This window comes from Thalassophryne amazonica, chromosome 3 (assembly GCF_902500255.1).
Source record: "Thalassophryne amazonica chromosome 3, fThaAma1.1, whole genome shotgun sequence".
NCBI classification, from domain to species: domain Eukaryota; kingdom Metazoa; phylum Chordata; class Actinopteri; order Batrachoidiformes; family Batrachoididae; genus Thalassophryne; species Thalassophryne amazonica.
In genome coordinates, this window is record NC_047105.1 from 12,788,856 (window position 1) to 13,077,213 (window position 288,358).

General features: G+C 41.3%; 2 protein-coding genes and 2 long non-coding RNA genes across 4 annotated transcripts; 2 read left to right on the forward strand and 2 right to left on the reverse strand.

Annotated features, from left to right (window-relative positions):
• Window positions 1–13,985: 13,985 nt before the first annotated feature.
• Window positions 13,986–177,913, reverse strand: eif4g3a (eukaryotic translation initiation factor 4 gamma, 3a). The gene is given in 36 exon segments (XM_034165858.1): window positions 13,986–14,977; window positions 16,882–17,028; window positions 17,118–17,199; window positions 25,178–25,324; window positions 25,592–25,690; window positions 27,582–27,663; window positions 27,973–28,098; window positions 28,378–28,550; window positions 30,473–30,585; window positions 36,434–36,654; window positions 36,870–36,993; window positions 38,669–38,759; window positions 39,505–39,608; window positions 42,010–42,148; window positions 43,449–43,553; window positions 61,390–61,626; window positions 61,779–61,925; window positions 66,946–67,143; window positions 68,957–69,112; window positions 69,758–69,877; window positions 71,691–71,815; window positions 72,010–72,298; window positions 76,319–76,407; window positions 87,440–88,207; window positions 92,941–93,169; window positions 97,537–97,656; window positions 101,538–101,641; window positions 101,861–101,972; window positions 102,146–102,325; window positions 111,924–111,944; window positions 111,946–111,957; window positions 121,046–121,138; window positions 124,442–124,609; window positions 129,712–129,732; window positions 129,735–129,783; window positions 177,213–177,913. Coding segments are annotated over 36 exon segments (5,334 nt in total). The 5' UTR covers window positions 177,374–177,913; the 3' UTR covers window positions 13,986–14,795.
• Window positions 36,088–57,846, forward strand: LOC117506360. The gene is made up of 3 exons (XR_004559443.1): window positions 36,088–36,098; window positions 50,601–50,604; window positions 57,663–57,846. It is a non-coding gene; the product is annotated as an uncharacterized LOC117506360 (long non-coding RNA).
• Window positions 175,121–180,878, forward strand: LOC117506359. The gene is made up of 3 exons (XR_004559442.1): window positions 175,121–175,134; window positions 178,466–178,475; window positions 180,789–180,878. It is a non-coding gene; the product is annotated as an uncharacterized LOC117506359 (long non-coding RNA).
• A 224-nt stretch (window positions 180,879–181,102) lies between these two features.
• On the reverse strand, window positions 181,103–230,848 carry ece1 (endothelin converting enzyme 1). The gene is given in 19 exon segments (XM_034165859.1): window positions 181,103–181,540; window positions 182,358–182,431; window positions 182,434–182,452; window positions 183,028–183,218; window positions 184,954–185,021; window positions 189,732–189,842; window positions 190,131–190,234; window positions 190,367–190,444; window positions 193,620–193,718; window positions 193,810–193,920; window positions 197,297–197,411; window positions 198,050–198,192; window positions 199,413–199,601; window positions 203,290–203,355; window positions 206,361–206,507; window positions 206,584–206,708; window positions 206,812–207,024; window positions 216,253–216,391; window positions 230,762–230,848. Coding segments are annotated over 19 exon segments (2,256 nt in total). The 3' UTR covers window positions 181,103–181,363.
• Window positions 230,849–288,358: the final 57,510 nt, after the last annotated feature.

The following is a 288,358-nucleotide window of genomic DNA, read 5'->3' on the forward strand; positions in this document are numbered from 1 at the left end:
TCCGGCTTTAAGAAACACTATAAGAAATCAAGAAAAAAAATTGTGGCAGTCAGTAATGGTTAATTTTTTAGACCAAGCAGAGGGAAAAAATATGGACTCACTCAATTCTGAGGAATAAATTATGGAATCACCCTGTAAATTTTCATCCCCAAAACTAACACCTGCATCAAATCAGATCTGCTCGTTAGTCTGCATCTAAAAAGGAGTGATCACACCTTGGAGAGCTGTTGCACCAAGTGGACTGACATGAATCATGGCTCCAACACGAGAGATGTCAATTGAAACAAAGGAGAGGATTATCAAACTCTTAGAAGAGGGTAAATCATCACGCAATATTGCAAAAGATGTTGGTTGTTCACAGTCAGCTGTGTCTAAACTCTGGACCAAATACAAACAACATGGGAACGTTGTTAAAGGCAAACATACTGGTAGACCAAGGAAGACATCAAAGTATCAAGACAGAAAACTTAAAGCAATATGTCTCAAAAATGCACAACAAAACAAATGAGGAACGAATGGGAGGAAAATGGAGTCAACGTCTGTGACCGAACTGTAAGAAACCGCCTAAAGGAAATGGGATTTACATACAGAAAAGCTAAACGAAAGCCATCATTAACACCTAAACAGAAAAAAACAAGGTTACAATGGGCTAAGGAAAAGCAATCGTGGACTGTGGATGACTGGATGAAAGTCATATTCAGTGATGAATCTCGAATCTGCATTGGGCAAGGTGATGATGCTGGAACTTTTGTTTGGTGCCGTTCCATTGAGATTTCTAAAGATGACTGCCTGAAGAGAACATGTAAATTTCCACAGTCATTGATGATATGGGGCTGCATGTCAGGTAAAGGCACTGGGAAGATGGCTGTCATTACATCATCAATAAATGCACAAGTTTACATTGATATTTTGGACACTTTTCTTATCCCATCAATTGAAAGGATGTTTGGGGATGATGAAATCATTTTTCAAGATGATAATGCATCTTGCCATAGAGCAAAAACTGTGAAAACATTCCTTGCAAAAAGACACATAGGGTCAATGTCATGGCCTGCAAATAGTCCGGATCTTAATCCAACTGAAAATCTTTGGTGGAAGTTGAAGAAAATGGTCCATGACAAGGCTCCAACCTGCAAAGCTGATCTGGCAACAGCAATCAGAGAAAGTTGGAGCCAGATTGATGAAGAGTACTGTTTGTCACTACATTAAGTCCATGCCTCAGAGACTGCAAGCTGTTATAAAAGCCAGAGGTGGTGTAACAAAATACTAGTGATGTGTTGGAGCGTTCTTTTGTTTTTCATGATTCCATAATTTTTTCCTCAGAATTGAGTGATTCCATATTTTTTTTCCCTCTGCTTGGTCTAAAAAAGTAACCGTTACTGACTGCCACAATTTTTTTTCCTGATTTCTTATAGTGTTTCTTAAAGCCAGAAAGCTGCCATTTGAAATTACTTTAGTTTTGTGTCATGTCTGTGATCTTTTTTTCTACAAAATTAAACAACTGAATGAACATCCTCCGAGGCCGGTGATTCCATAATTTTTGCCAGGGGTTGTATTTCTGTGTAGGCTCTCAGTTGTCCAGGTGGTTTCCATAGTAGAGAAGCTTGAATCTTCGACTGGACTGGGTTGCTTGACGTGAGGACGTTTCGCTTCAAATCGCAGAAGCTTCAATCAATCAATCAATCAATTTTTTTTATATAGCGCCAAATCACAACAAACAGTTGCCCCAAGGCGCTTTATATTGTAAGGCAAGGCCATACAATAATTATGTAAAACCCCAACGGTCAAAACGACCCCCTGTGAGCAAGCACTTGGCTACAGTGGGAAAGAAAAACTCCCTTTTAACAGGAAGAAACCTCCAGCAGAACCAGGCTCAGGGAGGGGCAGTCTTCTGCTGGGATTGGTTGGGGCTGAGGGAGAGAACCAGGAAAAAGACATGCTGTGGAGGGGAGCAGAGATCGATCACTAATGATTAAATGCAGAGTGGTGCATACAGAGCAAAAAGAGAAAGAAACAGTGCATCATGGGAACCCCCCAGCAGTCTACGTCTATAGCAGCATAACTAAGGGATGGTTCAGGGTCACCTGATCCAGCCCTAACTATAAGCTTTAGCAAAAAGGAAAGTTTTAAGCCTAATCTTAAAAGTAGAGAGGGTGTCTGTCTCCCTGATCTGAATTGGGAGCTGGTTCCACAGGAGAGGAGCCTGAAAGCTGAAGGCTCTGCCTCCCATTCTACTCTTACAAACCCTAGGAACTACAAGTAAGCCTGCAGTCTGAGAGCGAAGCGCTCTATTGGGGTGATATGGTACTACGAGGTCCCTAAGATAAGATGGGACCTGATTATTCAAAACCTTATAAGTAAGAAGAAAAATTTTAAATTCTATTCTAGAATTAACAAGAAGCCAATGAAGAGAGGCCAATATGGGTGAGACATGCTCTCTCCTTCTAGTCCCCGTCAGTACTCTAGCTGCAGCATTTTGAATTAACTGAAGGCTTTTTAGGGAACTTTTAGGACAACCTGATAATAATGAATTACAATAGTCCAGCCTAGAGGAAATAAATGCATGAATTAGTTTTTCAGCATCACTGAGACAAGACCTTTCTGATTTTAGAGATATTGCGTAAATGCAAAAAAGCAGTCCTACATATTTGTTTAATATGCGCTTTGAATGACATATCCTGATCAAAAATGACTCCAAGATTTCTCACAGTATTACTAGAGGTCAGGGTAATGCCATCCACAGTAAGGATCTGGTTAGACACCATGTTTCTAAGATTTGTGGGGCCAAGTACAATAACTTCAGTTTTATCTGAGTTTAAAAGCAGGTACACTCTTGACTTCTCTACAAGAGTCAAGACAGAAGTCAGACTACCAGAGCAAGAATTTAAGCTGAAGAAGCTTCTGCGATTTGAAGCGAAACGTCCTCGCGTCAAGCAACCCAGTCCAGTCGAAGATTCAAGCTTCTCTACTATTTGTTAATATTATAAACAATAGATTCCCTTAACCATAACCTTTGACAATTATTCCTTGAGTTGTCTTTTATGTTTATATAACATGGGACTGGGCATAATATATGTAAGCAAAAGAATTTGAATATTCAGTATGAAAACAGACAAAATGGGAGTTGGCCAGAGAGAAAGAAAGAGGATCATATTTAACGTGGGTAACCAACAAAAGTACAAAACTCATTTTCAGAAGGGCCCACGGCACGTGTCTCACCCTCCTCTCCAGCACCAATGTTAAGAGTGCCAGTCAGGAGCGTGGCTGCGATCGGGAAGTGAACCCGAGTCGCTGGCGTCCCAGTCCAACGTGCAAGCTGTTACGCCACCACCTCCCTATACCAAATGGCCAAATGGGATGTTACCAGACACCATGTTATGGAAGTACCTTTAGTCCTTGAAGGGACCACCTGGGCAGACAAGGGGTCAGTCCTTGGCTTTGTAAAGTAGCCATCTATCTGCCGCAACCATAAAACACGAGTGTCCCTGACACAGATGTCCTCAACACTTGGGTGTCAAACAGGTTGGAATGGTAACATCCCATTCGGCCTACTACATACATTATGCCCATTCCCATGTTATATAAACATTAAAAAAACAACTCAAGAAATAATTGTCAAAGGTTAGGATTAGGGGAATCAGAAAAGAAAATATTTATAATAATAAAATACATTTCTCATAAACAGGAAGATTGTTGTAAGACAAATTTGGTGTATAACTTAGAAGAAATAATGGGAATAAATGAAATACGTATAGCAGGTGGACAAAATGGGAATAGATCAATTGGGAGTAGGCCAACTGGAAATATGTGCTGCTCCGAAATGGGAGTAGGCCAACTGGGCATAAACCTGGGTGTCCAACATCAAATCAACAGATGATCCATGGTGATCAACTGTTGCGCCCCTAAGAAAAGTAGAGCAGCCAAAACAGCCAAACTAATGTTGGTTAAAATAGGTGTGTAGCCAGAAGGTCGCAATTTAACTGCCCCCCAACCAAACGCTGAATGTGTGTGGGGCATGTGAACATCCACCATTGTCTCATTGCCATTTGTCCTTAAGGTGCCCTTGAGCGAGACCCCTCATGCCAAAGTTCCTCAGTGTGTAGTTGAGCACCTTGTACACCAGCACACAGCATCAGTCCGCATGATGCATCCTTAAACTTCTTTACAGATGGTGTATTTACATCAAACGGACTACTGTCGACAACACGGTGGCGAATTCAGCTTGAGATATGGAGAGAACAGAAACGTGTCAAATTAAATTAACTGACTGCAGTAAACAGATATTTGTTGGGAGTTTCCATAAAGTTGACTTCTCTGAATCTCTTCACTGCACACCAAATCATGTGGTCACTTACTGAAAAAAGCTATGGGAGAAATGTAGCAAATTTCAATTTACCTTTGAAGACTCCGTTGCCTTGCTTCACAAAACTAGTTAACACATCATGTTAAATCTCTTTGAGCAGGTCTGTGTTGGTCACTGACTCAGGAGGAAGTTTGGTTTTTACACACACTGTATTTTGATCATCATCAAGAAGTCAGTCCAGTAGTTTCTGTCGAAGTGGTACTGGAGTAACAGGTACTCGTGCACGCACCAATATTTGATACAAAAAAGGTAGGTCAGTTTGATGCCTTCTATCAGCTTATATCCCAAATACGTCAGGTCTCAGATGGTTTGGTGTCTTGCATGAAGACCTAGTTTTACATGTTGACCTGGATTTAACTGAGAAAATTTAAGAAAAGGTCAGTGGCCTCTGATCTCAAGTGAGAGGGCTGCAACTATGTACCAGATATCTTGGGGTTGTGGTGATGTGGTGTCAAGTAATTGTGTGGTGAAGACCCTGTTTGCCACCACCAGGATCTCAAGACGGATTAGGTCAAGATTGGAGCCCTTTACAAGAAGCTTGTGAGAATAAACGTAGAAAAACGAAGGGAGATCTTTCAAAAGATGTGATCAGTCATATATAAGCTTGCCTCCAGAACATTAGCATATTTTACATACCACTGGCCACAAATGAGGAACTAATTTTTCACATCAACAAAAAAATAATAAAAATGTTTGCTTTAAAAAGGAGTATTTTGCATCCTTCTTTCTTCTATGTATTCTGAACTTTCAAACAGTTGGAGTGAATACTTTTCTTGTTCATGCAAAGTGGCATGTGCACACACTGTATTTTGCAACTGGACTTACAATTCTTTATTTTTATAGACACTTCTGGGATTTTTTTTTTTTTTTTTTTTAAATTGAAGAGCGGTTTATAAAGACTGATAGTGCGGAAAACACACTCATCTGGCAACAGCCCCCCCCCCCAAAAAAGAAAGCGCGGATGATAGACAGCAAGGCCGTTATGTTCGGGTTCTATTTTCACGTTTAAAACCATGAGGAAAAAAAAAAGAAAAAAAAAAAAGAACGCGACATTTTGACATATACAGTTTATGCATTTTGAGGCTCTTTAATGATTAACGTCATTAATAAACAGAGGCTAGCTAGCATAGCAGCAACTATATAACATCTTGTCCTTAGCTGTAAAAACATAAAACACGACACTTACTGGTGTTTTCTGCCCATTTAAAAATGAACTGGCTGCTTTAACCGCGCAGGACAGTAAAATGTTTCTATTTAAAAAAGAAGAAGAAGCAACGGTTTACGTGAGTTGTAGTTTTTAGATGACTACATACTATTTAGGGAGCCTACAAAAGCACTGATCTCTGGATCGCTCATTGGTCAATATTTTTGAAGCAAACCGGCCACCATATTACCTAACTTTCTTTGTAATTTTGTAAAAAAAAAAAAAAATACAGATCAAAGGCTTTGGATGAACATTTCACCTGTTAGTGTGAATGAAATGGAAAGTAATTAACAATAATTGGAAGAGTTCTATCCCTTATTCCAGCGTATCGGACAATATACGAGGTCTATTAGAAAAGTATCCGACCTTATTTTTTTTAAAAAACCATATGGATTTGAATCACGTGTGATTACATTAGCCAAGCTTGAACCCTCGTGGGCATGCGAGAGTTTTTTCACGCCTGTCGGTGACGTCATTCACCTGTGAGCAAGCGTTGTGGGAGGAGTGGTCCAGCCCCCTCGTCGGAATTCCTTTGTCTGAGAAGTTGTTGAGAGAGTGGCCCTGTGCTTCATCAAAATTTTTTCCAAAACTGTGAGGCACGGTGAAAATTTTAACAGCTGATGAGAGATTTTGGATTGTTTCTATCGCTGTAAGGACTTCCCACGGAGCGGGACGTCGCGCAGCACTCCAAGGCGACGTCATCATCCTGTTTCAAGCTGAAAACCTCCAAATTTAAGCCTCTGTTGACCCAGGACGTCGTGAGAGAACAGAGAACTTTCAGAAGAGCTTGGGGTCAGCAGTTTATATGGACATTCCACTGTTGGAGATTTTTTTAATTAAAGACGTGCGGACGGATTGGCGCGTCGGCTCGCAGCCGGCGCAGAGCGCCCGCCACAGGAAAAACACCTCCGTTGAAAGCCTTAAGGACAAGTTGAAACATGCCCTGCTGTTAAACAATTTCTCAGATACTCACTCAACTGAAAGCCACCAAAAGCCGCCTGGATTTTAAAAAATGGTTAGCAACACGGCGACATTGAAGTAAATTTGAAACTGCTGGCTAAGGCTAAGCGTAAATTTGGTAAGATTGTAATTCACATCGGCAGTAATGACACCCGGTTACGCTAATTGGAGGTCACTTCACATTGAATCGGTGTGTAACTTTGCAAAAACAATGTCGGACTCTGTAGTTTTCTCTGGGCCCCTCCCCAATCGGACCGGGAGTGACATGTTTAGCTGCATGTTCTCCTTGAATTGCTGGCTGTCTGAGTGGTGTCCAAAAAATGAGGTGGGCTTCATAGATAATTGGCAAAGCTTCTGGGGAAAACCTGGTCTTGTTAGGAGAGACGGCATCCATCCCACTTTGGATGGAGCAGCTCTCATTTCTAGAAATCTGGCCAATTTTCTTAAATCCTCCAAACCGTGACTATCCAGGGTTGGGACCAGGAAGCAGAGTTGTAGTCTTACACACCTCTCTGCAGCTTCTCTCCCCCTGCCATCCCCTCATTACCCCATCCCCGTAGAGACGGTGCCTGCTCCCAGACCACCAATAACCAGCAAAAATCTATTTAAGCATAAAAATTCAAAAAGAAAAAAAATAATATAGCACCTTCAACTGCACCACAGACTAAAACAGTTAAATGTGGTCTATTAAACATTAGGTCTCTCTCTTCTAAGTCCCTGTTAGTAAATGATATAATAATTGATCAACATATTGATTTATTTTGCCTTACAGAAACCTGGTTACAGCAGGATGAATGTTAGTTTAAATGAGTCAACACCCCCGAGTCACACTAACTTCCAGAATGCTCGTAGCACAGGCCGAGGCGGAGGATTAGCAGCAATCTTCCATTCCAGCTTATTAATTAATCAAAAACCCAGACAGAGCTTTAATTCATTTGAAAGCTTGACTCTTAGTCTTGTCCATCCAAATTGGAAGTCCCAAAAACCAGTTTTATTTGTTATTATCTATCGTCCACCTGATCGTTACTTTGAGTTTCTCTGTGAATTTTCAGACCTTTTGTCTGACTTAGTGCTTAGCTCAGATAATTATAGTGGGTGATTTTAACATCCACACAGATGCTGAGAATGACAGCCTCAACACTGCATTTAATCTATTGTTAGACTCGATTGGCTTTGCTCAAAATGTAAATGAGTCCACCCACCACTTTAATCATACCTTAGATCTTGTTCTGACTTATGGTATGGAAATATGTAGGACTGCTTTTTTGCATTTGCGCAATATCTCTAAAATTAGAAAGGTCTTGTCTCAGAGTGATGCTGTAAAACTAATTCATGCATTTATTTCCTCTAGGCTGGACTATTGTAATTCATTATTATCAGGTTGTCCTAAAAGTTCCCTGAAAAGCCTTCAGTTAATTCAAAATGTTGCAGCTAGAGTACTGACAGGGACTAGAAGGAGAGAGCATATCTCACCCATATTGGCCTCTCTTCATTGGCTTCCTGTTAATTCTAGAATAGAATTTAAAATTCTTCTTTTTACTTAATAAGGTTTTGAATAATCAGGTCCCATCTTATCTTAGGGACCTTATAGTACCATATCACCCCAATAGAGCGCTTCGCTCTCAGACTGCAGGCTTACTTGTAGTTCCTAGGGTTTGTAAGAGTAGAATGGGAGGCAGAGCCTTCAGCTTTCAGGCTCCTCTCCTCTGGAACCAGCTCCCAATTCGGATCAGGGAGACAGACACCCTCTCTACTTTTAAGATTAGGCTTAAAACTTTCCTTTTTGCTACAGCTTATAGTTAGGGCTGGATCAGGTGACCCTGAACCATCCCTTAGTTATGCTGCTATAGACTTAGACTGCTGGGGGGTTCCCATGATGCACTGAGTGTTTCTTTCTCTTTTTGCTCTGTATGCACCACTCTGCATTTAATCATTAGTGATTGATCTCTGCTCCCCTCCACAGCATGTCTTTTTCCTGGTTCTCTCCCTCAGCCCCAACCAGTCCCAGCAGAAGACTGCCCCTCCCTGAGCCTGGTTCTGCTGGAGGTTTCTTCCTGTTAAAAGGGAGTTTCTCCTTCCCACTGTCGCCAAGTGCTTGCTCACAGGGGGTCGTTTTGACAGTTGGGGTTTTTCTGTAATTATTGTATGGCTTTGCCTTGCAATATGAAGCGCCTTGGGGCAACTGTTTGTTGTGATTTGGCGCTATATAAATGAAATTGATTTGATTTTTGATTTGTTGCTATAAGCTTTATTACTTATATTAGACTGAAGCTCAGAGATGTGTGTAATAAATATTAACACTGAAAGGGAAAACCACCTCTCCCGTAGCTAGTTGAGTGGTGTTTTATCCTTTCAGTGCAACTATTTAAAAAAAATCCACTATTTCTGTACTATCCATCATGACTTTTGTTATCCATCCACTTTTGTTCGTAATATGGTACGAATACACACACACGTATGTGCATAGATGTATATTCCACAAACCATGTATAAACTTTGATTAAAGAATGATAATTTTAGAATAAAAGTGAGATATCCCAGTGAGATATGAGTAAGTGAAAATAGAAGGGAAGAACGTGTCAAAGTAATAAAAGAAAATAAATAGCTAATCATGGTATGCATAGATTAGGAGGGCTCAATCTTACATTATCTGAGGAACAAAAATAAATAAATGAGAGATTCAGATCAGTTATTACTTGAAATTGTTCTATTGACATTTTAGGGAGGTGATCATCTAGTGGTTAAGGCCTTGGTCTTGAGACCAGAAGATCATCGGTTCAAATCCCAGCCTGACGGGAAAATCACTAAGGGCCCTATAAGGGCAATATGGCCGCCAGTTTGCTTCAGCGGATTGTAAGGAGTGTTTGGGCCAATAAGCTATCCAGTAATATATACAGATCAGTGTACAAAAGGCCTGCCCTGAGTGGATCGCGACCCCGCCATCTTGGAAGGTTGAAGCGTTGCAGCGGTCTCACGCTGTCAGTAGAAAATGCATGCTCTGTGCTTGTAATCACTGATGATCCTTTCTTCCTCTAAGGCTGCAAATGGAGCGTAAACTGGGGCCCCTGCCAATAGAAAACTCATGTCATCAGTCAACTCATATCTTTTTTGTTGTTGTGTTTTATGCCCCGTTTACACATTGACGGTTTTGTCGGCGGGTAGTACGTAGACTGAAGTTTGCGGTAGTTCTGGCTGTTTTTGTTGTGGAAAGGGGTGGAGCATTTCGCCGGCGTTTTGAGCGCCGTACTATCCGCAAATAGGCGGATAAAACGCCGCTAAATCCGCAGAATAAAGCGGCGTTTTGACGCTGTAGTATCCGGCACACGTCAGGCAACGGGGTTAATACCCAGTTCTATCCTTTACAATCGCAGGTTAAGATGCGCGTGAGAACGGCGGTGTTCTGCTGCTGCCGATAATGCCCTGTGTACCGCTGGTTAATACCCAGGTTTTTATCCAGGCAAATCTTGCGTTACTCCAGGATCATTTGCATATAGGCACCGCCCCCAGAGTATAATAGGCTGAAGCAGCAGGAATACATGCCTCTGTCACTGCAGGGGGAGGGAGATCATCCTCAGCCTTTTCTTCTCCTTCCTTTCCCCCTCCTCAACGTGTTGCTCCGTCTCCACCACAGGCCTCCCCTCTGCTTCTGAACCAGACCTCTTGGTTTTCTCCATCTTTAAGTCCTTGCCGCTGCCAACTTTCTTTTAGGAGGCATACTGGAGCTTCTCTGCAAAAATATCTGGAGCTGGCCACGAGTGAGAGGCCTGCATGCAGCGCGCTAGCGTTTTTATACTGACCGCCACCTATCGGCCATTTCGAATGCCGTTTTAACCGGGAGGTGGCGTTTAGAATGGTGTACTGTCCACTAGCGCCGCCATTTTGTCTGCCTCTGTCACCGGTTAAAACGCTGTTGTGTACGCCGATGTGGGCTCTATCTCCATTTTATATGCTGTTGCTTAGGGATACAACACCGCCCGCCAAATAACGGCGGTGTAAACTGCGGCACTACAGGAAGGGACGAGATGAAACGGCGATTAAAAAGTATCAAACGATGTTGTTCGCGTTGTCTCTGTCGTCACGCGAATTCTCCGGGAGCGCTCCCGGAATTATTCGACATGTTGAATAATTTTTTCGACGATTCCCGGTGAAGCTGGAACTAAGCCAGGAAGCAGAGTTGTAGTCTTACACACCTCTCTGCAGCTTCTCTCCCCCTGCCATCCCCTCATTACCCCATCCCCGTAGAGACGGTGCCTGCTCCCAGACCACCAATAACCAGCAAAAATCTATTTAAGCATAAAAATTCAAAAAGAAAAAAAATAATATAGCACCTTCAACTGCACCACAGACTAAAACAGTTAAATGTGGTCTATTAAACATTAGGTCTCTCTCTTCTAAGTCCCTGTTAGTAAATGATATAATAATTGATCAACATATTGATTTATTTTGCCTTACAGAAACCTGGTTACAGCAGGATGAATGTTAGTTTAAATGAGTCTGGAACTAAGCCACGCCCCCTAGTGCCGGCATTAACAACGGTGTTTGATCCCTAAGACGGCCCGGAGGAGCCAAAAACTCTTCCGGGACGCTTCCAGGAGCTCTTACCGTCTATGTGTAAACGGGGCTTTAGTGATGACGCCAGAGCGCGGATGCGCACATAAAGTTTAAAGTCTTAATGCTGGTTTAGCCTAATGCTGCATTTACACATAATGACAAGTCATGAATGCCACGAAGTATATATTCTTGGCCACTGATCACGAATGTGATGATTTGAAGCAGGAGGTGTCAGGTGTCCTCAGGAACTGCTGCAACCTGTTAGCACGCACGTGTTGCTAGCAAATTATCAGGAACCATTATGCACGGTCAAGAATAATGTTCCGCGCTGTTTCGCGTAACAGCGCATCGTTACGTTCCGTCACATTGTAAATGAGGCGAATTGTCTCCACACACACACCCATATTCATCCATCAGCTACTGAACAATTCAGATCGCTCCAGTTTGCTCCTCAAAATCCACAGCAGAACAACTTTGTAATTGCATGCTTAGTTGGGCTCTGTGCCATGGAGTGGCACAGAGAGTATGAAGAGACAGAGAGCCAGATGTGTGGCTCCAAGCAGCTCGTCTCGCTCGTTTTCCCAAACATCAGGCACAGCAGCAGCAGATGAAACACCTGTAGGAGTGTGCTGATGAGCATTGGACTGAGACTTTTAAGCTGGGTTTACACTGTGTGAGTTTTGGCCCTTCTTTGAGCCGATTTATCACTCATGAGAATGTTTTGGATCGTGCCGAATTTCAGCTTAATCGTGCATCCTGCATCATGTAGTATACATGGAGTAACGAGCTGCGTTTAACCTCTCACGACCACCTCCCCATCGGCAATCGTATGGTTTGATGAAAATCAAACCTTTTTGATATTCTGATCGGCCCTCATGAGGGTATCGCGCTGCTGAAGCATTGCTCCAAGCCGATTTACCCCAACCTCTTGCACTGCGCATGTGCAAACACCGATGTGGAATTGGAGACAGCATAAACAGTGATCATCTCTTTGGGAGAGAGTAGCTTCTGTTTACGTTTTGCTCCCGGAAGCATGAGTCCAACGTGTGGTTTCTGAACGTACAATGTGAGTAGTCAGATCGCATCTGAGCATCGGGCCGTATAGTGTGAGAACATAAATTGTGCGCTCTGAAATTTTACAACCTGTGGTTTTGTCATACAGTTTGAGCTGGAGCCGAATACGATTGAATATATCGTATAGTGTCTGCCCAGCATTAGCCGACTTGGCGTCACTGTCCTCCTTCGGCATACTGCAGCAATGAAACTGAATGCGGTGCAGCAGGGTTTAATTGTGTGCAAGTCAAAGAAGAACGCTGTCACACTCTATTAAGGGTCATCACTAATCAAGATGGATCAACACGCTCAGTTGCGACCTCCACGACATGAGTGACATTCGTGGAAGATATTTTGACAGCCAAAAACATGCTCCACAAAAATCACGAATATCATGCACTATTAAGAAACCTATTCAGATGCATTAAGTCACGTTAAGAATGTCAGGAATGTGCTAAGAATGACGAAAATATGACATTCGTAATGCGTCTTGCCTATGTGTAAACGCAGCATAACCGAGAGAGATGCTTCAGCTTCGGCGCAGTGGTGAGCGGTTGAGGATGAGGAAGCATGCACATGAGCGTCTGAAGTGATGTGAATCTATATTTTTGCTTGCACGGGAAACAAACACGATCTTATGTTTTTCTGCCCAATCTGGTTCCAAATTGTATCCCCCCCATCCACTTGCAAGCAAATGTGACCTTCATGGTCATTGTGATCCTGTGATTAGTAACAAAAATTCTTAATAACAAATATAAGGCTTAATTACTTAACACTCTGCAAACAATGCTTTTTACAACTGCAAAATTGTGATGTTAAAAGATTTCAACATGGCCCAAAAGAGGAGTGGCCCTCACCTCTTATCTATCAGAACACAAAATTTCAAGGGTGAATATGCAGTTTTTACAGACTTGTATGCTTATCACAGAGAACATGGCCAAAATGTGATCTGAATCTGGTGACAACTATTCAGAGAATGGTCTGAACAATCAAATCAGAGTCTGTCCTAAGTTGTGTAAACAAATTTTTTTTTAATGCCTAATTTAGTGTCATTGAGCAGGACAAAGGACCCCCCCCCCCCCCCCCCAAAAGCAAACAAACAAACAAAACCCCTGTTAGACCTTTGGCATATCATTCCAAACGACCACATGGTCTCTCATGTGGTGTCGGCCCAAGACACATTGGCAGATAGACGCACGAACAAAAGGGGCGAATCCTACAGACGCCGCCTCCCTCCCCTTGCATGTGACCACAACAGCAACATGATTGTGTCTCAGATCTGTGCAGTTTAAACAAGAAGCACTCAAACTAATTAATGATCTGTCACTATAATTCTGATTAAATTACTGACCTTATAAATCACCGACCCAACTGTTATAACTGTCAACATCATACTGTACATAAAACTATGGCTATATATATATATATATATATATATATATATATATATATATATATATATATATCAAACAACCCTAAAATATACTTGCCGCATCTACGGTGCAAGTATAAAGTGTGTACTAATGTACTGCTAATGTCAGACACACAATGGCATAATGACCACATATAAATTATGTACGGTACATAGCAGCAGGACAGGAAAATAAATTAGTGTGGTAAAAAAAAAATTAAAAAAATTCTTGGACTGCTGCAACAATTTCAAAGCCAAGGCACTGACAGCTTGTTATTTCATAATGGCTCAGCAGTGCAAATCAACAGCTCCCAGCATCACCTGATGGGAACTCTTCCAGGGATCGGGCCTGTGTGTTCTAAACTGGGAAAAGCAAAATGTTGCCTGACGCGCACACGCACACACACTACTGAGAGTCATCACAAGAACAATCATGAAATCAATTTTTTTTTAAATACCTTTTTGTCTTTAATGTATTTACAAGCTTTTAATTGCTCTGTAGGGCTGAAGTATTACAAGCATTCCATGTTCAGCAACCATTTGCTTTTAAAGTTGCATTATCGCCGTCTTGTCCGAGTGTTTCCGGTATGTTCCGTCTGACAGTTCTGAGGACTGACTTGCATCGTGTCGTGAATGCATACGCTTACCTCTCCAGAGGTGCATGTTCGTATCATGTGGAGCAACACAAGGCTGAGAGAACGCTGCTTCCTGCTTTGTGATGTCATAGAAAGACAGTGTTAACAGTTCCTATGCATTGTCACTTTTTTTTTTTTTTTTAATCTCTGCTACCTTTCCTCCCCAATTTTGTTTTTACCCTGTTTCAAACCAAACTGTGTGGAATACAGGGAGGCTATTTATTTCACAATTATTTTGTTATAATTAATAATATTGTTATTTCTGTCTTCAATGTTCTCTTTGTGAGCATCTGCAAATGTTAAATAAATTTCTTATTTGCAGTCCTTAAAAAAATAATAAATTAACGAGTCCAGAACCTATGTATCGTTTAAGTCTCTTCTTAAAAAGTAACAAAACAAAAAGTTAAATTTTAAAACAAAAATATTTTCTATGTATAATACAGGTATTTAGTGCTTCCACCACTGGAATCCAAACTCAAGATGGCGGCGTGATTCAGAACCGTACCGCAGAAAAAAATTCCAGCCGTAAACATGTCATCCTGCTCACACACTCATTTTATGTTTGATCAGCTGTAAGAATGCAGTTCTTCTATGTCCAGTCCCGGGTTGTCTCCCTCGTCAATTATCCTCAGACTCCTCCTCCGCCTCGCGCAGCCAAGTGAAGAAGGCCGTGACGGACTTGAGGGCCACGCCCTTACCCTGCTGCTCAGCGGGGTCTTTGCTTGCCTCCCATTTGTAGAAGGCGTCCTCCGAGATCACGTCCTCATCATAGAGACTGTCGAAGAACATCCGAAGGAGGTCTACACAGGCACAGGGAGAGCCGGAGAGGTGACATAACACGACGGGCGGGCAAATAAAACACGTGTGTGTGTGTGTGCATGGTTCGTTTTAACCTTTGATTCCACCAGGTGCGGGTTTATGAGGTTGCACGCGTGCTACACACGGCATTAGAGCCCACAGGAATGTTCGCTTGCTCGGACATTTTTACTTCAATTCTTTCTGTTATTTATGTAGCTGCACTGTTTCTCTTCTCGTACGCTTTAATCACATTTCGTGTTTTCTGGTGGGAACATAACGCCCCATTAAAAAAAAGCAGTTTATCATCCTTGACATCATAAAAAAGTGATGAGGGTGGGCGGATTTTTCTTTTATAACTTTTTCTTGGAAACGGAGAAATAACAGTAAAATTCTGAGACTCGGAAATGAAACTTCCCCTAAAGGGAAAGTTTCACTTACAACTATGACAAAACCAACCCGACAGCTCTGCAGTAGTATTTGATTAAAATCCACAAAAACATGTACATAATGCCAGAAGTATCCTACGAAAAAAAAAAAAACCTTGTGGGCCGGACCAAGCAGCCTGAACTATCAAGCGCGAGTGCTTTTTGGCACTATTGAGTTGCCACAGCACAATAAACAAACTAGGAAAAACTCACCTTGCAAACATTGTACGTATCATTGGAGCTACCTCCATTGTCCAGCATACCACATGCATACTGGCTGTAAATATCGCTCATGGTTGCCTTGAGGGAACGCTCACTCCGTACCATGGCTTCAGATTCTTGGCTTTGTCGGCAATCTGTATCATGATAAACGGCATTGTCCTCGCATCTGGGGTTGCCAATGACCACAAACGGTACGTTCCAGGTCGAGCTCGGTAAACTTGGGCCATCTTCGACTAAAGCACACACGCCACCTCGTGTCGGTGTCGCCAACCAAAAATCGGTCTGCCCTGCCTTCACTGCGCATGCTTCATTTTTGAGCGTTGGCAGCAATTGTTTTTGCTAAAAACTGCACGCCAGTCATCATCTATCTCAGCGACAGATATCTGAAGCTTTTCTACAACAATCTTTGCACATCAATTCATCATAATTTTATAATAAAAGAAGGGGGAGCAATTTCAGCGCCACAGCAGCGCATCTGTGACTGACTCTGAGTCTGAGTCTCTACACCCAAAGCGATCAAAGTGAATAATGTGATTATTAATCATCAGATGACAAAGTAAAACCTCTTAAATCATTCTAAAGTCAGTTTTAAGCAGAAACGAAGCGATAATCTGTGAATCGCTGCTGACGCTTCGTAATGACGCATGAACAGTGAATGCAGGGAGGAACTGATTTTTTGGAAGGACCATTCGGTCGGTGACACTGCATCTTGCAACAGCTGTACCACTACCAATAAAATTTGCCAGAATAAAAAATATACATAAAAAATTGATGCAGGCTGATTTCGGCACACGGGCAGGGATGATAAACTAATTTTTTTTTTTTTTTGAATGGGGCCTAACTGGTGATATGCAGATGCCTGCAAAAATTAAATGCTGTGCAGCATTAATTTTTAGTACGCACAGCCACCTGTGCACCAGTTATGTACACACGCTGTTAAAAAAGTGACATATGACACATTGTCTACATGATGCGTTTTATTTTGGAAACTGACTGAATTCACTATGAGAGTCGTTTTAACTTCCTGTCTGACTTGATCTGCTGTGTGCGGTCTGGCGCACCTTTCTGTGCGTACAATCTGCAAAGAGCCGCTTCTGGACACGACACAGCCTGCCCCTGGTGGAATTTAAGCCTGATGCTGAGGTGATGGCAACACATGACACATTCCTTGTATGAGAATTTGTAAAGATTTTAAATCTGGAAAGCCCACCACAGTTCTGCTGAGAGGGCGAGTGAGTACCCGAGCTCGCAGCACTTACTTGGAGGCTGATCTAAGGTGACTATCAACGCCTGAAGTGCATAAAGTGCTTGCAGCTGTCGCTCAGTGTCTGAGTTAAGGTACTTGTGTAATACAGGCACTCTCCTCTGGATGATGGTCATGTCCACTCTGCAGTTCATGTGATAATCTGTGCAGAAGGTCAAGACAAAGTGAACGTAAAAATGTCACAACACCATGAAGAGTGAAATCCGGTTTCCAGCAGGTTTAAGTCCTCACCTTTCAACGCCGCTTTGCACACGGCGGTCATCAAAGCCCTCAGGAATGGAGACAAGTTCATCTGAGATTCATCTAAGTTTGCCTGTTAAAAAACAAAACAAAACAAAAAAGGGTTCTTTTTACATTTTCAGCTACACCACCAAGTATTCAGATGTGCATCAGGGCAGCTATTCAGACATGAAAATTTGCTACTGTTAGCAGCATTTTATTTCCCACATCCTCAACATTTTATCATTGAGACAACAACAGTAACATATAGTGTTTACAGTAAGTCTGCTCAGAACCAAGACAGGTTTAACTGGAGCACTATTAAACTAGAAAGTGCCCCCCCCATACGGTTCAGTATAATGTAGATTTTTTGCACCGTTTGCTCAGTTATTCCATGTCACTCTTATCAGTTTGAACTTATCTGGACATTCTTCTCTGACCTTTTCCCATCAACAAGCCACTTTCACACAGAGAACCGTTGCTCACTGGATGAGTCTTATGTTTCCTGACTGTCCTGTGTGCACGGCGGAGAAGACTGTGTGAAAATCCCAGAAGATCAACAGTTTCTGAAACAAACAAGATCATCTGACTCCAACAACCCTGCCAGATTCAAAGCCACATAAATAACCTCTCATCCACATTCTGAACTCCAGTAGCTCCACTTGACCATATCTACATTTCTAAATGCATTCAACTTTCCTGATGCATGACTGGCTGATTACACATTTGGTTTAATGAACAGCTGAACAGGTGTACAGAATAAAAATGGCCAGTGAGTGCATAGGTGAATAAGAGTCCTGGTACAGAGCAGCATATTGGCTTTATTAAAGAGTTCGTGTCAGAATCAGAATAGCTTTTATTCACCAAGTATCCACAGAATACCAGGAATTTGACTTTGGTTTGAGCTTCACTCTCTCTGTACAGCATGTATAAATATACACTAAACAGCATAATTCACAGCAACAAAATGTGCTAATGAAGTGTGCAAGTAAAATAAAATGTGCAACAAGAGAATAAAAAAAATGAAACGCGTGAATCAGACAAACAGATTGAAGTTGTACATGAGGTATATGAATTAATTTTAGTTTGAGTATCCCCACAAGCCAAAAAAACTCATTAATTAGAAAGGAAACCGATGGATTGCCTACTCTGGGTAGGGAATACGGTCTTGCCCCAAGTGAAGGAGTTCAAGTACCTCGGGATCTTGTTCACGAGTGAGGGGACAATGCAGCGTGAGATTGGCCAGAGAATCAGCGCAGCAGGGTCGGTGCTGCATTCGCTCCACCACACTGTTGTGACGAAAAGGGAGCTGAGCCAAAAGGCGAAGCTCTCGATCTACTGGTTAATCTTCATTCCTACTCTCATCTATGGTCATGAGGGCTGGGTCATGGGCTTCCTCAGGAGGGTGGCTGGTGGGTGAGAAGTTCAGTCATCTGTGGGGAGCTCGAAGTAGAGCCGCTGCTCCTTCGCGTTGAAATGAGCCAGCTGAGGTGGTTCGGGCACCTGGTAAGGATGCCTCCTGGGCGCCTTCCTCGGGAGGTGTTCCAGGCACATCCACCTGGGAGGAGACCCCGGGGAAGACCCAGGACTAGGTGGAGAGATTATATCTCCACACTGGCCTGGGAACACCTCGGGATCCCCCAGTCAGAGGTGGTCAATGTGGCAAAGGAAAGGGAAGTCTGGTGTCCCCTGCTGGAGCTGTTGCCCCTGCGACCCGATCTCAGACAAGCAGTTGAAGATGAATGAATGAATGAATGAGTTTTTTGGCGGGTTAAACTGTTTATCAGTGTGATGGCCTGTGGAAAGAAACTGTTCCTGTGTCTGGTTTTCACGTACACAGCTCTATAGCATCGACCAGAGGGGAGGAGTTTATGTTACCAGCTCACTTCCTAGTCCTGAACCGGTATAAGTCCTGGATGGAGGGCAGGCTGTCTCCAATGATTTTTTTTCTGCAGACCTGACAGTTCATTGAAGTCTGTACCTGACATGTTTGGAGGCAGAGGGAAACCAAACAGAGATGGAGATGCACAGGACAGACTGGATGATGGATGTGCAGAAGATGACGAGCAGTTCCTGGGGCAGGTTGAACTTCCTGAGCTGTCTGAGGAAGTACATCCTATGCTGGGCCTTTTTCCTGATGGAGTCTATGTGGAAGGTCCACTTCAGATCCCGGGAGATGGTGTAACTCAGGAACTGGAAGGTGTCCACAATAGGCACAGTGTTGTTGAGGATGGAGGGGGAGTGATGGGGGTTCCTCCTGAAGCCTACTATCATTTCCACAGTCTTGAGCAGGTTCAGCTCCAGGTTTTTCTGACCACACCAGAGGACCAACTGTTCCACACACCAGAGGACCAACTGTTCCATGTCCTGTCTGTATGCAGCCTCATCATCACCCTGGATGAGTCCAATAATGGTGACCTGTTTGCCCGTTAGGCAAACTGCAGGTGGTCCAGCAGGGGTCCTGTGATGTCCTTCAGGTGGCTCCACACCAGCTGTTCAAAAGACTTCATGACTACAGAAGTCAGGTCAACAGGCCTGTAGTCATTTAGTCCTGTTATGGAGGGTTTCTTTGGGACTGGGATAATAATGGAGCGTTTGAAGCAGGAAGGGACCTCGCACAGCTCTAGAGATCTGTTGAAGATCCGGGTGAAGATGGGCGCCAGCTAGTCAGCACATGCTCTCAGACATGAGGGGGAGACACAGTCAGGTCCTGGAGCCTTTTTAACCTTTTGTTTGTGACAGTGCTGGCATACGTCCTCTTCACAGATCGTTAGTGCGGGTGCTGTTGCAGAGGGGAGGGGGAAAAAGGTGTCTAGGGGGACAGGAATTCTATTATTGTGGTGGGTGAGTGTCTCTTCCAAACCTCGCGTAAAACAGGTTCAACTCCTCAGCCAGTCAAGGGTTCTCCACAGGTTGGAGGGGATGCATAGTATAGTATACTGTAGTAGCTCAGCATCCTGGGTCCTGCTTTGAAACCACCCATGCAGACAACTGGTCCATCCCCAACATCCAAAAGCCGCCATCTGGTTTCCACAGCCAATACTTTGCAGGCCAATAGAAAAGTCAACACAAAACCCATTACATTTTCAGCATTAGTCTAACATTAAATATCAGGTTACACGAACAGCAGTTAAAATAAGTATTGAACACGTCACCATTTTTCTTAGTAAGTATATTTCTAAAGGTGCTATAGACATGGAATTTTCACCAGATATCAGAAACACCCAAATAATCCATATGGCAAAGGAACCAAAACAAATATGTACAGAAATTAAGTTATGTGTAATAAAATGGATTGACAAAGGCAAAAGTCTTGAACATGCTTCCTGAAACTTATACAATACTTCATACAAATGACAGGGAGAAGGAGAAATTAGTCACATGCATTGCCCAGGTGTGATTTTGGCCCAGTCTTCAAATGACTGCTTGTGAACTCTGATCTTTAGTCTTTTCCACAGATGTTTTTTTTTTTTATTGGATTTCAGTCAGGTGATTTGCTCGGCAGCATGTTTTTTTTCATTCTCTGAGCTTCTGTGGCTGTGTGTTTAGAATCATTGTCTTGCTGAAGTGCCCACTCACATTTCATCTTCATCACCCTGGTAAAAGGCAGCAGAGTTTTAACAAGAATGTCTCTGTACATTTCTTCATTCATCAATTCTTCAATTATATGAAGTTTGCCAGCGTCATTTGTTGAAAAACAACCCCACACTATGATGTTCCCACCTCCAAACTTCACTGTTGATGTGGTGTTTTTGGGGTGATGTGCAGTGCCATTGGAGCTCCAAACACAGTGTGTATTATTTGACCAGACAAATATTCTTCCAGTATTTCACAGGCTTATCTAAATGTTGTGCAGCAAACTTTAAACAATGATGTGAGTGGACCTATTGGGGGGGTGGACCTGAAATTTTTTTTATGATGCCGGGGCTGTAGCACCCAGTGGGGCTCTGGAGAACTCCCCCAGAAAATTTTTGAATATTACATGCAATTTGGTGCAAGCTGGTGCAATTAATAAGCTAAATGAGAAGTATTTGTCAGTCCCATTTTCTTGCTCATGTTAGTCACAAAAAGCATACCGTATCGCTTTGAATAAACGCCTGACCTTGAATAAGGGCCTGCCTCATATAATAGCTGGGTCAAATTTCCATCTGAAAAAAATTTACACCCCCCCTTAAATAAGCACCAGGCATGATGTGCATTAAAAAGATCACACTTAGTGGAGTCACTCTTGTTTTCTAAGTCCGCTGCAGAGTGGTACCTTGAAATTCTTAAGCCCGATTCATGCTTCTCCATAAATGGCCACACAATGACGTCGACGTGACCTTTTTAAAGTTCTCCGTCGGGTCTTAATGCAATTTGCCACAGGAACAGTGGCTTTTTCTGGATCAATTTGTCCCTCAAAGAGCTCCACTTCTTTATACAATCATCAACCTCTAAACCAACGGTACAGTACATGCAACTTTCCGTCATGAATTGCGCGTCATTTGAGTGCCTTTTTCCGACTTTGTGTTGTAAATTTGGTCATATTTGCGGACTTTTCTGCAAGCATTCCTGTATGTGATCCATGACTGAACTGTAATCGGCGGGCGCACTGCAAAAACTTTTAAAATATGATAGGAGAGGAAGGAGTGAAAATGTAAAAGTGACAAATCACAGCCTTTGCAGTCTCTGTCATCGAGCAGGTGCGCGCCAGGCTACGGGGAGAGTTCGCAGCCACACAATGGGATCTGATCTAAAGTGGTGGTCTTTGGTTCTTCACACTCAGGAATACAGTTGCGGTCAAAAGTTTACATACCCTGGCAGGATTTTTTTTTTTTGTCCATTTTTCAGAGAATATGAATGACAACCCTTTGATTTCACTCATGCTTAGTAGTTGGGTGAATCGATTTATTGTCAAACTGTGTTTACTCTTTTTAAATCATAATGACAACAGAAACTACCCAAATGACCCTGATCAAAAGTTTACATACCCCTGTTCTAAATACCATGTGTTGCCCCCTTTAACATCAATGACAGCTTAGAGTCTGGTAGTTGTGGACGAGGCTCTCTGATGGTGAAGCTGCCACTGAATATGTTTTGGACTTTATTTGCATCAATTATGAAGAAATACAAACAGTATGACACTCTGGTAAATCTGCATGGAGTAGCCCGTTCTCAAAAAGTGAGTGACTGCGCAAGAAGGAGAAGAGTGAGGAAAGACACCCAGAAGAAGTTATGGGCTTATGTGGCTGATTGGAGAAAATGTGCACAGTGCAAAATTTGCACTTTGCATCACCACACTTAAGTTTCATAGTGGAGTAGAGCAGAGAAGGATATTCTTTCAGCAAAACAGATCAAATCCAGGCTTGCATCTCAAATGTACAAATGGTAATTTGTAGCTAAAGTTTCAAGTCTTCTTTTTAAGAAAATCTTCCTCTATACCACTTCATCATGAAGCTGTATAAAGAGTGATACAAAATGCAAAGCTTGCACTGTGCATAATTTCTCCAATGACAGCCACATAAGCCTATAATGTCTTCTATAGGTTGTCTTGGTGTCTTTCCTCACTCTTCTCCTTCTTGCACAGTCACTCAGTTTTTGAGAACTGTCTACTCCACACAGAATTGCCATAGAGTGCCATAATGTTTGTATTTCTTCATAATTGATGTAAATAAAGTCCAAGACATACAGAAAGCCTCGTCCACAACGACCACAAAAGACTCCAAGCTGTCACTGATGTTAAAGAGGGCAATACACAGTATTAAGAACTGGGGTATGGTAAACTTTTGATCAGGGTCTTTTGGGTAGTTTCTGTTGTCATTATGATTTGAAAAGAGTAAACACAGATGTTTGACAATAAATGGCTTCATCCAACCACTAACCATTGACGACATGGAGTTCACGGTCAAATCTCATTTGCTGCTGTGAGGACAAGCAGCGGCAAGTTACATTTATGCTTCAGTCTCTGATCAGGACATGAAAACCTGAGACTTAATATCCACTGTGGCATCTCAGAGACGTTTCCCAACAATTTTACAAACACAAACATCATGAAATCAGACCATTCGCCCTATTGAGATATCCCATATGAGGCATTGCAATCAAAACAACATGAACAAACCACATGATGTCAATTGCAAATTAACATTATACTACAAAAATGTGAATTTTTATGCCTTTCATAACATTTATAAGAAACTGTATGCATGAGACCCCTGAACACTTGCTAAAACAAATATTCCATATTTGCTACCTTCAACCTGCATTGAACTTCATAAACGCAAACCGAATTTCAGACATCTTATAAATATTTCTCTGCAACAAACAACACAAACAGTGTTGTAAAGGACAATAAGCAGGGCGTTAAGAGGGCAAACTTCACTTTCCACCACAATGACAAGAACAGGAAGCAATTGTGGGTCACTGTAATTCACACTAAACAAAAGTGAAATCACTTGAGATTCTCGCATGTTTACATAAAACAATAATGTCTAAAAACCTAGATAATATATTCATGAGAGTTTTTTTGAAGCCGATGTAGGTCAGGAAAACAAAAATAACCCGGAAACGTTTGCCACGAAGTAAATACCCGGATTTCTGGGAATTCCAGGTAAACTCCCATCACCGTTTAAATGAGATTCAAAACTTTAATGGCTTTCAACTTTAAACAGGCTTCTTCAGCAATGCAATCTTGCATGCTGAGTGTGCATACAGGCCAAGGCCGCTGAGTGCATTATTTGTTTTCTTTGAAACAAGTATGCCTGCAAATTCCAGGTCTTTCTGAAGCTCTCCACAAGTGGTCCTTGGCTCTTGGACAACTCTTCTGGATAATAGGGCAGCACAGTCTCGTTTCAACCGTGCGTGATATTGTGGGATTTGACTACTTATGGGGACAGCCGCTCCCGTTGCACAATATATACACAGCATAACGTCACATGGGAAAATGGTGTACTGTTCTGTTTTTGTCTGCAATCACTGAAGCAGTTGCGTTAAGTACAGGGTTTTTTGGTTCCCAGTGGAGAAGGGAAGATGAAGTAGCCTACACAGCTAACCAAAGTAGCTACGTTCTCTCGCCTGCACACATTTGAGCTCCGGGTCATAAACAAACTGCAACACATGTCCACTTTCCACCACAACCACAGTTTTTCTTTGCGTTTTTCACTTTGTTTGCCGTGTAATTTTCCCAAAATGTCAGAGAAAGCTCCGTGTTTCTGCACTGGAAGTAAACAACTTCCGTCATGAGTCATGTTTTACCCCTTTAGCGCCGGCCCTCAAATGAGACTGTGCTGCCCAATTCTTTTCACTCCTCTGTCAAAAATCTTGTGAGGACCATCTGGTTGTGGTTGGTTTATGGTGAAATGATGTTCATTCCACTTTCAGAATACGGCCCCAACAGTACTCACTGGAACATTCAGGGGTTTAGGAATCATTCTGTAACCAGTGCCATCAGTATAATTTGTAACAATATGGTTGCGAAGATCTTGAAAAAGCTCTTTGATTTTACCCATCATGAGATTTTTCTTATGTGACACCTTGGCAATGAGACACTTTTCTATAGGCTATCAGTTGGGACTGAACCAGCTGATATTATTTTGCACTGACAAGGGGCAGGACTGCTTTGTGATTACTGACAAATTTCAGCTGGTGTCTTGCTTTCCGTGTCTTTTGCACCTCCCTTTCTTCAAGTATTCAAAACTTTTTCCTGTGTCATTTCACATAATTACACGGAATTTATGGACATCTATGGTTTGACATCTTTGTATGTATGGATTACTTGGGATGTTGACAGCATCTTGTGAAAACTTCATGTCTATAGCACTTTTAGAAATGTTTTTTTACTGTGTGTATTTATTACACTCTTTTCTGATGGTGTCTGCTGAGATGGAAACAGATGATTTGTTGTGGCAGCCCCTAACGGGAGCAGCCGAAAGGAGAAGTAGCCTTGATTACTGTTTGGATATTTACTACAGGCTACAATCTGTTGAACTGATTTGCGGCATGTGCAGCAGCAGCGGGTTGAAAGCATAACCACGACTTCAGGGTGATGATTCTGACTTTTAGAAATGTGTGCACACATGCGTCATGTCTCGTACCTCTATCCATTTAAAGATCTGCTCGTCAGTGGCCATGTCCTCCAGGAGAAGTCTCTCCAGCTGGTGGCTCAGCTCTTCAGGAGAGAAGATCCTTTTCGGTAGAGCTGCTTCACCGCTGGAGCCGTCTGGCAAAGTGAACTGCAGTTTCTGATCATGTAAAAGAAATAAGATGACAAGGAATCAGAAATTACAGCAAAAGAAGACAGGAGAGACAAAAACGAGGGAGGAGGTTAGGTCAGTTAATAGCGAGGACAGATCAACCTCTAGCAGCTGGCAACTTGGAGAACCGAGTCCTCCACGGTATGATTACAAAAAGTGTAACTTAAGTTTTCATTCTAAATAAAATATAAAACGGCTGCTTTGTTGCCAGTGTGAGCTTTGTCTTGTGTTTAGGTGGCAGGTTTGATTTGGTACCTGTTGTGAGATGAAAGCCTGGACGTCTTCATCCTCTGGCAGAAAGTCAGTCCAGCTGAGGCCAGATTCTCTCCACAACGTACCTACAGTCCTATGGCTCTGTGGAAAAAATGCTGCAGCTCACTTCTCTGAAATAACTCTTTTTTTGTTGACTTCAACAATGTAAAAGAAGATGTTAGATGCAATAGTGAAACAATACATTTAATAACACTATGTAACAAATTTTTATTTTTGTTTTGTTCCTGGGTACACAGTGTGTTTTCCTAACCTGTTATGCCTTAAATAAATAGAAAATAGCTGTTATTCCACAGAAACTTTGCTTCTGTGATCAGGATAATGATATTTTGAAATTTGTCTGTTTTCAAGAATATTCTCGATTCGCCTTCACTACTACTGAGTAGTCTTCTAGAATATTCTTTAACTGCTAGAACTGTCCAGAATTTTCTAGACGTTTCCAGAATTATCTAGAAATTTCAAGAAACTATTAGAACTTTCTAGAACGTAAAAAATAAAATAAAATCAAAGTTTGTGCTGAATGTAGTCATTTTTCCATAGACTTTAGACATAAGCAGTTGAAATATAACACTTAGAAGCCAGGAACAAAAAATGTGTTACATAGTGTAATCATATCTTGGTGCCTGTATCGAATCATATCTTTTTTTAAATGAGTACCGTGATACCATGAAAACTATTGCATGGAAGAAATGATGATCTCTTTCCGAACAATCAAAAATAATTTATAAAATATATAAAGAAGAAATATAATTTATACTTTAGAAACAGTTTGCTTTCTACAGTTCATGTGAACAGCAATGTAACTACTCTATTCGTCCGTGGGAGCGCCCAGGGCTGATTTCATCGCAAATAAAAAAATAAATCACAAATAACTCACCTGTTTGTGTCCATGTTTTTAACTTTTCTCATTCATTAAATATGTTCTTTGTAATTTTTAATTTTAGGTGGGTACTTAACCAACTTTCTAAAAAAGAAAAAAAAATCTGCCCTGGGTGCTCCCACGGGTGACTACAGTACGCATCGTGATATGTGTCATACGGTGGAGCTTGTGTATTGTTCTGCCCCTAGTTTGATGCATCTATTTGAGTTTATCCACTACAACACTGAGGAATGCAAAGAAATGCATCTCTGAATACATCATAATTTATCAACCAAAGTAATGAAACCAACACAAGCTAATGAACTGAATCCTATGGTACTGCCATGGGTGCATGAGTGTGTGTTCTTGTTCAAACTGTAGTGCAAGTATAAAATGTAAAGTGGAAGTCACACTGTGATGGACCGAGGAAACGTAGTAAAGTGAGTAAAGGATATGAAATTTTGATATCATTTTATGTCCCTTTTTGTCCTGTACCTATCCTTTTTCTCATTTGTTAAATGTGTTGTCACCTGATGTCCGGTGAGTCCATTGAAAAGTTTTGTGCATGCTCAAAACCTTTAGTGGACTTCAGACTGAGAGCTTCCCCGGTGGTTGCACGTTTGTAAATGGTTTTGTCTTTGGCTTCTCAGTGGATGTTCAATAGATGTTAGTTTTATCTGAGTATTATCTGTTCACGTCTGGAAGTGCTGTACGCTTGCATTTGGTGGTTGTCCACTCAGTCCATCAGAGTCCCAATGATTTAGTATTATTTCTGCCACAGGACAAATTATTTAAATCCATTACTAATCAGTTTACTTAATCTGTTACAGCGTGAAGACGCCATAATAAATGCACTGTCTATATGAGAAATTTCAATGTACTAAACCATAATGTTAATGTCCACAAAGGTAGATAAAATGGTTGAACACTGTAATCTCCAAAACATATTACCTGCCATGAAAGATGTGAAACTGATAACTGAACATAGACAGGATTCACTGCTTGGATCCTGCACAAGTAGCTCTCAGGAAGCTATTTGTTATGATCCTGCAGCTTTATAGTGAGAGCAGACAACACTTTCAAAACAGTCAGTGTCAAAGTCAAAGAATTTCTTACCATTTGTTTGCATAGTATGTGCAGAATTTCAGAAATTAAGATCCCACCTCTTCCCACAGGAAGCAAAGGCTTGCTTAATTCACTGTGAATAAAAATCAAAATTACTTCATTTTTCTTCAGAGAACAAATATCAGAGCAAATGCACAGCAGTAAAATGAAGACAAAAGTATTTTTCACTGTGAGAAAAGCAAGTAGACTTCACTTTCTATCCAGTAATTCAAAGCTTGCCATCACACCCTAAAATTAATTATTCTTGCTGAATACACTTGCCGAGTACACCAAGGTATATTGAAGCCAATGTGGTCGATCAGCAGCCATGTGTCATCAGCAAACAGGCTAATTTTGACTCGAGCTGGAGCATCCAACGAATGCAAAGGCGTGAAGGACATACCTAAAGAGCTCTCTCATAGAGAAGCCTCCTTCCCTCAGCACAGGGCTGAGCAGCTCGGCCAGATACAGCCAGATGTGGGGAATGTCGATGGCCATATCGTCAGCTTGTTCCAACGTTTCTGCAAACCTGAGACAGACAGGAAGTTGTTGCTCAACAGTCACTCAGTATAAGTAAAAGTACTGTATGCACAGATACGAATCATTTTGATTTTCAAAAAGAAAAAATTATTCAATAATAATAATAATAATATTAATAATAAAAAAATCTGCCAGTTGTGAAGCAGAAAAGACTTGCGTTTTAATATTTAGTGTGTGACTGCCAAATAGTTTCACTAAGGATGTGAAAGAAAATGCCTTTTTTTTTGTTAATCCAGGATAATTTCATGTTTCATGCTGGTGAACCCACCCTTTGTAGAACTGGAGTTTTGGCAGGATTCCCTGCTGCACCAGCTGGAACAGCAGCCGGCCCATGTGGTCTCGCGTTATCTGACTGCGCTCCAGAGTGGACTCGACCCCAACGCGGACAAAGATGTAGAGCTGAGAGATGGAATCGAGCTCTTCCACACATTGCACAGCTTCCTGCAACAAAGAACACAATCAAGATGAGGATAGCGTGAACTGAAGATTTTCATGTGCAACGTGCAGCATTCTCTGGTTTAAATTTGTCACCGCCTTCAGTGATACATGTAGCTATACAAAGTTCATTACAATATTTACAAGGAAAAGCATTGCAGCACAATGCAGGGATGAGATTGGCAAATTCGATTTTCAGAGGAAAATAAGCCAGGGTCCAGGGCGGAGCCCTGGCCAGGGGGTCTGAAGCCAAAGCATTTTTGCTGTTTAAAAACATGTAAATTGCACTAAAATGATATTAAAAACTACTATAAATGCCAGGTGTTCATATCTATAATTCAAACTATAAATCCTTACTAAGACCATCTACTGTACATGTGTATTTTTGTAACCAAAATATTTTTTCATAACTAGACTTACTTGATTTTCAGCATTCTCCACTTTCAGCATGGCACACTTGTCAACAAACATACATGTATATCCTCAAATACATGTACATGTATAATCCAATGTTCTACGTCCATTGAACTGTCAGACCATATAAGGTTTATATTTAGTCGATGTGATCTCCACCTATAACACTGTCATCACGTGTATACATGTATATAATCTACACACACATACATGTATATATAATTATAATGTTCTAGCACACTACAATGTCAAAATATCTGTTTACATAATCCACTGACTGTGTGTGTGATGTGTGTGTGTGTGTGCGCAACACCGAAGAAAGGGCGGGAGAAACACATATATAACCTTTGCGCTGATTGGTCCTAAGCTTTGTAATAACCAATGAAAACGTGCGTAAGTAATAGCTTCGACTGCGCTTCGATACGTCTCGGTTTTTATGATTTGTTGGAGGGAAAACTACCGAATATTGGAAGTTGAAAGACTACACAGTTACCTCCCTTACACTACAGGCTCATTGTGCACCTACTTCATACTGGTCACTGATCAGCACATCGTTACTTCCGCGTTCGGCTGACTGACAGACTGATCGAACTTGCTGCGCCGGCGATAACAAACAAAGACCACTCAGTGTTCTGAATAGATGACAATTTTATTAAACAAAAGAGCCTGTCACACTGGCGTATTCTATCAGACTCCTTAAAATAAACCCGCACTCTCTCACTCTCTCTCTCTCTGTGTGTGTGTGTGTGTCTAATCAGAGCTGCACCTGTTTAAAATAAATGCGCACACGCAGAGAGCCTACACAGAAACTCGCACTTGCTGCACATCGGTGCGCTCATCAAACGCCCTGATCGATCAGTCTGATCAAAGCTGAAAAGAGGTGTGACTATAAAATAAACGCGCACTCGCTGCATAAAAAAAATAAATAATAATAATAATAATAATGTTAAATGACTGTTTTTGAGCCGCACCACACCATGCAGCAAAGCGCACTTCCACAGAGGCAGAAAACAGCACTGAAACTTGTGCAGCATGGCACACGCGACTGTGTGCACATTAAAACGCGAACACATGCAGCTGCAAGTATGAACTAACACTGTTAAAGGCTGAGTAAGCGCGTATTTCGGCCGTATTTAAATGAAACACAACGCTGTAATGAGCAGCTCTACGAATACGCCACTGTGAAAGCCCCTAAAGGTACTTTTTTTTTTGCATTCTCACCCCCCCTAAAATTTTCTCAACGGATTTGAACGTTTCACAATATCGACCCCCGGGACTGTCAAATCCGCGGAAATCTCATCCGTGACAACGTCCATTGTTTACTGGTTAACGAAAATCGATAATTTATCAAAAAATATTTGTCCCATCAGCTTTCTGTTTTCGCAGCGTTCATCCTTGGCCCAAAACACATAAGCATTCCAACCTGCAAATGTCAGCTCTTCCCGGTTTCTGCATGATTGAAGCCATACACATGCATGCGCACAGTAGCCACTTGCCTATTATAATATAGATACCTTGTAATCATTTATGTGCAGGAACTCATCAATGATGGACTTTGATTTCCTCTGTAGCTCCTCCTCGGTCATGGTGGGTTTGTCTGGAGTTTGACACGCAGCTTCAGGTTTCACTGTCAAAACAAAATGACAGTTACAACAGAACACTAACATGTGCTCATCTACAGCATGGCTTCACCACAGACAACATACTTTACTTATTTATTTTAACTACTCACGCACATATAATCAACCTGCCAATAACAAGTCATTCTTAGTGACAAAAATGGCATCTCTGCACAAACTAAGTTTGAACAAAATTTGCTTGAGTATACTGGATTTAAAATCCGCATGCTGCTGTTGCTTCACTGCGCACAGTTTTTAAAATCACTGCTTTAAATATAAAATTAGTGATCCAAATGTTTTTAACAACAAATTCCCAATTCATAATCAGCACACTGAATACAAAGACAGACACAGACAAATTAGAAACACTTGTGAACATAGATTAGTTGTATAAAGTTGATCTTTCATTAGACTCTTCTGTGCATGTTAGTTATCTTCTCTGCCACCGTGGACCACGGGCTATTTACACATTCTGTCTGCATGTACATTCATAAGCCAGGGAATAAGCCGTATTTTCAAAGTCTAATTTATTGTGAAGCAGCAAATGTCCTGGCCACAGTTTGGTACTTGTTCAGAGATTTGGTTTTCAAACCTTTGTATTATGCATGCTCAAAGAGCCATCTGCACTTGTTCGGCCGTTTAGCCCACTCTGAATGAGTTAAGTATTTTCCAAGTCTTACTCCAATACAGAAACCACATCTATTTGTCACCCAATTTTGTTTGTGACTTCATTTCAGTTTATATTCAGTGTATCTAATTATGTGTAATTTAAATGCAATTTTGTGAAATGGGTGTCACCTCGTTAACTACTGCTTATTGGTTGCCCTCGAGGATGCAAAGCCAACCATGCGTGATGTGGTCAATGCAGCAATGCAGGACAACCAGCGCAAGCTCACAGACCAGATGCGATTTTATTAACTACAACCCCTGGCAAAAATTATGGAATCACCGGCCACGGAGGATGTTCATTCAGTTGTTTAATTTTGTAGAAAAAAAGCAGATCACAGACATGACACAAAACTAAAGTCATTTCAAATGGCAACTTTCTGGCTTTAAGAAACACTATAAGAAATCAGGAAAACAAATTGTGGCAGTCAGTAACAGTTACTTTTTTAGACCAAGCAGAGGGGAAAAAAATATGGAATCACTCAATTCTGAGGAAAAAATTATGGAATCATGAAAAACAAAAGAACGCTCCAACACATCACTAGTATTTTGTTGCACCACCTCTGGCTTTTATAACAGCTTGCAGTCTCTGAGGCATGGACATAATGAGTGACAAACAGTACTCTTCATCAATCTGGCTCCAACTTTCTCTGATTGCTGTTGCCAGATCAGCTTTGCAGGTTGGAGCCTTGTCATGGACCATTTTCTTCAACTTCCACCAAAGATTTTCAATTGGATTAAGATCCGGACTATTTGCAGGCCATGACATTGACCCTATGTGTCTTTTTGCAAGGAATGTTTTCACAGTTTTTGCTCTATGGCAAGATGCATTATCATCTTGAAAAATGATTTCATCATCCCCAAACATCCTTTCAATTGATGGGATAAGAAAAGTGTCCAAAATATCAACGGAAACTTGTGCATTTATTGATAATGTAATGACAGCCATCTTCCCAGTGCCTTTACCTGACATGCAGCCCCATATCATCAATGACTGTGGAAATTTACATGTTCTCTTCAGGCAGTCATCTTCATAAATCTCATTGGAACAGCACCAAACAAAAGTTCCAGCATCATCACCTTGCCCAATGCAGATTCAAGATTCATCACTGAATATGACTTTCATCCAGTCATCCACAGTCCACGATTGCTTTTCCTTAGCTCATTGTAACCTTGTTTTTTTCTGTTTAGGTGTTAATGATGGCTTTCGTTTAGCTTTTCTGTATGTAAATCCCATTTCCTTTAGGCGGTTTCTTACAGTTCGGTCACAGACGTTGACTCCAGTTTCCTTCCATTCGTTCCTCATTTGTTTTGTTGTGCATTTTCAATTTTTGAGACATATTGCTTTAAGTTTTCTGTCTTGATGCTTTGATGTCTTCCTTGGTCTATCAGTATGTTTGCCTTTAACAACCTTCCCATGTTGTTTGTATTTGGTCCAGAATTTAGACACAGCTGACTGTGAACAACCAACATCTTTTGCAACATTGCGTGATGATTTACCCTCTTTTAAGAGTTTGATAATCCTCTCCTTTGTTTCAATTGACATCTCTCATGTTGGAGCCATGATTCATGTCAGTCCACTTGGTGCAACAGCTCTCCAAGGTGTGATCACTCCTTTTTAGATGCAGACTAACAAGCAGATCTGATTTGATGCAGGTGTTAGTTTTGGGGATGAAAATTTACAGGGTGATTCCATAATTTATTCCTCAGAATTGAGTGAGTCCATATTTTTTTCCCCTCTGCTTGGTCTAAAAAAGTAACCGTTACTGACTGCCACAATTTTTTTTCTTGATTTCTTATAGTGTTTCTTAAAGCCAGAAAGTTGCCATTTGAAATGACTTTAGTTTTGTGTCATGTCTGTGATCTGCTTTTTATCTACAAAATTAAACAACTGAATGAACATCCTCCGAGGCCGGTGATTCCATAATTTTTGCCAGGGGTTGTACAAGGACACTATCAATATACAGTAGTGTTCAGAATAATAGTAGCGTTATGTGACTAAAAACATTAATCCAGGTTTTGAGTATATTTCTTATTGTTACATGGGAAACGAGGTACCAGTAGATTCAGTAGACTCTCACAAATCCAACAAGACCAAGCATTCATGATATGCACACTCTTAAGGCTATGAAATTGGGCTATTAGTAAAAAAAAAAAAAAAAAGTAGAAAAGGGGGTGTTCACAATAACAGTAGTGTGGCATTCAGTCAGTGAGTTCGTCGATTTTGTGGAACAAACAGGTGTGAATCAGGTGTCCCCTATTTAAGGATGAAGCCAGCACCTGTTGAACATGCTTTTCTCTTTGAAAGCCTGAGGAAAATGGGACGTTCAAGACATTGTTCAGAAGAATAACATAGTTTGATTAAAAAGTTGATCGGAGAGGGGAAAACTTATACGCAGGTGCAGAAAATTATAGGCTGTTCATCTACAATGATCTCCAATGCTTTAAAATGGACAAAAAAAAAAAAAAAGACGCGTGGAAGAGAACAGAAAACAACCATCAAAATGGATAGAAGAATAACCAGAATGGCAAAGGCTCACCCATTGATCAGCTCTAGGATGATCAAAGACAGTCTGGAGTTACCTGTAAGTGCTGTGACAGTTAGAAGACGCCTGTGTGAAGCTACTTTATTTGCAAGAATCCCCCGTAAAGTCCCTCTGTTAAATAAAAGACGTGCAGAAGAGGTTACAATTTGCCAAAGAACACATCAACTGGCCTAAAGAGAAATGGAGGAATATTTTGTGGACTGATGAGAGTAAAACTGTTCTTTTTGAGTTCAAGGGAAGTGAAGCATAGTAGTGCAAGCATCATGATATGGGCATGTTTCTCCTACTTTAAAATTAATGCCTCACAGATGTGAAGAAATCATGAAAAACTGTGGTTATACAACTAAATACTAGTTTAGTAATTCACAGGATTGCTAAAAAAGCAGTTTGAACACAATAGTTTTGAGTTTGTAGCGTCAACAGCAGATGCTACTATTATTGTGAACACCCCCTTTTTTTTACTTTTTTTTTTTTTGTTTTTTTACTAATAGCCCAATTTCATAGCCTTAAGAGTGTGCATATCATGAATGCTTGGTCTTGTTGAATTTGTGAGAATCTATTGAATCTACTGGTACCTAGTTTCCCATGTAACAATAAGAAATATACTCAAAACCTGGATTAATCTTTTTAGTTACATAACACTACTATAATTCTGAACACTACCGTATAAAACACTCCTGCACAGCTCAGGTTGACTCACAAGGATCATAAATGAACAACTGTTGTGGATTTTTCATCTTGAGGTTAAAGCTTTATGAATGTACTTTTAAACATTTATATTATATCACCACAAAACATCAGATTTAAACTTAACACTGCAGCTGTTGTAGATTAGATATTTAATAACTAAGACAAAACAATGGCCACAAGATTAAATACAGTGTAGGGAAGATAGATAGGTTAAAGGAGAGGAACTGCATTAAATATCAGCTCTGATTGTGGTCAAGATCAGAGAAGAGTCTCCATGGACGAGGATGTTTGCAGATGACAGTGTGATGTGTAGGGATAATAGAGACCAGACTGAGTCAAGGCTACAGAGGTGGTGATACGCTCTGGAGAGAAGGAGAATGATAATAAGGAGGAGCAAGATGGAGTACATGAGTATCAGCCTGAGCAAGCATAAGAGAATGAAACACTTTCAGGGAGTAGAGGTAGTAATGGTAGATGGGTTTAAATACTTGGGGTCAACTGTTAAAAGTAACGGAGAGTGTGGCAGACAGGTGAGGAAGAGAGGGCAGTCAGGGTGCAATAGATGGAGAAGAATAGCATGAGTCATTGGTGACAGAAGGGTATCTGCAAGAAAGAAAGGAAAAGTTCTTAAGACGGTAACAATCTAATATGCCGCTATCTAAAATAGTGACACAGAAGATCCTGTAATTTGCCTCTGGAACTACAGTACAGTTTGGGCACAAAGTGAGAGATTCATTAACAAGATTTTTTTTTTTTTTTTTTACTTGACCCTCACTCAAAATGTCAGTCCTAAAGTGTAGAAATCTGCTCACATACTATTAAATTCTTTGGGTTTCTCCCTTTGTCACTTGAGGTGGCCAAAACGGATCCAATTTGATTTGACAGTTTTATACAGGATGCTCTTCCTGACACAACTCCACATTACATGTTGTATATGCATTCCTCTGCCCAATGTTTGCACCGACTGGACACTGTATACCACAGCACTCTGAGGTTTATCACAGGATGCAAACTCATCATTGTACTCTACCCCAGAAATCAGTGGCCTTCTGTCATCAAATGCAGACTCACACACTGCTGCATATTCATTTATAAGTCCATCCTTGGCAAGCTCCCCCTTACATCCGCAAGTATGGTTTACTTAAAACGAGTGGTTACAGCTTGAGCTCAAATTACATTTTATTGTCGCCCCTGCTGTTTGGAATCTTTTGCAGAGTGCACTGCAGCTCCAGGAGCTGACCTCACTCAGGGCTTTTAAATGTATTGTAAAGGGATTGGAGAAAGATTCTATCAAGAGTTTGCAACTTCTTCCTTTCCTATCTTAGGGTATTTCCCACTATAATTATTTCTAAGTCTGTGGAGCTGCTTATTTGTCTGTACTAATTTGTGTACATTTTCTAGAACTGTGATTGCCGTCTTGGCCAGGACTGCTTGACATTTCTGTGTGAATGTGAGGCATCTTTGAGCATCTGTTTCAGATGTAAAAGCTCTATAGAAATGCAGTCCGTTTAAATATATATTATTCAAAATTTCCTGAAGATATGGACTCAGAACTGTTGTGATGCCAGTTTGTATTATAATAGTAATAATTTATTAATTTATATAGTGCCAAATCACAAGTAATCGCCTCAAGGCGCTTCACAAACATTTAAAAGCAGAATAAAATGAAATAAGATTAAAACACAATAAAAAAAAATTTGATCATAAAAGGTAAAAGAAGTAAAATAAATAAAATGAATAAAAAAAGACACAATTATATAAAATACTAATGATAAAACAGGGAGAACAAATGTGACTTCAGCCTGGCTTTAAAAGTCTCCACAGAGTCCGACTGTCGCATCAGCGCAGGCAGATCATTCCACAGAGCTGGGGCGCGGTGATAAAAAGCTATGTAACCTGCTGGTATTATAGTATTTCATATCTGTCCAGATGTGTGCAGCACTGTGTTCCTCACCAGGCTCTCTGATTCTGTTACGCTCCACTTCTGGTTTGTCTTCAGTGACGCTTGGTCTTCGAGGCTCGCCTCCTTCTCGCTCCCGGTCTCGGCGTGGCTCCTCTGTGGTCTGGCTCTCAAGCAGCTCTTTTGAACTGCCCCCTCTGACGAAGGGTCCAGGTCGTGGCGATGAGGCAGAGATCAGTGGCTTCTCGCTGCGGTCTCTGGCTGTACTGCCACGACTAGTGAAGTGGGCAAGAACAGTTTTGGATATTATTACTGATCTGTGGCCATTTAAAAATTTGTAATCAATATAGTCTAACAAATCCTCTGCAAATACTGACAACTCTCCAACTTTGTCTTGTAACTTAAGTCAAACTTTCACTTTATTCTATCCACCAAATCTAATAGAGCTTAATTAATCAGGATTTTGTAATCAAAGGGCCGCTACTTTTACCTTCCCAGAGTTCTCCTGGAGTCAAAGTCTGGATTCTGGGGAGGTGTGGTGGAGGCCTGAGATGATGTGGTTGCTTGCAGTGCAGAGTATCGATTGAGGCTACTTCCAGCTGTCCGTGATAGTTCTATCATGAAGTAAAAAACAGAAGGCTCACTATAACAAAAATGATTACACTGGTCAACACAGTTTTTCTTGCATGGAGTTTTTCCAATAGATTTTTGGTAATTTGGGGGCGCTGAATCCAAATCTGGTGTTAGTTTTTACCAATCGCATCATGTTTTTAAGATATGAAAACATATTTCTTGTTTCAAGCATTGAAGCAAAAGCTGCAGTTTTGTACACCTCTTCAGTGACAAACATTATCAAGGGCTCTTATTCATTTCATGAACCTGGTTTAAAAACTATGCTTTTGTGCATGATTAGTGGAGTCAAACTCGTGAGTGAATGAGCAACTTTTGCATAATCCATCCATAAAGGAACATGCAGATTGTAAACTACATACAGAAAAATTATTATGGATTGCTTGTGTCACTTAACCCACAAGAGTGTGTAACTATCAGGATTGCTTCACTATTTTGCATGTGAATGTTAATGGATAACCCTGTTGCTTTCTCAGCATGAAGCACCGTTTACCATATCAAAATAACAAAACGCATAGACCATTTTGTATATATTGTTCAAAATGTGCATTTGTGTTTGTTGTTTGAACCTTTTTGTTGTAGTCTTTCACACAAGTCCTCAAATTACCTTTATAAAGTGTCAAAAGAGTTGTTTATTATAGTTTGCTATGTGTTTTGAATAAATGTGTGTGGAAAATTAATTTTCACTTTTTTTCCCCTTTCTCATTTCTGATTGTAAACCTTTATTACACTTATAAAACACAACAAAAACATATATATTCTGAAAGCACAGGTTGTCCTAAAAAAAGAGATAAAACTTGAATGTGGGATACAGGGAGAGCTGTTAACAGCAATAATAAAACATTTATGCCAGGCGAGTGAACTGTCCAAAAAAATGCCCTCGGACCCCAGAGGGTTAACATCATTCAGTATATAGAACATTATAGAAAACGCAGAAGATGAAAAATATAATGCAATGCTAAAATACCCTCAGCTGTATGAGCATGTAATCAATGACAGTGTGTAGAAAGAATGACCTTTTGACCCCTTAGAATAGGTCAAGGTTAGCAATCTTTGAACTTGTGCAAGGTATGTGTCCCAAGAATGCTCCCTGTGAATTTGAAGACCCTGGCAGTAAAAGGACAGGACTTATGTTGAGCACTGACAGACGGGCGGACGCAAATTCTTTGCAATACCTGATGGCCATATTTTGGGTAATATAAGCATTTATCAACAGAGTGGTTTGGCTCTACAAAGAACAGCTAAAATATGTAGAATCAAAATCAGCAAGCCTTTGTAAAATATGGTTCAATCACTTTTTCTCTCAGGAATTGTTTTTGCATGTGTGAGTGTGTGTGCGTGTGTGGGGTGGTGGGGCAGCATCTGGACAGACTGCATAGATGATGTGAGCATTGCAATGTGTAATGACATGCAAGTGCAGAATAAACCAGTGCTGCAGCTGGAATTACATAGAAGCCAGAAGAAATGTGCTAAGAGAGACAGAGGTCCAACACATTCAGGTGTATTTACTTATTTTTTTCTGAATGAAATGTGTAAAAGCTAAAACAAAACAAAAAAATTAAAAAAGCATAGCCACAGTTATAAGAGAGCTCCATCAATCACTACAACACCAGACTGAACCCTGTGTGGGCTTTGATCGGTCGATATCTGCTGACTTACCCGAGTCGCTGGCCTTGGCTCCACCACTGCTGCCCTTTACCCATGTGACTTGAGCCCTTGGACCCAACTGGATCTTCTCATCCACTTGAGGCTACAGAATGAAAATCATTTAAAAGTGTTCTTCCTAATTTATCAGTCAGCAGACAAAAAAAAAGAGACTGGCATAAGAGTATAAAGAAGGATTCTCTGATTGAGGCATTTTAGCCCCTTTAGTTCACTGAGTTTTTAGCAATATATTCTCAACAATGTCAACATCACTTAGCTACAAAAACTGTGATCAATCTTGCTTTAAAAGTGCTTATTAAGGATAAATATAATGCAGAACAATGTGCCATCACTCCTAAGAACACTGGAAGCTTCTCCAGCAGGGTGAGATCTGTGTCAGAAAACATCCAGCAGGGGGTGTCTACACTCCCGAAGATGGAAACCAGAATGTGGATCAGCTGAGGACAAGTATATTGCCCAGCAATGAAGAGCTTCAGGATTCACCATAACACTTTGTCAACAGTTGATTCCTGAGCAGCAAAGCTTTTTTCCTGAGTAAATTGCAGTGTGTGCGAAGGCGCTTCTGAGTAAAGTGGAAAATCCTTAAGGAACGTGAGAAATGTTGCAACATGTTATGACTTGACGGTTTCACGGAGAAGAACACATTTGACAGAAAAATGGAACAAGGATTCAACACACTAATCACAGAGAAGACTGCTGGGAAATTGCACAAGATCATTTTGCTGGGTCATTAACGCAACATTTACTTCATCCTCAGTAGTTCTGATGCGTCACGGAGACAGCCGTGTGTTCAAAGGCTATTGGTTGATGAGGAATGTTGCGGTTCTCACCTTGGAGATCTTCGGGATCTTGGAGGGGTCAATGGTTCGACTGCTCTTCGTCATGGTAACAGTGTTCCAGGTCTCCTCTCTTTGTATGCGCTGATCTCTGGGATCTGTGGCAGACACAAAACAGACAAAAGCTTTCTTAAGGGGCTATTCCACAGAGCGCCATTCCATGCCATTTCATCCTGAATAGCAAATCGGGCCGTGCTTTGAAGCATCATAGTTTGTTAATCTTGAACAAACGTGGTATACCTAGTAGTTATGGCCATCATCAGCACCAGATTTGAAATCGAGGTAAAATTTTCAAAAATTTCATCCCAATTCATAAAATTGACACTAGTGCGTAGTAACCTCCAGGTGTTCATAGTCTTAACAGCTTCAATCAAGTTCAATACATTTTTAAATGGAGTATTCCTAGTGAGTACGGCTTGAAACCTGCTTGACTGTGTTCCATTGGGGTATAAATTTGGAGCTGAAGCACGGCTTGTTGCAGTTCTAGCCGAGGGCGCAGCTCTTTGCTTTAATTTTCTAGCGGGTTGCCAGGTCTGCACTTTATAAGTCAGCCAGTTGCCAGATCTGCACTTTATAAACCAGCCTGTTAGGATGCAAGCCGTATTAACCTGTATCATCCTGTTCTTGTACTTTTTTGGATTGTGGGCAATCGTAGGAGAGTGGCGCCCTATGGGATAGTAGTGTTAAGGGGGGAAACACAAACTAAATCACCACTGCAATTACAATATATACAATGGGAAATACTGAAATCCAAGAACAACAACAAGGTGATACTTAATATATGAAATGTCAGTCGAACATAGTGACGGCATTCATCTAGCTGCTGTACATGGTAATATATTACATATTATATAACGGCTGAGTGGATCCTTGTCATTTGATTGGTGATTTGTATGTCACATGACATGGATTAATTCATCCCATTTGTGTTCTGCTGCATTTAGAGTGCAGTTTGGTTCATTTAGAGTGCAAATTTGGTTCCATACATTTGGTACCATGCACTCTGCAAACACACGCATCCTTGTGCATGCACGTGTGCGCCCGCACATGCTCGTACATGCACGTGCACCTGCACGTGCTCGTACATGTACGCGCGCCCAACACACACACACACACACACACACAAAACAAATCCACTGTGTTGTCTGGAGGCTGTTGGCAGGAGTTGGAATGAAAAGCTGGACTAATTTCTGATGTCATTTTTTTTTTTTGCTGCACTGAGGACGTACACAGTCTTCTTTTGGTAGTACACGCACAACACATAAGCGCCAACCTGGTTGCATGTGTGAGCGCGCAGGGGACAACGAAACGATGATTTGATTGAGCTAACTGACGCAGCTAATTCTTGTAACACACACATACAAAAAATCCACTCCGCTGTAAGCCGTATGGATGCATGAAGACCTGTTCACATGAAACGCTGACGTGATTTTTGGCTGGACTGAAGAACTACACAAAGTCTTTTTTTATGGAAGTCTGAAGTCAGTGCACAGCATCACTGGACTACACGTCACAATTTAAAAACAAATATGAATAATAATAATAAATGTTTTTACATTCTTTCAATGGAACAAATATTTTTACTAGCGGAGCTACAACCACTACCTTTGCACTCCCCCCAGGACTAAACCAAACCAACTTTTTTAGGTTTCTTAGATGACCCCAAAACACAATCAGGATGTTCCCAAAAATAAAAACCGGCCTCAAGCCAGTTATCCAAGATGGCATCCAAGATGGCCACCAAAATGTTTTTTTTTCCCCCCACAAAAACACTGATTTCTGTCATTTAAGTCTATGGTGAAGCTGCAACGTAAATTTTGTTGAATTTTATTCAATGACAATAAAAGGCATCTTATCTTATTGTTTGTTCCTACTATGTATTTTACAAATAAGGCTCTATTGGTGGCCATTTTGCATGCCATTTTGAATCTTAAACCATGAATGAATTTAGTTTAGGCACAAGTAAGTATGCTGTGACCTGCAATGGTCTTCCCATTGAATCTCTGTGATATGTAAGTTGCTTGTATGTTGTGTAAAGGTGTTTTAGTGAAAAAAAAAAAAACCCTATTTTGGCGGCCATCTTGGATAACTGGCTTGAGGCCAGTTTTTATTTTTGGGAACAGCCTGATTGTGTTTTGGGGTCATCTAAGGAGCCTAAAACAGTTGGTTTGGTATAGTTGGGGGGGGGGGGGGGGTCGTAGCTCCCCTCGTATTAATTTAGTGAAAGCTGGAACAAACCGTTCAACTCTGCTTCGCCTCGAATGGTTTGTTCCAGCTTTCACCTCATGAAATATTCGTACCATTGAACTCAAACATTCATTATTTGTATATCAGCTAACAGATGGGAGGGAGTGGGGGGGCTTCCTGTTCACTGTTTGGTACAATAATGTCTCTGCAGACTATAGGGACAGGAAGTTTGTCTGTCGGCTCACAGGCTTCCTGAGTCACTGCGCCAATGTGACGCGAGGCCTTAAAGAGGATTTAGACCGCAGCCCTGACCTGGCCGTCTCTTGCTGTCCTTGGAGAGCAGCTGTTGCTGGACTTTTCGCTGCTCCTCCTGCTCTTCAATCTTAGCTTCCTTGTGGATTTGCTCGATTGTTTTGGGGCCCTGGTCGACTCTTCTGGACACCCAGTTGTGCTGCAGGGAAAGAAGAGCCGCACAGAAATGAGGCAACACCAGTTTCAAATCAAACAAATGTCATTTTCAGTAGTCTCACACGTTTCCTTTCCTTCTACTTGTCCAAATCACAGAAATCATGTTTCCTTTAAGCACCCTCAAAGTGTGGGTGGATCCTCTGCATTCAGAGCAATAACAATTAAATCCATCAATTAGTTGATGGCTGATGATCGTTTACCTGATGAGTACAAGCAATCATTTATGAGTCACTTGTAAAGGAAAAATTACAATTAGCAGGTTTTTGGTTTTTTTTTGTGGGGGGTGGAATATAATTGAAAATTAACTACTTTTTGTGTTTTTTGACCAACAGGAACAAAATAAAAAACGTTCTTCAGATGACTGCAGTGCTTCATCCCTGCCAGGTCATTTTTGGCTTTGGCTGACATCAACAACGCCACAGGTTTGATACATTTGTTAGCTGCGGGACAGCAGAAGTCTACATCATAAACAGCGTTTCAATATCTCAATTATCTTTGCAGACCATGATCTATGACTTAAACATGGCCCTGAAATAAACTGTGTCATGAGAGGGCAGTTTGCTGTATAAATCTACCAAGTCTGGTTGAAACTGCTCTTTGCATTGTGAAGGTGCAGCCACAGATAGTAGAGGATGAGCTGATTTAATCTTCACCTTATCATGATCTGTGCTGGGAGAGGACAGTCCATTGAGTTTATCTACCACCTGATTGAAACTGCTCTGTGCATTTTGAAGATATTGCTCCATCGGGGCAGACAGACATACATACTTACAGACAGACACTGCCATTACAATATCCTTTTTCCACTTTGGGGTGAGGCTAATAAAAAGTGCCTTGAGCTCTCTGAAATTAGACATTGTAATTATTTGTTCAACAATTTAAATTTTGTGTATAGCGTAATCATTGTGAATTACCCATAAATAACTGGGGGAATAAGTGATGAAGGAAAAAAAACTTTGGTGGTTGTAGTCTGAGAGCAAACGTTCTTGGATAGACACAGATGTCAGTATTGCTACATGCTACACTCTGTCATGAGACGGCTCTGAACAGAATCATACAGCATTAATGGAAGCTTAAAATGTACGGTAATTACACTGAATGGTAGATTAAAGTGTGGCACTAAAACACCACGTTGTTTAGTATATAAACAGAGTAACCTTCAACTGTCGATAAATATCACTGTAAATAACTTCTTTAAAAGAGGTGTCAGAAATTTTACAGCATCAACAATTAAAAGCACATACAAAATGTTTCTGTACACATGCGACTGACTACACACTCACCGATCGCAGGTCTATGACATCCTGTAACATAAACCGTATCCGCGACGATGTCTTCCTCTCCTTGACAATTTTTTCCATCTGATTGAAATACTGGTCCATTCGAGGCTGAAAAATAAGTAGAAGGTTAATGTGAAACATAAATCTTTCCTGATGTTGCCATTTACTCCAGCTGAGAGTTTTGTGTGAATGATGCCCACGTTTCAGGCAACTAATCAACTGTGCATTTTATGACATGGAGCAGGAGCTAACACGACAGCACAGGTTGAATATTACAGGAGACATTTAAAACCCGTAACGGCCTGCAAAGAGCACCGCACACCCAAAACAAGAGCAATCAGAGAGTTCTGACATCTGCCAATCCAGATCTGGATCACCTCCAAAATTCAGTAGAGTCTTCCATGCCCTAATCTCTGTCTGTGGTGCAAATCTGGTGAGAATCTGTGAAGTAGTTTTGACGTAATCCTTCAAAGACTATAAAGTGAAACTTGATCCAGAATCTGGATCACCTCCAAAATTTAATGGAGTCTTCCATGGCCTAATATGTATACGTGGTGAAAATCTCATCAAAAACTCTGCAGTAGTTTTGACATAATCCTGCTAAAAGACACAGACAGACAAATAAATAAATGCCGATGATTTTATTACGTCCTTGACGGACGTAATAAGTCATTTGCTGGACAGTGCACATGCTGGACAGTGCAAATGACTTATTACGTCTGTCAAGGACGTAATAAGTCATTTGCTGGACAGTGCAAATGGGGTAACATGGCATAACACACAAACAGACATTGTCAGGCTGATTTCAAGTTTTTATGTGACTGATGAGTGCACTAAAGCAAACGTCACAGTACAGCAGACAGAACAGAAAGGTCAACGGGGCAGTCATTTCTCTGCAAGCATCCGAGACCCTCAGCTGGAGCTATTGAGGAGTTATTGGTATTTGCATGAGAGAGAGAGAGCGAGAGAGAGAGAGAGAGAGAGCGAGAGACAGAGAGAGAGCGAGAGCAAGAGAGAGAGACAGAGAGAGAGCGAGAGCAAGAGAGAGAGACAGAGAGAGAGCGAGAGCAAGAGAGCGAGAGAGAGAAAAATCTACTAGTGAACATGTGGCTATCCTGACTTTCTCATAACCTCCATGTTTCTCCTGTCTGTGAAACAGAAGGTAAGCCCAGCTGGTCACGCATCAAATCTCACCAGGTCTCTCAAACTATGTTTCTGTAAAGAAGTAATCCTCTGCAGAAACATGCAGCTTTCCTTCAGTACAGTGCTGAAATAGCTGCTCCTAAAGTGTATGGCTGTACTGTTCACAATTAAACTACAACTTCACCACTGCAAGTAGAGAATGTGTCCATTTAAATTTGGGGAACACGATCTGCAATGAAGAAACTTCATTTTTCAATGCCTCAGGACCTGAATAAGAAGAAGCTTGTTCAGCCGGTGTACCTCCAAAGAAGTCACGATTAGAAATTGGGATCTAGGCAAAAATCACTGACAGCCCTGTAGTTCTGCTGGTAATACTAGACAGGTGAATGGCACAGTCGCATGGAATCATTCCAAATATGTCTCTTTCAAAACTAAAATCAGATTTTCACAACAGATATAAATATACATAAAGCATCTCACATGTGGTCAGTGATGACATGCTCTTTTCGCCCGAGATTTTCAAACTGTTGGGTCCACTACATCTTGTGCAAATCTATGGTTCCTTCACTTGTATTTTTTTTGGTGCATCTAGGTCCATCTCCAAGACTCAATGTGGATGTAAAGAATACGGACTAACCAGGTCAGACAAATGAGACCTCTTTTCCTGAAGCTTTGGCAGTTTGTGAAGACATTATCACATTTGGATCAGCTGTCAGTTTAACACACCATCAATCCCCAGACTGTCTAATTTGGCCCTTACAATTAGTTTCTGAAGAAGCAGAGAAAGCAAATTAGTTGTCCTCAGGACAACTGATGCCAACACTGCAGCTGCATTTGAATAATGGGATAAAAATTTAACAGAGAAATTCGACATATTCTGAGAGGAGGAAATTACTGCTAATACTGGGGACTTTAATTAGCATGCATTAGTGTTTCATGCAGAAATATTAAGTCTGTGACCTCTCTGTCTCTCTTTTTTTTGGTGGTGGTGGGGGGCATAATGACATGCTGTCAGTTGCTCACAGCACAAAATAATGAAAGTGTGTCAAAGACCAGCATACGCCCTGTAACAAGCCCTGGAGGTGGGAGACAAACTTTTAATGAACATAACGTGTAAAAGCATATTAAACAACCTCATCACAAAACATGGTGAAGATCTTTACGTGGTTAAGTACATTAGGAAAACTGTAATGTTAACTTCACTTGGCCTTATAACGCTGGATGGGGTGCTGTGTTTCAAAATAAAGCTGTTTAAAGCCTCCAGTAGTTTATCACTAAACTGCTTTTATTTTGATGCTTATTCAAAAAAATATGTTGTTTGAAAGAAAAGCCAATGTGAGCATATGTAACAGATACACAAAACATGTAGTACTATAGTTCTGCAAAAGAAAAAACATGTAATGCTGGACCCAGAGTAGGCAGCAACATTTGCTATTCACCTGCAGCTACTGAGGGAGCTGCTACCTGTGCTGTAATGTTTGCAGACTGGTATAATTCATACACTCAGATACTATAACACTGCTATCATTAATTAAATGTGCCTCTGCATGTTATAAGGACTATGTAAAGGGCGGAGCCTTGGCTGTCCAGGCCTGTTCAAAAAGGTCACTGTGAGCACTCACATCTGTGGTGTGTTAACTGTACAACCCCTGGCAATAATTATGGAATCACCGGCCTCGGAGGATGTTCATTCAGTTGTTTAATTTTGTAGAAAAAAGCAGATCACAGACATGACACAAAACTAAAGTCATTTCAAATGGCAACTTTCTGGCTTTAAGAAACACTAAGAAATCAGGAAAAATAATTGTGGCAGTCAGTAACGGTTATTTTTTTAGACTAAGCAGAGGGAAAAAAATCTGGACTCACTCAATTCTGAGGAATAAATTATGGAATCACCCTGTAAATTTTCATCCCCAAAACTAACACCTGCATCAAATCAGATCTGCTCGTTAGTCTGCATCTAAAAAGGAGTGATCACACCTTGGAGAGCTGTTGCACCAAGTGGACTGACATGAATCATGGCACCAACACGAGAGATGTCAATTGAAACAAAGGAGAGGATTATCAAACTCTTAAAACAGGGTAAATCATCACGCAATGTTGCAAAAGATGTTGGTTGTTCACAGTCAGCTGTGTCTAAACTCTGGACCAAATACAAACATGGGAAGGTTGTTAAAGGCAAACATACTGGTAGACCAAGGAAGACATCAAAGCATCAAGACAGAAAACTTAAAGCAATATGTCTCAAAAATCAAAAATGCACAACAAAACAAATGAGGAATGAATGGGAGGAAACTGGAGTCAACGTCTGTGACCGAACTGTAAGAAACCACCTAAAGGAAATGGGATTTACATACAGAAAAGCTAAACGAAAGCCATCATTAACACCTAAACAGAAAAAAAACAAGGTTACAATGGGCTAAGGAAAAGCAATCATGGACTGTAGATGACTGGATGAAAGTCATATTCAGTGATGAATCTCGAATCTGCATTGGGCAAGGTGATGATGCTGGAACGTTTGTTTGGTGCCGTTCCAGTGAGATTTATAAAGATGACTGCCTGAAGAGAACATGTAAATTTCCACAGTCTTTGATGATATGGGGCTGCATGTCAGGTAAAGGCACTGGGGAGATGGCTGTCATTACATCATCAATGCACAAGTTTACGTTGATATTTTGGACACTTTTCTTATCCCATCAATTGAAAGGATGTTTGGGGATGATGAAATCATTTTTCAAGATGATAATGCATCTTGCCATAAAGCAAAAACTGTGAAAACATTCCTTGCAAAAAGACACATAGGGTCAATGTCATGGCCTGCAAATAGTCCGGATCTTAATCCAATTGAAAATCTTTGGTGGAAGTTGAAGAAAATGGTCCATGACAAGGCTCCAACCTGCAAAGCTGATCTGGCAACAGCAATCAGAGAAAGTTGGAGCCAGATTGATGAAGAGTACTGTTTGTCACTCATTAAGTCCATGCCTCAGAGACTGCAAGCTGTTATAAAAGCCAGAGATGGTGCAACAAAATACTAGTGATGTGTTGGAGCGTTCTTTTGTTTTTCATGATTCCATAATTTTTTCCTCAGAATTGAGTGATTCCATATTTTTTTCCCTCTGCTTGGTCTAAAAAAGTAACCGTTACTGACTGCCACAATTTTTTTTTCCTGATTTCTTATAGTGTTTCTTAAAGCCAGAAAGTTGCCATTTGAAATGACTTTAGTTTTGTGTCATGTCTGTGATCTGCTTTTTTTCTACAAAATTAAACAACTGAATGAACATCCTCCGAGGCCGGTGATTCCATAATTTTTGCCAGGGGTTGTACAACTTAGATGTTAGAATGTTGTTTCTGGTATTTATTTAGCAGAACTTAAATGTTGGAACTGTCTCCTGATGAGTCAGAGTTGGTAAAACTCAGTCTGGAGCGGAGTTTATTTGTTTCATAACGTAGCCTGCAAATTATTGCTGTGACATCCATCTTGTGTCAAAACAACAACAACTTGAGCTAGGATCTCAGCCTGGCATATTTTGTCCAACAAACAACGTGCATGCTTATGCACGTATTGACTCTGCCATTCATTCATTCATTTGTGCTTTATTATGTTCCAATTAAAAGGTTTCAAAACATTCACAAACAGTTCGTGACGTGCTACAGCCCTGTTCAGAACAGCATGTGATGTCTTCTGTTTGATACAGATGCTGGAACAACTTTTTCACTTACTGGTGTTGCACAGGTTTCTAAATTTACAGAGGAATGTTTCAAATTATCCATCATTAATTTGAAGTACCAATGAAAATTTTGATAGCATTCTCAGCCACGTTTTATCTATTGCCTAATTACAAGCTTTACTTTCCCATTATTTTGTAAATATGTTTTATAGTAGTTGAACAGAGTGCAGTGGTGAACACACAAGACGGCTGGTTTTCAGCAGGAGCTAGACCGAGTACATGCAAGTTACAGCTGTTTGTAATTTTTGATCATTTATCCATTGGACTGTTATCTGTTGGAACTTCTCTGCCGGTTTTCACCAAACCAGGGAGTTTCACAGATGTTTTGGTTGGAGGAGCAACAGCTCTGCTTGGAGCTTACAGAAGACACCGGAGGTGGAAGCAAGCGGGCGTGCTCGTGAAGCTGCAGCGTCAGGGGCTGCGCACGTCTATCCACCTCACCAATGTACGCTCCCTGTTGAACAAGACAGATGAATTATTGCTGCTCCTCAACAGGAAAAATTACGCTGCATTGTGTTTCACTGAAACCTGCTTGGTGAACATATCCCCGACAGTGCTCTGCACCTTCCCGGTTTCTAACTGCTGGGTGCGGACTGCATAATGGAGCTGTCTGGGAAAATGAGAGGACGCAGAACATGCTTTTATATAAACAAATGTTGGTGTTCAGATGTCACGGTTTTGAAGAGGATGTGCAGCTCTCAGCTAGAAAACGTTTTCCATAAACTGTCACTCGTTCTATTCACCACGGGAGTTCTCCTCGTTCGTGCTGGTCAGCCTGTATATTCCACCACAGGCATGCGTAATAGAGGTGCAGCAGCAGCTCACTGACCAGATCACAGACATGGAAAGAAAGTATCCAGACTCCCTGTTCATCACTCTGGGGGATTTTAACATAGCAAATCTGAGCCATGAACTCTGTAAATATAGACAGCACATCACGTGTGGCACTCGGAACAACAACATTCTTGACCACTGCTACACAACAATAAAGGATGTCCACCGCTCTGTTCCCTGCTTTGCGACTCTCTGATCACTGTCTGATCCACCTCATTCCTACCTACAGGCAGAAATTAAAATCTGCAAAGCCTGTAGTGAAGACAGTAAAGAAGTGGACACATGAGTCAAGGCAGGAGCGATAGGCCTGTTTTGACTGCACAGACTGGAGTGTGTTTGAAGCTGCATCTACAAACATTCATGGACTATGTGACACAGTTACATCAGTTTTTGTGAGGACCTGTGTGTGCAGACAAAAACCTTCTGCACATACAACAACAAACGTTGGTTTACTAGGAAACAGAGGCCAAGGAGGCCTACAGAAGTGAGGACAGGCTCCTGTACAAGAAGGCCAGAAACATGCTGACAAAGAAGATCAGAGTAACAAAGAGGAGTGACTCTAATAGGCTAAAAAAACAATTCTCAGCCAACCATCCTGCAAAAGTGTGGCGAGGTCTTCAGCATACTACCAACTACAAGAGACCATCCCTCCAACCTGTGGAGAAGCCCTGACTCGCAGAGGAGTTGAACACGTTTTATTCCAGGTTTGAAAGGGCCACTCTCACACCACACCCCTCACCCACGCCAACAACAATGGACTACGTGCTCCCCTAGACACCTCTTTCCCCCTCCCCTCTGCAATACCGCCCGCACTAATGATTTGTAAAGAGGAAAGGTGACCTGACACTTGCACAGCTTTGATCCACGCACTTGCACACACATTGTCATGACGGTCCCACCCGCTGTGTTCCCAGGTGGAGCCATGCTTTGTTCCACCAGCTGCCACGCGGTCTGTGCTGGACACTGCATATATAAAATAATTATTTTGTAGTGGATTAATCATTTTCTATGCATGTTGGCTGCTGAAATGGCTCTAATCGCTTCCTGAATCACAGAGGACCACTCCAGCCGGAGCCATTCGTGTGCACGCTGAATGAGCTGGAGAAAGCATTTGGAGCTGACTAAAAAGGTAATATTTGTTGTGTTTTACATTGTCATGGCTTTATAAAATAGTTGCTTGTTCTTTCCTTCTTGTGTGCAGCTGTAAAAGTACGTTTATGATGGGTTTAACATCTCATTATAATCCTTCTCTGATGCGGGGCGCTGACGCAACCACTTGCTCTGTTCACTTCTTTACTGGACTCGACGAACTACACGTAGTGTTGGTGAGCTCATTGCCCCACGTTGCACGACATTTATGCATGAAAGATTTTTTTGAACATTTCAAAATTCTCTTTGCATATCTGAACGCACCGGAGCCCCTCTCATGTTCAGTCTACACCCGTTACAGACAAGTTTACTCTCCTGCATGACACAGGGCATCCAAGCGCATGCATCAAAGTCGTGCAAGTGTCAGCACACCTGAAGTATGCCAGCGGTTTCACAGACAGAAGATCAAAAAGGCTTCAGGATCTCCCTCTCATGTCTGAGAGCATGTGCTGATCAGCTAGTGCCAATCTTCACCTGGATTTTCAATACATCTCTGGAGCTGCGTGAGGTCCCCTCCTGCTTCAAACACTCCACTCTTATCACAGTCCCAAAGAACCCTTCCATAACAGGACTAAATGACCACAGGCGTATCGACCTGACATCTGTAAGCAGGCAGGCTTATCAGCCTCTGAAGGTCAAAACGCCCCGTTGTTTTCCTCCAGAAGAATTTCTACGGCCTTGGTGAACCATTCGGCTGTCTTCTTATCTTTTGCAACTCCAGCACACATGGACAGAAACTGACATAAACTTAACACATCTGCCACTCACACATGGACAGTGACTGATACGCATGCTCCCACCCCCTTCAAATCAAATCAATTTTATTTATATAGCGCCAAATCACAACAAACAGTTGCCCCAAGGCGCTTTATATTGTAAGGCAAAGCCATACAATAATTACGGAAAAACCCCAATGGTCAAAACGACCCCCTGTGAGCAAGCACTTGGCGACAGTGGGAAGGAAAAACTCCCTTTTAACAGGAAGAAACCTCCAGCAGAACCAGGCTCAGGGAGGGGCAGTCTTCTGCTGGGACTGGTTGGGGCTGAGGGGAGAGAATCAGGAAAAAGACATGCTGTGGAAGGGGAGCAGAGATCAATCACTAAGGATTAAATGCAGAGTGGTGCATACAGAGCAAAAAGAGAAAGAAACACTCAGTGCATCATGGGAACCCCCCAGCAGTATACGTCTATAGCAGCATAACTAAGGGATGGTTCAGGGTCACCTGATCCAGCCCTAACTATAAGCTTTAGCAAAACGTTTTAAGCCTAATCTTAAAAGTAGAGAGGGTGTCTGTCTCCCTGATCTGAATTGGGAGCTGGTTCCACAGGACAGGAGCCTGAAAGCTGAAGGCTCTGCCTCCCATTCTACTCTTACAAACCCTAGGAACTACAAGTAAGCCCACAGTATGAGAGCGAAGCGCTCTATTAGGTCCCTAAGATAAGATAAGATGAGGTCCCTAAGATAAGATGGGACCTGATTATTCAAAACCTTATAAGTAAGAAGAAGAATTTTAAATTCTATTCTAGAATTAACAGGAAGCCAATGAAGAGAGGCCAATATGGGTGAGATATGCTCTCTCCTTCTAGTCCCTGTCAGTACTCTAGCTGCAGCATTTTGAATTAACCGAAGGCTTTTCAGGGAACTTTTAGGACAACCTGATAATAATGAATTACAATAGTCCAGCCTAGAGGAAATAAATGCATGAATTAGTTTTTCAGCATCACTCTGAGACAAGAACTTTCTAATTTTAGAGATATTGCAGAAATGCAAAAAAGCAGTCCTACATATTTGTTTAATAAGCGCACTGAATTACATATCCTGATCAAAAATGACTCCAAGATTTCTCACAGTATTACTAGAGGTCAGGGTAATGCCATCCAGAGTAAGGATCTGGTTAGACACCATGTTTCTAAGATTTGTGGGGCCAAGTACAATAACTTCAGTTTTATCTGAGTTTAAAAGCACGAAATTAGAGGTCAATCATGTCTTTATGTCTGTAAGACAATCCTGCAGTTTAGCTAATTGGTGTGTGTCCTCTGGCTTCATGGATAGATAAAGCTGGGTATCATCTGCGTAACAATGAAAATTTAAGCAATGCTGTCTAATAATACTGCCTAAGGGAAGCATGTATAAAGTGAATAAAATTGGTCCTCGCACAGAAACTTGTGGAACTCCATAATTAACCTTAGTCTGTGAAGAAGATTCCCCATTTACATGAACAAATTGTAATCTATTAGATAAATATGATTCAAACCACCGCAGCGCAGTGCCTTTAATACCTATGGCATGCTCTAATCTCTGTAATAAAATTTTATGGTCAACAGTATCAAAAGCAGCACTGAGGTCTAACAGAACAAGCACAGAGATGAGTCCACTGTCTGAGGCCATAAGAAGATCATTTGTAACCTTCACTAATGCTGTTTCTGTACTATGATGAATTCTAAACCCTGACTGAAACTCTTCAAATAGACCATTCCTCTGCAGATGATCAGTTAGCTGTTTTACAACTACCCTTTCAAGAATTTTTGAGAGAAAAGGAAGGTTGGAGATTGGCCTATAATTAGCTAACATAGCTGGGTCAAGTGATGGCTTTTTAAGTAATGGTTTAATTACTGCCACCTTAAAAGCCTGTGGTACATAGCCAACTAATAACGACAGATTGATCATATTTAGGATCGAAGCATTAATTAAAGGTAGGGCTTCCTTGAGCAGCCTGGTAGGAATGGGGTCTAATAGACATGTTGATGGTTTGGAGGAAGTAACTAATGAAAATAACTCAGAACAATTGGAGAGAAAGAGTCTAACCAAATACAGGCATCAGTGAAAGCAGCCAAAGAGAACGATATGTCTTTTGGATGGTTATGAGTAATTTTTTCTCTAATAGTTAAAATTTTATTAGCAAAGAAAGTCATGAAGTCATTACTAGTTAAAGTTAAAGGAATACTCGGCTCAATAGAGCTCTGACTCTTTGTCAGCCTGGCTACAGTGCTGAAAAGAGTCCTGGGGTTGTTCTTATTTTCTTCAATTAGTGATGAGTAATAAGATGTCCTAGCTTTACGGAGGGCTTTTTTATAGAGCAACAGACTCTTTTACCAGGCTAAGTGAAGATCTTCTAAATTAGTGAGACGCCATTTCCTCTCCAACTTACGGGTTATCTGCTTTAAGCTGCAAGTTTGTGAGTTATACCATGGAGTCAGGCACTTCTGATTTCAGGCTCTCTTTTTCAGAGGCGCTACAGCATCCAAAGTTGTCCTCAATGAGGATATAAAACTATTAACGAGATAATCTCTCTCACTCACAGAGTTTAGGGAGCTACTCTGCCCTGTGTTGGTATATGGCATTGGAGAACATAAAGAATGAATCATATCCTTAAACCTAGTTACAGAGCTTTCTGAAAGACTTCTACTGTAATGAAACTTATTCCCCACTGCTGGGTAGTCCATCAGAGTAAATGTAAATGTTATTAAGAGATGATCAGACAGAAGGGGGTTATCCAGGGAATACTGTTAAGTCTTCAACTTCCATACCGTAAGTCAGAACAAGATCTAAGGTATGATTAAAGTGATGGGTGGACTCATTTACATTTTGAGCAAAGCCAATCGAGTCTAACAATAGATTAAATGCAGTGTTGAGGCTGTCATTCTCAGCATCTGTGTGGATGTTAAAATCGCCCACTATAATTATCTTATCTGAGCTAAGCACTAAATCAGACAAAAGGTCCGAAAATTCACAGAGAAACTCACAGTAACGACCAGGTGGACGATAGATAACAACAAATAAAACTGGTTTTTGGGACTTCCAATTTGGATGGACAAGACTAAGAGACAAGCTTTCAAATGAATTAAAGCTCTGTCTGGGTTTTTGATTAATTAATAAGCTGGAATGGAAGATTGCTGATAATTCTCTGCCTCGGCCCGTGCTACGAGTGTTCTGGCAGTTAGTGTGACTCGGTGGTGTTGACTCATTTAAACTAACATATTCATCCTGCTGTAACCAGGTTTCTGTAAGGCAGAATAAATCAATATGTTGATCAATTATTATATAATTTACTAACAGGGACTTCGAAGAGTGAGATCTAATGTTTAATAGACCACATTTAACTGTTTTAGTCTGTGGTGCAGTTGAAGGTGCAATATTATTTTTTCTTTTTGAATTTTTATGCTTAAATAGATTTTTGCTGGTTATTGGTGGTCTGGGAGCAGGCACCATCTCTACAGGGATGGGGTAATGAGGGGATGGCAGGGGGAGAGAAGCTGCAGAGAGGTGTCTAAGACTACAACTCTGCTTCCTGGTCCCAACCCTGGATAGTCATGGTTTGGAGGATTTAATTAAATTAGCCAGATTTCTAGAAATGAGAGCTGCTCCATCCAAAGTGGGATGGATGCCATCTCTCCTAACAAGACCAGGTCCAGAAGCTTTGCCAATTATCTATGAAGCCCACCTCATTTTTTGGACACCAATCAGACAGACAGCAATTCAGGGAGAACATGCGGCTAAACATGTCACTCCCGGTCCAATTGGGGAGGGGCCCAGAGAAAACTACAGAGTCCGACATTGTTTTTGCAAAGTTACAGACCGATTCAATGTTAATTTTAGTGACCTCCGATTGGCGTAACCGGGTGTCATTACTGCCAACGTGAATTACAATCTTACCAATTTTACGCTTAGCCTTAGCCAGCAGTTTCAAATTTCCTTCAATGTCACCTGCTCTGGCCCCCGGAAGACAATTGACTATGGTTGCTGGTGTCACTAACTTCACGTTTCTCAAAACAGAGTCGCCAATAACCAGAGTTTGTTCCTCGGCGGGTGTGTCGCAGAGTGGGGAAAAACGGTTAAAGATGTGAACGGGTTGGCGGTGTATACGGGGCTTCTGTTTAGGACTACGCTTCCTCCTCACAGTCACCCAGTCGGCCTGCTTTCCCGGCTGCTCGGGATCTGCCGGAGGGGAACTAACGGCGGCTAAGCTACCTTGGTCCGCACCGACTACAGGGGCCTGGCTAGCTGTAGGATTTTCCAAGGTGTAGAGCCGAGTCTCCAATTCGCCCAGCCTGGCCTCCAAAGCTACGAATAAGATACACTTATTACAAGTACCATTACTGCTAAAGGAGGCCGAGGAATAACTAAACATTTCACACCCAGAGCAGAAAAGTGCGGGAAAGATAGGAGAAGCTGCCATGCTAAACCGGTTAAGAGCTAGTACCTGCGCTAAGCTAGCGGATTCCTAAAAACACACAAAGTAAATAATGTGTAAATAATTTAGAGGTGATTCAGCAGAGGGAGTGCTTTAGTTAAGGCACGTGAAGATTACACTGTGAAACAAATCGTTATCTAGTTAACTAGATCAATCTAACTAACAGATTAAACAGCTAACAGATACAGCAAAACACTGCTGTGCTCCGGAACAGGAAGTGATACAATACCACAGTGAGAGCCAACCACCAGTAGAGGCAGCAAAAAATTCTCTCCTTTGTGTTCCTGTCCTCATCCCCCACCCCATCCTGTCGCCAACTCACGCCACTCCCTTCCTCCTCCAGGTGCAGCGCAGCTTTAGCTGTGGCAGCTCCCCATTCCCCCCAAACTGGCTGCGCGACCACGTGTTGCTGCAGCACCCCCCACACTCACATTTCCTCAATTCGGATAATGGACTATTTCAAAGTTTAGCATACATAAACAATCAAATGTATATGTGTGGTTGTTTTACTTTTGATGTGGGCCACTATTACGTTAAACAAGGAGTAATTGTGGATTAATTGCTGTACATTTCTATGAGGTATTTGGGTGTGAAATGAATTGCCCTTTTAGGGATCAATAAAGTTAACTGAAGTCAACTTCAATCTTTGTGTCTTTTTTTCTTATTGCAGTTTTTATTTTACTTGGGCATCTTATTTGTACATTTTTACTGTGAATTATTCAGTGTTTAGTGTATATTCATACATGCGGTACAGAGAGAATGCAGCTCAAACCCAAGTCAAATTCCTTGTATTCTAGTGGAATCATGGTGAATGAAGACTATTGTGATTCTGAAACTGACCGTGCTCGTCGCGTCACCTTGTTATTTTGCTGTGCCAGACATCAGCTGACAAGGAACACATTTAATAAATGACAAAAGGATAGTAAGAAAAAAAAAAAACAGACAGGTGACTTATTCTTTATTTGTGAGGAAATCAGACAGGTTATTGAAATGGGCAGTCTGACAAACATAATGTTTGGGTAAGTTAATGCAAACATCCCCCCAAGCAGAATTTTGTGCAGAACGTCCAGGGCACTCAGACATGCAACTACGGTATTAAACAGTTAAAACAAAACTGCTTTTTTGATTTATCTGCTGCCTCCAAGTTCACAAGATACAAAAGGGTTTGTCCTTGTTATATATTCTTTTAATTTTTAAAGTTCTAACATTCACGTTCCAAGGGCAGAGCTGCTTAGTCTGCTGCCACATGACCCAGACCTGGATAAGTGGCAGAAAATTAATGAATGAACGAATGAGTTACCAGATGACAACACTTGTTGTTTTGGAGTTATTGTTTCCACAAGCTGGCTGGGATGGACTAACTCAATCACCCACTTTATATATATTTATATTATAATAGCCAAGTGGCCTCTGTGTGAGTGCGTGTGTATGGCTTTGATCATGGCGAAACCGGGGAGAGGTGATACTTGCTGTTTGGTATGCTTGCGTATTTTTGACCAAGGATGAATGCTGCAAAAACAAAGTTGATAGGACAAATATTTTTTGAGAAATTAGCGAGTTTATCTAACCAGAAAACAATGGACACTGTGCTGCAATGCACCATGGGAGTTCTGGGTTTTGAGGTTTTAAATGTTATTATGGTTTATGTTAGTTTGACTGTTGTTAGCATTATTGATTTAATGTGTTCTTGTAGTTCAATTGGTTTAGTCAGTTTAGTTAAGTGTTATATTGCTGTTAAAATGACTGACTTAAGTGTCATGCTCCCGGTACCGTAAGTGAAAAGTGTAGTGCTTTTAATGTCTTCCACCACAGTCTGTCAAAATAATTGTCCCACGCAATCCAGCAGAGGGCGGTAAATCATCTATATATTAAAAGCTTGAGTGTGTGGGTGCGTGATTTTTTTTTTTAGTTCAATGTAAGCACATAATATAAATTATAAATATGTTAAAAATACAAGGACAGCACAAGAAAGTGAAAACACTTATTTCCATTGTGGTCCTTTTAAAAATCAAATGACAAAATAGAAGCAAAAATAAAATAATTTTCCACTGTGAGGAACATAGTGAGGAAATGGAAGACCGCAGACACAGTACTATACAGTGCACTTTGCACAAAGAGATGCTGTATGATGCTGTAATACAGAGGAAGCCTTTTCTGTGTACACACCACAGAGTAGCTTGAGGTATGCTAAAGCACATTTGGAAAAGCCAGCTTCCTTTTGGAATATGGTGCTGTGGACTAATGAAACTAAAATTCAGTTATTTGGACATAAGGGGCGGTATGCGTGGCTGAAAAAGAACAGAGCATTCCAAGAAAAACACTTGCTACCTACAGTAAAATTTGGAGGTGGTTCCATCATGCTGTGGGGCTGTGTGGCCAGTGCAGGTACTGGGAATCTTGTTAAAGTTGAGGGTCACATGGATTCCAGTCAATATCAGCAGATTCTTGAGAACAATGTTCATGAATCAGTGACAAAGTTGAAGTTGCACCAGGCTGTAGCTTTCAACAAGACGACCCTAAACACTGCTCAAAATCTATTAAGACATTCATGCGGAGGGAACAAGTACAACATTCTGGAATGGCCATCTCAGTCCCCAGACCTGAATATTATTGAAAATCTGTGATGTGATTTTAAGCAGGCTGTCCATGCTTGAAAACCAACAAACCTGAGATGTTTTGTAAAGAAGAATGGTCCAAAATACCTTCAACCAGAATCCAGAGTCTCATTGGAAGCTACAGGAAGCGTTTAAGAGTCTTATTTCTGCAAAAGTAGGATCTACTAAATACTGATGTATTTTTTCTGTTGGGGTGCCCAAATTTATGCACCTGCCTAATTTTGTTTAAACAATTATTACACACTTTCTGTAAATCCTATAAACTTCATTTCACTTTTCAAATATCACTGTGTTTGTCTGCTATATGAAATTGCTGATCCCAACAACCAATGATTTATAAAGGAAAATCATGGAAATCATCAGGGATATATATATATATATATATATATATATATATGGATGCTTAGGATGAAAAAAAAAAAAGGCAGCAATCCAAAGTCTTGGTAAATTAAAAGACAGCAACTATTCGCGGTGAAGCGGAAAAGGGAGGGGGTTACCCCCCGCAGGAAATTTTAAGAATTTAAGTGCCCTCTGGTGCATTATTTTGATTAAATTTGTACTTGAAATGGCTGTTAAAATTCTCTTGTGATCTCATGCAGTATGCATGTTGTACCATACTGTAGGAGTATATACAGAATATAACACAATAGTTTACAAATATAGCTAACTCATGCAAAAAACTTTATTGATTTAGTTTGTTTCTGATTGGGCTCAAAGTTGTTGTAATTTGGCGCTTTGTAAGCTGATTATATTGAAATTGAACAACATTTTATTGAGTCTTAAAGTAAATAAATATGAAATTGGTTACTGGATCCTTAAACTCTGGACATAATAAACTCTACATGGTGGATCCTTGATCTCTGGACATAAACAGAAATAAAATCTGTTAGTTTTGTCAAAAGCATCAAAGCATTGCTTCGATTCACGCTTCAAACTGGAGTCGCGCTGCAGAAACGGTTGATTACAGACGCTGTATTGAAAATCGTAATGGTCCAAAATAAGCGTAACAGTCCAAAATTATAGCATAACGGGCCGTAACGCAAGTTTGCGGTAGCTAGAACCCTGAACACACCACTATTTTCTGAGAAATTTCTCAGTGATTTGGAGTTTTTCCACTAAAATACCATTTCACGGATTTCAGGAAATAAAAATTAATGTTTTGCTAGTTCTTTTAGACGGCGAGATTTTGCAAAAAGATGGAAATCCGTCCAAAGACGGCAAATAAGCATCCATGTGTGTGTATATATATATATATATATATATGTGTGTGTGTGTGTGTAATTTATTTTTTTCTGTCCAGGCCATACACTGTTTCACAGTTTGTCACCTAATAGCAAGTTACTACACAGATGTTGAACTCAGGTAAATCATTTAAGCTTGCAGCAATGTATTTACCACTATCTGTGATTTACTGATTTTACAGCATTTGGTCAATTGACCCTGAACAGAAGAGTACACAAATAAACAATAGATTCTACTCCAAACAGCCCTTAAAGCTATAGTTTAGAATTCTAACATGTTTTCTCGTTAAAACCTAAAAATGTAAAAGTTTCCTTAACCCCTTAACGCCTGAATTTATATAGCTGTATATAAAAAAATGTTTTGTGTGTGTTTTTGCCTTTAAGTAGATGGTAAATAATGTTGAGATTATTAATTTCACTTATGCACAAAAAATAAATAGTAATTTTGTCATTTTGGTAATTTATGTTATGTTATAATAATAATAATAATAATAATAATAATAATGGTATGTTGCAAATATGCGACAACAGGCATACTGGTCAATTTGGTATGTTGTATATATCAAATATTGTAGCATATATGCAACAATAGGCGTTAAGGGGTTAATACATGACAAGAGCAAAATGATTTTAAGTCTAAAGATTCTTGGAGTAAGTCGACATTAAAACTAAAAAGAAAAACAAACTGCAAGGGAAAAAGTTTCAAAGTGCTTTGTTCTTTCCCTTTGTGTACATGTAACATAGATCCAACAACTTTAAACAGGCAGTTAATAATAAAACAGTGGCAAACCCAAAAATGTGGATGAAGCAGAGACATAGGTAGTGAAGGGAGTGCAGAAGCAGCATGTTACAGGCATGAGAATGTCGAGATGGCTGTGTGGTGTTGCAAAGTTAGAACAATAAAGGCAGGGATCAGAGGTTCAACAAAAACAGGAGAAATATTGAAGAAAGTACAGGAAATTAAGCTGAGCTGGTTTGGATGTGGTGAGAAGAGGTAAATATTTTTGTCAACAGTTATTAGAATGGAAGTATAAAAAAGAGAGAGAGGAAGACTGAAGTGGAGGTAGATGGAAAGTAAAGGAACAATAAGAAATAAAGAGATTTCCCATCAGACATGTTGACTCACAGAAACATGGGAAAAGATGAAGAAAAAAAAAAGTTGTTACTGAGAAACTTTATCATAATTCTCTCAGGCCCAAATCTGTTATATATTAGTATGCCTGGCAAAAAAAATTAAAAACCACACAGATTGCCATTTTTCCCAAGCAACATGTAAAATTCTCCAAAGAAGTGCAGTAAGAATTTTCCAAACAAAATTGTAACAATGCATGCCCTTTAATAGTAAATTATAAACCCCACTGCTCCCAATGGAGGCATTCAGTTAGCTCATACTAACATGAGCCTATTATTTCGGGGGAATTTCGGCTGATAAAGTGGATTTATCCACAGGGATGGCACTAGTGTTGAATAATATCACACATTAGCTGGTTCTGTCATTTGTCTCCACTGACAGAGAAAACAAACCTGCTGTGTTGTGGTTTCAAAGCAGTTCAGTCAGCTGCAGCACATGATCATTAACATTTTCAGCAAAACTGCAAGTTGGTTATTCTAAAGGGGGGAAATAAATCTCTGTGGAGGATAACCCAGTGTATTCTTGCTCAAGCCTCCCTTGGGAAGCCTCCTACATTCTCTAATTACAAATCAGAATTTGGGGCCACTTGGATGATGTAGATTCCATCAATAAGAATATTGATGTGCACCTCTTGCTTTGCAGGCTGTCTGGGCCACTGCAGCCTTTTGCAAATTGAAAATGCCATTGCACCATCCTGATTTCCATATTTTTAATCAATTATGCAGACGTGTTCACAGGACAGCTACTCTGACACTAAAGACTATTCATTAGAATCCCCACTCGCATTGGTCGAAGCAGTAGGTATTCATAGAGGATATAAAATGTGATTCAATGTGTATTTAGAAGTGTCAGCTTACTCAAGCTCAACTGATTTTTTTTTATTCATTTATATATTTTTCATGCAGCTTACCTTGGCCTTTTCAAAGTCGAGATCTTTGCCAATGGTGGTGAGCAGCCGGCACAGACATTCTAAGGATTCTTCATCGTGGTTCTTTAGGAGCTTGACCACGCAGTCATGCATGATCGGCTCTGTCAGCATCTTTAGCTTGAAGAGCTCACCGATGAACTTGATGTTGCCTATTGAACGCCGTCGGGCCTTGTCCTTGGCTTCCTCCAACTCTTCCTGAAGATGTTCTCGCTCGGTCGCCTGAGGGTAGTGTGGAAATATATAGCTGTATTTAGCCAGTTCTCAGTCTGGAAGTCCCTCGCAAATTAAATTTACCAGAAGTGAAGAGTTCTACTCTTTCTCGGTGTGCCACACTGAAAACACTCTGGCTCAGTGAGCATCTGATCACATACCGATGCAGCAGAGTCCAGCTCTTTCTGCTTCCTCTCAAACACCACATCATCCACCTTGTCCTTCTCAAACTCCTTCTGACAGCGGTTTAGCAGCAGTTTGCGAAAGTTCACTGTGGTGTTGGGTTTATCAGTCATGGGCACTTTGAGCTGAACATAAAATGTGGAAAAATAAGAAAGACATTTAACAGTTACATAATAAGGAAAAAAATGTTGATTGGTTTTCAGCAGCAACAGGACTGTTACAACAACTTCAACAGATCTTCACTTAGCCTGGAAAAAGAGTCTGTTGCTCTATAAAAAAGCCCTCCGTAAAGCTAGGACATCTTACTACTCATCACTAATTGAAGAAAATAAGAACAACCCCAGGTTTCTTTTCAGCACTATAGCCAGGCTGACAAAGAGTCAGAGCTCTATTGAGCCGAGTATTCCTTTAACTTTAACTAGTAATGACTTCATGACTTTCTTTGTTAATAAAATTTTAACTATTAGAGAAAAAATTACTCATAACCATCCAAAAGACATATCGTTATCTTTGGCTGCTTTCAGTGATGCCGGTATTTGGTTAGACTCTTTCTCTCCGATTGTTCTGAGTTATTTTCATTAGTTACTTCATCCAAACCATCAACATGTCTATTAGACTCCATTCCTACCAGGCTGTTCAAGGAAGCCCTACCATTAATTAATGCTTCGATCTTAAATATGATCAATCTATCTTTATTAGTTGGCTATGTACCACGGGCTTTTAAGGTGGCAGTAATTAAACCATTACTTAAAAAGCCACCACTTGATCCAGCTATCTTAGCTAATTATAGGCCAATCTCCAACCTTCCTTTTCTCTCAAAAATTCTTGAAAGGGTAGTTGTAAAACAGCTAACTGATCATCTGCAGAGGAATGATCTATTTGAAGAGTTTCAGTCAGGTTTTAGAATCCATCATAGTACAGAAACAGCATTAGTGAAGGTTACAAATGATGTTATGGCCTCAGACAGTGGACTCATCTCTGTGCTTGTTCTGTTAGACCTCAGTGCTGCTTTTGATACTGTTGACCATAAAATTTTATTACAGAGATTAGAGCATGCCACAGGTATTAAAGGCACTGCGCTGCGGTGGTTTGAATCATATTTATCTAATAGATTACAATTTGTTCATGTAAATGGGGAATCGTCTTCACAGACTAAGGTTAATTATGGAGTTCCACAAGGTTCTGTGCTAGGACCAATTTTATTCACTTTATACATGTTTCCCTTAGGCAGTATTATTAGACAGCATTGCTTAAATTTTCATTGTTACGCAGATGATACCCACCTTTATCTATCCATGAAGCCAGAGGACACACACCAATTAGGTAAACTGCAGGATTGTCTTACAGACAAAGACATGGATGACCTCTAATTTCCTGCTTTTAAACTCAGATAAAACTTAAGTTATTGTACTTGGCCCCACAAATCTTAGAAACATGGTGTCTAACCAGATCATTACTCTGGATGGCATTACCCTGACCTCTAGTAATACTGTGAGAAATCTTGGAGTCACTTTTGATCAGGATATGTAATTCAATGCGCATATTAAACAAATATGTAGGACTGCCTTTTTGCATTTGCGCAATATCTGTAAAATTAGAAAGGTCTTGTCTCAGAGTGATGCTGAAAAATTAATTCATGCATGTATTTCCTCTAGGCTGGACTGTTGTAATTCATTATTATCGGGTTGTCCTAAAATTTCCCTGAAAAGCCTTCAGTTAATTCAAAATGCTGCAGCTAGAGTACTGACAGGGACTAGAAGGAGAGAGCATATCTCACCCATATTGGCCTCTCTTCATTGGCTTCCTGTTAATTCTAGAATAGAATTTAAAATTCTTCTTCTTACTTATAAGGTTTTGAATAATCAGGTCCCATCTTATCTTAGGGACCTCATAGTACCATATCACCCCAATAGAGCGCTTTGCTCTCAGACTGCAGACTTACTTGTAGTTCCTAGGGTTTGTAAGAGTAGAATGGGAGGCAGAGCCTTCAGCTTTCAGGCTCCTGTCCTGTGGAACCAGTTCCCAATTCAGATCAGGGAGACAGACACCCTCTCTACTTTTAAGATTAAGCTTAAAACTTTCCTTTTTGCTAAAGCTTAGAGTTAGGGCTGGATCGGGTGACCCTGAACCATCCCTTAGTTATGCTGCTATAGACTTAGACTGATGGGGGGTTCCCCTGATGCACTGAGTGTTTCTTTCTCTTTTTGCTCTGTATGCACCACTCTGCATTTAATCATTAGTGACTGATCTCTGCTCCCCTCCACAGCATGTCTTTTTCCTGGTTCTCTCCCTCAGCCCCAACCAGTCCCAGCAGAAGACTGCCCCTCCCTGAGCCTGGTTCTGCTGGAGGTTTCTTCCTGTTAAAAGGGAGTTTTTCCTTCCCACTGTCGCCAAGTGCTTGCTCACAGGGGGTCGTTTTGACCATTGGAGTTTTTCCGTAATTATTGTATGGCCTTGCCTTACAATATAAAGCGCCTTGGGGCAACTGTTTGTTGTGATTTGGCGCTATATAAATAAAATTGATTTGATTTGAACATTGGAAAATCAATGCTCACACAAAAACCAGGAGACAAACAAGGTTCAACTTTAACCAGGGCCCAATGGCTATAAAAACTAACTCTGTGGCAAATATCCCAATGTAGATGACCACCACGATACATTACTACAACAACAACAAATACCCCAATCCTTCATACCTTTTAGTTAAAAATGCTACATAAACAGGAAAGTAGAATTACACTATTAAACAGTTCGGTGCAAGTACTGTACTCGTCACCCGCTGACTGACATCTACTGGTATTTCAGTTCTATTTGAGTATAGGTTGAGCAAGCCTACTCAAACTGCTAACACAGCAGGCTTTGAGAAATCATAAACCTTGTTTACACTGCCAGCTCAAATTGGATTTATTGCAAATCTGATTCAAATCAGAGCTCACCCACTGACTGTCCACATTACATATAGTAAGTGATCAGATCTGATCTGTGTGTCTATAGTGACAGTCTTGTCCATACTGATTGCTATGGTAACAGGCTACGCCCAGGAAAAACATGGTCAGCTGTGAACTGTGCCTCTTACTGTCTGAAAAGGTTATGTGGAGCCCAGATAGCTAACAGGCACTTCATTTCCTCATCCGTCCACGGTTTTTTATTACTATTAAGCTCGGCTGTTTGTGACAGTTTTCTTCAACTTTAATTCCACTTATTCCAACTCCATAGGTAAGGCACCTCAAATCAACTTCCGTCTCTCCGTAACTAGGACACTCTGAAATACTGTTGGAGCGACTGAGATGTTCAGATTGAAACGGATTAGCAAAAATGCAAATTGAATCATATTTCAAACCAGTTCCATTTGTGGTTTGAATCTGCTTCTTTTTTTTGGGGGGGGGGGGGGGGGGGGGGGTAGTTCTAGTGGTTTTTCGCTGTCCAGACTGCCAAAAATAAATAAATAAAGAAAAAATAATCAAAATCAAATGAGATATAATTTGGACATGCTAAAAATCTGATACTGAGTGGTAATGTGATCCAAATCAAAAAGAAAACAAAAATATGTAAGTGAAAGGAAGCAACCGCATAAATGGCTAGAACATGGCTAAAGACTAGAAGTCCAACTCATTTTTCATCACAAATGGTGCCTTCAGGAAAAACATATTTCTTACATTAATTTCAAACTAATCAAATAATTGTATATTGTCATTCTGTTACTGAAATGTCCTTTATTATTATTACCACCAGTAGTAGTAATATGTTGTAACATTGTTAAGGACAGAAAGATCTGGTATAAAACTGTCTTTTCTGAATCATTTTTAAATCAGGGCCACTAAAAAAGTGTACTGTGGCCACCAAATACAAGAGTTCGTGATTAGTGGGGCTAATGCTTAAAAATAATAGCAACCACCCCTTAAAAAAAAAAAAAACAACATTTTTGACTGGAAGAGGAAATTATGAGCCGTTTTGCAAAATATCACAGTTGATTTCAGAGTACTTGAGGATTTTTCCCAGGCTTTGTAACTGGATTATTTGAAATTTTCTATGACTGAACAAGCATTGTGTATCTTATTTTGAGCAGGGGTGGGCAGCTTGTTCCAGAAAGGGCCAAGAGGTTGCAGGTTTTCTTTGCAGCCACTGATTCCACCCGGTGAATTCACTGATTAATATCACTTTGAGCAGATGGAATCAGTTAATCAGTGAAATCACCTGGTGGAATCAGTGGCTGCAAAGAAAACCTGCACCCTCTGTGCCCTTTCTGGAACAAGTTGCCCACCCCTGATTTAGAGTTAACCAATTTTCATGTTTTACTATCATTATATTGAATAACCTTGACCTTTTGATGCCTTCTTGCAAATCTCCAGAAAATCTTCAGATTATCACCTCGTTTGTTTAAAACTGCACTCTAGTCATCATCTGTCTCACTGACAGATATCTGAAGCTTTTGTACAACAATCATTTCCACATAAATTCTGCATTATTACATCATAAAAGACAAAGGAATTGATCAGAGCGCCGCGGCTACACAAGCTGCTAGTTGATTCGTTTACTGCGCTTCAGTCATTTAAAAGTGTCACCGAGTATCACCTCGTTTCTGGTTAAAACAGCCTCGTTTCTGGTTAAAACTGACTTTAGAATGATTTAAGAGGTTTTATCTTGTCATCTGATGGTTAATAATCCCATTAATCCATTTGATCGCTTTGGGTGAAGAGGCTCCGTCTCAGATGAGCTGCTGAGGTCAGAAATGACACATGCGCAGTGGAGGCAGGGCAGAACTATTTTTAGGGGCGGACTGTTCGGTCTGTGACATCAGTTCGAACCCCATACCTGCCACATTTCTCCATGTAATGTGCAATTGCATCAGGAAAGGCATCTGTTGTAAAACCTGTGCCAAATCAACATCCAGATCCACGTTGGATCCTATGTGGCGACCCTGAGTGAAAACAAAGGAGCAGCCAAAGGGACTTACTTTTGAGAGTGATCATAAACGTTCATTTACAAAGGGAAGATGTCACTTAAAGTCTGACGACAACTGTGTTGTGCATTCTAAGATCAGTCTAAGGTGTGAGACGCACTGATCACGGATGAAACACAATTCATACACCTATCTGTAACTCCATCCTAAAAGCTAAATGGTGCCAGGCATTCTGATCAGCTTACGGTGGCGAGGCAGCGGCACATGTTTCCATAGGCTACCGAGAAGCTGGGCTCATCTATGGCCTTCTCGAAGACGAGGTCGATGACCCCTTTCAGCCTCTCTTCTGTGTCGATGGTTAGGTCCGTCACCTGCTTCATCAGCTGGTTGAACTTCTGCGGGGTCAGTTTGTTCAGGATGCTCCGCACCTTCCTGAACAGCTCCTAAAGGAGTCAGTAATGAAATGCAACTAGCAATCACGGCAATCATTCCATTTGCAAATGTCCTGCCAAACACACACAGTTAAGGAGGGGCGAATGCTTTAATATTTAATTTAAAAAAAAAAAAAAATTCAAGATTTTAAATACATCCATCCTGAAATTGCAAAAACCACACTTTTACTCAGTTAAAAGTTCTTCTTCAAAATATTCACACTGTGTAATTTTACAGGAGTATGTTCACGTATCTCATGTCCTCTGGGACATCCTGAGAATTTCTGGGATCCCCAAGAAGTTACTGGACATCATAGCCAACATATACACAGATGCCATGAGTGCTGTACTGAGCGGAGGCAGAGACTGAGTTTTTCCCAGTGAAAACTGGCATTCCTCAGGGGTCTGTTCTGGCTCATACACTGCCCAATGCTTGCATGAACTGGGTGTTGGGTCAAATTGTGGAAACCAGCGACTGAGGAGCTTTTGGTGGCAAAAAAAAAAAAGGTTTACTGACCATGACAACACGGATGATGCTGTGATCTTTATGGAATCAACAGGTACTCTGACTGCAGCACTGGAGAGGCCAAGTGAGGAACCAGAGTGTTTGGGTTTACAACTGTCCTGGATGAAGACTAAGATCCAGGCTTTTAATGTCTTTGTGGACTTGGCCATCAATATTTGGTGAAAGTGCTGATCTTACAGGGACATTCACTTATCTTGGCAGTGACGTCTGGGTCTCATGGCTCCATAAGCTCTTCCTAGGCATCTGCCTGGGAAGCACTTATGGAGTCATGAGGTCACTGGACAGAGGTATCTGGCGATGCTGATGCCTTTGTACGAACACAAAAGTCCAAGTCATTAGGGTCATGGTTCTACCTGTGTTCCTGTATGGTTGAGAGACTTGGACACTAACCAGTGACCTAAGACCACAGCTAGATGTCTTTAGTACTAGATCTCTTCATGGAATCCTTGGGTACTCCTGGAATGACTGTGGCAACAGAATGGTTCCTGAGGGAGACTAAGATGAGGAGTATCACTTGCATTGTCAGGTAAAATCAGCTTACAACCCTATTAGACATTAACAGCCCTATTAGACATCTTGGCCATGTGGTGCTTTTCTCTGTGCATGATCCAGTGCACAGGTGCATGAGTGTTGAGGAACCCAGAGGCTGGAGAAGACCAAGGGGACTCCCAGGCCTCACTTGGCTGCGACAGATAGACCAAGTGGTTGTCTGCCTGGGTTGTTGCCATCTGAAGCCCAAAACGCTTCATCAATGCTGTGAAGCAACATTTTGGCCCTTGCTCCCAGACTTGACTTGATTTTCATATAGAAACAAGTTCAGGTTGAGTTTAAGATACAAATAAATTTCAAGATAGCACATCAAGACAGGTAGAGACACATTCTGTATCTTTGTATATTCGTTTTGTGAATTGTTCTTCAATTTGTGTCTGTAGCATGGGCCAAGCAGAGGGTCACCCCTTTGAGTCTGGTCTGCTTGAGGTTTCTTCCTCAGGGGGAGTTTTTCCTTACCATTGCTGCTCTGGGGGTTAGTAAGGTTAGACCTTACTTGTGTGAAGCGCCTTGAGGCAACTCTTGTGATTTGGCGCTATATAAATGAAAATAAATTGAAATTGAAAATTGGAATTTGTAACCACACAACTGAATTTCTTACAAAACCTTCAGTTTTAATCATCGCCGTCTGTTGAATTTATCATTCTCAAACACACACACACGGTTACTGACAGCAACAAGTTAAGTTTACTTTTAGTAACTCTGCGTTATTTTGTGTGTGTGTGTGTGTGTGTGTGACCTTTGACCTACCTGTGTTTTCTGCATCTCTGGGTCTTCGGCGACTCCCTCCCGCTTCATGCCAGGCTTCCAGGCATTCTCAGCTTTTTTCAGCTGAACATCATCATTCACTGACACGTTCATAATGATTTTCCGGGGAGGAAGACGCCGTGTGCCAAGGTTTAGGAGCTGCGGGGGGACAAAAGAAAGTGGGTGTCAAAGCTCATCATGTATGTGTGCTTCAGAACATTTTTTTCCCACCTCCAAATTACATAAACACATCAGTAATTACAATTAAAAGTAAAGATTAAAAAATAACATTTGGGGGAAAACAACAACAAAAAAACGAAGTGATTGTCTCCTTCCTTTCAGTTATTCCAGCTGGAGAGGAAAAAATAAAAACCCTCTGTTGTTGAGTTTTAATTACGGTAGCTCTCTTCTTAGTGCTGCTCTTCTGATGTATTGTGTTCCTCATTAATTCTTGTGGGTTAGGCTTGAGTCTCAGTGTGCTCTCATTTCAGCTGTATCAGTAAAGCATATGACACTACTGTCAATGAGAAGCGCAAAATGTTTCCATAAGGCTGCTGGTAACATGTTCCTTTTTTTGTTTTTCCTTCATGATACAAAGCATCACATTCACTGGTGTATCACTAATATCCATACACTCTGCCTGCCTAAGTATTGCACTGTGGTGGATAAAAACAACCCCTGGAAGCAGCAGTGAACTCAAACCCCAACCAAAACACACAAGGAGAAACAAAGTAGTTATAAGGGCGCAATTATGCGAATGACTGTGGCTGCGTGAAAACTAGAACGGGTGTATGTGCGACTCACTGGAACGCCGCGCCCTCCAGTTATCTGCCTCCCGAAGTCGGCAAAGGCAGGTGTGAAGTCAGGTCCCCTGGAAATCATCCTGGAATCCACAACCCGAGAAGGCAACTTGTTTTGGTTCATCTGCAAAACACACACCAAATTCACGAAGCACACAATTAGGTGACCAGCAGGGGGAGCAGTGATCATCTAATATAGCTGGCAGTGGGACAAACACAGCTGGCCGTGTCTAGTGTGTTTACACAAAAAGAAAGATCATTTCAAACTTCACGGTCTCTTAAAGTTTATCTACTGTAATCTAATTTTATACTATATTACCAGATTTTAGCTTATATTTTCTTTACTGAACAAATAAATGATGCTTGGCTGATCTGCTCAGCTGTTCAGCAAGAACCAGATGTCGAAGGGAAGGAATAAAACAGCACTGATGAGAAAAAGATAGCTGTGGGGGAGGAGAGAAGAACAAATCCGGCTCTTTGTCTTTCTGCTGTCCTTGACTTCTATCAACTTTTTTTCCCCTCAGCGAGCGCTCGCTTTCTCCCACTGAGAAAATGAGACGACATGGCTGTACGTCAGCCAATCAACAGTCTTGGTTATCTTTTTTTTGGAGAGGTGGGGGCAGGGCAAGCACCACTAATACTGCCAAGTGTGACATAATGGCAAATTGATTTTAATGAAAACAACATTTCAGCCAGCCATATGCTCCACCCGTATATGTCTGGTTCACAGGAATGAACAAAACTCTCCATGGTGCACATTTCACCAAAATACTTGTTCTCAGGTTAAGCAACTTTCTGTATTTTACTAAGAATTCAATGCCTCAATAATTTGCACACTTTGCTAACTTTTCCACAAAACTAAGCTCCCACAAATAAGAGACAGCACATAAAAGTGCATCTCTACACAAGTAACTAACAATTTTTTTTAAATTTATAATAACATGGGGGGAGGGGGAGCATTATTATGGATTATATGGCCCATTCGCTGTCTTTAAAATTAATATTGAAAGCATGCATTTACTTTCCTGTACATAACTTCTTAAATCACAGAGCACTGCTATCAAATGAATGACACTTTACTGAGGTCACATTCAGTTTCAAGTGCCTAATTTTGAGAAGGACCTGCTGAAAATAAAACTAAACCACGGCCTGTCACATTAATTATGGACAATATATTGTCCAGGAAATAATTTATATAAATGCCATCATTGTCATTTTAGACTATTTTATTTTATGCAGCTGATAATGTAACTGCAGCCTCTGGATTGGAATGCCCAAAAATCTAAAAATATGATCAATAAAATAAATAATGGCATTCATTCTCAACAAAAAAGGGCCTTTAAACAGTCACCATGCTGGCTCATTAGTGTTAATTTGCGCGCTTCACAATTCACTTAATTCTAAAAAATTCAAACAGTGGTGGAGCTACCTTTAAACAAACTCAATTTGGAATTATTCTTCCAAACTTTCTGATTGGACTTATGTCGTCATAAAAAAATAAAAAATAAATAAAAATCCAATCTGCATCCAGTAACACGTTATCGTCAGTTCACCTGCTTCACTGTCACTGTGTGTGTATGGTTGTGAGTCGCCTGAGCCCCACCCACAGGGATGTTCCAAAACAGCAGCAGCATGACCAAAAATTTTAAATGTGTCTCTACATAATTTTTCCTTTTTTCATTTGCCTGAGACGCTATATGTAAAAAGAAAAACACATGCACACGCACGCGCTCTGCACCATGGAAGCAAAAAACATTGTTTATATTAACATGCTGGCAATATTATTACATATACAAATGCATGGAAATATCAATACACGTATCAAGGACACTGTCAAAAAATTGCAAGAAACATCAATATGATAAATATTGTAACAGGTCTATCAACTCCTCTAATATCTGGAGTAAAGTAGTAAAAGCATATAAAATTATCCTTACTTTGTCCAGCACCACATCACTGATTGGTGGGAGACCCTCAGGCTTTTGGATGCAAGCAGGCATAAACTGGAAGCCCAACAGAAAATCTCTGCCATACTGGCGTTTCCCACTGGAGTCCACCAGGTCTGCACCACCAGCCAAATTTGAAAAGACAAATGGAAGAAAAAGCAATGTGAAATGACAAATCCGTATAGCATGCAGTCAAGAACATGCACCTGGTTATTTTCCAAATTGCTGAAATGAAAAGCATAAGTGGACTTTACATATAAATGTTTTGCTTTGTGTAGGTTTAAATGTTAGAGAGAAATGTGACTGCTACCTTCCATGTCCTGTGCTGCCCCCATGGAGTTCTCCTTGTCTCCTGGGGTGGCTCCACTATCGCTACTTTCAGTCTCTGATGTGTGGCCTGCCCCATTCCTCATGGGCTCCAGCTCAGGTTCACCATTCTCCTCCAGGGGCGGAGGCTTTCCGTCAGTCTCAGGGCTGCTGGCAGGAACTGGAACAGGGGTTGAGGTGAAGACTGATGGTAGGGGCACAGGACTGGTACTCAGTGGAGCCATTTCCAGGGTCTGATCTGCAGCATGATGATCTACTGGCCTGGGCTCCTCCTGCCAGGAGGCAATGCACATACTTCAAAGAAGAAGAACTTTCAGGATACAAACAACTTTCAGGGAGTTGAAGGCAAAGAGATCTTTGTGCCGGCTTCTCAGGGCCAACGTTTACCTACTTCAGAGCACTCCCCAGATACAACTGGTCACACGATGAAAACGTTAATCAGTTAGTCAATTTTACAATTATTTCACCATTGCTGCAGTTTCACTTGGTTGCCTTTTGTTTCCAGAGGTGAGTTGAGGCACTGACACTATGCACCGTACACTTTGGAGTGGTATAAAAACTACTCCGTGTTTCAGGACTATATGGTGTCGTGGTCCAGGAGGTGTGTGCTCGTTATCTGGTCTTTAGCATTCCATCTGTACCTTTATGTCCTGCTCAGTAATCCTTTGCACATTAACACATTTCAAAAGTTCAGTGGTTCTGTAGCTCTCACTGGTCTCCACGTAAGGAATTTGAAATATTATCGAAAATAACTTGTGCCATAATAGCAAAGAGACTTACTATAGCTCCCAACAACACTTAGGAATCATTTTTCACTTGAACCCATGACCATATTGTGTCTTTCCTATTCTATCTCATTATTACTGTCCTGCTTTGCTGATAATCGTATCCATTTTATTAAATCACACTGTAGCTTGAAATTTCTTCTACATGAAATGAGGCCAACTTTGACAGACAAAATGACTGAAAAATAGGTAAGGTCATTCTCTCACAAAGCAAATAAAGACTACTTCTATTAGGGTACACTGGAAGCTGAGGCACCACAAAGCCCGGGGTGCGTGTCACTGCTAATTTACGCCCAACACAGTTTTCATTTTTCCATCCAGCATTCACATCCTCTAAATCACAATATCACTTGCACTCATGTGGCTCTGTTGGCTTAAAAATGAGGTAAGTAAGTAAGTAAGTAAGCAAGCTTTATTTATAAAGCGCCTTTCACAGACCAGGGTCACAAAGCGCTGCACATGGCATACAAAAATACTCTAAAAATAACATAGGAAAACAATAAAATACAATATTAAGCTAAAAAGCTAACTTAAAGAAATGCGTCTTTAGTTGCCTTCTAAAAGTATCTATACAATCCAGAGAATGAAGGCCACAGGGAAGCTCATTTCAGAGGCTAGGCGCCACCACTTTAAAAGATCTGTCCCCGCGAGTTTTAAAACGGGTCCGAGGAACCATCAACAGGTTCTGATTGGACGACCTGAGGCTCCTGGAGGAAGCATAAGGCTGGATCAGGTCCCTGATGTACTCCGGTGCCTGTCCATGCAGAGCTCTAAAAGTCAATACCAGGATTTTGTAATGAATCCTGTAGGAGACAGGCAGCCAATGCAAAGTATTAAGAATAGGAGTAATATGGTCCCTCCTGCGGGTGCGGGTAAGCAGGCGCGCAGCAGAATTTTGCACAACCTGCAGGCGGGCCAACTCCTTCTTATTCAGACAGGTGAAGAGACTGTTACAATAATCCAAACGCGATGAGACGAACGCATGAACAATCATCTCAAGCTCTTTTAAAGTCACCATCTTACGGAGCTTAGAGATGTTCCGAATTTGGAAAAAACAGTTCTTAACCAGGTAATTTGTGTGCTGCTCCAAAGACATCCCTCCATCCAAAATGACACCCAGGTTACGCAGGCTGCTTTTGACCGTGCAGCTTAGGCTACCGAGATGCTGCTTAATTCCAGGTACAGCACTATCTGGTGCTACAATCAGAGTCTCAGTCTTATTGGAATTTAACTGCAGACTGTTCTCAGTGAGCCATTCCTTAATTTTGGCCAAACAATTTGTGAGAGAGCAGAGTTTCTGTGGCTCAGTTGTCTTAAAAGAGCAGTACAGCTGCAGATCTTCGGCATACAAATGATAGGACACATCACTGAACTGCTGGATCAGCTTGCTGAGAGGAAGGAGATACAACGAGAACAAAACAGGTCGCAAGACCGATCCCTGTGGCACACCCCACAGAAGATCTGCAGATTCCGACACTGCATTGCCCACCGTCACACTAAAAGTTCTACCAGTCAGGTAAGAGGTAAACCACTCTAAAACACAACCTTTTTGTCATACGTTAGCTACAAACGCATAAACAAGTAATTAAGAGCACTGTGCGCCTCTCCCTATCGACAACATTATGGATAAAATACACTGAAAGTGAATTGAAAACAACAATAAGCATTCATGGAAAAGTAAAAAAAAAAGAAAAAAAAAAGAAAACAAAAAACTTAATGTTCTCCCACTGCTACTTTCTGACACCTGACTGAGTGCATTTTTGGCTTAGTAGTAGGAGTAGTAGTTCTGCTTGGGACTCCGGCAAGGGCGGTCGCATCTCTATCTCTGTTCCAACCTTCAACTCCCCTACTTCACTGGACTGTGAATTCTTCAAACTATATCGGATTAACCACGGAATTGATCAGCTGGTCTCTGAACTCTATTGACACCATTTTTTCAACAAGGAAATCGGGGCCGGGGGACCCTGCGTGCCCAGATGGAACCTACCCTGCGGGCTATATTCTTGACACCTGGGAGAAATGGCGTGTCGCATGCTTGATGCCACTCTCTGTGGAGGACGTCGAAGATTTATTTATATTTGGTTTTGTAGTAGGAGGACGGGTACTTATTGGTTTATGTGCTGCCCTGACCTACCAGAGAACTGGCAAGACGGCTGCCACCAGAAACACGAAACCTCACCCGTCCATCATGATTAATGAGTTGGGCAAGGCGACACATTCTTAGACACGCAAGTTGGATAACATCTCGGAGCAAATGCACACATTGCAAAGGAAGATGTCAGACACCAGAGAATACTCATAAATTGGATCTGGTTGTTCATGTGAGCTGCAAAGGTGTTTTCACTGCTCAACAATAAACATGGCAGGCTTATCAACCTCTGAAGGACAAAACACCCCATTGTTTTCCTCCAGAAGAATTTCTACGGCCTTGGTGAACCATTCAGCTGCCTTCTTTCTTATCTTCTGCAACTCCAGCACACACGGACAGAAACTGACAAACTTTAACTCATTTGCAACTCACACATGCACAGAGACCACAGCGTTTCATTATTCAGGTCTGTGATCAGAGGACCTGATCAGAAAGCAATTGCTCAAGGCTTTGAAAGTTTAAGGAGTCTCCATTCATGAACAACAGTGTTTACCACAGTCAGTCAACTCATCAGCATTCTGTACACAGTGAAAATTGGCCACCAAGATAAAAAAATGAAAATAAAAAAATTAAATAATGTTAAATTACTGTGGTTCTGACTCGTACCACATCGTGCAGTACCGACTCGAACCACTTGGTGGAAACAGGGGTGTCGGCATTCACTGGTTAATTGTTAAGGTGTGACAGCTGAATTAATTTATTAGATGTACGCCAGTGCATGCCAGCTTTTTGAATATGGCCGGGATACGTAGGCTAAATCATCAAGGTGTGACAGGGCCGTAACCTGGTGTGTAACACTATGACACACAACTTTAGCCTGCTGTTGTAAACAATCCAAACAAATTTCTTGAAGTGAGACATCAAATAGGGCCAGAAATTGGCAATAGGAGACAGGCTTTACTACTACACTGCTTCACCTCAGGGAGCTTTGGTGGCAGCTGCCTGCTGCCACACTGACAGGTTTGTGTTAATGTGTTAATTCAATTAATTTAATTGAAAGTTTGTTGCCTCAAGGCGCTTCACACAAGTATGGTCTAACTTTACCAACCCCTGTTTTATTGAGGCAGGTTTATCATTCCACAAAGCAGGTGCACAATAAAAGAAAGCTCTGTGACCCGCAGACTTTCTTTACCCTAGGGTCAAAATAGTCCTGCACCCTGAGAACGCAGAGCCTGGGATGGTACGTAGGGTTTAATTAGGTCAGCAAAGTAGGGAGGTACTAGTCCGTGAATAATTTCACAGGTTAGGAACAGAACCTTAAAATCTGATCTCACAGGGCAAGGAAGCCAGCGAAGAGATGCCAAAATTGGTGTAATGATCTCATGCTGCATTTTCTGGAAAGAGGGCACTTTTCTTACCTCATCCTCCTTTTGAGCTACATCTGCAGCACAGAAGCCTTCATTTGGTTTCCTCCAGGTCTTTGGTATTGCAGAAGCAGTCTGATTTACTGTAAGGAAACACAAATGTGAAAATATCATCACAGCATTTCTATACCTTGTGATAACTGTGTGTACATGTAAACACTGGCCACAAAAATTTGGGGTACAATGGATATTTTAGGGGTACAGCACTATCAATAACTCAACAGAAATTAATGTGATTGTTTTATTGCCTTTTGTAAATGGCAAATAGAATTTGGACATTGGGCCACAGGGAAGTCAAACTGTTGTGACATAATTCTTTGACAGTCACAGTCTCAGGATGATTCAAAAGCAATGCAAAAAAAATGCTGATTATATCATGAATCAATATGACAGTTTTTTTTTAATGTCCAGATACTGATAGGCTTCTCCGGGAACCATCACCTTATCGTGGTGGAGAGGTTTGTGTGCCGCTATGAACCTGAGAGCTGTGTTGTCTGGAGCATTTGTACTCCTGGTAGAGTCTCCCAAGGCAAATTGGTCTCAGGCAAGAGGCCAGACTAAGAATGGTTCATAAGACACCATGACAAAACAAGGCAGAGGAAATGTGAACCGGAACCCTGAGGAAGCCCAGGGCTAGCGCCTGGTGGCTGGGCTCACCACGGAGCCCAGTCGGGCACAGCCCAGAAAGGCAATGTGGACCTTCCACCCTGTGGGCTCACCACCCGCATGGGGAATCGCTGGTGTCAGGTGCGCTGTCCCATGGGTGGCAGTAAAAGTCGAGGGCCTCGGTGTACCAGACCCGGGCAGCAGGGGCTAGCTCTGGAACGTCACCTGACTGTGGGGGAAGGAGCCAGATGTTATGCGGCAGGTGGAGCGATACCAGTTATATCTGGTGGGCCTCGCCTCCATGCACAGCCTTGGCTCCGGAACCACTCTCCTTGATAGGGGGGTTGGACCTTATTCTTCTCTGGAGTTGTCCAGGGTGTGAGGCACCGGGTGGATGTGAGGACACTCAAGTCCCCGACTGAGCACCGCTATGTTGGAGTTTACCCCGGTAGATGAGAGGGTCGCCTTCGGGTGGCGGTGGGGGGTGACTGTTTGTGCGTATGCACCGAACAGCAGTTTAGAGAATTCTGCCTGCTTGGAGTCCCTGAATGGAGTCTTGCATGGGACTCCGGTGGGGGACTCCACTGTTCTGCTGGGGTACTTCAACGCACATGTGGGCAATGACAGAGAAACCTGGAGATTGGGAGGAACAGCCTCCCCGATCTAAACCCGAATGGTCGTTTGTTATTGGACTTCAGTGCTAGTCACGGACTGTCCATAACGAACACCATGTTCGAACATAAGGATGCTCATAAGTGTACATGGTACTAGGCCAAAGACCAATGACTGATTTTGTGATCATATCATCTGGTCTTTAGGCCGCATGTTCTGGACAGTCAGGTGAAGAGAGAGGCAGAGCTGTCAACTGATCACCATCTGGTAGTGAGTTGGTCAGAGGATGGGTGAGGACTTCGGACAGACATGGTAAGCCCAAACGGATAGTGCGGGTGAACTGGGAACATCTGGAGGAGCCCACTGTCTGACAGATCTTCAACTCACACCTCCGGCGGAGCTTTTCTAGCATCCCTGTGGAGGTTGGGGGCATTGAACAAGAATGGGCAATGTTCAAAGCTTTCATTGCTGAAGCTGCAGTGAGGACCTGAAGGTCTTAGGAGCCTCAAGGGGCGGCAACCCTCAAACACCATGGGGAAAACAGTGGTCAGGGAAGCCGTCCGACTGAAGGAGTCGTCCTTTCAGGATACATTATCTCTGAGGACTCCGGAGGCAGTTGCAAGGTACCAAGAGGCCTGAACAGCAGCAGCGTCTGCTGTGGGGAGGAAAAGCAGCGTGTGGGAAGAGTTCAGAGCAACCATGGAGAAGGACTTTCAATTGGCACCAAGGTGCTTTTGGTGGACCGTGAGACAAAAAGGAAAAAGGGGACCCATCCAAGTTGTCTACAGTAAGGGTAGAACTCTATTGACCTCAACTGAGGATGTAATCTGGCGCTGAAAGAAACAGTTTGAGGAACTCCTGCATCAAACCAGAGCACCTTCTATAGTAGGGGCAGAGCTGGAAGCTGATAGAGGAGTTTAATCAATTTCCCTGGTGGAAGTCACTGAAGTAGTTAAACTCTGCAGTGGCAAGGCCACGGGGGTTGATGAGGTCCGTCCAGAAATGCTGAAGGCTCTGGGTGTGGAGGGATTGTCTTGGATGAGACGTCTCTTCAAAACTGCATTGAGGCCTGGGACAGTGCCTCAGGAGTGGCAAACTGGGGTGGTTGTGGAACAACCAACCAGCTCTTTACTCTCACAAGAATCCTGAAGGGTGCCTGGGAGTATGCCCATCCAGTCTACATCTGTTTTGAGGACTTGGAGAAGGCGTATGATCAGGTATCCTGGGAGATACTGTGGGAGGTGCTGCGGGGGTATTGAGTGAGGGGGTCCCTTCTCAGGGCCATCCAATCTCTCTAATCACAAAGTGAGAGCTGTGTTCGGGTGCTCCGCAGTAAGTCGGACTCATTTCCAGTGGGGGTTGGCCTCTTCCAGGGCTGCACCTCGTCATCAATTCTATTTGTTCATGGACAAGATATCAAGGCGTAGTTGGGGGTAGGAGGGTTTCCAGTTTGGTGGGCTGAGGGTCTCATCACTGCTTTCTGCAGATGATGTGGTCCTGTTGGCTTCATTGGCCGGTAACTTCCAACACTCTCTGGATCGGTTCGCAGCCAAGTGTGAAGTGGCTGGGATGAGGACCAGCACCTCTGAATCTGAGGCCATAGTTCTCAGCAGGAAAGCGATGGATTGCCTACTACAGGTAGGGAATACGGTCTTACCCCAAGTGAAGGAGTTCAAGTACCTCGGGGTCTTGTTCACGAGTGAGGGGACAATGGAGCATGAGATTGGCCAGAGAATCGGTGCAGCAGGGGTGGTGTTGCATTCGCTCTACCATACGGTTGTGACGAAAAGGGAGCTGAGCGAAAAGGCGAAGCTCTCAATCTACTGGTCAATCTTCGTTCCTACTCTTATCTATGGTCATGAGTGTTGGGTCATGACCGAAAGCACTAGATTGCGGGTACAACCGGCTGAAATGGGCTTCCGTAGGAGGGTGGCTGGTGTCTCCGTTAGAGATAGGGTGAGAAGTTCAGTCATCTGTGGGGAGCTAAGAGTAGAGCTGCTACTCCGTGTTGAACGGAGCCAGCTGAGGTGGTTCAGGCATCTGGTAAGGATGCCTCCTGGGTGCCTCCCTAGGGAGGTATTCCAGGCACGTCCATCTGGGAGGAGACCCCGGGGAAGACCCAGGACGAGGTGGAGAGATTATATCTCCACACTGGCTTGGGAACGCCTCGGGATCCCTCAAAGGTGGTCAATGTGGCATGGTAAAGGGAAGTCTGAGGTCGCCTGCTGGAGCTGTTGCCCCAAGCGACCCGAACCCGGAAAAGAGGTTAACGATGAGTGAGTGATGTGATACTGATTGGCTGCCTTGAAATAAAAACAGTTATGCATACATCACAAATCAAAACAAAGAAAGAAATTGAGAAACAGTCAAGACACAGACCAGTTGAAAAAACAGGAAATAAATTATCAGTGGCAATAGATTATCAGCTGCGTGTCTTTTCCTTTATTTTCAGCTCTGGGAAAAAAAAAATAGATTCATCTCTCCAGTAGGTTTCCAGTAGTTTCAGTTTTTCTGTTGGCTTCACTTTTATTTTTGTTTGCTGCATGCGCTCTGCACACAGTTCTTGAGCGCGTAGCGGGGCAGGTGCACTGACCATCTCTCATGCAGACAAAAAAAAATCCAAACAAAGGTTTCACATTGACATGCCACATTTGTTCGTATCTGTATGAAATGCATGCTATGTGCATGACAAAGCAGGTGCTGTGCCTCTGGATCAGAAATGCTTCTCCCAAATGAGTCACACACCATCAGGCTTGAAAGAAATGGCAGAAAACTGCTTTTCTGCCAGCGCAAAATGTGAGTACAGCGGCCAGCGTCTTAGCACGTACTGTGAACATGTCCACAATAGGCGCTGGGACCTATTTTCACCCAGCACTACATCACAGACACCCAATTTTTCTGTGACAGTCAAGGGACCGTGGTTGAAATCAACGCTGCAACAGCGTTCCCTAACAAGAGTCTGCAAATATGTGCGTAAGAAAAATTAAGATTCAAAAACCACTCATATTTGAGTGAATGTTTATATTTTCTCCATGATTTATTTCATCCAACCACGACATCACACGCAATTAGATAACTCCTGGTGAGGTAGTTATGCATAGAAATATGTGTGTGCATACATGCAAACAGCATTAAAATTTTATGTGCATGATTCATGCACTGCAGGGTGTGAATGGTAATGCTGCACAACAACCACTCAACACAAAATACAGCCTCAATGATTTCAAAACCTATTTTGCCTATCTGTCCTAATCTTACAGAAAAGGAGCATTTTTCATGATACATATGAGTTATATAAACCACTAAGGTTACTTTAATACAGTGCATCCAGAAAGCACCCCATAATGATTACATGAAGTTTTTTTGTTGTTATTTTACTATTTTTTGCAAATTTATTAAAAATCTAAGAAACCACGTGTATGCAAGTTTCAAAGCCTTTGCCATGAAGCTCAAAATTGAGCTCAGATGCATCTTGTATCCACCAATTGTCCTTGAAATGATTCTACAGCTTAACTGGAGTCCACCTGGGGTAAATTCAGTTGATTGGGCATGATGTGAAAAGACACACATGTCTACATATGGTCAGTCTTGCATAAAGTACAACCCCAATTCCAATTAAGTTGGGACGTTGTGTAAAATGTAAATACAAACAGAATTCAATGATTTGCAAATCCTCGTCAACCTATATTCAATTGAATACACCACAAAGACAAGATATTTAATGTTCAAACTGATAAAACTTTATTGTTTTTGTGCAAATATTTGCTCATTTTGAAATGGATGCCTGCAGCACATTTCAAAAAAGCTGGGACAGTGATATCTTTACCACTGTGTTACATCACCTTTCCTTCTAACAATACTCAATAAGTGTTTGGGAACATTAATTGTTGAAACTTTGCAGGTGGAATTCTTTCCCATTCATGCTTGATGTACGACTTCAGTTGTTCAACAGTCTGGGGTCTCCACTGTCGTATTTTGCTCTTCATAATGCGCCACACATTTTCAATGGGTGACAGGTCTGGACTGCAGGCAGGCCAGTCTAGTACCTGCACTCTTTTACTACGAAGCCACGTTGTCGTTAACATGTGCAGAATGTGGCTTGGTATTGTCTTGCTGAATGAAATAAGCAGGGATGTCCCTCAGAATCAGAATCAGAATTTCTTTATTGTCCCGTAAAGGGAAATTAATGTTGCAGCAGGAGCACACAAAGGACAAGATACACAAAGATAACAATATCAACAGTGAAAATAAGACCCAATTAAAAGTCTAAAATCAAACAAGGAAGGAAACAAAGGAATAAACTTAATAATAATAACTAACTAAGTAACCTTTATCACTAAACTTAGTAATAAAAGTAAAACTTAATAATAATAATAATAAAATAAAATAAAAACAATAAAAACAATACCCATACAATGTCAAATATTCAATCCAGAGTCCCTGAAAAAGATGTTGCTTGGATGGCAGTATGTGTTACTCCAAAACCTGGATGTACCTTTCAGCATTGACGGTGCCATCACATATGTGTAAGTTGCCCATATCATGGGCACTAACACACCCCCATACCATCACAGATGCTGGCTTTTCAACTTTGCGGTGCTAACAATCTGGATGGTCTTTTTCCTCTTTTGTCCGGAGGACACAACGTCCATGATTTCCAAAAACAATTTGAAATGTGGACTCATCAGACCACAGCACACTTCATCTGTCCATTTCAAATGAGTTCGGGCCCAGAGAAGGTGGCGGTGTTTCTGGATGTTGTTGATGTATGGCTTTCACTTTGCATGGTAGAGTTTTCACTTGCACTTGTAGATGTAGCGACGAACTGTGTTAACTGACAATGGTTTTCTGAAGTGTTCCTGAGCCCACGCGGCAAGAACCTTTACACAATGATGTCGGTTTTTAATGCGGTGCCACCTGAGGGATCGAAGGTCACAGGCATTCAATGTTGGTTTTCAGCTGTGCCGCTTATGTGTAGAAAGTTCCCCAGATTCTCTGAATCTTCTGATTACAATATGAACTGTAGATGATAGAATCCCTAAATTCCTTACAATTGAACATTGAGAAACATTGTTCTTAAACTGTTGGACTATTTTTTCATGCAGTTGTTCACAAAGTGGTGATCCTCGCCCCATCTTTGCTTGTGAACGGCTGAGACTTTTGGGGATCTCTCGGTTGGCTTGGGAACGCCTTGGGATTCCCCCAGAGGAGCTGGGAGAGGTGTGTGTGGATCGGGAGGTCTGGGCGGCTTTGCTTGAGATGCTGCCCCCGCGACCCGACTCCGGATAAAGCGGAAGAAAATGGATGGATGGATGGATGAATGTCCTCAGTTCCCAAACGCTTACTGAGTGTTGTAAGAAGGAAAGTGACGCAGTGGTAAACATACCACTGTCCCAGCTTTTTTGAAATGTGTTGCAGGCATCCATTTCAAAATGAGCAAATATTTGCACAAAAACAATAAAGTTTATCAGTTTGAACATTAAATATCTTGTCTTTGTGGTGTATTCAACTGAATATAGGTTGAAGAGGATTTGCAAATCATTGTATTCTGTTTTTATTTACATTTTATGCAGGTCCCAATTTCACTGGAATTGGGGTTGTAAAAGTGAAAGTCACCAGAAATGCAAATAATGAAGTAAGGCTCAGCCTGGGACTCTGGCGAGGGTGGTTACATTTCCTCCTCTCTCCTCTATCTCTGCTCCAACCTTCAAAGTCCCTACTTTACCGGACTGAGAATTTAAACTATATTTTGATGAACCATGGAATTGATCAGCTGGCCTCTGAACGCTAATGCAGGGCTGTGAAATGAAAATTGTGAAATCCGAGGAAAATTTGCAGAGGGTCTGGGAGGCATAGGCCCCCAGGAGCTGAGGTCTCGGACTCCGTGGGATCCCAGAAACCAAATTAATTTTTTATGTAATGATACATTTTCAGCGTGTACTGGAACAAAAAATCTCAAAATTAGTGCATATTTAAATGACCCTGTATTCAACCTTTCATTTGAACTGGCAATGATGATGCTGAAATAACAGAATATGACGTGGAAGTAGGACCTGGAATGATTTTCCTTTTAATTGTAAACCAAATTATGCATTAACTCAGAACAATTAAAAAGACTGTTAAAGCATTTCAAAAACCACAGCTAAAGCTCGTAGAATGTTTTGAAAATCATGGTATGGTATCAATAACATGCCTTACAGTAAAAAGCAACATATTGTGTAAATTCCTGTAAATCCACTCAAAGCCAGTCTTTTTCCCATGAAAAAAAGTCTACATTAATATTCTTGTGTCAATTCATGTAAATCAATTCAAAGTCAGTCTTTTTTTCCATTGAAAGAAAGTCGAGATTAATGAAAAAAGTCACATAATCTTGTCTAAAAACATGCTTTTACTTTTCTCCTCGAAACTCCACGGATCCGAGGACAGATTTTTATCTGTAGCACACAGATCAGTGTCCGTGGACCGCCGCGGACTTATAAAACTTGCACGATGTCGTAAAAAAAAAAAGAACACTTTGCGATAGACATTTTAAAAACTCGGTGAAGATCACAGTTACAGAGCTAAACAGTAACACCCCCCCACCCCCCATGGTGAAATCCACGGAATTTCGCGGATATGCGAAGTATTCACAGCCCTGCTATTGACACGATTTTGTCAACTAAAGAAATCAGGGCAGGGGGACCCTGCTTGCCCAGATGGAACATACCCTGCGGGCTATGTTTTCGACGCCTGGGGGAAGTGGCATGTTGCGTGTTTGGTACCACTCACTGTGGAGGACGTCGAAGACTTATTTATATTTGGTATTATTGTGGGAGGGCTGGTACTTATTGGTTTACGTGCTGCCATGACCTACCGGAGAATTGGCAAGATGGCTGCTACCAGCCATCAATGCCACAGTGTGCCATTATTACGTTCAACTTGTAATAACTCAGGATTAATTGTATTTTGTCTGAGGTGATTGGGTGTGAAGAAATTTCATTGCACTTGTAATGACAATAAATCTATCTGAAGTACAGATAGATCAAAGGTCTACTTAAGTACAGTACTTAAGTATTTCTACTTCATTACATTACAATACTGCATACAGTTGTGCTCAAAAGTTTACATACCCTGTTAGAATTTTAGATTTTTTTTTTTTGGCCATTTTTCAGAGAATATAAATGATAACTTTTCCACTCCTTGTTAGTGGTTGTGTGAAGCCATTTATTGTCAAACAACTGTATTTAATATTTTCATAATAAATCATAATGACAACAGAAAGTACCCAGTTTCTGGATGTAGTGAATATTTGACAATAAAAACTAAAATTTTCTTGTGTGTAAAATCTTGCTCATCTCTAACCAAACACATAATCAATCTGTACACACGATTTGATACAACAAAACCAGAAAAATCTATACCAGGAGCTCTCAGAATATTTTCAATGAGATGGATGATATCACGTGTGTGGAAACAAACTTCAGAAAATAGTGCATGCACATGCACCCTGAGATATTCCTGACTGGGGAGATTCTCCCAATTAATATACAGTTTACTTTTTGCTTATACTCAAATATATTGTTTTCACCCATGCAGTTGGGTGAAGGGAGGTTAATGATGCTGAAACAGTAATTTTAGTCTTTGGGTGTATATATGTCATTTTGCTATGATATACCCACTCAATCAAATGTAAAAAATTTTTTATTTTATTTTATTTTTTTTTTTACATGAAATGTAGGTTGCTTTTTAAAACCATGCTTTCTGAACTATGGTAGGATGTAACAAATAATCACCACCTTACTTAAGTGCAGCTGTTTTGTTTCTGAGTGCCTCAGACTTTTCTGCACAATGTACTTCACTTTGTGCCCCCAGCAGAGACATCACCAGGCCTGAGGGTTTTTTTTTTTTTTTTTAGGGGAGACACTGGCATTACACAAAACAACTTGCACAAGCCTGCTGTTTTCCCGATGATCACGTATTTAACACTGCGGCTGTGGCATTTTGCCAGTGAAGCCCACAACTCATGCCAGTCTTGAGAAGGTACATTACTACAGTTGGTAGTTGTAGGTACAATTGCAGTGCAAATTAATCCCTCCACACATAAGACTGAATAAAATATAAAAAAGCTCTAATTTAAAACCCTGTTAATTTCAGTTTGTCATCATCAACATGAACAGCCATTCTACAGAGCTCATATACTTATACAGACCTGGAAATGTTAAAGGTTTATAATCTTGGTTCATTTTGTCTACAACCAAGGCTGGGTAGGATTACTTTGAAAGAATACATGTGGATTACATGTATGTATGTACATACATTTGGATTACTTGTAATCTGATTACTTTGGGATTACATTTCAAAGTAATCCTACCCAACTTTGCCTACAACCATGTGCCATGAACTTCTGAGAGGGTGCAGGTTGTCATTATTTTAACTCCAGGCTACACCAGCTTAGTCCAGCAATATCAGTTTCCTGTTTGAACTTTGAGTGTCACTGACCAAAAAAAAAAAAAAAAAATTTCAGCAAACAAATACTCTACATGAGCCGATCTTGACTGTTTAATAAATGAGACTGTATCCAAATGAAACAGATGTTAGGACATGTTATAAATGTGTCTGATTTGAGCTCCATGAGTTTTAAAATCCCACAGTATCAGGATGTTTTTCAGAGAATGACAAGGAGTGAAGATCCAGAGACTGAATCTGGCCAATGATGATTTTGTTCATTCAGATGAACGTGACTTTTCATCAGTGATTGAAAAGCCACAAAAGGGAAAATGCAAATCATACGATGGCCTGTAGAAGCAGACTGAAATGATGGTATGTTTGAATCATAATACTTTATGAACTCAAGCTCCCCAAGTCTGAAACACTAGATAGAACAGTTTTCAACATCTCAGGGAAAAATTTTATTAGTAGCAACTGTGTGTTTCATACAGCTATGACATCAATGAGATCATGATCACGCTCTTCTAATATTTACTTTTCAAGGCATATCAGTTTAGTTAAAAAAAAAAAAAAAAAAAAGTCAAATATACTCCAGTTATATTCAGATACATCTTAGATAAGGCAATTTCTCAAAGATATGATGTGTCAAAGCGCAAGCAGGCAGCACAAGGACCATTAAGATATCATCACGGCCACTGATACACCAGTTCCCAGATTCTGATTTTTGAAAATATATATTTTTCTCATTTTAACTGGTGCGAGATGATCTAATTGAAGAATTCAACCCTTTAACTCAATGTGGTGGTAATCACTGATATCAGCTGGTGGGTATTCTGTAGTTACAATAAAAAAAAAAAGAAACGCAGTGATAAAGTACCTCAGCCGGATGAGCACATAATTAATGAAAGGCAGGATGGCGATTTAGTGGTTAGCACTGTTGCCTCACAACGAGAAGGCCATGGGTTTGATTCCCACCTGTGGCTTTTCTGTGTGGAGTTTGCATGTTCTCCCTGTGTTTGTGTGGGTTTCCTCTGGGTGCTCCAGCTTCCTCCCACATTTAAAGACATGCAGGTTAGGTGAAGTGGAAACTTTATAATTGCTGAGGTCTCCCTTGCAAAAGAGGTCTTGAGCTCAATGGGACTAACCTGGTTAAATGAAGGCTAAATAAATTAAAAAAAAAAAAAGAAGAAAGAAACTGTATATAAAGAATGTGACCTTTTGAACCCTGAGAATAGGTCAAGGTTAGCCATCTTTGAACTTGTCCAAGGTCTGTGTCCCAAGAATGCTCCCTGTGAATTTTAAGACCCTGGCAGTAACAGGAATGGACTCATGCCGAGCACAGAGACAGATAGACAGACAAATGGACGGCTAGATGGAGAGATGCAAAGTCTCCGCAATACCTACTGGCCATATTTTGGCCTCGGGTGAAAAGCACTGCACCCTTTGATTATAATCACATGCAACAGATACCTGTAGTGGGACTCTTCCTTATGAGTGCTAGGTGCTGGGAGTCTGCTTTGCCATCAACGATGCAGCCGTGTGCCTCTGATCCTCCTCTGGTGGTGATATCCTTAGTCTCTAAGGACCTGCTGGGGTCATCGACCTCTGTTGTGGCCTGCACTAGAGGTGGAAGGCCAGGCGGGAGCATAGCTGGGAAAGCTGGTGCAGGGCTTGAGGTTAGGGTGACTGGCACCACAGCCACAGGAGCCATAGGAGTGAGAGCAGAAGCGATGGGCACCTCTGGCCTCATATCAGAAGGCAATGACTCCGTGTAAGCAGGAGCACAGGCTTGGGACTGCAGCGCAGCCGGGGAGAGAAGGGGTGGCTTGTGACCCAGTGAGTCAAGCTCAGTCCCAACTTCTGCAAAGCCATTAAATGCCTTGGGACCCTGCACTAGCACAGCAGCCAGAGTTTGTGGGGCATCTGAGACAGAGATATCTGTGTTAGATGTCTGAGTCTGAGGTGGTGTTGGGGAGGGCTTGTGCTCCCCAACAGAGGAGGAGGGAATGGAGCCTGAAGCAGTAAACTCCCTGGGTGATGGCCGTTCACTGGTGTTGGTCACAACTGGAAGAGGGACAGGAGCTGTGACTGCTGAAGAGAAAGGAAGCTCTGGTTCGACAGAAGTAGAGGGCTCAGCTACAGCAGCACTGCATTCCAGTCTCTCCCCAGGAGCTTCAGGCTGTACAAGTCCTGGTGAGGAAGACTTCTGCGCAACCCGCTCCAATTTTGGCATGTCATCTGAGAAGAAATGCACACAGACCACATAGCTTCAGAATTTAATCAACAGCAGTTCTGTCAATACAAGCAAAAGCAACACTTAGTTTAGGCCCCATGTCCACATAGCTTTTTTTTGGTGGGGCAGAAAACTGCTGAGTGCCCACAAATACGGTTGTCAGTGGCTTCAATGTGGGGAAGCCTGTGCGCAGAATTATTTTCTATAACAATAAACAGCTAATGAATAGCTTATCAAGTGCCTGCCAATAAAAAGTACTTACCGTCAGCAAAGATTCAAAACCCCGTCCAATCCACTATCACAGATGACAGTTGTTTTTTGTCTCTATTGTGGCAGATTCTGAATTACCAATCAGCTGACTTTAGATAAAAACAGCAAAAATGAACCACACCTTCCAGCTGCCTGGAAAGGCGCTGCAGTGATTTCACAGCAACTTTCTGAAAAATTCAGGATTTTTCAGTTTAAAAGCACTCAGGGTGGCTGCACACGCATGGACATACACAAAACAAACAAACAGGAAAGCACATAAAAGATGCTGGGTTTGGTGTTTTTTCTGGAGGCAGCTGCATACGCTCTCACTGCAAAAAAAAAAAAAAAAAAAAAAAGATGTCTAAAAACAAGATGAAAACACTAAATGTGAGGGAAAGGGTACTCAAAACAAGTGAAATTATCTGTCCATACAGCAAGACAATTTCACTTGACAAGATTTCGTGAATTAAGATTGTTAAATCAAGAAAGAAAATTAGAGTGTAAATAAGGAATGAATGCTTAAAACAAGATAATTCATCTAACACTTCTACAACCCCTGGCAAAAATTATGGAATCATCGGCCTCAGAGGATGTTCATTCAGTTGTTTAATTTTGTAGAAAAAAAAGCAGATCACAGACATGACACAAAACTAAAGTCATTTCAAATGGCAACTTTCTGGCTTTAAGAAACACTATAAGAAATCAAGAAAAAAAATTTTTGGCAGTCAGTAACGGTTACTTTTTTAGACCAAGCAGAGGGAAAAAAATATGGAATCACTCAATTGAGGAAAAAAATAATGGAATCATGAAAAACAAAAGAACACTCCAACACATCACTAGTATTTTGCTGCACCACCTCTGGCTTTTATAACAGCTTGCAGTCTCTGAGGCATGGACTTAATGAGTGACAAACAGTACTCTTCATCAATCTGGCTCCAACTTTCTCTGATTGCTGTTGCCAGATCAGCTTTGCAGGTTGGAGCCTTGTCATGGACCATTTTCTTCAACCTCCACCAAAGATTTTCAATTGGATTAAGATCCGGACTATTTGCAGGCCATGACATTGACCCTATGTGTCTTTTTGAAAGGAATGTTTTCACAGTTTTTGTTCTATGGCAAGATGCATTATCATCTTGAAAAATGATTTCATCATCCCCAAACATCCTTTCAATTGATGGGATAAGAAAAGTGTCCAAAATATCAACGTAAACTTTTGCATTTATTGATGATGTAATGACAGCCATCTCCCCAGTGCCTTTACCTGACATGCAGCCCCATATCATCAATGACCGTGGAAATTTACGTTCTCTTCAGGCAGTCATCTTTATAAATCTCATTGGAACGGCACCAAACAAAAGTTCCAGCATCATCACCGTGCCCAATGCAGATTCGAAATTCATCACTGAATATGACTTTCATCCAGTCATCCACAGTCCACGATTGCTTTTCCTTAGCCGATTGTAATCTTGTTTTTTTCTGTTTAGGTGTTAATGATGGCTTTCGTTTAGCTTTTCTGTATGTAAATCCCATTTCCTTTAGGTGGTTTCTTACAGTTTGGTCACAGACGTTGACTCCAGTTTCCTCCCATTCATTCCTCATTTGTTTTGTTGTGCATTTTTGATTTTTGAGACATATTGCTTTAAGTTTTCTGTCTTGATGCTTTGATGTCTTCCTTGGTCTACCAGTATGTTTGCCTTTAACAACCTTCCCATGTTTGTATTTGGTCCAGAGTTTAGAACTGTTACTGACTGCCACAATTTTTTTTTTCTTGATTTCTTATAGTGTTTCTTAAAGCTAGAAAGCTGCCATTTGAAATGACTTTAGTTTTGTGTCATGTCTGTGATCTGCTTTTTTTCTACAAAATTAAACAACTGAATGAACATCCTCCGAGGCCAGTGATTCCCTAATTTTTGCCAGGGATTGTATATCTAAGTTGTTTTCATCTTGGTAAGAACCAAATAATTTGCAGAGACGTTATTACTGAGAGCAACTGAACAAAGAGGAAAAAAAAAAACAAAAAAACAAATAAAACACTGGCACCGAAAAAAAAAAAAAAAAAAAAAAGCTATGTGGACACGGGGCCTATTTATTTGTCAAACTGCTTTTTGTATGTAAATAATGAGAATAATGGCTTCATGTTAACCTGGAAAATATCAATTTAAAATAATGATATCTATTAGCACATCTTAGCTTTCCATAACAATTGTTCATTTTGTCATAAAACACCAAATTTGGCACACATATTCTACATTAGCTAATGTTTATTTTCAGATGTTGAGGCATCGCATAGCTGACCTCTAATGACCTACAGAGGTCAATGAAAAATTACACAAGGCTCAAAATGTAAAAGTTTTCCATTCATATTGGTGGAGATAATAGGGTTATAAAAAGGAATAGTTTGCATCATCTGTCATGCTGAGTCATGTTATGGGGTAACATATGTCATAGAATCCAATGGACCTTGACCTTGTTTCATCTGTACCTTGGAGACCAAGCATTCACCACAGTCAAAACTATTCCATTTATTAACCATATTAGCTCAACCAATAATTTACATTACTTTTTTTTTTAACCAAAATTAGAGCAACTTTAATTTTTGACCCCTGTACAAACTGAAATTGACCTTATTCACCATTTTTGCTGTTACCCGGAACTCCACAACATTCAATCATAGATAGTCCAAACTATACCTTTTTGGAATCTTTATGATCAGACATATAATATGGTATTCCTTTGACTGGAACATTTAAAAATTTTGACCCCTTTGTAATTCTTCATTGACCCCTGTAGGTCATTAGAGGTCAGCTCCAGGATGCCTCCACATCTGTAAATAAACAGTCAATTCAAAATATGTGTGTCAAATGTGGTGCTTTTACGACAAAATGAACAATAGGCTAGCTATCCCAGTAGTCACAAAGCGTGAGGTGGGGTACACCGTGGACTAAGGGTGTAACGGTACATGTATTTGTATTGAACCGATTCAGTACGGGACGTTTGGCTCAGTACAGGGCTGTTCACGGGTGAGTTTGTGTTGTATGTGTTTACATTCAGTGTTGCCAACTTGGAGACTTTCTCCCTAAATCTGGCGACTTTCCAAACCCTCTTGACGACTTGTTTTCTCAAAAGCGACTAGCGACAACTGTAGCTACTTTTCCTGGCATTATTGGAGACTCTTCTGATGTTTGGTGACTGACAGTGAAAGTCTCTGTTGTCACCAAGCAGGAGCGGGTCTGACCCTCTTCCGCTGCCTGTAGCAGCCTGTAAAGCGCTGAGGAGGAGGGATATCTCCGCTCACACACCTCACTCAGACTCGCTCAGCCTACTGACCTCGCTTGCTGCACTGTGATTAAATAGTCCCCAGACTTTGAGAAGCCCTGGCCTTGATAAGTTATTTCATTTTAATAAGTGATGGTCAATTTTAATGGCAAAATAAATAAACAAACCATGAATCAAGTTTATTTGTGGTTCTAAACATGTTTAAGGTGGTTTTACGCACTTTTGCCTCTCCCACAATGTTTTTGTTTTCAAAACTTTATTTAAAAAGATATATTAACAAACATTAAACGAACAGTTAAGGCTACAATAACATTCACAGTATTATTATTATAAATAGAAACAGATAGAAAAAATAAATTGTACAAAAGTAAAGGGATTCTTTAACATTAATTCTCTTTAAAAAACGTCTTATAGAGTGTGATAGTTTTGGACAAGTTAATAGTAGTTTGAACAAAAAATATGAAGGTTGAATAACATTGAACAGGGCTTCATGCTGAAACTGTTGTGCTGCTCTTTACTTGTGGAATGGTTTTGTTAAAAGCTGTTTACTAGGAATTAATTTTTTATATTTCATATATTTGCTGTTTATTTGAGAACATTTTATTTAACTTATTACCAGGCAGCACTTGCAATTATTTTATTTTCCTGTTTGTATAATGTTCCAATAGTCCTTAGTTTAAACAACAAGCAAATTTCGGTTTCGCATTTTGTTCCCATACTGTACCGAAAACGAACCGAATCGTGACCTCAAAACTAAGGTACATATCAAAAAAAAAAAGAAAGAAAAAATTATTTTTAAACATTTATAAAGTCACGGCATTTGTTGGACTAAAATTTTATGATTGTGACAGCATGGGATCAAACCAGTCAGACATAATTCTCACATTTGCACAAAGGAACTTGGTTATTTTCCACTCACTAAAACTATGCCGACACTACAGTCTGAATTATAAGTGAAACGAAAGTGAAAGCATTTAAATGAGCTCATACTTCTTGCACTCAGCACTGCGCAAGGTTCTGAAGAAACAAAAACTGACACTGAAAATTTAGAAGGAAGTTTTCATTTGACAGGTTAAACCGCATGTTTGTGTTAGGTTTCATTTTTATGTGAACATAAACACATGATTACATTTTGACCACTATGTCTGGGAGGCCTGCACATTCCAAGGAGTGAAGCAAATATTCTAAGAAAAGAAGGGGTGTTGGGGCAGACCTGGCCCTGGTTTGGTATCTGAAGCCCCAACTGTTAATGGTTGCAGTGGCTGCAGTGGCTGTTGGGGCTGCAGTGGCTGGGGTGGCTCAAGGGTGTAGCTTCCAGGATGGGCCTGCTGTGGCTGAGGAGGCTGAGGTTCTGACGGCTGCTCTGGAGTCTGGCGGCTGCTCAGCTGCTGCTGCGATTTGAGGTAGAAAATGTGAGGATAATGAGGGTGCGGCCATAAAAACTAGCAACACAGAAAACCATAAAGACATGCACAGAGATGCAGGCGGTAAGACACATCAAACAAAGGAGCCCAAAAGCAGGATTATGCAGAAAAAGAAAACAAAATGGGGCGTAATGAAGGATGGCACAAAGAGAAACAAGAGGGAGAATGAAGATCATTGCAGCAGAATGGCAGGAAGAAGGGAAAGGGTTAGAACAATGCACAATAAACAACAGAGAGGGGGGGGCAAAGAAAACAAATCAAAGGGGACACAAAAAAAAACAGAGAAAGAGAGGAAAGACACTGTTAACATCCACAGAAGACACAGGGAGGAGAAATAAAAAGAAAATATCACAGCTTCCCTCTTCAGAATCCACAAATGTTTTTTTTAAGGTTTGGAAATTTTGATTTAAATTATCACAATGTGACAATGGCTGGTGCGCAGCAACAATTTGAAAAAATGAGCCCTAAATTTCTATCAATCTGACATGGGGCGATCTTTAATTTATGAAGAGCAGGATACAACATTCTCAGTAGTTCAGTCTCATTCTTCAGTAGTTCTGACAGAAATTAACTTTTTTTTTTCAGGCCAAAACCCTTACTGAAGACATAACAAGAATATCTAAGCGGATTCTGAATAAGGACCAAAGAATACACAAAGTACACTACTGTACACGATAGTGAGTGAATAGACAGTGAAAAAAGAAAGCACATGTTTACAACATTACAGTGAGTTCATTACAATTGATAGTCTCAGGAATTTATCATCTGGTCAGATGACTGGTTGGGAAAACCAAGTCTGCTTGTGTAACTCAGGCACATAAACATTTAACCGCACCTGTTAAAATTCCGTTTTAATCCAGATGCTGTGAACAACATACCCAACACAATTAAAAATGCATGTAGCATATCCATAAAACCCGGGTCTCACCAAATAATGAACAATGAATAATGAGCCACATAACATTTTTTTTTTTTTTTTGGTAGGAGGCCAGTTATTCAACAATCGTGGAAGAATAGTGGCTCTGAGAGGCAGGATAGTCAGCTAACAAGGCTCATCTCTGAGCATATTTCAAGAAGTTCAAAACTGAGCAACAACAGCGTGGGGCAGTTTGTGTATGAGGTACTACGAGGACAAACAAGGATTTTAGAGGCTTGTTCATAGTGAGGACGAGGCTGTTAAAAGCCCATTACCCGAGCACCTGGTGGTTACGAGTCCAGGACAGGCTACTTTGGCTCAGCCCGCTTGCACACTACAATCCCACCTGCTTTGTGCGTTGGATGCTGTATATAAAACAATTATTTTGTAGCAGATTAATCATTTTCTGTCAGAGTTTGGGTGTTGAGAATGCCTCTAATCGCTTCTAGAATCACAGAGGACATTTGGAGCTTTTTTCTTGTCTCTGTCTCATACACTGAGGTGGAGAACATATTTGGAACAACCTAAAAGTGTCAGGTTTCAGCCCAGATCAGGGGTTTTGGTCCCATTTTTGCCTCCTTTCTTTTTCTCATTGTCTGCTCTAGCTTTGATTTATTTGTTGTTTTTGGTCACTTGTTTATTTTCTGTGCTGTTTTGCTTTGTCACTTTGTTACTTTTAATACTCTTGCCATAGTTTAGTTCCATTCTAGTTTGTTTTGCCAGGTTGTTTTCATTGTTTATCATCAGTTGATCACTGGTTTATTGTGTTCATCTCATTTATGATTTAATCAGTTATGCTGTAGTATCAGGTTTTGTTTTTGATGTTTAGGATTTTGTCTTTGTTTTGCCACCTGGTTATCTTTACTTCAATCATAAGCCAGTTCCAGTCTAGTTGTGTCTTAGTATTTATTCTTATTGTTATTCTCTGATCAGTTCCCATGTAGCTTTTCTTCTTTACTTATTATCTGATGGTTCGCTTTTTAGGTCTCATGTTCATGCTCTTATCTGGTTCTGTTCATAATCCTCGGTTTCTGTTTGACCTTTGATCTCGGTTTTCCCTCACTTCCATTTGTTTGTGTTCCCACTCCACGTCATTGGACCTGCCTCGTGCCTTTGTCTCTCACTCTCATTCTGTCTGTTTAGTGTATTCATCCACTCATGCTCTTTACTCTGTCTCACGTGTCTTTGCATCTTACAACATTCCACTATCTTGCGCCTGCTTTCCTCATCTTTGTTGCATCCAGCCACACCTACTTCCAGAATATTCCCCACACCTGTGTCTAGTTCCTCTAATCACCTCCACCCTTATTTAAGCAGCTTCAGTTCACCACTTCCCTGCCAGTTCATCCCACTTTTTGTCGTTGTTCCAGCCCTTCTCACAGCCTCATTTTGACCAGGTTTGATTGCCTGCCTGTATTTTGACTTTGCTCATTTTTGACCTTGCCTCTGTCTTGCCTTTGAACTCCTCCATGCCATGTACCTGAAACCTGCTTGTTTTGTTGGACCACGCCTTAGCACTACGTCTGTCTGTACCTCCGCCTTGCTGACTGATACACTGTGTACCGAATCCTTGCTAGTATTTTTGATAAAGCCTTTTCTACTAACCCTACTTTCTGTCTGTGAGACTGCATTTGTGTCCAACCATCTTGTGTGCCACGCCACCTCGCATCATGACAAAAAGGTAATTATTTGCAATGTTCATACTGTAATAGCTTGGTAAAACAGTTGCATATTCATTCTTTCTTTACAAGTAGCTGTAAAAGTGTGTTTATGACAGATTTATCATCTTGTTATAATGGATCAGATGAGACACGCGCTGAAGCAATGAGTCGCACTCAAGACAAACATTTATGCAGAACACGAGCGTGCAAAAGAGCAATTTTGCAGACAATAACAGAAGAACACAAAGTTAAAAATTGAATCACCGGTGTCAAATGACTATAAAGCCAGCAAGAAGAAGCACAAAGGCGACTGTCCAGGAACCAGTGGTTCGGTTCTAGCTGATCTGGTTATGGATGTATTTCAATCAATCAATCAATTTTTTTATATAGCGCCAAATCACAACAAACAGTTGCCCCAAGGCGCTTTATATTGTAAGGCAAGGCCATACAATAATTATGTAAAACCCCAACGGTCAAAACGACCCGATTTCGTGTTGTGCTTCTTTTTTTGGGGGGGGGGGGGGGATCCACACAGTTGCGGGTGTAAAGCGGCCACGTCACTGTGGTGTCTTTTTTTTTTGGTCACAGAGAGCTGAGTGAACATGCAGAACTGTTGCATTTAATGACACTGGAACAGAGGTGAACAGCAGCCTGGCGCACACCAGCTGGACTGTACAGGAGTGTCTATTTTTGGACTGCGTTTAAAAAATGTGACATTTTGAATGGATGCTGTGAATTGAAAACCGACACTATAAAGTGTGGGAGAGCTGGAGGTTTGGACCAAACTGATGCCTAAACGTGCACCAACGTCACGTTACGTGGCTCTACATGGATCATATGTGGCTTGACGTGGATCATATGCGGTGACACGATCCATTCGAGGCTGGATGGGGCTCAAGTGACAGGTCGGTCTTGGCTGATTAGAGGCTGATACCTGGCACATGCAAGGTAGTTAGAGGCACATAGAGGCTTCGTCTTAGTGGATACATGATAGATTTATCATGGGTCATTATTCAATAATCACTGACAAATCCATATGTGGCTCATTATTCATGGCTTTATTACTTTGGTGGGACCAAGGCTTTAGTGGTTAATACGGCTGTTGCACAGCGAGAACATCCTGGGATCACTTCCCACTTGGACCATTCTCTTGTGGAGTTTGGGTGCTCTGGCTTCTTCCCATGTTCAAAGACATGCAGATTAGCTGAACTGGTGGCTCTAAATTGACCATACATGTGAATGTGTTCATCTGTCTATATGTGTCCCTGCAGTAAACTGGATCCCTGTCCACCCTGCTTCTCGCTCAGTGACTACTGGGATTGGCTCCTGCTCCACCTTGATTCTTAATTAGATTAAGTGGGTGTCGAAAAATGAATGACTAAATATTCCCAACCTTACAAACCACAATAACCCAATGCACTCAGAAATTACAAAAGAGTATTTTAGATGATAAATATTAATGTAGTTCAATACGCAACAGGTATGTGCATTCAGAACAGAAGAATAATTATTACAGCGGTTATGTCTTTCACATGGTGGACAGCAGCGAACTCACACTGCTGCTGTGTAACATGAGACCTCCCTCCTGTCCTCAACTGCCAATTCAATCAGCTACTGTAACTAATGTGACTGAGCGGTGACACAAAGCATCACTGCAAGTGTCAGGGAGTGCAAGAAGCCAGGCCATGAGCCAGACTGTTGCTGCATTTTGTACGATATCATTTAACCACGTGTGGCTTCAATTTCAAATTGAGCTGTTAATATTCATGGGTGGGGGGCAGCAAAACATTTAAGCTGTTGAGTCATACCTGTGGAGGGGTAGATGAAGGGGGTCCAACGGGAGGCGTTGAATTCCTGCTCCCTGAACCCCCTGCCAGGATCTCCTCTGTGATATCCCTGCCACCCTGATTGGGGTCACGGATACGAATCTGGAAGAACAATGACACAAAATAACAGACTTCAATAAAGCTATCAAAGTTTCACACCAGATATCATGCCATATTTTATTTGCACGTGCGCTAAATGCATTTAATATTGATACACACAGATCTTACTTTAGCTTTTTTTATATACTTAAATAAGGGCTCATCACCATGGTGGATACACTTTTTAAACTTTCAGCTCCACACAAATTATGCAAGAAAATATGATGACAATGACGCATTTGTGTTGAATCACTGTCCCCGTATGAGATGCGAATGTATTCAAGTTTAATCAATCAAACATTTATTTTGATAGCCCTTTACAGCAGCCAGTGTCCAAAGTGCTTTACAGTAAAATCAAAGATTTAAAAATAAAAATAAAACAAACATACAATAGAGTTAAAACCACACGTAAAAACAAAACATGTCACAGCACCACTAGATATTAAAAGCCAGTTTAAATAAATAAGTCTTGAGCTTTGACTTAAAATGTGCTGATTCAGAAATGGTGCATAAATCACGAGGTAGCTTGTTCCACAGTTTGGCTTCAGCTACCACAATAGCACAATCACCCCAAAGTTTGTATTTTGACCTCAGAAAATCTAAGTTGACCAAATGCCCCATAATTTCAGTCAAGTAGGAATGCGAAAGGCCATTAATAGCTTTAAAACAGTGGTGTCCAAAGTATTCCAGAAAGGGCTGAGAGGGCGCAGGTTTTCTTTGCAGCCACTGACTCCAGCAGGTGATTTCACTGATTAATATCACTTTGAGCAGGTGGAATGAGTTCATGAGTTCATACTTTGAACACCACTGCTTTAAAACAAACATTAAAATCTTAAAATCAATTCTAAAATGAACTGGAAGCCAATGGAGTGAGTAAAATACAGGCCTAATATGCTCACATTGAAGTGTTCCTTAAAAGAAGAGCAGAAGCATTTTACACAAGTTGGAGGCATGCAAGAGAAGACTGGTTAACACCAGCATAAAGTGCATGACAGTAATCAAGTCTGAAGCTCCTGAAAGTATGAATGGGCATCTCAAGATCACATCTCCTGAGAAAGGGCTTTACTTTAAGCCAGAAAATGTAGCTGGAAAAAACTTGCTTTGGCAACGCAGTTTATCTGTTGTCTGAACCTCAAACAGCTCAAATATCACTCCCAAATTCTTGACGGCTGGTTTTAAATAATTAGCCTGAACACCAAAGTTTGACTGTACAACATTCGCCATGCCAAAATGTCCAAATACAACGGCCTCTGTTTTACCATCATTCAGGTAAAGGAAATTTTGGTACAGCCACTGCTTTACATCATGAATACAATTAAATAATGATGACAAAGCACCGCTTCCATTAGTCATCAAAGGCAGATAGATTTGCAGATCATCTGCATGATATTGAAAGGACAGGTTGTGCTCAGCTATAACTGACTCCAATGGCAACATGTACCATGAAAATAGAATAAAGCCAAGAACAGAACCCTGTACCACTCCACAACAAAGAGGAGCAATTAATAAGAGGTCACCAATCTTAATGGAAAAACTCTCAGCCAAATACAATAAAAGCACTCAGATACAGTACCATGAATGTCAACAAGTACAACAAAACAAGTACTGTGTGATTCACAGTATCAAAGACTGCTGTGAGATCCAACAGAACCAGCACTGCAGGATTCCCTGCATCCATAGACAGAGTGATGTCATTATGTACTTTTAAAAGTTTAGACAGACAATACCACCAACCTATGACAAAAGTTGATATTTTATATGAATTAGTGTAAAATTTCACAGATAAGACACCTGCCAAATAGCAACACTGTGTACAATGATTTTAAATCTATACAGAGTGAGGTTTTATGATATGCCATCTTTTGTGCACAAATCAAACAAACGTAAAGTGAACATAATATTGAAGGTGGACTGACTTGGCATGTCATGGGATACAAAAACAAACAAAAGAATAAAGAATACACTTAGTGCAGCAGATAACTGAAACAATCATGTAAATGGTGATACAAGCACCAAAGTTGGCACAAATATTCCTTAGACATTACTCTTTTGGAAAAAAAAAAAAAAAAACAACTGGCCACTTGAATTTTCAATAGGCAGCCAGGTAGGGGTCAGTTGAAGAATTACACAGGGGTCAAAATTAAAAATGCTCAAATCATTTTGAAAACTACACCACATTATTTGTCTGATCATAAAGATTCCAAAAAGGTATAGTTTGGACTATCTATGAATGAATGATCAGGAGTTATGGGGTAAAAACAGCAAAAATGGTGAAAAAGGTCAGTTTCAGTTTGTACAGGGGTCAAAAGTTAAAGTTCCTTCAATTTTGGTAAAAAGTAATGCAAATTATTGGTTGAGCTAATAGGATTAATAAATGGAATAGTTTTGATTGTGTTGAATGTTTGGTCTCCAAAGCAAAGGTCAAACAAGGTCAACATCCATTGGAGTCTATGACATGTGACATATGGTACCCTGTAACATGATAACTAAGCACGATACATGGTCCAAACTATTCCTTTTTTAAACCCTGTTAACCAATAATTTGCATAATGTTTTACCAAAATTGGAGCAACTTTAACTTTTGACCCCTGTACAAACTGAAACTGACCTTTGTCAGTTTTTACCCCATAACTCCTGATCATTCAGTCATAGATCATCCAAACTATACCTTTTTGGACTCTTTACGATCCGACAAATAATGTGGTGTAGATTTCAAAATGACTTGAGCATTTTTAATTTTGACCCCTGTGTAATTCTTCAATTAACCCCTACCTGGCCGCCTATTGAAAATTTAAGTGGCCAATAGTTTTTTCTCAAAAGAGTAATGTCTAAGGAGTATTTGTGCCAACTTTGGTGCTTGTATCACCGTTTGCATGATTTTGCTCTAAATATTCTCTTAGCTGCTGCACTAACTTAAAGTGCTGCACAGTAAATTCATCCAACGCAAATGACTAGAGATACACACACACACACACACACACAATCTTAGGATTAAGCTTTACAGGCCATGTCATTATCTTGGGTTTTCTTGTTGTCTTAACACTAAGGACCATGCTGGAAACTTTTTTCCCCACTTTAATATGGCATCCTTTGGATTATGTTATCTGCTAATCCATAAATAAAACCTAATCAATCCCAATCACCACTGTCACAATTCATTCAGACATGTTCAAATTTATACTGGTAGTCGATGGTGGGACAAACCAGAGGTGGGACAAAGTCACTGTCAAGTCATTCTCAAGTCATGAATCAGCAAGTCTCAAGTCCCAAGTCAGCTTGCAAACAATTGGTGGTCATTATGGCTTGAGACTTGACTTTAAGAACTTTAAGGACTTGCTGGTGACTTCGTCCCACCTCTGCTACTAACTCCTGGTGCAGGAGAAACAACCCATGCTGCAAAATGATTATCTAGTGAAAGTTTAAAGTATATTCTGCATTTGTCTCTTTTTTACTGCAAATGATTTGCCAAAAAAGGACAGTTGAGTTTTTTTAATACAGTTGATTGAAAAATACATAGCTCTTGAGGCGTAATCTGTACTGCATACTTGATTTGGTGGTGCAATACAAGTTACCCTTGCAAGTGTGGGTCACCACCAGGTGTTGTCCACCAAAACAGCTAGCACTGTACATGTATGAACTGAGACTAAAATCATGTAATCCGAGTCACTGCATGTGTGCTGCTCAGTGACTCATGCTTGGGAAAAACATTATGCATTCTGTTTCATGCTTTATTCAATAAACACACTTCTTTGTAATTACAAAATTGTCATTTTTACACAATATGTGAAACGACAGCCCGGACTAATAACTGATAAAATAATATCCACTGTTACAGTAGACGATGTATCAAAGGTAAAAAGTAATGCAACAAAGGAAATACTCACAGTTTTTTTCTCACGCTTGGCTGGTGGAGGTTGCTGTGGTGTAGGCACTATGATAGGGGGTGAGGGGGGGTACACAGTCTGTCCTGGGTAGTAGGGTGTGCCAGCTGTGGGAACGGGAGCAGGGACAGAGGGTGAGACAGGTGGGTGGTACCTGAGGGGATCTGAACAAATTTGTAAAAGAAAAACAAAACAGAAGAAAACACATTTTAGTTGTGCTGACAGGTGGTGCGTATTTGTGCTACTACATAGTACAGTCATATTTTAAATGTGATGTAGGCGTGTAGAAAAAAAAAGCACATGATGCGTTTGAGTTAATGACTTACGATATGGAGCGGGGTACTCCCCTGGTCCCGGACCAGGATAGAAGGTACCAGAACCTGGTGGCTGTACTGAGTACTGCTGGGGAGGTCCTACGTAGGTTGTACTGTGACGATACTGTAAGCAGAAACCAAAAGTGTAACTGTAACACTTAGAAGAGTTTTGTGTTCACTCTGATAGATTACACAGAGAAAAACACTTTACGTACACAAAGACGGGGTACGAAAGTACCTTTGCTACACTTCCTCTTTACTTCAAAACGTGCATCCTGGTTAGTGTGACCGTCTCACCTGTGGGATGTAGTACTGAGCAGCCTGTGCTGACGGGAAAGGCATGGGTGCCATGGTCATCATGATTGGCTGATTTGTGGGGTAGACAGCTGCTGTGGGGGTCTGTGAGCCAGGCCGTAAGGAAGGGGCATTTGTAGGAATGGTGGGCCTTGCAGTCTGCATCTGAGCCCTCTGGAAAAACTGAAACCAACACAAGAATGACAAATGATTTTAAGTAATATCCTAGACAAAGTGTTTTCATTTCAGCACATCATACTTAAAAAAAGAAAAAACAAAACAAACAAACAAACAAAAAAAAAAACAGTTCATCAGATGAAATCCCCATTTGTCCTGCACATTTCCTACATCACCCGCTAAAAACATGCCAGGCTGAAGGCACCAGAACACCCTGGGAGCTCTGTTCATTACTGAATACGACTGAATTGGGGTTCAAAGGGGTAACTAGTGGCTGATATTATGAGATGAATACCGGTAGTAAACAATCAAGAGGTAGTGTAGAGTTTCTACTTTTAGTTCAAGGAAGGAATTTCGTATACAAAGCAACATGGGCAGAGCTTGACTGAGAACAATGTTTTAACATAACTAAGGTTGCAAAAAGGTGAACATATCTTTAAAGTGGCTTTAATGTGGTGGCATTTTTACTCATTTTAAACATTTCAACATAAAAGAAAAGAAAGTTTTGTAAGTCACTGACCTTTTTTTCTTAACCCTTTAATGTTCAGCTCAACCATTTGGAAGAGCATGTGAGAGCTACTGCATTCTGTTGCAAATTTGCAGTGTTGGTTTGACTAAATAAGTAATGTGAAGACATCTCCTTAGCTTTAGAATAATTTTTAGTGTCCGTTTCTGACATTTCCTAACAGTGTTGAGATGAGGCAATTTAGAAGCGTAGCTAGCAGAATTGTTTAATGACAATTCCGATTAGTTGTAGCTATGTGTCACAAAGCACAGCCCAACGTATAAGGCAGCAATATATCTTTCTATCAAATCGTAAAATTATACTGGTGACGACAGGGGATACGTGACAAAAACAGTGATTTGATGTACATCATGAGTTTTATGATCCGTTACACCCCTAAGTGAAATATAAAACCTTAAAAAATATCCAACAGACACATTCCTTAAATCAGACAGACACAGAAAAACAAACCGTTTAATTATGCATGCTGTTCATTAAACTGTTCAAGCCCACCGATAACTAAAGAATGACAATGGATGAATGACACAAAATTATGAACTGAAAAGTAAGAACTAGTATTGATGCTCTGAAAGAAAACAGAATGTAGGGAGATAAAAATAAAACACTGGACTTTGGACAACAGCCCAGCTACTGAACATAAATAGCAGTGCAGATTGGTTTGGGTGTGGGAATCAGAAGGTTAACAGGTTGGATGGGTGAAATCACATGAGGGCGACCCTCATCGTGGCATGCAGATCTGAAGGTTTTAGAAACTGATGCAACTGTTACCTGGATGGGCCTGAATCCTCCCTTGATTATTGAAAGCAGGAAAGAGAAAAAAGCTGATGGGACAGACTGAAGCCACAGAACCAAACAAGCACCCACTGACATCAAACGCAGGAAACCATCCAATTTGTTTTCCAACTTCAAAACACTGGGCGGAGCCACTCTGACATGGGTCAAAGAAAAAGTGACTTGTCCAATCAGCTAAATCAGCGTTAGGCACCTAAGTGGCTCTACTCTACTCTGTTCTACTCTTCCTTTTTAGATATACCTTTATATACTAGCATAGTTCCACCTTAGAATTGGAATTTAAAATATATGATATACCTTACTGAATTTTCATGAGGGGTGCCCGTGTATGTGTCAAGGTCAGATTTCACAGCTATTCAGTGATGTAAACACAGCTGTGTCAATGTCTTGGGAGACACTGTTTGGACACACCCACTCTTCAAGAGAAAGACAGACAGACTTTGACTACATCCATAGAAAATCCTTTCTGCAGAGTTGTGTGTGGAGGTGTGGCCATGTTATTTTCTTTTTTAGGATGTAACCACTGTGAAACAATCAGAAGCTATTTAATTCAATGATTTATACATTTCTGTGTGCGAACACACCAATGACGACACCTGTTCCTAACCCATCATCAACCCAGTATGCGCAAACCATCCAGAAGGTGGCAGATACATATATGGGATATTACATAGGCAAAATAAAGTTGCTCTTTTTTTTAGCCAACTGATCTAGTCCAGGGCTGCCCAAATCTGCCCCTGGAGAGCACCTGTTCTACATGCCCCCCGCCCCCACTCTCCCTGCACCACCCACAGCTAATTACCCTGACAACTATATATTCCATCACTAGATTTTAGACAGTACATCTCTAAGTCTTTCCAAAGCCTCGGAATAATTACTGGCCATTTTGGGTAGCCACGCAATTTGACTCAGACCAATGTCAGTTACCTTACATAGTATAACTTCAGTATGAACACTAAATCATCAGTAATTAGCAGATACTAGCTAGCCTCACAAAGGAGCATGCATTCTCACATGCACATACATCTGTCTAGCTTTATTTTAGAGTAATATCTCAGTTTGGGTGAAATTCTTGCCTGTCAAATTCACCATTTTCTGGCCACAATGGACCTGGGTTTCACATCTAACAAGGATTTAGCAGAGTGCTGAGAGCTGCAGGCCACAGATGAGAGACATCTGTACAATGACATCTGCTTCCTACTCTTGTAGCTCAATTAATTTTATGTGGATGTCTCTGTCCTTCTTTTGCACTGGCATCACAGTGCAACATGAATAACTAAAACATCAATTACAGACATTTATTTGGTGAGAAGAATGAGCTCTGGTTATACTTAAAATTGACATCCTGTTTGAAGAAAGCATTAATTTTTTTGATCATTTTACACTTCATGAGTATCTCAGGGGGACAATGGTCATTCTGTTCCCAAATACAAAAAAAAGACACTGTTCAGAGTCTTGTGCTTTCCAACTGCACTTCCGTGGTGACACAAGAAACCCCAGCGCTAGTTTGTGACAGAGCGGATGAATGCATGTGCGCATGTATACACTAATGCCAGCAAACAGACCCGACACACCATCTATACTTTTAAAAAGAGAGAACGGTCCAGAAAGTGAAGGTGTTGGATAACAAAATACAAATGGCAAATCCTGCAGAACAAAATCTTAAACTTGGGCAGCTGCATGAATTTTCACAGCATCAATTAACAAAGACAACAGGAGGTCATGTGGAGTAAATGTCATGACCTTACTAACCATGCACCTCTCTGTTCCTAAACAGCCACAGGGTTAATAAACAAACAACATAAATTGAGAGTTCCAGATAATAAAGGAGTTATATTATGCAAAATCCATTTTTAAGTACCCTTCATAATTAAATATGGTTACGCTTCCATGTCTCCATCCATAAATTGGCACAATTGTGTACAGTACACATGCACTATCAAACCTGTTATTGGTAAATTCTGGGCCTGAAACAACTCATTTTAGACATCCATGACACATCAAGGAAGTCCATACCGGGAACTCTTGTTTGCTCTATGCAACACACCCACTGAGCTGGTCTACGGCCTTTGAAAACGTTCACATGGTCTGTGAGAGAGAAACAGACTGTTTAACTATTAAGATTGTATGTCAAAGGACCAACATCCCGAATACATCTCTGGATTTAATGATAAAAAGGGAAGGAGAGCACCTGACAAACTCTGTAACAACAAAATTATCAAGAGGTGCATCAGTCTCCTCCACTGATCGGTCATGTTTTTAATGACTGTTGGCACTTGGTAAATCAAAAGGAAAAAAATAACTAGAAGCACTCAGAGACTGCAAACCTCCGCCAAGGCCATGGGGTCACTGATGCCATAACATCTACACGCCGTGGAATCACTGAACCTAAAAAAGTCTAACAGTGATGTCTGCTCAGTAGTAAAAAAAGTTTCATCTGTTGTGACTGGATAACATGTATCCATAGCGCTTGGCATCACAGTTTATTGCAACTTGCACCTTTCCCAGAAGCTACTGTCATCTGAGCACTGATATTGATATTGCATGTGCTTATAGACAAAAACAAATAAGAGACCAAATTCAATTTATTATTCAACTAAACTGCAAATATATGACTTTTTTTTTTAACATTTATGAAACACTTCTCTAAATAAATAACAGTAAATTCTGAAACAGAACTATTTTTTAAGTGTTGCATGTGCTACACAAGGCCATAAGGTCACTGACCCTAAAGAGATTCCCTCCTTGGATCTATTCAACAATTCATTGTTACAACCAAAACAATGATACATACAATTTTCTTTCCTGTATATTTGACATCCTTGACCATGAAAACATACCACTAGAACTTGGAATCACTTTTACGTCTTTATTAGTTCAAAAGTTATTGTATAAAAACAATTTTTCGGTAATGGCGGTTTTCTTCTGGCTCTGGCTCCATAACATTTGAAGCTACATCAAATCTGATGACACCTTACTGAATCAGTACAGATTCAGCTACAATTTGGTGTTAGTTGTGCATCTCTAGCTTCATTTGTCACCTCACACTGACACATTTTCTATTTTCCCTATATTTTTGCATATTCTGGATCACCAGATCCAGAATTCGGATCCAATCATCACCAAACTTTGTTGTTTGATAGAACATTTGACTATGTTGCACCCTAATTTTTTTCAAGCCTTTCTGCCTTGTTTTTGTGGAGTTAGAAACTAGAATGTCAAAATTCCCCCTATCCCGCAATGGTGAAGAATCCTTTAAAAAATTCCTGGATCCGGATCACCACTAAAATTTAATCACTTGTTCCTCTTGTCATTTCCAACCACTCCACAAAATTTCATCAAAATCCATTCAAAACGTTTTGAGTTATCCTGCTGACAAACAGACAGACAAACAAACAAACTCGACCGAAAACATAAAGCGAAGCAGCCATTCCTCCTGCCAACACATGAAACATTACAAGTTGCATACACAACAGCTAATGTTGTCCTAGAATCCTGTTTAATATGCAAACATGTCTAAATAAACACAAACCCAAAACCATTTTACTCAAAAGTGAACATTACACTGCCAATACCTTGAACGCAAACTATTAAGATTGTATGTCAAAGGACCAATATCCCGAATACATCTCTGGATTTAATGATCAAAAAGGAAGGAGAGCACTTGACAAACTTTGTAACTCTGGAACAACAAAATTATCAAGAGGTACATGAGTCTCCTGCACTAACTGGTCATGTTTTTAATGACTGTTGGCACGTGGTAAATCAAAAGAAAAAAATGATAATAAAATGAAGCAGCCATTCCTTCTGCCAACACATGAAACATCACAAGTCAGCACTAAGCTTCATATACATAAACTAAATGTGTAAAGCTACTGCTGATTATACTCTGATTGATTCACACTACTTGAAAAGTATGTTTATGTTACTGCAGCAGGGCCTACTCTCAAACCAGAGGGGGAAAAAAACTCTTACAGACATGTGAGGGTGGTGACCAAGTGGTTAGTGCGCTTGTTTCCTGGTTCAAACCCCACCCCTGCCCAATATCCATGCAATGTGGAGTTGTGTCAGGAAGGGCATTCAACATAGCCATGTGGTTAGTGTGACTGGTTCCAGTGCAGAAGGTTCCTGGGTGAAACCCCACCCGTGTCACTTTTCTCCCTGTAATGTGGAGTTGTGTCAGGAAGGACATCCGGCATAAAACTTGTGCCAAATCAATATGCGGACCCACCATGGATTTGCTGTGGTGACCTGAGTGAAAAACAAGGGAGAAGCAGAAGGGACTTTCTAATGGCTTAACCCCTGAGAAATGTACAGTGTGTTTAGTACAGATGCTTGTGCAATACTTAGAAAATTGACATCACAAATCTTAAACACTACAACCATCCCACTGATGGGGTGTGAAATGTCACAAAACTCACAATTCAATTTACCAGCCAACGATTCAAATGAAAAGATTCTTGAAGCATCTCGAAACATCTTAATGTGCTGCATCTTCAATACAACTAACATTTCTGATGAAAAAAAAAAGGTTTTCAAGACACTGAACTAACAGCATGTTGAAAAGGCAATGAACTTAATAAACTAATAATGGTCTGTCCACAAAGTGTTAGTCATGTAAGTCAAACCTTGGAGTTGATGCACACAGACTTACAGTACTCGCCGTGTGGCTTCTGCACAACCTGCCATTAGCATTATGAAAAACCCAAATGTGGTTCCTGCTACCAAAACTGACAAGTACTAGTGGGCACTGTTAAAGAAGGATTTGTAAGTGGAAAAACATTATGTTGATGCAAAGTGGTGTTGCAACAAGAGAAACTGGAGCCAGCACTACATGTCTCCTTTACAGACAGCTTCATACTCAATCTATGTTTACTGCACATATAGAAGCAAATTGTAAATTTAAACAAGAATAAAAACAGCTAACAGCTATCTATCATCAACATCATGGAGGCAGAACATTAAGGCATTAAAATCCCCCACAAACACAAAACACAAGCGGATGAAAACCAAGATATCGGCATTGTGGCTGAAATGTAGTGGAAACAAACTTCAGCAACACTGAGGCAAATGTCACGCATCAACATCAGGTACACAGAAGCATTTTGGACACATGTGGTGGATAGCATGTTAATCAGGTTTTAACTGTGCTTATGTGTTTAATTTGCAGTATTTCCCAGTCTATTGTGCAACTTGCTCTTTCTCAGAGGTTAGCATAAAACTAAAACAATTACAATTTGTTCTTTCCAGGGTACAAGTAACCTGGTCCACTCATGCATTCTTTTGTTTCAAATGAACATTTTGGAAATGAGGAAACGCTGAAGAATACCACAGAACTTGTATCTTGATAGTGTACTTCTGTTAAGATCAGACCTGTGTGTAGAAATAATTCATGAACGCCATAAAGAAGAAAATCCCACAACTATGTTCTTGTACCCTTAAAATCAATGATCAGTACTCCATTATATAAGCAATACAGTTACCTTAATGAGTGTACCATTACCAATTTTTGCAGTCATTTAACCCTGTCGAAATGCCGTGTATTGTTACATTTGCTCTTAAACCAATCTAGACCGCAACGCTCTCAGCCAAACATTAGTGTCAATTCAATTGTGGCACTGTGTTGTAAGTAGAGAAAACAAAGACATCCACTGTCTCTTGAGGATGTTTCCACTGTACCAAGTCTCAAAGCTTCACTTACACAAACACCATCTTCCTTTCTGAGGTTCAGAATAAAGAACCTGAGGAAATCTTTGCTCAGCTGAACTACATTAATGCCTTACAAAGATAATCAAATCCTTCAATACCAGAGAGTAATTTGAGTTTAAAATGTTTTTTATTTGGTTGTGGGTTTTGTTTCCTCAATCCAAAACATTAATAACTGACAGGTTTATGACAGGTCCTCACAAGAAGATAAGCTAATGTTGTCCTAGAATCCTGTTTAATATGCAAACATGTCTAAATAAACACAAAGCCAAAACCATTTTACTCAAAAGTGAACATTACACTGCCAATACCTTAAATGCAAACATTACAACTGCAGCATATAAACGTCAGCATAGCAAACTAAGCATCAACTGTTGGCCCCATACTCACATGGCTTTTTTTTTCTTTTTTTCATTTCAGCCGTTTCAGTGGTTTTGGGATGGGGGGTGATGTATGTGTGATAAAAAGTACTCACACTGAGCAGGAACATAGGCTCTGTCCAATCACAAATTAGGTTTTTTTTATTTTGGCTCCATTGTAATATATGTTTTAGTGTTCAATCAGCTGACTTTAGCCAGAAATTGCAAAAGTAAACACCTCCTCCCGGTTGCCCGAAAAGATGTTAGTGATGTCAAAGCATCTTTCTGAAAGGTTTGAGGACTTTCAACTTAAGTGTTCTGACCTACCGCACAAAAAAGTGGTTCCCTCTGGAATAACACAAAATAAATAATACGCTGGTGTCCGGGGGGGGGGGGGGGGGGGGGGGGGGGGGTATATGGACATGGGACCTATCAGTGTACACCTGTAGCTGGCAATCATGCAACAGTTGCAGGAAACACTGCAACTTGAAACTTAATGATGGATGTTCGTTCAGCCAGTTGCCAGATTGTTCTAAATAAAACACAATGTCAGGCTTTGGCATTAGCAATTGTGGCTGACTTGTCACAAGTAGAGCGAGATTCACATACATCTTTAAGTGAAATAATTAAATTCTCACTTAATATGATGAAGCATATGGGTTTGCAATCAATGGGATACATCTACATCTGTCAATATGTCTAATGAAACTGTGCTATGTGGCCTTTTCCCCCAGAAAAATGCCACTTTGTGGGATTTTTCCATGATGGAAAATTTCACACAAGTTTATTTATTGAGGGCGGGAAGCCACACAAACATGGTTTGGACAGAAGCTCCTTTGTTGGTCACAGACCTATTACACTGCCTTCATTTTGAAAATATTTCATATGACATAATATACCAAAGACAAGGGGGGAGGGAGTGTCATAAACTGCAGTCTTGACCTCATGATTCAATGCAAAAACAAATTAATTGTCCAGACCGATGATATATATTGACTGCATTTATATAGTGCTTTTCCATCTGGATAAGAAGCTCACCAAGCTGATAAGGGACTGAAAATTCTTCCTGATCAGCAACAAAATCCCAAGGAGTGGAGCTGTGACCTGTCAAACTGATTGTGTTTGGAATTGGGACAAATCTACGCACATTTGATCAAGAGTCCAGCTTAATTCAGCCCACTGGTAATGAAAAAAATGCAAAAGTTTGTTGATCTACAATTACGCAATGACTTTTGGTGGTGTGTGTGTGTGGGGGGGTGGACATGCCTGCAGCTGTATATGGAGAGAGGACATGTTTGTGAATGGCGCATGTTATTCATAAATTCAATTAATTATACGAAAGCACAACATTGTGATAGCAAACATTCCTCTGATGTAATTCCTACAAACAGACGCTCCATTGTCACTGGTTGGTTCCCAGTGTTTCTGTGTGACTCTGGTACCCCCTGTTGATTACCCTTACACTTTCTCCTCGCAAAGTCCTTGAGAATTCTGTTAAACTTCAGGCCTGTTTTGTTGCCTGTGGCTCTATTTGTAAATCCTTTGTAACTCCTTCCCGATCGTCCTTTTTGATACGGATCACTAAAATGTGAAAATGTTGTGTAAACACTATGGAGTATGGGTGTCGCAAGCTAGCCGTGCTGACGGCAAGCTACTGTAGGAGCGGTACGTCCCCGGAAGTGATGTTGCATCGAAATCTATTCAAATCCTAACAGATTTATCCACGGGGTAAAATTGCACAAGCCTCACCACCAAAATCGACAAATTTGGTCTCCATCCCCGTCCTGCTTTAATTACTGAGCAGTTTAATTGTCATTTTGGGGGGGGGGGGGGGGGGGGGGGGACACTACGTGCCCCTTTCTGTTCATGCCTTTATGTTATCAATTTACATTCAGTTCACCGATCTGGTGTCAAATTGTAAAAGGCCACACACAAGTTTCTTCTGGAAATCTGTCTTCAGAGGACAAATGAACATCAACCAGAACAAAAGAAGGTGTTACAGCAGACAGCCCACCTGTATAGGAAATATCTGCACTCATTTTGTTACTTCACCCACTTAAAATACATCACCATCTGTCAAATATACTTGATGGGCTTCAAATCTAAAAACAGCAGACCACCTGGAAACGGCCCTCTGACAGCAGGTACGAGCAAACTGCTTTGATGATGGCAAAGCTGTGAAAGAGGGAACAGGCAAGGGCATTCAGCGGGGGAAAATTACCTGATGGTGGGTTGGTCGAGGGGCCCGTGGCAAACTGGTGGGGGAGGGAGGAGAGGTCCAGCAAGGAGATTGAAGCAGTGATGGCAAAGCAGGAGGGAGGAGGAGAAGAAAGAGCGTAAGAACACACACAAGAAGAGCAATGACGGCAGACACTTAAAAATAAAAATACAACTACAAGGCAACAAAGATTTAACACACAAGATGATGCAGCATTGACAAAATACAGTGTTTATATCAGACAACTTACAAACATGACTATGAAACTAAATGCAACCTGAGTCTGGTCTGAACTGGTCAGAACTATGCAAGATCAACGATGCTAAACTCATGTACGCCTTGGGGGGGGAACACAAACTGTTAATTCTTATTAACCTTGGTTAGGGGAGTAAAGAAAAAAATTAAACTGAGCGCACAATAATCCTTCTAGTTTAAATATCCACAGCCAAAGCCATAAAAGCCATAAGTATTTGGACAGTGATGATTTTGGGAATTTTGCCTGAAACAGTCAAGATGTGTTCAGTATAGACTTTCAGCTTTAATTCAAAGGGTTTAACAAAAACATCTCTGACATTCATCACTGAGGAATTACTTCCTTTTTCCACACATAGTCCATCCATTTTCAAAGTACTATTGTTCATACAAATCATGCTTTCAAGCTAAGTTCTTTAGATGAATCATGGGATGGATACATGAACATTCCCACATCATGAATATGTTCTTAGGTAGTTTTAAAAAACTGAGTGACTGTGCAAGTAGTAGGGCAGCAAACAAGATGCCCACGATAACCCCGAAGGAGTTAAAGGCTTCTGTGGCTGAAATTGGACAAACTGAATATAGTAGGTGCAACTTTCTGTCTGTGGCATCAGCGGTTATCCAGCTTCATGGTTGAGTGGAACAGCAAAGACTTTATCAAAAAGATGATGTAAAATTTTAGCTAGTTTAGCAAAATGCACATGGGAGACTTGAAGCTAGATTTCAAATGTTTCTTGTGCATTTTTTTCAACAAAATGTAATGTCAGACATCCTGGTAAAGCATGTCCATGCAAAAGGAGGACAAGTCAAACGGAGACCACAGGGTGTCAGTTAGCAACCCTGACTCAGGCAAAGGACAGCAACGGACTGTCCAACAAACATCCAATAATAACACATCAAGAATCACAAAGTTTGTACTTTTTAAAATAAGACTTTGTTTTTTAGCAGTGCAAGATGTCTGGAATGAACATGGATTTATTAAGAAAGACTTAACAGCAGCAAAGATTTGCACAAATGGAAAGTATTTCAAGATCAATCATTTACCAAATTGATGCAGACAGCATCCTGAGTTGAATTGAATTGAAAATCTTTAATGTCCACGGAGGGCAATTTTGTTTGCAGCAAAAGTTCAGAATAAGACAATAAATCTCACATGGCACACGTGATAATACAAATCAATACATACACTCAACAAAAATATAAACGCAACACTTTTGGTTTTGCTCCCATTTGTATGAGATGAACTCAAAGATCTAAAACATTTTCCACATACACAATATCACCATTTCCCTCAAATATTGTTCACAAACCAGTCTAAATCTGTGATAGTGAGTACTTCTCCTTTGCTGAGATAATCCATCCCACCTCACAGGTGTGCCATACCAAGATGCTGATTAGACACCATGATTAGTGCACAGGTGTGCCTTAGACTGTCCACAATAAAAGGCCACTCTGAAAGGTGCAGTTTTATCACACAGCACAATGCCACAGATGTCGCAAGATTTGAGGGAGCGTGCAATTGGTATGCTGACAGCAGGAATGTCAACCAGAGCTGTTGCTCATGTATTGAATGTTCATTTCTCTACCATAAGCCTTCTCCAAAGGCGTTTCAGAGAATTTGGCAGTACATCCAACCAGCCTCACAACCGCAGACCACATGTAACCACACCAGCCCAGGACCTCCACATCCAGCATGTTCACCTCCAAGATCGTCTGAGACCAGCCACTCGGACAGCTGCTGAAACAATCGGTTTGCATAACCAAAGAATTTCTGCACAAATTGTCAGAAACCGTCTCAGGGAAGCTCATCTGCATGCTCGTCGTCCTCATCGGGGTCTCGACCTGACTCCATTCATCGTCGTAACCGACTGAGTGGGCAAATGCTCACATTCGCTGGCGTTTGGCACGTTGGAGAGGTGTTCTCTTCACGGATGAATCCCGGTTCACACTGTCCAGGGCAGATGGCAGACAGCGTGTGTGGTGTCGTGTGGGTGAGCGGTTTTCTGATGTCAATGTTGTGGATCGAGTGGCCCATGGTGGCGGTGGGGTTATGGTATGGCAAGCGTCTGTTATGGACGAAGAACACAGGTGCATTTTACTGATGGCATTTTGAATGCACAGAGATACCGTGACGAGATCCTGGGGCCCATTGTTGTGCCATACATCCAAGAACATCACCTCATGTTGCAGCAGGATAATGTACGGCCCCATGTTGCAAGGATCTGTACACAATTCTTGGAAGCTGAAAATGTCCCAGTTCTTGCATGGCCGGCATACTCACCGGACATGTCACCATTGAGCATGGACCGGCGTATACGACAGCGTGTACCAGTTCCTGCCAATATCCAGCAACTTCGCACAGCCATTGAAGAGGAGTGGACCAACATTCCACAGGCCACAACTGACAACCTGATCAACTCTATGCGAAGGAGATTTAGACTGGTTTGTGAACAATATTTGAGGGAAATGGTGATATTGTGTATGTGGAAAAAGTTTTAGATCTTTGAGTTCATCTCATACAAAATGGGAGCAAAACCAAAAGTGTTGCGTTTATATTTTTGTTGAGTGTACATACATATAGTCGTCTGACATATGTAAGCTGACTGGAGAGAAATGCAGCAACTCCTGTTGCCAGTCTGACTTGTTGCTTAGGCGGTTTGCAACAGCCCGGCGCTTTTTCGGAAATGTTCAACCTAAAGCTCTCGGTGCAGCCATACACAAAAAGCAATGCACTCTGCAAGGTGAAAAATTCAAGTTGCAGACCAGTGAACTACTTGGGAATGTACTCACTACAAGGCGAAAACAGTCACCACATCGAGCACTGTAATATAGCCCAATTCCAATGAAGTTGGATGTTGTGTAAAATGGAATAAAACAGAATACAATGATTGCAAATCCTCTTCAACCTATATTCAATTGAATACACCACAAAGACAAGATATTTAATGTTCAAACTGATCAACTTTACTGTTTTTGTGCAAATATTGCTCATTTTGAAATGGATGCCTGCAACACATTTCAAAAAAGCTGGGACAGTGGTATGTTTACCACGTGTTACATCACCTTTCCTTCTAACAACACTCAAGCGTTGGGAACTGAGGACACTAATTGTTGAAGCTTTGTATGTGGAATGCTTTCCCATTCTTGCTTGACGTACGACTTCAGTTCAACAGTCCAGGGTCTCCGTTGTCGTATTTTGCGCTTCATAATGTGCCACACATTTTCAATGGGCGGCAGGTCTGGACTGCAGGCAGGCCAGTCTAGTACCCGCACTCTTACTATGAAGCCACGCTGTTGTAACACGTGCAGAATGTGGCTTGGCATCGTCTTGCTGAAATAAGCAGGGATGTCTCTGAAAGACGTTGCTTGGATGGCAGCATGTGTTGCTCCAAAACCTGGATGTACCTTTCAGCATTGATGGTGCCATCACAGATGTGTAAGCTGCCCATCCCACGGGCACTAACACACCCCCATACCATCACAGATGCTGGCTTTTGAACTTTGCACTGGTAACAATCTGGATGGTCTTTTTCCTCTTTTGTGTGGAGGACACAACGTCCATGATTTCCAAAAACAATCTGAAATGTGGACTCAGACCACAGCACACTTTCCCACTTTGTGTCTGTTCATTTCAAATGAGCTCGGGCCCAGAGAAGGCGGCGGCGTTTCTGGATGTTGTTCATGTATAGCTTTCACTTTGCATGGTAGAGTTTTAATTTGCACTTGTAGATGTAGCGACGAACTGTGCTAACCGACAATGGTTGTCTGAAGTGTTCCTGAGCCCACGAGGTAAGATCCTTTACACAATGTTTTTAATGCAGTGCCACCTGAGGGATCGAAGGTCACGGGCATTCAATGTTGGTTTTCAGCCTTGCTGCTTATGTGTAGAAAGTTCTCCAGATTCTCTGAATCTTATGATTATGTTTTGGACTGTAGATGATGGAATCCCTAAATTCCTTGCAATTGAACACTGTTCTTAAACTGTTGGACTATTTTGTCACGCAGTTGTTCACAAAGTGGTGATCCTCACCTCATCTTTGCTTGTGAACGGCTGAGTCTTTTGGGGATGTTCCTTTTATACCCAGTCATGACACTCACCTGTTTCCAATTAATCTGTTCACCTGTGGAATGTTCTAAACAGGCGTTCTTTGAGCATTCATCAACTTTCACAGTCTTTTGTTACCACTGTCCCAGCTTTTTTGAAATGTGTTGCAGACATCCATTTCAAAATGAGCAAATATTTGCAAAAAAATAACAAAGACTATCAGTTTGAACATTAAATATCTTGTCTTTGTGGTGTATTCAATTGAATATAAGTTGACGAGGATTTGCAAATCACTGTATTCTGTTTTGTTTACATTTCACACAATGTCACAAATTCACTGGAATTGGGGTGTACGTTCAAGAAAAACACACAATCACAGATAAATATTTTAATGAGAAATAAGAAAGAAAAATGTATAAAATCTATAGAGTAGATGTAGAGCAGTGACACTGGCCCGCATTTTGTTCACAGCTGAATAAAGGGGCTGGTACGCATCTTGAAAGATGGCATTACGACCCTACTCGCAGTAGTGTCAGCTTCACGTGACAAGACAATTACCGGTTACACTCAAATGGCACTGGTGAGAACTCATTAGAGCAAGTGAGATGTCTGCAAACACTTATCAAAATTTTAGCTTTATCTGGTGTAGAGAGCCAATGTCCACCAGGGCTGGCTTTCAACTGGACCGTTTACTTATTTATTTGTTCTGTCTCACTGTACTGTTTGTCCTTAGATTTTCAGCACAGTCAGGGAGGTGATGCCACCGTGTGACCCCAGAGTGTGTGCAGGAAACATAAGCCTGACAGGGTTGAGGAGCAGGCTGTTTTTTTTTTTTTTTTTTTTTTTGGGTGCTGGGTGTGTATTTTACACAAGGAATTTTAATAACGACATCCTCCTCTGACTGCTCTTTATTTAAAATGACAGCAATAAATGCTTGTGTTGCAAAAGGAAAAAAAAAAAAGATTCCCACAGTTGCGGTCTTCAACTGAAGGTTGACTAGTTTGACTGGCACCAAGAAAACAATTGTTCATCGCTGGAAATCCCCATGTGAACTAGGTTTCCCAGATGCAATTATTACGACAAGTCAAGACCATTTGCTGAAACAGCCTAAACATTGAATGACGAATGGAAAACTCAACTGTATAATGATGAGAGGTAGTGTGGTTTGTTGTAAGTAATTTTAGCAGTCAGGTGCAATATAATCCGGGGGAGGGGGGGGGGGTCTCGAGGTTAAGTGTTGGGCTTCAGGCTAAAAGACCTTCGGTTCAAACCCAGCTACAACGGGAAAATCATGAAGGGCCCTCGGACAAGGTCCTTAATCCCTAGTTGCTCCCAGTGTGGATTGACCATCTTGCATGGTACCACCCTGACATCGGTGTGTGTGTGTGTGTGTGTGTGTGTGTGTGTGTGTGGGGGGGGGGGGGATGGGAATGTGAGGCATCATTGTAAAGCGCTTTGAGCTTCTGATGCAGATGGAAAAGCGCTATATAAATGCAGTCTATTTACAACCCCAATTTCAATGAAGTTGGGACATTATGTAAAATGTAAATAAAAGCAGAATACAATGATTTGCAAATCCTCTTCAACCTACAGTAGTGTTCAGAATAATAGTAGTGCTATGTGACTAAAAAGATTAAGTTTTGAGTATATTTCTGTTACATGGGAAACAAGGTACCAGTAGATTCTCACAAATCCAACAAGACGAAGCATTCATGATATGCACACTCTTAAGACTATGAAATTGGGCTATTAGTAAAAAAAAGTAGAAAAGGGGATGTTCACAATAATAGTAGCATCTGCTGTTGATGCTACAAACTCAAAACTATTATTCTCTCACATCGAAACGTCAGTCACTTTGAACAATTTTTTTCCTTTCAGCACCTTATTAAATACTTTTTGCACTTATTTCTGTGCTGCACCAGTTATTTCATCTTTTTTTCAAAACAATTATGTTCAAACTGCTTTTTTTAGCAATCCTGTGAATAACTAAACTAGTATTTAGTTGTATAACCACAGTTTTTCATGATGTCTTCACATCTGCAAGGCATTAATTTTGTTGGTTTGGAACCAAGATGCTGCACGTTTATTAGTGTGCTTGGGGTCATTGTCTTGTTGAAACACCCATTTCAAGGGCATGTCCTCTTCACCATAAGGCAACATGACCTCTTCAAGTATTTTGACATATCCAAACTGATCCATGATACCTGGTATGCGATATATAGGCGTAACACCATAGTAGGAGAAACATGCCCATATCATGATGCTTGCCCCACCATACTTCACTGTCTTCACTGTGAACTGTGGCTTGAATTCAGAGTTTGGGGGTCATCTCACAAACTGTCTTGGAGCCAAAAAGAACAATTTTACTCTCATCAGTCCACAAATATTACTCCATTTCTCTTTAGGCCAGTTGATGTGATCTTTGGCAAATTGTAACCTCTTCTGCACGTCTTTTATTTAACAGAGGGACTTTGCGGGGGATTCTTGCAAATAAATTAGCTTCACACAGGCGTCTTCTAACTGTCACAGCACTTACAGGTAACTCCAGACTGTCTTTGATCATCCTGGAGCTGATCAATGGGTGAGCCTTTGCCATTCTGGTTATTCTTCTATCCATTTTGATGGTTGTTTTCCGTTTTTCTCCACGCCTCTTTGGTTTTTTTTTTTTGTCCATTTTAAAGCCTTGGAGATCAATGTAAATGAACAGCCCTATAATTTTTTTGCACCTGCGTATGTGTTTTCCCCTCTCAATCAACTTTTAATCAAACTACGCTGTTCTTCTGAACAATGTCTTGAACATCCCATTTTTCCTCAGGCTTTCAAAGAGGGAAAAGCATTTTCAACAGGTGCTGGCTTCATCCTTAAATAGGGGACACCTGAGTCACACCTGTTTGTTCCTCAAAATCGACAAACTCACTGACTGAATGCCATACTATTATTGTGAACACCGCCTTTTCTACTTTTTTTTTTTTTTTTTTTTTACTAATAGCCCAATTTCATAGCCTTAAGAGTGTGCATATCATGAATGCTTAGTTTTGTTGGATTTGTGAGAATCTACTAAATCTACTGGTACCTTGTTTCCCATGTAACAATAAGAAATATACTCAAAACCTGGATATTAATCTTTTAGTTACATAGCACTACTATTATTCTGAACATTACTGTATATTCAATTGAATACACTACAAAGACAAGATATTTAATGTTCAAAATTATAAAATGTATTGTTTTTGTGCAAATATTTGCTCATTTTGAAATGGATACCTGCAACACGTTTCAAAAAAGCTGGGACAGTGGAACGTTTACCACTGTGTTACATCATCTTTCCTTCTAACAACACTCAACAACAGCGTGGCTTCGTAGTAAAAAGAGGTGCAGGTACTAGACTGGCCTGCTGCAGTCCAGACCTGTCGCCCACTGAAAATTTGTGGCGCATAAAGCTTCAACAATTAGTGTCCTCAGTTCCCAAACGCTTATTGAGTGTTGTTAGGAGGAAAGGTGAAGTGGACACAGAGGTAACATACCACTGTCTCAGCTTTTTGGAACCGGTGTTGCAGGCATCCATTTCAAAATGAACAAATATTTGCACAAAAACAATAACATTTATCAATCTGAACATTAAATATCTTGTCTTTGTGGTGTATTCAATTGAATATAGGTTGAAGAGGATTTGCAAATCATGTATTCTGTTTTTATTCACATTTTACACAACGTCCCAACTTCAATGGAATTGGGGTTGTAAGTAATCCTCTGTAGTTCTACTGAAACACAAATATCACAAATACCCATTTTCTTTACACACTGAACAAAGATTTACCCATAAGTGTGCTATCATTGTGCATTGTGCATGTATCATTTTTTTTTTTTTAGGAGGTAATAGAGTTAATTATTCACCTTGACAAGCACTTCCCCTCATAGTGTCTCATTAGCCTGGTGGTCAGGAACAGGAAGTCAAACTGTTGATGTCTGGGTGTCCGTCTCAGCGCTTACCTTGATTCAGTCTCATTTCTTGGTAAATCAGTGGATATAACAAGTAACTGTCAGATCTCGTCCTTTAAGGCCTCACTCTTATCATGTCATACATGTGACAGAATCAGTTTTGGACATACAATGATACAAATCACTTCCAGACAACAGATGCTAAAACTAAAAGTAAGGTTTTAATAAAACTTTAACATGAGATCAGCCCCATTATTCTGTCAATGTTAACCTGTGGGCCGTAAATTACGGCGGTGCCCTTTCAAAATAAAGCCATTACTGTGCTGACTGCAGCAGCCGTGGCTCTGAAGGCAGCAAGCTGTTACTATGACGCGCATTCAGGAAAATGTGATTTATCAACACTGGCTTTATGCATTTTCATCTGTGGTGAAGCAGCTCTTATTTTTCTACTGTGAAAGTTCATTTTGTGAAATGTTCAGACACAGCCAATGGGCTGGTAAAATGGTAGGCGAAACATAAAAAAGGAAGCGCTGGCTGGCTGAATGTACTTGGTTTCTCTGACAGAAGCAAGACAGTCGTAAATATTTGGCACAAATGGAAGGGAGGAAAAAAAAAATTCCAATGGAGCCTCCGACAAGATGTGCCAGGAGTGACACCGCTCATCACGACAAGTCTACAGGAAAACCTCATTAAATAAATACAGCTGGTGGTAAGCAGATTAAGGCCAGTCAACAGATGAGCAGCTCTTTTCAGCTTCTGCACACAAGGTGCCTCGATAAAAAGCTGACTGTCCACAACGGTAACCATAAACCGCAAACTGTTTTGAGTTTTCTGAAGCAGACATGCTGTAAACTTTTAACCTGTGACTAAATGAATAAACACTCACCGGGCGAGTTTGAGGCTGTGCATTCATTGGCTGTGTCTGTGCAGAATACACTAAAGAGGCGGAGCCAGCATTCTGCCCAGGGTTGTACGGAGTCTATTAAACAAATGGAAAGATGGACAGAGACATGTCAACAGTGAGACGCTCCAAAAAAATAATAACCATCATACAAGCTAAACCCCATATTTCACCTCGGAAAAGGTTTCAGACCATGAAGTATGTACTGAAGACACATACCCATGTCCCTCAAAGACAGACTCTTGCCTTCCTTTGTGTCGTAATTTATTATTATAGACTGTATCTACTGGACAAACCCTCTGTGAAGCCACCCATCAGTTTTCTAAAGCGCGGTTTGGAAGCTCAAATAGTGCAGCTCTGGGTGTCACCGCTCCGGGCCAACCTATAAATGGGTAAACAGGTGGAGTATGGGCAAGACCTTGGCAGGACAAATGAAGACCAAACAAGCTCCCCATCTCATAGTTACCAAACAAGCTAAAGCTAACAGGCTAACCCTGGTTGTTTATTTTCATGGACTCTGCCGTGCTTTTCCTGAAGGGTGGCTTGGGTGCGGATATTAAAAATTATGACTGGCTGATTGACGGAGTACCCATGGAGGTAACAGTGGAGGTAATGTCCCGTCGCTACCGATACCTGCTAACAGTGCTACATGAAAATTTCTAAATTGATAGATAAACTGAAGGACAGACTTCTCAAATACTCTGTTACTCCAATTAGCTGCACAGCAAACACCATTAAGTCAGATATGTGTAATAAAATGATTAGATAGGAGACGTTTGGGCCAGAACAACTAGCAGCTACTATTAGCAGGGTTGTGGACTCAACTCCCCAGCACATAGAAGCTGTCAATCAAAGTGACTCCGGCCATAACTAAAAATAATTTCAAGACTTAAAAAATTTAAAATATTATCCTACCTACAGTTGTCATGAAGACCAAAAGTTTTTTTGTTGTTTGTTGTACCAGGATGTAAGTGTTTATTTCTGCTCTAACGTTAGGGATTTTAACATGGAGGTCTATGTGGAGCAACTCGCTTTGGAACCAGAGTGGCATTCATGGAAGTGCAAGATTTCTCACGCCTCCCTTGGCTTCTTCAAAAGGACTGGAGGCTGGGGCTTGCCCATTACGTAATGCAGCACAGATGTTTATGGAAATAGAGCTGCTTACTCTTTCTCAACCTTGCCGGTACGGCTGTGATGGTTTAAGTTTGTGTTGGCTGACGGTGCTATTAATAGAAGACTGCTGATAGATTAGACCTGCTTCAGGATGAGGCAGTGGGCCACTAGGCTATGATGGAAAAGAGGAACGAGACTTCTCGCAAGGGTGGTCACATTGTTTCAGGAAGACTGAGTCACACAGTCAATATGTTTATGACAGAGACCAGAAAGGTAGTCAGGCATATCAGCAGCTTTTGTCATTCTTAATTACCCAGCTGCTCCAGTTTGTTACCGTTTCATTCCATCTTCATCACGTACATATGGATTCTGTCAAACTCGCAACTAGAAAAGAAAGTTGCTCCTCAGGTTCTACTCAAATCACAATGTACCCCTAAGCAACTCTGACAACGTAAAAAAAAAAAGGCTATGTATCACAACATGGGCAAATTCAATGCAAAATTCAGAAATGAAATAAGAGTAATTACCTTTTAATCAGAAAAAAATCATACATATTTGGTGAAAAAGGAGAGACACAATCACACAGACTTAAAAATGTTTAAAAGCTCACATTATAGTCCAACGTACTGAGTAATTCAACAGCATTTGAGCCCCATCTAGCTACACCCCTGGTAGAGTGACAGATGAGTTGGCAGATGACCAGAATAAAAAAGGCACCCTGTTTTGTTTTGTTCAAATGTGGAAGATACCCATGTCTATCCACGGACTTCTGCATGTATGGTGTTTTGTTTTTTTTCCTTATACTTTTAGGTGATGCTGCCAGAGGTGTACGCCATGCCTTGGTGTCTACGCAAGTATGCCTGTATGTACTTTAGCAAGATATCTGCAGAACACCTAATCTTATTCTGATCAAACTTGGCAGGTACATTTGGCCAATGGATAGGAAGAAGTGATGCAGTTTTGATTAGGATCAGTCAATGATCACCGCCAGGGGTCAAGGTCAAATTTCTGGCCCCATGCTTATATGAGTATGTAGGAAAATGGCCACTTTTATGGAAATGAGCCCAGATGTCTTGTTAGTGAACTCAATTGTTTAAAACCACAAAAAATTTAAAATAAAATTAAATAATAAATAAACTTTCTCTACATGTGGGATACTTGAAATGTTGATGTGCGTGTGTGGGGGGGGAATAAAAAACAACAACAACAAACCCAGCAGATATGCTCAGCCTTACACTAGAGAGTAAATAGCAAAATTTAATCAGTTCTCATCGTTTGGGCCGCTGTCCATTCGTGTGCTTTGTCACTTATGAAATAATCTATTTTGGGAATATTCCGTTTCCAAAGAACTTCCCAACATGAGATGGTAATGATGCAGTTTCTGTTTGCAAAAAATGTTAGGCAATATTAAAGTGATATTAATTTAATGACATTACCACCATGGATTTACATTAGCAAAGAGGACCAAGTTGTAGTTGTTTTGATATGAAAACATTTATGATGGACATTAGAAACAGAATCTTTAGAAAAGCACAAAGTCTTAACAGATGAATCACATTCAACACAAACAAACCCACAGCTGCAGCCCTACAATAAATTAACTAAAACCAAACAAGAAGTTAGCATTAACAATTTTAAGGTGATGGAGTTGAAGCTGAACGGATTTTTAATGAATTTACATCTTCTTCCCTTATTTTACTGGTTTTCTCTTCCACACTTTTCCCTTAAAAACATACAAAGTCACTGAAATGCAAAAATGCTGGTTTGTGTATGGCTGCTTTCTGTGTGACTAATGTGCTCACCTCTATGAACCACAACAGGATTAAAGAACTTGGATGTTTTTAATTACTAAATATACAACTGCAGCAATAAAGTGAAATTGTTGTATTACAGTGTAAATCCCCATTTTAATCAGAGAACCTGATCTGCTTTAACAATGTGCACAGGACAGAAACAGGAGTAAAAAGAAAAGAAGAAAGAGAAGAAAAACAGGACTAAAAATGAAAAGGTTACGGGGGCAATATGGACAGACAGTACTGTGTGATAATCACAGCATCATCTTCAAAATGAGTAACTCAAAAATGACATAGGAATAGGAAAAAAGGTGTAAATGATAAATACACAATGCTTTATTCATATGAGTGAGCCTGAATTGATATGACAACACTGAAAAGGGATCATTTACAGTTTGACAGGTTCATGACAACGGAGCAGACAAACAGTATTGTGACACAGACAGCATTACGTCAGACACAGTGATCAACTCACCCCTCCGCCTGCCTCCCAGCCCTTAGGGTAGCGATACGGGGAAGCTGTGGGTACTGATACCTGAGAGAGCGCCGGGGAGTGGGCATGACCAGGCGGCGTGCCTGCCAAGCTAGGGTGTCCCTTTGTGATGTCATGAGCAGTGTAAGGAGGACCAGCGTGCCTGGGTACCTGCATCATAGAAAGAGAGAAAAAACAAAAAAACAAACAAAAAAAAAACAATGCGATCAGACACAAAGTCAAATATTAACTCAGACTGCTGTGCACGCACATACACACTGATGAAGGGAAGAGCAGTGGCTGCACTCAGGAAAACATCCTCCCACCTGCTGAGGAATGAAAATGAACCCTCCAAACTTAACCACAAGTCCTTGTAAGTGTAGGTGAAGACCTTTGCTGTCCACGCGATAGCTGCCGGGGCGGGACGACACCCCGTGTTGCAGGCAGCTGCGCCAACTCATGCTGTAAAAATGGGCGTATGATAAAACTGCCTCAAATAATCACATTTACACCTCGTGTGATGGACTTTATTTGGTCCAGCAGGTTCAACAGAGATGCACTAAACAAACGTCAATGTGCACGGGAGGTTTCAGGGTAGATATCGCAGCAACTCCAGTGTCAAAACTATCTGCAAGGATGAAATGCAAGTCAGCTCTTTGGACTGCAGCAGCGAAGGCCATGGCTGCTGCAGCTATGGGCTGACGGTGCTGCAGGTGATGCTTGTTGCAACAGCAGGCCTGATGCACCAGGGACTGATGGAAGATGCTGCAGAAAAGAAGCAGGAGAGAGCCTGGGAAGCTGGGAAACTCACCTTTTCTCTCCACGGCATGTTTTTTTTAAACCGCTCTACACATCATTGCTCTTTAAGATGCTTACCGACACTTGTATCTAAAAATAAACATCTCTATACGCCACCCCTCGCCCACCACTTTATTTAATTTTTTAAACAGCTTTTACAGTATCCATGTGTTGTACAACTGTCGATCTTCTCTGCGTGGCCCATTTTCCTCAGATGACCTGGGATAAAGCAAACTAATCTAGCTCCAGTTGCCAGGGGAGGAGCCTGCACTGGTATCTGAGACCATACAGTGTGAGGGATAGGGGGAGGGGAGAAAAGAAGTGACTGTATAGGGGCTGTACGTGAAGGGAAAATGAAGTGCTCACTCTGCCATCCCCTGCATAGAGTGGATTATTTCCCACCGTTGTCGTCATTACTGCAGCTTAACCCTTTAAAGTAATCACTCAGCGCTACAAAACCTCAAGAAAGCTGCATTATTTGCAGCACTGTAGTTACAACAGATCATAAAACAACCTACAATAGCAACAGTCGCCTAGCCTGCCTTCATGCACGCTTGCCTGTAATTCCAACATCTAAGACACACTTCTGGAAATGTATAGTATCTGTTTCAACTAATCAATACAATAATTTTGGGGGTATACAGTAAAACTCGCCAACGCCATCACTGTATAAAACGTTTACTCGCACTCACCGGACAAAGCAAAGTCCCAATGCTTTTGTATGGTTTTCCAAGTAATAAAGACCGATATAACAGATTTTGCTCACATCAGACAAAACATCCCACCCCATCATAATGTAGTTCCATTAAAAAAAACAACCTTGCATGTACCGTACAGACTAACAAATACTTATGCCTTCCTTCTTGCAAGAATAATAGAAAAATGGAATAGAAAAATAACCCCAAAATTGTCCTTAGATCCAAAAAAGAGCCACAAACAAGTACAAAACAGACATGTTGCATGTATTTAATGTCCCGGTTAGCAAAACAACATCAAAGTGTTCATGACTTTAAGTCTATCCAAGCAAATGCAAATAATTAGTGGTCACTGATGTATTTTATTGCTAATTATTCCTCTCGCTCCACTAGTCAGCGGGTGCATGTCTAGAAAACGTCATTTCTCGGCATGTTATGTACATTTTAGGAAAAGCAGAAACATCATGGCTGACAGACAACAGTGAAACGAACGCTGCTACGTCAAAAGTGGTGGCTTGGACTTACAGAGAATGCACAGAGAGGAAATGACACACTTCACCCCAAAACTCTTAACTTTTTCAGTCTGTCAGATTTGGATCCTAACGTGTGCCGACACTGCTGATGCTATTTTACTGCTGCTGTGAACGCGCACCTCTCCGCTGTTTTTCAGGCTGCTGATCACACAGACGTATTCTTAGATTTTTCACAGTATATCAATGACAGCACTATAAGCGTGCACAAAGCTGAGCCTCTAGCAGACTGTTTTTAACAGGCTGTGTTCATGATGGATGTGCACCGCGCACTAAGTTTTCTCACAGTGGAGACTGACTGCTGCTTTTACTGTGACATCATAAAAATTAACTTAAAGTGAGTCACCATAACACCACATCACACTGATGGAAACTTTGCAATTAATCTGTGGCTCTGTTCTTAATGTTAGCAGCTACATTCCATTCAAGCGCGCCTTGGAAGTTTTTCCTCAAAGTTACATAAACACTGTCGGAAACACTTGGAAATATTATGATTTTGGTGCGACATGTCCTTTAAAACACTGAAGAATGAAATTATGCACGCCACTATCCAGCACCAAAATCTCAAAGAATGAACGTATGTCTCGGTACCTCAAGAATTTAAATTTCCGTTCTGCTGTTTTCTTCATAAAAGCTTCCCTGTTTTTTGTCACAGTGGCTGCAGCATTGTTGTTAGCCTCTGACCTGGGGCCTGTACTACGAAGCGGGGTTAACTTACTCAGATGTAACCCAGGGTTAACTTCTTAAACCGGGGTTGACAAAACCTGGTGTTCTCAAGTGGTGTTAATCGGTACTACAACACTGATTAAGATGATTTGTTGAACCTGTGTTAACCTAATTGGAGTTTGTGCGCGTTCACATAAAAGGGCAGGGTGCAGCGCACGTCACCATTTTTCAATGATGGCGCGGTCACCTTACTTTACGAAGAAGAATGCATGATTATTATGCGGAGGTACGAGGAATTAAATTAACGTTAAGGGGGGAAACTGAACACGTCATCTGCCAATAAAGCAAGACAGGCTTGTTGGCAACGTATTGCTGATCGGGTAAATGCGTAAGTACAATTCAATTGTTCTCCAAATCTGTTACAGATGATAAACCTGTGGAATGTCTGATATGTGTAAAATAATGACCTTCTTTCATTAATTACGCCCAGATGCAACACGATTCAGAAGTGGGCATAGGCCTACTAATAGATGTTAGGTTAATTTAATGTTTCCTAAATAGGCTACCTATCTAAGGATTTAAAGCCATTAATGGTCATTCTGTTAACATAGTTACATATATATCACTTTGGCATGAAGGTTATCCAACAGGACAGCCCTATGTGGGGAGAAAAAGAATGTGAAATATGTAATTATAGTAATTGTATATTAGAATATTTAGAAAAATCACCCAAACCAAAGCAACCCTTATGTGGCTGAAATAAGTGAAAAGAAGGTGAGCTTAGAGTGGACTACACGATAATGGGTATATGAAATAGGCCGAATAGAACGGCTATACCTGCACATTGATACTGTGAAAAGATTTGCGATTGACTTAATTGCCCTCGTGCTCTCCCAGGGGTGCACTGATTGGGATTTGCGTGCAATCAATGGCTCCTATTACTCTTGGGAAACCTAGGAGAAATTGTTATTGATCAGCCCCACTTCGCCTAATTAATGGACATGCATTAGACCTATTTTGATATTAGTAATTACCCGCCATTGCATAAACCCTTCTTTGATTTGCATTGCAGATAAATGGCCAGGGAAAACGACAAATGCATCCAACAGTTTAGATAGAGCAAGTACTACCTTGCGAATCATACGACATACAGTATTCTTGCTCAGATGTTCAGCATCACCGATGGAATACATAAATTGTCCACTGGCAAAATATCTAAGCGCAAGGCACATTATCTGCTCGATCGTCAAGGCATTGCTACGATGGGTGATGTTACAGATGTCTGACCCGATCAGCTGACAAAGATAACGAATTCCCTCGGCTGAGAATCTATATCTTTCATGGAGAATATCGTCCGGGTATGTCAGCGGATTCTGGCGGTCTTTAAAAACTCTCACCCTGCGACGAGAGCCCCTCACAATTTGTGCCCCAATATCAAACGGATCATCCAGGTAGGCCAGCATTGTCTTCGGAGTGATTGACGGTGGATGGGTGGTACTTATAAAGGGAGTGGTTGAGCGAAACCCTCAAGCTAACCTAGAACATAACCTGCTCGGAGCAGGTTTGGCACGCAGCGTAAATTGCCATGGCAGCATACCTCGATCAAAACCTATCCACCTTTCGTAGTACGGGTTAACCGGGAAGTTACTCCACACGTCATCAACTTACTCCCGAAGTTACCCTGATAAGCCAGTAACCCTGCTTCATATTACAGGCCCCTGGTCTATACTGCGGTAGACAGTGTTGATCTAGTCTGCCGAGCAACGGTCTCGGCTTCCGCGACGGCTTGGCACCAGCGTGCCCCCTCCCCGGACAGACCGGCGATTGCAACGCCCCGCACACTGTGGTCACTGAAAAGACGAAACAAAAAAAGCAATCATCTGATCATCTCACTTCGTTTAATGGTTTTGTTTTGTTGTGGTTTCTGTTGTCTGGATGTAAACAAGATCAAATAAAGAGCTGAAGTTGTTAATGTGAAATTTCCCTGCATAAAATGGGTTTGCATTGAGGTCAGATTCCCACCAAGTCTCTCGCTAAACATCGCGAGATGATGCCACTCAGCAGCGCGGCGCTGGATTCTATAGTCTGGGGAAAACCTGCAGATTTATATATCAAAATAAACGGAACATGGAAACACATTTTGACGGAAATCCGATCACAAACAGAGGTTATGCAGCCCCGAGGACACATAGACTTACCTAAAATCAGCAAAAAGTTATGACAGTAACCTTTCCCATTCTTTATCTGATAGCATGTCTGTGACTGCTAAAGATGTCCCCACAAGCATTGCACCTTATGGCATACTGGATTTAGCTTTCATATTAAATAAAGTACACATATAGGAAAAAAATACACAGCAAATAGAAACAAAATGCATAGTATATGATGTCAGTCATGTAATGACATACGAGTACATCCACCAATCAAATGATAATCTAGTTAGGTGTCATATAGAAAAATATAAGAACATGTTTATGAATTACTTATACACATGCCATTTGTTTGTATGCAGCACTGCATACATATACAAAGATATACAAACATCTGTGTCCTTGCTGAAAATGATTCACATGCAATGACTCACACTATAAACTGCAGCGACGCCAGGCTGTGTGGGAAGAGTCGTTCGTCCAGTGAAGGCTGAACACGTGGAATTCTGGAAAAAACGTGTGTTAAGAAATACTCTGAAAACGTGGAGGGCAAAAAATCCTCTAAGCGTTGGGCAAAGAAGTTAAATGTGAAGACCTCTAGATGTAGTATGCAATAAGCAATACGTCTATTGAACACAGAAGACTGGCAGTTACACAGCATTAAAGTTTTGTTTTCATGCAATACGATTTAGGTGCAAAGAAGCTTCTCCAAAACCAGCACCTTGCCTTGATTTTGACCCATCTCAGAATAAACCAGATCCTTTCTATTATGCAGGTGTTAAAAAGCAACACGGCAATGGATCTGCAGATTTAAGGGTCTTTCACACTGCAACCTTCAGTGACGATGCTTTAAACGCCCCCAACGCATCATAACACCAGGCCGATGCGTTTCCAACACGTCATGATGTCAGACGCGTCGCTTTGGAAGCGGCAAGGGGGCGGAGATTGCAGGTACGTCACACTCTGGCTGTTTCCACAACCTGAAAAAAGTTCAGCGATCGCCATCTTGAATTTGGGTCACCTGAACCACAAAAAATCTTTAAAAAACAGCAGTAGAACGATTCTCCCATCACCCTACTGGAAGAAGCTTTTTTCAGCTACTTTTCGGGAGTGACGCCGACCGAGGGAGGACTGACGACCTTGGTGGGATATCGATCAAACCGCGACAGCAGGCCGACCCGCACGGAGAAGCCGGCCTTCAGGCATCATTCCTGGGCAGACTGAGGCAGGCAGCCGGGGTGATGGAGCAAACCCACTCAGTCCAAAATCTCCCATTTTTTGGATATATTCGAAGTCCCAGTTTGCCCAACGGAGGTTAGTTCTGCAGCTTTATCGAGGTGAGGATAAAATAAAACATGACGTTTCTGCACTGCTGTGACAGTTTATTGATGAGCTAATGTTAGCTTAGCTTTTTAGCCACAGTTGATTTGAGTGAACGCTTTAATTTATAGATGGTTCAGTCTTTCTTATTTTTACCAAATAAAGCTACAGCTTTTTCAGACACCCCACAAAAGCCTCAACTTTAAATTTTTTTTTTTTTTTTTTTTTTTAAATATATGAACTGTTTAGTGTTTCTTTACATTTAAAGAGATATTTTTATTTGTCCCAATCAGGAACATTTGCTGTGCAGACAACCAAACTTCCATTGATGAGCTGATACACCACGAAGTCCAATCGAAAGAAAACATCTCTGCTCTTCAAAATAGGACAAAAGTGTCTTCAGCAACACCACCAGAGTTCAAAGCTGCAGAAGAGACCTTCATCAACAATAAATGAAACGGATCATTAAAAATGTCCACGAATCAAAGTCAAAAGACATTTGCACAAGTAGAAGCTCTCCACTTATTGTGCTCAAATTCATATTTTATAAATGACACTGTCCTAATAACATTAAAGGCAATTCCATATTTTGATTAAAGTTTAAATGACTATAAAAAAAAATCATCATGAGGTTTATGTCACAGAAATCCTACTTACAATCTCACTGCAGTCATTGTTAAATTATTTCCTGTTGCATTTGTAATAAACATTTGTATTTATTTAGTGTCTGTTATTCTGGTTGAAATGAGATATAAGTAATCTACCTGACTTAAAAAAATGTACAAGTTTCCATGTTATTTTATTTGTCTAAAAATAAATGTCCAAGGTTCCTTATGTTAAACAAGAAATTATCTAATCTGAAATAACAGGTGGTTTTAATTTACAGATGAAAGGTTTCTAAAGAACCATTATTGATTTATTTAGCTGTTTTAATTACAAGTGTTCTAAACTTTTTTTTTTTTAACAGTAATCAGAAATTTTGAGGTAACAAACAACAAAAAAACATTTCCAATTATTTTTCTTTAGAAAACTGCTCTATAAATGAGCAGTCCTGTCACACGTTAATGTTTTGTACAGATCAGTGGTTTCTGCACCAATCCCTTTTGTATAGATCAGTGGTTTCTGCACCAATCCCTTTTGTATAGATCAGTGGTTTCTGCACCGATCCATTTTGTAGAGATCAGTGGTTTCTGCCAAGAGTCTTCCGTGTTTTGGCCCGACACGTCGTTCCTACTGGACAACGCGAGGGTACGTCACAGCTCAGAGCAGGGGTGGGCAACCTGTTCCACAAAGAGCCATGAGGGTGCAGGTTTTCTTTGCAGCCACTGACTCCACCAGGTGATTTCACTGATTAACTGATTCCATCTGCTCAAAGTGATATTAATCAGTAAAATCACCTGGTGGAGTCAGTGGCTGCAAAGAAAAACCTGCACCCTCATGGCTCTTTCTGGAACAGGTTGCCCACCCCTGGCTCAGAGTGTCGAAAGTTGGATTGGATTGAACTTTGACCCGCGTCCAGCCTGCCGACAAGCACCAATGAGCGCTCTTCGTCAGAAGCGTCGGTTTAGCTCAGCTTTTGACGCGACGCTTCTGACATCATCTAAAAAGCAACGCGTCTCATTGAATACTAAGCTTTTTTAGACCGATTTTTGACGCTTCTGACGCATTCAGTGTGAAAGGCCCTTTAGTCTAAATGCCAGAAACAGGTGACAACTTTTCAGGAGTCCTGGAGATCTATAAGAACAGTAAAGGTGTGATCCACAATACTAGCTTCCCCGTATGTTAATTCAAATCCAATTTAATTAGCTTATAATGCACCAAATCACAGCAAAAGCCGTCTCAAGGCACCTCACACAAAACAATTCAACATCAAATTTAAATAAATAATTAAAAATGAATAAAAACTTCAAATACATAATTAAAAACAGAAGTAAAAGAATAAAACAGATTTAAAAAAAACTATTCATAAGAAATAATAAAAATGGGTTTTCAGTCTCACCTTAAAAATGTCCATGGACTCCGACTGCCTCACGGTTGAAGTTAGACCGTGAGGTAGAGCAATGATGTGATATATATTTAATATATAGCACCCAATCATAATACAAGTCACCTCAAAGTTGAAGCAAAGTTAGACCTTAGGTATAGCAAAACTGGTCACAACACAAAACTTTAGAGCCCTCTGGATCACACTGATTCTCACTATACAGTTTAGCAAGAAACAAACAATATCTCAAACATGTACCGTGTCACAGGCTGAACAGTCCCCCCCAAAAATTGATCCCCCCCTGCCTTCACTGCACATGCATCATTTGGGACCACAGCAGCTCGTCTGAAACTGACTGTTTACACCCAAAGCGATCAAAGGGAATAATAGTGTTTCTCAGGGCTTCAGTATTTTTCCTGCTTTAAGAAAAATTTGTTGGATGCATTCAACCAGTATAATAATCAAAATATAAATACCTTTTCAGCAAAGTTACCAAACATGCCTGTGGATATCTGCAGGGGTATTACAGCTAATTACTTCAGCCAAATAACAGAGGCAACGTAAAACTCTAAACATGACACTTTGTAACGATGGCTCTTGGGTCAAAGAATATTTCAGCAAATATTGGTTGTTTATGTACACTGTCAGAATCCATCTATTTTTTTTTTCAATTGCTTAAACGATGCAAAACAATCTGCAGTCTTATGACACAAAAATCATTGAATTAAGGCAGAATTCTGACTGCATGCTGTTTGACGAGATAATCACGGTCCGGCCTTTATTACACTGGTGGTGGTACGCATGGTCTCCAAGTACTAAAGAAAGTGGAACTTTTGCCAACTGCTTTTATCTGCTGCCATTAGCTGCTCTGTGTTGTGATGTTTCTGCTGTCATTACTCATTGAGACAAGGCAGCGCATAACCATTCTGCACCTCCTACCGGCATGGAATGAGATAAGAACAGCCAAACTGGTTTGAGATCCACACTATATCCGCACTATAGATCCGCACTAATAAGTCAAATAATTAAGCACTCATTACAACCGAAGTACACAAAAGAGAGTCTGCAAATGTACAACGCGTCAAACCTTGAAGCAGATGGATCTCAATTCTGGTCCTCTGGGAACTTAACCTGCACAGTTTGCGATTCTCCCTGTTCCATCAAAAGCTGATTAACTCATCCGGGTGTGCTCAGCCAATCAAGATCGAACAGACACCTAAATGAACTAATCAGCTGTGGGCAGAAGATGTACCGGTAGATAACGTGCAGATTGGTGTTCCTGAAGAACAGGATTGGGAACCACCAAGTTATAGGAGCATAAAACCACACTGGGTCCCACTCCTGTGAGATAAGAAAAGGAAACTGAAGCTACGGTTTCCTCACAGGCATCGGTGTTCTAATGGGTCTTGATCTGTCCTGCAACATTCAGACTGTAGGACCAGAAGTGGTGTAAATCAATGACCACATGGACTCGCCGTTGTCCTTCATCATCAAGTCAGGCCAGATTGTGATGTGATGGTTTACAAGAAGCATGATGCTGAAGAAAAGGTTGTACCACAAAAACCCAAGAGCAAGTGTACAGACCTGCAAGTAGAAGTTTCGAGGGCACACAGAAACAGTTCAAGCATGAGGACAAGTTTCACCTGGAAATCTGTGCATCCAAGTACAGACTCACAGTCCAAAAAAGAACACAGCAAATCTGTTAAGCAAGCTGGGACGATACGACTGTAAAGGCAGAGTTTTGAGAGACAGTATGCAATATTTGAAGGTGAAAAGGAAAACGTATGTTCTCAAATTGAAAAAGTATGCTCTTGAATAACGAAATCTAACCCCATGTATCCACTGAGTGGTGATGTTCCATGTCTCAGGGTATTGACTGACGTGCGTTATATGGTTTCCAACACTAGAGTAATTCTGCACTGATCATATTATAAATCACACGTCAACGCAACAGGTTATTGGATCCGTGGTTTTACTCTCCAGAAAGTTTCAAAATGATGGAATGTTGTGCATGTGGATGCAAAGAACAGATATCAAATATAAAGATTTCCGGCATAAACAGAAAAGAAGAAAAATAAGGGAAATAAAGCAATGTCCAGCTCATATCTCTGTCAGGCAAGTTCATGTTCAAGTTTATACACAGTTTATGGGTTCTATCTCTACCTTTTATTCATTTATTTTCAGCAGCTTATCCAGGTCCGGGTCATGGTGGCAGCAGAACAAGCAGCTCACCCCACACTTCCCTATCCTCTGCAAAGTCCTGTAACTCCTCCGGGGGGATCCCAATGTGTTCCTATCTCTCCAGCGTGCCCTGAGTCTTCCCCGGAGCCTCCTCCCGGTTGGACATTCCTGAAAGACGCCTTATGGAGATGACCAGGCAGCATCTTCAACAGGTGCTCAAACCACCTCAGGTGGCTCCTTTTCAATGTGAAAGATGTAGTGGCTCTACACGGATATTCAAACTTCTCACCCTGTACAGGAATGTAAGCCCAGATACCCGACTGAGGAATCTCATTTCTGCCACTTGTAGCCACAATCTTATTCCTTCAGTCAATACCCAAACCTCATGACGATAGGTGAGGATAGGAGCATAAATCCATAGCCTCACCTTCCGGCTCAGCTCATTCGTTACCATGACAGCCCGGTACAATGTCCATAAAATTTTAGACACCGCCTCAATTAGTCTATCGATCTCCTACTCCAATTTATCCCTACTCGTGAACAAGACCCCGAGATACTTAACGTCCTCCACTTGGGGCAGTAACTCTCCCCTAACCAAGAGGGGACAATCTACTGTTTTCTGACAGAGGACCATGGTCTCAGATTTGGAAGTGCTGATTCTCATCCCAGTGGCTTCAAACTCTGCCTCAAACCTGCTCAGTGTGCATCGGAGTTCACTGCCTGATGGAACCCAACAGTACCAAGTCAGAAATATATATTTTTAATAGCACAAATGAAAAATACCAAACATCTCTGACCATCTCAATTCCTTTACGCCAACCTGTGTCTCCTTATACTTTCCTAAGCATCTTTAATTTAACCTTTATTTAACCAGGTTAGCCCCATTGACATCGAGATCTCTTTTGTAAGGGAGAGCTGGACAATTATTAAGTTTCCAAGTCATGTATCCTGCATGTCTTTAAATGTGGGAGGAAACCAGAGCACCCGGAAGAAACCCACCAAACATGGGGAGAACATGCAAACGCCACACAGAAAGGCCACAGGTGGGTATTGATCCCATGACCTTCTTGCTGTGAGGAAACAGTGCTAACCACTAATCCACTGTGCGGCCAACTGTGCTTTGTTCCACCACCAAGTCTCCTTGTTTTACTTCCACTGTCCAGATGTCACACCTGGTACCTTCTAGCAGCCTCCCTCACCACAGCTACAGTATTTTTCCAGTTGTTCAAAATCACTTCACCTCATTCAGTGCCTGTCTCACCTCCTACCTGAATTTCACGTTTCCTCCTTCAGCTTCCACCATCTGATCTTTGCTGAGTTCTCACTCTCTTCCTCCTCTTCTCCTCTAACTCTCCACTGCCAGCACCTTACAGTCTCCAATTTCCTTTAATTTACATCTCCTACAAAGAATGCAGTCTACCTTTTTGCACCTTCCTCCACTCTTATAGGTCACCCTGTGCTCCTCCATTTTCTTAAAGTCAGTATTCACCACAGCCATTGCCGTTTTTGCCCTTCCACATGCCTGTCCTTGATACCATATTTAGGCCTACCCATTACTTCCTCGTCACCTCTGTTCCTTTCATCAACATGCCCACTCAGGTTCACTCTAATCACCACTATTTCATGCTTGGGTACATGCTCCACCACCTCATCTAACTCACTCCAGAAATCATCTTTCTCCATCTCACAACCTACCTGTGGGGCATATGCACTGATACTCATCATCACCCCTTCAACTTCCAAAGTCACAGTCATCACCCTGCCAGATACTTGCTTCACCCCCAACACACTCTTAACACATTCTTCCTTTAAAATTAATCCAGCACCATTTCTTCTCCCATGCACACCTTGATTCAACTTGAAACCATCTCAGTTGCTCCTGACTTTGCTTCCTTTACACTTGGTTTCTTGCACACACAATATGTCTACCTTTCTCCTCTCCATCATATCAGTCGATTCTCTCCCTTTACCAGTCATACTGCCAACATTCAAAGTTGTGACTCTCACTTCCATCCGTCTAACCTTCTTCCTCTCCTGCATTCAATTAAAACATTCTCCTCCTTTTCTTCGCCCAACAATATTGCAATTTTTGGCAGCACCCGGTTGGGCAGTATCACCGGTAGGAATCATTGCTAAATAGCACCTTGACCAATCTGGTATGTAATTCTGATTCACAACCTGCATGGTTTTGTGGCTTTTTTACTCCGGATGCAACCCTACTCATTCATCTGGGCTTGGGACTGGTGCTGCAGCCCATCATTTGGGACAACAGCAGCTCGTCTGAGACGGACTCTCTTCACCCAAAGCAGTATAAGGGAATAATGTGATTATTAACCATCAGATGACAAGGTAAAACCTCTTAAATCATTCTGAAGTCAGTTTTAAGCAGAAATTAGCCCATTTTAAGCAGAAACAAGGTGAAAATCTGTGACGTTTTGAAATGACGGCGGCGCAGTGAACGCAGCAGGAGCAGCTCGTCATGGCTGCTGCGCGCTGATCGCTTCCTTTTATTATGAAATAATGCTGAATTTATGTGGACATGATTGTTGTACAAAAGCTTCAGATATCTGTCGCTGAGACAGACTATGACTGGCGTGCAGTTTGAAGCAGAAAATAAGCTGATAATCGGTGAAAAATACTGCTGACCGTTCTGAATTGACGCATTGCGCAGTGAAGACAGGGTCAGACCGATTTTTGGGGGCCGTTCGGGTCTGCGACACCCGAACTCAATGTATTGGCTGCACACTCCATGTGGCTGAGATTTAACAAAATTATACTGTGAACACCCTGCTCCTCCTACCCTCCTCGCTCATCTGGGCTTGAGACTGGTGTAACAGGACAAAATATCCCTCCTGATGAATATATCCAAGGGTTTAAATCATCCTAGGACAAGGTTGTGAGTCACAATATCATGACAAAAATCACAAAATTATTAAAGCCCTGTTCACATGGCAGGATTTTAAAATTATCTGTAGGTTTCAAAAACCTGAGAGACCACACACGTGGAGATCAAAAAGAAAAAAAAAAGTCATAGATCTGACAGGTTTTCCGCACAGTGTGTGGTGTTCAGCCACATGGTGAAGTCAACACACCACACACAGACAGACTTCACACACAAACATTCCCAGGTCAGACAGGAAATCTCGCAAAATCTCTCGAAATTAAAGAAACTTCAAAGTAAACAAACGGAGATTCTTTGTGGACTATTTAAAACAGAGGGGGAAAAAACCACACAAAAAGAAAAAGGAGTTCTTTAAAGGAGTGGAGACAGCGCGACCACCGGAGTTTCTGGTAAGTCAGAAAAGCTGTTTTGATTTATTTTCAGCTCCGTACGTCCGTCACATCGCTTTCTGATTGGCTACACGTCACATTCAGCAGGCTGCATGCTCGTTTGGGGTCGGGGGACAACACACGCTGCAATATCGGGCCAAGACAATCCAACATGTTTGTATATCCCAGATTTGCGATCGGAGCGCCCCTGACGTCCTTCCGAGCAGATCAGAGCGCTCTTAACACCACACACGACAGGAATATCTGATAAGATTATCTTTCGCATCATCACGATAGTCGGGGAGTCCTTAACCCTCTGGGGTCCGAGGGCATTTTTTTGGACAGTTCACTCGCCTGGCATAAATGTTTTATTATTGCCGTTAACAGCTCTACCTGCATCCCACAATCAAGTTTTATGTCTCTTTTTTTCAGGACAACCTGTGCTTTCAGAATATCTACACTCAACAAAAATATAAACGCAACACTTTTGGTTTTGCTCCCATTTTGTATGAGATGAACTCAAAGATCTAAAACTTTTTCCACATACACAATATCACCATTTCCCTCAAATATTGTTCATAAACCAGTCTAAATCTGTGATAGTGAGCACTTCTTTTGCTGAGATAATCCATCCCACCTCACAGGTGTGCCATATCAAGATGCTGATTAGACACCATGATTAGTGCACAGGTGTGCCTTAGACTGTCCACAATAAAGGCCACTCTGAAAGGTGCAGTTTTGTTTTATTGGGGGGGATACCAGTCAGGCATTTGCCCACTCAAGTCGGTTACGACGACAAACTGGAGTCAGGTCGAGACCCCGATGAGGATGACGAGCATGCAGATGAGCTTCCCTGAGACGGTTTCTGACAGTTTGTGCAGAAATTCTTTGGTTATGCAAACCGATTGTTTCAGCAGCTGTCCGAGTGGCTGGTCTCAGACGATCTTGGAGGTGAACATGCTGGATGTGAAGGTCCTGGGCTGGTGTGGTTACACGTGGTCTGCGGTTGTGAGGCTGGTTGGATGTACTGCCAAATTCTCTGAAACGCCTTTGGAGACGGCTTATGGTAGAGAAATGAACATTCAATACACGAGCAACAGCTCTGATTGACATTCCTGCTGTCAGCATGCCAATTGCACGCTCCCTCCAATCTTGCGACATCTGTGGCATTGTGCTGTGTGATAAAACTGCACCTTTCAGAGTGGCCTTTTATTGTGGGCAGTCTAAGGCACACCTGTGCACTAATCATGGTGTCTAATCAGCATCTTGATATGGCACACCTGTGAGGTGGGATGGATTATCTCAGCAAAGGAGAAGTGCTCACTATCACAGATTTAGACTGGTTTGTGAACAATATTTGAGGGAAATGGTGATATTGTGTATGTGGAAAAAGTTTTACATCTTTGAGTTCATCTCATATAAAATGGGAGCAAAACCAAAAGTGTTGCATTTATATTTTTGTTGAGTGTATGCTTTTGTTGTGTTTTATAAGTGCAATAAAGGTTTACAATCACAAATAAGAAAAGAAAAAGTAAAGCGGAAAATAATTTTCCACACATATTTATTCAAAACACACAAACTATAATAAACAACTGTTTTGACACTTTATAAAGGTAATTTGATGTCTTGTGTGAAGGACTGTACAAGAAAAGGTTCAAACAAACAAATGCACATTTTGAACAATATATACAAAATGGTCTATGCATTTTGTTTGTCTCATCTCAAAGCAATTTCTATCTGCTATTACACAAAGGTTACATCACAAACTTCTACTTTTACTGTGTTTTGGAGTGTTCTGTGCTGCTCCTAAAGCAGCTTTCATTCACACTTTGGCCCACTTTGGCTCCTTACAGTCTGAGGAGCAGCCTTCCCCCTCACTCCATTGATATGGTAAACAGTGCTTTACACCGAGAAAGCAACAGAGTTATCCAGTAACATTCACATGCAAACTAGTGGAGCAATCCTGATAGTTACACACTCTTTGTTTGAAAGTTATTTATAATTTAGCAAAGCTTGGTTTTAGCCGTCGTATACGACGGTGTTGCCCCAGAGGATTAAGACTGTCGGAAGGGGATGATTGGGTCCGATATCGCCTTAATTACCTTGCCGTGTGAACCAGGCATAACTCCATGAAAATAGCTTGCAAACAGATCATTCCTATGTGAAATTGTCTCGGGAATTCAATTTTGCAATGCAAAATATGAAATCTCTGATCTTAGTTTTCTTTCTGGCAATCCTGGGCAGTGGTGATGTTGGTGGCGATGGTTGAACAGAGTTCTTTGCGAAATGTCTGCAGAGCCTTAAGGACATCCAGGATGGCAGGGTCTGGTGCTTTGCTGGGGTCATCAGTGTCATTGGCGGGACATGGTTCTACTGAAAATTTTGCAGTGCAGGTGTACATCACTTCAAATGGAGTGCACTTTGCTGATGTGTGGAGAGAGGTGTGACAGGCAAACAGAACACCTGGGATAAACTGATCCCAGTCATCGGCTTGAGCATTAATGATCTTATTCAGCACAGCCTTTCCCGTCCAGTTGTTCCATTCCCTTTGGCCATTTGACTGGGGGTGGTAAGTGGAGCTGCTGCAATGGTCTGTCTCAAAGTGGTCCATGAGAGAGTTGGCTACTTTGTTCACAAACCCACGGCCCTGGTCACTAATCAAGGTGTCCATACAACCCAGATGACAAACGATTTGCACTTTTATCTGGGATAGGTGCCGCTACTTCAGGCTACTTAGAGAAATGGTCAGCTAAGGCGATGATGTACTTGTAAGAGGTCATCTTTGTCAAAACCTCCTTATCACCACGCAACAGGATCCCTCCATCAACAAATAAAGGTTTTGCAGTTTACTGAAATTGAGTCTTGGCGTTCACGCGTTTCTCAGATCCAAGTCACAGATGAGTTGAGGATATTTTCCATCTATGTTGGTGTAGAAATTCAAGACATGCATCGTTGTACAGTGTGTCCATCGTTTTTAAGACAAAAGATCAAATGTGTCAAATTGAGAACTGCTCAACAAATGCCAAGACACAGCTACTCTGAAAATTAAGAGTTCAATGAGGGGAAAAAAGCAAATGAAATTAAAAAAAAAAAAAAAAAAAAAAATTAACAAATTAACAAAGTTCATTTACTGAAAATATCAGGGATATATTCTGTACTGGAGGGGTACTTTGTCCTAGGGTATTTTATTCCTCCAGGTATAAAGTAAACTAGGACAAAATAACCCCTGGGGTTTATTCTGTCCTTGGATGTTTTATATCTGGGTATAGACCATCAGGTGGTTAATCTGTCCTCCTACACCAGCACTCAGAATGTACTGGCTGCACACCATGTGGCTGAGTTCATGGGGTTACCTAAAATGTGTGGGTTTTTTGGTGCATCCATCCATCCATTTTCTACCGCTTTATTCAGAGTCGGGTCGTGGGGGCATCAGCTCAAGCAAAGCCGCCCAGACCTCCACCAAGCCAGCCAAGAGACGTAGTCCCTCCAGTGTGTCCTGCGTCTTCCCCGGGGCCTCCTCCCGATGGAACATGCCCGGAACACCTCTCCAGCGAGGGGTCCAGGGGGCATCCGAAAAAGATGTCTGAGCCACCTCAACTGGCTCCTTTCGACGTGGAGGAGCAGCGGCTCGACTCCGAGCTCCTCCAGAGTGACCGAGCTCCTCACCCTTTCTCTAAGGGAGTGCCCAGCCACGCTGCGGAGGAAACTCATCTCGGCCGCTTGTACTCGCGATCACATTCTTTCGGTCATGAGCCAAATCTCATGACCATAGGTGAGGATCGGAAAGTAGCTCGATCGGTAAATAGAGAGCTTTGGCCCCCTACTCAGCTCTCCCTTCACCACGACGGCCCGATACAGCGACCACATCACTGCAGATGCTGCACCAATCCATCTGTTGATCTCACGGTCCATCCGTTCCTCACTCGTGAACAAGATCCCGAGATACTTAAACTCCTCCACTTGAGGCAAGGACACTCCACCGACCTGAAGAGGGAAAAACACTTTTATCCGGTTGAGAACCATGGCCTCGGATTTGGAGGTGGTGATTTTCATCCCGGACACTTCACACTCGGCTGCAAACTGCCCCAGTGCACGCTAAAGGTCCTGATTTTTTTGGGTGCATTTAAGCCGTGGTCACAATCCGCCGTACTTGCACGTGCGTGAAGTCTACTTGCAAAAACGTGGGCTAAATTTGGAGATCCGTACGTCATAAGTACTGCCTCAGTACAAATGTAGGAGCACGCAGACACGCCGTAGAGGTTTTAGTGCATGCAGAACTTTCGCTGCGGTCAGGCTGCGGATTCACCAGCAGTACAGATGACGCACGTTGTGAGTACTGCCTCAGTACGGATTCAAAGCAGCACATTTTCATTCAATTACTATAGAATTAATCAAATCCGTACGTAGGCAGTACGGATTATGGCACTCACCACATACTATAGAGGCTGACAGACTTGCATGCACAACGCAGCTTCTCACTTGAACATGGACTTTATTTCCAAACGTCAGCAACACACACTCCACAGCTTCAGTCTGTTAACTAGCTGTAACTTTTCGAGGCAAGTAAACACTCGTACAACTGACCGCTGCAGGCTGGACATGCTCATGCATCGCCGACGCCGAAAAACACCTGCCGCTCCAGTCCCGCTCATAAAAAAGAAAAGCGACCCCACACACACACACACACACACACACACAGCTTTATTGTCAACTCTCCTTATCGTTACACTCCTAGAGACGTGCGTTGAATGTACTCCCTCCCTCCTCTTGCTACTGTCTCCGTACATTTCACAAAAACATAGTGGCCGTGGCATCTGCAGAGTTGTGACCGGGGCTTATATCAGCATAGTTTTATGCTGAAACACTCCTTAATAGGGTGGTCCTTATTTTGCAATGGTCTGAAATGTCATACTCTGACACCCCCCAATAAGTTCCAATTGATGAAAAAACATGCTGGGTCAAATTTTGTTTGTATAAATCATTTTTTAGAGGTAGCTCAAAAGCATTGATTTTTTGCTATTTTCTGCTACATAAACTAAAGCCTAATGGTGCCCCAACCCACCCTAAACAACATATCAAAAGTCTTGATGAATCCTCCTGGCACTCACTTAAGGCTCTGTCACACCCTGATGATTTAGCCAGCGTATGTCCGCCGTATTAAAAACTCTGGTATATGCTGTCGTACATCTAATAAATTAATGCAGCTGTCACAGCTTGACGATTATCCAGCATCTGCCGACAGCCCCGTTTACACCAAGTGGTTCTGGTCGGTACTGCACCGTGTGGTGCGCATCAGAAACGTCAGAGTAATTTAACATTATGTTATTTTTTTATTTTCATTTTTTATGTTGGTGGACCATTTTCATTGTGTACAGAATGCTGATGAGTGGACTGGCTGTGGGAAATGCTGCCGTGAACGAATGGAGGGCTGCCTCTTTAAATGTTGAAAGCGCCGGCTGCTTCCTGATCAGGTCTGATCATCCGCTGATCGGGTGATCACAAACCCGAATAATGAAACGCTGTGACGATTTAAACTTTTAAAGTGCCAGTCGACCGCGATCAGGTGTGATCTGAAGGAAGTACTGTGTGATCTGTCGGTGTGACGGCTCTTTAAATATTTAAACAGCGAATTAATCAGGCGTGATCACCCTGATCAATCGATCAGGTCGTCTGATGATCACACCACAGTGACGGCACTTTAAAAGTTTAAATCATCACAGCGCTTCTGTGTTCAGAGCGCAACACCAGCATGAGAAACGCACCTGCTGCAGAAAAAACACAGAGGGACTTGCTTTAAAATGCTACGTTTCCAAACAAGAATTAAAGGATCTTCTGAGGTCATTTTCAAAAATCAGATAGCTTTATGTGAATTCATGTCCGTCTGTGGTGAAATGGACTGAAATGAACAGGTCAGACTATATTTTTTCCGTGTATGAATGTTACAGACCACGTACGGACCGCAGCTTTCAGTCAATCAGTGGCCAGCATTAATGGACAGATTTAGACTTATGAGTAAATTACAAGAAATGTCTGCTAACAATCACATAACTTACCAGCATGTGCTGGACGTGAGTCACATGCTGGCATGTAATGAAAATTTTCAGCCAAATTTTTTTGACGAGCTCAACTTATCAAGACGTACATCAGCAAGCTTCAGCGTGTTTCAACTTGCTCTTAACTTCTAAAAACTACCCTTAACTTATTGAACTTATGGCAGCATTTTTTTAATACGCACTAATTGATGTGATGTCTACCGCTACGAGCACTATACCACTGATAACTTTAGAGAAAATACCAAAATAATATAGTCACTTTTTTAGACAGGTAGCATCTGCCCCGTGGGAAACATGACTTACTTGCTTAGGGAGAAACATGGCTGGAATAAGGTCCGGAACTCCGGATGCTCAATATTGGCCCAGCTTCACCAACAAAGTGCTTGGAATAGATGTATTTGTCCTTCTTGACTTGTTTGTGGGTGAAATTTGGTCGACCACAAGCACGACTCGAGTCCACCACTTGTACTACTCAGTGGTTTCAAAGATGGGATAAAGTTTACTCCTTCCATGTAATCCTTCTTGAATCGCTCCATGTCCGACACAGGCCATAGCTACGGTGCTTTGTTGTCACCGGTTTTGGTTTGAAGGGCTATTCCGTGGGAAATAAAGCGAAAAAGCAGACTTGGTCCTTTTAGACAGAGGGAAAAGTTCAGTGCAGGCTTCGCCTCCTTCAATCATGATGCAGAGCTAGCTAACGTTAACTGCCTGTTTGTAAACAGAGACAGAGGTGCGCGCCAGGGGGAAGGGCAGCAGCGGCCGCCTCCGCTCTGCCTGTCAAGAATTCCCATAACCCGCTCATACTGTAGGGATGGTATAACGGAAAATTTTAGTGGTTTTGATATCGTGGCTTTTTCATACCATGAAATCGGTTATCGGCCCATGTTTATCTCCACAGGTGATTTTCAAGTTTTATTTAGTATAGCCATATACAGCATGAAAATAGCAAAATTTAAATGTTTTTGAGCTACCTCTAAAAATTAATTTATATAAACAAAATTTTACACAGCATGTTTTCTCATCAACTGGAACCTATTCAGGGGATCAGAGTATTAAATTTCAAAACTTTGCAAAATAATGACCACTCTACACCTTAAGCCTTAAACACTCAATAACTTGAAACATTAATTAAACACAGCCACAGATCTTTGTAATGTGCTAAATGCCTAAAAACATTTGATTCATGTTTTTCATCCATATTTTCATGTTCAATGATCAGATATAGGAGCAAGTGATGCAGATACGCATGTTTGTTATTCCAGCAAATGCATTATTTTTACCTAAGAAGTCAAGTTATTAGAGGTGTTTGTGAAATTTAAATTACCCCTACACTAAGACAGGTACGACCGTGGAGCTATCACGCATAAACACAGTTAAGCCTGGTTCACACGACAGGATTTTAAAATTATCTGTAGGTTTCCAAAACCTGAGAGACCACACACGTGAAGATAAAAAAAAAAATCACGGATCTAACAGGTTTGGTCGCTCTTAACACACCACACACGAAAGGAATATCTGATAAAATTATCTTTAGTGTCATCACGATTGTCGGGGCGTCCTTAAGATTGCGGAAGGGGAAGATCGGGTCCGATATTGGCCTGATTATCCTGCCGTATGAACCTGGCCTTAGTGCGGTGTGCAATGGCCAGAGCTAGGACACAATCTGGGTTCAAACTGCTAGTTGTCACCACTCACAGTATGTAGGCACTCTAGTGTATGCAGGTGTCTAAGTAACAACACTGACACACAGACACGCTGAAGCTCCACTGCATGTATCAAGCCCAAACATGAAAGTGGCAGACCTCACTAATTAGACATTAGCACTGCGTTGAACTCTTATTAAAGGATCAGTGTTTCATTAAATGAGTCTGTCAACTTTGCTGAAAATGACCTTTACCAGTAACCAAAATAAATACAAGTAAAATAACACCAGCTGAGATCAACCAGGGTCATAAAAATGTACTTGTACATCAATGTTATGCCCCACAATCCAAAATGACAAACTTTATTTTTATGATAAAAATAAAATTTAAATTAAAAAATTCATCACATAATGTTGTTGCAGCTCATTATCTTTGGGCTGTCCCTGGTTATTCAGGGTCAGCTCCAATACAGACCTGCACATTATATGCAGTACACCCTTCCTGAGGTTCTCCAGTTCTACATGGAGAGACACACACAGGCCGTGGTCACCCAAAGCAGCCTTCCAGCAAAGTACCAATGATGACCTAATCTGCCTCACTTCTGAGATCTGATGGGATCAGGTGTTCACAAAGCAGGATGGCTGACCCACCACATGACAAAAGGATGAGCAAAAATAACCTGTCTAAATATTCTTAACAGAATAGAATAGAATGCTTTTTATTGTCATTATACACAAGGTACAACAAAATTAAAATTAAATCTCAATGTGTACACGAACATCAAATTATTTAATATGCAAAACATGAGGGATTCCATTAATACACACACCTTTTAATGTCACAATTAAGTTGTGACAGCTATTTGGATTTGGACAAGTGAGTGGGTGGATACGACAACATTTACAAGTCAATGAATATCAATTGCAATTCGGTTAAATCAATAATTAAAAGAGCCAGTCACTTTGACATTAAAGAGGATCATATTTTCTAAAATTATATGAAGAGCAAGTTGATTTATTTTAAGCTGTACAAAAATGAAATATATACTAATTCGCAAGAGACATGCTTCCATGCAAACTCTATGACTGACTGACAGACAGACATAACGTCCATACAGACATAAAGAAGAATTCAGTGCAATGTTATTTCCAGGGAAATACCCCACCCCTCATTGTCATCTGGGCATCCACACAGTTTGTGACCGACATAATCAACAGTGTTCACACAATAACGCACAGCTTTATGAACAACCAAAGTGAAGTTTCACAGAATTCTGAGTCATTTTGCTGAGGAGAAAGCAGAGCCTGAGACAGATTACAGGAGCAAACACTGGAAAAAAGGAGCATGCGTTTGTAGCAATCACTTCATCGAAGTGCCCACATGGCACACGGCGATAGCTGAACAAAAAGAGAAAAAAAAAAGTCACAAATCGTCGAGAAAAGGTGGACAAATGATCCTGCACTTTTCCCATCACCGAAAAGCCTGCAAATCAAGAGCACAAAAAGGAACAAACCCAAACCGAAAAACTAACAAAAGAATGAAGCAAACGTCAACCTTGAAGCTTTAAAAGAAATCAAAACAAAACATTCACGATGATGTGACTGACAGCAGGTATGAGACCGAGTGCAGTCAGCCTTGTTCTCATGTCCGCAGTACCTGCAGGTGCGGGATCTGGTTGTCTTGACAACAATGTGTGTGCATACACAGGCCAGCCACAGACGGCTGGAATGAACGTGCGTAAAATAGTTACAGTAGTTGATAAAACGTTCTTGCCACTATAGAGGGTTTTCATGTGACGTATCGGTCACGTCATTTTGTGTCCTGCGGCCATTCTGGACTATGACGCGGTGGCCGCTGTGATACGCTACGTGCATTTGGTGAACAATTGCAGAAGCTTCAACGTCGGTGTGAAGAAGCCTCACGGCACCGTGGCGCTGAGAGAGATCCGCCGCTAACAGAAATCCAGTGTTACCAGAATTTTATCTTATTTTATTTGGCAATAAAATTATATAAGAATACATTAAAATACTGCCGAGGATAACACAAGAATGCTTCCAATACGGATACTTATTTACATTGTGGTGCTCGAGCACCGAGCTGCTGATCCGCACCGTAAGCTGCCCTTCTAGCGCATGGTGAGAGAAATCGCTCAGGACTTCAAGACGACCTCCGCTTTCACAGCTCCACTGTGATGCTCTGCAGGAGGCCGGCGAGGCTGACCTGGTCGGCAGCTTCCTAGTTCACAATATCGCAGTGTTACACTGTCAGCCAGTTCGTTACATCAACACTAAATTCACTATCTGGTACAAGATACGGCTCCACTGAACCAACTGCTACACATCTATCACGATAAATAGCTTTATCTCGAGGATTTAAAGCCTCGTAATAACTGTACAATCTCTCCATTTTCCTATCACGCACCAGCCTCCTTGTAATCCAGAACAGAGACGGCATCTGTCCTGCAGCAAATCGGTCACGTGATTGAAAACCCTCTATTGTTTCTGTCTGACAATGCTGATTTTTGTCCCAGACATGGACGAGTCATCAGCGATACAAGATGTTACATTCAGCTCGTCAGAGCTTTAGTTATTGATCTGTTCGTCGATGTTCGTGCATGACATCAGACTTGGGAGGTTGGATGAAACTGGACGATACTCAAACGGAATGCTGATGTTACAGGAACTACGCAAACGCAGAGGAACCGTCAAGACACAAAGCAAAGTGAAATACGGATGAATTCAGGTTGTTGTTGGGATTCGTTCACATTTGTCAACAATTTGACGAAGCGGCAGCTACAGGAACGAAGCTGGACGATGGTTAAACGATGTCAACGTGAGTCCAGATTTCTTGTTTCGTTTTGGCTTTGGTGTTAGGGATGCAGTGATCCACAATTTTTCAATTCTGATCCGATGCGATACCTAAATTTGGATATCTGCCGATACCGATACTTTTCAGATCCAATACCAGAGATCTGTTTGCTTTAATATTATTATCATTATTATTGATTTTATTTGAGGATTTTCTTAAAAAGGGGACCTAAAAGTTCAGCTACAATTTGCCTGAAGGTGTATCTAAGATGAAAGCCTAAATCTGACGTTTTGGTGAAACAATTAAGTACTTTTATTTTTTTATAGACTTTTATAGCCTTATTTTTATAGACTTGAAAAGACAACACTCTCTCTCGCACTCTCCGTCTGTCTCTCCTCAATTTTCAATTTCATTGGCGCTTTACTGACATGGGAAATGTCTTTACATTGACAAGTGTTACAGTAAAAATTAAGTCCTCTCCCTCTGTCTTTCTCTCTCAAGTCAATTTCAACTGATACATACATTTAAATTGTCAAAGCAAGTGTTGAGCAAAAGAAAAAGTCCTCTCCCTCTCTCATGCTCGCTTTCTGTCTCACTCTCTCTTGCCATTTTCCTGCTAACAGCAAACAAACTTTTTGGACACATGAAGCCTTTCAACTGTAAAATAAACTGTAGATTTCTAAATGTATCATTAGCGAGGCTCATGAGATGGACTGTGGATTAATACTGAAGGATTCTGATGGACTTCCCCCCCTCCACCCACACACACATTCAGCGTACAGGAACAAACTCTGCTCCGCTTCACTGATCACATCAATGGTCTGTTGCTGGTTATACAACAGCACTCAGTTTGGAAAATGTGCAAAAATTGAATTTTAGTGAATGAGTGAATTTTTTTGCATTGTATTTTGACTTATTTTAATGATAAAAATAACTAAGATTAAATTTTTGCACATTTTTCCAAACAGTGATGTAGTATAACCAGCAGGACCCCACGAATGTGTCCAGAAAAACACACAGAAAATTTAAACAATAAAAAAAATTTTCCAAAGTTTTTCACAATGACATTTTTCCAACCCGAGTGCTGCAGTACAATGAACAGGACACCACTGATGTGTGCAGTGAGTTTGGTGACACCACACCTGAATTTACTGAATATTTTTCTGGTGTCTTGTTTTTGCACTTCGTAGAGGATCCCTACGATTCTGTTTCACAGCCGTCTGCTCGTTCAGGTCAATATTTAAAGTTGTAGCTCACTATCTACCTTCCTGAGGTTAGAAAGTAGTATTGTTTGTTTTTTGTTGTTTTTTTTTGGGGGGGGGGGGGGGTTCTGACCTCTATGAGTTTGACAGGTGGACCGTCCCAGTCAAACTCCTCACCTGACACTGTCCCCGGAGCGGGACACACCCAGCAGGTTCGGGCACTTGACACCAGAAGCGAGAGCTGCTTTGATCACCTCCCCACCTTACCGGCTGTAGTGACCCCTGCCAAAAATAAATAAAACTTAAAAAATCATTTTGCAGTGATAGGGTTTGCAATCAAGATTTCCTGCAGCAATTGATCCGTAAATTGAAATCAGTATTCACATTTTGCAATTAACGGTTTGTGGATAAGTCACGATTTGCAGCTGATTCACGTTTTGGGGGTCAACGTGTGGAAGAAACAACTCGGCTTCAGCTCAGAAACCTCCCCCCTCACTGAGCAGTAAACAAAGAATAGAGCAATCAGCAGTTGAGAGGTTTCACAGACATGGTTTCTCTGCGGTATCGGAAAACGCCGCACGCTGGATCAGTATATTCCGATACTCAAATTACCTTGGTATCGGAATCAGATACCGATATTGGACTGGATCGGCTGCACCCCTATTCAGTGTCCTTCGTTAGTACTATGTGACAGGGCTTAAGGTATGCTTTCGATCACAAAAACATCTTTTCAATCTAAACAAAATCTTTTTTTTTTTATACAGTGCTGTAAGTCTGTAATTCAAAAAAGCATCTGTAGTGTGTGTCGCTATTCATAATAAAATACGTGCACCATTCATTAGCACGTCTGTATATGGTAGACCCAAAGGCATGTACAAATGCAAAAAAAAGTTCCTTCCTTGTATGGCTGATTATCAGAACATACTTTGATGACAAGCTGACACAGTGAAGAAAAATTTCAAACAATACCACATCACAAGATGCACCAGATGCAGTGTACCCAATCAGAAGTTGGCATTTACTGGCCAGCATCCACAATTCAGGTAAGAGAATTGGTAGCAGTAGTAGGAAGGGGGGAAGCTGAATGTGTCCCCACAAGACATTTCACATGTTTATCTTTCAATGTTACACAAAGCTAATTTACCCCCAAGATCAAATTACTTCCTCACCAAAAACACTCATATACCACAAATGAGGTAATTTCAAACCCATCTTTTATGATCTTTTGTAAAAAGATCATTCAGCCACTCCTCCTCATCCCTCGACTCGAAAGTGACCCGTGAGCATCATTTACAAAAGAAAAGCTTCAGCAGCTCCTGCTTCATCACTGGCATCCTGTAAAGCCAATTAAGTGCTGAATGCAGACATGAAAGAGGGAGACAGGAAGAGGAGAGGTGTGACTGGCACAATCACGCAGCTCAACCAACTACAAATCACTTGTTACTGAATACACTGAAACACTCAAAGAAAAAGGAAAAAAGCCACCCCCCCACACAGACAAGTGGGTCAGAATGTGGGATAGTCCATTTTTGCTGACACAGCTGTTGTCCTGTCAAACACGAATGTTATACTAAAACTCCCGTTTAAGTAGTTCCTTTGCTGTAGCCAGGAGCCCCGTGTTACAGATGAAGCGTGCAGCTCGAATGAAGTGACAGCAAAGCAGCATATCTGCAATGATGGGAGACTACCTGGAAATATCAGCGCTGTGGCTTCAGAGTGGAGGCACGGGAAACGAGTGGAAACGGCCAAATGGTGCAGACACAAACCCTCCTCCTCTGTACTGCCCCGCTGCCCGCACACACACACAATCCTAAACACACGCAGCTGAATAGAAACAGAGCTCACCAACACTTTAACTGCCTCCCTACTGTTGCTGAGGCAGCTTTTTCCCCCCACAGTACAGACAGCAGATCATAGGTTGTGGGCTCAACCCTTTGGCTGTACTTGGTCAGGTGCCAAGCACAACTTTAGCCCCCTACCAATCCCCCTACTGGAGTCAACATTCGGGGCCGGAGCAGGTCAACGTCATCACAACTTGACTTTTAAGAAAGAGCCCCCCCTCCCCACACACACCACTATAATATACCATTGAAAGGTTACTGAGTTTAGCCATAGTCAGATGACAAATATGAGGAGTTAATGTAATATTAATTATGACCAAAAAGCCTGATATACAGTGCATCTGGAAAGTATTCACAGCGCTTCACTTTTCCCATGTTTTGTTGTTACAGACTTATTCCAAAATGAAGTAAATTAATTTGTCCCCCTCAAAAATTCTACTCAACACTCCATAATGACATGTATTTATTTTTTTTTGTAAATTTATTTAAAATAAAAAACTAAAGAATCAAATGTACATAAGTATTCATACCCTTTGCTCATTACTTTGTTGATGCACCTTTGGCAGTAATTACAGCCTCAAGACTTCTTGAATATGATGCCTCAAACCTGATGCACCTATCTTTGGGCACCTCTCAAGCACCACCTGGTTGGATGGGGAGCGTTGGTGCACAGCCATTTTCAGATCTCTCCAGAGATGTTCAATCAGATTCAGGTCTGGGCTCTGGCTGGACGACTAAGACATTCACAGAGTTGTCCTGAAGCTACTCCTTTGATATCTTGGCTGTGTGCTTAGGGTCATTGTCCTGCTAAAAGATGAACCCACAGAGGAATGCTGGAGCGCTGACAGAGTGGCCATCAGGTTCTTGGTCACCTCCCTGACTAAGGCCCTTCCCTCCAGTCGCTCAGTTTAGATGAGCAGACAGCTCTAGGAAGAGTCCTGGGGGATCTGAACTTCATCCATTTACGGATGATGGAGGTCACTGTGCTTATTGGGACCTTCAAAGCAGCAGAAATGTTTCTTTACCCTTCCCCAGATTTGTGCCTTGGCACAATCCTGTCTTGGAGGTCTACAGACAATTCCTTTGACTTCATGCTTGGTTTGTGCTGACATGCACTGTCAACTGTGGGACCTCATATGTTGACTACTAGGGCTGCCACGATTAGTCATGACTATGTCAACTATTAAAACCGTCGACAACTAATTTAGTAGTCGAGTCATTTGCTTTGAACCTTGAACCAATGAAGCAGTGCTTCGATCCGCTGCTTCGCTGGATCTATGCTTCGCTCCTCTTCAGAATTAGGAACTTCGCTTCTTCACCCCCCACAAAGTCATTAAACTATGTCTATCGTGAGTCACTTTTGTGCGGATTAAAGTGACTAACTGGGACTCTTGTCTTGTTGTGAGAAAGAAACAAGAATCGTCCTCCGTTCCACTGCTCCAAACGCTGCACCGCTCTCTGCTGAGTCGAGTTCGAAAGATACAGTCTGCTCGGAATTAATAACTTCCAAGCGAATCGCTGTTTAAATCAAATGACACCTCTTTCCAAATGTTCTAATACAAACAAACTGCAATCTATCAAAATGTTTTTTTTTTCCTCCCAAAATGAGAAGTCCTGACTGACGTGCAGCAGCACAAGACTGTATGGCTGCAGACCTGCAGACTCCAGCAGTCAGCTGAGTTCAGCTCAGACGTATGGAGACATCCATGCCTGAATGTCTGAAAGGAAATGCTTTTGACAAAAACTAGATTTTTTTTCTATCCATGTCCAAAGATCAAGGATCCACCATGAAGAGTTTATTTATGTCCAGAGTTTAAGGATCCAGTGACCAATTTCATATTTATTTACTTTAAGACTCGATAAAATGTTGTTGACACAGAAAACCTGTAAAGCCTACTTGTAGCACAAAAAAAATTCACAGGACGTATTGATAAGGAATCGGATTAATAAGCAGAATCGATAATGTATCAATAGATAAAATGCGAATGAATCAGGGTCATAGTGTATAAAAATATACACCATGACTTTCAATCAATCAGTTACACAGTCCCACTGCGACCAACCAAGCTCTGTACTTACAGTTTATTACTGTTATATAAATTTTACAAAACTGATAACCTGGGTTACAAGCCAAATACCACTTCTCAACTCTTCTTGAAAAGCCAATGAAATCATCCATTCCATGACAGCACCAAATTACAAAGCTGCGAGACAGAAAATGGAACCCTTTGAAACACAGGTGCAGGCTGTGTGTTGTGAGAGCTGAGGTGCTGGAAGGAGGAGGGCACCACGGAAATGAGCATGGACTGAGCGGGGAGAAGTTTTCTCAGCCAGGCTGCAGCGTGGGTAGTGTGAACTTTTGGACGAGGGAAGGAAGCAAGGGAGGGCTAAGGCAGACTGGGTGACCTGTCTTTGTTGGCAGATGGTGGAAAGCGCCACCTTGGCCTCTTGGTCTGAATGCAAAGCAGCGCTGCCATTGTTCGTACAGTGAAGCAGCAGACGTATGTGCGGGGTGTTTCTCTGGCAACCAAGAACAGAAACAAACTCCCCCAATCCACCCCAACACACAAAAACAAATATACATACATACAGGCCTCATTATCCTGCCTCTCACACTCTGTAAGGAATACACACACACACAACGGGTAAAATAAGTATTGAACACAACATTTATCTCAGTGAATATATTTCTCAAGGGGCAACTGATATGAAATTTTCATCAGATGTCAATAATAATCCAAGTAATCCAGACATACAAAGAAATCAAAACAAGTACAAAAATTAAGTTGTGTGTGTTAAAATGGAAAGACACAGGGGAAAAGTATTAAACACGCATTACTGAAATGTATTTAATACTTCGTACAAAAGCCTTTGTTGTTTATTTATATTATTTATTTACTTGTCAACTTCAAGAAGCCTCCTGTACGGAGAAATTAGTCACATGTATTGCTCAGTTGTGATTTTGGCCCATTCTTCCACACAAAGTCTTCGAATCGTGAGCATTCCGTAGACCTCTTCTATGAACACTGACCTTTAGTTCTTTCCTTAGTTTTTCTGCTGAATTCCAGTCAGGTGATTGGCCGGGCCATTCCACCAGCGATAATTTTGTTCTCCGAAACCAAATGAGTTTACATGTTCATCACCCCGGAAATGGCAGATTTTTTTTTTTTAATAAATCAAAAGTCTCTGTACATTTTTCCATTCATCCTTCCTTCAATTAAATTAAGTTTGCCAGTAAAAAACAGCCATGATGTTCCCACTTCCAAACTGACCGGACTATATTCTCCGAGTATTTCACAGGCTTGTCTAAATGTTGCACAGCAAAATTTAAGCATGCTTCAACATGCTTTTTCTTCAGCAATGAAGTCTAATATGGTGAGCATGCATACAGGCCATGGTGGATGAGTGCATTACTTATTTTCTTTGAAAGAATTCTATCTGCTACTTACGTCCACCAAAGGACATAACAAAATCATCTGCATTTATTTATTTATTTGTCTGTCTGCTAGTAGGATTACATCAAAACTACAGCACAGTTTTTGATGAAATTTTTTATCAAATATCGATATTAGGTCCTGGAAGAACCCATTAAATTTTGGAAGTGATCCAGATCAAGTTTCACTTTATATGGGCTTTGAAGGATTACGTCAAAACTACAGATTCTCACCAAATTTGCACCGTGGACACATATTAGGCCACATAAGACTCCATTAAATTTTGAAGGTGATCCAGATCTGGATTCTGGATCAGGTTCCACTTTGTATAGGCTTTGAAAAACTAAACTACTTCACAGATTCTCACCAAATTTTCACCACGGACACATACTGTATTATGTCATGGAAGACAGTTAAATTCTGATGGTGATCCAGATCAAGATTTCACTTTATATAGGCTTTGAAGGATTACGTCAAACCTACTTCATGGATTCTCACCAAATTTGCACTACAGATAGATAGATAGGGCATGGAAGACTCCATTGAATGTTGAAGGTGATCCAGATCTGGATTGGCGGACGCCAGAAATGTCTGATTGCTCTTGTTCCAGGTCTTTCTGAAGTGGTCCTTGGCTCTTGGACAACTCTTCTGATACTCCTTCTCACTCCTCTGTCATAAATCTTGGCCGGTTTATGGTAAAATGGTGTTCTTCCCACTTCCAGATTACGGGCCCACAGTGCTAACTGGAACATTCAAAAGCTTAGAAACTCCTACGTAAACAGTGCCATCAGTATGTTTTGCAACAATAAGTTTGCGAAGCACTTGAGAGAGAAGTCTTTGCTTTTACCCATTATGAGATGTTTCTTGTGTGACAACTTGGAAATGAGACAACTTTTTAAAGGCCGTCAGTTGTGACTGAACCATCTGATATTAATTTGCACTGACATGGGGAAGCACTGCTTTCAAATTACTGCTAGATTTCAGCTGGTGTCACGGTTTTCTGTGCCTTTTTGCAGCTCCTTTTATGCAGATGTTCAATACTTTTTTCCTGTGTCATTTCACATTATTGCAAATAAGCTTATGGACAACAATGGCTTGATTTCTTTGAATGTGTGCGGTATGTGAGTTGTTACCAACATGTGAAAATTTCATGTCAATAACACCTTTATGAATATATTTACTGAGCAAATGGTGATGTGTTCAAGTGTTCAATACTTATGTTATCCACTGTATGTATCATATAGATAGAGAGAGAGAGAGAGATATTTCTGCACCACTATAATTAAGGAATAACCCTGTTGTGTCTGATGATTTGCGGACGTTCATGCTGGTTATACGGTTGCAAATTGAGCTTTACTGGCGATGCGTTAGCAGAGTCTGTAAAAAGGAGTTTTACGATGACGTGCTGGACGATGGATTTGGATTAGAATGGGAATAACCCCCCTGTGTTCATGCTATTATACGGTTGAAAATATCTGTTTTAACTCCTTTTAAAGCTCAATTTGCAACAGCATAACAGCATGAACATCTGCAAATCAGACACAAGGGGGTTATTCCCATTATAATAGAATTCCATCACTTGGAGGAGGTGGTGTTCTGTCGAATTACGCATCTCGTCACATAAATCGACAGTTCCGCGTCCTGACAATATTTCGCATGCATGCGCAGTTGTGCGGAAGACAGGAATGACATTCGGATGGAATGACATCTCGTCAGAACACCGGTCAGGGCGCGGAGTAATACATCCAAATGTGAAACGGTCAAATATTTTGCCACCATTACCCCGATATTATACAGTCTGAAATCTCACACGATTAACCAATGACATCTGCAGAAAAAAAAATGTATTTGGATTAGAATTTCATTCATTAGTTTTCAAAAAAAGGATTCACAATCTTATTCTTCAAGTTCCCATCGAATGCAGCATAAACTTTGTATCTTGAACATTCATTTTCTCCATGTGATCTGCAAAATCTCAAGCAGCAAAGCCATGGAATTCCCCAGAAAACAAATACTTCAACAGCAAAAAAAATTAGCTTTAATTTTGCGATACATCACAGCAACAAAAGACATACATAACTAGATTTCAACACAAAGCATTGTTTTTTAATCAAAAATCAAAAGGCAATTACACCTTTAACTGTCCACTTGTGGCAAGTCTGTATCTATCTAGTCTAATATATAAAGCTGACCGTGTGCGTGTGTGTTTGCTATGCACAGCAAATTAAGAAATCCACACCAAACTAGCTATGGTGACTGGGGCCTTTAGGTTGAAAGCGCACATGCGCACACACACGTTTGTTTGTGTGTGTGTATGTATATACATATATAATTCTACATCAGCCATTCCTGAGATGCTCAAACTACACTGTCTGGCACCGCATACAATTTACAAAGTCCCTCAGGTCTCACTACTTCTGCATTCTCATATCTGGCCTGAACAAAAGAACCTTTTGACCATTTGGCCATGTCTGCCTGCATTTATGAATGCAGTTGCATCCCCAAAATAGGCTGATTACATATTTGCATTTTCCCACTTGGAAAAAATAATAATAACCGACTGAATTTCATGCTGGCTCATCTGTAAGTTGCTGTCTTAATTTTGACTGAAGCTGGACAGGAGGCTCCGTAATGTGAGGGTTTCACATCACAGCAATCAAATGCAGTTTTAATGACAATTACAGACTGAAACAGTAAAATCAACCTCCTTAAATTCCATCAGTGTTTTACCATGAAACCAGTAGCTGTTTCATTCCTATTCCACTGCATTTAGATGAGGTCTGGGAATGTGTGCCACATCCACCACACCACAGAACCACCTTGGGTCCTGGATTCCAACCACTCAGGTAGACAACCGATCTGTCCTTCCCTCTTGCAAGTGGTCGTCTAGCTGCCACAGCGAGGTGAATCATGGGCATCCCCTTGGCCTTTTACAATTTCTGGGGTCATCAAAACTGAGGCACATGTACGTGAGAGCACATTCAAAGAAAACAGATCACATGGCCAAAATTGCTATAGCTGATGTTCTCTCACAATGCATGTGATATACCTTATGTCTGTTTCCCAAATTAACCTTTTGTTTGACACAAAATCATTTCAGCGGTAGCCAAGGATCCTCTTTCAGGGTCAAGTACGAAAGACATCCAATAATTGCCTTGGGTCACTGGTTAGCAGCCAAGTCTCACCATCCTACAGTACGACAGGAAGCACCAGGATAAAAAAAAAAAAAAAAAAAAACTAGACCTTTGTAGGCACCTCGTGACTCCATAAACTCTTCCCAACAATTTCACAATCTCAAAGGCAAAGGACCCAGAAACAAAGGTACGTGTACCATGAGTCAAGACAGGAGCTCCACAGTTCAATTTCTGTTCAGTTCCCAACTTTTGATTTGTGTTATTACGCAGTTACCAGTCACCATTAAACCTGGTAACAAGTTCAACCAATTTTACTTTGTCATTGTGTAGTTTGTCGAAGAAAAGGCAGCGTGTTAAATTATACAGCCAGATTGTAAGAATGCTGCACATGGTGACATTAGGGAAAAGAACAGTATGTGGCAAAACATCTGAAAGTTGAGGACCAGGAATCACCAACATAACTTAATACACTGGCATTTCAAAACCAAACACCGATGAAGTGAAGCATAAAATGTATTTACAAAAGAATAGATCTGTGCTTTGCATTGATAGTGACAGGCCTAACTGTGCTCTCAGCGAGATCCTGCATCTCTTTAGAGAAGGCACTGAAGCTCGTGAGACTGCACTAGGTAGATCTGTTTTTATTATATTCAACATAATGTATCCCTATCTTTTAATCTGAATATCAATTCTGTGACAGTTGACTGACACTTTCTATCACAAGGCTGAAAGTAAGTTCAAGTTCAAATCTTGTTATTGTAAGAGCCTCTGTATCAAAACATTTAGATAATTGAATTTCTGTCACTATAATCACAAAAGACAATGAAACCCATCACAGAAACACTAAGTAGCAGACGGGTTCACCAATACCTGCCACAACTACGTACTTACTAAACCCTATAGATGTGAGGAACATGGGGTAGCTGTGATCATGGGTGGCACAAAATTTTTCAATTTATTTTCATTTATATAGTACCAAATCACAAAAACGTTGCCTCAAGGCGCTTCCCACAAGTTAGGTCTAACCTTACCAACCCCCAGAGCAAGCACACAGGTGACAGTGGTAAGGAAAAACTCCCTCTGGTGATTTGAGGAAGAAACCTCAAGTAGACCAGACACAAAGGGGTGACCCTCTGCTCGGGCCATGCTACCGACAGAAATTACAAAACAATATAGAGGAAATGTTGACGGTGCACAGGACAGGAGGGTTTCCAAAGCAGACACCACACCCCTCTCTGGATGGAGCCACACCTCAAACACACACACAGAGACAGAGAGAGAGAGAGAGAAAGACAGAATCGGCCATCAGAAAGACAACAACTAGTGTAATTTGTTAGCATTAATTAACAAGAAAAACAAAAGAAATACTAAGGTGATTGCTGACCACTAGCCCTAAGTTTCACTAAAAGACCCAGAATTTAGATTAAGTTGATGCCGCGGCACGCTCCGCTCCGTTTCCTAATAAAATGAATTAAAAGAGGAAAAAGCACATTAACATACTATGTCAGTATGCTAGCCATACGAAAGGGAAAATAAGTGCGTCTTAAGTCTGGACTTGAAAGTCTCCACAGAATCTGACTGTTTTATTGATGGAGGAAGATCATTTCACAGAACAGGGGCACGATAAGAGAAAGCTCTGTGACCCCCAGACTTTTTATTCACCCTCGGGACACTAAGTAGTCCTACACCCTGAGAACGGAAAGCCCGGGCCGGTACGTAGGGTTTAATTAGGTCAGCTAGGTAGGGAGGTGTCAGTACGTGAACAATTTTTATAGGCTAGTAGCAGAACCTTAAAATCTGATCTCACAGGGACGGGAAGCCAGTGAAGAGATGCCAAAATGGGTGTAATGTGGTCAAACGTTATGCTTCGTGTCAAAAGTCTGGCAGCAGCATTTTGAACCAATAGGACACCCCCTAACGCTGGACTGCAGTAAACCAGAAAATAGAACATTACAGTAGTACAATCTAGAAGAAGCAAACGCATGAATCAGGGTCTCAGAATCAGCCACAGACAGGATGGGACGAATCTTCGCTATATTTCACAGGCTATATTTCACAGGAAGCAGTCCTCGTATTATCGCTAATGTGGAGGTCAAACGACAACATAGGATCAAAAATTACCCCAAGTTTCCTCACTTTGTCAGTATGATGTATGACACACAAGCCTAGGCTACATCAACAACTGGGAGCTCTGTAATGCAACACTGCAGGAAACTTATTTTCTGGAGGACCACACAGGAAAGCATATCGCAGCGGGATTGAGAGAGGCTCTTGAAATGTGGGACCTTGAAGAAGAAAAAAAATGACCTCAATGACAAAAGACAGTGGATCTAACATGGTGAAAGCCCTGGATCTAAATGGCTGGACACAACTGCAAAGCTCTGGCCACAGATTACATCTTGCAATTGGTGAGTTGATGATTAATAAATAATAATCAATTCCAATCCGAGCGTGGTGTAATTTATTTAGAAACAAACAGAACTTGTCTCCTAATCGTTTGCCCCGAGCGAGTCACAGCTTAGCCCCGCCCCTTTCCCCACTCAGGCCGTCGTTTCTATGGATACTGTCAATCACAGCAGCTTGTGCAAAATCGAAGGAAAATGTACAAACATTTAACGAACTATAGATCAGTAGATCAGGCTCTTGGGGATTGGAAAACCAAATGTTTTCAGATTTGCATAAGTGTTGAATTGACTTTTTTGGTCAGAGAAACAGTAAATTGCTGCTCTTTTTAAGAGGCATTTAATGTTTCATTGCACACTATTTAAATTGTTTAATTTAATTAATTTTAATATAGTTTATTGTATCCGATTAATCGATGAAAGAAAATTAACAGAATACTCAATTACTAAAATAATCAATAACTGCAGCCCTCGTTTAAATCTGTAAACATACAGTAGTGTTTAGAATAATAGTAGTGCTATGTGACTAAAAAGATGAATCCAGGTTTTGAGTATATTTCTTATCGTTACATGGGAAACAAGGTACCAGTAGATTCAGGAGATTCTCACAAATCCAACGAGACCAAGCATTCATGATATGCACACTCTTAAGGCTATGAAATTGGGCTATTAGTAAAAAAAAAAGTAGAAAAGGGGGTGTTCACAATAATACTAGTGTGGCATTCAGTCAGTGAGTTTGTGAATTTTGTGGAACAAACAGGTGTGAATCAGGTGTCCCCTATTTAAGGATGAAGCCAGCACCTGTTGAAGATGCTTTTCTCTTTGAAAGCCTGAGGAAAATGGGATGTTCAAGACACTGTTCAGAACAGCGTAGTTTGATTAAAAAGTTGATTGGAGAGGGGAAAACTTATATGCAGGTGCAAAAAATTATACGCTGTTCATCTACAATGATGTCCAATGCTTTAAAATGGACAAAAAAAAAAACAGACGCGTGGAAGAAAACGGCAAACAACCACCAAAATGGATAGAAGAATAACCAGAATGGCAAAGGCTCACCCATTGATCAGCTCCAGGATGATCAAAGACAGTCTGGCGTTACCTGTAAGTGCTGTGACAGTTAGAAGGCGCCTGTGTGAAGCTAATTTATTTGCAAGAATCCCCCACAAAGTCCCTCTGTTAAATAAAAGACGTGCAGAAGAGGTTACAATTTACCAAAGAACACATCAACTGGCCTAAAGAGAATTGGAGGAATATTTTTGTGGACTGATGAGAGTAAAATTGTTCTTTTTGGGTCCAAGGGCCACAGACAGTTTGTGAGACGACCCCCAAACTCTGAATTCAAGCCACAGTTCATAGTGAAGACAGTGAAGCATGGTGGTGCAAGCATCATGATATGGGCATGTTTCTCCTACTATGGTGTTGGGCCTATACGAGGTCTATTAGATAATAAACCGACCCTTTTATTTTTTTTTTAAACTATATGGATTTGAATGACGTGTGATTACACCAATCATGCTTGAACCCTCGTGCGCATGCGTGCGTTTTTCACGCGTGTCGGTGACATCATTTCCCTGTGGGCAGGCCTTGAGTGAGATGTGGTCCCGCCCTCTCAGCTGAATTCCTTTGTTTCACACGCTGCTCGAGACGGCGCGCGTTGCTTTATCAAACTTTTTTCTGGACCTGTGAGGAATATCCGAGTGGACACTATTCGAGAAATTAAGCTGGTTTTCGGTGAAAAGTTTAATGGCTGATTATGGGGTGTTTCTGTCGCTGTAAGGACTTCCCACGGAGCGGGACGTTGTACAGCATTTCCAGGTGCCGTCGTCGGCCTGTTTTGACCTGAAAACATCCTAATTTAAGGCTTAATTCATCCAGGACGTCGTGAGAGAACAGAGAAGATTCAGAAGAGGCCGACATGAGGACTTTATGCGGACATTCCACTGTTTAAGGACATTTTGTAATGAAAGACATGCGCGCAAATTCGCCGAGTCGTTTCCGTGACGACTCTGCGAATCTGTGTGTGCTGCGACAGGAAAAACACCTCCGTGTTGAAAACCATTTGTAAAATTCAGGCAGCTTTTGATGGCTTTCAACAAGTGAGTAACTGAGAAATTGTTTAACAGCTTGGGCATGTTCCAACTTGCCCGTTAAGGTTTCCAACGGAGGTGTTTTTCCTGTCGCGACCCCCCGCGGTCAGGTCCAGCCCAACATGCGACTCTGCCCGCACGTTCTTTCATAACAAAATGTCCGTTAACAATGGAATGTCCGAATAAACTCCTCATGCCGACTTCTTCTGAAAGTTCTCTGTTCTCTGATGACTTCCTGGGTCAACAGAGCCTGAAATGTGGAAGTTTTCAACTTGAAACGTCGAGACACTGCCGCCTTGAAGCGCAGATCGCCGGCAAGCGCCGTGGGTCGTCCTTACGGCGACACTACCAGACCAAAATCTCTCATCAGCTGTTAAAATTTTTACCGAAAACCAGCTGAATTTATCGAATGGTGTCCACTCAGTTGTTCCTTACAGTTTTGAAAAAAATTTGATCAAACAAAGCAGCAGTCTCTGAGCCATTCCTAAACAATGAAAAAAAAATCGACTAGAGGGTGGGCCACTCCTCACTCAAAGACTGCCCACAGGCGAATGACGTAACCGACAGGCGTGAAAAAACTCTCGCATGCCCACGAGGGTTCAAGCATGTCTGATGTAATCACACGTGATTCAAATCCATATGGTTTTTGAAAAAAATAAGGTCATATACTTTTCTAATAGACCTCGTATATCGCATACCAGGTATCATGGATCAGTTTGGATATGTCAAATCACTTGAAGAGGTCATGTTGCCTTATGCTGAAGAGGACATGCCCTTGAAATGGGTGTTTCAACAAGACAATGACCCCAAGCCCACTAGTAAACATGCAAAATCTTGGTTCCAAACCAACAAAATCAATGTCTCGCAGATGTGAAGAAATCACGAAAAACTGTGGTTATACAACTAAATACTGGTTTAGTGATTTCACATGATTGCTAAAAAGCAGTTTGAACATAATAGTTTTGAGTTTGTGACGTCAACAGCAGATGCTACTATTATTGTGAACACCCCCTTTTCTACTTTTTTTACTAATAGCCCAATTTCATAGCCTTAAGAGTGTGCATATCATAAATGCTTGGTCTTGTTGGATTTGTGAGAATCTACTGAATCTACTGGTACCTTGTTTCCCATGTAACAATAAGAAATATACTCAAAACCTGGATTAATCTTTTTAGTCACATAGCACTACTATTATTCTGAACACTATTGTACGCCTAACATTTGTGTTATAAATTGTTTGCATGGAGTTGCCTGAATCTCTTTATTTTTTTAAATATTTGTTTCAGAAAATGGTTCCAAAGAGCCACGGACTGAAAGAGTAACTTCAGTTTGCAAGAACGTGGTCAGCACGTTTTCCTTTAGTTGGAAAAAGAAACGAGCCCTCATGGAAGCCCAAGCAAGCATGAATCTACCCCAGCTGAAGCTGAAAACAGAATCACCAACTTGATGGGGTTCCAGATTGGCGATGATCAAGAGAATACTTGAACAGGAAAAGGCCATCTCCCATGTCCTCAACTCAGACAAGAAAACAAAGCATATGGCTCCCACCTGGCAAATCCTTGATGTTATGGATTCAATTAAAAAGCCCGGGGTCCACTCCGAGACTTCACCGATGCACTTTCTGGGGAGGATTACGTGAGTGTCTCCTATGTTAAGCCTGACCTGCATCTTCTACATAATCTTCTGAAACCAGAGGATGATGAAAGAAGAGCTGACAATGCAAATAAAAACAAAAATAGATAAATACCTCACAGAAAAGTACCAGGATCCCGCTACCGACGCTCTGTTGGACATGCCATCAAAGTGGGCAAACTCATCTTTCTTCCTGGCAAAAAACCTGTGACGGTCTTATTTTAGTTTTGTTTGGATGTAAGAATAATAATTTTGTTTACATTATTACTGCAGTGTTAGAACTGCTTGCACTATACTCTACCTCTATTGTCTTACTGTAGCAACAGTTTGTATAGCTTTGTGCTTTTACATTACTTTGTTACCTCTTACTTTTTTAATAGGCAACTTTGTGTGCCTATTTCATCAGCATTGCTGGACAAGTTAATGTTTTGTATAATAGATCTGCACTAGTTAAAGCTGTATTTACCTCCTTGTATGAAGATTTTTTTATAGACTGCACAATACATCTTATACTATTTTTGCAGCGGCATGTTAGTTTTTGTTTTTCAACATTTTAAATTATTCTTTTATTCATTATCATTTTTTAAAACTCAAGTGGAGGAGTTTAAGTATCTCAGGGTCTTGTTCACGAGTGAGGGACAGATGGAGCGTGAGATCGATAGACGGATCGGTGCAGCATCTGCAGTGATGCGGTCTCTGTATCGGACCGTCATGGTGAAGAGAGAGCTGAGTAAGGGGGCAAAGCTCTCGATTTACCGATCGATCTACGTTCCGATCCTCACTTATGGTCATGAGATTTGGCTCAAGACCGAAAGAACGAGATCGCAAGTACAAGCGGCTGAGATGAGTTTCCTCCGCAGGGTGGCTGGGCGCTCCCTTAGAGAGAGGGTGAGGAGCTCGGCCACTCGGGAGGAGCTCGGAGTCAAGCCGCTGCTCCTCCACGTCAAAAGGAGCCAGTTGAGGTGGCTCGGGCATCTTTTCCGGATGCCCCCTGGACGCCTCACTGGAGAGGTGTTCCGGGCACGTCCCACTGGGAGGAGGCCCCGGGGAAGATCCAGGACACGCTGGAGGGACTACATCTCTTGGCTGGCTTGGGAATGCCTTGGGGTTCCCCCGGAGGAGCTGGAGGAGGTGTGTGTGTGGATAGGAAGGTCTGGGCAGCTTTGCTTGAGCTGCTGCCCCGCGACCCGACTCCGGATAAAGCGTAAGAAAATGAATGGATGGATGGATGGATTTTTTTAAAACTAAAGTAAGTTCATGTGTGCTTTCATTTTATTTTATTAGAGAAGTCAAAATTTAAAATAGAACTGCACTTAAATGCGTTTACAATTTTGACTGATTTTGACTGAAGTTACTTGAAAAACATTGTTGTGACTTGTAATTGTTATACTCAGGAGTTTCATTGCATTTTTATATTCTCTGGTGTGAATTTACAATGTAGCTATGTTAGCACTGTGTTGATTATCTCTAATTTTAATAAATTAGTTTATTTATTCAATGTTTCTCTTCTTTTGTATGTAATTGAAGTTATGTTGGTCATCTTCAAAAAATCCTGCTAAAATCACAATAACATAATTAAAAAATTGTGATATTCTACTTTTGCCATATTCAGTGGTCAGTAGTCGGCAGATACCGCTGCTTCCCTCATTTAGCATGTGGGCTTGCGGATTTGAAGTATTTCCGAAGTACTTGACTTTCATTTTGCAGATTTTGCACACTGCATAAGTCATGTCAATCTCCTTCTTACGCATCAAATAATAAAATCCAAAATGCGCCCAAACATTTGCCTTCAGCAAAGACGGTGCTGGCTGAATTAGCCACTGAACTCTGCAGCTCACGAGTGTTTGAAGCACGCCAGACAAACCCCCCCCCGCGGGGACGCTGTAGTACGGAAGCCGTTGCCTGACAAACAGTACATGCAGCGAGTAAGCAAGAAAATGTTTTAAAAAATGCTTTATAAAAATCGATTCTTGGACATTTTGGATCGATTCAGAATCGTAATAAATAAGAATCACGATTCAGACATGAATCGATTTTTTCCGACACCCCTAGTGCACAGATACGGTTAGTTAATAGGCCAGGTAAATCTGGGAGTTTGCTTCAAACTACCATTTGATCTGGTGCAAGTGCTGACAATACAACACTTAAGTGTCCGAATTCTCCACGTAAAATTTGTTGCCATCTGGTGGGAGCTCAAATAAATTCAATGCTGACACTATAACAATGTTTTCAAATTATCAATGATTAATCAAGGTTGGTTACATTCAAAGTCTCAACAGGTCCAAATAAGCTAAAAGGTCTTGGTTTAGACATTCGTCATTAAAACGTTCAGTGTTTAAATAGGACAGGTAGGCGCTCAAGGGGATGTACCAGTTATGGCTCAGCAGGTCAGTTAGTCGTGGAATTCGGCAACTTGGCTGCTTTTGTCAATGAAAGGTTCATTAATCTCGACTTTTGTGATTGCTGTGAAATAAATATACTCAACAAAAATATAAACGCAACACTTTTGGTTTTGCTCCCATTTTGTATGAGATTAACTCAACGATCTAAAACTTTTTCCACATACACAATATCACCATTTCCCTCAAATACTGTGCACAAACCAGTCTAAATCTGTGATAGTGAGCACTTCTCCTTTGCTGAGATAATCCATCCCACCTCACAGGTGTGCCATATCAAGATGCTGATTAGACACCATGATTAGTGCACAGGTGTGCCTTAGACTGCCCACAATAAAAGGCCACTCTGAAAGGTGCAGTTTTGTTTTATTGGGGGGGGGGGGATACCAGTCAGTATCTGGTGTGACCACCATTTGCCTCATGCAGTGCAACACATCTCCTTTGCATCATCCGTGAAGAGAACACCTCTCCAAAGTGCCAAACAGCAGCAAATGTGAGCATTTGCCCACTCAAGTCGGTTACGACGACGAACTGGAGTCAGGTCGAGACCCTGATGAGGACGACGAGCATGCAGATGAGCTTCCCTGAGACAGTTTCTGACAGTTTGTGCAGAAATTCTTTGGTTATGCAAACCGATTGTTCCAGCAGCTGTCCGAGTGGCTGGTCTCAGACGATCTTGGAGGTGAACATGCTGGATGTGGAGGTCCTGGGCTGGTGTGGTTACACATGGTCTGCAGTTGTGAGGCTGGTTGGATGTACTGCCAAATTCTCTGAAACGCCTTTGGAGACGGCTTATGGTAGAGAAATGAACATTCAATACACGAGCAACAGTTCTGGTTGACATTCCTGCTGTCAGCATGCCAATTGCACGCTCCCTCAAATCTTGCGACATCTGTGGCATTGTGCTGTGTGATAAAACTGCACCTTTCAGAGTGGCCTTTTATTGTGGACAGTCTAAGGCACACCTGTGCACTAATCATGGTGTCTAATCAGCATCTTGGTATGGCACACCTGTGAGGTGGGATGGATTATCTCAGCAAAGGAGAAGTGCTCACTATCACAGATTTAGACTGGTTTGTGAACAATATTTGAGGGAAATGGTGATATTGTGTATGTGGAAAAAGTTTTAGATCTTTGAGTTCATCTCATACAAAATAGGAACAAAACCAAAAGTGTTGCGTTTATATTTTTGTTGAGTATACATTACTTCAGCATATAATATTTAAATGCTGCAGTCAAACAGCTTAAAAATGATCTTGGTGGTCGGGTTATACTGGGCTAGTAATTATCTTACAACCCCAATTCCAATGAAGTTGGGACATTGTGTAAAATATAAATAAAAACAGAATACAATGATTTTCAAATCCTCTTAAACCTATATTCAGTTGAATACACCGCAAAGACAAGATATTTAATGTTCAAACTGATAAACTTTATTGTTTTGTGCAAATATTTGCTCATTTTGAAATGGATGCCTGCAACACGTTTCAAAAAAGCTGGGACAGTGGTATGTTTACTACTGTGTAACATCACCTTTCCTTATAACAACACTCAATAAGCATTTGGGAACTGAGGACACCAATTGTGAGTGTCATGAATGGGTATAAAAGGAGCATCCCAAAAAGGCTCAACCATTTACAAGCAAAGGTGGGGCGCGGATCACCACTTTGTGAACAACTGCGTGAAAAAAAAAATAAAAAATACTCCAACAGTTTAAGAACAACATTTCTCAACATTCAATTGCAAGGAATTTAGCGATTCCATCATCTACAGTCCATAATATAATCAGAAGATTCAGAGAATCTGGAGGACATTCTACACGTAAGCGGCAAGGCCAAAAACCAACACTGAATGCCCATGACCTTCGATCCCTCAGGCAGCACTGCATTAAAATCAGACATCATTGTGTAAAGGATCTTACAGCATGAGCTGAGGAACACTTCAGAAAACCATTGTCAGTTAACACACTCGTCGCAACATCTACAAGTGCAAGTTAAAACTCTACTATGCAAAGTGAAAGCTTTACATCAACAACATCCATAAACGCCGCCACCTTCTCTGGGCCCGAGCTCATTTGAAATGAACAGACACAAAGTGGAAAAGTGTGCTGTGGTCTGATGAGTCCACATTTCAAATCATTTTTGGAAATCACGGACATCGTGTCCTCTGGACAAAAGAGGATAAAGACCATCCAGACTGTTATCAGCCGCAAAGTTCAAAAGCCAGCATCTGTGATGGTATGGGGGTGTGTTAGTGCCCATGGCATGGGCAACTTACACATCTGTGATGGCACCATCAATGCTGAAGGGGTACATCCAGGTTTTGGAGCAACATATGCTGCCATCCAAGCAACGTCTTTTTCAGGGACGTCCCTGCTTATTTCAGCAAGACAATGCCAAGCCACATTCTGCACGTGTTACAACAGCGTGGCTTCGTAGTAAAAGAGTGCGGGTACTAGACTGGCCTGCCTGCAGTACAGGCCTGTCGCCCACTGAAAATGTGCGGCGCATTATGAAGCGCAAAATACGACAATGGAGACCCCGAACTGTTGAACAACTAAAGTCGTACATCAAGCAAGAATTGGAAAGAATTCCACCTACAAAGCTTCAACAACTGGTGTCCTCAGTTGTTGAAGCTGTGGTATGTTTGCCACTGTGATGTAACACAGTGGTAAACATACCACTGTCCCAGCTTTTTTGAAACATGTTGCAGGCATCCATTTCAAAATGAGCAAATATTTGCACAAAAACAATAAAGTTTACCAGTTTGAACATTAAATAGCTTGTCTTTGTGGTGTATTCAACTGAATATAGGTTTAAGAGGATTTGAAAATCATTGTATTCTGTTTTTATTTATATTTTACACAATGTCCCAACTTCATTGGAATTGGGGTTGTAAGATAATTACTAGCCCAGTATAACCCGACCACCAAGATAATTTTTAAGCTGTTTGACTGCAGCATTTAAATATTATATGCTGAAGTAATGTACAATAGGCAAGTGTTACTACATAGAAAACTGCATATGACTTCAAAATTAGAACACAATTACAGAAGCACTTGGAGATACTGAACAGGAATGTTATGGAGTTGGTGGAATTTATTGATAAGGAAGGCCCTCAGAGCCCATGTACAACTTAATACTATTGCTGCTTCTTGTTGCAAGAATGAGCACAGTCACCAAAACAAACCCCACCATATTTGTTTTTAGACCAAGCACCATCACCACTAGTGTGCGTGCGCTGTGGCTGCAGCGTGCAATAGCACAAAATGCATAGAACCAAAATTGAACAGTAAATGAACAAAATGACAAATGGTACGAATAATCCCTATTTCTCACACACACCTCAAAAAATTAACGGAACACTAATCAGAGTACAGCATCAAGGCAATTCAACTTCTGGGATACTGATCTGGTCAGTTAAGTAGCAGAAGGGGGGTGTTAATCAGTTCCAGCTGCTTTGGTGTTAATGACACTAACAACAGGTGCACTAGAGGGGAAACAATGAGATGACACCCCCCAAAAAAGCTTTTACAGTCGGAGGCTTCTGACATTTTTTCCCTCCTCGTCTTTTCTGACTGATTTTTCACTTGTTTTGCATTTGGCTAGGGTCAGTGTGACTACTGGTAGCATGGTGCAGTACCTGGACCCTACAGAGGTTGCACAGGTTGTCCAGCTTCTCCAGGATGGCACATCAATACATGTCATTGCCAGTTTTGCTGTATCTCCCAGTATGGAGGAGATTCCAGGAGACAGGCAGTTACTCTAGACGACCTGGACACGGCCATAGAAGGTCCATAACACATCAACAGAACAGGATGAGCTCTGCCAGAGCCCTACAAAATGACCTCTAGTTGGTCACTGGTATGAATGTCTCTCACCAAACAATCACAAAGAGAATTTCATATGAGTGGCCTGAGGACCCAACATCCTGTAGTGGGCCTTGTGCTCACTGGCTGGCAACGTGGCGCTCGATTGGCATTTGCCATAGAACACCAGAATTAGCAGGTCTGCCACTGGTGCTCTGTGCTTTACACAGATGATAGCAGGTTCAACCAGAGAACATGTGACAGACATGAAGAGGTCTGGAGACGCAGTGGAGAACATTACACTGCCTGCAACATCATTCAGTGTGAACAGTTTGGTGGTGGGTCAGTGATGGTCTGGGGAGGCAAGGGATGGGCATTGATAAGATTGTATCGATATCGATACCATTATCGATTCTGCTTATCGATCCGATTCCTTATCGATTCCCTTATCGATACCTCTTGTGAATTTTTTTTGTGTACTAAAAGTAGGCTTTACAGGTTTTCTATGTCAGCGGGTCAAAGAGCTTTTTCTTATTGTGTACCTGCTCTGTGGAACGGTCTTCCTGAGACTGAGGCAGACTTAAGACTTAAAGCCTAATTTTATTCTCTTTCTTATGAATAGTTTTAATTTTTATCTGTTTTATTCTTTTACTTCTGTTTTTAATTATGTATTCGAATTTAAGTTTTATTTATTTAGTTAATTTTTTATGTTGAACTCCCTTACCAAAAAGTAGTATATGCAAGTATGTTTCAAGTATACTTCTAGTTTACTTTTTATATACTTATAAGTACTATCTTTTGGTAATGGCTGTTCTATGTGAGGCGCCTTGAGACGGCTTTTGTTGTGATTTGGCGCTTTCTAAGCCAATTAAATTGAATTGAAATTGAACAACATTTTATTGAGTCTTAAAGTAAATAAATATGAAATTGGTCACTGGATCCTTAAACTTTGGCCATAATAAACTCTACATGGTGGATCCTTGATCTCTGGACATAAATAGAAATAAACAAAATCTGTAGTTTTTGTCAAAAACATTTCCTTTCAGACATTATTAGACATTATTGGCATGAATGTCTTTCCATACATCTGAGCTGAGCTCAGCTGGCTGAGCTGCACATCAGGATGTAATTTATAAAGAATGCAGGACTTCTCATTTTGAGATGAAAAAAAGTTTTAATCGACTGTAGTTTATTGTCTGTATTACAACGTTTGTAAGAGGTGTAATTTCATTTAAAGCGGCGATTCATTTTGAAGTTATTAATTCCGACCAGACTCCATCTCAGCAGAGAGCCACGCAGCATTTGGAGCTGTGCCAACGGAATGGAGGATGATTCTCATTCTTGACCACAACAAGACAAGAGTCCCAGTTAGTGACTTTAATACACACAAAAGTGACTCGCGATATTTTAATGGCTTTGAAAGGGGTTAAGAAGTAGACTTGTCATTTCTGAAGAGCAGCGAATCAAAGAACCAACGAGCTATGAACCATTGCTTCAATGGTTCATGCTTCAAAGTGGTGTCGCACTACAGAAATGGTTGATTACAGAGCCACTGCAGGGTCTGTAATCAACATAAAGGAATGATCATTTTCCCAACAAACACCCTCAAAAACAACGGCTGCTCTGAAGGACCGATAAGGGAATCGTTAAACAAAAAGGCCATTGATGTTGGTGGATTGAATCATTTCTTAACGATACTCGAAAAGAACCAGTTCTCGATACCCAACCCTAGGGAGGCATATCCCTGGAAGGACACACAGACCTCTAGAGACTAGACAACACCACCCTGACTGCTATTAGGTATCGGGATGAGATACTTGGACCCATTGTCAGACCCCACTCTGATGTAGTGAGTCTGTGTCCTGGGTACCTCCTGGTTCATGGCAATGCCTGGGCTCATGTATGCAGGCAGTTCCTGGAGGATGAAGGAATTGATCCCATTGACTGGCCCTCAAACTCGCCTGACCTAAATCCAATAGAAGACCTCTGAGTCATTATGTTTTGGTCCATCAGACGCCATCAGGTTGCACCTCAGACCATCCAGCTCACTGATGCCCTGGTCCAGATCTGAGAGCCTCTGGTTGCTTCAGGCTTCTCCCACTTCCAGAGACATGCATGTTAGGTGAAACGGACACATTAATTTGACTGAAGATGTGAATGAGCATGTGAATGTGTTTGCCTGTCTATATGCGGCCCTGTGACAAACTGGTGGCCTGTTCAAGAGTACCCACCTCTCGCTCAATGAATGTATAGGCTACAGCACCCCATGACTCTTAATTGGAATGAGTGGGTAGGTATAGAACACGAATGATACATTTCCATGCACATTTTCCCCCCCAAAAAATGAGGGCCAAACACCTAATTCAGTTATGTTCTCGTATACATATGTACCTGTGGTGCAAACCAGTGGTGGGCACAGCTAACCAAAAAGTTAGCTTTGATAACCACTAATCCGCTAACTGTAAAGTTAACATTTATAACTATAAACCCACAAACTGATAGTGGAAGTGAATGTGGATACTGTTAACCGCTAAATTTTAGTGGTTAACCGCTAAAATTTAGTATTGATTTCGGTACAATGTCAGCTACTGACAAGCCAGTTTTGAGTTTAAACACTGCCGATGCTTCTGAGTAGAATCAAAGGCGATCACAAACAACGAGTCTTACATTCACATGCATTCTTGAGTCAAAATCCATAGAACACCGAGTGTAAACGGCATCCAACTGTCATACGGTCACCATTTGGTGCGCTGTATCACAAACAGAATTTCAGTTTTGCAAATGTCTTTTTTTTTTTACTAGTGAAAAAAAAAATACATATTTACAAATACAGATTTGTAAAAACCAACACACACATTACAGTAACTTGTGTGTTGTTGTTTTGGGGGGTTTTTTGGGTTTTTTTTTTTTACAACCAACCAACCAGTGATGAGGAGGCTCAATTTCCCATAATGCCTTTTGGCAACTGTGAGTTTTATTGCTCAAACTTTCAGAATTAGAGCATTACTTCAAAACTAAAAGATATTTGTGATATTTTCACTTTGTAAAAATGACAGCATTAACATCAATAAACCGCTTAGAATTAGTTTGGTTTTTAAAATCAAACCTGCTTTTCTGTTTATGCATTTTGCCCACGTCAGGGGCATTGTATGCTGTGAATTGAAATTACTTTTTTTTTTTCTTTGTAGCAGCCAGGTTCCTTCTGCTGCGGTAAGGTTGAACTCAACTCATCACAGCTGCCTGACTACTGCAAAACACAACAGAGAAGCACTAACGTGTGATTTTAGGGTTTACAAATGTTTTTTTACTGTTCGGCTTTACTTACTATGCCAGCAACAACAAATAAAAAAAGTTAGCTGGCTAAAAGTTACAATGCTAAATTTAGCACAAGCTAATTGGTCCGCTGATGGTTTTCAAAGTTAGCTGAAAAGCTAAACTGCTAACAAAAAGTTAGCTTTGCTAATTAGCGGTTAGCAGATTAGCAGAACTGTGCCCACCACTGGTGCAAACGATTGGTATCCATGTAAAGGCTATTGCCAGAAAGGAGTCAATGGCATGGCAGGCAGTAGCGCCTTTCATTTGACACTAAAGATGTTCCATACGATATGTGACGGTGGATCATTTCATAAAACTTTCTGAGCTCCCAAAAATGACCTCCATTTCATAAATATGGCTTCCTGCTTTGGGATTTATAATAGGGCTGTGAGCTGATGTCTCAGCTGCCCAGCAACCTAGCAAATAACTTTTGGTAAAATAGTTTTCGACAAGGGCTTATTTTCTCTGAAATACATAGGTTTAGAAAATTGAACAGTACTTCTGGATCAATACAGTGGCTCTGCACAAGCCTTGCTCAGTAACAGAATTCTGATATGGTCCAGGTACAATTCTGGAATAGCCCACCTTTGCAAACTGTAGAAAACAAATACAAAAAACAAGGGCCTGTTCTCCAGACCTCACTTTAAAAACAAAAAAAAAAATCAATTACTTCAGTGTTTCAATCAATTTTTTAAACTCCAAACTACACATATTAAAGACAGCATGAAATATATTAAACTAACTTAGGAAGATATCTGAATACCAGCCATCACAGGGCCACTATCTTCAGATGTTGGCTGACTTTTGCAAAGTTACAAGCTGAGTTACACCGTGGTATATCTCACCTGACTTCTCATGCAGGCCTATACTGGCAACATTCTGCGACAATTTTTCCAAAGCAGGCACAACACTCAGCAAAAGTTGAGAAAAGTAATTTCTTCTCTGAAGCTTTCTGGACTCCCTTTGATGACCTGGGTCAGGCCTGGTGCAACTTCATGCAATTCCAAGCAAAACTGATGTGCACTCCATCCTCAGCTCTTAATATCTTGGGGTAATTTTTTCCAAGCTCAGCATGAATAAGATGTTGAGTTACGTCGAGATCGCACTGGACCACCCTGAGCTGACCTCGAGGGAGTCAACACAGCCCCAAGTCCAGCCAATCTTCTCAAAATTTTTAACATGTTCAAAACCAGTGCAGGTTTAAACCTTCCCCAACTTGTTCTGAGCAACATACAGACTTTGCTGGGATACACACAAATTGTGACCAGGATAATAATAAGAGATCATGTTAGTGTGATAGCTTGTCCAATCTATTTTTAAAAGAGTTTAGGTTTGATGCATTATGTGGTTCGCCATTACCCATAATACAATATGGCGCTTGCCACAATAAAATATGAGCAAAATCACTGGAAGAGTTACATTTTAGTGTTGCATTTTAGAAAGTCGGTTTAGAAAGTCAAAGACGACAGAGAACATACATGAAAATGGTAGCAGTGTCTGAGGAATTGTACAAATACACATCAGCAGCAGTTATAAAATGTCTTCAGTTGCAAAATAGAAATTTTCACAACATACATGGGTACATGCATATGCGTTATCTGTAAGCACCCTGATCAGGGTGCAGGTAAAATGGCAGCAACGTAGTACGATGATGAAACTACGTAGTAGACTGAATCACTTATTACCAGTACACACTCAAGTGAAGTCTGGGAGCATGCAAAAGTTCCTTGCTTTGCCGCATCAGCGACAGAGCTGAACCACATTGGGTCCTGAATGGCAACCACCCAGGCAGACAATTGCTCCATCCCCACATCTCCAAAGTAACCATTTATCTGCCACACTAAGGTGAATTTAGCCTTCTCTGGTTATTATGGACTAAACAACATCAAGTATGTACTATGGGGATGGGGAAGTATGGGGATGTTGCCGCTTTAAATCTAAAACACAGCTAAAAACAGTTTAAGCAAAACTTGAATGCATGTTGCATTTTTTCTTTATATTCCCAATTAAAGGCCAATGTTACATGACTTTCTGGGTTCATAGCGAAGTCATCTCAGTACGAACTAGCCCCAGGTGAAGTTACCCCACTCTAGTAAGAATATTTCAATTCTGACATGGTCATGTAATAAATGATTTATACACACCAGTGGTATAATACACTGTTCTTACTCAAGTTTTGTTAGTGAGATGATGTTTTAAGGTAGGGGAATGTAATTGTCAGGTAAAAAGCTGCTTTCTAACTGCTTTCCTACATGATTGTTGTACAAAAACAAATTGTTCACACTGTATCTTATAACCATTGTGATGAGTAATAATTAACCACTGTGACAAATACGCCAGTAATTTACATCATTTGGATTATAGGTGTTCAACACAATGCCACACATACCCAATTGAGAAATCACTTGGTACTTTTGTATGTATCATAGCCAATTATAATAGCTCCTGCAATCAGGGAAAAAATTCCAGTCCCATGACAGAAATATAAGAAATACACACTTAGGTGACCTCAGCTAAATGAAGTGGGGTGACAGAAATAACTGAAACATAAGAAGCACACTGGGGTGACTTCACCTGGAGTGGGGTGACTTCACAATCTTCAACTGACTTTCTGCTGCACCGCTTTGGCTTAGAACAGTAACTATTATTCCTGACTTTTTTGTTGTTTAGGTCTAGTTCCAGTGTCATTTCACTGAGACCCCAGACTGTTGAGACAGCTCCATTACACCGCCTTGGGGCGACTTTGTCGTGATTTGGCGCTATATAAATTAATAAATTGATTGATTGAAATTGCTTGATCACACAACTGGCCCACAGTTTCTGCGTAGTTATGAAGAATGAGAAAATTAGCGAAAACAACTACATGATCAGGTCACACAATTTGGTGAAACACCGGTTCAGCCCCTGGCAGACCTGAGGAACTACACAGCAGCACCTCCTTTAAAAATCTACCCCATGTTAAATAAAAGTGCAATTCCCGAAAGCCAGGCTAACTGTAGCCAGATGAGCTACCGTTAATTTAGCCTAGCGCACCTTGCTAGCCAACAAAGCTGAACAAAGCCGGTAACTGGCGTACAACGCACGAGAGTATCGATTCTCCCTACAGTAACGGTCGCAACAGCAAATACATTTAACAGCAAATGAAAACAAAAGTGTGCTGTAACGTTAGCTTCCCAAACTGAGCCGACTGTCCGGTTAGCTTTGACAAACGCTACTGCAGCCGGCTCGGTAAGCTAACGTTAGCTCGCTTAGCTTAGCTAATTGTCCCCCACCCCTCCCCGCTACTTCATCCCCGCATCCTGTCCATGTTATCACCAATATAATATTAAAAAAAGAAGAAGACATTTGTACATTTTCACAGGCATAAAGCGAGCTGAAATACATAAGGAGACAAGACATATGTTACCGCAATGAAAGGATACTGAGGTGGAACAGCTCCCGGCTGAGGAGCGCTCGGGGCTCCCGGCGGCAGCGACACGGAGGTCAGGGTAGCCCGCAACTGGCTCGACGGAGAGGGACCACTTCCAGGTCCGCTAATGGCGACAGCGGCGGGTTTGGGCACCACTTTCGGTGGCAAACTCATCGCAAGAAAATCAAACGAAAACAATAATCTAATAATGAAGACTGATCCAAACGACGCCTAGCTGGCATATACATAAAGCGAGTGTAGCGTTAGCAGGTTTCTGAAGCAGGCCCCAAATCCCTCGAACGAAGTGGGATAACGAAGCCCGAATAACAACACAAACGTCTTTTTTCATGGAAAGTCGCAGTTCGGATCAGCGGTGCTATTCATGGGGGACGGCGGGAGGTTTAGCCTCCCTCACCCGTCCGGAACCTCTGCGGATCCGGCTCGGTTGGCTTCTTTCAAAAGAAACAATCGCCGCGATCTTCAACCTTCTTCGGCGATTTACCTTTTCTTCTCGATACGTGTGTTTGCTATCATTTTTTTTCTCACACAGATGGGAGACTTCACCAACATGGCGTTGCAGCCGCTTCCAAGCAGTCCGGGCAGGACAGATGATTCGGCAATTCTCGGCCACTTACGGCTACGATCGGCTAATCGAAAGCAGAAAACTGAAACCTGATTCACAATTCGAAAAAAATGTGCATGAAACACATTTCACTTAACGTAGGTGACGTCATAAAAAAATCACACAGTAAATATGCGTTATTTACAATAACATATACACAATGAAGCCTAACAGAGTATTTTTTTATTGTAAATTGAACACACAAATGGTACCTAAACAAAGCAACTGTTTCATAGCACGGTACGCTTCAGCTGCATCATTAATGTACCGTGTTATTAGCGACACCTACCGGCCAATTTGCTGCTTCACATCTATTTTGTGAGAATCAATCAGGATAGCTTCGCTCCCTCCCAAACTTCAAAATTTTCCCCTAACTGTGACGGCAAATTGCCTACCAACAGTCTGCAAGCTGTCACTTGAAGAAGTCACTTTAACGAAACAGTGAATTTAAATAAATTATACTCAAGGGCGTAACCAGGATTCCAGCGTGCGGGGGGCTGTGGCCACCCACCTGAGCTTTAGTTACATGCACATTCAAAAGACAACTCTATTAGTGTGTAATACAGTTGGACGTAAAATATATACACTGAAGCACACATCATAAAAACAGCTAAATAAAAATAAAACTATCTTATATATAAAAGGAGCATGTATGTATGTGTGTGTCCGTGAAAAACCTTCACATCATCTGCCACAGGCCAACAGAAAAGGCTTCTTAACATTCATTTTATCGTCCAGATTTTGTGTACTGCTTTGATGATGTACATTACTTCATACAGTTGCCACAAGGGGGAATTTCAAAGCTGTAGAATGTATACTCATGGGCCACAAATAGGTACTTTGCTAGTACTGGGTTAGACCCCCTCTTACCTTCAGAACTGCCTTAATTCTTTGTGGTATAGATTCAACAAGGTGTTGAAAACGTTCCTCAGAGATGTTCGTACATATAAAACTGGACTGCGTGTCAACCTCTGACACTCAACTGTCCACACAACTGCTGCTCGCTAGATTATCTTCTTTTTTGGACCATTCATTCTACATGTGGTTGCATGTCAAATACTACATTTTCAGAATCTTTTGTCCATCATCCATTACATCAAAAGTTCAGTGTCAAATCGCTCCTGATATCACCTGCTACTTGGTGGTATCTGCCAAAGGGATGCCACCCTTCGGTTATAGTGTCCGGAAGACGTGCGAAACATTCATTATGTACATTATGTTCACGCAATCACCACCAGGTCCCATTTATGTCATGCAAAAGTGCAAGTCATCATCTACATCAGTGAATGAATTCAGCATTTTGATTCAATTATTCTCAAACCGTCACACTGTCAAATCCAGGGGCCTATCATCTACAAACCTGGACGGTCACAGGCAAAATGATCACAAACATCTACAAAACCTCAAACAGGGGCACCTACATCGTTTAACTTCTAAAGTGTCACAAACCTCTATCTAATAATCCTTGGTATTTCTACCTTTAAAAAAAAGGATAAAAATCTGTGTCATCAAAACATGAAGTTATTAAACCTGGATTAAATCTGCCCCAATTCTATGTTCTTCAGCATCATCAACCAAGATGAAATCAACTGTTTTTTTTTTTTTTGTTGAATTTCCTTGAGATGTGTTATGTTGTACACATACAGGGATGATCACATAACTTTGTACCATGTTTCCTGAAATGCTTTACAGTTTAGTTTCACCCACAGAGCTAAGAACATCTTTTGTGCACGGATGGATTAATGCACAGGGTTGGAGCCCCAAGTCACATGGAGGTGGTAACAGGAGAACTCAGCTCCTGGGTTAGGGTTAGGGCTGGGAGTAGGGTTAGCCCCAGGCCCAGTTCACACCTGGGACAGAGTTTTCTTGCTTGGGCATTGCTCTTGAATGGATGACATTCATACAAGGAAAAGAAAAATCAAGTCTAGGCATGAGACTCACTTTGTCTGAAATTTCACACCTCCTTTTGAAGAAAATCTTTCTCTGTTCATCTCCAGTTTTAAGTGGTATAACTGCTGATGCAACAAACGAAAAGTTGGCATATGCAAAGTTTCTCCAATCACAGCCACAGAAGCACTCCTTCAGGTGGTTTCCCTCACTAAGTCTCCTTGCACAGAACTTCCTCCTCCAGACAGAATTTCCGCACAGCACCATACTGTTTAGATTTCTTAACGAGTGATGAAAATAAAGTCCAAGAACATATCCAGTGACTCGGAAACAGACAGTGTGATATTTTTGTTACACCCTTCACTGAAAAAAGTGAAACACAGTGCACTTCATTCAAAGTACTTATTTACATTGGTCTAATGGAAAATTGTGGTTTCCAGTTTAAATCTGCTGGAATCACTTTACAAAATCATAAATATACATTGTGAGAAACTAAAAAAATTAGCCGTAACAAATTACATCAATTTATTTAAGTTGATCCAAAGTATCATTTTTTTTTTCAGTGTTTGAATTAAAGCTAAACATCTACACTACATACACATTTTCATCATTTAATCTCAAAATTACAAAAAATGCCATCACTGTCCAACTGTCCGTCTGAGCCCATGTGCAAAGACACCAGAAAGACTCTGATGAATGAATGAAGACATCAGAAACATGAGACATGGACGCAATGTTTTAAAGTAAGTTTTACTATACAAAATAATCTGTGACAAACAGCTCCCCCTTAAAAAGGGGATGTGGCACATAAACATTTAGCCTCAGAACAAAGAACGAAAAACAGCTGATGGTTGAATTGACCACAGTGACATTTGTCACATGGTTCCTGATTTGCATTGATATTAAATAACTGAAAAGCTGAACTCCTATGATGACACGTCTGTCAGTAATCTTGTCTGTGTGACAGTCTCTCTCACACACACACACACACACACACACACACACACACACACACACACACACACACACACACACACACACACACACACACACACACACACACACAGTGTATGATGTCAGAATCTGAAGACATGCTGCTGAAGTATTCAAACACACATTCCCACCAAGCCGCCACATTTCGACTGTATTTCTGTTCTCTGCTGGCTAAAACTCTTCTAGGTCCCTTGTACATTTTAAAATGTATGAACATAAATATAGAAAATTCAATAAAAGTAAAAGAGAGCAGCTCCAAGCACAGTGTAGTTACAAAAAAAAAAAAAACACAATTAAAGACACTACATTTTTTCACTTGATGTGACAGAAAAGCAGTTAAAAAAAAACAAGTGGTTCCCCCATGTTTGGCATCCAGTGTTTTTTTTTCCCTTTGTCCTTTCTTTTTTAAAACAGTATTTTTATGGTTACATTTAACTGTAGGAGCTGAAAAATGTTAAGGCAAATGTCTATGTGTGAAGTCCTGAGGGACGTGATCCTCCGTACAGAGCAGGCACAATCTGACACTCAGAAGAAAACGGATACGCGCTAAGTGATGAGGCAGTAGGGGTTTTTTTTTTTGGTTTTCCATTTCCAAACAGCCTATTATTCCCCAAGGTCCACTTCCTACCTCAGTGATAATTAGCACTTTGTGTGGCGGTACATCACCAAAGCTCACACTTATGTTTGGGGTTCATCTGAGCGTCTGCTTTACAACCAAAATGCTTTGAGAATGCGTGTGAATTGGAGACGGCTCCAATGACTCTGAATCTCGACGGACTGTGGGGATCTGTGATTACACCCTCGTGTGAGCTCTCAGGCGTCCTGACAGAGCACCAGACCTGTAAAAACAATACACAGGTTAAAGGTCAGCCAAAATGACTGAAACCGTTAATCATATGCATCCCCTGCTAACTGCAGGGAAATGTTTTATTGATATATGAGCTTGCTATTACATCTTAATCAATACTGTGGCCAAGTTATATTCTCTTGTTTGTATACTTCAGAACCGATGTGAAGACCAGCAATAATAGTACAGCCTACTGTAAATGAAGTAAAAGCTATTTGTCAGTTTGTCTGCCAGTGACTTGGCTGCCAATTTCATTTTAATATGAGGTACGTGGTTGAAGCAGGAGTTATCAATCCTGCTCCTTCAGATCATCTGTCCTGCATGTTTTCCCACTCTAGTCCCTACACCACCCATTGCTAATTGATTATGGCAAATCTGGTCTGCTCAGCCAATCAAAAGCCAGGTGCACATTCAGTATGATTTCTTTATTGTATAATTCATTTTTACCCGACGCCAAAATAAGGCCATCGGGTACTGCGAAGACTTTGCGTCTGTCCGTCTGTGCTCAACATAACTCCAGTCCTATTACTGCCAGGGTCTTCAAATTCACAGGGAATATTCTTGGAACACAGACCTTGGAAAAGTTCAAAGATGGTTAACCTTTACCTATTTTAAGAGGTCAAAAGGTCACATTCTGTTTATGCTCATAGGGCATTTTGGCACTGCATTATATCACCTATTTGTAATTTTATGCAATAGCCACTTTTGTAAAATACAAAAAGAAGCCTAATTCCAAACATCCATGTTTCATGGGTGCTGACTTGCTACTTGCCAATCAGGATCAAAGTGCAGAGAAGACTGACACAAACCTGGGCAAATCCCACAAAAAACAGCTGATGGTTTGTCAATCCCAGCGCAGGTAGTGTTGCCTCTTCACCGTTGTTTTGATCCAGTTCTCATAAGCCTTTAAAGCAACAGATGATCATGTTACATAACTGTAGTTACTCTTTGAAAATGAAAAACGTAGCTATAGGATAGACACAATAAACTCAGCTCTCCCACAGTGTCATCGCACACCCCCCCCCCCCCCCCCCATCCGCACACACACAACATATTTAACGTAGGCTGCTGTTTACTTCTGAATTATTTGCTCATCTGCTTCACAGCCTGTGACCTTTGGATACACGGAAAGAATGTGTGCATGTGAAGCAGTAAGCAGAGGCAACTCAAGGCCACTCACAAGCACCTGTTATATTTCCAGCAACGCAGACAAACACTTCAGATTCTGGAAGTGATCCACAGCAGCCCCCCAAATAACTGAAGTTATTTAATAAATCAGTGTCATATCCAAGTAATAGTTATGTGGTTGTGTAAACCTGCAATCTCAGTGATGTTTGAGAGCATAAGAGCATCAGTGGAACTTTTAAAAAACATAATTGTAAATACATCGTTGCACTGACATATTCAATTTGTTAACTTGCAGAAACCATCACATGAAAAGCATCTCTGTAATTATATACTTCCTGTTTAGAGTCAGACCTTGTAGGCAGCCTTCAGTCCGCCGTTGTCAGCGATATTTTCTCCCAGGGTGTGTCTTCCATTCAGAGGTTCCTTGTTGATGGTGTAATTACCGTACTGTTCCACCATGCACTGCGTCTGCTTCTTGAAGGCCTCCACAGATGAGTTTTTCCACCAGGAACGCAGATTTCCCTCCTTGTCATATTCTCTCCCTTTCAAATGAAAGAGTGATTCTTACTGTCATCTCTGCTAAGTCCTGCTTCAGGATGTTTTTAGCTATTATCAGTTAACCAGAGGTGTGGGGGTTTCAGGTGTGTAATAATAATAATAATAACTTCCTTTATTGTCACTGTACATTCATACAATACAATTTGTCTTTCTGCATTTAAAACCCATCCTAATTACAGTTAGACACAATCCAACCACTGGGAGCAGTGGGCAGCCACAGTGTGGCGCCCAGGGACCAACTCCAGATGTACGAGGTCTGTCCATAAAGTAACGTACCTTTTAATTTTTTTCAAAAACTATAAGGCTTCCATTCATGTTTTTACGTCAGACATGCTTGAACCCTCGTGTGCATGCGTGAGTTTTTCCACGCCTGTTGGTGACGTCATTCGCCTGTGAGCACGCCTTGTGGAAGGAGTGGTCCCGCCCCCTCATCGGATTTTCATTGTCTGGAAATGGTGGAATGAAAAGGACTTTTTTTCCATCAGAATTTTTTCAGAAGCTGTTAGAGACAGGCACCTGGAAACCATTCGAAAAATTTATCTGGCTTTCGGTGAAAATTTTATGGGCTTCACAGAGAATAAGGACTATTACTACAGCTTTAAGGACCCCTTTAAGGGCAGTCGGTGCGCCGCGCTCCGAGCTGCGACGACGAGGCACAAACCACTGGATCATTTCTAAACGGATGGCTCTGTGGATATGAGACCGTCGTGTGTTCTTTCTCTGGTTATCACAAGAGCTGGACATCAGCCATTTTCCAGCAGATTTCACTTTTAACAAGAGATTTTGTCATGGAAAGCCGCGCGGAGGCTTCGCGCGTCACGACCGAATCGCTGATGAAGCGAGACAAAGGAACACCTCCGTTTCGGCGTGTTAGAGGACAAGTTTGGACATGTCCAGCTCTCCACAATTTCTCTTATACTCACTCGACTGGTAAGCACTGAAAGCTGAGATAGGCATGTCCAAACTTGTCCTCTAACACTCCGAAATGGAGGTGTTCCTTTGTCTCGCTTCCAAAGCGAATCGGTCATGACGCGCGAAGCCTCCGCGCGGCTTTCCATGACAAAATCTCTTGTTAAAAGTGAAATCTGCTGGAAAATGGCTGATGTCCAGCTCTTGTGATAACCAGAGAAAGAACACACGACGGTCTCGTATCCACAGAGCCATCTGTTTACAAATGATCCAGTGGTTTGTGCCTCGTCGTCGCAGCTCGGAGCGCGGCGCACCGACCGTCCTTAAAGGGGTCCTTAAAGCTGTAGTTAAAGACCTTATTCTCTGTGAAGCCCGTAAAATTTTCACCGAAAGCCAGATAAATTTTTCGAATGGTTTCCAGGTGCCAGTCTCTAACAGCTTCTGAAAAAATTCTGATGGGAAAAAAGTCCTTTTCATTCCGCCATTTCCAGACAATGAAAATCCGACGAGGGGGCGGGACCACTCCTTCCATAAGGCGTGCTCACAGGCGAATGACGTCACCAACAGGCGTGGAAAAACTCACGCATGCGCACGAGGGTTCAAGCATGTCTGACGTAAAAACATATGAATGAAATCCATATAGTTTTTGAAAAAAATAAAAAGGTACGTTACTTTATGGACAGACCTCGTAGAGATGGTGCCTTGGTCAGGGGCAGACAAAGGAGCAGACACTAAATAATTTTTTTTTTTTTTTTTTTACCTGTAATGTTGGGAAAAATAAGATAAAAATTTGAGTCACTATTAACTAACCTTGGTCATCAAAAGCATGAGTCAATTCGTGCCCTATGACGACTCCAATTCCACCAAAGTTAAGAGCTCTGGGAAAAAAATAATAAGAAAATAATGAATAAATAAACAATGCATTTTCACAATTAGATTTTTTATTTTTTGCAGATTTTTGTATTAATTTTCATTTTACAAAACTAAATAATTTAACAGCATAAGATAAACCACAGAACAAAACTCAGCTGAGCACAAGCAAAGAAAGAAAATCATCATTCTCTACAAGTACTCTGAAAAGAGAGAAAACCTAATTAAATTGCTTCAATGGATAGCATTCTAAAGAATAATTATATTTTCTGTGGTCTATTAGATGCTTTTTTGTTTTAACAAGTTTGGGAGGTCCCGCTACTTATATTCCAAAGCAACGTATATATGAAAAATAGAACATTATCATCTATGGCCTCAAGATATCACCATCTGTATGTGTGAAAAGCTGCTACTGTGTAATGAATGAAGTACTCTGATTTAGAATATGGAGGTGTAGTAGATGAAGAAGAAGAAGAAGAAAAAACAACAGCAGCTCTGAATGACAAACCCATTCTCTATGTTCGAGAATGTGTAAACTTAAGAAAGCATGATCTCAAACTGAAAGGCCACACTCTGGAATGAAGAGGGAATGCAACTTTTATTCTACTCAGAACAACACTTGTTTGGACTGTGTGAGACAACAAGAACAGCAACAGCATGTAAGCTAGGCAAAGCTAAAGTGAGCCTATTATTTTTATGAATCTTTGTTTTTTCTTTAGAAATAATGCACCAAGTTTTCAAATGTTCCACCCTTTAATGGCCTCATATTTTTCAATAGAATGTAGTCGGTATCAATATGTGCTACCAAGCCATTGAACTGAACATTAAAGGGTTAATGACATTGCATGTTTACATCAGCTATAATCATCTGTTCAGTGGCAACACACAGCATTTGCATTATTAATAAATAATGCATCAATTAAATTAATTTTGCTTCTTGTTGAATGAAGCATTAGTACCCCTTTTCAAAATTAACTTATAGACCACTGCAGCTTTTACATGTTTTGTCTCTTCATGATGCGTTTTTTGAAAGATGCAACTAATACACCAGTGGAAATTATAGTCCAGAAAATATGTTAAGTTTGACCAAATTAACATAACAAGTTGATGTAAATATTGCTTGTTAAGTTAATTTGGATCAAACTAATCCATTTGAATGTTACTAATTGAAGCGCTTTTATTAAAGCTGGTCCAATAATTTGCTCAAGTAACATCCTGAAGAATTCACACAAACACACATTTATGTAAAAATAATCCAGAAAGAGTTTCACATTCTCAGTCCTGGAATGTTTGAGGCTCATCCAAAGGTTATCTGTTCCATTATTCTGTAGCAACCAAATACTGTAGGACCCTTGCCAGAGATGCACTGAAGTCATACTTTTTTCATTGCACAATACGTCAAGACAAACAGTTTTCAATGGTGCACATGAATAATACTCATATTTGGAAAAAGGAGACAAACTGGATCCAAACCAATTTCAGTTCTCTACATATTCTGTATTTCATTCTCGACTGCTTCCTGTGATTTTAAAGGCAAACGTAACATTTTTCAACTTTGTTTACTTGTAATCACTCAGTGGACTGCAGCAGCCGACATCTAAGATGTGAAGGGACACACATGTAACAAATCTCCTTAAGTTAATTTTTCATTTTGTGAGGTAAACATATTACTTCCGCGGGGCTCCTGTCCCTGCTACTGGGCACTTCTAATGATGTTTTCACCTGTTCAGTGATGACAAGAAATATGTCACACCACAGTATTAGATGCATCTGTCAAAAAAATGTGTCATGGAGAGAAAAAAAACATATACAAATTACATCAGTCTATAAGTTGCATTTATTTTTGAAACATGGTGCGACTCCTTCATGCAACAAGAAGCAAAATTAATTTAAGGCTGTATGGTCTCTGGGTTTTTTACGATTTAAGTCCCAAAAATAAATTTCTTTGGCACCACTTTTATTTTATTCCTTACAATTTAAATAAGGGATTCATAATGTTATATTGCCAATATGATCTGCTGCCTGGTAATAAGTTAAATTAAATGTTCTCAAATAAACAATAAATGTTTGAAATATTATAAAAAATTAATTCCTAGTAAACAGCTTTTAACAAAACCATTCCACAAGTAAAGCACAGCACAATGGTTCCAGCATGAAGCCCTGTTCAATTTTATTCAACCTATTTTTTTGCCAGAAAAAATAACTTGTCCAAAACTGTCACACTCTATAAGGAATTTTTAAAGATAATTAATGTTAAAGAATCCCTTTAATTTTGTACAATTTATTTTATTTTCTATCTCTTTTTATTAACTGTTCATTTAATGTTTGTTAATATATCTTTTTAAATAAAGTTTTGAAAACAAAAACATTGTGGGAGAGGCAAAAACATAAGTAAAACCACCTTAAAAATATTTAGAACCACAAATAAACTTGATTCTTGGCTTGTTTATTTATTTTGCAATTAAAATTGGCCATTACTTAATAAAATAAAATAACTTCTCAAGGCCAGGGCTTCTCAAAGTCTGGGGACTATTTAATCACAGCACAGCAAACGAGGTCAGAAGGCTGAGCGAGTCCGAGTGAGGAGGATTGTAGATATCCTTCCGTTCAGTGCTTTACAGGCTGCTACAGCGGTCAGAGGAGGAGGAGAAACCCGCTGCCGCTCGATGACAACAGAGACTTTCACTTTCAGTCGCCAAACATCAGAAAAGTCTCCAGTAACGCCAGGAAGAGTAGCTAGATTTCTCGCTAGTCGCTTTTGAGAAAATAAGTCATCAAGAGGGTTTGGGAAGTTGCCAAATTTAGTGAGAAAGTTGCAAAGTTGGCAACACTGAATGTAAACACACGCAAACTCATCCATGCACACAGCACTGTACCGAACCGTACATCCCGTACCAAAATGGTTCAATATAAATACATGTACTGTTACACCCTTATTTGGTAGTGACATCAGATCACGTGGAGGCTTCCCCAGACTTGCATGAGGGACGCCGGGAAGCATACGGCGACAGCCAATCGGAGTAAAGAAAGGCAGCATGATGTCAGCTGGCTGCTCACTCAAACAAAATGAACTAAGATGGGAGAAAATGCTCTAAAGCAGCCATATGATAAACATCTAATATGTTTCTCATAAATTTGGGAAAAGTTAGTGAGAAATAAATACTTCTAAATCTAAAAAATACTGATTCTGATATCAGATAACCTCTCTGAACTGATTTAGAAGATATATTACAGATGTTAGTGTGCACGCCCCAGGCAATCAAGTGGGTCAGGCTACAACTAATCTCAAAACCTCATGCATGTGCACGAAGGTGAAGATCCAGGATTTTGTAAAAGGGTGGGGAGGGGGTAATTTTGCAAATGGTGGGGTGTTTGAATTTTTAGGTGCTATTTCCTGCATTTTGGTGCATATTTTACCACAAAATACACCACAGAGAAAATAAAATTTATAACCCTGTTTTTTATTCATTTGAAGTTGTATTGTACAATCTTAAATGTGATGCTATGACATTATGATGACAAGTAACAGAGAACCTTTGAAATAAATGTCTGTGGCCAAAAAATTGAACACCTTTGCTTCACTTTGCTGCATCATGGTCTGGTATAAATGTATCAACCTGTCACCTGTTGTTGAATAGAGGGTTCAGAAAGCATTTGGCAGTAATTTTTATTTTATTTATTTATATTTTTTTGGTGATGCAATATTCAGTATGGAATTCCCTTCAGGTAAATATGTTCTCTTCATTAAAATGAATTGGAATTTTGCAATGTGTTACAAAATAAACCTGTTATAATGCTTGGATTTTGGGAGAAACTGAATTTTGTTAGTTTTGTGAAATTTGAAACGATGTACTGCTTTAATCAGCGCATTACTAATTTATAACACAAAGACCATGTTAGTGAGTAGAGGATGATGAGTAAGTAAACCGCTTACTGTGGCCACTGAACAGTCATAGCTGAGGTAAATGGGCAATGTAATTAAAGTAGAAAAACTCAGCACATTATTTGATTGCAAGGCAAAAAAAAAAAAAAGTAAAAGATAAAAAGACTGTCGGAGCACGTCCCATCGGGAGCAGGCCCCGGGGAAGACCCAGGACACGCTGGAGGGACTACGTCTTGCAGCTGGCTTGGGAACACCTCGGGGTTCCCCCGGAGGAGCTGGGGGAGGTGTGTGTGGATCGGGAGCTCTGGGCGGCTTTGCTTGAACTTCTGCCCCCGCGACCCGACCTCGGATGAAGCGGAAGAAAATGGATGGATGGATGGATGGATAAAAAGACTTACCTTAGCTTAGCTGACATGCCGTTGTGGTTCTTGTTGTCTCACACAGTCCAAAGAAGTGTTATCCTGAGTACTATAAAAGTTATATTCCCTTTTTCCCTTGCAGAGTGTGGCCTTTCAGATTTGAGAGCATGATTTCTCAAATTTACGTGTTTTCTATTTCTCATTCAGAGCCTCTGCTTCATCTTATGCTTTAGAGTGTGAATCACAGTATCTCATTCAGGATACAGAAGCATTATTGGTTACTAATACTGCTGCTAATGTCATTTTTTTTATTTACCCCTTCCAATAACATTAACTATCTAGTTAGCCTGTGGTGGTGTTTGCTTTCTAAATCAATAATGTGCTAATGACCACAAAACATCTAGAATTAGAGCCTAAGATGAAAATTGATAGAGTTCTCCTTTAAGGACTGTAAAGTGGGACTAGGAGACACCTACTTAGGCCATAACTGGCTGTAGAATGGAGGATGAAGGATCCCTGCTGGCAAAACCATCTCATTCTTGGTTGGGCTGTAGTACGCATTCACTGTGGGAGGGGTCATGCTCCACCTGCAAAAACAGACAATACACAGCTGTCAAGGTCACTGCAATTCCACAACACTGAGTGTACCTCATATGATGTGCCAGGATGACTACAGATCAGTTTGGAAGAGAAGGGAACCTTAGTTTGTCCCTTCCTCGCAGCCTAATTAGAGACAAGAATCTGTCCAGTGGAGAACATTTGGCTGCCTGGGAAACATTGTAGCTGGCGGCACTATTCCACTGAGTTAATATGAAGAGAGTTTGTCATTATCAGACTGTTCAACCTCCTGTCTGGGTTGACATCGATCAACTCACTGATTTCTGTTTGGAGTTTTCCTCAGCTGGTCCGCAGTCACTCTAGCTGAGAAGTTGTAGTACTGCATAACATTTTGGAAGTAAAGTTCTGCTACCACCTCGAACTAAAGGAAATAGGAATCAAAAGTGTATAATCACAAGCTGTATAAGTGGTTCTGTAATTAGACTGGAGTTCAGTGCTTTAAAGAGGAAAAATGATACAGGTCACATGCAAATACAGTGATACATTTACCTACATCTTTGAACACTTTGTCCAACTGTGTGACGTTCATAATAAACTCTGGATAGCCGACCATGTTGTCTATCGCATCTGCCTGTGATGAGAGGTTATTAAAAAGTGGTGAATAGCCCATTATGACACCAGGTGGCAGTGCTGAGTTCCTCAGCTACAGTCTCACAGTAAATTAAAGGAGTTGTCATGAGGGGAAACGAAGTTGTACAAACAAATTAATAATTCATATTCTCAAATGAATACATACAACCCCTGGCAAAAGTTATGGAATCACCGGCCTCGGAGTATGTTCATTCAGTTGTTTAATTTTGTAGAAAAAAAGCAGATCACAGACATGACACAAAACTAAAGTAATTTCAAATGGCAACTTTCTGGCTTTAAGAAACACTATAAGAAATCAGGAAAAAAATTGTGGCAGTCAGTAACGGTTACTTTTTTAGACCAAACAGAGGGAAAAAAATATGGAATCACTCAATTCTGACGAAAAAATTATGGAATCATGAAAAACAAAAGAACGCTCCAACACATCACTAGTATTTTGTTGCACCATCTCTGGCTTTTATAACAGCTTGCAGTCTCTGAGGCATGGACTTAATGAGTGACAAACAGTACTCTTCATCAATCTGGCTCCAACTTTCTCTGAATGCTGTTGCCAGATCAACTTTGCAGGTTGGAGCCTTGTCATGGAGCATTTTCTTCAGCTTCCACCAAAGATTTTCAATTGGATTAAGATCTGGACTATTTGCAGGCCATGACATTGACCCTATGTGTCTTTTTGTAAGGAATGTTTTCATAGTTTTTGCTGTATGGCAAGATGCATTATCATCTTGAAAAATGATTTCATCATCCCCAAACATCCTTTCAATTGATGGGATAAGAAAAGTGTCCAAAATATCAATGTAAACTTGTGCATTTATTGATGATGTAATGACAGCCATCTCCCCAGTGCCTTTACCTGACATGCAGCCCCATATCATCAATGACTGTGGAAATTTACATGTTCTCTTTAGGCAGTCATCTTTATAAATCTCATTGGAACGGCACCAAACAAAAGTTCCAGCATCATCACCTTGCCCAATGCAGATTCGAGATTCATCACTGAATATGACTTTCATCCAGTCACCCACAGTTCACGATTGCTTTTCCTTAGCCCATTGTAACCTTGTTTTTTTTCTGTTTAGGTGTTAATGATGGCTTTCGTTTAGCTTTTCTGTATGTAAATCCCATTTCCTTTAGGCGGTTTCTTACAGTATGGTCACAGACGTTGACTCCAGTTTCCTCCCATTCGTTCCTCATTTGTTTTGTTGTGCATTTTCGATTTTTGAGACATATTGCTTTAAGTTTTCTGTCTTGATGCTTTGATGTCTTCCTTGGTCTACCAGTATGTTTGCCTTTAACAACCTTCCCATGTTGTTTGTATTTGGTCCAGAGTTTAGACACAGCTGACTGTGAACAACCAACATCTTTTGCAACATTGCGTGATGATTTACCCTCTTTTAAGAGTTTGATAATCCTCTCCTTTGTTTCAATAGACATCTCTCGTGTTGGAGCCATGATTCATGTCAGTCCACTTGGTGCAACAGCTCTCCAAGGTGTGATCACTCCTTTTTAGATGCAGACTAACGAGCAGATCTGATTTGATGCAGGTGTTAGTTTTGGGGATGAAAATTTACAGGGTGATTCCATAATTTTTTCCTCAGAATTGAGTGAGTCCATATTTTTTTCCCTCTGCTTGGTCTAAAAAGTAACCGTTACTGACTGCCACAATTATTTTTCCTGATTTCTTATAGTGTTTCTTAAAGCCAGAAAGTTGCCATTTGAAATGACTTTAGTTTTGTGTCATGTCTGTGACCTGCTTTTTTTCTACAAAATTAAACAACTGAATGAACATCCTCCGAGGCCGGTGATTCCATAATTATTGCCAGGGGTTGTATATTTTCTTGAAAGGCTAATCTGTGCTCTTGAAACAATTTGTACACACAAATTACTTAAATTGTCCTCTCTAAAGGCTCCTTCACACACATTGCGAAGTTTGGACGACGTTCAGACAAATACAGCGAAACAGCACGAAACACTTCAAATTTGCGCACCATGAAACATCGCACCGATGGGCAGGCATGTCTGTTGAGCAGGAACAGCAGCTCACGCTGCTGCAGCTGCTCGCATTGTGTTCCATGGGACGAGCTGCACCACATCACACTGCTGATTTGGAGGAAAATGAAATAAAAACCAGCTGTATAATTAGTGAATATCACTGGGTTGATATAAATAATACATATAAAGGGGGACGCAATACAGAACCCTGCGGTTAAATAACCCTAGTAAAAAACCACCACTCACAAGATTTAAACCCATGCCACCTGATTACCAGGCAGCAACTCTACCACTGCACCACAATCACTGTCTTGTAACAGGAACGTGAAATGTCTCTAATCAACAAGCAGACAAATGTATTTTCTAAAAAAAAAAGAAGAAAAGTGCTGTGATAACTGACCAAACAGCGTTTGCTACAGTGTATTTCTGCTGATATGTGACTGAAAGTGGCGTATTTGTCGTACTGTTGGCCTGTCATATGGTCCTGCGGCGCCCAGCTCACTGTCCTGTCAGACAGATGTGACGTTCAGATCGCCTGCTGCGTGTACACATAGACTGACAGTCCGGTCCAGCTGGACCTGTCAGTGTGCCGCTCTCCAGCCCATCGCAAGTGATGTATGTTTTTATCTTTTCGATGTGAGTACAGCAAGCGCACACACCCGCCTATCTGTCAAAACATGGTGCGTGTTCTGCAGCTCTGATCTCCAGGACCAACCATGTCAACAACTGCCACGCCCCCGTCCGTTCAGAGCGTCACTCTGATCAGATGAGACAACTGCATTATAGCAGCTGTGTGCAAAACTGTACATTACGCACAATAAGAGAGCCACAAATTACAAACTAGGACAGAAATGAACTACAACAAAAATTAACAATGTAGATCCATGCATTATTAACTCAAGAGCAAGAACACTGCTCACTAATTTGTACAAAATGTAAAATATTTGTGTACACATTTTAATAATTATAGACCACAAATTATTAACCAAAGTCACAAATTACTAATTTGAGTGTACAAGTTCATTTGGAAGCATGAATTATTATTCGTTGCCAATGGGTTTTGTTTTTGCCTATGATAACCACCAGCCTCTGTGGTAAACAGTTTAGCAAATCAGTTGGTGAAATGTTCTGGAAAGGAAATACAGTGCAACAATTTCACCCACCTTCTCTTTTGCTGCTCTTTTAGTTTCAGCATCCATCCAGGTCACATACTTTAGGCTGTCCTCAAATGCCCATTTAATTTCTCCAACCATATCTTCTACCTTATGCACAGAAGACAAAGAGGTCAATTAAATAAGGCGAACAAAAGCACATCAACTCAGCCTTTGTTTGTGAATTATTTTGAGAGCTTACAATGGCCTTGCTGTCCTCTGGAAAAGTGGCTTTGACAAACATGGCTCCAAGAGCAAATCCCAGGGCGCTGTCTGTGTCACTAACACACAGCTTCCAGCGTGGGGTGCAGCTCTGCAACATCAAATCAATACATCATCTTATTTTAGAGGGACAAATACATCTGCGGAAGACCTTCAGTTTTCACAGTGGGTTGCAGGGTCCCTAAAGTCGGGAAAGGTGGGTCAACAGGAATGAGCTCGTCACTGGCAATTGACTTGTAAAGATTTAGTGGACAGCAATGCCACAGAATAACAGCGCAGCTAAGGTAAGCAGCTAAATGTATCACTGGCCATTTTAAAAAGTTTTCTTGTATTTAGTGAGTTAATCATGCACAGGTTTACCCTCATATGGACTCTCCGTACTACCAGACACTTCTAATTTAACATTCAACGTTTTTCGCTGTTCAGTGATGACAAGAAGCGGGTTACTGTGGGTGTTTTTAGCTTGCCCAATGCTGTTACATTATGTAGCTGGTTAGCCTAGGACTATGTCTGCATTCTAAATCAGTACATTTGGTGCTGTTTTTGTACCAAATGAAAAGTTGAATTCCAACACCTCTAAAAACAGCATCCAGGTTGAAAAAATGTAAAACATATGAAATTCTAAGAATCCTAAATGTATGTATGGTGCAGTAATGTATCATTTATTTCCTCTCTGAGCTTTTCCTGTGAAATGTTTCAGATATTATGAATGCGGTACAACACCAAACTGCAGACAGACACACACCAAAAGAACCCCCCCCCCCCCCCCCCCCCCAAAAAAAAGATAATAGGAGACCGTAGTCTTGTTTGAACACTCCGTGATATTGTGGTAATTGACCACTTACGGGGACCTCCATTTAATATACACAACATAACTTCACATGGATAAATGGTGTTGGGTTTTGTTTTCAGCTGCAATCACCGAAGCAATCGTGAAAAGTATTTTTTGGGTTCCCAGTGGAGAAAAAAAGACAAAGCGAGTGGGAGACATTGTGTAAGTAAGTGTTACCCTACACAGCTAACCAGAGTAGCTCCGTTCTCTCGCCTGCAAAACCGCCTCGACACGTTTGTGCTCCAGATCATAACCAAACTGCAACACATGTCCACTTTCCCACCGCATTACCACTTTTTCTTTGCATTTTCACTTTGCTTGCACGTAATTTGCCCAAACCCCAATAAAAACGCAGTGGTTTGTACCCCGGAAGTAGAGAAATTACGTCATATGCATCATATTTTACCCCTTTAGCGCTGGCCCCCAAGTGAGACTGTGCTGCCCTATCATTTATTTTGCAGTGGGATAGTATCATTTAATTAAAGAACTCAACAATTAAATTAAATATTGTAACTGCTCAACCTGACAGGATTTGTGCAGGATGACGTGAGTCACCGCATGTTAAAATGACTGCGGGAAAAGTTAGTAACAGGTGAAAGGAAGGACAAGGACGCACGGAAAAGCAGAGTGGAAACGAGGATCATTCTGGGAAAACTACATTGTGTGTACTTAAGCCCACAGAGAGACGAGCAAGGAGAGAAGACACAGACACATGCATGGGAAAGTCTGTTTTGTTATTTCAGCTTCGCCCAATGGGAAACAAGGTTAGGGGAAACAGGATTTTGCTCAGATAAGGAGCCTGAAACAGCTAATCACAAAGAAACAAATTCAATTTAAAGGGCGGTTAAAGATGACTCAAATTACCATTTGCACATCCTCAAGCGGTTCTGTAATTAGTCACTATGTCTCCAATAAACTATTAAACCAGCATTAATCTGTCAAGCAGAGTGTCAGGAACCAGGCATCACACAGCATCTGAAGTGAGAACACAGTCACAGCGACAACGTTTTTCTCATTGTGCAAATGTGATTTTTGCAAAAGGCTGACTTTGGAAACAGTGAGTACTGCACTTCTGAACTGTCCACGTGTGCAGGCTTTGTCATGTACACGCAGGAAACTGCAGCAAAGAGAGCGGACTAAATCAGGTTTGTTCAACAGACATGCTGTAGCTGCACTAAATTAGATTGTTTTAATCCCACATCCAGATGAAGTAAACCAGGCTTTTGTTCTTCATGCCATTTAGGAAATGATGTTAGGACAGAAACGCATCAATAAATGGCTTACATAAGAGCTTGGGAACACAGGGCCAATTTACTGTAGGTTGCTGTCTCAGAGTTGGTCACTGTTCAGTCCTGGCCAACTAACTTACTGTTTAAAAAAAATATTTTTAATAAAAAGGAATCCTCTGCTGAGTGCTGGTTACAGTAACAAAATGTCAAAAGATAAAACCTCCAAATTCCCTGGTCTGTCTTTGGTCAACCTGGTCTCACAGCAAGTCGTGCTTCAGCAGCACAAAATATACATTAATCTCTTGGTTCGTGATATTGTGACGAAAAGCGCCTCATTTTCTTCACGGCAGCACAAATTCATTCTCATTCATTCCGTGATGGCTGCACGAAATTAAAAGTGAAGTGGGGGGTTGGGGGTGGTTATGGTTAGGGTAGGGGGAAGGAGTAAGTTATGGTTAAGGTTAGGGTTGGGGGTGGGAGTAGGGTTAGGAATAGTGAGTTAAAAAAGCTCCGTTACGAAAATTTGACTCATTTCGTCACGGGAGCACGAAAAAAAAAAAAAACATGAGACAGGGCTGCTTTGGTACAGCGACACTTTGAAAAGCCCAAATATGTTCCGTCCAGTCGGGACAAGTTCTGAACACAGTAAAACACACTGAGCCTTGTTTTTCTATGTACAAAGCTGAGCAAAAATGTTTTATCAGGTATTTGCAATGCATTCTTTGATTGATTTTTTTTTTTTTTAGTTTATCTCCTGTGAAAGAAAAGAAAGAGATCTGGGCTGCTGCAGTTCAAACCTCCATTCAGATTTTAGTGCAATTGTTTCCCAGCTGATTCCCAGATAAGTATTTCAACACTGTCAAAATTTTGTAATATCACCTCTGTAGGCCTTCACAATGGAGTTGAAAAGAAACAACATCAGGATGTGGTTGTAGCGGATGAATTCCAGCCACTTTTATTTCAGCCCATAAGTAATTTTGCAAACAGCAGGTATTACTGTTTATACAAATCATCATTTTTACAGACAGCTTTCTTTAGACAAGTCAGTGGTTGGTTACATGAACATTTCCAAGTCATTAATTATGTCTTGGATTTCCCTGACCTCATTCAGGCGGGACGTGATCCCAGAACCTTTTGGCTGTGAGGCAAAACACTAAGAATAAATCACTTGCTTCAAGTAAACGCCATTGTGGTGGTGTACGGAAGCGAATTTACAAAAACCATGCCACTGTCCAAAGAAAACAAGTCCAGAAATACCAGCTACACACCTTTTTTTTTTCTTTTTTTTTTTTAGTTTTTCCATCAGGAAATTAACAAAAATTACAAACTAAACGTCTGCCAACATGATGCACATGCGCTGTTCTCTCAAACAGTCACTATAAATTGTATGAACCTCCATCACTCACCTTTTTGGTTCCATACATGATCTCAAAGAAGCGCTGCTCAGCATCCTGGAACCTCTGGTCCAAAATTGACACCATCGTCCTCACCACCTTCATTATCATGTAGTTGTTGAGGAGGCTGCAAAGGAAAAAAGGTTACCATCAGAAACGGCAGGTAAAGTACTGCACATCTTCACTGTTACTGCATATCAAACTGGAATATACAGTAGTGTTCAGAATAATAGTAGTGCTATGTGACTAAAAAGATTAATCCAGGTTTTGAGTATATTTCTTATTGTTACATGGGAAACAAGGTACCAGTAGATTCAGTAGATTCTCACAAATCCAACAAGACCAAGCATTCATGATATGCACACTCTTAAGGCTATGAAATTGGGCTATTAGTAAAAAAAAAGTAGAAAAGGGGATGTTCACAGTAATAGCAGTGTGGCTTCATGCTTAAATAGGGGACACCTGATTCACACCTGTTTGTTCCACAAAATTGACAAACTCACTGACTGAATGCCACACTACTATTACTGTGAACATCCCCTTTTCTACTTTTTTTTTTACTAATAGCCCAATTTCATAGCCTTAAGAGTGTGCATATCATGAATGCTTGCGCTTGTTGGATTTGTGAGAATCTACTGAATCTACTGGTACGTTGTTTCCCATGTAACAATAAGAAATATACTCAAAACCTGGATTAATCTTTTTAGTCACATAGCACTACTATTATTCTGAACACTACTGTAAGAATAACTAAAAATTTCTCACCTTTTGTTGGTGCTGACAATGAGGTCTGAAACCTGCTGGAGATATTCTTTGGCGTAAACAACCACAGGCTCTGAATCATTGAGTGGCACAGGAGCAAACACAGCTGTGAGGTAAGACATCCACTCTACTGCAGGGGCCAGAGTCTGCCAAAAAGAAAAAAATACACACAACTCAAACACAAACCCACACCGTGAAACACAACATTTATATTTTCACATAATATGAAAGTAATAGGCTCAGTGTCAATGTTCTGAAGAGCTGAACACTTCTATAAAATTTGACAGAAACAGTGTCTGACTCCTGACTGAGGTGAGGACACGTTATTCATGACTGCTGATGACTGTGTTTTATTTAAACCAAGGGTGGCCAAGTTCGGTCCTCGAGAGCCACCTTCCTGACACTCTTAGTTGTCTCCCTGCTCCAACACACCTGAATCCAATGAAAGACTCGTTAGCAGGCTTTTAATGAGCCTTTCATTGGATTCAGGTGTGTTGGAGCAGGGAGACAACTAAGAGTGTCAGGAAGGTGTTGTGTGGGCCGCTGAAGAGGAGGTACTGCTGGCCCACTACCACCAGAGGGCGCCCTGCTTGGAGTGCGGGCTCCAAGCACGAGAGGGCGCCAGACCCAGAGGAGGTGACAGCTGTCACTCATCACTCCAGCTGTCACTCATCTACACCACTATATAAGCCGGACTGCAACTCCACCTCCCCGCCGAGAAATCGACTACCAGTACCAAGGTAATTTCTCTGCTGACTAACACTTTGTGTGTATAACCTGAACGTCTGTTGCAGCCGTTTTCCTGAAGTGTTGCCTTGTCTGGAGGATTGGCGTTTGGTGTGACAGTGACGGCTTCACCTCACACCCCATCCCAGATAAGTGGTTGACCAGGAGCTGCACGAGCGTGTGTGATTTGGAGGTGGAGGTGCTCCCTCCTAACGGTGTCTGGACTGTGAATTACTGAGTGTGCGGACTCACACTCACACATCATATTTCTGCTTTCTGCCAGCAGTACCAGGGTCGACAGCCGAAGACAGAGGCCACCTGGGGACTCGGGACTTGGCGGCTCCGGTGTTCTTCAGACCGTTGGTGGTGGAAGCCGTGTGGGACGCGGCTTCTCTCTCGTCGGGCGTCTTCTATCTTCGAGCCTGCCCACACGTCACCTGGTGTTTATTGACTGTGAAAATTACGACACATTTCGTTGTGTATTATCACAACATTAAATTGTTACCTTTTGGCTTACTCATTGTCCGTTCATTTGCGCCCCCTGTTGTGGGTCCGTGCTACGACACCTTCCCAACAGAAGGTGGCTCTCGAGGACTGAACTTGGCCACCCCTGATTTAAACGGTAAAAGGAGAGACTCACTGCTAGCTCCTTGACCTCCATCTTGTTGTAGATGATCTCCTCGTCCCTTCTCTCCTCTTGAGGGACTGTAATGTTGGCCAGAGTGGCTTCAAAGTCCACAATCTCTTCCATGATTCTCTGAGATGTCTCCTTTGAGCCACCCAGAAGAACTCCTAACTCCACCAGGAAGTTGAGGTATGCTGTCAGATACTGAAAATCCAACACAGAGAGGTTGACTGAAGAGGGTCTGTGCAAGGAATTTAATTAGGAAACTAATCCTAAACTATGCAAATTCATCCCAATACAGACATTTTTATTATTATTTATAACCTGGAGCTGAAATATTTATTTTATTCTCATTACAGTTAAGCCTTGGTGGCCAACAGATGTAGCATTTGGAAATGACAGTATCTGACAAACTCGTTCTAAGCTGCATATACAGTAGTGTTCAGAATAATAGTAGTGCTATGTGACTAAAAAGATTAATTCAGGTTTTGAGTATATTTCTTATTGTTACATGGGAAACAAGGTACCAGTAGATTCAGCAGATTCTCACAAATCCAACAAGACCAAGCATTCATGATATGCACACTCTTAAGGCTATGAAATTGGGCTATTAGTAAAAAAAAGTAGAAAAGGGGGTGTTCACAATAATAGTAGCATCTGCTGTTGACGCAACAAACTCAAAACTATTATTACCTCCGCCAAGGAGGTTATGTTTTCAGTCGCGTTTGTTTGTTTGTTTGTCTGTCTGTCAGCAGGATAACTCAAAACGTTTTGAACGGATTTTGATGAAATTTTGTGGAGTGGTTGGAAATGACAAGAGGAACAAGTGATTAAATTTTAGTGGTGATCCGGATCACGATCCGCATCCCAATGCTAACGTGTTAGCATGTCTATGGCATTTTCAAAGTTAAAAGTTAGCTTAAGCAGTTGCAGCTGTCATCATGTTCGGGTGCATTTGTTTTCAAATTGTAATATTTCTTAAATTTATTTTTTTATATATATTAATAATGTAATGATTATTATATACAATTTTACAGAAAGAGACAAAAAGAAATAGATCACTGTGCCAAGGAGGGAATCTCTTTAGGGTCAGTGACCCTTTGGCCTTGTTTAGAGAAGTGTTTCATAAATGTTAAAAAATTCATATATTTGCAGTTTAGTTGAATAATAAATTGAATTTTGTCTCTTATTTGTTTTTGTCTATAAGCACATGCAATATCAATACCAGTGCTCAGACGACAGTTGCTTCTGGGAACAGGGGTGCAAGTTGCAATAAACTGTGATGCCAAGCGCTAAGGATACATGCTATCCAGTCACAGCAGATGAAACTTTTTTTTTACTACTGAGCAAACATCATTGTTAGACTTTTTTAGGTTCAATGATTCCACGGCGTGTACATGTTATGGCGTCAGTGACCCCATGGCCTTGGCGGAGGTTTGCACTCTCTGAGTGCTTCTAGTGTTTAAACTGCTTTTTTAGCAATCCTGTGAATCACTAAACTAGTATTTAGTTGTATAACCACAGTTTTTCATGATTTCTTCACATCTGCGAGGCATTAATTTTGTTGGTTTGGAACCAAGATTTTGCATATCATGAATGCTTGGTCTTGTTGGATTTGTGGGAATCTACTGGTACCTTGTTTCCCATGTAACAATAAGAAATATACTCAAAATCTGGATTAATCTTTTTAGTCACATAGCACTACTATTATTATGAACACTACTGTAACTTTAACCATGCATATGAAGATAAGACGAAAACAGCACCCGCTCCTTATGTCCATCATGCATGTGATGATAACATTATCTCCGCCAATAAGTCCAAGTGCTGTATTTTCTGGAGTATACGTCACACTGGAGTAAAACTTGCAGCTGTTAAATGCCCTTCGAAGAGGAAAAAAAACATATATGAAGAGTTCAGATGCAAAACCCAGTAAGTCCTTTTTTTCAAATGGAGAAAAATGCAGTTGAAAAAGGAGATTTAAAGGAAACCCTATGTGGAAATGCACAGACTTTCATCAATAACATGAAAACAGTTTGTTTAAATTCTTTCATATTTTGCACACTGATGGTCCTCTTGACAGCCAAGTACATGTTGGCGTCAACTAAAAATTTATGGTTTTGGAGATACTGGGTTTTGCATCTGAACTCTTCATATGCACTTTTTATTTTCCTGTATGTGGAACAGCATTTCCCTGGGGGAAAAGTTTAACAGTGGGTAGGTGCTCAGTGCAGCATGTGTGCACACCACATGATGCGCTGTTTCTTAACAAAAGGACTTTTACATTACAAAAATAAACAAGATGGACAAATACATGTGCAAAGAACAATACAGTATGTTGCATGTTATTTGATGCAGATGGACATAGACTGCTGACTTAGGAACGATAGAAACACTACAATAAAAATCTGTCAATAAACGGGTGCATAAAGTTTTGATGTTGCACCTCAATTTCATTAACTCAGGGGTCAAAATACATTTTAACATACTTGCACTGGTGCTAGTAACAAAAAAGTTACTTGCACCAAAAAAGTTACTTGCACAACCAAAAGTCAGTCTTATATCAACCTTAAAACTGCTCCTCTGATGTGGCAGACTCTTCCTCTCTGGGGAGAGTTTGAGGGGAGAGCAGCAGCAGAGGCAGACAGTTTTTTTTCACATGCGCGTGAACGAATCGTCCGTGAAGATTATTTTATTTATTAACTACACAGATGTATAATAAAACAAATGGTGACTGGTTTATAACACAATTATGACAGAGTTTGAGGGAAGAGAGAGCGAGGAACCGCAGTGGCAGCCAGTTTTTTTTTTTTTGATGTGCGCGCGCAAACTAATCGTCCGTGAAGATAATTTTATTAACTACACAGATGTATAATAAAACAAATGGTGACTGGTTTATAACCCAATGATGACAGAGTCTGAGGGGAGAAAGAGCGAGGAATCGCAGCGGCAGCCAGTTTTTTTTCTTTTCCTTGTTTACATGTGCGCGCGCAAACGGGACAGGAGGTCCTTAAACTGCAGCTCCTGCAGCTCCAGTTATTTGCTGCAGCTCCTGCACCAAATAATGAAACTCCCGAATTGGGAACGTCTCATGAGGATGTTGTGAACCCCCCGAATTGGGAACGTTTCATGAGGATGTTGTGAACCCAGGGACAGCGCCGCTGGCGACATTTGTCAGCTTTCCACAACAAACAGAGCACAGTAACATGCTCCGTGTGTGAGAGTCATAAAATGCAGGGAAGACGAAGACAACACACTGGAAACTGTTTTTTTCCCTTATTTATTCCTTTATTGGTTCATTCTACTGGTGCTTATGGTTGATAAAACTTGGATAAAGTTACTTGCACCAGTGCTAGTGCAGTATAAAATTACGTGCACCGCTCGAATAATACGTGCACAAACTAGCACATGAACGTACTAATTTGACCCCTGTTAACTTCAGTGTGTGTGCGCTGCTTCTGTTTCATGTTTATTCCGGTTGACAAGGGTACCAAATAAAATATCCCTGCGTATCTCCACTTCATTTACTTCATTTACTCCACTTCATCTTTAGCTCACATTTGGTAAAATTCCTTTTCTTATCATGATCATTCCAGACAGAGGGAGGAATCCGCATGTCCCAGAGCCTATTTAAAAACATTTGCATATTTAAATAGGGGTGCGGACAGGGAAGTGTTTGGTACATCTGCATGTGCGTTCAATTCCATGTTGATTGGGATGTACAAAAGTAATATGCTTGGATCCATGCGTACGCGCAGTTTGATACATGTGATTTTTTTGTGCGTACATGAGGTCTCAATTCTTAATTTTGTATCTTCAAGCTTCAATATTAAAAGCACATTTTCACTGTTGACCACCAGTAGAAAGCTGGAAACAAGTTGCCACACAGTACCTTTTCGTTTGCTGTTCTGTTGAGGTAGTAATCCCGTGAAGGTAGTCCAAGGCTGGACTGATCCACCTAGAGTTAACAGGATCATCCCGTGACTTTCAGTCCATCCCTTATGTAAACACTCTAGCAACTTGTTATTGGCATTTCTGCACTGCTGGCATGCATATTAAGAACAGACACTTGCTCATGAGAATTGTCTATATCATCACTGACATCTTTGCAGGTAGGCACAATGGAACTTTTGTCACCTCAAGAACATACAGTGGTATGTAAAAGTTTGGGAACCCCTGATGATTTCCATGATTTTCCTTTATAAATCATAGGTTGTTTGGATCAGCAATTTCAGTTAAATATATCATATAGCAGACAAACACAGGGATATTTGAGAAGTGAAATGAAATTTATAGGATTTACAGAAAGTGTGCAATAATTCTTTACACAAAATTAGGCAGGTGCATAAATTTGGGCACCCCATCAGAAAAAAATACATCAATATTTAGTAGATCCTCCTTTTGCAGAAACAACAGCCTCCAAATGCTTCCTATTGCTTCCAATGAGAGTCTGGATTCTGGTTGATGGTATTCTGGATCATTCTTCTTTACAAAACATCTCAGGTTCAGTCAGGTTTGTTGGTTTCCAAGCATGGACAGCCCGTTTAAAATCACATCACAGATTTTCAATAATATTCAGGTCTGTGGACTGAGAAGGCCATTCCAGAATATTGTACTTGTTCCTCTGCATGAATGCCGTAGTAGATTCTGAGTAGCCTTCAGTTAATTCAAAATGCTGCAGCTAGAGTACTAACGGGGACTAGAAGGAGAGAGCATATCTCACCCATATTGGCCTCTCTTCATTGGCTTCCTGTTAATTCTAGAATAGAATTTAAAATTCTTCTTCTTACTTATAAGGTTTTGAATAATCAGGTCCCATCTTATCTTAGGGACCTCGTAGTACCATATCACCCCAATAGAGCGCTTCGCTCTCAGACTGCAGGCTTACTTGTAGTTCCTAGGGTTTGTAAGAGTAGAATGGGAGGCAGAGCCTTCAGCTTTCAGGCTCCTCTCCTGTGGAACCAGCTCCCAATTCAGATCAGGGAGACAGACACCCTCTGTACTTTTAAGATTAGGCTTAAAACTTTCCTTTTTGCTAAAGCTTATAGTTAGGGCTGGATCAGGTGACCCTGAACCATCCCTTAGTTATGCTGCTATAGACTTAGACTGCTGGGGGGTTCCCATAATGCACTGAGTGTTTCTTTCTCTTTTTGCTCTGAATGCACCACTCTGCATTTAATCATTAGTGATCGATCTCTGCTCCCCTCCACAGCATGTCTTTTTGCTGGTTCTCTCCCTCAGCCCCAACCAGTCCCAGCAGAAGACTGCCCCTCCCTGAGCCTGGTTCTGCTGGAGGTTTCTTCCTGTTAAAAGGGAGTTTTTCCTTCCCACTGTAGCCAAGTGCTTGCTCACAGGGGGTTGTTTTGACCGTTGGGGTTTTACATAATTATTGTATGGCCTTGCCTTACAATATAAGGCGCCTTGGGGCAACTGTTTGTTGTGATTTGGTGCTATCTAAAAAAAAATTGATTGATTGATTCCCAGGACCTGCACTGGCCATACAGCCCCACAGCATGATGGAACCACCTCTAATTTTACTGTAGGTAGCAAGTGTTTTTCTTGGAATGCTGTGTTCTTTTTCCGCCCCTTGTTATGCCCAAATAACTCAATTTTAATTTCATCAGTCCACAGCACCTTATTCCAAAATGAAGCTGGCTTATCCAAATGTGCTTTAGCATACCTCAAGCGATTCTGTTTGTGGCATGTATGCAGAAAAGGCTTCCTCTGCATTACAGCATCTCCTTGTGCAAAGTGTGCTGTACAGTTGAACGATGCACAGAGACACTATCTGCGGCAAGATCATGTTGTAGGTCTTTGAAGCAGGTCTGTGGGTTGACTATGACTGTTCTCACCATCCTTCACTTCAGCTTATCTAAGATTTTTCTTGGCCTGCCACTTTGGGCCTTAAGTAGTACTGTGCCTGTGGTCTTCCATTTCCTCACCATGTTCCTTACTGTGGAAACAGCTGAAATTTCTGAGATAGCTTTTTGTATCCTTCCCCTAAACCATGATGTTGAACAATCTTTGTTTTCGGGTCATTTGAGAGTTGTTTAGAGGCTCCCTCTCATTAGAAGAGATGCAAAGAGGAGAAACATTTGCAAATGGCCACCTTAAATACCCTTTCTCATGATTGGATTCACCCGTGTAAGGAGGTCAAGGGTCAATGAGCTTACCAAACCAATTTTGTGTTCCAATAATTAGTGCTCAATGTATTCAAATCAATAAAATAACAAGGTGCCCAAATTTATGCACCTAATTTTGTTTAACCCCTTAAGCCCGAGAGCCTATTTCACCAAAATCGCATAACCATACTTTGTGATTTATTTCCCAGCTTGTACAAGTTCAAAAATGCAAAAGATTGGATCAGCTAAAAGACAGCTCCTAGGAGATTTTGTGAATGCAAAAAAATTGAAAGTAAATAATACTTGGTAGGAGTAAATGAGTTTTTTGTTTTTTTTTCCCCAAAAAATGAATTCCAATTTATGTCTTTATTTGACATTTCAGCTGTGGTTAGTTGATATGTGATTGAAGTGGATACTTTTGCAGAGGAGACTTCGCTTCACATTTTGATGTATAATATGTGTATGTTGTTGTCAGCATTGGTTAGTTATGAGTGTTCAAATGTTCCAAAACAGGGCAAGTCCCCAAATTTGGGGACTCTAGGGTTTAAGAGGTTAAATAATTATTGCACACTTTCTGTAAATACTAGAAACTTCATTTCACTTCTCAAATATCAGTGCGTTCATCTGCTATATGATATGTTTAACTGAAATTGCTGATCCAGGCAACCAATGATTTCTAAAGGAAAATCATAGAAATCATCAGGGGTGACCAAACTTTTACATACCACTGTATGCGCTCACCTCTTCACTGTTAGTGTGAGCAATAGAGATGATAAAAAAGTGGACAGTACAAGACTGATACTTGAGAAGTTTTACCAATAACAATCTCTGTTCCGCTCACCTGGATGATATTGGTGCTGGAGTTTTTGGAGTCGGTGTTGACAAACACTGCGAAGAACGGCGCGGTGCGATAGTTTGCCGACACAGTGCGCAAAACCTCCTGGAAGTTTTGCTTGTCCCAGGGTCCAGTTAGGGCCCATCCCCCCAGCTGAAAGTCAAACACTCACAGAAATCCATTCTTTAAATAAAAATGAAGACAAGTGTGCGTCAGGAACTATGCCTACTTGATTGATGAGTTCCTGTAGTGGTTGAGCTCCGAGTTCTTCTATCTTGGCCTCATTCATGCAGGCCTGATAATATCTCTGAGCCTTTTCTTCAGCCTTACTCAGACCTTTCATTGTTGTGTTTTCTGTCAAATTAAGCATATAAATGAGACATTTTACCCAGGTGAAAATATGCAATAAGTAAAAGCAGGTAAAGAAAAAGAAATGCTCTTGACCAAGGACTCTCACCTAGCAAATGCTTCATTACAATCGTGTTGTGCTCCCAGAGGCTGCTGAAAGCCCCCCACCGGTCTTTGCCATCAGGCAGGGGGTTGCTCTTCACCCAGCCTCCACAGGCAAAGTTGTAAAAATCCTGGCAAGGGTCTACAGATCGGTCCAGGGCTCCCATGACTGCACTGGCCACAGTAATACATGGCTCTGTTAGGCACAAGCCTGGTTCACCTATCGGAAAAGAAATATTTGAAAAGAATATCATTAATGCAGAGATACGTTTCGAGATCTGAAACACTAATAATGGTGGGAAACAGCATGCTGCTACAACCTTTTAGGTTAGCAATGAATAATCTTCTGTTATTACATTACACAAGATCCAAATATGCATCAGAGTTTTCAGACCATCTGGAAACTATTTTGTAAGATCCAACATAACCTGCAAGGAATACTCTTCTTTGGAAAAATCTTGTATATCTATATGATGGCAGAGTGTAAAAACTAATGCTAGGAAAATTTTTATTAACAGGCTAATTACTGCCAATTTGTTGTGTTATTTAATTAATCAAAATCTTAAGGTACAAATCTTTGGATGACAGTTTAAACACAGTTATGGGGATCACTTTCATTTTAAAGAAGTGACATGTTTAGCCGCATGTTCTCCTTGAATTGCTGGCTGTCTGAGTGGTGTCCAAAAAAATGAGGTGGGCTTCATAGATAATTGGCAAAGCTTCTGGGGAAAACCTGGTCTTGTTAGGAGAGACGGCATCCATCCCACTTTGGATGGAGCAGCTCTCATTTCTAGAAATCTGGCTAATTTTCTTAAATCCTCCAAACCGTGACTATCCAGGGTTGGGACCAGGAAGCAGAGTTGTAGTCTTACACACCTCTCTGCAGCTTCTCTCCCCCTGCCATCCCCTCATTACCCCATCCCCGTAGAGACGGTGCCTGCTCCCAGACTACCAATAACCAGCAAAAATCTATTTAAGCATAAAAATTCAAAAAGAAAAAATAATATAGCACCTTCAACTGCACCACAGACTAAAACAGTTAAATGTGGTCTATTAAACATTAGGTCTCTCTCTTCTAAGTCCCTGTTGGTAAATGATATAATAATTGATCAACATATTGATTTATTCTGCCTAACAGAAACCTGGTTACAGCAGGATGAATATGTTAGTTTAAATGAGTCAACACCCCCGAGTCACACTAACTGTCAGAACGCTCGTAGCACGGGCCGGGGCGGTGGATTAGCAGCAATCTTCCATTCCAGCTTATTAATTAATCAAAACCCAGACAGAGCTTTAATTCATTTGAAAGCTTGTCTCTTAGTCTTGTCCATCCAAATTGGAAGTCCCAAAAACCAGTTTTATTTGTTATTATCTATCGTCCACCTGGTCGTTACTGTGAGTTTCTCTGTGAATTTTCAGACCTTTTGTCTGACTTAGTGCTTAGCTCAGATAAGATAATTATAGTGGGCGATTTTAACATCCACACAGATGCTGAGAATGACAGCCTCAACACTGCATTTAATCTATTATTAGACTCTATTGGCTTTGCTCAAAAAGTAAATGAGTCCACCCACCACTTTAATCATATCTTAGATCTTGTTCTGACTTATGGTATGGAAATAGAAGACTTAACAGTATTCCCTGAAAACTCCCTTCTGTCTGATCATTTTTTAATAACATTTACATTTACTCTGATGGACTACCCAGCAGTGGGGAATAAGTTTCATTACACTACAAGTCTTTCAGAAAGCGCTGTAACTAGGTTTAAGGATATGATTCCTTCTTTATGTTCTCTAATGCCATATAACAACACAGTGCAGAGTAGCTACCTAAACTCTGTAAGGGAGATAGAGTATCTCGTCAATAGTTTTACATCCTCATTGAAGACAACTTTGGATGCTGTAGCTCCTCTGAAAAAGAGAGCTTTAAATCAGAAGTGTCTGACTCCATGGTATAACTCTCAAACTCGTAGCTTAAAGCAGATAACCCGTAAGTTGGAGAGGAAATGGCGTCTCACTAATTTAGAAGATCTTCACTTAGCCTGGAAAAAGAGTCTGTTGCTCTATAAAAAAGCCCTCCATAAAGCTAGGACATCTTTCTACTCATCACTAATTGAAGAAAATAAGAACAACCCCAGGTTTCTTTTCAGCACTGTAGCCAGGCTGACAAAGAGTCAGAGCTCTATTGAGCTGAGTATTCCATTAACTTTAACTAGTAATGACTTCATGACTTTCTTTGCTAACAAAATTTTAACTATTAGAGAAAAAATTACTCATAACCATCCCAAAGACGTATCGTTATCTTTGGCTGCTTTCAGTGATGCCGGTATTTGGTTAGACTCTTTCTCTCCGATTGTTCTGTCTGAGTTATTTTCATTAGTTACTTCATCCAACCCATCAACATGTTTATTAGACCCCATTCCTACCAGGCTGCTCAAGGAAGCCCTACCATTATTTAATGCTTCGATCTTAAATATGATCAATCTATCTTTGTTAGTTGGCTATGTACCACAGGCTTTTAAGGTGGCAGTAATTAAACCATTACTTAAAAAGCCATCACTTGACCCAGCTATCTTAGCTAATTATAGGCCAATCTCCAACCTTCCTTTTCTCTCAAAAATTCTTGAAAGGGTAGTTGTAAAACAGCTAACTGATCATCTGCAGAGGAATGGTCTATTTGAAGAGTTTCAGTCAGGTTTTAGAATTCATCATAGTACAGAAACAGCATTAGTGAAGGTTACAAATGATCTTCTTATGGCCTCGGACAGTGGACTCATCTCTGTGCTTGTTCTGTTAGACCTCAGTGCTGCTTTTGATACTGTTGACCATAAAATTTTATTACAGAGATTAGAGCATGCCATAGGTATTAAAGGCACTGCGCTGCGGTGGTTTGAATCATATTTGTCTAATAGATTACAATTTGTTCATGTAAATGGGGAATCTTCTTCACAGACTAAAGTTAATTATGGAGTTCCACAAGGTTCTGTGCTAGGACCAATTTTATTCACTTTATACATGCTTCCCTTAGGCAGTATTATTAGACGGTATTGCTTAAATTTTCATTGTTACGCAGATGATACCCAGCTTTATCTATCCATGAAGCCAGAGGACACACACCAATTAGCTAAACTGCAGGATTGTCTTACAGACATAAAGACATGGATGACCTCTAATTTCCTGCTTTTAAACTCAGATAAAACTGAAGTTATTGTACTTGGCCCCACAAATCTTAGAAACATGGTGTCTAACCAGATCCTTACTCTGGATGGCATTACCCTGACCTCTAGTAATACTGTGAGAAATCTTGGAGTCATTTTTGATCAGGATATGTCATTCAAAGCGCATATTAAACAAATATGTAGGACTGCTTTTTTGCATTTACGCAATATCTCTAAAATCAGAAAGGTCTTGTCTCAGAGTGATGCTGAAAAACTAATTCATGCATTTATTTCCTCTAGGCTGGACTATTGTAATTCATTATTATCAGGTTGTCCTAAAAGTTCCCTAAAAAGCCTTCAGTTAATTCAAAATGCTGCAGCTAGAGTGCTGACGGGGACTAGAAGGAGAGAGCATATCTCACCCATATTGGCCTCTCTTCATTGGCTTCCTGTTAATTCTAGAATAGAATTTAAAATTCTTCTTCTTACTTATAAGGTTTTGAATAATCAGGTCCCATCTTATCTTAGGGACCTCGTAGTACCATATCACCCCAATAGAGCGCTTCGCTCTCAGACTGCAGGCTTACTTGTAGTTCCTAGGGTTTGTAAGAGTAGAATGGGAGGCAGAGCCTTCAGCTTTCAGGCTCCTCTCCTGTGGAACCAGCTCCCAATTCAGATCAGGGAGACAGACACCCTCTCTACTTTTAAGATTAGGCTTAAAACTTTCCTTTTCGCTAAAGCTTATAGTTAGGGCTGGATCAGGTGACCCTGAACCATCCCTTAGTTATGCTGCTATAGACGTAGACTGCTGGGGGGTTCCCATGATGCACTGTTTCTTTCTCTTTTTGCTCTGTATGCACCACTCTGCATTTAATCATTAGTGATCGATCTCTGCTCCCCTCCACAGCATGTCTTTTTCCTGGTTCTCTCCCTCAGCCCCAACCAGTCCCAGCAGAAGACTGCCCCTCCCTGAGCCTGGTTCTGCTGGAGGTTTCTTCCTGTTAAAAGGGAGTTTTTCCTTCCCACTGTAGCCAAGTGCTTGCTCACAGGGGGTCGTTTTGACCGTTGGGGTTTTACATCATTATTGTATGGCCTTGCCTTACAATATAAAGCGCCTTGGGGCAACTGTTTGTTGTGATTTGGCGCTATATAAAAAAAAAATTGATTGATTGATTGATTGATTAAAGGGAATTCAACTTTTATGTAAAACCTTTATGTAAAAGCCATTGTACATTTGATTATGTTACTATTGCTGAAATGTCACTTCCAATAATACAGTACTAAGGTTCATAAATTAATGATCAATTTGTTTTCCTTCCATCCATGCATTATCAGAGGCTTAGTCATAGCTAATTAACCATGACCCCAGCTTCATCTAGGGAGGTTCACCTGAGATAACATGGCACTGACTGGTCAGATAAGATAAATAATACAGCCAGCTTGTTCTTGGTCCATCTCAGGGACTTCTTTCAGGTGGACACCTCGACATTCAAAGCAATGAATGTTTTCCGAGAAACCACTACAATCCGTCAGTCAGCACATTCCAGTTTACCTCCACTGACAAAAAAGACCCCTGGAAGGCTTTTACTGAGGATAGCAGTGCAAGCCCAACTCTGTCTGTGCTTTCCACCTGTTTCTAGCAGGTTCCCCATGGTCTCAGATTTGGAGGTCTTGCAGATTTACATGCTAACCGCTTCACAATGGATTGTAAACCATTGCAGCACGCACTGTTGGTGTCATGTTATCTAGAATAATATGGACAAGAAGTACATGGTTTTCTAGACACTATGTGTGACTTTAACTGTTTGGCAGATACTATGAAAGGTAAAACAATGGATGACCTTCAAGCATGTACATCTCATTAGTGTAACAACAAAGGAAGCCTGTATAGACAAAACATGCAACTTAAAACAAGGAACTTTAACTGCGGTTTCAGTGGAGGTGCTACACTGACTGTATAAGTAACCCCTGAAAATTAGGGCACAAGACAGCTCATACATATTTTTGCCATTGGTCCATATGAGCAATGAAGAGTTTAATACCCAAAGGAAAATTCATCCTTGTTGCTTTTAATATTTTAAAGTGTGATCTGACATGTGGTCCTGAATGGGAGGAAGTGGCATTAAGTTTCCTTTGGTAGCTTTAAGGAAACAGACAGAAGGACTCTTCTGTATGACTGGAAATCGGCAAACCCTCAAAAAGCACATTTAAGGGAGAGTTGTAGAGTTGTTTAATGGGATCTTTGTTCAAGGTGTGGCTTCAATGGGTTGGAAAATGTAATGAGAAATTCTTGAGCATTTTAATTCGGATAGGTAGAATCTATAAAGCAGACTCAGAATACCTGCATCTAAATGACTGAAGCAAGTAAATCCTATATAGGGCCTGGGACCCACCGACACTGGTGTTTGTTTTCCATCTGTAGCATGAAATGAATGTCTACAAGGCCCCCTGGATGGGACACCAGTACCCACTTACAGCTGGGTGGATGGAAATGAAGTGTCTTGTCCATGAACACGGTCAAATTTCCTGAAGCAGATGCACCTGGAATTGAACCCGTCTGTCTAACTGCTAAGACAAGGCAGGCCCTAAAAAATAGTTTACAGTTTTCTAAATCTAAAACAGGTAACACATGGGAGAACATGGAACTTCATCTTACAGCGTGTAAAACCATAGCAGTGTTTTAAAAGCTGTTTAAGTCTACTATACAATATTTAAAAAGTTCAAATAAATATTGAGAAGCTGGATATTTTTTCTTGGAGATAAAATAAGCAAATAGAAAAAGGATAGCACTCTAATCTGAGTTCTGTATAATTTCTGAAGATTGAAATTAGAATTGTAATTGAGGATTTAGGATCCAAAAGGATCTTTTGTTCAGGTTTGAACACCTTGCACTTGAACTTGAATGTAATTAGGCAAAATGTGGAAGAAGGATAAGCACAGTAAACTGCACTGCATTATCACTTCAGTCATATCATAGAATTTTACAAGCGAAGCGACGCGCAGTGGCATGAAGCTCGCTCATGGTACAAGGAGTCCCAAACAGGAAGTGCCAAATTTTGAGTCCACAGTGAAACAGGAAATGTCAAATACTTCCTGGATCGACACTTCCTGGACTGACAGACAAGATCTCGTGGAATCTCACAGGAACTCAGTGGTAAGTTCACACTGAAACAGGAAGTGCCAAATTTTGAGTCCACAGTGAAACACTTACGGCATGGGTGTAGCTGGGTTGCACTGGACTTCCCTGAAATGTGATTGGACACCCCAGGTGCCACCTGGATAATTAACATATCATGGCATCACAAGTCTGGTTGAAATCGCTGACACACATTGACTGCTAGGTCCATCCTGTACAGTAGTTGATGCTGTGTTTCACAAAAAAGTTTGAATCTACCTTAGTAGTAGAAGAAAAATGTTTGAGCCAGTTTTGAACTTGAACACATCGTCTGAACCACAGACTCCTAGTTATATTGGTGAGTAAACAGCCGTTTTCTAATGTCTAAAATGATCTTCCTTAAACTAAAACTGATAGCAAATCTCTACAACCTGATATAAAATTAATTAAAATTATAAAATACAGCTTCCTGATGGAAAAGTGTAGAGGGTGTTTTTCTTAAAAAGAAGACCTGAAAGCTAATTTGGCCATATTGTGCAGCCCTAGTGTGAAGTAGCTGAAAAGTTAGAATCTGAATTTACATCAACATAAAAAAAAATGCTTAAAGTGTCAGGGGGCTAAGAGGGGTGTAAGGGTTACATTTTTAGCCATGCATATGCTCCTCAGAAGCATTTACTGAAAAAAAGTTTGAAGGACCTAAATTCAATGGTGAGGACATTTTTCCAGGGATGTAGGATGCAAATTAAGGAAATGCTTAAAAAGGCATCGATTAAGAGGGCAGTAGTTGGGGAGTCTGGGGAGCCTCGCCCCCAGAAGCAGATTTTTGACATGATTATGCTCCCAGCATATTTGCTGAAAATAAAGTGTGATGGACCTAAATGAGATGGAGAGGACTCTTTTTCCAGACGTGGGAATGCAAGTAAAGAAAATGCTTACAGCGGCAGGGGGATAAGAGGGCCATAGTTGGTGGGTCAAGCTCCCCAGAAGCAGAAGATTTTTGCCATTACGAGGTCTGTTAGAAAAGTATCGGACCTTTTTATTTTTTTCAAAAACCTGATGGATTTGAATCACGTGTGCTTGCATGAGCCAACCTTGAACCTTCGTGCGCATGCATGAATTTCATTTGCTTGTAAGCAGCCTTTGTGTGAGGATGGGTGGAGTCTCTCGTCATTTTTTCTTTGCAAGGAAAATGGCGTAACGACTGGAGCAGTGCCGCTGCATCAAATTTTGCCAGAACTTGAGCGACACCCAGGTGGAAACCACTCGGATTATCCAGACGGCTTTTGGAGACGATCCTATGGGCATCACACAGATTAAGGAGCAGTACAACTGGTTTAAAGACGTCCGCACAACGGTGGAGAGCGCGCCGCGCTCCGGTCGGCCATCAACATGCTGAAATGACCAGATCACTCCAAAGTGAACGCTGTGGTGATGTGGGACTGTCGTGTGACTATCCAAGAAATTGGTGAAAGGGCCGTAGCTGGGGGGCCTGGGATTCGAAACCCTCCAGAAGCTGAAGATTTTTAGCCATGCTAATGCAATCCAGAAGCATTTACTGAAAAAAGTCTAAAGGACCTTAATGACATGGTGAGATGCTGAAGAGCTTCGCTCGTTCATGTCCATGACATATTAATTTTTTTAAAGATTAGTGTGTTGTTTTAACATAGATTTATAATGTTGGTTGTATTACTGAGTGGATATTGTGAGATGTTTAACAACCCCACATCAGAAAATTAATCACCACAGTGATTCTGACATTTACCGTGACTTCAATTTTATGGGGAAAGTGTGTCCAAACCTTTGACTGATGGTGTATGTGACATACACTAATGAATTGTAATGCATTTCAAGCATGTACAAGTTCAAAAACTGAAAGTAGATTTTTACATTCAGTGTAACACAAGCATTGTATCCCTACAATAGGCTGGCTGCATGTCCAGAGTGTACCCCGCCTCATGCCCACTGACTACTGCAGTAGGTTCCATCCAGCCCATGACCCCTGAATTGAAACAAGAGGGTTTAGAAAATGAATGGATGGATGGACAAGCAATATGTGTACTAGTGCACATACAGTCTCTAATGACTATAGGCGTTCATACATTTGATTCATTATGTTTCTACAACAGAGAGATAAAATCAAGCGGAAGATGGTGACATCTGAGTCCAAATTTAGCACGATGTTTTACTTTTGAGAGGGACAATGTGTCGAGACATGGCTGTTGCAAAGGTTTCGAAACATTCAATTTTGAGTTTAACATTAATTTGTGAAGAAAAGTTATGGAATCATCCCCAACCACACATTCTATTCATTCTTTAATTTAACAGTTTTACAGTTTAACATGTTTTTCTATGACTGGTTCATGTAGTGACCATCATTTTTCCCCACATGGTTGTTAGCTTAACTTGTTAGCTGATGCTGAAGTGATGACAATCGCTGTGAGCAGAATGAACAAGTGAGGACCAGAAGCTGCCAGACAGCCTTGATGTCCTTCAACCACAGTTGTTTGTAATGCAAGTTGTAATAATAATCCATCCACTCACCATCCAGCAGGTGGCAGACACACCTATGGAATATTAGATATAAGCAAGTTTCTTTTACGATTTATGTGCCGCATCAAACTTCACCAAAGGGTTTGTCTTCATATCTTCTTTTAATCTGGTGACTTACTGTACAAGATTATATGATTCATTGCTACTGAGTTAAGATGATAGGATTTATTGTTTTTAATTCATTTTTCCACAAATGAGAGATTACATACTCATTCACTCCCTGACCCACAATTTTTGCTGTCCAAGTGCTACTCTATTACAAACACAGGGAATTAAAGATGCCCGTACTCAGACATATTCCTGTAGCGCTCACGAAAAGACTGCTCCCTCTATGTGTTGTTCACAATGTACATCAATATTTATGTTGTACTTTGTATAGACCATTTATTGGTAATTGTGGTGGTGCTGCATTTAGAGGCCTATCCACCAGCACAAATGGGAAATTACATGTATGCATGAGTGAATTTTGTTTTTGTCACGTGATTTTGTCCTTTTTGTAAAAGAAAACATTTCATAGCCAACTTAATAACAGTCTCCTGGTTAGTCTACTTCATTTGTGATCACAGGTGATGTTATTCAGAGCCAGTCACCATGGTGTTTATTATGAAGAGAACTTCAAAACTCACTCTGTTTGTAGAAGATCCATGCAGTGAGGAGTGCTATGAAGAGACCAACGAACAGGATACACACCAAAACCAACAGTTGTTTTTCTCGTTTTGTCTTCTCCTGCCAGCATGTAGAACCGCGGCTACGCAGAAGAGTCACCTGCACACATGCACAAAAGTTTTAAATGCCTCAATAACTCCTCTATGTCAACAATGACAAGTTTTTAATAACCAATAAACTAGAGTTGAAACAACTAATCGAGTTGAGGTAAAATCGATTATTAAAATAGTTGTCAACTAATTTAGTCATCGATTAGTTGCTAAATAACTTTGCTTTACCGCAAATGTTTCGTTTCTTACATATAATCAACCGAGCTTTGCTTTGAATCTTGAACCAATGAAGGAGTGCTTCGAGCTGTTGCTTCGTTGGTTTCATTTGTTTTATTTCACTTTATCTTAATTTTTCCCCACTAAAACCCTAAAAAGCATATGTCTGTGAGGAATATTTACCTCTTTTATGTTAAACTGACCTGTTATGGTCTTCTGAAACAGTTAATTTTATCTTAACGCCGATGCTAATGCGTTAGCATGTCTATGGTGTTTTCAGTGTTAAAGTTAGCATTAAGCTGCTGGCATTTCAGCAAGTTTGTGCATTTGTTTTCTGTATAATAATTAATGGCTCAGCATTTGTTGTCGTAAAAGAGTCAAATGTATTACAAATTATATTTTTAAATTTATTTTTAGTTATATATTAATAATAGCAACAATAATAATAGCAATAATAACTAATAATGCTACAATACAATTTTAGAGAAAGAGACATGAGTCACATGGGTCATTGTGAAATGACCATAGTTTACAAGTTATACAGAGAATGTTGCACATATAATGAGTCAGGCTACAGTTTTTGATTTAGGTTTTATGGTCAACTGGTTAAGCTAATTGCTCATTTGCAGCAACAAAAATACCTCTTTTTTCACAATATATTTTATAACATTTATATGTTTCAATGTTGTTTTATGGCAACTCAGCACTTTGATAAAGCAATGTCTGTTGGGAAGGTGTCGTAGCACGGACCCACAACAGGGGGCGCAAATGAACGGACAATGAGTAAGCCAAAAGGTAACAATTTAATGTTGTGATAATACACAACGAAACGTGTCGTAATTTTCACAGTCAATAAACACCAGGTGATGTGTGGGCAGGCTCGAAGATAGAAGACGCCCGACGAGAGAGAAGCCGCGTCCCACACGGCTTCCACCACCAACGGTCTGAAGAACACCGGAGCCGCCAAGTCCCGAGTCCCCAGGTGGCCTCTGTCTTCGACTGTCGACCCTGGTACTGCTGGCAGAAAGCAGAAATATGATGTGTGAGTGTGAGTCCGCACACTCAGTAATTTACAGTCCAGACACCGTTAGGAGGGAGCACCTCCACCTCCAAATCACACACACTCGTGCAGCTCCTGTTTGTCCCTCTTCTGGGTCTTCACAGGAATGCGACTGCACACAGAACAATGTTAGACAACGTATTAGTCAGCAGAGAAATTACCTTGGTACTGGTAGTCGATTTCTCGGCGGGGGAGGTGGAGTTGCACTCCGGCTTTTATGGTGGTGATGATAAACGAGTGATAGCTGGTGCAGAGGATGAGTGACAGCTGTCACTTCTTCTGGGTCTGGCGCCCTCTCGTGCTTGGAGCCCGCACTCCAAGCAGGGCGCCCTCTGGTGGTGGTGGGCCAGCAGTACCTCCTCTTCAGCGGCCCACACAACGTCATTTGAAAAAAATATTTTTGTTCTTTATTATAAACTGTTTTATTCTTTATTATTTTACATTTCAACAGCCAGGGGACATTTGACAATTTGTTGATTTTCAAGTATTTTAAGTTTTCAAATTGTTAAATAAAGTGATAGAAGGAGAGAAAAATTGTTTCCTTGGCACATTTTTAAAAAATTCCCTGCTAATCCGATTAATCGATTAATCGTGTCAAAACCCCATCAGATTCATTGATGATCCAAATAATCGTTTGCTGCAGCCCTACAATAAATACATACTAAGGGAGCATACACCACATAAATACCAATGCAGTGGTGGTCAAATAGTTTGTCAGGGACGTGATAACAGTTTTGGTTTCTAAGCATGACTGTATTTTCAGTCCTACGATCCACAAAAGGTTACACAGTCTTCTATTTGTACTCTGCATGGAGAACGTGTCCACAGACAGCGGGAGAAGAGGAAAACTAGAAGGGTGGAAGTGAGAGTTGGGACTCTGAATGTTGGCAGTATGACTGCTAAGAGAGCTGGCTGATATGATGGAGAAAAGGTAGACATATTGTATGTGCAAGAGACTATATGTAAGGGAAGCAAGAGCAGGAGTTTAGGCAGGGGGTTCAGGTTGTTGTATCATGGTGAGGATAGGAAGAGAAATGGTGTTAGGGTCATTTTAAGAGAAGAGTATGTGAAGAATGTGTTGGAGGTTAAGCAAAAGTCCGACAGGGTGATGAGTGTGAAATTGGACATTGTAGGAGCGATGATGAATATTATAAGTACATATGCCCCACAGGTAAGCTGTGAAATGATTAAGGATGGGTATTGATTTTAATCAAGATCGATATCATTATCGATCCCGCTTATCGATCCGATTCCTTATCAATCCCCTTATCGACACCTCCTGTGAATTTTCTGTGTATTGCCAGTAGGCTTTACAAGTTTTCTACAATGTCAACAACATTTTGAGTCTTAAAGTAAATAAATATGAAATTGGTCACTGGATCCTTGATCTCTGGACATAAATACAAGGTCTGTCCAAAAAGTAACGGACCTTTTTCTTTTTTCAAAAATTATATGGATTTGAATCATGTGCGCTTGCATCAGCCAAGCTTGAACCTTCGTGCGCATGTGTAAGTTTTTTCACGCCTGTCGGTTGCGTCATTCGCGTGTGGGCAGGCTTTGAGTGAGCACTAGTCCAGCCCCCTCGTCGGATTTTCATTGGAAGTCTCACAGGACATGTTGTGGCATGTCCAGCTGTTACACAATTTCTCGGATACTCGCTCGACTGAAAAGCCACCGAAAGCCGTCTGAATCTTCCAAATGTTTTCCAACACGGAGGTGTTTGTTGTGCGCCATGAGCGGCTCCGTCCCGACGCGCGAATTCCTCCGCACGTCTTTCATTACAAAATCTCCTGTAACAGTGGAATGTGCCGCAAAAGTGCTGATGTCCACATTTTCTGTGATTTCTCTGGTAGTCACACGACGTGCCGGATCAACACAGCCTTCACTTTGGAAATTATCTGGTCGTTTCAGCCTGTCGATGGCCGCTCGGAGCGCGGCGCGCCCTCTGCCGGTGTGGGCCGTCTTTAATCCGGTTGTAATCGTCCTTAATCTGTAATCTGTGTGACTCTGATAGAATCTTCACCGAAAGCCATCTGAATTTTGCAAATGGTTTCCACCTGGCTGTCTCACACAGTTTCTGAAAAACATTTCATGGAGCAAAGCGGCAGTCGCTCAGCCATTTCCCTGACAATGAAAATCCGACGAGGGGGCTGGACCAGTGCTCACTCAAAGCCTGCCCACAGGCGAATGACACAACCGACAGATGTGAAAAAACTCACGCATGCGCACGAAGGTTCAAGCTTGGCTGATGGTCCGTTACTTTCTGGACAGACCTCGTACACTCTACATGGTGGATCCTTGATCTCTGGACATAGATAAACTCTACATGGTGGATCTTTGATTTCTGGACATAAATAGAAATAAACAAAATCTGCAGTTTTTGTCAAAAGCATTTCCTTTCAGACATTAATGGCATGATTGTCTCTCCATACGTCTGAGCTGAGCTCAGCTGGCTCCTGGAGTCTGCAGGTCTGCAGCCATACAGTCTTGGGCTGTATGACAACACATTTTGTGTGTGAAAAACATTTTGGTCAATTGCAGTTTATTGTTTGTATTACAACACTTGGAAAGAGGTGTCATTTGATTTAAACGGCAATTCGCTTCGAAGTTATAAATTTCGAGAGGACTCAACTCAGCAGACAGCGGCCCAGCGTTTGGAGCAACGGAACAGAGGAGGATTCCTCTTTCTTTCTTGCAACAAGAGAGGAGTCCCAGTTAGTCAATTTATTCTGCACAAAAGTGACTCAAGATTGACATAATTTAATGGCTTTGAGAGGGGCTAAGAAGCGGAGGTGCAACTTCTGAAGAGGAGTGAAACAATGAACCAACGAAGCAGCAGACTGCAGGGTCTGTAATCAACACAGAGAAATGATCATTTTCCCAACAATCACCCTCAAAACCAACGGCCGCTCTGAAGGACTGATAAAGGAATCGTTAAGCAAAAATGCTATTGATGTCAATGGATCGAATCATTTCTTAACCATACCCGAAAAGAACCGGTTCCCGATACCCAACCCTAGAAAATGATAGAGAAAGATTTCTGGAGTGGAAAGAGTGGTGATTGGAGCGGCCAATGGCCAGGTTGGCAAAGGGAACAGAGGTGATAAGGAAGTAATGGGTAGATATAGTATCAAGGACAGGAATGTGGAAGAACAGGATGGAAAAGAATGGAAATGGCCGCAATGAATAGCTACTTTAAGAAAAGGGAGGAGCAAAGGGTGACATATGATGGCACTTTTCTACTACACAGAAGTAGCACTACTCGGCTTGACTCTACTCGATTTGGTTCCAGGCGCATCCTTTTCTACTACAAATAGTACCACTTCAACGTGGGCGGGGTCAGCAGAGCAAACTGCAGTGATGTTGTTTTATACGCAACACAAACATATACAATGGCGGACTCCATGTGTTTGCTGCTCTGTGAGTTTTTAAGAGAAAGTTGCTGGTGACGAGACAAAACACACTTGAAAAGTACAGAAGACTGGGAACTCATACAACAATATGAAGACAAGAAGATACGAGCTGCTAGAGATGAAGAGACAAAGCATGACAGTAGGCTAATCCTTAGCTCGTAAATCAGTAATAGCTGCAGACTGTCGCTATTAAGTATTAAAATTGCGGTTGTCAAAATAAAGTGTTAATTTAGATGAATTAATTACAGTACTTATCACACCTTCAGTCACACATTGCTCTGTTTTGATTTGACGTCAGTGACGTGGTCTGTAAATTAAGACGCGTTTCTGAGAGCAATAAATGTGTTGGATGTCAATACTTTTTATACTAAAGTAACTTACTTTGATAACTTATTGTTAAATCTCAAACGTGGGAGTTTGTGCGTTTACTGATGTTTATGCACAAAATGTTAATTTGGTTTTAATGACCGTTAATTAATGTCGTCACTGAACTCGAACAGGTTAAAACCCATTAAAAATGTTTGATTTGTTTTTCATCCAGATTTTAATGTTCAATGGACAGATTTAAATATGAAATCTCATAGGATAATTATTAAGGGTGTCATATTGTGCAGAAAGAATCAGCTTCCAAACTCCCACAATTCTGTTTTTATAGGCATTCTTTATAATATAGCCTTTTACTGTCATTATACACATAAATACAATGAAATTTGTCTGCATTTAACCCATCCAAATTACAGTTAGACAGTTCTCCCAATTTAAGATCGATTTACAGCTTGTTTAATACCTGCTTGATGTGTAACAGAAATAACCCAGATCCTGTTTACCAGATTATTAAATGCCCCAAACACACAGATTTTTTTAATATACCTGCAGTTAAATGATTCATTTCGATTAACTAATCACAAACCCTGTAATCAATTACATTATTTCTTAAAAACCTGACAGCACTAATTAAAATATGTATTCTGTATGTGTGTGTTTCAGATGGTTTTCTCAGAGACACTCCTGCAAAAGTTCATGCCACAGAATGGGATACCTTTGTCATCATTTGCCTACATGTAATACACCAGTTATGTTTCACTGTGAATTTTGAATAAACTTTTGTACTTTTTGCTAAAATGTCTCCACTTTTGTGTAACATCAGTTTGATTTGTAAAAGTTACCAAGGTTTACTGATTTAAATTAAATGCCGTTTAAGCAAAATCCAGTAGTAAATTAAGTTTTACATTTAATGGGGTCATAAATGTAAATGGAAGTAAACAGACAGTAAAACTGGTTGTTCAAAATATCTGAATTAATTACTTCTGGTTTGGCATAAGTCATCCAGCAGAATTATACACCACAGTACAATAGTTTGTGGTAATGGCCCAGTCACACTGTACACAACGATTCCTGAACGAAGGGAAAAAGTAAAAAATGTCACAATTCGTTGAGAAAAGGTGGACGAAAGAGCTTTTTATCACCGAACAGTCTGTGAAGCAAGAGCGCAAAAGGGACGAAAGAGGAACTTAACAAAACCGAAGCTCACGATCTCGACGCTTTAAATGAAACGTGCCTGGAGCCACAGCTGCGTCCTGGAGAAACTCCAAACAGTAGCTGTGGAGATCTGTGTGCACGGACCCACCTGCTCTGGTTCCTCGTCCAGAACAAAAGAGGGATCATCTCCATCATCATCAGAATCCACACTGTCTGTTGACATGCTGCGCGCTCCGTCTTGCTCCAATTTAAAAAAAAAAAGTGCGCCGTGGTCACTGCTGTATCACTGTATTATGTTCTAAGCCATATATATTGATTTATAACGGAAAACTGTCAAAAGGGAGAATAAATATAAGTGTAAAGATGATTGAATATATCAGAGCAGTAAATTAATCAGTGCGTGTGAACGCGCGCATTGACTCACATGTGCGGTTATTTCCACCAGCTGATCACTGATCCACAACGTGAATTCTGTCTTGCAGAACAGCTCTTTATATAATCATTTTGATTCATCTGCCTGTTGCCACATGTACATAAGGGCTGGATTGTCATTCCTACACTCATATTGTTATATTTAATACAAAATAATAAGCCCGCGCAGGAGCTGCTGCTGCCGCTGATGATGCATTCAGGTACCGTCGGAAATTACACAACGTTTTTGTTGTTTCAAATTCAACAGTTGTTTGTGGCAAATAATTAATTGTATCCACACAAAAGATTAATTCTGGCCTATGTAAGGTGCCTGAGCCCATTGAAGCTGACCCCCCACACAGATAAAAAAAAAATCCAAGCAAGCAGGCTGAGTTTGCCCTGTAATTTCCAACGGTACATGAAGCAGCAGCAGCCTCAGCGCTCACAAACCGGCTTCTGCACTGTGTGAAAACAATCAGCTGCTCCAACGAAGTCAAATTAAACAATAATGTTACAAAAACTAAACAAATGATTAAAAAACGTCAAGAACGACAGCAAAACAAAACACAGACAAATTGAGGTTTTCGTTGCCCTTCGTTCAAATTTTTCAACAGTTTAAAAATCCTGACGAAGTACCAGCTGCAGGAATGAAGCTGCGCGAAGGTTAAACGATGCCAACGACAGTCAACGAAAGTCCAGATTTCTTGTTTCGTCAGGGCTTTGTTGCACTTCGTTAAGTGCCGTGTGACTGGGCCTTAAAATGTTACATCACATCAAACCCTAAACCTTGTATAGCCATAATTCCTTGATGTAATGGTGCTATCACTGAAGTGAATAAACCTTTTCATGTTAAATACCATTTGCTAAAATCTCAGTTTAGACATCTTTGTAAAGATTTAGCTAGGTGTAGTATGCAGTGTCTTGTGGAGTAGCAAATCCCAAATTAAAATTCTTAGAAATGAACCATCATCGTACCAAAACGTCAATGACAAAATGTTTTTTACTGTTGACTCAGCCAGAAATGACAAATTATGATACAATCACACAAGTCAAATTGTTTACTGCAACTAAAAGAAGAGCAAATCTCAAAATAAAAAAAAAATCTGTGCAACACAAACTATACAAAAGTTCCATGTGTCTATAGTCCTGAGGTGGGGGCGCAAGACACACGCCCTGGTCATCGTGTGAATAAGCTCGCCCAGCACGTCAAGGATTGCCCGATTAAACGCAGCCTCCACCTCCGCTGGTTCTTCGAGGATTAGTCAGATGTGTTGATCACACTGAACCCAGTTCAGCTTCAACCTCAACATCACTGGATGGAAAGATTCTCCTGCTGGAACAGGCTCCTTTTTTTCTCTTGCCTGGACAATAACAAAGGTAGAAATGGGAAGTGATTAACAAAAGCAAGTTTTAAAAAATTATTTATATATATATATAGAGAGAGAGAGATAGATAGATAGATATATACTCGTACATACAGAGTGACCCCTCCCCCCAAAAAAAACAAGAATTGTAAAAAAAAAAAAAAAAACTTCAGTTTCTGTAATCATTCTCCACAGTTTCAGTTATCTTGGTCACTTTGGATAAAAGTTATGTTTTTTCAAAATTACGCTCCAACAAATCAGACCATTTGGAGCATAATTTGAAAGAACATGATTTTTATGCAAAGCAACTAAGATAACTAAAACTTTATATATATATATATATACACACGCACATTATTCTTACCAGTGATGCCACGTTGCTGTGTGGTGCTGGACGTTGATGGTCGAACCCTCCTCGCTTATGGAACTGGATTCTTCAACAAAAACACAAAATCATATGTTAAAAAAATACAGTAATGGCACTAAATTAGATGTAAATGTTTGTTGTCTTGCTGACTTTAGGTGTTTTTCTGTCAGAAGTTAATACTTTAAAGCGAAGCACAGAGTTAGCTAGCTCGCTAGTTAGCAGCCAGCTAGCTCACTGTGTCCACATACATGAGACGATGTTACTTTAACACAAGTTTAGATTCAAAATCTCCGTTTGTTAAAGTGTGCTTCCCACTAATGGGACAAGCAACGTTAAACTGTGCTTTCAAGCAGACTACAGACAAAGTCACAAAAACACTTACCATCCGTCGCTTCCAACAAAGCCGTGGACGAGTCGCGGTCATCCTGCCTCCGGGTGCTCGTCGGTCAGTGTCCGTAAACAGCGTTCCTTCAGTCGAACCATTTCCAGCCCTTACGGTCCAACCTACTCTGGTCATTGTGGTCCCGTAATTACCTTTAAGCTTTTTCAGCTGTTCTCTGCGTTGCTGTAATGTCCGGTAGCCGTGAGCGGCTAAAGGCTGGGAGATTTCAGATCGCTTCATCCACCTCTCTTATTCTCTCCTCCGCCACCAAACACAAACGTCCGTAACTCATCCAGGGACCAGTGCGAGTAAAAAAAAAAACTTGCTGTGAAACGAAAAAAAGAAGAAAAAAAAAACAGTTTCTGTAACACCGCTGTGACTAATTAAAAATGGCGGGTTTTGATTCTCGTCTCAGATGGCGCGCTCATGACTCATCCAGTGACGACATTCTCTGACCAATCAGTGGCCGGCAGCCTGTTGATGTCACATTTTAGTATCGGCTCGGCTCGCTTGGAACCGAGCAGGTACTAAAATAAGCACCAGGTGCTAACCCTAATGGAAAAGCAAAAAAACGAGTAGAGTCAAGCCGAGTAGTGCAGAGTAGTGCTACTTTTGTGAAGTAAAAAAGCGCCATAACAGTGGAGGAAGGTGCACCCAGGTGGACTACATTCTTTGTACAGGAGATGCAATCTAAAAGAAATTGGAGACTGCAAGGTGGTGGCAGGAGAGAGTGTAGCCAGACAGCATAGGATGGTGGTTTGTAGGATGACTTTAGAGGTAAAGAAGAGAGTGAAAGCTCAACAAAGGATCAGATGGTGGAAGCTGAAAGAGGAAAACTGTTGTGTGAAATTTAGTGACCAGGTGAGAGAGGCACTGGATGGAGGGGAAGCAACTAGAAAAGTACTGCAGATGTGGTGAGGGAGATAGCTACAAAGGTACTGGGTGTGACATCTGGACAGCGGAACGAACACAAGGAGACTTTGTGGTGGAACGAAGGTGTCCAGCAAAGCATAAGGAGAAAGAGGATGGCAAAAAAGTAATTGGGATAGTCGTAGAGATGAAAAAAGTAGACAAGAGTACAAGGAGATGCAACGTAAGACGAATACAGAAGTGGTAAAACCTAAGGGCCCCTTCACACATAACACGATTGAAGCCAACTGGCGCACGAAGGGGAAATTGCATGCCACTCGTGAAAAATCGGAGCTGCCTCAAACGCCTCGTACAGCTGTCATCACAACCATTCGCGCACACCAGCGGCCAAAAGACAGTGAGTGCCCTGCGAGTGCCCATTCAACCCCCTCTCGACAGGTGTTGGCCAAATTCCAGGTGCCACACACAAACTTCCAACACCGCTCGCTGGGCACTTAGAAAAGGCGGGGCTATTCGTGCTCCCGGCACGATGGTGGGGTGCAGATGACCACATTCGAGTTGTCTGTGAAAACTGTGTAAGTGCTACATGAGTGTGGTGCTACCAAGCAACACACATGGGTGTGACTGTGCCAAACTCCCCTCCCCCCACAACACATGTAGTGTGTGTCGTGCGCTCCCCACTCCCCCTCCCCTCCCCTGCAACACATGTGGCGTGTGGGGGGGGCACACTTGCATGACACCTTGCAATGGGTTGGAGCGATTGTGTCAGTGTGCACACTGGCAAGTTGTGCCATGTGAAAAGGACCATCTGATCATGTGTATACTCAGTTGGCAAGCTGAATGTCACATCACCCACATGAGCTATGGCCCCCATGACGCGGTGTCTGTCCTTCGGCATGCCACTCGCTGGACACGCTGGGCCAGCAGATGTAGACATAAGAGCACACTGCTTCATTCATGTCATTTCACGACTTGACGTCTATGACCATGGGTCATATACAGAGGAACAGAAGGATCATATTTGTATTGTCTGCTCGATAAGAGGGATTAAATATTAGATACTGCTGTGTTTTTTATGGTGTGTAGTTTTTATTTTTTTTCTCCACAGCTGCAGCGTGATGTGGTGCCACAGGTTCAAGCTGCTTGAACTATGTTTATGCATGATACAGCGTGGAATGTTTCACGGTTCCCCATTTTGTTTTTTGTTTGCGGATTTTCGACCAGTTTCTGCTTCCTTCACACAACTTTATTTCATCTGTGAAGGGGCCCTAAGGAAAAGGCATCTGGAAAGTCAAATGCATATAGAAGTGGAATAGTAAGGAAGGAGAAAAGGACTTGTACCAATTGGTCAAACAAAGGGACAGAGCTAGGAGGGATGTGCAGCAGTTTAGGGTGGTAAAAGAGGCAGATGGTAATGTGCTGACAAGTGAGCAAAGTGTGTTGAGAAGGTGGAGGGAATATTTTGAGGAGCTGATGAATGAAGAAAATGAGAGAGAGAAAAGGATGGATGATGTGGAGAGATTAAATTAGGAAGTGCAAGAGATTAGTAATGAAGTGAGGGCAACTATGAAGAGGATGACGAGTGGAAAGGCAGTTGGTCCAGATGACATTCCAGTGGAGGCATGACAATGCTTAGGAGAGATGGCAGTGGAGTTTCAATTCAGATTGTTTAATAAAAGTTTGGAAAGTGAGCAGATGTCTTAGAAGTGGAGATGAAGTGTGCTGGTCTCTATTGTTAAGAACAAGGATGATGTGCAGAGCTGTAGTAACTACAGGGGCATAATTTGATTAGCCACAGCATGAAGTTATGGAAATGAGTAGCAGAAGCTAGGCTTAGAAAACTGGTGAAGATCTGTGAGCAGAAATATGGTTTCATGCTGAGAAAGAGCATTACTGATGCAAGCATTACTGATGTTTGCTCTGAGAAAACTGATGGAGAAGTACAGAGAAGGTCAGAAGGTCTTACATTGTGTGTTTGTGGATTTAGAGAAAGCTTATGACAGGGTGCCAAGAGAAGAGTTGTGGTATTGTATGAGGAAGTCTGGAGTGGCCGAGAAGTATCTGAGGGCAGTGCAGGACATTCATTCATTCATCTTCTACGGCTTAGTCCATTTAAGGGTCGCGGGGGGCTGGAGCAGCCATAGGACAGGACACCACAAACAGACAAACAAACACAGACACACCCACACACACACCTACGGACAATTTTAAAGATTCCAATCCACCTAACCCGCATGTCTTTGGATGTGGGAGGAAACTGGAGCACCCGGAGGAAACCCACGCAAACACGGGCAGATCATGCAAACGCCACACAGAAAGGCCACAGGAATTGAACCCACGACCTTTGCGCTGTGAGGCAACAGTGCTAACCACTAAGCCACCGTGCTGCCCTAGTGCAGGACATGTACAAGGATAATGTGGCAGCAGTGAGATGCGCAGTAGGAATGACAGACTCAAGGTGGAGGTGGGATTACAGCAAGGATTAGCTCTGAGTCCTTTCTTGCTCACAATGGTGATGGACTATGATGTTTGCAGATGACATTGTGGTCTGTAGCGAGAGTAGACAGCAGCTTGGAGAGGTGGAGACATGCTCTGGAGAGAAGTGGAATGAAAGTCAGTAGGAGCAAGACTGAGTACATGTGTGTGGATGAGAGGGAGCCCAGTGAAATAGTGTGGTTACAAGGAGTAGAAGTGGAGAAAATAGATGAGTTTAAATACTTGGGGTCAACTGTCAAAAGTAACGGACAGTGTGGTAGAGAAGTAAAGAAGAGAGTACAGGCAGGGTGGAGTGGGTGGAGGAAGGTGGCAGGAGTGATTTGTGACCACAGAATATCTGCAACAGGAAAGGGGAAAGTAGTGAGTGAGTAGTACAAGACAGTAGTGAGACCAGCTATGTTGTACAACTTAGAGACGGTGGTGCTAACAAAAAGACAGGAGGCAGAGCTGGAGGTGGCAGAGCTGAAGATGTTGCGATTCTCTTTGGGAGTGACAAGGATGGACAGGATTAAGAATGAACATATCAGAGGGACAGCTCAGGTGGGACAGTTTGGAGACAAAGTCAGAGAAGAGGTTTATGGAGGCACTGAGGGAGGACATGCGGGTGGTTACTGTGACAGAGGAAAATAAAGAGGACAGGGTGAGATGGAAATGATTGATCTGTTGTGGCGACCCCTAACGGGTGCAACCAAAAGACGAAGGTCTTCTATTATGCCCTCAGGTCAAGTTTAACATGCTCTCATTATGGATATGTTCTGTTTGATCCTGTTTTTGGGAAAAGGCACAGTGATCTTGCTGAAGCATTCTTAATGCTTTTGTGGATTAACTGTAAATAAAGTCAGCTACAACAATGGACAAAGACAGCAAACAGATACCAGTAAGTATCCACAAAACAGGTTTTCAGCTACTGACAAAAGCTGATCTCACAGCCCAGATTCAAGATTAATGAAGATAAGAGTTTAAAATGTGGGAATAAAATTCTTAGTTATCCTTTTTTTTTAAACTTATGGAATGAACTCATCCTGCTCTTACCATTTCTCTAACAAGCCAAAGCATACTTAAACTGGATGGCACTTTTCTCAATGCTGCAATAGAATGTTGTGCACAGAAAAGGCCAGTCTGACGTTTCCCCACCACAATGACCAATCACCACCTAATTCACATGAGTTCCAGAATCAGGCAGTCTCAGCCAAAATCAAGTATTCAAAGGATCTTATTCAGGTTCATAAAAGCAAACCAAATGCTAAAACCACAATCCTAAAAGCTCAGTGTAGTGGTTTCTGGACCTAAACTCTCTATTTGAGTGTAACGGAGATTGTTCACCACCACTGCCTTTATCACGTTTTTAAAACCACATTGTGTTACCCTGAAAAACGCAAATAACCAAACCATCTACAATTACAGGAAAACACTCCTACCCATTTACCACTTTGGAGAATTCTTACCATTTTGTTTCTATCCAGCTTGTCCACTGCAGGATTACTTCAAAGCTAATGAAGAGACAGTCTTCAAATATCAGGAGAATGTTCAATCTAAACCGGAGATATTTACACATTTAAACTAAGGCAAATAAACTACATGTGTCTCAAGGCTTATAGAACCGGTTTTACAGGATTTTTTCTACAACATATTACAACAGCTTTTTGAGGGCTATATGTCACCACAAGAACACAACATCCTTCAAAGTAACAGGCAAACAATTTCAATGTCTGTTGGATTCTATGATATGTAGTATGTATGTCACCACAAAACATGTCAACTAAGTATAAATCTATTTTTAAATTGCTATTTGCTCAACCAATAATTTGCATCACTTTTTAACAAAACGTTTGACCCCCTAAACAACCGGAAAATGATATTTGGAACCTTTTTTGTAGTTTTTACCCCATAATTCCAAAACATTTAGTCATAAATAGCTCAAACTGCACCTTTTGGGAAGCTTTATGATCAGACATAAATGGCAAATTATGGTGCAATATAATTGCAGCAAATTTAATCAACTGCTGTGTAATACTTTATTAACCCCTACTTGACTAAAGGTACCACTCTGGGATGGTTATAGATTTTTTGTCCCACACAGTATACTGAGGCTGGATTGCAAATGTTGCTTATTCACCTGAGGTGGTACCAAAAACCTGTGTGGCCCATATATAGTTTGAGAGAAGTCTACCCTGAGGAAAAAAACAAGTTTTTTTTTTGTTGAAACATTGGTTATTTAACGTTGTTTTGAGCTAAATTTTTTTATTAATCATGTCATTTCTACTTGGTAGAATCATACTGTTCTATACTGATGATACACCCTCCACTTGCGAAAAGTCAGTAATGTATTTTTAGCCGAGGGTATAGAGTGTCTGTGTTCACCTGCATGGGTGATGATGGGTAGATATCATCGCCTGCAGAGTCCACCAGTTCCTCCTCATCCAAAGTGGCTCTCTTATATGTTGACATCTGGAAAGTCAAATGCAGAAAAGACTCCCTTAGTGCTTCCATGCTCCTTCTTCCCTCTCCCACTGACGTGTGAGATCTACTTCGCAGACGTCTCTGATGTTACTGGGCAGGGTTTCCCTCTAAAATCCATCAGAAGGAATCTGACTGATTTGGTTTGAGCCCTCATACACTAAACTGACTGTCAAAGAGTGTACCAGTCCTCTCCTTTCAAAGGGGTTTTTCGACACCCTTCAACCACAACCATAACTCTCACAGCACCCATTACGCAGATCAAATATGCCAGCAAAGTTAACTGTGAAAACCTCCTCCCGGTGAGCTTCTTTTGGGTCCTCTCTTCCTCTTCTACAGTTTTGCAGCTTTTCCTTGTCAACCACTTTTCTAGACTTCCTTGTCAGTCTAGCAAACACGGTACAAGAAGAGACAGAACTACTGAAAAACAGGAAGCAGCACTGACTTGTTACTCGAGTGTGTGAAAGAGATTGTGTGTGTGTGTGTGCACATTCCCTCATGTGTTTTTACTTGGGGGAGGATATCGCAGAGTTCTAGTTCACACCCAGGGCTGTTTCCATAGGATGAGATAAGTAAGGGGGTGGGGCATGGAAAAATGATCTCGTCCCACTTCATGTTTTTAGTTGGTGCATGTGATCACTGATACCTGATAGTTGTAAGAGTCCCTTCTTCTTTTGTTAACACCTCTCCAACAGAACCAACATGATCCACAAACACACACCTATCTATCTATCTATCTATCTATCTATCTATCTATCTATCTATCTATCTATCTATCTATCTATCTATCTATCTATCTATCTATCTATCTATCTAATAATAATAACCTTTATTTAACCATCGATCGATCGAAACCTCTTTTACAAGGATGACCTGGCCAAGAAAGGCAACAGCACACATCATAATGGACAGGTTAACATCAACATGACTTGAGTCTGAGTTAACAGACTGACTGAACAGTTAACTCTTGCTTGCCTCTACTGGTGGTTGGCTCTCACTGCGGTATTGTATCACTTCCTGTTCCGGAGCACAGCGGTGTTTTTCTGTATCTGTTAGCTGTTTAATCTGCGCAGTTAGATTGATCTAGTTATCTAGATTACGATTTGTTTCCCAGTGTAATCTTTACGTGCCTTAACTAAAGCACTCCTTCTGCTGAATCACCTCTAAATTATTTACACATTATTCACTTTGCATGTTTTTAGGAATCCGCTAGCTTAGCGTAGCTACTAGCTCTTAGCCAATTTAGCATGGCGGCTTCTCCTGTCTCTCCCGCACTTTTCTGCTCTGGGTGTGAAATGTTTAGTTATTCCTCGGCCTCCTTTAGCAGTAACGGTACTTGTAATAAGTGTAGCTTATTCGTAGCTTTGGAGGCCAGGCTGGGCGAATTGGAGACTCGGCTCCGCACCGTGGAAAATTCTACAGCTAGCCAGGCCCCTGTAGTCGGTGCGGACCAAGGTAGCTTAGCCGCCGTTAGTTACCCCCTGGAAGATCCCGAGCAGCCGGGAAAGCAGGCCGACTGGGTGACTGTGAGGAGGAAGCGTAGCCCTAAACAGAAGCCCTGTGTACACCGCCAACCCGTTCACATCTCTAACCGTTTTTCCCCACTCGACGACACACCCGCCGAGGATCAAACTCTGGTTATTGGAGACTCTGTTTTGAGAAATGTGAAGTTAGCGACACCAGCAACCATAGTCAATTGTCTTCCGGGGGCCAGAGCAGGCAACATTGAAGGAAATTTGAAACTGCTGGCTAAGGCTAAGCGTAAATTTGGTAAGATTGTAATTCACGTCGGCAGTAATGACACCCGGTTATGCCAATCAGAGGTCACTAAAATTAACATTAAATCGGTGTGTAACTTTGCAAAAACAATGTCGGACTCTGTAGTTTTCTCTGGGCCCCTCGCCAATCAGACCGGGAGTGACATGTTTAGCCGCATGTTCTCCTTGAATTGCTGGCTGTCTGAGTGGTGTCCAAAAAATGAGGTGGGCTTCATAGATAATTGGCAAAGCTTCTGGGGAAAACCTGGTCTTGTTAGGAGAGACGGCATCCATCCCACTTTGGATGGAGCAGCTCTCATTTCTAGAAATCTGGCCAATTTTCTTAAATCCTCCAAACCGTGACTATCCAGGGTTGGGACCAGGAAGCAGAGTTGTAGTCTTACACACCTCTCTGCAGCTTCTCTCCCCCTGCCATCCCCTCATTACCCCATCCCCGTAGAGACGGTGCCTGCTCCCAGACTACCAATAACCAGCAAAAATCTATTTAAGCATAAAAATTCAAAAAGAAAAAATAATATAGCACCTTCAACTGCACCACAGACTAAAACAGTTAAATGTGGTCTATTAAACATTAGGTCTCTCTCTTCTAAGTCCCTGTTGGTAAATGATACAATAATTGATCAACATATTGATTTATTCTGCCTTACAGAAACCTGGTTACAGCAGGATGAATATGTTAGTTTAAATGAGTCAACACCCCCGAGTCACACTAACTGTCAGAATGCTCGTAGCACGGGCCGGGGCGGAGGATTAGCAGCAATCTTCCGTTCCAGCTTATTAATTAATCAAAAACCCAGACAGAGCTTTAATTCATTTGAAAGCTTGACTCTTAGTCTTGTCCATCCAAATTGGAAGTCCCAAAAACCAGTTTTATTTGTTATTATCTATCGTCCACCTGGTCGTTACTGTGAGTTTCTCTGTGAATTTTCAGACCTTTTGTCTGACTTAGTGCTTAGCTCAGATAAGATAATTATAGTGGGCGATTTTAACATCCACACAGATGCTGAGAATGACAGCCTCAACACTACATTTAATCTATTATTAGACTCTATTGGCTTTGCTCAAAAAGTAAATGAGTCCACCCACCACTTTAATCATATCTTAGATCTTGTTCTGACTTATGGTATGGAAATAGAAGACTTAACAGTATTCCCTGAAAACTCCCTTCTGTCTGATCATTTCTTAATAACATTTACATTTACTCTGATGGACTACCCAGCAGTGGGGAATAAGTTTCATTACACTAGAAGTCTTTCAGAAAGCGCTGTAACTAGGTTTAAGGATATGATTCCTTCTTTATGTTCTCTAATGCCATATACCAACACAGTGCAGAGTAGCTACCTAAACTCTGTAAGTGAGATAGAGTATCTCGTCAATAGTTTTACATCCTCATTGAAGACAACTTTGGATGCTGTAGCTCCTCTGAAAAAGAGAGCTTTAAATCAGAAGTGCCTGACTCCGTGGTATAACTCTCAAACTCGTAGCTTAAAGCAGATAACCCGTAAGTTGGAGAGGAAATGGCGTCTCACTAATTTAGAAGATCTTCACTTAGCCTGGAAAAAGAGTCTGTTGCTCTATAAAAAAGCCCTCCGTAAAGCTAGGACATCTTTCTACTCATCACTAATTGAAGAAAATAAGAACAACCACAGGTTTCTTTTCAGCACTGTAGCCAGGCTGACAGAGTCAGAGCTCTATTGAGCTGAGTATTCCATTAACTTTAACTAGTAATGACTTCATGACTTTCTTTGCTAACAAAATTTTAACTATTAGAGAAAAAATTACTCATAACCATCCCAAAGACGTATCGTTATCTTTGGCTGCTTTCAGTGATGCCGGTATTTGGTTAGACTCTTTCTCTCCGATTGTTCTGTCTGAGTTATTTTCATTAGTTACTTCATCCAAACCATCAACATGTTTATTAGACCCCATTCCTACCAGGCTGCTCAAGGAAGCCCTACCATTATTTAAGGCTTCGATCTTAAATATGATCAATCTATCTTTGTTAGTTGGCTATGTACCACAGGCTTTTAAGGTGGCAGTAATTAAACCATTACTTAAAAAGCCATCACTTGACCCAGCTATCTTAGCTAATTATAGGCCAATCTCCAACCTTCCTTTTCTCTCAAAAATTCTTGAAAGGGTAGTTGTAAAACAGCTAACTGATCATCTGCAGAGGAATGGTCTATTTGAAGAGTTTCAGTCAGGTTTTAGAATTCATCATAGCACAGAAACAGCATTAGTGAAGGTTACAAATGATCTTCTTATGGCCTCGGACAGTGGACTCATCTCTGTGCTTGTTCTGTTAGACCTCAGTGCTGCTTTTGATACTGTTGACCATAAACTTTTATTACAGAGATTAGAGCATGCCATAGGTATTAAAGGCACTGCGCTGCGGTGGTTTGAATCATATTTGTCTAATAGATTACAATTTGTTCATGTAAATGGGGAATCTTCTTCACAGACTAAAGTTAATTATGGAGTTCCACAAGGTTCTGTGCTAGGACCAATTTTATTCACTTTATACATGCTTCCCTTAGGCAGTATTATTAGACGGTATTGCTTAAATTTTCATTGTTACGCAGATGATACCCAGCTTTATCTATCCATGAAGCCAGAGGACACACACCAATTAGCTAAACTGCAGGATTGTCTTACAGACATAAAGACATGGATGACCTCTAATTTCCTGCTTTTAAACTCAGATAAAACTGAAGTTATTGTACTTGGCCCCACAAATCTTAGAAACATGGTGTCTAACCAGATCCTTACTCTGGATGGAATTACCCTGACCTCTAGTAATACTGTGAGAAATCTTGGAGTCATTTTTGATCAGGATATGTCATTCAAAGCGCATATTAAACAAATATGTAGGACTGCTTTTTTGCATTTACGCAATATCTCTAAAATCAGAAAGGTCTTGTCTCAGAGTGATGCTGAAAACCTGATTCATGCATTTGTTTCCTCTAGGCTGGACTATTGTAATTCATTATTATCAGGTTGTCCTAAAAGTTCCTTAAAAAGCCTTCAGTTAATTCAAAATGCTGCAGCTAGAGTACTGACGGGGACTAGAAGGAGAGAGCATATCTCACCCATATTGGCCTCTCTTCATTGGCTTCCTGTTAATTCTAGAATAGAATTTAAAATTCTTCTTCTTACTTATAAGGTTTTGAATAATCAGGTCCCATCTTATCTTAGGGACCTCGTAGTACCATATCACCCCAATAGAGCGCTTCGCTCTCAGACTGCAGGCTTACTTGTAGTTCCTAGGGTTTGTAAGAGTAGAATGGGAGGCAGAGCCTTCAGCTTTCAGGCTCCTCTCCTGTGGAACCAGCTCCCAATTCAGATCAGGGAGACAGACATATAGTTAGGGCTGAACCATCCCTTAGTTATGCTGCTATAGACGTAGACTGCTGGGGGGTTCCCATGATGCATTGTTTCTTTCGCTTTTTGCTCTGTATGCACCACTCTGCATTTAATCATTAGTGATCGATCTCTGCTCCCCTCCACAGCATGTCTTTTTCCTGGTTCTCTCCCTCAGCCCCAACCAGTCCCAGCAGAACACTGCCCCTCCCTGAGCCTGGTTCTGCTGGAGGTTTCTTCCTGTTAAAAGGGAGTTTTTCCTTCCCACTGTAGCCAAGTGCTTGCTCACAGGGGGTCGTTTTGACCGTTGGGGTTTTACATAATTATTGTATGGCCTTGCCTTGCAATATAAAGCGCCTTGGGGCAACTGTTTGTTATGATTTGGCGCTATATAAAAAAATTGATTGATTGAACATGAAAACATTGGTAATAAATAAAATACAATCCTCTTGGTCACAGTAACATTATAACAATGTAAAGTCTCAAACAGATTAGAAATTAGAAATAGACATTGCGCAAAAGAACCTCATTCGTGATTTCATAAAATATTGTTTTTTTACACCATACAGACTTGCAGGCATATACACTCAACAAAAATATAAACGCAACACTTTTGGTTTTGCTCCCATTTTGTATGAGATGAACTCAAAGATCTAAAACTTTTTCCACATACACAATATCACCATTTCCATCAAATATTGTTCACAAACCAGTCTAAATCTGTGATAGTGAGCACTTCTCCTTTGCTGAGATAATCCATCCCACCTCACAGGTGTGCCATATCAAGATGCTGATTAGACACCATGTTTAGTACATAGGTGTGCCTTAGACTACCCACAATAAAAGGCCACTCTGAAAGGTGCAGTTTTATCACACAGCACAATGCCACAGATGTCGCAAGATTTGAGGGAGCGTGCAATTGGCATGCTGACAGCAGGAATGTCAACCAGAGCTGTTGCTCGTGTATTTAATGTTCATTTCTCTACCATAAGCCGTCTCCAAAGGCGTTTCAGAGAATTTGGCAGTACATCCAACCAGCCTCACAACCGCAGACCACGTGTAACCACACCAGCCCAGGACCTCCACATCCAGCATGTTCACCTCCAAGATCGTCTGAGACCAGCCACTCGGACACCTGCTGAAACAATCGGTTTGCATAACCAAAGAATTTCTGCACAAACTGTCAGAAACCATGTCAGGGAAGCTCATCTGCATGCTAGTCGTCCTCATCGGGGTCTTGACCTGACTCCAGTTCGTCGTCGTAACCGACTTGAGTGGGCAAATGCTCACATTTGCTGGCGTTTGGCACGTTGGAGAGGTGTTCTCTTCACGGATGAATCCCGGTTCACACTGTCCAGGGCAGATGGCAGACAGCGTGTGTGGCGTCGTGTGGGTGAGCGGTTTTCTGATGTCAGTGTTGTGAATCGAGTGGCCCATGGTGGCGGTGGGGTTATGGTATGGGCAGGCGTCTGTTATGGACGAAGAACACAGGTTCATTTTATTGATGGCATTTTGAATGCACAGAGATACCGTGACGAGATCCTGAGGCCCATTGTTGTGCCATACATCCAAGAACATCACCTCATGTTGCAGCAGGATAATGCACGGCCCCATGTTGCAAGGATCTGTACACAATTCTTGGAAGCTGAAAATGTCCCAGTTCTTGCATGGCTGGCATACTCACCGGACATGTCACCAATTGAGCATGTTTGGGATGCTCTGGACCGGCGTATACGACAGCGTGTACCAGTTCCTGCCAATATCCAGCAACTTCGCACAGCCATTGAAGAGGAGTGGACCAATATTCCACAGGCCACAATTGACAACCTGATCAACTCTATCCGAAGGAGATGTGTTGCACTGCATGAGGCAGATGGTGGTCACATCAGATACTGACTGGTATCCCCCCCCCCCCCCCCCCAATAAAACAAAACTGCACCTTTCAGAGTGGCCTTTTATTGTGGGCAGTCTAAGGCACACCTGTGCACTAATCATGGTGTCTAATCAGCATCTTGATATGGCACACCTGTGAGGTGGGATGGATTATCTCAGCAAAGGAGAAGTGCTCACTATCACAGATTTAGACTGGTTTGTGAACAATATTTGAGGGACATGGTGATATTGTGTATGTGGAAAAAGTTTTAGATCTTTGAGTTCATCTCATACAAAATGGGAGCAAAACCAAAAGTGTTGCGTTTATATTTTTGTTGAGTGTATATAAGTCATGCACACGCAAACAGTTTGCACTTATGGTTAAATTTCTAAACAAATTAATTCCAGACAAGTTATTGAAATTACATCACCTTTGTCGTTTTACGAAGTGAAAATATCAGCTATAGTTTTAAAGTAACGCACTAATTTTGAAGGTTATAGTGTTTAAAGATACACATGCCACAATACATTATGGGAAAAATAGTTTCTTAGGTATATAAGACACAAGTTGTTGGGAAGGTGTCGTAGCACGGACCCACAACAGGGGGCGCAAATGAACGGACAATGAGTAAGCCAAAAGGTAACAATTTAATGTTGTGATAATACACAACTAAATGTACAGAAATTTGCACAGTCAATAAACACCAGGTGACGTGTGGGCAGGCTCGAAGATAGAAGACGTCCCACACGGCTTCCACCACCAACGGTCTGAAGAACACCGGAGCCGCCAAGTCCCGAGTCCCCAGGTGGCCTCTGTCTTCGGCTGTCGACCCTGGTACTGCTGGCAGAAAGCAGAGATATGACGTATGAGTGTGAGTCCGCACACTCAGTAATTCACAGTCCATACACAGTTAGGAGGGAGCTCCTCCACCTCCAATCACACACTCGTACAGCTCCTGGTTTAACCACTTATCTGGGTTGGGATGTGAGGCGAAGCCGTCGCTGTCACACCAAACGCCAATCCCTCAGATAAGGAAACACTCCAGGAAAACGGCTGTAACAGAAGTTCAGGTTAAACACACAAAGTGTCTGTCAGCAGAGAAATTACCTTTTTAATGGTAGTCGATTTCTCGGCGAGGAGGTGGAGTTGCAGTCCGGCTTTTATGATGGTGATGATGATGAACGAGTGACAGCTGGTGCAGGGGATGAATGACAGCTGTCACTTCTTCTGGGTCTGGCGCCCTCTTGTGCTTGGAGCCCGCACTCCAAGCAGGGCGCCCTCTGGTGGTGGTGGGCCAGCAGTACCTCCTCTTCAGCGGCCCACATAACACAAGTAAGTGTAACATGTAGTGGGTTTTACAAATAAATCTAGATTTGTAAAAATGTCATTTTTTTCATTTGTTAAAAAAAAAAAAAAAAAAAAAAGGCTGAGTCGCTGTGTCAGTAGCTGCCAGTGTACTGGTGTCAATATGGAAAGTTATCGGTTTAGCTTTTAGCTTTAACTTCCGCTAATTTTTTAAAGGGCTTACCGGTTTAGTTTTATAAAAGCTAACTTTTCAGTTAGCGGATTAACAGTTATCAAAGCTAACTTTTTGGTTAGCTGTGCCAACCACTGCTAATAAGTAATCCCCCCTCTAAATTCCCCACTGTAATGTTTGTCAATATATTATCAATAAGTGTTGATGTGTTTGCAGTAATCCTTGTTGGGTAGGTAATCACTGGATACATTCCCATACAAAATACAGAATTTATAAATTCAGTTAGATTTATTTGACCATGCAGATTTAAGAAGTCTATGTTGAAGTCTCCACAAACAAATAAAAGCTTATTATTTTTGATAAAGTTGTACATCTCAATCAGCTTTTCCACAAAATGTTTTATGTTTGATCCTGGTGGTCTGCAGACACAGCTTCTAACTATATTTTTTTTATTTTTCGCATTTAATTTCCACAGTAACACGTTCCATGACATTTTCCAAAGAAAAACACATACTCTCAACAGCTTCACAGTGATAAGTAGAACTAACATACGGTACGTGTTCTCCAGCTGGGATGTCCAGAACCAGAGATCTAAACAGCTGCTGCTGTCGGCGACCACACCCCCACATCCAGATCGTATCAGGTTCCGATACCGGCGTAATTCACGTATCGGAACATACCGAACCAACCCGCAACATTTTCCGATACCGGAGAACAGACACTGTGAATCCTCTCAACTGCTGTTGTTTGCTCTCTGCTTGTTTCCTGCCAAGCGGGAGGAGGGGAGGTTTTCTGAAGCCGGGCTCTTTGAGAGAGCTCTCCCTCAGTATTCTAGCTGTGGTTAGTGCAAATTTCTGCTTGGCTTTCAGGTTCAAATTGTCTGTTCGTCGAGCATGGATTTTCTGAAGAATTAACTGGATTGTTGCTGAAAATGTGTGCTAAAAAGTTAGCTGCTTCACTGTCCAGAGGCTGTAAAACGCCAGCTCAGCGTGCAGCCGAGGAGGAGCCGAACAGAGATTCTGTCCGCTGAAAAGGAAAAAGTCTCCATTAAAATTCTGTGCGTGAGCGTTGATGATGATACATTTATTTTACAGTTGAAAGGCTTCGTTTGAAGTTTGCACAGCACGAAAACTGCTGGTTTTGAGAGTAAGAAAAAGAGAGATGGAGGGAGAGAGAAAATGAGCGAAAAAGAGAAAGCGGGCAAGAGAGACAAAGAGACAGCATGAGCGAAAGAGAGAAAGCGAGCGAGAGAGAAAGAGAGAGAGACAGACAGACAGCGAGTGGGAGAAAGAAAGGCAGAGAGCGAGTGGGAGAAAGACAGGCAGAGGGAGAGAGACAGGTAGAGAGAGAGAGTGTGCTGTCTTTTCTCTTTAATACTATAAAAGATTAAGGCTATAAAAGTCTATGAAAAATAAAAGTACTTAATTATTTCACCAAAACATCAAATCTAGGCTTTCATCTTAGATACACCTTCTGGCAAATTGTAGCTCAACTTTCAGGTCTCCTTTTAAAGAAAATCCTCATGTAAAATCAACAATAATGATAATAATAATAATTAGAATAGTAAGACCCTTCGGCTGCTCCCTTGTTTGCACTCGGGGTCGCCACAGGAAATCCAAGGTGGATCTGCATGTTGAATTGGCATAGGTTTTACACCGGATGCCCTTCCTGACACAACTCCACATTACATGGAGAAATGTGGCAGGGGTGGGATTTGAACCCGGAACCTTCTGCACTGAAACCAAGCGCATTAACCACTTAGCCACCACCCCTGCAATAAAAATAATTATAATAATAATAATATTACAGCAAACAGAGCTCTGGTATCGGATCAGAAGAGTATCTGTATTAGCAGATATCCAAATTCAGGTATAGGGATTGGACTGGAAGTGAAAAAATTGTGGATCAGTGCATCTCTATTTTCAGCCACTGGTGTGCGCAAATAGTTGTAGCAACAGGTGTATGAGGAGTTGGATGCAGTAGCGACACGTGTAAGAGGCACTGGAGGCAGCTCAGATTTTTCACGATTGGCATGCAATTCTTCCTTGGTGCGCTAGTCGACTTAAATCGTGTTATGTGTGAAGGGGCACTTAACCACATCTCAGAAACTGCAATAACTGGAAAATGTTTATTTGCATTATTTAAACAATCCTCAATTTTTGACGAGTTCATGGAAAGACTTCTGCTATATTAACATGTATAATTGAGAATGTCCCATTTAACACAGAATTTTTTTTTTAATTGTTCTTCAGAAAAATAATTGCAATAATGAGTAATATTTTTTTAAGAAAAAAAAATCCTGATCTATATTACATTCAATATTACGAAATCTATGTTCAATATAATCAAAAAAATGTAAAGTTGAGCTCCTGTGCAGAAGTAAATTGGTAAGAATCAGCTGACATAAAAAAAATTTTTATAATCCACAAACCAAAGATGAGGCCAAACAAAGTCTAGCTGCTAGATATTATTACATACACAGTATATGTTTTTGCAAAAATTTGTCCCATAACAAAAGGACAAAACAAAGCAACAATCGCTCCAAATAAGCGAAAAGGAACCAATAATGAGCATTGTTTTCCTTAAGAAGCAGTCACTTCAAATGATCCAAATCCGAGAGCTCTCTTATCATGATTTTTGCTTCCTCCGGAGATCCATTTAATTTAATCCAGACGTTACAGTTCCTGGTCCAAGTTGCTTGTATTTTTTTCTGTTTTCTTAGCGCTCTGGCTTGTCTTGCAAGCTCTGCATTTTTCTTTGTCAATTATTTGTTTACATACACCTCAGTTCCTCTCAACTTTTTTGTTTGCCTTAACAAATCGTTTTTAAATTTCCTGTTTGCAAACCGAATAATTTGTCTCTCTGTCTGTCTGTCTATCTCTTTATTTATCTATCTATCAGGCAAAAGTTGCACTATGCACATTTTCTACAGTCACAGCCACAGAAGTCTATAACTCCTTTGGAGTTGTCACGGGTGTCTTGGGGGCTTTGTTATCTGTCGGACGCAGGACGGAGAACTGACCAGCGTTTGAAGGACCCAGTTTGAAATAAGCAGAGCACGGTACAAAGGATAACTGAATTTAATAACATAACAGTGATGTGCAACAATATAACAAATGAGTGCGCGGTCTGGCGTGGTGGAATGACGGTGTGCTCCCAGCAGCACAAACGGTCCGGAGCCAGAAACAGTTCGGACCCAAGGACCCCGCCGACACGCCCCAGGTGGCCGCGACAAACCGAGTCTGTGAAAGAAGAAACCATCATGTGAGTCCACACTCCACACACAGAGAGACCACTCAAAGGTGTACATAAACAGCAAACACTTCCTGGATTAATCACTAATCAGCTTCCCACCCTGCAGGCATGGAACACCCAGTTCACATTCGTCACTGCAGTGGAAGCTGATTAAACGACTAACATAACAGCTCAATATGTCGCGTCAGTCACAGTCAGTCAGAGCTGCGTGTCGTCAGAGCGAGCTGCAAAAAGTTTGTACCTGAGTTTTCAGAGGTGGTGTTTGTAGTTGCCATCTGCCACGCCGGTGTTTGCCAACCCGGACAGTGGGAATACCACCTCAACCGGCAACTTAGCCCCGCGACTGGACAGCAACAACGTCCGAGGCCCGCTCAACGTGGTGAATTCACTGAGGCCGCGCGCTGCGTCATTAGAGCCGCGCGTCACGAGTGCCGCTTCCCCGAGGCCTCGTGCAGCCACCGCGGAACCATCAGCGCGGAAACACCGAGGCCGCGCGGCACCAGCGCAGTGCAGATCCATCCCGGTGACAAACAACGCAGGCTGTTAACATCGGCGATCGACAAGCTGCTCATAAGCCGACCATGGGGCCTAAGAAGGTTCTGACAGCGGAGGAAGGTGACGATATTAAAAAATCTCTGGACTTTCTATCAGAGGAGATTTCTGTTGTGAAGCAGCAACAGAAATCAATCATGGATCTGGTGGAGGAGGTGAAGGCATTACGGCTCCAGAATGCCGAGAAAGACCGGCATCTGGTGCAGCTGGAAAATAGAGTGGCTGAATTGGAGCAGTACACCAGAATTAACGACGTCATCATCACAGGTCTTCACATCAAACCACGGTCCTACGCACGGGCGGTAACAGATGAGAGCGGAGGGGAGCCCAGTGAACAGGAGGTCAGCTCTGTGGAAAAACAGGTTGTTGATTTCCTCCTATCTAAAGGTATAGAAATGGATTTAAATAACATTGAAGCGTGCCACCCTCTGCCCCGGAGAAATGACGGTGATAAACGAACCGTCATCATGAGATTCATCAACAGAAAACACAAAACAGCACTGTTAAAACAAGGAAGAAAACTGAAAGGGACAAACGTATTCATCAATGAACATCTCACCAAACGGAATGCCGACATCGCCAGGAAAGCACGCTTCTTGAAGAAACAGGGAAAAATCCAGCACACATGGACTTCAAACTGTAAAATATTCATCAAACTGAACGGATCACCAGAACAAGCAAAAGTCATGGCAATAAGGAACATCGAGGAGCTGGACAAATATGAACAATAGTGTTTCTTAAAGCGAGGATCTGGACAAATATGACCAATAAGGTATGAGGACACAAACACATCACAACACCATGACACAGACCAGAGGAACCTATTCATCTACTACCTATTCATCTACATCTGGAGACAAGAAGGATATAACTCAAAGGATTGCTGATCATGGAAAAGTAGAACTGAGAACATTTAAATACACAGACCACAATGTACTGGACTTGGAGCACGATATAGACCCGGACAATAATTTCTTCTCAAATATCAATGACAGTTGTTGCTATTATACAGATGAACAGTTTAATCGGATCATTAGAACGGATAACAAATTATCAATAATCCATTTCAACAGCAGAAGTCTATATGCAAACTTTAACAACATTAAAGAATATTTAAGTCAGTTTAAAAAAATATTTAACATAATTGCTATATCAGAAACATGGATCAATGAAGATAAAGGAATGGATTTTGAACTGGATGGATATGAATTTAATTGTGTAAACAGAAAGAATAAGAGTGGAGGAGGAGTGGCTGTGTATGTGGATAAGAACATGGATTATAAAATAGTAGACAATATGACAACTGTGATTGATAACTTATTAGAATGTATAACTATTGAAATATGTGAAGAAAAAAGCAAAAATGTATTAGTCAGCTGTATATATAGAGCACCAGGATCTAGTATTGAAACATTCACTGACTGTATGGGAAAAATGTTCTCAAAAACTAATCAAAAAACTGTGTTCATTTGTGGTGACTTAAATATTGATCTGCTCAATCCAAATAAGCATAAAATAACAGATGAATTTATCAGTATAATGTACAGTATGAGTTTATATCCAAAAAATCACCAGGCCAAGCAGAATTACATCCCATAGTGCTACCTTAATTGATAATATATTCAGCAATGATATTGAGAATAACACTGTGAGTGGATTATTAATCAGTGACATTAGTGATCATCTACCAGTTTTCATCGTTTATAATAGAAACCATCGGCGGAATCAGCCAGAGGAGAAAATAAAATACAGGCGAGTGCGGACAGAGGAAAACATGAACACACTAAAGAAGGATTTACAGGAGCAAAACTGGGAAAAGGTATACAGTGAAAGTGATGTTGATAGTGCATATGAAACTTTTTTACAAATATTTACATCATTATATGATAAAAATTGTCCAATTAAACAAGACTACAGAAAACAAAAAATCCAAGCTCGACCATGGATGACGAAAGGGTTACGAAATGCATGTAACAAGAAAAATACACTGTATAGAGAATTCATAAAACTAAAGACTAAAGAGGCAGAAAATAGATATAAGAAATACAAAAATAGATTAACTAATATTATACGGGTATGTAGGAAGGAATATTATAGTAACATATTATATAATAACAAAAACAATATTAAAGGAATATGGGATATATTAAATAGCATTATCAAAAATGGTAATAAAAAACAGAGTTACCCTCAGTATTTCATTGATAATAATGTCAAGAAGGAAAATAAGGATGAGGTAGTCAACGGTTTTAATAATTTTTTTGTAAATATTGGACCAAGCTTGGCAGAAAAAATTCCCGATTCCCAATCTGAGGATTGGGATAATAATCTTATAGAAAGAAATCCCTGTTCAATGTTCCTCACAGCAGTGGATGGAAATGAAATTATAGACATTGTGAATAATTGTAAATATAAAACATCTACCGATTTAAATGAAATTGATATGGTGGTGGTAAAACAGGTCATTGAATGGATTGTAGAACCATTAACATACATCTGTAACTTATCATTTCAAACTGGTAAATTTCCCAATCAAATGAAAATAGCTAAGGTTGTGCCGCTGTATAAGACTGGGGATAGACACCACTTCACAAATTATAGACCTGTTTCTTTGCTTCCACAATTTTCCAAATTATTAGAAAAGTTATTCAATAATAGATTAGACAAATTCATAAATAAACATAAATTACTTACTGATAGTCAATATGGATTCAGAGCACATAGTTCAACATCACTTGCATTAATAGAATCAGTTGAGGAGATTACAAACGCCATAGACCACAAATTACATTCAGTTGGAATATTTATAGACCTTAAAAAGGCTTTTGATACAATTAATCATGACATATTAATCAATAAACTTGAACAGTATGGGATTAGGGGGTTGGTGTTGCACTGGGTGAGAAGCTACTTAAGTAACAGAAAACAGTTTGTGAAGTTGGGGGAATATACATCATCATGCTTGGACAATGCTTGTGACGTCCCACAGGGGTCAGTATTGGGTCCAAAACTGTTTCTAATTTATATAAATGATATTGTCAATGTTTCCAAAATATTAAAATTAGTATTATTTGCAGATGACACAAGCATTTTTTGTTCAGGGGGGGATTTGCAGGAGTTACTGAGGAGGATCAGTATAGAAATGGGAAAATTGAAAATATGGTTTGACAGAAACAAATTATCATTAAACTTAAGTAAAACAAAATACATGTTATTTGGCTATTGTAATACAGACATACAGGTTCAGTTACAAGTCGAGGGGGTAGATATTGAAAGGGTACATGAAAATAAGTTTCTGGGGGTGATAATAGATGATAAGATAAACTGGAAGACTCATATAAAACATATACAAAGTAAACTGTCAAGAAGCATTTCAGTTCTAAACAAAGCGAAACATATTCTGGACCACAACTCACTCCGCATTCTTTACTGCTCACTGGTTTTACCATATTTACAGTACTGTGCAGAGGTATGGGGTAATACTTATAAAGGTACAACACAATCACTATCAGTAATGCAGAAAAGAGCTATAAGAATTATTCATAATACTGGCTATAGAGATCATACAAATCCACTATTTTTACAATCCAAATTCTTAAAATTCACAGACTTGGTTCATTTTCAAACGGTACAAATTGTGTATAAAGCAATAAACAATTTACTTCCAGCAAATATTAAAAATATGTTTTTTAACAGATCAGGGGATTACAGTCTGAGGGGGAAATTTAATTTAAAGCATCAGTGGGCACGAACAACATTAAAAGGTTTCTGTATTTCTGTCTGTGGGGTGAGGATGTGGAACAGATTGGGAGTGGGGCTCAAGCAATGTCCAAGCATGAACCAGTTCAAACAGCGGTACAAAAATATGTTTTTTTCTGGGTATAGGGAGGAGGAAGGGTAATGAGGGTTAGGGTGTTTTTGTTTTTTGCTTCGGCTTGTAAATATATAGTATTTTGTATGTAAGTAGGTATGTGTAGGTGTATATTTATGTTTGTGTATATATATGTGTATATGTGTATATATGTGCATGTATATGTGTATGTATGTTGATGTGTGTATGTATATATGTATGTGTATGTATATGTATATATATATATATATATTGATATCGATTTAGGTGTGTAGGAATCTATGTGTATATGTGGCAAAGGGTATTACTGGTTGTGGGGAAGAAGGGGTAGGGATAAATAAGCTGATGCTTCACCCTACCCCTTTTCGGACATGTTGGGTACACAGTAGGAACTTTTTTGTTGTTGTCTTTACTGATCTATCTTGTAATTGTTGTTGTATCAAATGTTCGAAATAAACAGTTTTCATTCATTCATTCATTCATTCATTCATTCATAAGGTGTGAGGGAGACCACATTTACTGACTGTACTAATGTTAGTCACAAAACCTACTGTACCTCAGGAAGTGTGCTGACGAGCGTGAGACCTCACCCCCTCCTCTTTCACAGACCATGGCATTAAAACCTGGTACGGTCTCTGTAGCCAAGATGATGAGATGGCTCTTGTTAAGGATTTTATATATATATATATATGTTATCACTGTTAAACATTTGTACCTTCATCTTCTTTCTTATGAAAACGGTGTTGTGCTGTTTGCACCTAACCCCGAGAATGTATGTGTTATTCAACCTTGTTTTAGCACTCTGGGGTCAATCTGAGCTGGGAATGAAGGGCTGGATGTACTTATTATTATAATATAACTTTGTTTTCGCAGCCTCTAACGACTGGGAGTAAGAGAACGTTTTGACTGTTGTGATGTGGTGCTTAGTGTGAAGGAGTGTGAAGGACAGGACACTTCAGGCAGATGCAGAACAGCTGATAACTGCAACAGACGAACGAGATGTGCTGACCTGTGTAAAAGAAAGTGTTCTTCCTTACAGCTGCACTTATTGACGTATGCGTTTATGTTACGGGAAGAAACTTGTCTTGCGTCATCACCCCCACCCTTAGGACAAGTTTTTGTTTATGTGATGAGGGCGTCTCTTAATAAAAAGAGCGGAAAAGCAGGCCAGACTTTAGTGTAGCCTTGGTGTACAGCCTGACTGCACTCCGCACGTAAAATTTGACTTTCTGTCTCACTGGTGTTTCTTGACTCTGTTTGTCTTGTTAAAGGTTTTAAAAATGTTTGGAGGAGAAAATACCCAACAGCTCTCGAGACAACGATCTCACCCGTCTGGTCACAAGGTCGAGTCTCTGGCAAATACACACTGTGTACTCCAGACTTAAATGCAACCATGCTCCAATCCATATAGATGCACCACAGCTGTGAGTCCTGACGAGCTGCACATGACCAGCCTCAGGTGATCAGGGTGAGGTCCTGATAACTCAGCCACACAGCCACTCAGTCCTAAACGCAAGCCACCTGGAAGGAAAAACAAAAGACAGAACAGAAGACAAAAACAAAAGGCAGCCAGGCACCCCCAGCCATACAACAGCACCCCACCCTCACGGGAAGCCTCCTGGCGACCACACAAACCTGGCCCAGGAGAAACACCCCCCTCCAGGGACCATGGCTGGAAACCGTATCTGCATTCGTCTTCCAACAGAATCTTCATCTGACAGAACGTTTGACATCTTCTCCTCTGACTGCATCTTTGCCCTTGTTTCTGTCAGTCAATTTGCACAGGTGTGGCCAGGAGTTCTTGAACCTGTGCGGTCAGCCTTTGTCCAACCATGTTTAAAATCTGATTAGTCATAAAACAAAAAGACAAACACAAACAACCAAACCACCCCCCCCCCAGAGGACCGTCCCATCAAACCCCGGGAAGAGGAGAAAAGAAAAACAACCCAAACTTAAGCTTGCAAATAAAAACGCTAACACCCCCCCCCCCGATGACATGTAGGGACCAACACCCCCCAGAGGACATCCCGCCAGCTCCAGGAGTAATAACCACAGCCGAGGTCCCTCTGGGATCCAAAGTCACCCACGGGGACTCCCAGCGCATCCCAGAGGACCGTTCCATCAACCTCAGGAGACGCCCCCCCTCATGACCAACGGACCCAGCCCCGGCCGTCTATGGCTAGATGGACCCACAGCCCTTTCCCCCCCAGAGGACACCACAGTCACACCCTGAGGGTGGAAACTGGGGGGAAAAACAAAAGGAAAAAAAAAAAAAAACCATACAAACAAAACAACCCCAACCCCACCCCCTCGGTGCAGTGGAAACTGGAAGCACGTCCAGCGTCACCAACCATGACTATACCCCAGAAGTCAACCGGGAGGAGTGGAACAGCGGTTATGGCAGACGGCACAAAACGGCGCCACCCCTCCGACTTCCAAACCATCCACCAGCTGCGGGTATATCTCACTGCCCCAAACCTCAGCCACGCCGATGGCAGACGGCTCAAAGGCGCGCTGAAGCCAGAGGTGGAACAGGGAATCAACAAAAACAAAAAAAAACAACACCCAAACCCCCCCCCTCCCAGGTGCAGAGGTTACCTGGGAAACGCCCAGCATAACCAAACTGCACCACTCCAGCAATGCCGACACGTACGGCTCACACGGCTGGAGCCAGAGGAGAAGAGAGGGCATAACAAAAAACAAAATAAAAGAAAAAAGAAAAAACAACCCAATTACCCCCCCATCACCCCCCAGGGGACCGTCCCATCAAACCCTGGGAGGTGAAACTAAAAGAAATAAAAAGAAAGACTAACAGACTAACATAAAGTTAACTGGGTCCTTTTAATGCTCCAGACAGACTGCAGGGTCACAACCCCAGAACACTAATAGTGTAGAAATTCTCATACAAAAACCAACTCAAAAAACACCCACAAAAAATGAACCAACACAAAACTAATAAGTGACTTATACCGTTAAGCTCAAACAAATGGCACACACCTGTTCCACCTTAAGAGCATTAACGGTAAAAGTGCTGAAAATAAAAACCCCTTTGGTAACAGAGAAAACAACTCATGCTGCTTTTCTGTGCGCAGCTATGTGTGACACAACCAAAATGTGCTTCAACTAAATTACGCCGGAGCTGACACAACAGACGCAGTAGCTATCTTTACCCGGGGAAACGGGGCTACAACTGTAACAACAGGAAGCACAGCGACCCATGTCACAGAGCTCCGTCGTGCGCGTTCACCCATTACCAACCCACTCATGCAGCTCCCGTTTTACCTCTTATCCGGTCGGAGTGTGACGCGAAGCCGTCGCTTTTCACACTCCACAACAACCCACGGATAAGGCAACAACACAGGAAACACGGCTGCAAGAGAGCTCAAATCAGTACTCAGTAATGGGTTCTCAGACACGCACCATCCGGGCGGAGAGCACCTGCAACTGATCTGGATAACTTCTGAACGTCTGCTGCCGCCTTACCGGCGCGGTACCGTCTCTGCTACCGCTGGGTCCGTGATGTATGGCCAGAGACTACTGTTATCTGTCGGACGCAGGACGGAGAACCGACCAGCGTTTGAAGGACCCAGTTTGAAATAAGCAGAGCACGGTACAAAGGATAACTGAATTTAATAACATAACAGTGATGTGCAACAATATAACAAATGAGTGCGCGGTCTGGCGTGGTGGAATGACGGTGTGCTCCCAGCAGCACAAACGGTCCGGAGCCAGAAACAGTTCGGACCCAAGGACCCCGCCGACACCCCCCAGGTGGCCGCGACAAACCGAGTCTGTGAAAGAAGAAACCATCATGTGAGTCCACACTCCACACACAGAGAGACCGCTCAAAGGTGTACATAAACAGCAAACACTTCCTGGCTTAATCACTAATCAGCTTCCCACCCTGCAGGCATGGAACACCCAGTTCACATTCGTCACTGCAGTGGAAGCTGATTAAACGACTAACATAACAGCTCAATATAATAAGGTGTGAGGGACACCACATTTACTGACTGTACTAATGTTAGTCACAAAACCTACTGTACCTCAGGAAGTGTGCTGATGAGCGTGAGACCTCACCCCCTCCTAAAACCTACTGTACCTCAGGAAGTGTGCTGATGAGCGTGAGACCTCACCCCCTCCTCTTTCACAGACCATGGCATCAAAACCTGGTACGGTCTCTGCATCCAAGATGATGAGATGGCTCTCGAGACGACGATCTCACCCGTCTGGTCACAAGGTCGAGTCTCTGGCAAATACACACTGTGTACTCCAGACTTAAATGCAACCATGCTCCAATCCATATAGATGCACCACAGCTGTGAGTCCTGACGAGCTGCACATGACCAGCCTCAGGTGATCAGGGTGAGGTCCTGATAACTCAGCCACACAGCCACTCAGTCCTAAACGCAAGCCACCTGGAAGGAAAAACAAGACAGAACAGAAGACAAAAACAAAAGGCAGCCAGGCACCCCCAGCCATACAACAGGCTTCCCTCATCAGTCTCCTTCTTGCATGGCCACTTCAGTTTTGACAACTACCTACTCCAGAATCAGAATCTTCCTTTATTGTCATTCTAAAAGTATAATGAAATTAAGGCAGCACCTCTCCCATCTCAGTGCAAAATAAAGGCTCTAATTTAAAATTAAGGGAAGAGGCTTAAAAATTAAAAGACTATGTATGCGAAAATTTACAGTGATAAAATTTGTATGAAAAATTTACACAGTAATAACAAGTATAGTGCACAGAGGTAAAGTACGATGGATGTTCAAGTATGTGGGGTTTGTGCAGAATTTATTGCAATAGAAGCTTGAACAGAAACTGTTTTTCATTCAATGTGTTTGTGCTGGAAAGAATAAACCTAAAGTACCTCCCAGAGGGCTACAGCTCAAAAAGGTTGTGAGCAGGTTGGGATGAGTTTCACTGAGGCTGTGTGTTCTGTAAATGTCCTCAAGAGAGAGAGAGAAGAGGGCATTTGGTGATTTTCTGAGCAGTATTAATGACCCTCTGGAGTGCTTTTCTCTCTGCTGCAGTGCAGCTAACAAAGCACAGCGAGATGTCGTAGCTCAGCACAGACTCAAAGGGCAGCAATAAAAGAACACCAAAAGTTTCTACAGTTGACCCACGAGTATCATACTATTTGTGTTTAATCAAACACAGGCATAGAAATGTTCATGTATCCATCCCCGATTTGTCTGAAGACATCTGGCTGTAAAAGTGATGATTTGTATTTAAAATAATCCTGATGTTTAGTTTGTTCAGTTGAAATGTCAGGGTTATTTATTTATTTTTTGGTATGCAACTGCGCAGGCGAGGGTAATGATTAACACGAGCTGTCAGACAGATGAGGCATTGTAAATTATTCCTGCCAAGGACATAATGTTTGTTCTCTGTTGTTGTGACTGACTGAATGTTCCAATGATGACTCGAAACCTGTGTTCTGAATTTGATGAAACTTTCTGATGGAGTTTCAAGAAGAAAATAACCCATAATTTGTTTGCAGAGGTGGATCCAGGGGATTTTTCTTTTTCATTTCCTGCAGCATTAGGGGATGGAGTGTTTATCTCCATCTTTCTTGTGCTGGTTATAGCATCGGGTTTGTACAGCAAAAATGTAGACGGGTGGGAGGACGAGTTCATCCCAGCCGGTTTGTGTAAACAATAACTCAAAACAATGAATATTTCTCATCTTTTATGTCTCCAACTTATAAAAGGTATCAGAACAGGTCATGTCACATCAGATACTGGTACCATGTGTTGCCGCTACCACCACACCATAGAACCTCCTTGGGTTCTGGATGGCAACCATACAGGTAGAAAACCAGTTCATCCCCACCTCTTGAAAGCAACCATCTATCTGTTGCAGCCAAGTGAAACATATATAAGGAGGACAAACTGATTAAAATCAGGACGTGTCTGCCACCTGCTGGATGCCGTGCCTGCATTCATGTGAGCTAATAATTTAAGATAGCAACTGTAGAGAGAAACATGATGTCCACTACAACACCCAACACGGGACAAAATATCTCATTTTAAATATATAATAGAATGGGATAGTAAACCCAAAATTAAACAACAGAACACATGAATGTGACAGCGCGGTGGTTTAGTGGTTAGCACTCACAGCGATAAGGTCCCATGGTTCAAATGTGACCTGGTCATTTCTCTGTGTAATATGGATTTCCTAAACAGAGGCATGTCTCATTATTTTGCATCTGATTGAGACACGCCTCTGTTTAGGAAATCCCTTCCGCAGTTTGCAGCCAGCTAGCAGAACAGCCAGCAAGGAATCCCTTTTGAAGACTTTCAGCAGAAAACACGCATACAGAGACATGGCTCCTGATATCGGAACCCAATACCAATATTGGATCGGATCAGCCCCATTGCTAGCGCTTCAAATCTGACCTGGTTCAACCGGGTTCCGATACCAACATAATTCACAGATCAGAAAATTCCGGTCCAACCTGCGGACATTTCCGATCCAGGAGCCATGTCACTGTGTGTGTGTGCTTTCTGCTGAAAAGTCTCCAAAAGGGATTGCCTGCTGGCTGCTCTGCTAGCTGGCTACGAACTGTAAAAGGGATTTCCTGAACAGAAGAGAGTCTCAATAAGATGTGGAGTAATGAGACAACACCTCCATTCAGAAAATCCATTCCACAGCTTGCAGCCAGCTAGCAGGTGGGCATTAAGCAGCATTGTCTGTGGCTGGCCAGCTTTCATCACTACATGTCCATTGTAATTTACATTGGAAATACTGCAAAGCAAGACAGCAACATCCAATGATTGCAAAGATGATGTACTGAGAGGAGGAAGCTACATCATGATCTACAATACAGCAAACTTAATCAAGCATTTGAAAAAGCACCACACTAAAGAGCACAAGGATTTTTTAGCCGGAACCAGAAAGGTGCACCGATTTTCCCAGACTGACTCCAGGTACGACTAAATAAAGTAGTTTTATTTATTTTTTGGTGGTTTCTTGTTGCATTTTGGAAATAAACTTTTTTTAAATGATACATGTACGCAGGGCAGGTGTGCCATCTGGGGTTCAAGAGATGAAACTTCAACCACTGACCCAACAATGGCCCCGTTTATATGTACATAAATATGTATACCATTAATCAGATTTGTTTCATTCTTTAACATTTGCATGTTGTTTCAGGATTCTAAAAAGTTAATTTCTTGGAGAGAGAGAGAGAGAGAGAGAGAGAGGGAGAGAGAGTGCGCTCTTTTCTCTATAAAGTATGCTTTCTTTTCAAGACCTGCTGTTTGTCTTATTTCCACTTTGAAATAAATCCAACTTATGAACTCAAATCATGTAAACCAGGTTTTTCCGATTATCGAATTACCGAAGTGCATGTAAACGAGAGAAATCAGATTATTGCAGTTATCTGATTATTATGGTCATGTAAACGTGCTACACTACAGGGAGCTCAACTTGACAGGGGAGCTCATCTCCCGTGATCTGGCATGATCTGGTTTTCACAGGGGTGCCCCAAAAATTGTATACAAGTACATGTACTGTTTTTAGGAAGGAGTGCATTTCTGCATTTCCAAAATGACACAAAAAAAATAAATAAAAGTACTTTATTCTTTCACCAAAACATCAATTCTACATTTGCATCTTAGATGTACGTATGTACCTTCTGAAAAATTGTAGCTGAACTTTCAGGTCTTCTTTTTAAGAAAATCCTCGTCTATACCACTTCATCATGAAGCTATATAACTGGGGATACAAAATATTCTCATATAAAATCAACAATAATGATAATAATAATAATAATAATAATAATAATGATACAACTACTACTACTACTACTACTACTAATAATAATAATAATACTGTAATAATAATAATAATAATATTAAAGCAAACAGAGCTCTGTTATCGGAATATTATCGGCTTCGGCAGACATCCAAATTCAGGTATTGGGATCGGATCAGAAGTGAAAAAATGTGGATTGGTGTATCCCTACCTCTTACCCAATAACCACTTCTTAGGTTTCCACCCCCACGACCCTTTATTGGAATAAGCTGGTTCAAAAAATAAATACATGAATACACACATGAATGGAGATGACACAAAACTTTTGGCTGGTAGTATAAATTTCTCACGGTTAAACTCTTGTTGTGTGGGCCGCCAGAAGAGGAGGTACTGCTGGCCCACCACCAGAGGGCGCCCTGCCTGAAGTGCAGGCTTCAGGCACGAGAGGGCGCTGCCGCCACGGACACAGCCGGGAGTGACAGTTGTTACTCATTATGTCCTGACAGCTGTCACTCATTCTTCATCATCCCACTCCATAAAACCCAGACGTCATCTCCACCTCATCGCCGAGATATCGTACTTCAATGGAGGTAATATCCTCAGCCGTTTGTGTTACAATATAATCTGTATATTGTGAGTGTTTGCAGGAGTACCAATCCCTCTGTCTGGAGAAGCTGAGTAAGTGCTGGACGGCACTCTTTTCCCCTGAGGAATCACTGCGGTACTCATCAGCATATTGAGTGAGAGGTGGAGGTGGCATTCCCACCGTTGGTGTTACTGGGTGTACACACACCCACACTTGACTGTCTTTGTTCTTTGCCGGCAGTACCAGATCCGACAGTCGGGGACGGTGATCACCTGGGAATTCGGGACTTGGCGGCTCCAGTATTCACCAGAGAGCAGAGATCGATCACTAATGATTAAATGCAGAGTGGTGCATACAGAGCAAAAAGAGAAAGAAACAATGCATCATGGGAACCCCCCAGCAGTCTACGTCTATAGCAGCATAACTAAGGGATGGTTCAGGGTCACCTGATCCAGCCCTAACTATAAGCTTTAGCAAAAAGGAAAGTTTTAAGCCTAATCTTAAAAGTAGAGAGGGTGTCTGTCTCCCTGATCTGAATTGGGAGCTGGTTCCACAGGAGAGGAGCCTGAAAGCTGAAGGCTCTGCCTCCCATTCTACTCTTACAAACCCTAGGAACTACAAGTAAGCCTGCAGTCTGAGAGCGAAGCGCTCTATTGGGGTGATATGGTACTACGAGGTCCCTAAGATAAGATGGGACCTGATTATTCAAAACCTTATAAGTAAGAAGAAGAATTTTAAATTCTATTCTAGAATTAACAGGAAGCCAATGAAGAGAGGCCAATATGGGTGAGATATGCTCTCTCCTTCTAGTCCCCGTCAGTACTCTAGCTGCAGCATTTTGAATTAACTGAAGGCTTTTTAGGGAACTTTTAGGACAACCTGATAATAATGAATTACAATAGTCCAGCCTAGAGGAAATAAATGCATGAATTAGTTTTTCAGCATCACTCTGAGACAAGACCTTTCTGATTTTAGAGATATTGCGTAAATGCAAAAAAGCAGTCCTACATATTTGTTTATGTAGGACTGAGACTGAGGACCAATCAGAGCACGCGTATCATCGCAGCCATAAAGGATCCATATCAAGTTCTAAATTTCATATTTAAAAGCTACCCTCAGCTCAGGGTCTGGACGTTCACTAGCAAAATAATACATATGGTGAATAAGTGGGAAAACGAGCTAACTGTGTCTTTCCGGAGCTGTGCACTCTACTGAGTGCACCTCTGGTGAGCTGCACAAACTATCTCAGTCATTACATATTGGCCCTCTCCTGTTAATCTTGTCCCAGCCAACATGAGAAAGACCAGTGAATAAACAAAAATGTTTGCTTTAATGAAGACAGAATGGATTGGGTTTTTTTTTTTTTTTTTGTAAACATGGCCAGAAGGCAGCACAGTTACAGAGCCATGCCTACGCCCCCCCACTTGTTTCACATAAACACACCACATAGAAAATCATCTTTCCACTATTGCACTCCAGAGGGTTTTGCACAAACCACACACAGATTCCTCTTTGAAGCTTATTTCTGTTGCAGGTCAAGTTCAAAGATGTTAAAAAATGAACTCCAGCAGCATCAGGAGGAACAAACTGCAAATCTGTTAAGCAGACTCTGTCTTTGAGCCGAGGAGCTAGCACGCCCAGTCACGTTATCCGCTTATCAAATAATGGGCGTCTAAAGTGATGAGAAACAGGAACAAAGGGAGACTGCTAAGAGGTCACAGGCCATCACACATTTTTAGGACACTTTCAATTACGTGAATGACATGAAATGAGCTACAGCTGAAAGCGTGGAAGCCGATAGCCTGAATGTTTGTGTCACATGTGCGTGCACACACATATACACACTTCAATTCTTTTCTATCAATAAGTAACCAACACCTGACTGCAAACTACACAAACAATTACAGCTGTTCTAGTTATAGTCAAGACCACAAATATTTGGGCACAGCCACAGATGACCTTTTGCATGAAACACAACCATACCATAGCGTATGAGAATATAGTACCGACTTTCTGCTTTTACGCTACGGCATTTACACCCAAATTAGGCAAAGAGTGTCAATGGAAAGAGTTCCACTGGCAGCCATACAAGCCCTCAACATAACACTAGCTTCACCATGTACACAGATGAGGTGGAATTCTTTGGATAATGAACAGTTCGTTCCCTTTTCCAGACTCTTCTCTTCCCTTTTTACCAGTTGATCTTTGAGATGTTTCATGACAAAATTCTAATTTGGACTTAATGGCTTTGAGAATTACAGGATAAACTAGAGCACCAACAAACCACCACCAACACTAGTTTCCAATTCTGCAAATTTTTACCTTGTAAAAAAATTTTCAAGGTCAAAGTCCTGTGACTTTTCATAAGCTATTAGATGTGATCAAATGTCAGGAGTATGTGTTTAGTGCATGCACTTAAATCAAAGTTTTTTGTAGTGTTGTCAGGTTTTTGTTTTGCTTTTGTCAACTTTTTTGGTTTCTGAATTCTTTTTCAGATAATTTTCATAGAACATTGGTTATCTCTGCTATGCATAATCTGTCATTGCTTTTTGGCACTTGGTTTCTGACTGAAACAGGCATAAAATTGGAACCTCCATCCACTTTTGGTAGTGTAGGTAAATCCATAACAGAAAAATGAGAGTGACTGAGGCACTTTTGACTGAGATATAATGCAAAATGTACACCAAATGGGCTTTTCAATATTAAATTAAAATGTCCACAAAATACACAATCCGCATCAGATCCGGATCAAACTTTGTCAGGCGATAGTGAGTGCCCATCTGGACCTCACTTTCAAATATGAGAGTGATTGCAGCACGTTTGATTAAGATATGATGTAAAATAATCATTAAATGGGGTTTTCAATGTTAAATTTCAATGGCCACAGAATCTGTAATGTGGATCAGATCCAGATCAGACTTGGTCAGTCGATAAGGGCCCTTTCACACATAGCACGAATAAGTACAAATCGGTGCAAATCACAGCAAAACAGCCCAAATGAACAAACCATGAAAACATCGAGCCAGTGTCAGGAGAGACACATGGTCGGGCAGGCGTGAATGATCCCACTGTGATGGTTTCGTGTGCACGAAAGCAGTGCAAGCAGCTGGAACATGTTGCATTACATTGCCCCGCTGTTGTGGAGAAACAAAATTGAAACCACACACCATATAAAACACCGCAATTTTCAATATTTAATCCCTTTTATTGAGGGGACAATACAAGTATGATCCCACTGTGCCTCTGTATATGACCCATGGTCATAGATGTACAGTCATGAAATGACATGAATGAAGCAGTGCGCTCTCATTATATGTCCAGCCGGGTATATAAATAATTGCTAAAATCACCGGACACTGACAGATTAGATATTGTGTATAATTAGTGAAAATCACTGGGTTGCTAATAATAAATAAAAGGGGACCCAATACAGAACCCTGCATTTAAATAACTCTGGTTAAATAAAAAATAAATGCCACACAGACGCTGCATCATGTGGAACAGAGCTCACGTGGGTGACGTGACATTCAGATCGCCCACTGCGTGTTCACATGATCTGACGGTCTGTTTCACCTGGAACAGCCTGTCAATGTGCGGGCTGTGTACTCGCTCGCTGCAGCCAATCGCAAAGGCGATATACACTTGTGCTCAAACGTTTACATACCCTGGCAGATTTTTTTTTTCCCCCATTTTTCAGAGAATATGAACAATAACACAAAAACTTTTTTTTTACTCATGGTTAGTGGTTGGGTGAAGCCATTTATTGGCAAACAACAGTGTTTACTCTTTTCAAATCATAATGACAACAGAAACTACCCAAATGACCCTGATCGAAAGTTTACATACCCCTGTTCTTAATACTGTGTGTTGCCCCCTTTAACATCAATGACAGCTTGGAGTCTTTTGTGGTCATTGTGGACGAGGCTCTCTGATGGTGAACCTGCCACTGAATATGTTTTGGCCTTTATTTACATCAATTACAAAGAAATACAAACAATATGGCACTCTATGGTAAATCTGCATGGAGTAGACAGTTCTCAAAAACTGAGTGACTGTGCAAGAAGGAGAAGAGTGAGGAAAGCCACCAAGACACCCAGACAACCCAGAAGAAGTTATGGGCTTATGTGACTGTGATTGGAGAAATTGTGCACAGTGCAAGCTTTGCATTTTGTATCACCAATTATCCATCTTCAAGATGAAGTGGTATAGAGGAGGATTTTTTTTTTAAAAGAAGACCTGAAAGTTTAGCTACAAAACTGCCAGAAGGTACATCTGAGTTGCAAGCCTGGATTTGATCTGTTTTGGTGAAAGCAAATCCTTCTCTGCTCTACTCCACTATGAAGCTAAGAGTAGTGATGCAAAATGCAAAGCTTGCACTGTGCATGCTGCAGACATAGATTACAAAACAATTCACAAAACGAATATACAGGAACTGTTGCCGGTGCACAGGACGGTTCCAGAACAGATACCACACCCATCTCTGGATGGAGCCACACCTCAAACAGAGAGAAAAGAAAAGAGTAGAATCAAGCATCAGAAAGACAACAAATACAGTGTAATTTGTCAGCATTAAGCAACAAGAAAAACAGAAGAAATACTAAGGTGATCGCTGGCCACTAGCCCTCAACTTCACTAAAAGACCCAGAATTTAGATAAAGTTGAGGCCACAGCACGCGCTGTTTCCTAATAAAATGAATTAAAAGAATATCATAAAAACATACTATGCCAGTATGCTAGCCATATGAAAGGAAAAATAACTCTGGACTTGAAAGTCTCTACAGAATCTGACTGTTTTATTGACGCAGGGAGATTCCAAAGAACAGGGGCACAATAAGAGAAAGCTCTATGACCCACAGACTCTGTAACCTCCACCCAACTTTGCTGGCAGAGGTAATAATATTCACTTGGCCTTGAGATTTGGGGTAATGTGTCCAAACACTTTTGACACTTAAAAGAGGAGGAACACATTTTAAAAAGAGAATTCCTACACTGCTGTCCTACATACATTCCAATTAAAAGCTCAACTACTACACTTTAAGCTCATATTTACCATTTATTTTCAACTCCATACTGTAAACTGATCAAATCAAAAGTGCTCATGGATTTGACTAAAATCCAGAATTCATTAGACACTGTCCTCCACCAAGTCTTAAACAAAGCACATCCTTTTTGATTAACAAAACGTCTTGGCAACCAAATGCAAGATAAAACAAACAAATCAGCTAAAAACAAGCTTTGTGGTCACATTTGACCTCACTGTGGGCTGATTCAGCTCACAATGTGGAGCAACAAAAAGCAGCATCCGCTGGCACACAGTGTGTTATTGTCATACATGCATTCCTCCGCACACATTCACTGTTTTTAAGCACTTTCCCAGCACTGGAATCTCTGCAGATGTGTCACAGAACTTGTACTGCACATGCAGACAGAAACCCCAGAGCAAAATCACGAAGTCGTGACAATGCTCACTTCCCTTTATGAGAACTCTTGCACCTTGATGATGACATGAGTCACAACCTCCACCTTTACATCCTGACAACATCAAAATTACATCTAAAATGCTAATATCACTTGCAAGCATGAACGTGCTGCAAAGGTCAAAACAATAGAAAGCCCTGGCTTCACTGACTAAAAGTCAGACCATGTATTTGTTCCACTCACCCACAAACCCAGCTGATTCTGACTTGTTCAACTCTTCAGGCAGGTAGATGAGCTAATCAGTGAAATTACTAGAGCCCAACAGATATATCTACCGATATCAGGCTTCCACAAACATATGGGTATCGGTGGTATATTTACCCATATAAAAACTTTTACTGAATAAGTAGTGCAGAAAAGCATAGTAGAGAAGCTTGAATCTTCGACTGGACTGGATTGCTTGACGTGAGGACGTTTCGCTTCAAATCACAGAAGCTTCCTCAGCTAAAATTCTTGCTCTGGTAGTCTGACTTCTGTCTTGACTCTTGTAGAGAAGAATAAACCAGAAGCCAACAAAAGCTGGAGTTTTTAACCTAACCAGACCCCTCCTACCGAGAGGCCGACTGCTATAGGCTAGTGACTAAACAATAGCTCTAATTAGCACCTATTGTGCACTCTCCTAATGATGGGATGGACGCCTCCCCTGATGGCTCCCTTGACGACTCTCGTGATGACATGAATGACTCATTACCATGAACAAAAGACTGAAACTGCTTAGACCTGAGTACCCCATTGTAAACAGGGGACAAAGCGTGTCTGAGACCCGCACCCCGGTTAAGGCTGAGTTTCAACTGTTTTACAAAGAATGCTTCCTTGACACCTCTCTCAAACCATTTCTTCTCTCTGGCTAAAATTTTAACTTCCTTGTCCTCAAACGTGTGGTTAGTGTCTTTCAGGTGTCTTTCAAGACAGAAATCAGACTACCAGAGCAGGAATTTTAGCTGAGGAAGCTTCTGTGATTTGAAGCGAAACGTCCTCACGTCAAGCAAGCTTCTCTACTATGGAAACCACCTGGACAACTGAGAGCCTACACAGAAACATTGCAGAAAAGCACTTTGGCTGTTGGAAATGATGTTATTATGTAATCTTTCCAGCAGAGGGGGCTCCCCAAAATGGACAAGAAGTCTATTTTGTGCAATTGCTGAGCAATGCGGCATGGTGACTGCCAGTCTGAGTGAAGGTAACATGATGGCGGCTTGATGTACGCTGGTGGGTTGCTTGAACAAAATAATCCAAGATGGCGGAATACCCTCCCAGACAGCTGTATTTTTGTATAAATCTGTTAGACTTCAGACAACTTTATTGATCCCAATTACCTCAGACAAGATACAGCAATTAATCCACAATTATTACTTGTTTACCGTAATAATGGCACACATCAAAATTAAAGACAACACATATACATTTGACATTGTTTATGTGCACTAAACTTGAAGTAGTCTGTCTTCCGAATTGAGGAAAAGTGGGTGAAGGCCACAGCAGGAGGGGCCTGCGCCGCCCAGCCTGGGGGTTGAAGGCTGCAACATTAAAAACCGCGCTACCTTCGAGGTGGCAAGTGGGAGTGGAGAGACACGGGGGGGTGTAATAGGGATGGAGGGAGGGAGATATGCGTCGTGTGCAGATGAGTTAAATTTCTGTCAATTTCTGTCCGTATGTGTGTAAAGTCTGACAGTTTCTGTCCATATGTGTGTAAAGTCTGATGTTGCAGTCAACAGCAGGCTGGCGGGGGGGGGGCAAATTCCTTCACCAAGGCTGTAGATCCTTCTGGGGGAAGAGTAGGGAATATGGCCTTCAGGAGCCAATAAGGCTGCCATGTTGATGTTTGGCATAGAGATACAGAATTCTATTTACTGCACCCCTCACCGTCGAGAGTCCAAATTTATGAAGAATATTCTCTGGTCCTCAGCAGTACATTCCTTTGCAATGCAGTGATTTGCTCCAAGATTGAATCCATTTTGCGTTTGAGTTCAAGAGTTCACGCGGTCTGAGATTACACAGCATTGCCCAACTCATTAATTATGAAGGACTGATAAGGGGACAGAATTCTGGAAGCAGCCATCTTGCTAATATTCCTGTGGGTCAGGGCAGTGCACAAACCAATCAGCACCAAACCTCCCGCCATAAAAGCGAATAGGAATGAATCCTCAATGTCTTTCACAGAGAGTGGAGCAGCATGTCACACTCCATTCTCTCAGGTGTCGAGAACAAAGCCCGCTGGGTAGGTTCCATCAGGGCGCGCAGGGTCCCCAAACCCTGACCTCCTTGTCGAAAACAAATGGTGTTAATGGCGTTGAGAGACCAGCTGATCAATTCCATAGTTAATCCAAATCATAATTTGAAGAATTCACAGTCTGGTGAAGCTGGGACTTTGAAGGTCGGAGCAGCGATAGAGAGCAGAAAGGAGGAGAGGAGAGGGGAGGCATCTTTTTCTCTTATATTTGATGAACATTTTCAGGAAATAAACACTTTTTTATCAGCAGCTAAACTGCATTGTATATTTTGTATACCCTAGTACTGGTATGGTATCAGCCCCTTAAAATCCTTATCAGTTAGTCTCTAGAAATTACATTTTGGATGCACAGGTAGAAGCAATGCACAGGTAGAAGCAATACAAGGTGGGACTTTTACTAAATGAAGCCAAGGTTTTCCAACTCTGGCTATAACATGTGTTATGTGTCAAAAACGTCCCCTAAGCCTACTAAGGACATCTTAGTCATGCCTGAAGTTTATGGAAATCCCCTTTGTTTTCCGTAAAGCCAAATTCCACTTCAACAGACATAAGGTCTACATTGAAACAATAAAAGAAGTGGTATAGCCTCTTTGTCTGAAATATAATTCAATTCTGTAGAGTTTTTGATGACTGAAACTTATTTTAGGATGTAGTAAGATCTATATAGCTCCTGAGGCCCAGTGGTGTTTATCTTGATATTCTGCTGTGTGAAGCAGATAAGGGTCTACAAGCCCCCTCAACAGGATGCCAGTCCGACACAGGTTACTTCCCCAGCTGAGGCTGTTACCCATTTACAGCTGGGTGGACTAAGACAATGCAGAAGAAGTGTCTTTTCCAGGACATAGAAAGACAGCATGTGTGGGAATCAAATCCAGGTCTGGATTTAGAAAATATCTGTCAATGGGTTGAGATAAGTAAATATATATTTGAGTCAGTTACATTCATGTTTAGTTGGCTTTTTTAAAGATAAGTTGTTCGATCCTGGTGGAAAGTTAAAAGAAAAAAAAAAGAAATAATTATACATTTTTCCAAATTCAATTCATTTACTTTATATAGCACCAAATCACAACAAACCTGCCTCAAGATGCTTCACACAAGTAAGTTCTAACTTTACCAAGCCCTAGAGCAAGGACACATGTGACAGTGGTAAGGAAAAACTCCCTCTGATGATATTAAGGAAGAAACTTCAAGCAGACCAGACTCAAAGTGGTGACCCACTGCTTAGGCCATTCTACCAAAAAGGTTTACAATACAGAACACAAAAGAAACAAAAACAAATTGGGAAATACTATGCTCAGTTAAGCATATACATTATTTAACATTATTTAAAGTGGAGCTGGGGCAGCATGGTGGCTTAGTGGTTAGCACTGTCGCCTCAAAGCAAAAACGCTGTATCAACGCTGGATCAAATCAATGTCTTTCTGTGTAAAGTTTGCATGTTCTCCTGTGTTTGCATGGGTTCTGTCCAGGTGCTCCGGCTTCTTCCCACATCCAAAGACATGCAGGTTAGGTGGATTGGAAATGTTAAACTGTCTGTAGGTGTGCTTGCTGGTGTGAATGTGTTTCTTTGTCTATATGTGACCCTGCAACAGACTGGCGTGCTCTGTCCAGGGTGTACCCCGCCCCACACCCTCTGTCTGCTAGGATGGGTTTCAGCCCCTCACGACCCTTAACTGGAGTAAGTGGTTGAAGATAAGTGAGTGAGTGAGAGTAAAGTGCAGATATGAAAATTCTGCTGGACACTCTAGAGTCTAAACTATATCTAGCTTCACAGATCCAACAATTTTTCTGAGGCAGACATCTTGTATTTGGAGCTGCTTATGTTTGAGCCGTTACACTTGGCTGGTTGTTATAGTCAAACCATTTTAGGGCAATATGGATATGGGACATTTCATGAAAAGGGGTCAGGTCATATGAGGGTCAATTTAATTTCCTAGCAAGGTGCTATAGACTGTAAGATATGAATATACGGACCATGGGGAGCCCATAAAATTCAGTATTGAGATAAGTCATGACTCATGTTATACTTTTTTTGGTTGGGCTCGCAGGAAAGCCTCAGAGTGCAATTTTTGGCAGCTATATTCGGACTCAAGTGCGAAACAAACAAACAAACCAGATAATTATGTCCTCTGTTACCACAGTTATTTAATCAATATACAGAGAGACAATCATTTTATATTTTTTCCCTGCACATAAGGCTGTTCTGTTTTTACTGGCCAATAATGTTGGCTTGTGTAATGGTGACCCCTTTTCATGAAATAACCCATTTACTTTTCCAAAACAGACGTGAGATCTTGATTTTACTTTTAAGAATAACTCCTGTTGCGTGAAACACAGTGAAATAATAAATGATCCAACTGTTGTGCATTCCAGATTCAGATGGGGACATTATGGTCTCAGGTGTCAGAGTTCTCTGCATCAAATGTTTTTTTTTTTTTTACATTTAGCAGCTGTGGTCACAAAATGCAAAATGTAAAATAAAAAGGCTTTTTAATCCTCTGATTTTAGATTTGCTCCAAAGTAAAATATTACAAGAATAAACTGGGGTACAAATTTTCATAAATCATTAAATGTTTCATCTATTTGAGTGGTAGAGCTGGTAACCAAAGGGACAGATGATTCAATGTCTAATTACTGCATGTACTATTGCTACACAACTTGGGGCACATTTTCTTGTCACATCATTCTGACCTAAAGAAGTGAAAAAGACATTGAGAAGTTGATATTTTGGTGGCCACACTTTAAAACAGAAATTGTCCCCCCAGACAGATATGGTTCCCATGCTGTTTTTTTTTTTTTTATCCATTTGCTAAATCCAGTTGCAGTTACTGTTTAAATTTCACTCAACATCAGGAGAAACTGTATAACAAATTTATGTGAAGCCAAACATTTGTGAATAACAAGCGCTAACCATGCAGTAGTTCTGGCTCTAGAGTCTTGTCTGTTCTTGTAAGTCCAGCCCATGTGATTCTCAATAAACAGAGACACTATTCATTCAAGTTCCATGAAGTTCTCTAAATTAGCCAGAACTAAAACAGTAGTGAAAAAAAGAAGTACACCACTGCCACAGATTCCTCACATAATGACCAATACCACATGCAACTTTAACAATACTGCAAGTAGCCTACTGATGTTAAGGGGGTCAGATAAGGTGTCACTACTTTTGCCTGTGAATGAAATCATGTTGGTCCCACATGTTGAATATAAATTAAGAAATGAGATTCAGACTGAAACTGGAACTGAAATGGCCATTTGGGTACTGAAAGACCTGAAGTTCCTGTGTTTCGTGAAATACAGTTAACCTTCTGGAGTAGAATGACGCGCCAGCACGTCAAAAGCCACATGACCTAATTAAGCAGACGTAGTATACAATTGGCTTCGCTCTGAAGTCTGTTTGAATGTGTGTTAAACGTGGAAACTTCAACCTCCACACCACTTTTTAAATTTTGTTAATAGGCCAAGTATAACTTGAATTATGATTAATAATTTATGCAAGTTTTTTTTAGATGATATTCTCAAATTTGCTGTGCATTTTGCAGACAGCTGCAGCAAAACAACTAATTTCCTCCTTTCAATTGAAGGAGCAAGAAGGCTGGGAAGAAACAGGACTCCTTCACCTGCAGCAGGAGAAAGGTGTGTTACCATTAGTGGAAAACTCAGTAACTACCCAATCACATTCACCAACTTCACGTGGGTTTGATGACAACACACAGACCCCACATGGGTCTGTGTGTGTGTGTGTGTGTGTGTGTGTGTGTGTGTGTGTGTGTGTGTGTGTGTGTGGTGTGTGTGTGTGTGTGTGTGTGTGTGTGTGTGTGTGTGTGTGTGTGTGCATTTTGCGAATGGGGCTTTTCTTCTGTGTCTCTGTCTGCCACAGCAAACAAATAAAACATTTTTTTTTCTTTATCACTGGTGTAAAATACGAGGTCTGTCCATAAAGTATAGGTCCTTTTTTTTTTTTCAAAAACTATATGGATTTCATTCATATGTTTTTACGTCAGACATGCTTGAACCCTCGTGCACATGCGTGAGTTTTTCCACGCCTGTCGGTGATGTCATTCGCCTGTGAGCACTCCTTGTGGGAGGAGTCGTCCAGCCCCTCGTCGGAATTCCTTTGTCTGAGAAGTTGCTGAGAGACTGGCGCTTTGTTTGATCAAAATTTTTTCTAAACCTGTGAGACACATCGAAGTGGACATGGTTCGAAAAATTCACAGCCGCCGCGACGCTCCGCCACAGGAAAAACACCTCTGTTGGAAGCCTTAAGGACAAGTTGGAACATGTCCAGCTGTTAAACAATTTCTCATATACTCACTCCACTGAAAGCCATCAAAAGCCGCCTGGATTTTACAAATGGTTATCAACACGGAGGTGTTTTTCCTGTGCCGCTGAAACCGACTTCTTCTGAAACTTCTCTGTTCTCTCACGACGTCCTGGATCAATAGAGCCTGAAATGTGGAGGTTTTCAGCTTGAAACAGGCTGATGACGGCGCCTGAGAGCGCTGCACGACGTCTCGCACCGTGGGAAGTCCTTAAAGCGACAGTGTCACCTCAAAATCTTTCATCAGCCGTTAAAATTTTCACTGAAAACCAGCTTAATTTTTCAAACCATGTCCACTTCGATGTGTCTCACAGGTTTAGAAAAAATTTTGATCAAACAAAGCGCCAGTGTCTCAGCAACTTCTCAGACAAAGGAATTCCGACGAGGGGCTGGACGACTCCTCCCACAAGGAGTGCTCACAGGCGAATGACGTCACCGACAGGCGTGGAAAAACTCACGCATGCGCACGAGGGTTCATGCATGTCTGACGTAAAAACATATGAATGAAATCCATATAGTTTTTGAAAAAAATAAAAAGGACCTATACTTTATGGACAGCCCTCGTATATTACCAAATAAACAATCCACGTAATTTGGTTGCTGAGCGAAGGGAAATTGTGGTGTCATGCAGAGAAAGTGATCAGTTTTGAAAATTGTGTGTTATTTGCCGTGCTCGAATTGTGTTTTAGTGTGTGTGGTGGAGTGTTTTAGCGTGTGTAGTTAGTCTGTGGTGTAGTTTTTTTTTTTTTTTATTTAGTTAATGTGTCAAAATAATCAGGTGTCTAGAACAGCGTGTCAAGTCTCAAAAAAATTCAAAATTTATTTTTTCAATCTTTTTTTATTTTCAGATTACAAAACTTTAATTTTCAGTTTCAAAATTTATTTTTTCAATCTTTTTTTATTTTCAGATTACAAAATGTTTGGCCTTGATTTAGCTCCATATGGTTGTAGGGTATAAACCACAAACATGCGTCAATACATTGTCACTGTTCCTGAAAACCAGAGGATTATTTGCAGCGCAGAGGCATTCCTCCAAGAATCACTTAAGAACAGTATGTTTATGTTTGGGAATGAGTGGTGCAACATGCAGCATCTGATTCTTTATTTCTCATGAGCAAAACTACAAGATCTGATTTGAGAAAAAGACAAACGGTATAAAAATGACTACAAGTCATTTAAAGTTGTGTCTGAAGTAAGCAGGTAGTACATTTATTTTACATCTGTTGTGTAATTAACCACAATGAAAACCATTTACATTCCAGGTCTAGGTGTGGTTTCAAACCATAGAACAGAAATCACAAACTTCACACCAAAAGCAATCTGACTGACAATCAGGCTGTCTATAATTTCCTCTGTGCATAACCACGGGCATCACCACTAAACCTTCTGCTTTTCATCTTAGTCCCATCGCAACCACATAACCTTTGTCAAGTAAAGAGGATCCACAGGCAATTTAGAGATACCCCAACAAAAACTTCCTCTTCTGGCTTAATGGTATCTGTTAACTATTTGGCAAATCCAGCTATAGCTAGGAAAACATTCCAAAGATTCCTTTGTGCCCGGTGTAAACACGATCACACTTCCACACTTTTCTGCAAGATTAAACATGCACAGAACAACCAGATTCACCTGATTACACATTTCAAAAGGAAAGTTAGACCCACGCAGGGCTGTCACTTTTTTTTTTTCCAAGCATCATAGTAGAGGTACATCTCAAGAAAATTGGATATGTTTCTGTGTAGGCTTGAGTATTCTATCAATTATTTTATTGATTAATTGAGTAATCGGATAAAAGGTACTTTTGTGTTTTTAAACAAGATCAACAGTGGCAGGGCTCTCCCTAAGCAATGGCACAATGTCACTGTGCCATCATGCAGATTTTTAAGTTTAGGGTGTTATCTCTCTCTGTTTTCCCAGGTAATTATTTATTTTTTCACATTATTAAGCATTTGGAGCTTTGCCTAACCATAAGCCCAGGCATTCTGTGAAATCGTCAGTCTGCGGATGTCAGGACAGGTGGTGGCTTGACACAGGAACCAGTAGGAGACCAATGCAGACTCACAGGCATGGTAGGTTTAGATGAATATAAGACTTTATCTGTTAAACAGGCATTGGGTTCGGTACACTGGAAGTCAGACATACAGGCAGAGGTATAAGACATTGTGCAGGCTGAGACTTGGTCCATAAACCAAACAGGGTGCGTTCACACAGTGTCGAGGAATAAAGCAGGCCAAACAAAGGCAGAGTCAAGGACCAGGCTGAGTTCAGTGTAATGGCGAGGCGGAGGTCGGCGTACACAAGCGAGGTTAAAAACACTGAAGAGCAACCAGGACGTGAACAAGAGGCAAGAAAGTGAACTAAGTCAACAACCGGGCAGTGAGCTGTGGAACAGTGAGGGCTTAAATAAGGAGCAGACTACTCAAGGTGATATGAATCAGGTGCGTGGAAGGTTCTGGAAAGAGATGTGATCTTGTGAATAAGAAAGGCAATTGAGTGCGGGAGTGAAAAACAAAGTGGTGCAAAGCAAGATAGGGGTCGAAATACATTTTGTAACCTACTTGCACTGGTGCGAGTAACAAAAAAATTACTTGCACCAAAAAAAAGTTACTTGCACAACCAAAAGTCACTCTTATTTAAAACTCCTCCTCTGATATGTCAGACTTTTCCTCTCTGGGGAGAGTTTGAGGGGAGAGCAGCAGCAGACAGTTTTTTTTTTTTTTTTTTTCACATGCGCGTGTGAACGTATGGAACCCGGGAGAGGTCACTTAAAGTGATTTTTTTTTTTCTGGCCATGATAATTTGTGTGCACGTTTTCCTTTAATTGAGCCCACAAATTAATAAAACGTGCGCACGTTTTCCTTTAATTGAGCTCTCGAATTATAATAAAACGTACACACGTTTTCCTTTCTTTCAAAATGATATGACCTAAATTGTCATCCTCACGATGGGGAGACGCTTCGCCCTCAGCATCCTTTTTAATGTGCTTAAACTCCAGATGATGCCATGCTGGGCAGCTACAGTTCTCTATATGTTCTTGTGCACCCAAACCATGATGATATACCCTGACCACATCTATTTCTAATAAAACGTGTGCAAAATATAATAAAACAAGCGTACATTCTCTCCACATGAAAAACATTTTGTGATGACACTTCTGCCGCATTCACACCGGGCGCGATCAGACGCTACAAATTCGCGGGGGTCGCCAGGCGACGGACGCACCTCCTTCGCCCGGTGTGTCGCTCTGCTTGGGTGGACGTTCACTGCGAAAATTCGCTCCAATGCATCATCAAATAGGAGGAGCTTCCATTCCGCTCGGCGTCAAGTTAACATGATGGACCTTGATCACACAGAGTGAGTTGTTGTGAAAAGCTCCCAATACAGAGAGTATCATTATTTGCTGCAGGAGCTGTGTCTGGATGACGGCCGCTTTCAGTGGTCCTTCCGCCTCTGCGGGACCCAGTTTGAGGACCAGCTGTCCCGTTCACGCGCGCACATGTAAACAATTAAAAAAAAAAAAAGAAACTCTGCTGCTTGCTGCAGCTGGCTCTTCCCCCCAAAAAACTCTGTCATAATTGTATTTAGAAACCAGTCACCATTTGTTTTATTATACATCTGTGTAGTTAATTAATAAAATATTCTCCACAGACGATAAACGCACATAAAAGAAAAAAAAGAAAAAGAAACTCCGCGGGGCTGCTCCTCGCGCTTTCCCCAAAAAACTGTCATAATTGTGTTTATAAACCAGTCACCATTTGCTTTATTATACATCTGTGTAGTTAATAAGTAAAATATTCTCCACAGACGATTCGCTTGCGCACGCACGTAAAATAAAAAAAAAAAGAAAGAAACTCCGCTGCTTGCTGCAGCTGGCTCTTCCCCCCAAAAAACTCTGTCATAATTGTATTTAGAAACCAGTCACCATTTGTTTTATTATACATCTGTGTAGTTAATTAATAAAATATTCTCTACAGACGATAAACGCAAGTAAAAGAAAAAAAAGAAAAAGAAACTCCGCGGGGCTGCTCCTCGTGCTTTCCCAAAAAAACTGTCATAATTGTGTTTATAAACCAGTCACCATTTACTTTATTATACATATGTGTAGTTAATTAATACAATATTCAGACAGTTCGCTCGCGCGTGCACGTAATAAAAAGAAAAGGAAAGAACTACGCTCCCCGCTGCTGCAGGGCTGCTGCTCGCTCCAAAAACTCTGTCATAATTGTGAAATAAAGGACAAAAGAGACATAAGTCCTGCTCACAGGCTGCTACCAGATACAGGACATGTTCACATCTTTAGTCAAACTCCAGACATCTCCACGTCACTACATATTCAGTCCCTGATTGGTCATCACGGCGCGAAGAGACGAAAAAGTTCAGATTTCTGAACTTGGGGAGGAGGGCAATGCGACGTGATGCGACGCAATATCGCGCCACAAACGCGCAAAACGCTCAAAATCGCTTCACTCGCATCGCTTCACTCGCGTCCATCTCGTCGTGCTGTGTGGTTTGGTGCCAAAACGCGTCCTTACATAGGGATTACATGGCAACCTGTGGCTGCAGTTGCTCGTGTCACGTCCGGTGTGAACGCAGCATTCCAGAGCTCCGTAGTTTACATGTGCTCGCGCGAACGGGACAGGAGGTCCTCAAACTGGAACTCCTGCAGCTGCAGTTTATTTGCTGCAGCTGCTGCAGCAAATAATGAAACTCCCCGAATTGGGAATGTCTCATGAGGATGTTGTGAACCCAGGGATGGCGCCGCTGGTGACGTTTGTCAGCTTTCCACAACAAACAGAGCACAGCAACTCGCTCCGTGTGTGAGAGTCATAAAACGCAGGGAAGACGAAGACAACACAATGGAAATTGTTTTTTCTTTATTTATTCCTTTATTGGTTCATTCTACTTGTGCTTATAGTTGATAAAACTTGGATAAAGTTACTTGCACCAGTGCAAGTGCAGTATAAAATTACATGCACCGCTCGAATAATATGTGCACAAACTAGCACATGCATGTACTATTTCGAGCCCTGCAAGAGAAGTAAACCTAACAGACTGACAGAAAAACTAACTGTGAATAATGTGACCTGTTCCAGACAATAATGCGTGAGCAAACCAAAAGGGGCTAAACTAAGAAATAATGTGACTCGTCTAACAAGGGGAAAAAACCAGGAAACCTAATAATAAACCAAAACTAGGATGGGACAGATACTGGCAAAAGTGAATACAATAAATTATGATGATGACGATGGCAAAACAATCTATTGGTTAAACAGAAAATAAACAAAACCGGTGACTACAGAATAGTGCAATAAATAAAACACAATATCTGATAAACAGAGAAAACAATAAATGACAAACAGAACATAATCTGATAAGCATCACTGATGATGAATAATAACCAAAACCTGTGACCAAAGCAAAACACAATAAATGTGATAACCAGAACTAAACTAATACTAAAGTAACTTAAGGGACCAAGAGAGAAAGAATACAATTACCAACTACAGAATAAATGATAACCAAAGAATGAACCAGTGATGAAAGTGTAGCACAAAGAAAAGCAATAAACAGAACCAAACTGAGATTTACATGACAAAGTAAAAACTTATGAAAAGTAAAACCAGAAAACAAAAGAGGAAATAACTAGGGCTACAGCTATCGATTATTTTAGTAATCGAGTATTCTATTGATTATTCTGGCAATTATTCGGATAAAAAGTACTTTTGCGTTTTTAAAAACATCAACAGTGTCCAGGGCTCTCTCTAATCAATGGCACAATGTCGCTGCATCATCACGCAGATTGTCAAATTTAGTGTATCCTTTTCTGTTTTCCTGAGTAATCATTTATTTTTTTCACATCTTCACAAGTTTTGGATCTTTCCTGGTGCCAGGAGCTCAGCCACAGTCAGGCCAAAGTCTTGACATTTTGCTGAAATGGTGATGGGATGTGGCTTTCTGTTTTTTGTTTTTCTCAACTTGTAAAATTTAACCATTTTACGTTTTTTAAAGGCTGGTGAACTGGGTCCCTGTGTGATTTTTATTTTTATTTTTCTTTCTCTGCAATTCAGCCTATGCATTTCAGCTGGTGGTTGAACATGCAAGCCACACAGTCAGGTTTTTTTTTATTATTATTATTTTATTTGAGTTATCGTGTGTGTGAAGCGTTGTGTGTTGCCCAAAAAAGGAAAAATTAAAAAGTGAACCACTCAGTGCGAGTCTGAGCAAAACACAGAAGGAAGAGTGAACTTCCTGTCAGTGTCAGTTTGTCAGTTTGACAGAGCTGTGAGGGCAGTGCTGAGTCCAGATCCGGATCAATTCCAAAATTTAATGGGTTCTTCCTTGGCCTAATATGTATCTGTGGTGAAAATTTCGTCAAAATCCATGCAGTAGTTTTGACTACGTCAAAAGCACACACTGGCGCCCCACACATGGCCTATCTGCACCCGTTAAAGACAAGATTACTCTCCAGCATGACACAGCACGACACAGGTCGTGCTATTGTGTGAATCAAAGGCATGCTCGTGTCAGTGGGCCTTAAAGAACAGACAGACAGACAAATAAACACAGGTGATTTTATCACGTCCTTGGAGGACGTAATGAACTGCACAGCCTGTTGATAAAAATTCTTATCAAATCTGAATAAAGGCTTTTTTTTTTAATAGTTAAACATGATTCACTTTAAGTGTGGGTCCTTTCACTTCATCTGCAGAGATGGAGAGCAGCAAGTGGACCAAACCGTGTTTAAAAAAAAATTACAGACACACTGCTTCACTTTAAATGCGCAATAAGTCCGTTTCAGATGATCAGCATGGACCCTTTCTTTTAAAAGACTTTATTTTACTTGTAAACTTGTTGCGTCACCTGCTACACTGATTAGCTCTTACATTAATTATGCGCATGCTCTATCTTCTTTTTCTCTGTTTTTTGCAGGAGCATTGCAGAGCCACATACAAGCCCGACGTATGTACTACAGAGTTAAACGAAGCCTCGAGGCATAGAATTTGCCTCAAACATTTTTTGTAATCGAATTTTTCGAGTTACTCGGTTAATCGTTTCAGCCCTACTCCAAATATTCATTTTACTGCACTTAAGAGTAAAGAACTTGTAAAATAAATCAGAAAGAATTCATATTTAAGAAGGTGAAACCAGATCATTTGGATTAAAAAAAATTACTACTCAATTTGTAGTCGATTAATAATCGATTAATCGTTCTAGCTCTACATGGAAACATACCGGATCCAGGTAAAAAATTTGAACTGCATTATCTCAAACACTTTGGCAAGAGTTTTATGAATGGCAATGGATGCTGGGAAAAGTTATGGTGAATAGCAGTAGTGAAACCATACAGTCAGTGCACGGAGGGTTTGATATGTGAGTCATGGTTCAGTAGCCGTTTGATATTTCTGATCTGGGCATTGAGGTGCATCCTTTGAATTCTATGACAACCAGTGGACTGCATCGGTTGTCGATGATGTGTTTATGAGTTTATTGTCTGCAGTGCAGCAGAATGCTCTGTATTATATTATGTGTTTTTAAACCTGGATTTTATAGTGCAAAATCACAACAAAGTCACCTTAAGATGCTTCACAAAATCAGGTTCCAACACCAGTAGAACTGGTTAAGTTGGACGACCACCCGCTCTCGCCACCACCAAACAAAAACAGCTAAAATTTAAATAATTAGCCTTTCATTCTGTCTGTTTCACCAAATCTCCAGACAACCTATTTTGTTTCTGAGGACTCCTCTAACAACACAACAATAGAAGTAGGGGAACACAATTCATCCTCATTGAGGAAAGGAAACGGAAAGGAGGCAAAAAGAAAACATTGAGTCAACATATGGCCATTCAGTCTGTTGCCGGCTCAGTTTACAGACTTCATGTCTGGTCATCCTGGTTGGCTCTGTGAAGGCCACAGATAAAGACAGATGTGTCTCCTCACTGCTGACTTCAGAGTGCAATGGAAATTTCTTTCTCCAGAGGACAGAGATGTTTCCCTTGGAGAAAAAGTGATAATGAAGAGCTTAAGAGAAAACACAAGGAGCCTCATGTACAAAGCGTGCGTGCATACGCACAAAAACCTGGCATACACCCGTCTCCACGTCTACATGCAGATGTAACAAAAGTGACTTGAACATGGAAATGGCCGGTGCATCACGTAAAAATCCTGGCTAGCATACGCACGTTTCTACACCTATTGCGCCATGTGCAGGTGACGCAGTGAACCGTTAGTAATGTGAAAAGAAATATTCATCAGAGTGATGTGCACATCAGAGACACACTGAATATAAGACACATTTACACACCCACGTGTTTGCAATTACATGAATGGCTATAAAAGCATGCGCAAAGTGATGCATAAAATGGCACTATCTGCGCTAGCGTTGTTGGAGGACCTTGCAAATGGTGCAATCCGACGTGAGCGCAGGGAACGCAAGGATTTACTTCCAACCGAGGATAATTGGCTCTGAAACTGATTTTGATTACCAAGGCCACTCTGATGGGAATTGAACACACACAGGGCGATACGACGAGGAGCCAGGGGTTGTCTGTGCCCGCACAGGTGCTGACCATGTTGGGCTTCCTGGTATCAGGGGCATTCCAGCATGAGCTCACTGATCAGTCAGGCGTGTGCCAGTCAACTTTGTGCTGAGTCACCAGCTGTGTGGAACACAATCATCCTAATGTCATCCAGGTATGTTCCAACATTACAGTGCATTTTGCAATGAGAGCCGGTTTCCCAAATGTAATTGGTAGGGTTCTCAGCAGGATTTTTTCTCAGTGCAATGGGATGGAAAAATCACCTTAAAAAGCCAGATATCTGAGATATTATAGCTTCCAGTGTAGTTACTTGTACTAACCGATCACTGAAGACATTTGTGTACCATTACATCAGTTGGGTAAATTTTTAGCATTAATTAATTTTATGTTAGTGCTTTTAGAAGTATCAATATCTTGGTGATGCTGGGAGTTCGGTGGAGTCAGTGCCGTCCCATTTGATCTTCAAATCACTTTTCAGGAAACTATATGTGACATCACAAGGGATTGTCATCATATAAATAGTGTATGGAGCTCCAGTTGTCACGGGTACATGAATGTTGTGACTTGGTCTTGGACTTGGCCTCAGAGACCCAGGACTCCAACTTGGCCTTGGCCTCAAGAAAGGTGGACTTGACTGAAACACTAACAACATGAAATGCCAACAAAACTCCAAATCCAATCAAATTTGGTTCAAAACCACCCCTTTAAAAGTAGGGAAGCTGGAACTAGGGGTACTGAGGGGGCTACAGTACCCCCTACTGACAAGGGCTGTAGTTCCAAGACAAAACATTGACTTACTTAAGTTTAAAAATTAGTTTCAATCAATAAATGTTGGACAAGGTGTGTCCTTGACCAACACACTTAATCGGCATTGCCTCTACTGGTGGTTGGCTCTCACTGCGGTATTGTATCACTTCCTGTTCCGGAGCACAGCTGTGTTTTTCTGTATCTGTTAGCTATTTAATCTGCGCAGTTAGATTGATCTAGTTATCTAGATTACGATTTGTTTCCCAGTGTAATCTTTACGTGCCTTAACTAAAGCACTCCTTCTGCTGAATCACCTCTAAATTATTTACACATTATTCACTTTGCGTGTTTTTAGGAATCCGCTAGCTTAGCGTAGCTACTAGCTCTTAGCCGATTTAGCATGGCGACTTCTCCTGTCTCTCCCGCACTTTTCTGCTCTGGGTGTGAAATGTTTAGTTATTCCTCGGCCTCCTTTAGCAGTAACGGTACTTGTAATAAGTGTAGCTTATTCGTAGCTTTGGAGGCCAGGCTGGGCGAATTGGAGACTCGGCTCCGCACCGTGGAAAATTCTACAGCTAGCCAGGCCCCTGTAGTCGGTGCGGACCAAGGTAGCTTAGCCGCCGTTAGTTACCCCCTGGCAGATCCCGAGCAGCCGGGAAAGCAGGCTGACTGGGTGACTGTGAGGAGGAAGCATAGCCCTAAACAGAAGCCCCGTGTACACCGCCAACCCGTTCACATCTCTAACCATTTTTCCCCACTCGACGACACACCCGCCGAGGATCAAACTCTGGTTATTGGCGACTCTGTTTTGCGAAATGTGAAGTTAGCGACACCAGCAACCATAGTCAATTGTCTTCCGGGGGCCAGAGCAGGCGACACTGAAGGAAATTTGAAACTGCTGGCTAAGGCTAAGCGTAAATTTGGTAAGATTGTAATTCACATCGGCAGTAATGACACCCGGTTACGCCAATCGGAGGTCACTAAAATTAACATTAAATCGGTGTGTAACTTTGCAAAAACAATGTCGGACTCTGTAGTTTTCTCTGGGCCCCTCCCCAATCAGACCGGGAGTGACATGTTTAGCCGCATGTTCTCCTTGAATTGCTGGCTGTCTGAGTGGTGTCCAAAAAATGAGGTGGGCTTCATAGATAATTGGCAAAGCTTCTGGGGAAAACCTGGTCTTGTTAGGAGAGACGGCATCCATCCCACTCTGGATGGAGCAGCTCTCATTTCTAGAAATCTGGCCAATTTTCTTAAATCCTCCAAACCGTGACTATCCAGGGTTGGGACCAGGAAGCAGAGCTGTAGTCTTACACACCTCTCTGCAGCTTCTCTCCCCCTGCCATCCCCTCATTACCCCATCCCCGTAGAGATGGTGCCTGCTCCCAGACCACCAATAACCAGCAAAAATCTATTTAAGCATAAAAATTCAAAAAGAAAAAATAATATAGCACCTTCAACTGCACCATAGACTAAAACAGTTAAATGTGGTCTATTAAACATTAGGTCTCTCTCTTCTAAGTCCCTGTTGGTAAATGATATAATAATTGATCAACATATTGATTTATTCTGCCTTACAGGAACCTGGTTACAGCAGGATGAATATGTTAGTTTAAATGAGTCAACACCCCCGAGTCACACTAACTGTCAGAATGCTCGTAGCACGGGCCGGGGCGGAGGATTAGCAGCAATCTTCCATTCCAGCTTATTAATTAATCAAAAACCCAGACAGAGCTTTAATTCATTTGAAAGCTTGACTCTTAGTCTTGTCCATCCAAATTGGAAGTCCCAAAAACCAGTTTTATTTGTTATTATCTATCGTCCACCTGGTCGTTACTGTGAGTTTCTCTGTGAATTTTCAGACCTTTTGTCTGACTTAGTGCTTAGCTCAGATAAGATAATTATAGTGGGCGATTTTAACATCCACACAGATGCTGAGAATGACAGCCTCAACACTGCATTTAATCTATTATTAGACTCTATTGGCTTTGCTCAAAAAGTAAATGAGTCCACCCACCACTTTAATCATATCTTAGATCTTGTTCTGACTTATGGTATGGAAATAGAAGACTTAACAGTATTCCCTGAAAACTCCCTTCTGTCTGATCATTTCTTAATAACATTTACATTTACTCTGATGGACTACCCAGCAGTGGGGAATAAGTTTCATTACACTAGAAGTCTTTCAGAAACCGCTGTAACTAGGTTTAAGGATATGATTCCTTCTTTATGTTCTCTAATGCCATATACCAACACAGTGCAGAGTAGCTACCTAAACTCTGTAAGTGAGATAGAGTATCTCGTCAATAGTTTTACATCCTCATTGAAGACAACTTTGGATGCTGTAGCTCCTCTAAAAAAGAGAGCTTTAAATCAGAAGTGCCTGACTCAGTGGTATAACTTACAAACTCGTAGCTTAAAGCAGATAACCCGTAAGTTGGAGAGGAAATGGCGTCTCACTAATTAGAAGATCTTCACTTAGCCTGGAAAAAGAGTCTGTTGCTCTATAAAAGCCCTCCGTAAAGCTAGGACATCTTTCTACTCATCAACGAATTGAAGAAATAAGAAACAACCCCAGGTTTTCTTTTCAGCACGTAGCCAGGCTGACAAAGAGTCAGAGCTCTATTGAGCTGAGTATTCCATTAACTTTAACTAGTAATACTTCATGACTTTCTTTGCTAACAAAATTTTAACTATTAGAGAAAAAAATTACTCATAACCATCCCAAAGACGTATCGTTATCTTTGGCTGCTTCAGTGATGCCGGTATTTGGTTAGACTCTTTTCTCTCCGATTGTTCTGTCTGAGTTATTTTCATTAGTTACTTTCATCCAAACCATCAACATGTTTATTAGACCCCATTCCTAAAAGGCTGCTCAAGGAAGCCCTACCATTTAGTTAATGCTTCAATCTTAAATAGATCAATCTATCTTTGTTAGTTGCTATGTACCACGGCTTTTAAGGTGTCGTATTAAACCATTACTTAAAGCCATCACTTGACCCAGCTATCTTAGCTAATTATAGGCCAATCTCCACCTTCCTTTTCTCTCAAAAATTCTTGAAAGGGTAGTTGTAAAACAGCTAACTGATCATCTGCAGAGGAATGGTCCTATTTGAAGAGTTTCAGTCAGGTTTAGAATTCATCATAGTACAGAAACGCATTAGTGAAGGTTACAAATGATCTTCTTATGGCCTCGGACAGTGGACTCATCTCTGTGCTTGTTCTGTTAGACCTCAGTGCTGCTTTTGATACTGTTGACCATAAAATTTGATTACAGAGATTAGAGCATGCCATAGGTATTAAGGCACTGCCTCTGCGGTGGTTTGATCATATTTGTCTATAGATTACAATTTGTTCATGTAAATGGGGCATCTTCTTCACAGACTAAAGTTATTATGGAGTTCCACAAGGTTTCTGTGCTAGGGACCAATTTTATTCACTTTATACATGCTTCCCTAGGCAGTATTTAGACGGTATTGCTTAATTTCATTGTTACGCAGATGATACCCAGCTTTATCTATCCTGAAGCCAGAGGACACACACCAATTAGCTAAAAAACGCAAGGATTGTCTTACAGACATCAAGACATGGAGGACCTCTAATTTCCTGCTTTTAAACTCAGATAAAACTGAAGTTATTGTACTTGGCCCCACAAATCTTAGAAACATGGTGCTAACCAGATCCTTACTGTGGATGGCATTACCCTGACCTCTAGTAATACTGTGAGAAATCTTGGAGTTCATTTTTGATCAGGATATGTCATTCAAAGCGCATATTAAACAAATATGTAGGACTGCTGTTTTTGCATTTACGCAATATCTCTAAAATCAGAAGGTCTTGTCCTCAGAGTGATGCTGAAAAACTAATTCATGCATTTATTTCTCTAGGCTGGACTATGTAATCATTATTATCAGGTTGTCCTAAAAGTTCCCTAAAGCCTTCAGTTTAATTCAAAATGCTGCAGCTAGAGTACTGACGGGGGACTAGAAGGAGAGAGCATATCTCACCCATATTGGCCTCTCTTCATTGGCTTCCTGTTAATTCTAGAATAGAATTTAAAATTCTTCTTCTTACTTATAAGGTTTGAATATCAGGTCCCCATCTTATCTTAGGGACCATCGTAGTACCATATCACCCAATAGAGCGCTTCGCTCTCAGACTGCAGGCTTACTTGTAGTTCCTAGGGTTTGTAAGAGTAGAATGGGAGCAGAGCCTTCAGCTTTCAGGCTCCTCTCCTGTGGAACCAGCTCCCAATTCAGATCAGGGAGACAGACACCTCTCTACTTTTAAGATTAGCTTAAAACTTTCCTTTTTGCTAAAGCTTATAGTTAGGGCTGGATCAGGTGACCCTGAACCATCCCTTAGTTATGCTGCTATAGACGTAGACTGCTGGGGGGTTCCCATGATGCACTGTTTCTTTCTCTTTTTGCTCTGTGTGCACCACTCTGCATTTAATCATTAGTGATCGATCTCTGCTCCCCTCCACAGCATGTCTTTTTCCTGGTTCTCTCCCTCAGCCCCAACCAGTCCCAGCAGAAGACTGCCCCTCCCTGAGCCTGGTTCTGCTGGAGGTTTCTTCCTGTTAAAAGGGAGTTTTTCCTTCCCACTGTAGCCAAGTGCTTGCTCACAGGGGGTTGTTTTGACCGTTGGGGTTTTACATAATTATTGTATGGCCTTGCCTTACAATATAAAGCGCCTTGGGGCAACTGTTTGTTGTGATTTGGCGCTATATAAAAAAATTGATTGATTGATTGATTAAATAAGTAATTCTTGTGATGAAATAATTATTAAGTTGTCAGGATCATAAATGAAAGCTATTTTGGCCATTTTGATACTTTAATAACAGTTTCAGCCTTTTTTTTTTAGGAAGTCATTGTTATTATTATTATTACAATAGCCAAGATGCCTCTGTGTGCATGTATGTGTATGGCTTTGTTCACGGAGAAACTGGGGAGAGCTGACATTTACCGATTGGTATGCTTATGCATTTTGGGTCATAGTGCAGCAGATAACTGAAACAATCATACAAATAGTGATAAAAGCATCAAATTAAGCAGAAATACTCCTTAGACACTCCTCTTTTGAAAAAAACGATTGGCCACTTGACTTTTCAATCGGTGGTCAGGTAGGGGTCAACTGAAGAATTACACAGAGGTCAAAATTAAAAGATGCTCCAATTATATTGAAAAATATCCCACATTATTATCACTTTACCGGGGCGTTGCTGGGCCGGTATCGTAGATTTATGTCGATGCTATCTAGCTATACCCGCCCGCTGTGCGTAAAGAAATGACGTCATAGCGCGTACACACAGCCCAAGAACTGTCTGCAGAGGGGAAAAAAAAAACTGTCCGCAGAGGAAAAGATAAAAAGGCGAGAAGTGTGTGTTGGTCCCAATATGGATATTCCGGATGATTTTCTTATGGATAGTACGACAATGAACAGCAGCTAAAGCAGCCAGCTTGATCAGGATGCACTGCCAAATTTGGAGAGCAGCGCGCGCCAGCCGACACGACAAAAGTTAAAGTGAGCCAACTTTTTATGTACGCGTTACGTGTTGTGTATTTTAGTAAAGTGATAATAGTGCAAATAACATGCTGTTGTCGTGTGGTATGCATTTTTCTGAGTCCCTCCGTCCATGCCGTCATTTTGGGCGACTGGGCATGGACGGAGGGACTCAGAAAAATGCATATCGCCCTCAAAAAGCATGTTATTGTATTATTATTTGCCTGATCATAAAGATTCCAAGAAGGTATAGTTTGGACTATCTGTGACTGAATTCTCTGGAGTTACACGATAAAAACAGCAAGAATGGTGACAAAGCTCTGTTTCATTTTGTGCAGAGGTCAAAAGTTAAAGTTGCTCCAATTTTGGTAAAAAGTGATGCAAATTATTGGTTGAGCTAATAGGATTAATAAATGGAATAGTATTGACAGTGCTGAATGCTTGGTCTCCAAAGTAAAGGTCAAACAAGGTCTACGTCTATTGGATTCTATGACATGTGACATATGTTACCCCGTAACATGATAACTAAAGAATGATACATGGTCCAAACTATTCCTTTTTAAAACCGTGTTAACTCAACTAGTAATTTGCATCACTTTTTACCAAAATGGGAGCAACTTTAACTTTTGACCCCTTTTGACCCACCATCACCTGTCTGTTCTTCCTGCCAGCAGTACCCGATCTGACAGCCGGAGGCAGTGGCCACCTGGGGACCCAGCGCTTGGTGGCTCCAGGGTTGCTTCAGATCCAGTGGAAGTGGAAGGCGTGTGGGATCCGGCTCTTTTCTGGACGGGCGTCTTCTATCCTCGAGCCTGCCCACACATCTGTGACTAATTTGACTGTTGATCTCAATTGTGTTGTCTGTTGCTCTGTTGTGCACATTCACAACATTAAATTCTTATATTTTTGGCTTATTCCATTGTCCGTTCATTTGCGCCCCCTGTTGTGGGTCCATGTTCCTACACTTTCAAAACAGGATTTCTCGGCCAGCGTCATGGATCCCGAGGGGCGTCAACCATCGCTTGAACCGCCAATGCAAACACAGGGTGCACAGGCGTCAGCAGGAGGCGTGTTAGGTGAACTGCAGCACATCTTAACCGCCTTCACTGCTCGGTTGGATTTAGTAACCGAGCAGAACGTCATACTCAATCGGAGGATGGAGGCTCTAACTGCTCAGGTGGAACGCGCACTCAGGGCGCTGCTGCAGCACCTCCTCCAGCCCACCGAGCCACAAAATACAGACATTACAGTGGTGATTCAACGAACCCCCCCCCCCCCCCCCGAAGCATACATAAGCCCACCGGAACCGTACGGAGGTTGTGTCGAGACGTGCGCAGACTTCTTAATGCAGTGTTCGCTCGTCTTTGCACAACGTCCCATCATGAACGCATCAGATGCTAGCCGGGTGGCTTATGTCATTAATTTGCTGCGAGGAGAGGCACGCGCCTGGGCTACGGCGCTCTGGGAGCAAAATTCATGGCTCCTAACGACATATACTGGGTTTGTGAGGGAGTTTAAACAAGTGTTTGATCATCCCAATAGAGGCGAGACCACTTTGACTGTGCTGCTGTCTATGAGACAGGGACGTCGGAGTGCAGACGAGTATGCAGTCGACTTCCGCATCGCGGCTGCGAGGTCCGGCTGGAATAACGTTGCACTCCGCGCCGCCTTCGTAAACGGACTGTCTCCGGTCCTGAAGGAGCACCTGCTGGCTAAGGATGAGCCGCGGGATTTTGACGGGCTTGTCGACCTGGTTATACGGTTGGACAACCGGTTAGAAGAACACCGTCGGGAGCGGGGCTCCCTCTAGTGGCTGTACCTTCCCCATTGAAGGTACGGGCACTAGATGGCACCCTTCTCCCATTAATCACACACCAGACACAACCAGTGACATTGGTGGTGTCTGGAAATCACAGGGAGGAGCTTGTGTTTTATATAACACCTTCTACCTCCCGAGTGATTTTGGGATTTCCATGGATGTTAAAGCACAATCCCCGGATTGATTGGCCGTCTGGGGTAGTGACGCAGTGGAGCGACACCTGCCACCGGGAATGTTTAGGATCCTCGGTTCCACCCGGTGTGACAGCTAATGAGGAGGTTAAAGTCCCCCCCAATCTGTCAGCGGTGCCTGAGGAGTACCATGATCTTGCTGACGTCTTCAGCAAAGATCTGGCACTCACTCTTCCCCCGCACCGTCCGTACCATTGTGCCATTGATTTGATCCCAGGCCCTGAGTACCCGTCCAGCAGGCTGTATAACCTCTCTCGTCCTGAGCGCTAATCAATGGAGACCTACATCCGGGACTCCTTAGCTGCCGGGTTGATCTGGAACTCCACCTCCCCGATGGGTGCAGGTTTCTTTTTTATGGGCAAAAAGGACGGCGGACTCCGTCCATGCACAGACTACAGAGGGCTGAACGAAGTCACGATTCATAATCGATACCCGCTGCCTCTGTTAGATTCTGTGTTCATGCCCCTGCATGGAGCCCAAATTTTCACCAAACTGGATCTTAGGAATGCGTATCACCTGGTTCGGATCCGGAAGGGAGACGAGTGGAAGACGGCATTCAACACCCCGTTAGGTCACTTTGAGTACCTGGTCATCCCGTTCGGCCTCACCAATGCGCCCGCGACGTTCCAGGCATTGGTTAATGACGTCTTGCGGGACTTCCTGCACCGGTTTCGTCTTCGTATACCTAGACGACATCCTCATCTTCTCCCGGATCCTGAGACCCATGTCCAGCATGTATGTCAGGTCCTGCAGCGGTTGTTGGAGAACCGGCTGTTTGTGAAGGGCGAGAAGTGCGAGTTCCACCGCATTCTTTGTCCTTCCTGGGTTCATCATCTCCTCCAACTCCGTCGTACCCGATCCGGCCAAGGTTGCAGAGGTGAGGGATTGGTCCCAACCGACAAGCCGTAGGAAGCTGCAACAGTTCCTCGGCTTTGCAAATTTCTACAGGAGGTTCATTAAGGGCTATAGCCAGGTAGTTAGCCCCCTGACAGCCCTGACCTCCACTAAGGTCCCCTTCACCTGGTCGGATCGGTGCAAAGCCGCGTTTACAGAGTTGAAATGTCGGTTCTCGTCTGCACCGTTCTGGTGCAGCCCGATCCAATCGCCAGTTTGTTGAAGTGGACGCCTCTGACTCAGGGATAGGAGCCGTGCTGTCCCAGAGCAGGGAGTCCGATAAGGTTCTCCATCCTTGTGCCTATTTTTTCCGTAGGTTGACACTGGCAGAGCGGAACTATGACATCGGCAATCAGGAACTCCTAGCGGTGAAAGAGGTTCTTGAGGAGTGGAGACACCTATTGGAGGGAGCTGTGGTTCCATTCACGGTTTTCACGGACCATCGGAACCTGGAGTACATCCGGACCCGCGAAACGTCTGAACCCCAGGCAAGCCCGCTGGTCAACTGTTCTTCGGGCGTTTTGACTTCCGATTACCTACCGCCCCGGGACCAAAAAGCAGCGATCTGACACCCTGTCCCAGGTCCATGAAGAGGAGGTCAAAGTCGAACTGTCAGATCCACCAGAACCCATCATCCCCGAGTCCACTATCGTGGCAGCCCTCACCTGGGACGTGGAGAAGACCGTCCGGGAGGCCCTGGCACGGAACCCGGACCCGGGGACCGGCCCGAGGAACAAACTCTACGTCCCACCAGAGGCCAGAGCTGCGGTCCTGGACTTCTGTCACGGTTCCAAGCTCTCCTGTCACCCAGGGGTGCGAAGAACCGTGGCAGTGATCCGGCAGCGCTTCTGGTGGGCGTCTATGGAAGCCGACGTCCGGGAGTATGTCCAGGCCTGCACCACCTACGCCAGGGGAAAGGCAGACCACCAACGGGCACAGGGTCTCCTCCAGCCGTTACCTGTGCCCCACCGCCCCTGGTCCCACATCGGCCTGGACTTCGTCACGGGCCTCCCGCCATCCCAGGGCATGACCACCATCCTCACGATAGTGGACCGGTTCTCCAAGGTGTCCCACTTCGTGGCCCTCCCGAAGCTCCCGATGGCCCAGACCTCCTGGTCCACCACGTCGTACGTCTGCATGGGATACCATCCGACATCGTCTCTGACCATGGTCCCCAGTTCTCCTCGCAAGTCTGGAGGAGTTTCTGTAGGGAACTGGGGGCCACCTGGACGTCCGTCGGAAGGGCCGGGGATTCCAGTATCTGGTGGACTGGGAGGGTTATGGACCCGAAGAGCGCTCCTGGGTGAAGAGGAACTTCATCCTGGACCCGGCCCTCCTGGCCGACTTCTACACCCGTCATCCGGACAAGCCTGGTTGAGCGCCAGGAGGCGCCTGTTGGGGGGGGGGGGGGGGGTCCTGTTGTGTGGGCCGCTGAAGAGGAGGTACTGCTGGCCCACCACCAGAGGGTGCCCTGCCTGAAGTGTGGGATTCAGGCACGAGAGGGCACCGGAGCAACCGAGAGTGGCAGCTGTCACCCATCAACAACACCAGCTGTCACTCATCATCATCAATCACATCTCCATAAGAGCCGGGCAGCATCTTCACCTCACTGCCGAGAATCATCTACCGATCAGGTAAACCGCTCAGTCTGTGGAAACAACAGTAGTAACGTATTTGCTTCTGTGTGTAACATTGCTTTTGCAGACAAACCTGTTTGTACGTAAGGAGTAGTCGGGTGTTTGGGGAGGTGGCGTACTAGCTCCTCGGTTAAAGAACTACTGAGTCTACCAACAGTTCTGCACGTAATTCTGGATCATTGTGATTGAGAGGTGGAGGTGCTTTCCACCTTTGTACTGAAACTGTTTGCTGGGTGTTCACACACCCACCATCACCTGTCTGTTCTTCCTGCCAGCAGTACCTGATCTGACAGCCGGAGGCAGTGGCCACCTGGGGACCCAGCGCTTGGTGGCTCCAGGGTTGCTTCAGATCCGGTGGAAGTGGAAGGCGTGTGGGATCCAGCTCTTTTCTGGATGGGCATCTTCTATCCTCGAGCCTGCCCACACATCACTGTGACTAATTTGACTGTTGATCTCAATTGTGTTGTCTGTTGCTCTGTTGTGCACATTCAGAACATTAAATTGTTATATTTTTGGCTTATTCCATTGTCCGTTCATTTGCGCCCCCTGTTGTGGGTCCGTGTTCCTACACTTTCACAACACCCTGTACAAACCGACACTGACTTTTGTCACCATTCTTGCTGTTTTCATCCCATAACTCCATAGAATTCAGTTACAGACCGTCCAAACCATACCTTTTTGGAATCTTTATGATCAGGCAGTGCAGCTTTTGATAGTGTTGACCATAAAATTTTATTACAGAGATTAGAGCATGCCATAGGTATTAAAGGCACTGCGCTGCAGTGGTTTGAATCCTATTTATGTAATAGATTATGATTTGTTCATGTAAATGGGGAGTCTTCTTCACAGACTAAGGTTAATTATGGAGTTCCACAAGGTTCTGTGCTAGGACCAATTTTATTCACTTTATACATGCTTCCCTTAGGCAGTGATATTAGAAAGCATTGCTTAAATTTTCATTGTTACACAGATGATACCCAGCTTTATCTATCCATGAAGCCAGAGGACACACACCAATTAGTTAAACTGCCTGAATGTCTTTCAGACATAAAGACATGGATGACCTCTAATTTCCTGCTTTTAAATTCAGATAAAACTGAAGTTATTGTACTTGGCCCCACAAATCTTAGAAACATGGTGTCTAACCAGATCCTTACTCTGGATGGCATTACCCTGACCTCTAGTAATACTGTGAGAAATCTTGGAGTCATTTTTGATCAGGATATGTCCTTCAATGCGCATATTAAGCAAATATGTAGGACTGCTTTTTTGCATTTGCGCAATATCTCTAAAATTAGAAAGGTCTTGTCTCAGAGTGATGCTGAAAAGCTAATTCATGCATTTATTTCTTCTAGGCTGGACTACTGTAATTCATTATTACCAGGTTGTCCTAAAAGTTCCCTGAAAAGCCTTCAGTTAATTCAAAATGCTGCAGTTCGAGTACTGACGGGGACTAGAAGGAGAAAGCATATTTCACCCATATTGGCCTCTCTTCATTGGCTCCCTGTTAATTCTAGAATAGAATTTAAAATTCTTCTTCTTACTTATAAGGTTTTGAATAATCAGGTCCGATCTTATCTTAGGGACCTCGTAGTACCATATCACCCCAATAGAGCGCTTCGCTCTCAGACTGCAGGCTTACTTGTAG